The sequence below is a fragment of the Globicephala melas genome, chromosome 1 (genome assembly GCF_963455315.2).
Source record: "Globicephala melas chromosome 1, mGloMel1.2, whole genome shotgun sequence".
Lineage (NCBI taxonomy): Eukaryota > Metazoa > Chordata > Mammalia > Artiodactyla > Delphinidae > Globicephala > Globicephala melas.
Window position 1 is genome coordinate 165,031,630 of NC_083314.1, and position 224,965 is coordinate 165,256,594.

General features: G+C 49.1%; 3 protein-coding genes and 1 non-coding gene across 12 annotated transcripts; 3 read left to right on the forward strand and 1 right to left on the reverse strand.

The window, feature by feature from the left end:
* Positions 1-53,461: 53,461 nt before the first annotated feature.
* On the reverse strand, positions 53,462-137,148 carry PTPRU (protein tyrosine phosphatase receptor type U). Of its 8 annotated transcripts, XM_060308933.1 has the most exons (32): positions 136,974-137,148; positions 119,074-119,205; positions 115,826-116,097; positions 115,239-115,320; positions 115,019-115,134; positions 114,436-114,610; positions 113,542-113,835; positions 102,535-102,843; positions 97,660-97,769; positions 97,111-97,312; positions 96,656-96,758; positions 93,882-94,155; positions 93,062-93,098; positions 92,162-92,300; positions 87,967-87,996; positions 84,947-85,104; positions 74,422-74,612; positions 73,644-73,719; positions 73,076-73,152; positions 71,317-71,334; positions 67,327-67,363; positions 66,626-66,723; positions 66,428-66,544; positions 65,469-65,623; positions 63,908-64,043; positions 63,243-63,392; positions 61,461-61,634; positions 58,713-58,853; positions 56,455-56,580; positions 56,164-56,321; positions 54,923-55,058; positions 53,462-54,669 (listed from the first exon to the last, which is right to left on the reverse strand). In XM_060308933.1, the coding sequence occupies exons 1-32, from the start codon at positions 137,044-137,046 to the stop codon at positions 54,607-54,609; spliced, it is 4,359 nt and encodes a 1,452-aa protein (XP_060164916.1). In that variant the 5' UTR covers positions 137,047-137,148; the 3' UTR covers positions 53,462-54,606. The 8 variants fall into 8 exon arrangements, with proteins under 8 accessions (XP_060164916.1, XP_060164930.1, XP_060164920.1 ...); XM_060308947.1 differs by lacking the exon at positions 87,967-87,996; XM_060308937.1 differs by lacking the exon at positions 71,317-71,334.
* A 5,795-nt stretch (positions 137,149-142,943) lies between these two features.
* MECR (mitochondrial trans-2-enoyl-CoA reductase) lies at positions 142,944-179,536 on the forward strand. Of its 2 annotated transcripts, none has more exons than XM_030871891.2 (10): positions 142,944-143,152; positions 156,988-157,085; positions 157,543-157,674; positions 164,377-164,520; positions 167,177-167,279; positions 168,320-168,422; positions 169,402-169,475; positions 171,552-171,612; positions 171,775-171,847; positions 173,288-177,370. In XM_030871891.2, exons 1-10 carry the CDS (start codon positions 142,944-142,946, stop codon positions 173,443-173,445), a joined length of 1,155 nt encoding a protein of 384 aa, XP_030727751.2. In that variant the 3' UTR covers positions 173,446-177,370. The 2 variants fall into 2 exon arrangements, with proteins under 2 accessions (XP_030727751.2, XP_060164943.1); XM_060308960.1 differs by having other exon boundaries at positions 142,972-143,152; positions 167,177-167,357; positions 173,288-179,536.
* Positions 144,921-145,024, forward strand: LOC115867223 (U6 spliceosomal RNA). Its single transcript, XR_004045011.1, has one exon. It is a non-coding gene; the product is annotated as a U6 spliceosomal RNA (small nuclear RNA).
* Positions 179,537-180,475: 939 nt separating the features above from the next.
* SRSF4 (serine and arginine rich splicing factor 4) lies at positions 180,476-206,197 on the forward strand. The gene is made up of 6 exons (XM_030871904.3): positions 180,476-180,707; positions 196,238-196,380; positions 197,274-197,386; positions 200,382-200,596; positions 204,369-204,458; positions 204,719-206,197. Exons 1-6 carry the CDS (start codon positions 180,601-180,603, stop codon positions 205,530-205,532), a joined length of 1,482 nt encoding a protein of 493 aa, XP_030727764.1. The 5' UTR covers positions 180,476-180,600; the 3' UTR covers positions 205,533-206,197.
* Positions 206,198-224,965: the final 18,768 nt, after the last annotated feature.

The following is a 224,965-nucleotide window of genomic DNA, read 5'->3' on the forward strand; positions in this document are numbered from 1 at the left end:
ATCAGGCAGTTATATGGCACCACTATGTTCCAGGCAGTGTTTTAAGTATTTTACATATATTAATGCATTTACTCTTTCCAACAACTCTAAAAAGTTGATATCAATATTATCCCCATTTTGTAGGTGAGAAAACTGAGGCATAGAGAGGTTAAGTAACTTGCCCAAGGTCATGTAGTTGGTAAGTGACAGTATTGGGATTCAAACCAATCTGGCTCCAGAGCCTACATTTTTAACCACAGTGCTATGATAATAATGGCAGTAAAACTATGGCCACAAATAAAAAGAGGAGCCAAGCATTATTAAATGTTGAGGACGTGCCAGGAGCTGTTCCAAGCACTTTATATTATCTCATTTAATTTTCACTATATTCCTTTGAAGAAGGTAATAATTCCCCTCATTTTACTGATGGGAAACTGAGACTCAGAGTAATTGGTCCAATGGCTGTGTGATGAAGCTGGGACTTGAACTTGGCTCTGTCAGACTCCAGAGCCTGTTCTCTTCACAGCTTTAGATGGTACAGGATGCAGCCTGGAGTCTGGAGACTGAGGGTCAGGCTTGGCTCAGTTCCTCACTCAGTGTGTGACCTTCGGCAAGCTGCTCACCCTCTCTGGTCCCTTCTAGTCCTCAGAGTGCATTCCACCCCATCCAATGTGGCAGCTGCTGCCCTCCCCCGACAGCACCTGCCACCTGTGCCCCGCAGCCTGTCTCGGCACTGCCTCCAGGAAGCCTCCACGGCTCCTTCATAACCACCAGCGGCTCCTCCATCCAGCGTACACCTGTGGGCCTTAGGCCACGCCCGGGCAGCCTTTGAGTCCTGACTCCTCCTCTATTTGTTGTGCCCCTCAAGCACATTTTACTAATGAGGGAACCGAGGATCAGAGAGGCTGAGCGACTTGCCCAAGGTCACACAGGAAGTGGAAGAGGCAGGACTTGAGCTCTGATTCTCTGGCCCTGAGTCCAGTGCGTTTTCCACCGCATCTGGACAAGGTGACTCAGGAGCCCCCTGGGATTTGCAACATGTTCCTTCCCCAAGGATCAGCCGAGAGCTGCCTGCTGCCGAAAACTGATTTCTGCTGCCTCAGAACTTGAGGCCCTCAGGTCCCCGTGTTAATATTCGCAGCAAATATGCGGTGGAAGGAGCGAGCAAGTCAGACAGAGAGAGAGAAATTAAATGGCTCATTGAGAAACAGAGACAGAAATATCGAGCAGCCTTTATGAAACACAGACACCAGGTTCACAAACACATAAACACACACACATAAACACACACACATTCACATGGAAGGAAGGAGAGAAACACACACACAAGGTGAGAGATGGGATGTGTGGAAATGAGATAATAAAGAGACAGAGGAGGGAGAGAAAGAGGAAAAAGACTCAGACAAGGAAGGAAAAACAAAGAATAAGAAGTAGCCACAAGAAGATCAAGATAGAAACATACAGAAACGGGTCGAAAGGTACAAAAGCCCACAACATATTTACAAAGACACAGTTACAGACACCCTCACATGAAGAGAGAATGTGAAACTCAGAAAGAAACAGAGGCTGGGCGCGAGAGAGACTTAGAGATGCACAGCCAGGCAGAGATGGACAGTCAGACAGACAGCCATATGGAGAGACAGAGGCGAGTTACAATAGACACAGGCAGAGGGAAAGAGGACCGGGTCAGGGAGATAGAAAAGGCCATAGTGAGTGAGAAAGAAGAGAGAATGAGAAGAGGATAATAGAGAGAGAGAGTGATGGGGAGGTCATGAGAGAAGCTGGAGGGGAGGGAGCTGGAAGGAGGCAGGAGCCAGCAGCGCCCAGAGCATCAGCTGCTCAGAGCTCACGCCTCTCCTCCACTGCCTGCAGCCCTCTTTCTTCCACCACCTCCTGACTCAGCTCACAGGAGCCTGAACTGTCAGCGGAGTGGAGACAGTCACCCTCCCAGATCCAGCCCTCCCAGACACGCTTGGCCTCCATCCAGGTGTTCTGGGCGCATCTGCATTGAGCAAGGCTTTCTCCTCCAGTCCTCACCCTTTTTTCTTTTTTTTTTGACTGCACCACACGGCATGTGAAATCCTAATTCCCTGACCAGGGATCAAACCAGTGCCCCTGCAATGGAAGCTCAGAGTCTTAACCACTGCACCTCCAAGGAAGTCCCTCCTGTCTTCACCTTGAACCAGACTCCCTGATAGAAGGACAGAGACCTGCCCAGCATTTGCACCCCAAGCCCTGGCCTCAGAGCTGCTTGGTTCTACTGCTGGTTTCTGAGTCACAAGGACTAGGGGTGGGTACAACCCGCATCCCCTCAGCAAACCTCTGCGGGCACCCACCATGGGCAAGACACAGCCCCTGCCCCAGGGACCCCCAAGTGGGAGGCAGGCAGCCCCCCTCACTGCTGCATGACGATGGTGTCACCTGACCTCTCAAAGCCTCAACCTCCACCTCTGTGAAATGGGGATAATGGGGCTTCCCTCTCAGGTTGATGAAAAAGTCAGAAGTGGACGCTGATGAAGCGCCTGACACAAAATCTGGCACAGAGCAGGTGCTCACTAAGCACTAACTTTCTCTCACTAAGAAAGTCTGAAAAATACAGCAATAAAGGCAGAAAGTGAAACATGGCCAATAAGAGTGAGGGGGTCCTGGGAAGGGAGAGGTACGTCATTCTAACTGGGTCAGGAGAGGCGCTGGTGACATTTGAACCAGACCTTGGAGTATTTAAAAGTGAGAGACAGGGGCTTCCCTGGTGGCGCAGTGGTTGAGAGTCTGCCTGCCGATGCAGGGGACACGGGTTCATGCCCCGGTCCGGGAGGATCCCACATGCCACGGAGCGGCTGGGCCCGTGAGCCATGGCCACTGAGCCTGCGCGTCTGGAGCCTGTGCTCCGCAATGGGAGAGGCCACAAGAGTGAGAGGTCCGCGTACCGCAAAAAAATTAAAAAGTGAGAGACAGAGATGGGGGGATGGTGAGCATTCACCTCCTCAGGAGGGTAGATGCTGATAAAATTCACTCTCCTGGCCACTTGGATAAGTTTGGACCTACATAGGTCGGGTAGGAGCAGAGAGCTGGATGGCTCTGCATGAGTAAGAGAAAAGAGCTTGGAGTTCCCAAAGGCCATCAATTAAGCGGGGTGGGAAAAGGAGCAGTGAAAGGAGGGGAATGCCACCATTGTCACAAGTCAGGTCACAGAGTATGAAATTGTCAGGGACTTGAGCCAATATTCCTAGAGCTGAAGAAGACAAAGGGACCCCAAGAAGCTAGCTTAGACGTTATGACTATATATAAATGCATATTTTCCTAGAGAAAAGATCCATAGTTTCTATCAGGTTCTCAAAGGGGTCTGTGTTAGTCAGGACAGGCCAGAATTATGCTTAGTAACAAACAGCCCCAAAGCTCCCTGACTAGGAATTTATCTCTTTGTCTGTCATGAACTACACTGTGGGGCAGGTGACTCTCCAGGGTCCCACATGGGTTGACTCAGCAATCCAGGCTGCTCTGAGCTTATACCTCAACTGTCTCAACATGCTGCCTCCATGATCTCCAACAAAGAAGAACGAGCTGGCCCACCTCCCAGGGGCCTCTTCCTGCTGCAGCCCACATGACACACATCACTTCCCCTCACTATTCCTTAGTCACAACTAGTCACATGGTGCACCTCACTGCAAGGGAAGCTGGGAAGACTTCCATGTGCCCAGGAAGGGGAGGAGAGCTGGGTATTGATGAGCACCAGTTATGTCAGGGACCCACCCCCCAAAAGGAGCATTAGCGCTAGAGGAGTGAGTCCCAAACTCTGATTTATAGACCACCTGACTCAGACAGTACCCTGAAAGCTTTGGGGAAATGCAGATCCCAGGCTATGATCTTAGAGAGTTCTGTGCTAAGGTCCAGGAATCTGTATTTTTAACAAGTTCACAGGCGAATGTACAGAAACAGTTTGGCAACCCCTGGAGTGGAAGGTCCTTTGATCACAGCTAGGGGTCGCCTCAGAGGTCATCCCAGGTTAGCATCTTAAACTGCCCCCAACTGGCTTGCTCTCCACTCTCTGTATCTTCATGTTGCTGGGGTGAAATTACAAAGCCCTCTGTCAAGGTTGATGCCTGCCATCACCCAGAATTCCAGAACCCAGGCCTGTGCTTCTCGTGCCAACGCTAAGATCGGGCCCATTTTGCTGACGTGATACCCCTTCCCCAGTAGATATTGTTCTCTGGTATTTTCCAGGACAAGTGGGCCTTTAAGACACAGGGTGCTCAAAAGTGCTCAAACACCTGCATTATGGTCAGTTCTCTCTTGGCCTCTGTTGTTTGATTCCTCCCAGAGAACAAGATTGGAAAGACAGTGCTAATTTAATTTGTCAGAATGAATAAAGATAAGATAGTAACCGAGGGTGATAAAGTGCTGGGAGCACATAATTCACATCCACAAAAGCTGGGCTCCTCCCATCACGACAGCCTTCCCCACACCGGAGCTGATTAAGCTGGAATGATGACAGTTAATTATCTTCCTCTGCGGCTGAGGAAGGCCGGCTTCCCCCAGCCAGGCCATGGGCGTGAGGGGGTTTATAAACGGGCAAATGAGATCAAGGGGAGGAAGGAAGGAGCAGAGGCTTGTGGACCCCTCTGGGGTCAGCATTATTGTGGGCGAGGAGGGCACTTGGAGAAGGTGTTCATTAGTTAGCGGTTCACCAATCAGCCCCCCGGGCTTGGAGTCCGGTGCTCCTGGAAGCTGTTTCCGGGGCTACCTGAAAGCAGGTTCATCACTGAGCCTAAGGACCTGCTGGATCCAGAACATGGGCAGCGACACCCGTTGTGTTCACAGAGGGCATCACTAGTGCTCACGGGACATTCACCTCCCTGTGCACAAGGAGGCTTTTCATCGGTGCACACAGGGATGTTGCCCATCAGCGAAGGAACACGTATTTTCCTGGTACACGTTGAGGTATGCATTGGTGTCAGGGCATGTGGGGATTCCAGGGGGCTGGTTCAGCACTGCCCACATGGTGTGATGTAGAAGCGCCCATATTCAGACAGCCCTGGGGAGAATTCCCTGCCCAACTGCTAACCAGTTGCGTGACCTTGGCAAAGATTTTTCTCTAAGCCTCAGTGTCTTCATCTGAGGAATGGGGACAGTCGTAGCACTCACTTTATAGAGTTCCAGGGAGGACCAAGAGATGGTGCCTGGAAAAAACCTGGCTCGGCCCCCAGCCCACAGGAAGGACTCCATGATCACGAGTTACCATCAGTATCATTACCGTGAGGATCACATGGCTCCTTTCCGGGTGAACATGGGGCACATGTTTATCTGTGAACATGGGGGGAGGGGGCCTGATGCGCTGATTCATGGACCTCGTGGGCAGAGACATTTATGGCCACAGGGAGAGACCTTTCTTTCACCTCCAAGGTGCCATGCCACCCTTCCTCTGTGGCTCAGACAGTGAGGACTCGGTGCCCAGCCGGAAGGGAGGGAAAGCAGGTGGAAAGCCATCCCTGCCAAGTGCGAGACCTACTTTGCTGGAACTGGAAACGATTTGCGGCAACACAAAAGGGGGCATTAGAGAGAGAGGCAGGAGCTGCAAAGAAAGGGAAGAACTGATTGTGGGAGAGCAATTGAACTGCAACCACAGCCTGGAATGAAGGGTCCGCATGCAGGTGCCCTGCCCCTGATGGGGGGAGGGGAGGAGCAAACCCCACACAATTGCAGAGATTCCGTGGCCAAGCTTTAGTCTCCTTTTGTGTGGAGCCTAAAATGAAGACAGCTGATCTTGGGCCCTGGGATGGGGAGACCCTTGGACCTGGGTCAGATAAGGCTGGAATTATGGGGGCGGTGAGGGAAAGGGCAGAGTCACAGTCAAAGATGAAAGGGATTTGGAGCTAAGAAGGCTGTACCAGGCACGGGTTCAAGGAGTGACCCTGGCTGTGAGGGGGTGTTCAGGGAGCAGGACCAGGTGGGACTGAGCGGAGCCGGGAGGCTCAGAGGGAAAGGCTCAGATAAGACTGTGAACAGGGGGACGGCAGGAGGCGGTGCCAGGTGTGTGGGGAGCCCAAGGGCTGAGCGAAACAGCAGCCTGGCTCTTAGACCCGCACCCGAGCCCCAGCTCACGACGACTGGGCTCTGCGACCCCTTGGGAGATTGGGCGGCCTGGACTGAGGAAATGTAACAAACCCCACTCTTGTGGGGTGTCAACCAAGAAGACGCAGAAGGCTACAAATAAGAAAAAGCTTATCTGTGGTTCTTAGGAGCCGCAGTTCGGGAGACACACATTCAGGTAAAACCTGAAGTGTTCCCGGGGAAGAGAAAGAGTCAGGGGCTTACAGAGGCAATGCCACGAGGTTAAGTTGTCTGGAAAGAATTATGATCGACCCTGACACAAGAAAGGAAATACTTGTCCTCAAGGGATCAGCTGTCATGAGTTATTTTAGGGTAAGTGTCCGATAAGTATCCTGAGTTTCTGGAACCTTGGGCGGATGTTCTGGGTGCCTTTGATAAGACAATAAGTGGTCAAAAGGTCAGATTCCATCCGAACTGGGACGTCCATAAGTCTCACTCCCTCCATGGCCTCCTGGCTCTATTTAGAGAGCTCTCTTAGCAATGCCAGTTCCATTTTGATTTTCCTTTCACAGAGAGTTGGGGATAGAAAAGCTTGTGGACATAACCCAACTCCATAACTAGACAGAAGGGGTTCCCAGGTCTAGCGGTGGGGAGTGATTGTTCAAAGTGTCTGCAGCCGTTTGGATCTTTTCAGCAAATATTCACGGCCTTCTGCCCTACTGGTGCAGAGCTTGGCCCTGTGACCTGTTTGGGCCGAGAGAGTGTCAGTGGATGTGACAGGTGGCAATTCTGAGCCAAGTCCTTAAGGAGCATCCCGTGTTTCTACTCAGCCTCTTGTGCCTGTACCATTTTCCATGAGCAGAGCACGCCGTCAGGAGCCACTGATCCACAGGGGTTCATCCCAGGGCCCAGCAGGAAGGGCACGTGACAATCACAGGACTGGAGATACACGACACAGTAGCCGATATTCTATTCATGAATCACTCGGTTTACTGCACACAATTAGCACGCAACATGGGTGAATCAAAGTAGGGATAAAAGGGGTAACAAACCACTTCCAGGAGAAGTCCTGGATGAAGGTATTTCGACACGAGCAGCGATCTCCAGTCCAGCAATGGGTCTCGCAACAAGTGGGAGTGGGAAGCCTCCTTCTGCTCCGACAGGGCCTCTGGCAGCATCTCTCAGCAGCGTGGAGTCAGGTCCTCCCGCGAAGGGCCTTCCAGTCACTCAGCTTAGTGGTCTCTTTTTAAGGAGGGATGGTCACCCCAGGAGAGGTCTTGATTCTATCAGCTTCTCCTTCTGTTTGAGTGATGTACGTGATCCCTCAAACGTCTTATCTAAAGCAATACTCCTAGCTCATCACTCGAAGACACTCGTAGTCCCACAGGGAGCATTTAAGGCATCCAATATGGAGTTCACGTTGGCCACTGTGACTCCATTTTGAACTACTTATCGTACCTTAAGTCCTATAAGTTTCACACAAGATGAGTAGGAGTCAAAACAACAGAGGACGAGAGGCTCATGGAGCAAGCCAAAACCCAGCCCAAGGTCTGCAGCCAAGTGCATCCAACTCAGAACCCAGGACAGGCTGCCCAGCCAGTCCACAGACCCATGAACAAGAAGAGCAAGCGCCCAGTGCTAGAATCTACGCCCTTCAGGGGGTGTTTCACACAGCATTATGATGACAATCTGTGTGACACTGTGATTTATAATGATAAATACCTATTTGGTCTTCATCCCCATTCCTGGCACAGAGCTCCTAAAACCTTTGGAATTTTGTAAGTGATGAGAGTAATAAGGGTGTCTTTATTATGCTAATGAGGCAACTTTTGGACCCCACCTAAAGATGGGGGCTGGTTGCCAGGAGAACCAGCCATGTAATTAGAGGGTTAGAGTCCCATCCAGCCTCCCTGGAGGGGAGAAGGGCTGGAAACTGAATCAATCATCAGTGGTCAATGATTTAATCAATCATGCCTACATAATGAGGCCTCCATAAAAACCCGAAAGGACAGGGTTCAGAGAGTTTCCAGGTTGGTGAACACGGGGAGGTGCAGGAAGGGTGGTGCGCCTGGAGAGGGCATGGAAGCTCTGTGCCCCTTCCTACCTACCTTGTCCTATGCACCTCATCCATCTGGCTGTTCCTGAGTTCTATCCTTTTACAATAAACGAGTAATCTAGTGAGTAAACTGGTTTCTGAGTTCTGTGAACCGCTTTAGGAAATTAATCAAACCCAAGGAGGATGCTGTGGAAACCTCTGATTTATAGCCAGTAGGTCAGAAGCACAGGAGACAGCCTAGACTTTCCACTGAAGTCTGAAGTGTGTGCGGGGTGGCCGGCAAAGGGGACCCAGCCTCGTGGGACTGAGCCTTTACTCTGTAGGATCTGAGACTATCTCTAGGTAGATAGTGTCAGAACCGAGTTGAATTGTAGGACACTGAGCTAGTGCTGGGAAATTGCTTGATGTGGGAAAAACTACACCCACGTAGGAATCGGGAGCAGAAGTACAGGCTGACAGAGCGCCACACAGCAAGTCAGGGGCTGAGCTGGCCCAAATCCCACAGAGAATAAAGGACTCTTTCTCTGCCACCTCTGTACCCACTAGGTCATCACGCCTCTGACATGCTAGCTAAGGTCTCACTCTTAAGAGGCTGTGTTTGGACGCTCCCCCGGGTATGCCGTTTCCCGGGAGACCCCTGTGAAAGGCTCAGGCTGCCTGGAAGGGATGTGCCAGTCCCCCTCCCTCTCCCCAGAGCAGGGTCCCTCTCAGACCAGGCAGCAACACTGCGGTGACCAGGCGGCTGTGAGGCAGAGCAAGCCCGGGAGGAGGGCTGGGCAGCAGCAGAGGAGGTGGTACCCAGGGCTGGGGGGGGGTCACAGGAGGGAGGATGTGCAGGGCGCCGGGTGGGCGCTGCACCCGGGGGACCACGCTCCCGCCAGGATGAGCTCTTGGGTGCAGAGCAGACTGCAGACAGGAACGGCCCTGCTCCACACGCGCTTCTCTGTGACCCTGGGCCACTGGCCTCGCTGCTCTGAGCAGGGCAATGGGGATAATAACAGCCCCCAGGACTGCGGCTCGGAGTAATAGACCCTGAAATATGCAACAGGCCCAGCCCAGAGCCTGGCAGGTGGACGGTCCCTGCCAGAGCGGGCTCCCTCCCCACCCAAACCTGTCCAGGACGCCCCAGCCGGGACATGGCTCCTGGGACTTGTGTCCTGCTCCCCTGCCTCTTGGCTGTGAGACCCTGGGCAAGCCCCGCCCCTTCCCTGAGTCTCAGTTTCCTCATCTGCAAAATGGAGATAATGATAGCATCTCCCTGCAAGTCGAGCTGAGGACTCAGTGAGACAATCCTCATAAAGTGCTGGCACAGGGTCTGCACAGAAGGCACCCTCCATCAAAGGCAGCCAGCGTCACCCCGAACTGCGGGCTCCGCAGGGGCCTCTTATGAAGCCCTGGACCCACAGGAGGGTTGTTCCCAAAGTTATCATTCACTCCCGGTGTCCCTTCCAGAATCCCACGTGGGAGGTTTGTGGCTGTCCCTCTCCTGCCCCTGACACCTCCTCTCTCCGTCCCCATCCAGCTTTGACAAAGTGGGTCTGGCTCTATGTGGAGAAGGATTCCCAGTTCACGTGAAAATTTCACGGAAAACAACAATATCTTCTACCCGACCGATGACAAGAGCAAAAACATACCAGCATCCTTGCATTTTGCCTTTATGAACAAACAAGCTTTCCCCACGTGTGAGGGACTTGGTAAAAACTATTCAGGGACACATGGCTCCTCCTTTCAAGCCACAGTATGTTAAAAGCAGTTTCCTCTCCACTACATGTTACCTTTTCTCCTTTTTCTTTTCTTTTATATGCAGGTAACCCTTGTGCATTACTATGGACTTAATTAACTCCTGCCCAAAATTCGTGTGTTGATGCCCTGACCCCCAGTGTGCTGGTATTAGGAGATGGGGCCTTTGGGAGGTGATTAGGGTCAGATGAGGTCATGAAGGCGGGGCGCCCAGGATGGGATTACTGTCCCTTTAAGAAGAGACCTCAGATTGCTTGGTCACACTCTCTCTTTCCCCACATCCTGTGAGGACACAGCAAGAAGGCAGGTTTCTACAAGTGCCGTCACCAGAACCCAACCATGCTGGCACCCCCATCTCAGACCTCCAGCCTCCAGAACTGTGAGAAATAAATTACTGTTGTTTAAGCCCCCTTTTGTTATAGCAGGGGAGCTAAGACGGTCATTCTTCTTCTTTTTTTTTTTTTTTGTGGTACACAGGCCTCTCTCTGTTGTGAACTCTCCCGTTGCAGAGCACAGGCTCCGGATGCACAGGCTCAGCGGCCATGGCTCACGGGACCAGCCGCTCCATGGCATGTGGGATCTTCCTGCACTGGGGCACGAACCCGTGTCCCCTGCATCGGCAGGCGGACTCTCAACCACTGCGCCACCAGGGAAGCCCCAAGACGTTCATTCTTATGAATGATCTGTTAAGGGAGATGAATCTAGGAAATTCATATACTGTTGGAAAGATATAGCTCTTTAAAAAAGCATTCATTTATGGTGTAAAATACAGCTGAGTGAGAGTGTGTAAACCCAGGCAAGGTCGATGGGCCATTACGGTGCAGGTTGAATAGCTTTGCTGTAGAGCTGTCTGTAATTACCTGTTCCTAACTGGTGCTCAGGGCTTCTGTTCCTGTTCATGACCTGCAGGGAAATGGTAGAGGTCTGGCGGGGTCTGTCACCACCTTAAGGCCCCAGCTGCATCCTCAAACCTGTACAGCTCCATAGAGCCCAGGTCCTTTCTCTGGTTGACTCCATCCTTGGGGCTCCAGGCCCAAATGGTCCTGTCTCTGGACCTCTGTCCGTGGCCTTGGCATGGAGTCTGTGAGTTTCCCTCTCCCTAATGACTTGGTCCAGCCTCTTGGTTCCTTCCCACTGTAGAACCAGGCAGACAGTCTGGCAGGTGGAGCAGGGCTTGATTTCATACCATCCTCAGACCGGGGGCAAGACAGGCCCCTACCCTGAACCCCAGACATTAAAGGACCCTGCTCTGTCCCTCCTCTAGCCGTGCCTCTTCTCACAGGATGACACACATGTGTAGCCAAAAGGATGTGCCCGTTGGAGACTAGTCCCTGATTTAGACAACAGTTTGGATACCTAGGACCCCAGAAATCCCCATCCAAGTGGCCTGAAGCCCACTTCCTGACCCAGGTGGGCCTCTTCCCTGGGCCTGTGCTGCTGAAGGTGGACACACTGGGCTGGGGGTTGAGCACCCAGGCCTGAAGGGCGCCAAGGGGCAGCTGTTTGTGGGGGTCGTGAAAGGAGTTTGAACACGTGCACTGGGGCATCCACACCCTGGTGCTGTGGGGCGGACCTGGGGAGAGGAAGAGAAGGGGATGGGCCCAAGGACACCAAAGCAGGTTCTCCCTGCACCTCCACATCTGGGCTGGAACCCCAAGAACTTCAAATCAAACCTGGTCTCCCAGGTTGTTATAAAGTTGTCTTTGTCAAGGTAGCAAATAGAATATATACTATTTCCACTTCACTGATTTGATTTATCATTTTAAATATTTAGGAACGAGGGCCTCCATGAGGTGTGGTCTCCGTCCCTCTAATATCAGGGGCAACCTGGAGCACCTACAGCGCACAAACAATACGCTAGGCCCTGGGGTCAGCGGGGAAGAAGCCCACCTCCCGCAGGTAATGCCGGCCACCTCGCCCTTAAGTGTAGGAGTCTGATCTGACTGAGGGGCAGACGGAGTCCTCACCGGGTCGCATGCTTCCGCTGTGGGCCCTGCGTGCGGCTCCGCCATCCATGGGGATGGTTTTATCGCGCTGTGTGAGGGGTCACACTCTGCTTCAGGGAGCCTTCAGTGCTGTTCCAGAGAATAGCAGGGCCCTGTAACAGGAGGAGAGACTGAACAAGGTGGCAGAGGCCCCATAGCTGGGCTTATGGCCCCATCCTCTTCCCGCTCTGTCTAATTATTCCTCACAACCAGCCTGCAAGGGGGTACGATCACCTTCCCATCTGCAGGTGAAGTCACCTGTCCCCAGTGGCGTGCTCAGCGTAAGCACCCCCATCCTCTGACTGTCAGACCAGGGCCCCTTCAGGGATCAGCTGAGTGTCAAGAGCAAGCGCCCAGAGCAGGATCAGGGGCTGGAGTGGGCAGAAGCTGGGAGCAGCTGAGAGAGGCCCCAGCCACTCCTGTTTCACCCCCAGGGCCTTTAGTGCCCAGCCCAGTCGTGGCACAGAGACAGCATGCCCTGAGACACGTGGCTGGTGAAGGGACGACAGCTGTGGGACCCGGGCGGGAAGGCTCCCCCAGACGCCCTCAGCCAGGTCTCTCCTGTTTCCCCAGCCTCCTTCTATATCTGGCTTCCCCACTCTGTTCCCTCTGCCCTCCAGCATTTAGGGCCTCCGCTCAGTCTCCCAGAATACACCAGCTCCCGCCCACCACAGGGCCTTTACAGGTGCCCTTCTCTCTGCCTAGATCACCCTCCTGGTCCCGGTGGCTCTTCCTCCCCTTCCCTGCGCAGGGCAGGTCAAGTCCATATTATCACGTCTCTTTCAGAGCATCAAAGCCCTCTGCTCAGGGCTTCCCTGGTGGCGCAGTGGTTGAGAGTCCGCCTGCCGATGCAGGGGACACGGGTTCGTGCCCCGGTCCGGGAGGATCCCACGTGCCGCGGAGCGGCTGGGCCCGTGAGCCGTGGCCGCTGAGCCTGCGCGTCTGGAGCCTGTGCTCCGCAGCGGGAGAGGCCACAGCAGTGAGAGGCCCGCGTACCCACACACACACAAAAAAAAGCCCTCTGCTGTCTGCCAGTTGCCCCACGTGTGATGAATTAAAGATGTGGGCAGTGATCCATCCAGTGCAACTCTCCTCCGCTGGCTGCAAACTCCACGAGAGCAGCCCCTGCGTCCTGGTCACCTGTCTCTCCAGCATCATAGTTCATGCACAAGAAATACAGAATGGATGATTGAGGGAATGAGATCTGAGCTGAGCCTGTGACTGCAGCCTGGAACCTCCCCCAGCCCCACCCATCAACCTCTCCCATCCCCAGACCCAACCTGAGGTCCTCCACTGGGTTCCCGTCCCAAGATCATGCCTCTGGAGTCCTTATCATTCTAGGTGGTCTGTGTAGATGGTCTGTGTCTCTGCCTGCCTCCCCATCCAGACCGGAGACTGTGAAGGTGGGATTCCATCTAGGGCCCCAGTGTCCACCCCAGGACAAGACCAGGGGTGGACAGTAAGCGTGTGTTGAATGAATAAAAGAGGGGCTTTTGAGAGAAGGGAGGCATCTGGCTCTACTCAGAGGCAATGGCTCTGGCCCTTTGCTCTGCAGGCTGAGCTGTGGTGCCTATTCTCCCCAACACACACACACACACACACACACACACACACACACACGTCTATGGCACAGATTTGGCTGCAGCCTTCAGAGGTCCTGGGGGAAGATACAGGAAACAAGGTGGCATCTGGGAGCTGAGGAGCTGGGAGCAGGGCTGTCAGGGTAAGAGCATCAGTGAACTGGGTCCTCCTCTCTCCTCTGAGAAGAAGCAGGCAGTGGCATACCTGAGACTGCTGTCTGGTGGTCTGGCTTCTATCGTGGCTGTGGAGTTGGTAGTATCTTAGAGGCACTGGTGGAGTGATGGCTTCTAACTCATCCCCACCTCCTTGAGGTCTGACATCTTAAAATTCATGGAACCACAGCACCTCGGGGAGGCAGGGACCCTCCTAGGCACTTACTGATAACCTGCTGTGGCAGGAACAGGGTTTATTATTGTGTACATACTTTTTTGCAACCATTTACAGACACACACACACACACACACACACACACACACACACACACGAGAATTTTATCTTTCCCCACCCAGCTTCCCCCCTTCCCTGTCCTCTAAACGAGAATGTTATCTCTGCAAGATGGTTTCTGATGTGTGTGAGCCGCTTACAAAGCAGAGCCAGGAGAACTGACAACAGGGAGAGAACCAAAGGTGAGACCGAGACCGAGGGGATGGTTCTACATGATGCAAGCGGGGAAGCGGAGGAAAGGAGACAGAACAGCTCTGCAAGCTGCGGGCTGGAGAGATCTGCAAGCTTCAGCTTGTGAGAGGCTCTGCCATTCCTCGAAAGTGAGGCATGGGGCCTTGAGAAATTGTGGGAGCACAAACCACCTCCCCGGAGTCTTCTTCAGGAAATGGGAGTAAAGTAGGAATTCCTTTTTAAATGACTGTTGGTCACCAGACTGTTTCTTTGGGTACAACACCGAATTGAGACTGGGCCCCATGGAACTCCAGTTACGATCAGGTCACGGCGTCATGAAGGATGCAGATGTTTCTCAAGGGCAGAGGTGGGGCTCTGGGTGTCATCCCCGGGGCCCAGGACCTGGCCTGTGCGGGGCAGACACTTCATAAATAAGTGCTGAACCAAAGAAGAGTCTTTACTTGTAGGAGTTCATTTTATCGTCAGAGAGTTTGCAGAACAAAAGTAATGAACAAAGACTATCTTATTTTTTTTAAGGTTTTCACATTTTTTTAAAATTTTTATTGGAGTATAGTTGCTTTACAACGTTGTGTGAGTTTCTACTGTACAGCAAAGTGAATCAGCTATACGTATACATATATCCCCTCTTTTTTGGATTTCCTTCCCATATAGGTCACCACAGAGCACTGAGTAGAGTTCCCTGTTCTATACAGTAGGTTCTCAGCATTTATCTATTTTATACATAGTATCAGTAGTGTATATATGTCAGTCCCAATCTCCCAATTCATCCCACTCTGCCCTTACCCCCTTGGTATCCATACATTTGTTCTCTACGTCTGTGTCTCTATTTCTGCTTTGTAAGTAAGCATCTGTACCAATTTTTTCAGATTCCACACATATGGATTAATATACAATATTTGTTTTTCTCTTCCTGACTTACTTCACTCTGTATGACAGTCTCTAGGTCCATCCACGTCTCTACAAATGACCCAATTTCATTCCTTTTTGTGGCTGAGTAATATTCCATTGTATGTATACACCACATCTTCTTTATCCATTCCTCTGTTGCTGGACATTTAGGTTGTTTCCATGTCCTGGCTATTGTAAATAGTGCTGCAATGAACATTGGGGTTCATGGAGAGATATACCATGTTCTTGGATTGGAAGAATTAATATTGTGAAAATGACTATACTACCCAAAGCAATCTACAGATTCAATGCAATCCCTATCAAATTACCAATGGGGTTTTTCACAGAACTAGAACAAAAAAATTTACAATTTGTATGGAAACACAAAAGACTTAGAATAGCAAAAGAAATCTTGAGGGGGGGAAAAAAAACGGAGCTGGAGGAATCAGCCTCCCTGACTTCATACTATACTACAAAGCTACAGTAATCAAGACAGTATGGCACTGGCACAAAAACAGAAATATAGATCAATGGAACAGGATAGAAAGCCCAGAGATAAACCCACCCACCTATGGTCACCTAGTCTATGACAAAGGAAACCAGAATATACAATGGAGCAAAGACAGCCTCTTCAATAAGTGGTGCTGGGGAAACTGGACAGCTGCATGTAAAAGAATGAAATTAGAATGCTCCCCAACACCATACACAAAAATAAGCTCAAAATGGATTAAAGACCTAAATGTAAGGCCAGACACTATAAAACTCTTAGAGGAAAACATAGGCAGAACACTCTTTGACATAAATTGCAGGAAGATCTTTTTTGACCCACCTCCTAGAGTAATGAGAATAAAAACAAAAATAAACAAATAGGAACTAATGAAACTTAAACTTTCCTTGTACAACAAAGGAAACCATAAACAAGACAAAAAGACAACCCTTAGAATGGGAGAAAATATTTGCAAATGAAGCAACTGACAAAGGATTAATCTCCAGAATATACAAACAGCTCATGCAGCTCAATAACAAAAAAACAAACAACCCAATTAAGAAATGGGCAGAAGACCTAAATAGACATTTCTCCAAAGAAGACATACAGGTGGACAACAAACACATGAAAAAACGCTCAACATCACTAATTATTGGAGAAATACAAATCAAAACTACAATGAGATATCACCTCACACCGGTCAGATTGGCCATCATCAAAAAATCTACAAACAACAAATGCTGGAGAGCGTGTGGAGAAAAGGGAACCCTCTTGCACTGTTGGTGGGAATGTAAATTGATACAGCCACTATGGAGAACAGTATGGAACTAAAAATAGAATTACCTTATGACCCAGCAATCCCACTCCTGGACATTTATCCAGAGAAAATCATAACTCAAAAAGACTACCTTAAGGAGAGTGATCAAGTTAGCATTTATTGGGTGCCTCACCGAGAGTCAGGCAACAGTCTGGTCAGTGGGCGTCACCTCCCCCATCCCACAGAGGAGGAAATAGACTCAGAGAGGGGAAGAGACTCACCCAAGGTCACACATCTGGGCGGTGAGGAGCTGGGTGCAAACCCCACCTGCCTGGCTCCCCCTGCATGCTCTTTCCACTCACCCCCCTGAGCAGAGGAGAGGGAGGCAACGTGCAGCTATGGGGGACCTGGGCAGGAGTCAGGGCGGGGCAGGGGGAGGTTACGTGTGAGCTGGAGTTTGGAGGAGGCTAAGCATTCCGACGGACAGAGGGGATAGGACACTGGTGTGGGCAAGGGAGTGATGTTCCAGGTGAAAGAAGCAGCATTAGGAACAACCAGGAAGTGGGCAAGCCCAGAGCATCTTTGGAGCATAGAGAAAATGGGGGTTTGGTAGGATCAGTAAGGGGAGATAGAACAGGAAGGGCAGGGTGGTCCTTGGCCAGAAAGTGCCTCCGAGGTCACAGCTTTGACCAAATCTTCCAGCCCCCCGGAGTCAACTGCGTGAACTCAGTTTGGATGCGAATGCTTAGGCCTGTTTTCTTCAGCCCTTCTGATGGGTTATTTCCCTGCTCTATCACTAGCCATCTGCCAGCCCTCCCTTGGGGCCCTGACCTCTCCCATAGGCCCAGCTCTGCGCATCCAGGTTCAGCAGGCCCTGCAGACTCCATCTGCCCGCGCTGAGCCCGTCACCCAACCTCCTCAGGCTGCGCCCCATGGACGGCTCTGAACCGAGTCACGGCTGCGGTCAGCGACGAGAGGGGCTATTTGAAGTACCCACCCCTCCTGCCTATTGTCCAGATTAAAGCCACATCTCCCTAAAGCACCAGCAGAACAAGTCACTCCCCTGCTACAGCCCACCAATGGCTTGCCATCCCGACGTCCATGGCCTTTAAAGCCACACGTGCTCCCCCGCCTCCCAACATTGCCACTTCAACCCTGTTATTCTCACCGTGGGAGGAAATCAGTTTTCGGGCTGTGCAGCTGTTGGTTTAGCGCTCACTCCTAAGCCACCCACCAGCCATCGGGCACGGGCCAAGGCTGAAACACTGCTTCCACCTGACCGCACCCCTAGGCTCCCCATCATCTACCGTCCCCCAGACACATCCCCAGTGTCCCTGTGTTTGTCTGTGGCCTGGGCTCTCTCCTAGGAGTCAGGCCTCGTGCTTTCCTTTAGAGCATCTGCCGGGCATAGCCGTCTCTCTCTCTCTGGGAACCCAGCCCAGGGCCCTCCGTCTCTGTCTGCCAACTGGGGAGAGTGTCACCATCAGCTCAGGGGCCACACTCAGCATCTCTGTGAGGGGGAGGGTTTCTGGCTGGCTGGTAGCCACCACCTGCCAGACGCCTGGGTCTCTACCATGAGCGTGGGGAGCCATGGGGGAAGCATTGCTGCTGCCAGAGAAGCCCTTCTGAAATGCAGATTCCCAGTGAAAGGAAGCACATAACACACTCAGCGTTCTCCGGCCTCCCTCCCAATCACCTGGATGCTGAGTCCTGGAGTCAGGACTTGTCACTGGGGTCAGGTGCTCATGTCACCGACAGCACAGGCTCTGGATTCAGCCGGGCCTGAGCTCGAGTCCTGTCTCTACCTCTTGCGCCCTGGGTGACCTGGAACATGTCCCTTGATCGCTCTGCACCTCAGCCTCCCATCTGTTCTTGGGGCAAAAGATGCGAAGGAAAAGATGGGGTGAAAAATGGCCACCTTGGAGGGTGGAGGAGAGGATTGGATGAGATGAGTCTTTAAGTGCTTGGCCCCGTGCCTGTGTGTAGGAGATCTCGGCACGTAGCTGTCACTGCCACAGAAGCAGCAGGGCAGGGTGGTGACAGGCTCGGTGCCAGGAGTCAGCCTGGCTGGGTGTGAATCTGGGCTCTGCCCCTCCCCGGTGTGTGACTGGGAAAGCTTCTTAACTGTGCTGGGCATCAGTTTCTGCATCTGTAAGATGGGGAGGCTGGTGGTGCCTTCCTCGCAGGGTTGCTGTGAGGATTCAGTGAGTTCCTGTGGGTAAAGCCCTTGCTCACAGTGCCTCCATGTGAGCCCTTCCCACCGTGTTCACAGTGGCTGCTGCTGGGTCTGTCAGCTTCACCCCACCCAAGCTCACCAAAGGCAGGGCCAGTGTCTCCATGCGGGTGACCAGCTCATCCCGTTTTACCTGGGACTGTCCTAATTTCAGCACTGAAAGTTCTGCATCTCAGGAAGCCCTCAGGACCCAGCAAACCAGGACAGTTGGTCACCGTAGTCTCCACCTGTGCATCCTCTGACCCCCAGCTTTGTCCATCGATTTCAGCTCACCTTCACCTCCTCAGAGAGGCTGGGCCTGACCCAAGACATATGTCCCCCACCTGGTCCCTCTGTCACTTGTCACATTAATGTCTCCATTTTTTCCCCAACCTCCCCCCAAGCCTCCGGAGGGGAAGTTCTCTGGAACCAGGGGTCCTGTTCTCCCTCCTCCACAGGACCCCCAGCACCCGGTTAAGATCTGGCACGTAACTGGTACTCAATACGTAAGTAAATGTCATTCATTTATTAAGCACCTGCTGTATGCTAGGCCCTGTCCTAGGCACTGGGGACACTCCTCTGAGCAGGACAGATTCAACGCCCTGGGAAGGGGGCATGGGCAGTGGGCAGAGCAGGGCAGATAGTCCAGTGTGGGTGCATCAGGGGCCCTCCCAGAGGAAGTGGTGTCTCCGCTGGGGTCAGGAGGACGAGCAGGGGTACGTGGGCCACGGGAGGGGAAGAGGCTCCTGGCAGAGCCACCGGCGGAGCAAAGGCTGGGGGGACAGAGGAGGTAAAAGGATCCAGCAGTCAGTGTCCCTGAAAATTCCAGAAACAGAGCCGCCCAAAGGCCGTGCACGGCCAGAGCCATTTCACCCAGGAGGGAGCCAGGCCTGGAGAGGTTAACGGGCCTGCCCGGGTCACCCGGGGTCAGTGATAGCATCGCTGGTCTGGGAGCCCACTGCCCCGGACCCTGGCCGGCCTCCTCGGCCCTGGGGCTTTCTCTGCATCCCGGTCCACCCAGCCGCTGTCACGCTGATCTTTTTTCCTCTTCTCCAGCAATTCCTCTTTCACCTTCCACCTTGGTGACTGAGACAATTTCTCAATATCCAGCCAAAGGGATAATACTTATTGGATTTGATTTCAGTGATAAAACACTTGCTGGCCCAGCCATTCGGGTGGGAGAGCTGGGAAGAGCGGGGCCGGCTGCAGACACACTCATCAGTCTTGCTGCTGTCCCAGCATGAGACCCCAGAGGTGCTGACTGGGGGCTTGGGGCCAGCGGCCCTGGGGTTGGACCCTCTACTTCCAAGCTGCCTGGGGATGTCTCTTCACCCCTGGGAGCCTCAGCTTGTTTCCATGTGAAGTGGGGCACCACCAGGTACCCCGCAGGACTTGTCGTGAGGACTGGAGATGCTGAGAAGCCTGAGAATGGTGTGTGATTGCCATCTTCCCAGAGCCCCCGGGGTTCCGAGGCCTGACAGGCAGGGGCACGGTGGCCGCAGCTGTCTTGGTCCCGCCCCCTTCACAGACAGGGCCCTCACCACCTCCCGAGCCAAACAGCACACCTCAGGGTGGTTCTGTGTGGAAAGAAACGGATCAACACACCCGTCCAAGTTCTCCAGGCCCCAGGACAGGCCCTGCCCATCCTCTGGGCCCCTGCCCTGCATGTCGGGCACTGGGCGGAGACCGAGCTTCGAAGTCCTGGCCCTGCATCCCCGTCCCACCCCCCAGAGCTGCTTCCCCCTCAGGTCTCACCCTCCTCATTGTACAGTGAGGTCATTGCCCCTGCATCTCGGGCTTGTTGGGGGACTCAGACATAAAGGATGCCCGCTGTGCTGCCCCATATTCTGCGATTGCCGTCATCCTTGTTAGCTTTTTCCCCACCTTCTCCTCTGCAGGTTCTCTCGGAGCCGGGAGCTCATCCTTAGGGAGAAGGTCCCTGTTCTTATTTTCCTCCCGTCTGGACTCTGAGTCCCCCTCAACAGGGTTTAATCCCCTTTTCCAGCCTGAGGTTCATTCTTGTCTGTTATTCAATCTAGAGCACTACCGTAGAGATCATCTGGTCCCATTCCATCATTGGCAGGTGGGGAAACAGAGTCCTAGCAGGTCACTCAGAGACTCCGAGCTGAGATTAGAGCCAGGGAAACCCAGTTGAGCCCAGGGCTGTCCACCTCTCCAGGCGACCCCCTTTGGATGCGCCCTCCTCTGAGACCCACCACTGGGGACTCCACACGCAGCCTCTCCCAGTTCAGGAGAGGGCAGGTCCGCTCTGCAGCCTCCGGGTTTCTCCATCTGTGAATCCGTCACAATAATCCCTGCCTCTCAGAGGTGCTGGGAGGCGAGCCTTGCTTGGAATTGTCCCAGTCAAGGAACACTGCCTGGCTAGATACGGAAAATTCAGGAATGGGTTGAGGGGTCAGGCGTGGTGTCTTCGAGGGAGCTAATGAATAAATCACAAGTCATTCAGAGGTGTCTGAAGCTCATCCACCTTCACTGGACTGACCTTCCTCTCTCATGCTCTCCATCCCTCCAGCAGAGTGCAGGTGAGGAATAAATAACAGCAGCTTCCCCACCCCACCACCCGACACACACATCAGCTTCCGTGCAGACCTCACTCACCGGGCTGGCAGGGCCAGAAGCGGGAACCCCAGCCAGCCTCCCCTCTGGGACCGACCACAATCCTAATACCAACAGCTACTGTTTACTGCATCATCTTGTTTCTGTCTCACAAGAAGAAGTGAGTTAAGCACTGTAATTAGCCTCAATTTACAGAATTGTAAGAGGGCCAGACCGTGGCACAGAGGAGCAAAGACAGACTCTGAGTCAAACTGGCATGAGTTTGAATTCCAGCTCTAGCCCTTGACCATTGTGAGGCCTTGAGCAAGTTATTTTAGCCTCAGTTTCCCCATCTCTAAGACGGGGAGTAACAATCTCACCGGACTCTTTTGAGGATCCCATGAACAAGTGGGTCAGGGTCTGGCGTGTAGTAATTATTCAGCACATGGTGGCCTTGTTTATTCATATTATCGTTGTTGCATTACTCCTGTGTTCTTTCTTTCCCCTGTGCCATCCTGGCTGCCTGTGCTGGGAGAACTGGGAAGCTGAAACCAACCAGAAAAAGAGCATGAACTTCAAGTGGCTACAGAGAGTTAAGACTTCCCTGCTGGGGGTCAACACACACAAACACACACACACGCACGCGCGCGCGTGCATGCGCACATGCACACCTGCGCTTTTCCTCCAGCAAGAAAAGGTAGGGTGAGGACTCCTTCCTGGTGGCAGCTCCTGGGCACTCTGCAGTTCCGATGGTTGCAGGCTCCTGGTGTGTTGCCCTGTCTGGGCGGGGTCCCTATTTGCTGGCACTAAGCAGAAGGTAGATGAAGCCTGGGCAGGCAGGAGGCTTGAGTGAGGCTCTTCCTCTTGAGATCCTGATTCCATTCCTGCTTTAAGAATCTATTCTCGACCTGCAGAGTTGTCTCGGCACCCAGCACAGAGCCTGGCACAAAGGGGACATTCAGAAAATATTTATTAAATAAGTGAACAAATTCTAAGATTCTATAGTCCTAGGTACCTGAGACCCTGCTTCTAACACTCTGTTGTTCTGTGGTTCAAGAATCTTAAACTGCCAGTACTTCTAACCAAGGATCCCAGGCTCAAATGCCAAGAAGAGGCAGGCAGAGAATGTGTGTGAGTGAAACGGGCCAGATATGAGTGCCAACACACACACTGTGTGAGGGGCAGCCTGGGAGGGTCTGGGGAGCCCAGTCCCATCATAGCTAGGACCAGTATGAACCCAGTGTGGCCAGATCTTCCGATTTTTCAGGGCAAGGCAGACAGCTGGATTTTTTTTGCCTTTTCTCTTTCTACCTTTTTGTTGCTGTTGTTGTTGAATAGTCTCATTTTTTTTAACTGCCATGTTTTTAAAGATAATAATAGGAGAAACTGTGTGTGGGGTTTATGGGAAGTCTCTGGACCATCTTTGCAACTTTTCTGCAAATCTAAATCTGTTCTAAAAGAAAAAATTTATTAAAGAGAACAAAAACACCACGAGGGCCGAAAGAAATAGAACTGTGAGCTGAATCAGCCCCCCGGGCAACTGTTTGCAAACTCTGTGCTCGATAGCAGTGAAACTAGGCACTAAGCTTGACGTCAAGGCCCAGGGTCTGAACAGCTTACACACTTCCACCTCCTGGTCAGGCCAGGGAGGCAAAGCCCACACCTAGAGACGGAGGCTGGAGAAGTGGGGGGAGAGGCAGAGAAGAGCAGGTGAGGGGCAGCGTGGGGCTGGAGCGGGGGATTCTGGGTAGATACATTAAGTTGAGAGGCCTGGAGGATGTGGAGAAAAGGGGACCCTTGTGTACTGTTACTGGAAATGTCAACTAGTACAGCCATTATAGAAAACAGTATGGAGCTTCCTCAGAAAGTTGAAAATAGAGCTACCGTATGATCCAGCAATCCTACTTCTGGACATGGATCCCGGTCCAAATCCGGACTCTGCTCCCTACTCGCTGAGTGGCCTCAGGAGAGTCACTTCCCCTCTTCAGGCCTCAATTTCCTGATCTGTAATGTGGAGATAATGATTGCTTGGCCTCAGCTCATGACCCCAGAAGCTACCTGGTCCACCACGTCAGGGCAGAAGGCACAGTTCCTCAGGCCCAGTGCAGCAGGGCTCCCACAGGCAGGCCTGGCCGGCGCCGCAGCCTGGCACGGCCAAGCCTCTGCGTCCAGCCCTGCTGACAGTTGGCCACTCTCACTGGTGACACGGCCCATCGTTCCTGGCATCTCAGCTCTGAGGCTTCTCTCCTTCTCTGTTCTGGGCCTTGCTTCCCTTTCAGAGTCAGGTTCTGCTCCTTGATTACAGCTTGTTTTAGGCAGAAACTTTTGTTGCAAGGGGCAGAGCACGAAGAGTTAAAGCAACAGGTATAGGACTTGTTGGCCCACAGAACTGGAGCATACAGTGTGTGGAACTGGTTTCACAGGGTCGGCTGGAGGCAAAAGCTTTACCTGCTTCCTCCCTTCTCTTCGCTCTGCTTCCCTCTGTGTCGACGTCCTTCTCAGACAGGCCTTCTCCCCACTGAGGGGAAAACGACCACCAGCGATTCCAGGCTTAGATGGTCCTTACAGCTTGTGACCCCAGAGGAAGAGGGCCCATCTCCCTCCCAGAGTCCATATCAGAGGATCCTGTTAATAAGAGAGAGGGGAAGGGTCTGGACAAACCCCTCAGAGCTCCTCGCCATGAGCTGATGCACCCTTCACTTCACAGGACCCGGGGAGAATGAGGGTCTGTCTCCCTGATAGGACTGTAGCCCCCACTCCCCAGCCCAAGAAGGTGAACTGTGAGGTCCATGGGGTCAGCAGAGGCAGGGGTGGGCTAGATCAAAGGGCTCAGAAGACAGCAGAAAGTTTAGAAAGGTAGAATCTGCTCCCAGGCTCTCTGATCAAAAACTGGAAGCAGGGCTTCCCTGGTGGCGCAGTGGTTGAGAGTCCGCCTGCCGATGAAGGGGACACGGGTTCGTGCCCTGGTCCGGGAAGATCCCACACGCCGCGGAGCGGCTGGGCCCGTGAGCCGTGGCCGCTGAGCCGGCGCGTCTGGAGCCTGTGCTCCGCAACGGGAGAGGCCACAGCAGTGAGAGGCCCGCATACCGCAAAAAAAAAAAAAAAAAAACTGGAAGCAAGGACATGACTGGAGGGACTGGAGGACTCGACCTCCCATCACAGTCCTCAGGGCCCCTGGAAGAGGTAATGTCCCTGGCCTTCTCCTGGGCTCTGGGCCTGGCCAAGCTGCCTCCTGCATCTGGGGGTGGACGAGTAAACAACAGGAAGGCGGATGCCTTAGAATAACCCAGGATTTGGGGAAGAAAACATCAGCAAGCAAATCACAAGAGGAGCCAATCAGCAGGGACCTCCAGTCAGCTGGACCAATGAATTCACCCAGTCAGATGAATTCATTTGTTCGGCCAATCACGTGTTGAGTTCTGCCATGAGCTACTATTAAGACACAGTGGGGTTGGCATTGGTGCTGTTCCAGATTCCCAATGACCCTGGGCCTCTAGGAGTCTCCCCACGTCCCCCACCAGGGGGCATGTCCTTCCCAATACGCAAAGGACAAAATGGCCTTGCATTGGATGGGAGCCTTTCAAGGCGTGCAGGGAGCAGGGGACCACGCCTGACATGTCAGTGGTGCATTGAGACACTCGTGTCTCCAGGCCCCTGATGATGTCAAAATGTTATGACTTCCCTGGAAGAAATGATGAGTGGAACTGGGTGGAATTAAATATCGACCTGACTGGAGAGGCTGCTGCTGAGTGTGTAGCCATGGTGACAGCATCCCTGCTGACTCCTCACTCACCAAAGGGGACAGGGGCAGCCGGGAGAGAAGGAGCCTGTTGGACCCTCCTGGGGACACCCCTGAATTTCTGTCTCATTCAGGTTACTGAGGACCCAACTTTGTTCATTCGCTCCCTCACTCATTCCATATATTTCCCTAGCATCTATTTTGTTCTGAACACCACGACGTGTTCCCTGTCCTCAGAGACCCTATCATCTAGCTGAGGAAGGAGACGTAAATAGATAAACAAATGCATATAGTCAGAAACTGGGATGCTTATTGTGAAGTGAGAGGATAAAACAACATGACGGAGAAGAAAATGGCGGCTTAATCTAGGGGGTCCAGGGAGGGCCTCCCTGAGGGAATATTTGAACTGAGACCAGAAGGGTCAGGAGTCAGACAAAAAGGGAAGAGGAAGAGCTTTCCTGGTGGCAGGAACTGCCAAGTGAAGGCACTGAGGCAGGAAGGAGCGTGGGGCTTCCCAGGAACAGGTGCTGCTAGTGTGGTTAGAATGAGGCTGGAAACGGACAAAGACAGGCCAGGGGGGACTACATGTTCTAGTAGTGGCTTATCCCAGGGCAGTAGGGGTCGTGGGAGAGCTTTAAGCTGGTGATGCCACCAGGCCGGTGTTCTTACAGCTCTTTTGTCTGCTCTGTGGAGCGTGGACTAGGGGAGGAGAGGGAAGGGAGAAGAGTGTTCCACGAAGAGGGAGCAGCGCGCAGGCAGGTCAGGCCTGAAGCAGCAGGACGTGTTCCAGGAACTGCCGGAGCCAGTGGGAGCATGGAGGGAGGGGAGGCGCTTGAGATGAGGGTGGGGTTGGGTGGGGCCCTGCCACAGAGGGCTTCACAGGTGTCTGTTCAGAGTATGGCTTTTAAATGGGGGGAAGTGACATGATTCAATTTTTTTAAGTTCCCCTTAAGCTCAGCCTTACAACGTCCAACAGCCACTGCTGACCAAGGTTTTAGGAGGCTGAGCTCCTATTGGATGGGAAGGGGGCGTGGCGGGAATCCTCAGAAAGAGGGGGGCATTGGGGCCCTGGCTCTGTCCTTCTCAGCTGTGTGACCTTGGGTGAGCTCCTGAACCTCTCTGAGCCTCATCTCCCTCCTCAGGAAACAAGGTTGAGACCCCTCACTCCACAGGGCTTCCCTGAGGGCCTGACGAGCTCCTGTGTGTGTGGCTCAGTCCTCAGCGCTGTCACCCGCGGCATCATGAATCCATCTCCTCCCTGAGGAAGGGGCATCACAATATCGCTGGGAGGCAGAAGGGCCAGGGGTGTCTCTTCCATTTTCGAGATGAGAAAAACGAGGTCCAGGGATAGGAAGTGACTTGCCCAAGGGTGGCGAGTGGCAGGCAGCGCCCAGGAGACAGAGGCTGAGGATGGTGGGCGGTTAGAGTTGGCGCCCTCTGGAGCCCCATGGGCGTGGGTTCAAATCCCGTCTCCTAGTCACCAGCTCAGTGCCTTGATCAGGTAGCCCAACCCCTCTGGGTCTCAGTCACGTCATCCCCAGCCTGTCAGAGGCTCAGAGTGACTGAGGTCACCCCACGTGTGGAGCCCGGCACAGGGAAGAAGCTGCTTAAACTGACAAAGAGGAAGAGCATCAGGGCGAGACAGAGACACTGCCTGGGAGAATCACTCTCCCCTCCTAGGGAGCAGGTGCCCCAAATCCCCCCACTTCTCTTCACCCACTTGGCTCCTGGCAGGATCCACTGTCATTTCTACACAGAGGTAACAGTAACAATAATTATACTGATCCCAATTCGCAGACCCTTCCTCCCAGCGGTGCTTTGCCAGCACCGGTTGCACTCCACCCACCTCCCCAGAAAGAGGGGCACTAAAGGCGGTCTTAGGGCAGGACATCCAACACCAACGTGCTATGTGGCCCTGAGCAGGGCGTTTCTCATCCTGGGCCTCAGTTTCCCCATCTGCACAAAGCAGGTATGGAAATAGATACTTATAGAGGTAAGAAGTGTCAGTCACACAGGGCCACTAACCTCTGCGGCTGTTCAGAGGGTGTGTGTGTGTGTTGGCCCCTCTGACCTATCCCTCTCCCTCTCCCCATGTCACAGAGCGACAGCCTCCATGACCTCCTGCCATTCCTCAAAGAGGCTTTGCCTCTTCCAGCCTCAGGGCCTTTGCACTTGCTGTTTCTTCTGCTTCTGCTTCCCTCAGGTGTCACCAGGTTTGTCCCTTCATTTCATTCAGGTCTCAACTCAGACATCCCTTAGAGTATCACCCACCCCAGCCTATCACTCCTTGACCCCCTGAATTTGTCCCCCACAAACTCCATGTGTTCAAATCCTAACCCCCAGTACCATAGAATGTGACTGTACTTAGAGATAGCACCTCTAAAGAGGTGATTCAGTTAAAATGAAGCCCTTAGGAGGGGCCCTAATCCAATCCAAGAAGAGATTAGGACACACAGAGAGACACCAGGGATGTGTGTCCACAGAGGAAGACACAGCAAGAAGGTGGCTGTCTGCAAGCCAAGGAGAGAGGCCTCAAAGAAACTAGATCTGCCAACACCCTGATTTTAGACTTCTAGCCTCTATAACTGTGAGAAAACAGATTTCTGTTGCTTAAGCCACCCAGTCTGTGGTATTTTGCAAACTAATACAGCCCTCAACCCAATTTTATTTTTCTGTGTAGCACTTATCAGGTCTGACGTTATTTATATATACATATTTCTTTATTGTTTGTCCCCTCCTCACCCCATACAATAGGAACTCCACGAGGTCAGACACTTGGCTGGTTCTGTTTCCAGGAATCGTAGGCACATAGTAGGTCCTCAGTAAATGAAGAAGTTGGAGCCGGACACCCCTGAGTTCAAGCTCTAGCCCCGTCACTCCCTTACACTGTAGCCTTGGACTGGATCCTTGACCTCTCTGGATCCTTGACCTCTCCTCCTTTACAGAGGAGCCCAAGGTGTCTCCTCTGTAAAATGGACCTAATAATCGTGCCAGACTCAGAAGGGGGTGTGACACTATGGAGGATTGATGCAGTTGCCTAGTGCAGCGCCTGGTGCGTAATATATGCTCCAGAAATAAGAGATAAGTTGTTGCTGTTCTCTTAACAGTAGTAAGTCCATTCATTCATTCATTCATTCCATAAACACATACTGACACTTTTTCTGCTGCCAGATGCTGGGGACATGGAAAATCAGGCTTGGCTTCTGACTTAGAGGTGCTCCCAGGTTAGTGGGGGAGACAGACCGGGGGATCGGAAATGAGGGTCCATGAGCAGAGACAGAAATAGGCTCCTCAGGGAAGGTTCACAGAGAAGAGGGTGTTGGGATTGGGTCTTGAAGAGTGAGTAAGAGCTCGCCAGGCCAATAGGGAGGAGAAGGGCATCCAGGCAGAGGAAAGGGCAGGTGCAAGAGCAGGGGCAGGTCCTTGCCTGCTGTGTACCTGTGCCTCTGCGTGCAGAGGCCAAGGAGTGCAGGGCCAAGGAGTTTGGAACGTGATCCAAGGACACCATGGAGCCTGGGAAGTATTGATAGCAGGAGGGAACCAGTCAATTTTGTGCTGTGGAGGATCATTGCAGGGCAGAGTAGAGGGCAGGCTGGAGTGGAGGTACTGGAGGGCGGAGAGGGTGTCAGTGCATAGAGCTGGAGCATGGCGGTGGGGGGTGGGGGCAGTCAGCCAGAAGACCAGAGAGGAGCCCAGTGGTGAAGATGGGCCCCAGGTCAGCTCTGGAGAAGCATCCAGACCAAGGGGCTTGATGTGGAAGTGCCTGAGCTGCAGGATGGGTCTCCCAGCTAAGCAGAGCTGGACTGACAGGTAGGGCTCCATGGCTTTGGGGTCAGAGAGCTGAGGTGGGTCAATCAGGATGTCACCTTCATAGTTCACAGGGAGTCAGGAAGGAACATTCTGTCAACCAGAACAGGAAACTTGACAGGACTAGAGAAGTTTCTTTCCACAAGAAAGCCAAAGGAAAATTTGTTTCCATGACACATGTTTTCAGGAGCCCATGTGACTGTTTTTGCACTGGAAAGCCATGAATGGAAAATTCCACCTGCTGAGACAGACACTTCCTCCTCCAGGCACTAAACAATGGAGAAAGCTTCTGTCCTGAGTTTACTGGTGCCTGAAACCCTACCATTTGAACTTCATTCCTAAGGCTCGAGGCTTTGTCCTTTGTTAAAACGCAAACAACTTCACAGAAGTCGTGTCTTCAACACAGACTTATTTTCATTAATTCAACAAATATTTATTGACTTCTTGCTCTTAACCAGGCAGTACCTAGAGACTGGGAACAAAGAGATTAGTTAAGACTTGTCCAGGTCCATACCTTTGTTTTTAAATGATTTAAGAAGACAATGTAGGTGATACAAGCAAACTTTAACAGTTCATGAAGCAGGAAGTCTTCGTTCCCAAGGGTCCAGAGAACTGCAAAATTGGGCAGAAGGCAGGAGGCATTTATAAGATAAAGAATAAGGAACAAGGAAGAGAAAACCAGAAAATGAATGTAGAACAAGGACGAGAAAAGGAGAAAATAAATAAGGAACAAGGAAAAAGCATAAAGCCCAAAGCTGGCTTGGCCTCTGAGGATTGGTGTAGTAGGTATACTGCATTTCTGGTCAAGTGGAGCATTTCTAGGGACACAAAAGTTATCTGGGTTTCGTTATGCTCATGTGACACCTTGGGCAGGAGCGGCTCCATCTTGGGCCTAGAGATTTATTTCAACACCTTCAAGGAACTGGAAAGCTCTGTGTGTAGGGAGTGGGCAGGGGACAATAGAAAACTTGATCATAATGGTGCAGCAAATGGTGCTGGGAGCACCCAGCAGAGGTGACTCATTTCGTAGTTGCAAAAGGTGAAGCTTCAGCTGCAATCTAAAGGGTGAAGGGGGGTGGAGTGGGGATGGAGAATCCCAGCTCGGGGCACAGCCAGGGAGATGGATGGAGTCATGAGCCACGATGGCGGGGACTCCCTGCCTCTCAGCAGCCTTGGACATGAGGCAGGACATTGGAGATGGGGCTGGAGCAGCAAAGAAGACTTCTCATTGATTGGATGTTATTACCCATCTCAGGTGGTGGCATCTGTCACAACCTTTGCTGGCCCCCACCCCCCAACTTCCATCTCACCTCTGTCCAACGAGCCCACCACACTCTCCCTGAGGGAGCTGCCTCTTCCCACCCTCCGTCATGTGGTATGAATGACTCGCTCTCAGCTCCCGAGGTGGGGTCTGATTGGCTTAAGCCATCAGCCTACCTCATCCTGCTGGTACATGATTGGTTCAGGGCAGGGCACATGACCCAGCTCAGGCCAATGAGAGGCGAGATGTTTGCTGGAGTTTCTGGGGAAAGGATCGCTCGCTCTCCTCTGGGGGAACTCCCAGAAGGGACCCGCGCTTTTCTTCTGGCTCAAGGGAGTGAGGGGCACGAGGGGCCAGGGGTGAAGGCAACACTGGAGGAGAGAATGTCAGAGAGGTGGAGCCTGGCTGGATCTACCTTTGCTGGTTCACTGAGCCAGCAAATTCCCACATTTGTTTAACCCGTTTATTGTTACCTTCAAGTGAAAAGTTCCTAACTGGGGCAGGGCATTTCTGGAGGACAGAATTGGATAGAGCTGGAAAAGAAGCAGACAGGGGTGCTCCGACCAGGGGTGGGGTGGGGGTGGTCTAATCCCCTTTCTTTTTTATTCCATCTCCATGTACAGTACTTATGAGTCAAGATCTTTCCCGAGAAAATATTCCCTGACCCCATCACTGCCCTAGCTCCTCGTTGGAAAGCCAAGGTGTCAGGAATCCTAGGTTCTATCCTAACCCAGCCAGTTGCCTGACTGTAGGGCTCAGGGTGAATCATACCCCCTCTCTGGTCCTCCATTTGTGATTCGCCCACCAGCCCCCAGACTGAGCTCTAGGGCAATGTCCAAGAAGCCCCAGAGCTCAGGGCAGGCCTGGCACAGAGCAGATGTCAGTTGGGTTGTTGACCAATTAATGTGCGAGCTGTACCTTCCTGCTCTAACCTCCTATGTCAGGGACCAGCTGCTGCTCCTCTGTTCACCCAGAATGCCTCCTGGAGACCAGCCCCATGTTAGAGCAGCAGGAAGAGATTTAGCATGCAACCTGCATGGTTCAGCTCACACAGAACCTCTAGTGCTGTTGAAGGCTCACTGAACCACAATTGGAGGAAGAAAAAAATTCACCAAAACCTCAATCCTTTAGTTTCCATTTGCAGCTGATCTGGGCAGTCAAGCTCTAAGACTCTCTCCTCAGTCTGCTCACTGCAGGCAATGATGAAGAGCCCATGCCTGGAGACAAGATTCAAAGACTGAAATAAATCAATGGGGGTCAGCCTAGGTTTATTCCTTTAAAACAGCAGAGCCACAGCTCTGCTCTGCTGGGTGGCATGGATTGCATCTCAGAGTGCAGGACATGTGTCTGTATTCACAGGCAGGATCAGAGAAGAAAGGAGTGGAGGGACCCACCTTCTTCCATGAGAAAGGATACAACCCCAAGGGCACTGAAGGGTGAGTCAGGGGTTCAATGGGATCCTATGTATGTGTGACATGTGTGTGTGTGTTATGTAGCTCTTGTGTGAGATGTGAGGGTGCGGCATCAGTGAAAGTGGTAGAGGAAAAGGAGGAAGTAGCGGATGATGATGTGAATTCCAAGGTAAGTATCTTGATCTTCATCCTGTGAGCACTGTACCCCACCACACACACACACACACACACACACACACACACACACACACACACGCCAGAGGAATTTTTAAGGTGTGCCCGGCAGTACAAAAAGACATTGCTTAGGCATAGGACATACTCCTTCTGTTCCAGTTTTACTCTAATACACGGAAATATCCATTGCTTTGTATTTTATATTAAAACAATCATGGGTATAATATAGAAAGCAAAATGTGCATATTTTTGAAATATTAAATTGGAGAGTTCAAAGAACGTGTGAGCTTGTGGTTAGGGGTCTAGATGAAGCACTGTCTACATTCAGACCTTTTGGTAATCTGGGTGTTCCCATCTCATGACGCCATTAGCAAGAAACCCCCAGTTTCTCCTCCGGGGTCGGGGGGTGGGGGGGGAGAGGGGACGCGGCGGGTGGGGCTCTGTCCGCGGTGCTGAAGCAGGATTAAATCATTCCAACGGGTGAGTTCAGACCTTAAAGCTTCTGGTCTATTTCTATCTCTTGGAAGGGGATGAAGGGGGAAGGCTCAGAGAAGACTCTCAAGAAGTTGAGCAACCCTGAAGGCTAGGGAGTGAATATTCCTTACTACTTACCCTTCAGTTCAGGGGACAGAATCCTCAGAGCAAGGTAGAGATGGAGGTTAATGAGGAAAGCTGGAGGAACAAGATTAGAGCAATTGTGTGTGGCATTCACAGACTTCACAGAAAATATTTTCTTGAGTTTGGAGATTTTTTTTCACTTCTTAAGAACGATCCAGTGTTCTTGAAGAAGGAAAGATCCCCAATGACCTTCTCTTTGTGTGCGTGTGTGTGTGCGTGTGTGTGTACACATGGGTATGTATCTGACTGCATGTAATAGATTCTCTGTGTGATGATACATCTCTCATATTACACGATCGGCATCTCACAATTCAGTTACTCAGGAGGGAGAATCTAGGACAAATCTTTAGCTTGCATTTTATATCAGTTCAAAAATGTGTGCATTCGGACTTCCCTGGTGGCGCAGTGGTTGAGAGTCCGCCTGCCGATGCAGGGGACACGGGTTCGTGCCCCGGTCCGGGAAGATCCCACATGCCGCGGAGCGGCTGGGCCCGTGAGCCATGGCCACTGAGCCTGCGCGTCCGGAGCCTGTGTTCCGCAACGGGAGAGAGTCCACAACAGTGAGACGCCCGCGGACCGCCAAAAAAAAAAAAAAAAATGTGTGCATTCCATGATCATTTTGAAATATATAGAAATATCGAATTACTATGCTTATAACAGGAACTAATATAGTGATATAGTGTTGTAGGTCAATTATACTTCAAAAACAAACAAACTCATAGCAAAAGAGATCAGGTTTGTGTTACCAGAGGCAGCGGGTGGGGTGAGGGGAAATTGGATGAAGTCAGTCAAAAGGTAGAAATTTCCAGTTATAAGATGAATAAGTACTAGGGATGTAATGTACAACATGATAAATATAATTAACACGGCTGTATGTTATATACAAAAGTTATTAAGAGAGTAAATCCTAAGTTCTTATCACAAGAAAACTTTTTTTTTCTATTTCTTTAATTCTGTATCATATGAGATGATCAATGTTCACTAAACTTATTGTGATAATCATTTCATGATGTATATAAGTCAAGTCATTATGCTGTACACCTTAAACTTATACACTGCTGTATGTCAATTATATCTCAATAAAATTGGAAGAAAAAAATTTAATAAAAAATAAAAATTAATCAATTTTTAAATGTGTGCCTCCTAGGTTTTTTCAATTCCACCCATAGTTTTGTGGTCATAGCAACCACGTAGATCTGCTAAGAAGAGCAAGCTCTGGCATCCCTGAGGGAAGAGTTCCCCTCTTGGTGGGTGCTGAAGGGAAAGCCTAAAAGGATTTCATAATCCCAGGGAGCTGGAAAGCCCACAGCTCAGTTCATCCATCCTTCTGGCAGACAGGGTCCCTGGTTATACTTCATGACCGGCCCATCAAGACTGTAGGGAAGGTCCCCTCACCCCAGCCCCTCAGTCCTCAACTGCTCTGTCCCCCAATCTTGCTGGGCCTGCGAGGCCTGGGAAACTCCAGCCTGAAGATGATGTGGCGCTGGCCAACTCTGATGGGTGGTCAGAGCCTCGGCTTCAGGCATCTGGGTTGGAATCTGGGCTCCACTCACCCACGGTGGGATTTGGGGAGTGTTGTTTCATTTGATGTCGTTGCTGATCCCGGTGAGTGCCCCATCACCCCCTCTCCCATCTCTCTAACATCATACCTATTGTTTATACATGTGACAGTCATTTGATCATGGCTGGCATTGGCATTTCTTCCTGATGGATGCAATGACTTTAAATTTGCCTTCTTGTTATTTTAATCCGTTTAGCTACCATTAGCACATGTATTGTTGTACTCACTAATAGAATTGCTGTTAGCCAAATAAGAATAATTCCTGCTATAGTCAACACAATAAAAATGTGTTATCTATATTTCTTTGCATGTGTTATCTGGGTTTCTGTGCTTCTTCAGGTTTCTGTCAACTTGGACAAACCCACCTGCTCCTCTACTTGAACAAGCTCTCTTGTCTTCCTGTAGCCACAGTCACTGGGATGGATCCTACATCCCCTCCTGAAGAACACACAGATTGGTAGATTTACAGCTACTTACTCTGTTTATGTGGCCACTCTAGTTACTGTGTATTGAGAACTTACTCTGGGCCAGGCATGGCGCTAAGCACTTTGCCAAGATTATCCCTGAGACAGAGGCACCATTCTTATCCCCATTTTACTGATGTGGAAACAGGTTTACAATGGTTGAATGATTAGCCCAAAGGCCCCCATAGGATGAATAGATAAGCTGACCTTTGATCTTGGGTCTTTCTGATTCTAGAGCCCACACTTCCTGCTTGCATTTTACACCATTGAACAGAGATAGTCATCCCCCTCCAGATGTTCCTTCTCTCTTTGCCCTCCTCTTCCCCTCACCCCCTATTCTTCCTCCCCACCCCTTTATAAATCACCACTTTCTCCCTTTCCCTTCCTTCAGCTCTTGCCCACAGCCCAGCACTCTGCCAAGATCCCTTTGGGCAGGCACCCTGAGATTTGACGTTCCATGTCACTTGCTGGGACAGCAAGAGGGAAATGGCTTCAGAGACAACCTCACCTTATGCAGAGAAAATCCAGATTTAAACCCACCCTGAAACCCCTTTGCTGCTCCAGGGCCTCTTGTCTAGGAGACGATACATTGGTTTCCCTTCACTCCTTCTAGCAGCTCAGATGTGGAACTAGCTCTACCCTCAGCATCACCTTGCTGCAGATGTGTGTGTGATGGCACTGTCCCTGAGGTTACTTTCACACAATTGTGTCAAGGAACTTCTTATGGACATCACGTGATTCTCACATCATCCTAGGAAGTAGAGCATTATACCCCTTAAGTGGGGAAACTGAGGCTCGAAGTGATTTTTTTTTTTTTTTTTTGGAAGCTGAAGAATTCTAGAGGTCATTAGTCTTCTAGTTCACAGATAAAGAAACTGAAACCCAGAGAGGGGTCTCCAGCAAGAGAGGCAGAACAAGCAACTGATCCCAGGGTCTCTAATTTCCAGGCCAGTGTCTGTAACAAAATGGCAGGCACAACCTGTGAGTCAGTCCAGGGTGTTGGTTGTTTTTTGTTTGGGTTTGGTTTTAGTTTCAGCATGACTCCCATTTTGCCTGGTCTTCTGAGAAGTTGGGGACTGTTGGGGGCAGACCTGTTTGGATTTAGACTTGAGTCCCAGGTTTGCCACTGACTCACTGTGCATGACCTTGGGCAGCCTTTCCTTTGCCTCTACACACCTCGGTTTTCTTATGTGTACAGCGATCTTTCACAGGACCAGGTCGCTGAGTTTGAGTCCCCCATCATTCTGGATGTACTCAGAGTGTCCCATTCCCTCAGGAGTTTCAAAACTGGACATGGTCTCCATGACCTCTTGGCTTGGGAACATCTGCTTCACTTCCCCAGCAATGATTTTATCTCCTCCTGCTGGAAACTCTGCTCCATGTACTCGGGCTGAATAAGTTGATTTCTAGAAATTACCGTTTCATGGGGCTGCTCACATCAGAAGCAGGTAGTTGTTCTGAGGGATTCTGCACGAGCCCCAGAGTCCATCTGGACAAATCCAGCCCTCCAAAGCAACATCTGCTGGCTGGTGGCATTGAATTATGTCACACTATAATAGCATCTCCCTGGGCTCCTGTAACCTTTATTTAACTGAAGTTGGAATCTCCCACCAAGAGACCCACTTCCCTGTCTGGGGACTTTTCCTGGCAGGAGGCATCCTGGGAGCCAACTGCGACGGTGTTATAGAGGGCAGAACAGGTATCGATGGCAGAGGGAGGTGCCTCAGGTCCTGGCAGGGGGGTCAGGAGTAGGTCCCCAGATAGGAGAGGAGGAGGCAGGGGTTCAGAGGGCCACACCGATGGGATAATTCAGTTCACAGGGTCTGTCACCCAGTGTAGGTGCCCTGGAGATTCATGTCATCATTTACCCATTTACTTTCTCACTCCCTCACTCAGCAAACACTTCTTGGCCGGTGATGGGCCGGGTAATGTGCCAGGTGAAGGGGACACAGGGGTGATGAAGAACTTGCCTTTACCCTCAAAGGGCTCACAGTCTGGAACAGGAGACAGAGGGTCTGCCTCAAGAAGTGCAAGAAAAGACACCAGGAGCAGATGGAGGGAGCGCGGAACTGCCTCAGGGGCAGGTGGGGCGGGCATGGGCCTTAGGGTGGGGCCCCCAAAGTGGACCCTGAGACAAGGGCTCTGGTGCCGGTAGTTCATCTGGGGGCTGAGCCCAGGGAGCACGAGTGAGGACATGGAGAGACTGAGCAGGGCAGGGAGGAGAGCCAGCGAAGCCTGGGCTCATGAGTGGGTTACAGTGGTGGGCACTGGGGCTCAGTCCTGCTGGGGACGCTCTGAGGAAAGAATAAAATAAATTCAGGCACTTGAGGTGGGAAGATGTCAGCACGCCCAGAACTTTCTGTAGCTGCGGGAGAACTCAGAAAGTCGAGGGGGGATGAGGTGGGGGATCAACAGCACCTGCTATGGCGTCTTAGAGAAGCTGACATTTGAGCTGGGTTTGAAGCGTGACTCGGAGTTTTGCAGCTGGAGCAGGCGTGGGGAGCAGCTCATCCAGGCAGCGTGAAGAGTATATGGATGGGAGGGGAAGAAATAAAAGTGGCTCAGAGGAGTTCAAGAAAATAACTTTTTTTTTTTTTTGCGGTACGCAGGCCTCTCACTGCTGTGGCCTCTCCCGTTGCGGAGCACAGGCTCCGGATGCACAGGCTCAGCAGCCATGGCTCACGGGCCCAGCCGCTCCGCGGCATGTGGGATCTTCCCGGACCGGGGCACGAACCTGTGTCCCCTGCATCGGCAGACAGACTCTCAGCCACTGCGCCACCAGGGAAGCCCTAAGAAAATAACTTATTTTAAAATTAATCATGGGGGAGATTTGAGCAGTCTTTTTGCAGGGAAGCCTTAGGTAGTGGAGTTGGGGGAGTTGACAAATGAGAGAGAGAGACAGAGACAGACAGAGACAGGGAGAGAATACTCAGTAGGGACAGACCTTGGCAAAGTTAGAAAGGAATAGATCCAGAGGACAGAAGAGTTGTCTTCCACCAGAAGAGAAATTTTCTCTTCCTGAGCTGGCTGAGAACAGGCTTAGCCGTAGGAGAGAAGGGAGCATTCGGGAAAGTCAGTTACCTGTTGGGAGTGAAGGAGTTGATGAGTGGGATGGGAGAGGGCTTGTGAAGGTGGAGGACTTGAATAGCCCTTGAAGGCAGGTAGGGGAGTGGAGCAAATTACAGGAAGGCCGGAAGGATGGGCGGTGCTGGCGCCAGCTTACGTTGGCACTGGCTCCCTGGCGGTGTACTCATTGAGGACAGTTTTCCTGATGGCTTCCTGGCAGCTCAGAACAGGAGTTGAGAAAGCAGATGGTTGCATTGGAAAATGGCTGGGGTTTGGCACGGCAGGGTGGCAAGAGGAGAATGCCAGCCCCCTGCAGGCACAGGAATCATGAGGGTAGGACTTACTGGCTTCCCATCTCCTCTATCCTTGCCCCAGGAAGAAGAATGGGTGATAGTGAGGCCCTGGACTGTCATTCAAGTTCTGCTGTCCACTTTCTGTGTGACCCTAGGCAAGTCATTTCCCCTCTCTGGACCTCCATTTCTATATGTTAACTCAGGACTTCTCAACCTCAGCACCGTTGGCATTTGGGGCCAGATAATTCCTTATTGTGGAGAGCTGTCCTGTGCATTATAGGATGTTTAGCAGCATCCCAGGCCTCTGTCCACTAGCTGCCAGTAGCACAAACACACACCCTTGTTACAACCAAATGTCTTCTAAGAAGCAAAACTGCTGCAATTGAGAACCACTGTACTAATTGGAATAAGAAGAGGAAGACCTGTCCAGCCAAACCATGTGAAAATGGTTCTTATGAGGAACACATAAAATACTGGGAACTGAGACTGGGAGAAAATCTTTGACAGTGATTAGAGAAGTATGAGTAGTTATTTATCACAGCTTCTGCTCCATTTCCCACCTGTAAAATACATGGCTCAGAGGCTGACTGGGTCTAAAATCCAGGCACCCTGTTTCCAAGGTCCAGGCTTTTTCCATGCTACCAGTTTTGTGAAATTCCACCTTTTCCCAAGGCACCCTTGGAGGATGCCACATCCTTGTCTTTGCACCGTGACAAGAGGGACCTGAAATAGGCAGAGGTGAGGAGAAAGGCAAAGACGGTAAGAACAAAAGAGAGCCCAAGTCTTCCAAGGGTTGACGTGGAGATAGCAAAGGAAACCAGGGTGGAGAGTATTTGAGTCAGGGTCCGTTCAGGAGGCAGAGAAGCACATCAGTAATCCGAACATGGAAAATTTACTGTAAACAAGTGTTAATTAGGAAAAGGGGGTTAAGGACTAAAAGGAGTAAAAAGGATACTGAAGAAGAGATGAATGGCAAATGTAGGGAAATTTTACTACCTCTAGGAATGACTGAGGGCGTGGCTGGAGCTGGTCCCTCCAGGGCCCCCTATTGACAGATATTAGCATTGCACCAGCTGGCCGGGAAGAAATGTTCACGGGGTCCAGCTCCAGTACCACAAAGCAGGGCAAAGAAGGGTAGACTTGGAGCTGAGAGAAAATAAAGTGACAACAGCCACAATCCTTACCTTGGGCTAATCAGCTTCCACGTACACCTTTCATGCACTTTGGAACTTCATTCACAACACAGCAACTCCGTTTCCACCTAACAGGGCACAGTTATCTTTTGTACAAATAAAGAAGTTCTCACACTTACCTCAAAATAAGGAGATACGCAGTTGAACGTCTTTTTATCCATTGCTGGCTGTATGAATGACTCCTCAAATTCAGTACAGCCACCCTGAATATTCTGTTCCCTAAAGACTAAATTCTAAAGTTAACTTCCAAGAACTTATATAAAGATAATAATGGGAAGAAGGAGAGAGGAGAAGAAAATGGTTAGCATACAGATATAAGTTTATAAACATAACAAGCAAAGCTACTACAGTCCTCATTTCTGTAATTGGTCAAAGCCATAATTTATATTTATTGCTTCCTTCTTCCACTACCTGTTTCACATTTCCCCCACCCTCAACCAGAACCTCAGCTCGTTGGAATTTTTTACCAGGAAGAGTGAACCAAAACTTCATTCCTGAATGGCATGAATCCTCAATTATTCTGCTTTTTGGGGTTGCTGAAGTTTTTCAGTAATATTTACAATTGGACACGGAAGTATTAAGGGGTGCCCCAGAGAATACCCTGAGTTCCATACATAGTCCTCTGTACTCTCATTGTGTCGCAGCAACCCAATTTCCCCTTATTAATCAGGATCAATCCTTCTATGCAGTTAGAGTAACGCTTTTTTTGGCTTCAGTGTTTGTTCAGTGACATAAGGATCTCAAACGGCTACACAGCAGTCTCACCCTTCTGCTCACTGGAACCACTGTTGCATCCTCTGGTACGCCCCCTCAGGAACAGAGATCTCCAAGCCAGTAGAGCTCAAATTTGCTACGACAAGAAGGAACAATTCTGCAAGTGGGTGATTAAGAATGAAAGTGAGAAGTACTAGTTGTCATTTATTGCTTCTTGGCTCCAAATCCACCCTTCAAGACCTGCCCGTGGTACTAGAACATCTTTCCTTACAAGGATGATGTTAATCTTTGTCCATAGGTGGCACCGGCAGGGCACAGGACATGCTACCTGATGCCAGTCACCTCTGCTTCTTGCTCCTGCAGCACCTGGTCGTGTGCAGGACACTCAGCGGAGCACGCCCCTCATGGCACCAGTGGCAAGCCCACAGCTGGCTTCTGAAAGGCAAGGTTGACGGGAGCCCCAGCTCACTTCCAAGAATATCCCCAGTCTTCCCTATACCCTAACCCTGACCCTAACCCCAACTCTGTGAGGAGCTTCTTAGCAGACAGTTCCCTAGCTGGCTTCTCAGCATGTTCAACAGCAATTCCCATAGCCAATTTCTGAATGGCATCGGCCCCTCAGCAGGCCATTCTCTGCCCACTAAACTTGGCCCACCATTAGACTACCTCTGGCCTGGACAACCCAGTGACATTTTCTGCCATCCAGTGGGCTGTATCCATGCTCTGTCCAATGGCCTGAATTCCACCCATGGGGAGGATCCTCCCTCCCTCCCAAGTTTTATTCCTTGCATACTTTCCTTCCATCTTAGTGGAATTCTTTGAGCTCTTTTTGTTCCCCTTTAGTTAATTTAATGTAGTTTCTGTCTCTTGCTTGGACCTTGGCTGACACAGAACACTCCCATTTCCACACCTTGATTAATGGACCCATGTATTCTAATGATGAGGGAGGCAGCCTCATACAATTGTGTCTGATTCAAAGCATATACTGCATTCTTTCAGGATTTGTCTGCCAACTAGTGCCATACCTGAGCCTTCAGGATGCCATTCCACCTTTCAATGAGGCCATCCACTTCCGGGGGATGCGTTATATTGTAAAACTAATGAATTCCATGGGGATGAGCCTACTGCTGCACTCCTTTGTTATGGAATGAATTCCTTGAGAAGAGACATTCTGGGTAGAATACCATGATGGTGGCATTCTGTATATATGCACATGGTGGTGTGGATAAAGGCATTACAGGCAGAGACAGCAAATTTATAGCCAGAAAAAAAATTCTATTCTAGTAAGGAAGTATCTCTGCCCCATACGTGACGGAAGAGATACAATGAAATCAACCTGCCACCAGGTAAGTGGCTGGTCTCTCCAGGGAATGGTGCCGTATCATGGGCACATGTTGGTCTTTTCTGTCGAAAGATTGAGCACCCAGAAGTGGCAGTGTCCTTAGTAAGGGGAAATTCATGTTTTTGAGCCCATGCATATCGTCCATCCCTGCCACTATGGACACTTTATTCACAGTACTATTGGACAAGAACAGGGGCCACTGGATAAACAAGGTAACTGATACCACAAAGCATGACATGTTGTTCATCTGATAATTGAAAGCCCCCAGGGCAGCAGATTCCCATTAGTGAGCATTCACACGGGACACAGATCTTCACAGTCTATGCCCATCCTGAAGAGTCCATCCTCATACCTCTTCCCCAGAATTCCTTGTCGCCAATCTTCCAAACCCATTCTTTCCAAGTCCCTTACCATCCAGCCAAACCATACCATTAACAACTGCTCATGGGGACTTCCACTGGTGGTCCAGTGGTTAAGAATCCGTCTTGCAATGCAGGGGATGCCGGTTCGATCCCTGCTCAGGGAATTAGGACCCCACATGCCGTGGGGTAACTAAGCCCGCGTGCCACAGCTAGAGAGAAGCCCACGCACTGCAACTAAGAGCCTGGGCAACACAACGAAATATCCCACATGCCGCAACTAAGACCCAACACAACCAAAAAATAAATTAATTAATTTTTTTAAAACTGCTCATAAATCAGTGTAGATTCATACTTCATATCCAATTCCAAAACGGACGACCAAATACACTGCTTAAAGTTCTACCCACTGAAAAGATTTTCCTTCACCGCTGTCCTTCAGGGTCACCCCCTGATGATGTTATAATGCTGCAGTCTTCTACTCTGGGGTGGTACTCACATATCATGTAGCAGCAGCATCTATAAACCAGGCTTGAGTTTGTATTCCTCAGCTAACTGGCCATAAGGAACTGCCCACAAAGCCATCGGCATGATATGAGGAAGAAGAGGCAATGAAGCGGGAGTCTGAATCATTGAATCATACAACTTACTCATATCTTCCAGACTTGCCCAAGCGTGGTCTCTTTTTTTTTTTTTTTTTTTTGCAGTACGCGGGCCTCTCACTGTTGTGGCCTCTCCCGTTGTGGACCACAGGTTCCGGGCGCGCAGACTCAGCAGCCATGGCTCACGGGCCCAGCCACTCCGCGGCATGCGGGGTCCTCCCGGACTGGGGCACGAACCTGTGTCCCCTGCATCGGCAGGCGGACCCTCAACCACTGCACTACCAGGGAAGCCCAAGCGTTGTCTCTTTTATACCACTTCCATCTGACTGTAGATTGCTGCTACACAAAGTTAAATTTATGGCTAGCTGTGTTAGAGGAATCCTAAATGGGGGTCAGGCTGCATGGTCACCTGCTGTAGTCTCTTACCACAGACCAGTAGAAAGCTAGAAGCTGTTTCTCAGAAGAAGAAGTGTTATCTGCATAAGTGGGAAAGATTTACTCTAAAATCCTGGAAGTCGCCACTGTGATCCTCAGGCCTTGCCTGAGACTATACAGCATTCCTATTTGCTATAAAATCTTTGACAATCATCAGATCTAATGGATTGTAAGAGCCAAGCGGTAGAAGGACGTGTACTAAAGCCTTAACTTGCTGTTTTTCTTTGGTGCAAACTCAAAACTGGCAGTCTCGCAGGGATTTTGCCAATGGGTCAAAGAAACACACACAGCTGTGTTTCTCCAAAATCCAAAAAGCCTACCAAGTGCCGTGCCTCTTCTTTTGAGGTAAGTCGTATAAAGTGCAGCAGCTTGACTTTCACCTCAAAGAGGATACCTCAATGTGTTCCATACTATTGAGCCCGCAGAAACCTTACTGAGACAGCGACCTTTGAAATGTTGTGGTATTTATTTCCCACCTTTCCATTCATATATGCTGTTCTTGCTACCTCCTGTTCACCAAAAGCGATAAGCTTATCATCAGTGTGGTGTACCCGTGTGATGCTTTGTGGAATGTCAAGATGATCACGTTATCTGTGGACCATATAATGGCAGAAAAGCAAGAGAACTGACGTAGCTCTGAAGCAAGACTGTGAAGGTGTATTTTTGGCCTTTCCAGGTAAAGAAAAACTGGCTTGGCGATCCTCACAAGTTGGTCTGGAGAAAAAGGCAGTATCTAGGTCAATGGCTACATACTAAGTACTATACTGGGTTGCTCCCGTAAACATACTATATCTGGGACAGCAGCTGCGGTTGGAGTCACCGCCCGATGAAATAGATGAATAATCTAGTCATTCTCCAAAACTCATCAAATGTCTGCACAGGCCAAACAGGAAAGTTAAATAGGAATGGGATGGGAATCACTACCTCTGTGTATTTCAGCCTTCACCAGTCTTTGAACTTGCCCCAGGAATAGAGAATTGCTTCCAGTTCACTATCACGGTAAAAAGGAACTTCCGGTGAGCCCTTCCGTCCACAAGTGCCCTCACTTCATGAGTCAGAGACCCAAAGTGGGGATTCTTCCAGTTGCCAAGCATGTCTACTTCCATTATACAATTCAGGAAAGGGGGAAGTGACCCACTGGACACACCTGAGCTGAGTATCTATCATCCGACGACCTAAGTTTTCACTTTGACCGGTAGCCTCAGTGGCATTTTGCATTCCCAGGAATTATCATAAATTCAGAGCAGTGTCTAGTAATCTCCAAAGATCTGAGTACCTTCCTTTCCCAAGTGTAGTCATCTAGTAAACGGCCAAAGCTCCCTCTGGTGAAGGCTGGGAGGAAGATTTATGGTACATACTCATAGCACTGCTGCAGGAATCTTCTTCAAGGGGCCTGGCCTCCTCTTCAATAAAGGGGCTCTAACCTGTCTCAAAACGAAGAGAGGCCACCACTCACCAATGTGTGAGTCAGCGCAGGTTTAGGCTGGTTGGTTGGTTGATTTTTTTTCTGTTATGTAAATCAAACAATACTCTAGTAGGCTGTCCACCTAGTTCCTTCCTCGGGATGCACTGATCCATTAGTCACTACCAAAGATCTCTGTTGGCCAAGGCATTCTGATTACTGGTACATCCCTGCTGCCATTTATGGTAAATGCACTCACCTTGTCTTTGGCTATTAAGTACTGCCACTTAGCCTCTACCACTCCAGGATCCTACCATCCCCATGAAATCAGGGAGCCTGTCTGAACGACAGCATTATAATATCTGGTCTGCAAAGGTGAACATCCACAGAGTATCTTAAGGATGTAGGTTCTCAACTCACTAATATGTTTTTCAAAGCCTTGTTTGTGAAGGTGTCTTCTTGGAATTTTATGGAACATAGTTTAGGGGTGGCTATGCAGGTCACACATGATAAATCCAGTCCAAAATCCTCTATCCTTAAGCCTTTGGATCAGAGGAAAACATAGGCAGAGCACCCTTTGACATAAATTGCAGCAATATCTTTTTCAATCAGTCTCCTGGAGTAATGGAAATAAAAACAAAAATAAACAAATGGGACCTAACTAAACTCAAAAGCTTTTGGACAGCAAAGGAAACCAAAAACAAAACGAAAAGACAACCCACAAAATGGCAGAAAATATTCACAAACGATGCAACCAACAAGGGATTAGTCTCCAAAATTTACAAACAGCTCATGTGGCTCAATATTCAAAAAATAAACAACCCAATCCAAAAATGGGCAGAAAACCTAAATAGACACGTCTTCAAAGAAGACATACAGATGGCCAAGAGGCACATGAAAGGATGCTCAACATCACTAATTATTAGAGAAATGCAAATCAAAATTACAATGAGATATCACCTCACACCAGTCAGAATGGCCATCATCAAAAAATCCACAAACAATACTACTGGAGAGGGTGTGGAGAAAAGGGAACCCTCCTACACTGTTGGTGGGAATGTAAATTGGTACAGCCACTATGGAGAACAGTATGGAGCTTCCTTAAAAGACTAAAAATAGAACTACCCTATGATCTAGCAATCCCAGTCCTGGGCATATATCCAGAGAAAAGCATGGTTCAAAAGGATCCTTGCACCCCAGTGTTCATTGAGCACTGTTTACAATAGCCAAGACACAGAAGCAACCTAAATGGCCATCGCCTGATGAATGGATAAAGAAGATGTGGTACATATATACAATGGAATATTACTCAGCCATAAAAAAGAACAAAATAATGCCATTTGCAGTGACATGGATGGACCTAGAGATTGCCGTACTGAGTGAAGTAAGTCAGACAGAGAAAGACCAATATCATATGATATCACTTATATGCAGACTCTTTTTTTTAAAATGATACAAATGAACTTATTTACAAAACAAAAACAGACTCACAGACTTAGAGAATAAACTTATGGTTACCAGGGGGAAGGGCAGGGCGTGGATAGATTGGGAGTTTGAGATTGACATATACACACTGCTATATTTAAAACAGATAACCAACAAGGACCTACTGTAAAAATAAAAAATAAAAATAAAATAGATTATCCTTCAAAAAAAGAAGACTCTGGAATCCTTCTTCCACATTATTCCATGGAAACTCTAGCATCTCCATTCATTGAATGTAAGTCATTTTCAAGTCCAAGTTTCAGTCAACCAACTAAAATGTTAGAGCCACCTTCAGCTGTACAAGCTGACACTTTAAATCCTGACTCTACATCTATGAATTCAGAATGATTTAGTATTCTCTTCCACCCTTAGAATCAAGTCCATATATATTCCCCAGGATTATGTCAAAGCTTGCCATTCTTCTACTGTATAAACTATCTCCTCCTGGGTCCCAGTATGTACCTGACCCCTTGGAGCATGTTGAGATTTGACCTTCATTACGGATCTAATGGCAACAAAGGATGCTTGTGCTATGTCTTGAGGAGAATGGCCATCCCTTTTCAGGGTATATGCCCCGTATCACAGGGTTTTCAAACAAAGGAAAACTAGTCTCTTTAGATACAAGAGGGAGAGTTCTTTCTTTCTTATTTATTTATTTTTGGCTGCGTTGGGTCTTCGTTGCTGCACGCGGGCTTCCTCTAGTTGCGGAGAGCGGGAGCTACTCTTCGTTGCAGTGCACGGGCTTCTCATTGCGGTGGCTTCTCTTGTTGCGGAGGACGGGCTCTAGGCATGCGGGTTTCAGTAGTTGTGGCTCGCGGGCTCTAGGGCGCAGGCTCAGTGGTTGTGGTGCACGGGCTTAGTTGCTCCGCGGCATGTGTGATCTTCCCAGACCAGGACTCGAACCCATGTCCCCTGCATTGGCAGGCGGATTCTTAACCACTGGGCCACCAGGGAAGCCAGGGAGAGTTCTTTCCATTGGTAAAGTGAGCCTCAGAGTGGCTTTCCATTTCATCTGAGTCCAACCAGATGTCTCTACCAGACGTTTCAGGATCCCTTTCTTTCCTAACTTATTTCCAAACTCTCATGTGAGAAACTTGGCAATGATGTAAAGTTAACTGACGTTTAAATTCTGTGACCCACACCATTAAATTTTATATTTTCTTTTCAGCAATATCAGCCCTGTAGCTACATGAAATAAGTTTCTTTTAAAGATGCCATGGAAGCTCTGTGGTTCTCAAATCATGGTTTGAGCTGAGAATTAAATGACCTGAACTTATGATTTTCTTTCGAGTGAGTGCTCCAGTACATTCAGGAATCCATGTCACTGGAAGCAACCTAAGTTTTCACTGACAGATGAATGGATAAAGAAGATGTGGCACATACATACAATGGAATGTTACTCAGCCATAAAAGGAAACGAAATTGAGTTATTTGTAGTGAGGTGGATGGACCTAGAGTTTGTCATACAGAGTGAAGTAAGTCAGAAAGAGAAAAACAAATACCGTATGCTAACACATATATATGGAATCTAAAAAAACAAAAGAAAAAAATGGTTCTGAAGAACCTAGGGGCAGAATGGGAATAAAGATGCAGACGTGGGGAATGGACTTGAGGACACGGGGAGGAGGAAGTGTAAGCTGGGACTAAGTGAGAGAATGGCATGGACATATATACACTACCAAATGTAAAATAGATAGCTAGTGGGAAGCAGCCGCATAGCACAGGGAGATCAGCTCGGTGCTTTGTGTCCACCTAGAGGGATGGGGTAGGGAGGGTGGCAGGGTGACACAAGAGGGAGGGGATATGGGGATATATGTATATGTATAACTGATTCACTTTGTTATGCAGCAGAAAGTAACACACCATTGTAAAGCAATTATACTCCAATAAAGATGTTAAAAAAAAAATCCATGTCACACCACAGTCTTTGCAGTCGTAATTACTGACACGATGGTCAAGTTCACTAATCACTTGGGCTCCCCAGACACTTGCTTCAATTAGCACTGCATCAACATCCATCACAGGTGGTAGCATAATTACGATGCCACTATGCTGTTGATTAGTAGCATCCCGTGTCCCACTGGCAAGGAGCACAGCACTGTGCTCAAGCCCAAGGGCACAACGAAACCAATCAAAATCCCACCTTTGAAGGTCTGTTCCAGGGTCCACCCCTGCTCCCCATTCTATATCGATTAGAGTCCAGTCAAGAGACAGAGTTCAGAACCCATAAACTGAGCATGGAAAATTTTAATATAAAGAATTGTTAACTAGCAAAGGTGGTGAATTACTAACAGGGGTTGAAAGAGGATTCTAAGGAACATGGAAGCAGCAAGAAAGAAACACCCAGAAGAAAAAGTTTGCAAAAAAAAAGCAGCTAATAGGGCTTCCCTGGTGGCGCAGTCGTTGAGAGTCCACCTGCCGATGCAAGGGACACGGGTTCGTGCCCCGGTCCGGGAGGATCCCACATGCCGCGGAGCGGCTGGGCCCGTGAGCCATGGCCGCTGAGCCTGCGCGTCCGGAGCCTGTGCTCCGCAACAGGAGGGGCCACGGCAGTGAGAGGCCCGCGTACCGCAAAAAAAAAAAAAAAAAAAAAAAAAAAAAAAAAGCAGCTAATATGTCTAGGCTGAGGGAGAGCGAATAATGATGGAACTAAAAGACTGAGGAGAAAGTCTTCCCCCAAGACTGAGATTCAGACCTCTTCAGGGAGGGTTTGAGGACCATAAGAACATGCAGCGTCCAGTGGCTAAGAAACATGCCAGGGAATATGGGCTATAGCGCTTGTCTGTAGAAAAGGCCCTTTGGAGAGTGAAGCTTGAGGATACATCCAGAGCTGGTCCACAAGGGCCACTGAGGTCATGGCTCCCGTACTGAGAAAAAAAAAAAAAAAAAAAGATGGGTGGAGGATGAGAAGCTGGAATGGCGGTGCACTCCTGCTATCACCAACGGTGTCCCGCTAGTGCCCCCTATTGACAAAGCCTAACATTGCTCCAGCTGGCAAAAGAGAACTGTTTACAGGGTCCAGCTCCAGTATCTCAAAGCAGGGCAAAGAAGGATGTATTTGAATCTCAGAGATAAAAAAAAAATAGATAACTGGTATGTGAGAGAGACAGAAATGGAAGGGAGCAACGAGTCCGTCAGGGGAAGAGGCTAGAGGCGCAAGTGTTTCTCTGCCTTTAGCAGAGGGTGGGGCAGGCAGGGGCTGTAGCCCTAGGGAGTGAACTCTGCCCCCCAGTGCTCTTCAGAAAGAGAATGCAGTCCCATAATAAACACAGCTCAAGAAAGCCACATTGTTCAGCTTTCAAATGAACAGAAAATAAAATTCCTGGACAGGTTCCCTCTCCCCACCCCTGGGAGTAAGTAGGAAGTGAGTTGAGATGCATTTCATTTCTTTTGAAGAGGCTTTCTCAGCTCCCTGGCTCCTGCTGACTCAGGCCAGCCCCACCATCTTCAGATTCAACGGACATTCAAATGTTCATCCAACAGCATTATCAGCAGGCCTACTAGGTGACAAGCACTGAGTCTGGGAGGCTCTTCGACTGTGGGCCTCACCTAAGCCGATCTACAGCTGTCTGTGGCTGAGCCTGGCTTGAGCAAGTGTTGAGAGGGAAGATTGATCCATGGACAAGAGAAACTGCAAGTAGTTAATGTGGTTCAGGTTCAGATTCTCCAGAATTCTGTGAGGATTACAAGAGCAAGGACTTTGGAGTCAAGTGACATGGGTTCTAATTCTGACTTGGTTCTTTAGTGGCTGTGTGACCTGAAGCAATTCGCCTCACCTCTCTGAGCCTGTTTCCTCATATATCAAATGGTTTTGGCTGTATCTACCTCAGGGTTGCTGGGAAGATTAGGGATGATGTCTGTATTAAATGTAATCCAAGGACCCGCTAGGGTAGGTGCCCAGACCCATCAGACCAAAGCCCAAACCACACCCAAGGTTTCACTAGACTCAGAGAGCAGATGCTCAGGCCAGTGGCCTGGCACCACCACCAAACAATGCCAGCCCCATTGTCACTAATACTGAACGATCGGTGCCCTACCTGATTCCACCTCCTCACTGGACAGATCAGAGCCCCAGAGAGGGCAGGTGATTACCCAAGGCAACACAGCATGGTGGTGGCCAAGCCAGCACTGGAACAAGGCCTCAAATGGCATCAAGCCATTTGACCATCTGGAAGACTAAAATAATGTGTTTCAGAGTATGGGTTCTGGAGCAAGGCAGGCCTGAGTTCGTGTCCTCCCTCTGCAACTTTCAGTTATTCAGCAAATATTCATTGAGTGTCTGGCACGTGCCAGGCACCCGTGCTCAGTGTTGGGGACACAGGGGGACCAGATTCACATGGCCCCCACCATCTCACAGTCTGGAGGGCGAGACAGTGAACAAATAACCAATGAATAAATAAGCTCATCACCCACTGCGGGAGAGCAAGGAGGGACATACAAGGGGTGAGGCCCTGAGACAGGACAGTGGGGCAGGGGGTCCCCTCAGAGCAGTCAGGGAGGGCCTCTCTAGGGGGCATCTGAGCGGGGACCTGGACACCAAGAAGGACCAGCCACACAGAGACAGCTGCAAGGCGTCCAGGCCGAGAGCTCAGGGCAGTGAGGAGAAGTGATGCCCGAGTGAGAAAAGGAGCAGGAGAGACACGCAGAGAGAAGGGAGAGCCCGTCAGGCAGGGCCTCGGAGGTCACGGCCAGGAACTCAGCTCCGCCCACCGAGCAGTGGGAGGTCACTGAGGGTCTGAGCCAGGAACTCAGCTCCGCCCACCGAGCAGTGGGAGGTCACTGAGGGTCTGAGCCAGGAACTCAGCTCCGCCCACCGAGCAGTGGGAGGTCACTGAGGGTCTGAGCCAGGAACTCAGCTCCGCCCACCGAGCAGTGGGCGGCCACTGAGGGTCTGAGCGGCTGGCGCTGGGACCTGGCGCACTTTTTCAAGCGATCGCTCTGGCTGCTGCTATTTGTCAGTCACTCGATGGCTCTGTGACCTTGGACAGGTCGCTTAAGCTCGTGGAGCCCCGATCTCCTCACCTATAAAGTGGGGGTGACAAAGATTCCTGCCTCACCGGCCTCCTTGGAGGATGACAGGGCAATCCACAAGGAGCACTTGGCAACTCGCCCTGTGCCATCTAAGTGCCGAATGGAGCTTCTTTTTTTTTTTTAATAGATCTTTATTGGCGTATAATTGCTTCATAATACTGTGTTAGTTTCTGTTGTACAACAAAGTGAATCAGCCATATGCATACATATACCCCCACATCCCCTCCCTCTTCAGCCTCCCCCCCACCCTCCCTATCCCACCCCTCTGGGTCATCGCAAAGCACTGAGCTCATCTCCCTGTGCTATGCTGCTGCTTCCCACTAGCTAACTACTCTACATTTGGGTAGTGTATAAATGTCGATGCTACTCTCACTTCACCCCAGCTTCCCCCTCCCCCCAACCATGTCCTCAAGTCCATTCTCTATGTCTACGTCTTTATTCTTGCCCTGCCACTACGTTCATCAGAACCATTTTTTTTTGATACCATATATATGTGTTAGCACACGGTATTTGTTTTTCCCTTTCTGACTTACTTCACTCTGTATGACAGACTCTAGGTCCATCCACCTCACTACAAATAACTCAGTTTCGTTTCTCTTTATGGCTGAGTAGTATTCCATTGTATGTATGTGCCACATCTTCTTTATCCATTCATCTGTCGATGGGCACTTAGGTTGTTCATTGCAGCACTATTTACAATAGCCAGGACATGGACCTTTGCTTTTTCACATCACCACGTCCAAGGTTCTCGTCCTTCACCAGCAGGACGTCGCTCGGCCTGAACCTGTTGAAACCATAGGTCCCTCCAATTCCATCAACACCACCCAGCCTCCCACTGCCCTGGGAGCACCACAGCCTCTGGTTCTTTCTTCTCCCATTTCTTGGATGAGGCCCCCGAGGCTCACTGAAGGTCAGGACCCGTCTCAGTGCCCCTGAGAGTAGGAGGCCCGCGGACCAAGAGCCTTGGACGCCATCGTCCCTGCTCATGTCACCACATCACAAGGTAGGTTCTGCCCACATGAAGACACCGTTATTTCTGCACTGGCCTCAGCCCTGGGGGTGTCTATTAAGCCCCTGTCCAGCAGAGGCCGCTGGGAGAGGCCAGCGGGAGCCCAGTGACAGGGAGCAGCCAGGCCCCGCTCTCAATTAGGGCTTTGCAAATGGCCTTAGCGTCTGTCAAAGTCACGGCTCCATCTCCTGGGTGCCCGGGATATATAACATGTCCCAATCAGGGCCAATAGGCAGCCGGGCCCTCCGTATTTGTGGAAATCCTATTTACTGGAGTGGGGCGGGCGGGGGCTTCTACCCCACATCTGCTCTGCCCGTGGCCCTGGGCAGAGTCAGGCTGGACCATTCATCTTCTTGTGCTCCAGGCAGCCTTGTCTGAGAGGCCACTGCCTCTGACACATTTCACAGCATTTGAAAATCAGCACCCAGGCCACAGATCACCCATTTGGTGTTGTATCAAGGGATCGTCTGGCTTTCAACGCCACCCGGACAGGCACAGAGCAGAGCAGTTAAAGGCCCGGGCTTTGGAGTCAGCCCAGCGTGTGTTCAAGTTCAAGTCCGGGCTCTGCCGTGCAATGGCTGTGACTTTAGGTGAGGAAATGCCTCCCTCAGCCTCCGTCTCCTCACCTCTAAAATGAAGGGGTAGTGGCCCCTACTTTGAAAAGCTGTTGTGTGGATTAAGTAAGAGACAAAGCCTGCAGGTGCTCAGCGACAGGCAACGGTGATCACATTTACTATCCAGAGACTTCAGTATTATGGTAAGAGATGGCATTTACTAAGGGCCAGTAATGTCACCAGGGACTCTGCTAGTTCTTGTTAAACAATTTTATCTCCAGACTTCACAACCAATCCTGCAAGTAGGTAACGCTATGTCCATTCTCCAGATTAAGAAACTGAACCTGGGGTGGTTCGGGAACTTGAGCAAGGTCACCAGCTGGGGGGATGTGGGAGCTTGGCTTGTTGATTCTGGAGCTGGTTCTTCTCCTAGTACACAACCCACCCTCCCAGCTCCTCTGAAAGGTCAAGTAAGGCCAGACAGACAGGCAGAACCACACCACCCTCCCTCCCTCCCTCACACCAACATTTCCTGAGCATCAGCTCCAAGTCCAGTGCTTTGTTGAGAAGTGGATACACTCAGATGGACACAGAAACACTTCCTGCCCTTAAGGAACTCAGCACCTGATGAAGGGAGAAGCAGGGCCGCTGACCCACTGCACAGAACACATATGTATCAGTTAGCTTTTGCTGCATAACAAACAATCCACAAACTTACTGGCTTAAAAGAAAGAACAATTATCTCTTCCAGTTCTGGGAGTTGGTTGGGCAGTTTCTGCTACATTTAATCATATAAGTACACTCACCTGACAGGTCAGCCAGGCTGGAGGGCCCAAGATGGCCTCATTCACCACATGCTGGCTCTTCTCCACATGCCCTCAAATCTCCCAGTAGGCAAGACAGGTTTCATTACGTGGCAGAGTGCCAAGAGGGCAAAATCAAAAGCTGCAATGCCCCTTGAGGTCTAGAAGCCAGAGCTCACTTGATGTCAATTCTGCCACATTCTGTTGGTCAAAGCAAGTTATACTCTATTGCTTGGCCAGTATCTATGACATACATTTGCGGCCCATCAGGTAAGGCTTAGTGGTCAGTTCAGAATGAGTGTGAGGGTGTTAGTTTGTGCCTTAGCTAACTGGGATCATAACTGTCTAAAAATTGTTTAATTCAGATTAAAGGATGTTGAATTACAAGGTCATTAGAATGGGTCATATCCTTTAACCAATGGAGAAACTGAGGCAGAGTCAGCCAGTGTGTGAACAGAATCAGTACATCACAGAGCCAGTCTTCATATGAAGAAACTGAGACCCAGAAACAGGAATTGTCTTCACCACGTCCTACAGCAAGTCTGTGACAGAGCCAGGAGTGACTCAGGGCCCTGCCAGCCAGGGCACTCCTCCTCCCACTGCACCCCCTGAGGAAGCCAGAGACTGGGAATGGGCTGGACTCAGGCAGCTGGACAATCATCCCCACGAGATATGTGTCTGCTCTGTCCTATCTCTGTTGTGTTTTAAATGGAGTTCTTTCTGCACACCTGGCACCACACAGGCACTTAACCACTACCTCATCTCATCATGATAGAACTGTCCCCATTTTACAGATGAGAAACCAAGGCCAGGAAAGGCAGCTGATTTGCCCAGGGTCTCACAGATGGTGGGGACCATCTGCCTGACACTGAAGCCTGAGCTTCCCATGCTGGATGCGAAGGAGCTCAACCTAGATCCAGGCCCCCAGGGGTTCAGAGGCAGCTAGCTCTGTGGCCCTCGGAGGTCTCAGGATAAAGCCCCCTGTCTGAGTAAGTGCTCCAGAGGCTTGGGTGGAGACAGCAACAGCCAAGGTCCCTTGGAACCAGCTCTGCAAGTGGAAGGCCCCTGAACGATGCTCTGGTCCATGCCCCTCCCCCTATTTTATGGATGGACAATTCGAGGCCAGACCAGGGCCCTCCCACCCCACTGGGAGGCTGGGGGCAGGTGAGCAGGCCCCAGTCAGGCCGGCCAGACACACATCAGGCTGCTCTGTGGCATTCAGAGAGCACGTTTATTTACAAAGCGCTTTACAAACATCAGCTTATGCCTCCCCACAGCCCCCTGCGAGGTAGGTCAGTAGTCATATCTACAGTTTACAGATGGGGAAATTGAGGCACGGAATGGGGGTGTGGCTTGCCCCATTTTAAAGAGACCTTCCCACCCCCCCATCACAAAATAAAATAAACAACAAAAGCATAGATCCTCCATCCCAAAATATACCTTCTTTCTCCAAACTCTAGAGGTGCTGAGCACCCCTGATTTAATAGCGTCCCAGTGGCCAGCCTGACCAGAAGCCACAGGGACCTCAACCCCAGGGGCTGTCATTCAGCCTTGCAGATTGTCACTGACCCAGGACCCAGCCAGTGAGGCCTGAAAGTTATAGGCAGTGGGGGCTGAGGTGACTTCATTCTGCAGACATTGGGTCAAGCAGGGAAGGGACCCCACACGGGACAGGGTAGGGATGGGCAGATCCCAGTTCGGGGAAGCTCAGAGCACATTCAGGGAAGCAGAAATGAAGGGTGGGTAGGGGTCATGAGCAAAATATCCCCGGGGCTGCAGGGAGGCAGCGGGTGGAGGAGGGAGCTGACGTTCCCCCTGGGAGGACAAGTCTGAAGTGCCCACTGGTAAATCAGGGCAGAGTCCAGTCTCCCCAGGACCCTCAGGGGCTGGGCCAGATGGGATGCTAGAGGCCAAGCCCCAGTGCACTCTCTACCCATGTCCAGCCAAGCTGGGTGGAAACCCTGGCCTAGCACTTGCTCTACAGGGCTTCACTCATCTCTGCCTAGGGCTGGGATGCAATCCAGGGGCCTGAGCCTGGGTCTCCCAGAGCCGGCAGTTCTGAGCCCGTCACTCTGCCGGGCAGCGCCAGGCCTCTCAGAAGGCCTGCAGGACCCCGCGGAGGTGGGCTGGGCTGCAGTCTTGCTAAGCTCCTCCTTGGCCCGCAGCGTGCCCACGGAGGTGCTGAAAGACCCTGCCCACAGTGGAAGGGGGCACCGGGATGGCCCAGCGCCCACTCCAGTAATTTCCCTGTGAGGGCTACAGCTGAGCAGAGTTGGGGGTGCAGGTCTTCCATGTCAGTCCGGGATGGTGGGCCTGGCCCTGAGTGCGTAGTGGGTGCCCCAGGCCAGGGGCCCCTGCTATCTTGACTCCAGTCCCTCCAGGTACTCCAGGGCCACATCATAGCAGAAGTGGTACTGATCCTGGGAGAGAGAGAGAAGGAATCACCAGCCTGGTCCCTCCCTAGTACCCTAGTACTGGGGCAAAGGGGCAAGCATGAGCCCTGCCCCATCGATGGGGAGAAGGGGAGAAATGGGGGTAACATTTTGGCACCAGAGGACTAGAACCCAAGGCCCAACTGTGGGGGCCATATAAGGGAGAGGGGCGCTGAGGGGCCTGGCCAGGTGTGGACCGGGAAGTTGGAAGTGGCTGGACAAGGGGTACATGGCGCCTCACCAGGGTCTCCACCATATTGGGTTTGTAGTTTCTAAGCATTTTGGCAGCAAAGAAAACGTCTACCAGGTTGTGGCAGCGGATCATCTCCAGGACCGTGGCGCAGGCGCAGAAGGTGCCGCTGCGGCCGCCCCCATTTCTAAAGGAGAGACACGAAAGATTTGGGGCTGGGCTTGGTGGGTAGGGCGAACTCAAGGGTGAAGGGCAGGGCAGGGCCAGGGAATCCAGAAGGGAGGGGCGGGGCAGGGAACCCACATGGGAGGAGTCAGGGAGCCCAGAGGCAGCAGCAGGAAGAGAAGGTTAAGGGGATAACAGACTAGCATCCCAAGTGGAAGGTATCTAGGAAGGCAGAGCTTCCGAGAGAAACAGAGCAGATTCGAGAGAAAGGAGGCCAGACACACTCCAAGAGAAAGACACTGAGACAAAGCCAGCGACAGAAGAGGACTGCAAGGCAGCAAGCAAAAAACCAGAGAGCTGGAGAGAAAACAAACACTAGGAACACCAGCCACCCCTAGGAACACAGATACACTCCCAGTCAGACCCATGGCCTCTCACACGGAGACCCTCCCATTCCCCCAGTCCCCAGCCCTCTCCCTCCACTGTTCCCTGTGACCTGGGGTGTGGGGTTCCTCTTGGGAGATGGGGGACGGACTAGGCCCTCTGTCCCCTTCTCAAGGGGTCTCTCCCACTAGAACCAAAAGCCCTCGAGGGTCACGCCCTGCCTGACTCAGCTCCCTGCCCCTGCCCCCCATGTGCCCAGCCTGACACAGGGAAGGGTAAGTGCTGAAAGCATGAAAAAGTGGGAGGCAAAGAAGTGACTGCACCCAGATGTGAGTGAATAAACGAATCTGTGAATGAGGCATGTGAATGAATGAATGAAAAAAGCTACAGACAGACAGACATGAACAAAGACCAGAATTCCATTGATTTGGAAAGTATGTTACCGTATCATGGGCTAAACTAACTATTCTGACAAGACTGTCTCTAATTAAATTGGCAAAGTCAAACATCACACAGAGGGTGCTGGGCGGGTATTCAGGATTGAGTCCACACCCTGGAAAGTGACTGGGCTCCTCCATGGAAGGCAGGGCCAGCCTCGCCTGGCTGGGCAGAGTCCAGGCCGCGCTGTCTGGGAGCTCAGGGTTTGGGTGCCACAGCCCCGAGGCCCTCTCTCACACTGGCCTCTGCCCCGGTCCCGTGGGGCCCTGACCCCTCCTCCCAGCCGAGGGAGGGCCGGCACTCACAGGCAGTGTACGATGGTGCGCCCGTCCCCGCTCTCTGCCTGCCACTTGTCCAGCTCGGCCAACAGGCGCAGGAAGGCCTTCTTGGAGTCCGGCGTGTCCCGGTACGCAGACCAGCGCAGGAACTGGAAGTGTCGCACCAGCAGGTGCCCCTCCTGCAGCTGGGGGTGCGGGCAATCAGCCAGGGGACATGAGTGCCAAGGGTTGCACGGCCCCCTGGGGACCTCAAGAGGGTCATTCAAAGCCACTCAGCCCCCACCCAGGTTCTCATCCTGGAGCTCCCAGATCACTCACCCGAGAGATGTTCTGCACCCGGAAAACGCGGGTCACCAAGTCCTCGTCCGCTGCGCCTGACACGAACTCCACCTCCATGAGGCCATACTGCTGCCGGCCAGGCTCAGGCCAGTACTGCAGGCATGGCTGGGAGCGTGGGCAGAGGGGGCGGAGCGGAGCTGAGCTGAGCTGGCTGGGCAGCTGCTGCCCACGCCCACCCCCAGACTTGCACGCTTGCCCGGGGCCCACCATTCACTCCAGACTCACCTTCAGTTCCCCCCACATCCCACCGCTCACCCATCAGACCGCAGTGCATGCCCGCCCCAGTGCGTTTGTACTGACACACTCAGGTTAGCCGAGGCAAACCCTTTATAGTGGTACACGGACTCTCACTGCCGTGCCACGAGACAGCTACACCCAACACACTCGCCAGCACACACATCTACACGAAGTTGCCTTCTTCCAGGGACAGGCCTCAGATCACCCCCACCCACGCCAGCACCCCTGCCCCGCGGCCCTCTCTCTCGCTGCCTCGGCCCCCCAGCATCATCTCACAGACGTGAGGTGTCCCTGTGCTGCAACACAGCTCAGCACCCCGACTCCTGCAGTCAGGGTCCTAAATGTACCCCCTCCAGGCCACAGACTCAAGACAGTGGAGGGACACAGGAGAAGCAGCCCACACACACGTACATACACGGGTCCTCTGGGCAGCTGGTCCAAGGCCCCAGCTTCTAGCAGCCTTCTAGCAAGGCTCTTCCTTTCTCTGGGCCCCAGTTTCTCCATCTGTGAAATGGTCCCTAGGCTCCTCCCAGACAACACCATGCTCCATGTGCCTCCCTCTCTGATCACGAAGAGAGGACACTACCTTCCTCCTTTGCCTGGGGCCTGGCAACTCCTTGCATTCAGGCCTTCACACATGCTGCTCCCTCTCCATGGATCACTCATCTCCCACCTCTTCACCTAGTTAACTCTACCCTTCCTACACATCTCAGCTCAGATATTACCTCCTCCAGGAAGCCCTCCCTGATCAATCATCCCCCCAGGCTCTTGTGTGTCCCTGTGCCAGGTCCATGATAGCCCTCTCCCTCTGCTGTCATGATCAGTTTTTGTACCTGCTTACCCCTGGACCGTGAGATCTGGGAGGGGCCGTGTGTTCTTCTGTCTCCCCACCAGGCTGACAGGGAGTGGCCCATGAGGAAAGGTGGTTGAATGAATGAGCAAATGGGTGACCAGTGAATGACATCTGTGTGAGACTCCCTATGGGTCCCTCGCCTCCATCTGAGCAAGGGCAGGTCCTTGCCACATGGGATTCCCTGTCCAGGTGCTGGAGCCCATTACCCTGCAGTTCTAGTCATTTATACCAAGCGCCTGACTTGCAAAGAACCCAGTTAACCATCTTCCCCAGGCAGCCATTAAGAGGCTGTCATGCTCATTTTACAGCAAATCTTCCTGGGCCTCCTGGGATGGGGACCTGGGGAGAGCGGGGGCCCAGAGATCTAGAGAAGATGGTCATGCAGGGTGGAAGGCTGGGCGTCTGTACCTCCCAGGAGTTCCAGCTTTGGGAGCCCTGAAAGGAAATGAGGGTAGCTGCCCCTAGGCTGAATTCACTGACCAGTGTCTGGACCAACCTCAGAAGCGACTGTCACCCTCATCATCTTCATCCCTGCCATGTACCGAGCACCTGCTATGTGCCGGGCATGACACAGTGCTAAGCATACATCTCACATGGTCCTGACAATAACCCCTGAGAGAACAGGTGCTGTGATAGCCCCCATTTCACAGAGAAGGAAGCTGAGGCTCAGAGAGGTAGATCAACTTACCCTAGATCAAACAGTCGGAAGGTAAGGAGGCTGGAATTTTACTCTGCCTCAAAGGCCCCCATCATGAGCAGTTTCGCTGAGTGACTGAAAAAGCAGAGGCTCTGGGAGGAGGCAGCCCAGGGTAGGGGGCACAGCTCTGCCACTGCCCAGCTATGTGACCTTGGAGAAGTCACTTCACCTCTCTGGGTCTTTTCTCACCTGAAGCCCATAAGCCCATAAGCAGAGTCCCTGGCATACATCAGATGCTCCGTAAAGAACAGCTATTTTTCTCTAGTCTGAGCCTCGTTTTACAGACAAGGAAACTGAGGCTCTGGGAGGAAGTAGGACACATCTAAGGTCCCTACTCAGCAAGTAGGTGGCAGAGCTGGGTTCCAACCACTGACTTTTGAGATGTGCCCTTGAATACACTGAGGTCCTAGGCTGCAGGTAGCCAGCCTGCCCGGCCAGCAGGGCCCTCACCCAGGCGGAGTTGGACTGGTGCAGCTGGTTGAGCATGACGATGGAGGTGCACCCGTAGTCGTAGACCAGCCGCCAGAAGTCAGGCGTGGTGCTCTGCAGCGGGTGCAGGGTCACGATGAAGGCTGCGCTCCGCGTGTAGCTCTGCAGGGAAACCAGAACTCAGTGCCCCGACATTGCCAAGCCTCTGCAACAGACTGTCCTCCTGCCCTGCCCACCACAGCTCTGCCCCCAAAGGACCAGGCTGCCTCCAAGGGCCCAATTTGGAGGCTGGCCAGCAACTGAGGCCTCAGTTGATGGGGTGAGCCCCCAGATCTCTAATGCCCAAGCCCATGGCCCCCAGGAGCTAAAGGGCAAAAGGTTCCCAATGGGTGGCAATGGGAGCTTGGGCATGGTAGGCAGAGGCTGGCCAAGCTTGCTCCCTGCCTCAGTGCCTTTGCACCTGCTATTCCTGTTGCCAGGAACAAATTTCCCCAGTGTATACATGGCTCTCTCCCTCACTTCTTTCTGGTCTTTGCTTAACTTCACCTCTTCAAAGTGGCCCTCCTTACGAACTCATTAAAAATTGCCACACACATACCCCAAGACCCACATTAAATACTTCTTCTGCCTGGTTGTTTTTTGTAGAAATTACCAGCGACTGACATTCCATTGCATATTTGTTTGTTGACTGTCTCAACCCATTCCCCAAATACAAGGTTCAGGAGGGCAGAGATTCCAGGGTGTGGTCTGTGCCCAGAACTTTGTAGGGGTTCAATAAATATTTTTGAATAAATAAATAGCTAGGTCCCTTCCAACTCCACGGATCAAAGGTCTGACACCCCAACCCAGGACCCCAGACCAGTGACCGGTACTGACTCTGTTCCCTGCTCCCAACCTGGCCCCTCCAGGTGGGCTGGCACCAGCCTTCCCCCCTTTCAGTGCCCCAGCCCCAAGTCTCCTCCTGGTGCCCTGCCTTGACCCACCTGTGCCATGTCCCCCTTCCTCTCCTGATGCTCTTCTCTTCCGACCCCCTCCCCAGGGCTCACTGAAGGCTCCCTGACTGCCAGCTCCTGAAGGCCAGGCCCAGCCAGGCTCCAAACCTCAGGCCTGGGCACCCAGTGGAGCTCCCTGCAGAGTTAACCACCCTCAACAGACCCCAGCTGGCCCCAAGATTAGCTCACTCAACCCAAGCATCAGGGCCTCCTGGCTCCTGGGACTCATGGTTCACGAGGCAAAAGGCTTTGCGTGGCTGGGATCAAGTGCGTGAGATATCATGGCCCCAGGGAAGCTTCGCCACCTTACTCGCCCATTCCCATCCAAGGCCAGGGAGCCAGTGTGACCCTCTCCAGCTCAGAGACTCTCAGGACCTCAGAGAGCCTCCTTTCCATCCCCCCATGTGCAGATGGGCACGCTGAGGCCAAAGAGCAAGCTGAGAGGGAGGCCACAGATTCCTACGTCCCCATCCAAAGCTCGCCAGCACCCTCTGCCTCCTCTCCAGGGCCCCGGCCCCCTCTCCCTTCACTCCCTGCAGTGGCTGGGGCCACTCCCCCACTTGCCTTCAGCTCGCTCCAGGAAGCCCCTGGGAAGCAAGTGTGGGAGCTTTCCCTCCTTAGAGAAACCCCACTGTCCCCTGCACCTGCGTGCCAAGGGGCCCTGGCCAGGAACTGGGCCAAGAAAGGCCCATCTCCCTCGTCCCTGCTGTAGGGGAACCTCCCTCCCCTCAGCTCTCATTTCCACGTGGAGGCACGTCCAGTGGTGACACACCTGGCCTCGGCCCACCTTCATGCACTCCTCCCATGGGCAAGTTTGGGATGAGGACGGAGCACGCTGAGCTTGGCCCCTTCCCTGCTTTTTCCAGGCCAGCCCGTCCTGTCCTCAGAAGGTGTGCATTCAACTGCTGCTGCACCCTCCCACAGGAAAGGCCTATCCCTGATGTAGGGGGCATGAGTGGGGCTGTGGCTGGACAGCTGTGGCCGGGAGGACCGGTCTGCCTGCCTGAGGGGTGAAGGAGCAGCCAGTCCACTTAGCCACATCGCTGAAGTCACATTCTCCAGTGTCACTGGCTTTCTTAAAACGGTAACATTTTACCTCCACCTGTCTGGCCCCTACACCTCTCTCTCAACTGGGTCCAGTTGGGGAAGGAGTGAGTGGACACTCCCAGACTCATCCCCCTCAGGTAGCAGCACCTGGGAGTTATTCACTGGACCCTAAAGCCCCTGGTCTGCTTGCAATGCCCAGTAAAGGCGGTGGAGTCCCCTGAGCTGGGAGCAAGGGAAGGGGCTCCTAAACAGCTCCTGAGCCCTCAGACCAATACCAGGCTGGGCCAGGGAACAAGTCACTACTCCAGGCCAGGTCCTGGGCAGGCTCTAGCTCGACCACCCCAAGACAAGCTCCCCTGGCTCCAGATATCAAATCTCAAGTCCCAACCCCAAACCCTCCCAGCCTCCCCAGTCAAAGCCCTCCAATCACTCATCCTACCCCAGGCTCTGCTGGGCCTGACCCTGGAGACAGCCCTGTCTGAACTCCACCACCCAGACTTCTATTCAGGCCAGGGGTAATACCTGAAGGGGGCACTGGCTTAAGTGCCCTGAATGGAAGATCCTTGGGGGAAGGAGGACCACACATTGGGCCTGGTCCCAAGAAAGGCAGAGGGTCCCCCTAATCAGAGCCCTCAGCTCTGTCCCCCTGGCTCCTGGACCTTCCCAGATGCTGCTGGGTGGGAGAGTCCCAGAGCCCACCCCACCCCCGTGGGCACCCCCGTGCCCTCACATCTGTCAGGGCTGCATTGATGTAGTTGTTGGGGTCACCATCGGTGGAGATGAGGAAGGGCAGGCAGCGGTCAGGCGGCAGGACGTCCATGCTGCGGTTCTTGTCCCGGTTCCGGGGCAGCAGGGCGATGCTGCACTCCTCCACATCCAGCGGCGGCGTGACCGAGTTCAGCGTCTACAAGGAGTGGGGAGAGGAAAGGGAGGTGACTCCTGTGTTTGTGGGGCCTCCTCCCAGCCCCATGAAGGAGATGGGGCTGGGTTATTAGGCCCATTTAATGGATGGAGAAACTGAGGTCCAGAGGGAAGGGAGAGAGGGAAGGACACAGGCTCCCTGTGTCCAGGATGCCAGGGCCTGGACAGAGCTCTGGGGACTGGAGTCTGCCTGCTCAGCACCTATGTAACTTTAGACAAGCTACTGTATCTCTCAGCCTCATTTTCCCTCAACTGTAAAATGGGATAATAATATGCCAACCTCACGGGGCTGCTGGGAGGATAAGTGAGATAATATCAAGCCTGGCACAGGCACAGCTTTCAATACACAGATGGCGCCATGAGGGTCATTACCAGGTGCTTGCAAGGAGCTAAGCCCGGAAACCCCATATCTTCCACAAAGCAGACTCCAGGGACTGACACAGGTGGTCACCTTCCTCCATCATGGCCCTGTCAAGGGACACCTGGCACAATAGCAAGCCAGGGACTCTGGGTCACCTCCCCTACCCTCCCGCCTTCATGCCTCATGCATCCTGATTCGCCGGGTCTCCATTTCTTCTCTTATTCTTGGGGCTCCCTACCAGGGAACCCAGTCTCTCATGGTCCTCAGGGCTCAACATCCTTCTCCAGGAATCACAGAGAACATTTCCTGTGACATCACTCTATGCCCGTCCTAGAGCGCCAGGCCCCCGGCATGTACCACCAAACCCTCACGGGAACCTTGGAGTAGAAAGGACATCTGGGGTCTCTCTGTACCCAGTGACCATGCTCAAACTTCTCTGGCGAACCAGCCTTCTCCCACCTCAGTCATGTGACATGGTGAGACTGGCCCTGCCCCGAGAACCAGGCCTAGGCCGATCTGTGTGCTCCATCTCTCTGGGCCCAGTGATCAGCTCAGAAATGGGCACATGAGAGTCTGGTTGGGACTTTTATTGGGGCTGTTGGGAGCATGAACTGCCCTCTTCCAGAGTCTTCTGACGGCAAAGATAACGTAAGCCTGACACCGTGAGGGGCCAGAGTGTGGGTCTGAGAATGAAGCCAAAAACAGAAGAACGCAGAACCAAAAATGGACACAGACTAAATCTTGGCATCACTTGAACCCCTGGATCCAGCCATAACTAAAGCTGCACCACCCTCAGACTTTTCAGTTACAAGAGCCACTGAGCTGGACTTTTATCACCTGCAACCAGAAGAATCCTAATGACTACAAGGACTGCAAGGACAATATTAACTATCTTTCTTTTCTGGGTAAGAGAACTGTGGTTTAGAGAGGTCAAGTGATTCGTTCAAGGTTATTCACAGCTCTTAACTAGGTAAGGCAGGATTTGAACCCAGGTTTATCTGACTCCAAAGCCTGGGCTCTTAATTTCTTAGATGCACCACCTCCTCCACTGTCTCTAAGTCCTTCCTAGTAACCCAGCTCTGTGCATCCTGCTTGGCCTTCGGTGACTCCTACAGCACTGAGGACCTCCCAATACTACACACACACACACACACACACACACACACACACACACACTCACACACTCACACACTCATAAACCACACCTATACACATACACTCATGCCCCACCTGGAACTCCTCCCGCAGCTGGGAGGAATTACTCTGAGGGTCAATGCGGATCATCTCCTTGTAGGTGGCCTTGAATTCGCTGACAGGGATGGTGGTCTCCCCACACAGGCAGGCCTCCAGGATTGCATCATGGATAAAGATGTACTGCTCCTGGAGCAGGAGACGAGAATATGAGGAACCAGGAGAGGAGCAGAAGGTAGAGATTTTAAGGTTGAGGGGGGAGGCAAGCTCATGTTTGAGGCCGGGTTGCTCTGAGGTGGAGTCCAACCACCTGTTACTACAGGTTGGACCCACTGTACCTGAAACAACCTTCAGGGATGTTTGCTCACTTATCTCATATTTCATCCCCATAATCACCCTATGAGAAGCTCTGAAGGTGAGGGGACAGCCCAGGGTCACACGTCTAGTGAGGAGACAAACCCAGTAAGCATTATGTCTTGACTGTAGAACCTATGACCTTGGCGCAGTGCTGTCTGACCTCACCCAACTGAACACAGTGGAGCTGAGTTTGGGAAGACCCTAAGAGGCTGGCCGACCAAGTTCAGGGATGGGAAAGAACAAGGGGACATCCTAGGACACCCTTCTGACACACTCCACCGGCTTCAAGCTCCTGAACGAGGGACACTCCTGCTGGAGGGGAAGCGGGGAGAGGGCTGCAACCCCACCTCGGTCTGGATCATGTTGACGCGCCGGGAGCAGAGGGTCTTCACGCAGTTGTAAATGTCCACGACCCCCTCACACTCCGCCATGTCCAGCATCACATCCAGAACGATGTAGCAACCTGTGCGGCCAGTGCCCGCGCTGGGGAGAGAGCGGCCCAGGCCAGGTCAGGACCTTGGGGAGGAAGCCCGGGACCAAGCAGAAGAAGAGAAGAGGGTGCCTGGGGCCCCTGGCCATATCTACACCACACAGGGGATGGGGATACAGGAGGAGCCAGACACAAGGCTGCTTGGAAGAGTTCCGGTGAAATGTGATAGAGGACAGAGTGGGGGCTGGGCCTTGGGGAAGGAGAGGAAAGAAAGGGTAGGGAGAATGCAGATGTGAAACCAGCCCAACTTAGCAGCTGTGACTGGGGGAGAGGAACAAAGGCGCTGCTCAGAGAACATTAATCCAGGAATGTTCTGGTCTCCTGGATGTCCCCAAATCTCCTGCACATCCTTCAAAGCCCTACGCACTCAAACCCACTCACATACTCTGTGGATCCTCCAGCAGATGTCATGCTTTTGAGCTCCCAGAGCAATCTGGGTGGACTTTTATCAAAACCTTCCTTCCTGCTCCGTGGTCATTGTTTAGGTGGCTGTCTCCCTCACCAACTGGGAGCTCCTTGAGAGCTGGGCTGGGTCGGGCCCAATTCTGGGATCCTCACATTCAGCACCAGGTTGAGCAGAGTTGAGAGGAGGGGGGAGGACAAAGATGACACCAAGATCTCACGCTTGAAAATGGCAGTAGCAAAGTGTCAGCCACAAAGACACACAGCCACCGGGTCTCCCGTACACCGCTGCGGGGGGCTTGAATTAGTGCAACGACTCTGGAAAACTGTCTGTAGTACCTAGTAAGGCTGAACATTCGCACAGAGCAATTCCACTCCTACGTACATACCTCCCTGGAAGGTGTGTGTGTGTCGGCCAAAAGACATGTAATAGAATGTCCTTAGTAGCACTATTCATGATAGCTCAAAGCCGGAAATGCCTATCCATGGCAGAGTGGATAAACACATTGGGGTTTATTGACCCAGTGGAACAGGATACAATATGGACGAACCTTATAAACATACGGTTAAGGGAAAGTCAGATTCCAAAGTGCACCTGATGCATGGTTCCATTTACACAAAGTTCAAGAGCATGCAAAATGAATCTATGGTTTAGAAGTCAGGACAGTGATTGCTCTGAAGGGAGGACGGGGATACAGAGCAGAAGGGGGCTCCAGGGGCACACTTGCTCAAAGGAAGCAAATGGATCTCAGTCCTGCCTGGTGCCTCGCCAGCCCCTCACCCCCTCCATGTCTCCAGCGCCCCCTCGGCATCTGAGAGAAGGGCCTCCCCAGGTCTTGGGGAGCACACAAGGGTGCCAACCCCAGAGCCAAAGCTCAAAGGGCACAGGGCCCCTGGTGGTCATTCTCCCCTGTCCTCTGTCTCTGAGCAGGAAGGACCCAAGTCCAGTCTCGTTTAGGGACCTCCAACAGCCCCATTCCCCGCCCCTCTTCTCCCTGGGCTTCCCGGCACCCCACCTGCAGTGGATGACAATGGGCCCAGCATCAGGGGGCGTGGAGGCCTTCACGCGCCGGATGAAAGCCAGCAGCCCCGTGGCGTGGTAGGGGACACCGTGCTCCGGCCACGCCGTGAAGTGGAACTGGCGGACCTCGTGGCGAGCAGAGTAGCCTCTCTGGGGAGACAAGAGTAGTAACAGTCAGAGTCCCTGCTGGCGTCTATCAGACACTTGCTGTGTGCCGGGCACTGGGGTGAGCATCTCACCGCAAGAACTCAGTTCACCCCAATGACACTCAAGAGGTGGGTATTAATGATTCATTGTACAGGTGAGAAAACTAAGGCTCTGAAGAGGAGAAACCACTTGCCCGAAGTTAGACGAGACAGATATTATGCAGGAGTTGGGCTGGGATCTTCCTGATGCCACACCTGCGTTAGTAGTCACCCACCTCTACCACCTGGATTACACAACAGCCCTAGGAGATCATTTTGACTCTCCGGGTCTTAGTTCAAAGGGAGAAAACTATCTTTCTTCTGAGGATTTTACAGACGATCAAGTGGGACCATGATTAGGACAATCTGGTCATGCCTGACCCTGTGGCTTTTCATGAGTGATGTAACCACTCTGAGCCTCATTTTCCTTAACTATAAAATGGGTCTAAGGGCAAAGGCCTAATCCCACAGAGTTTTCCAGAGCTGAAACCATATGTGCAACGGGCTTAGCACAGAGCCTAGCACAGAACAGGACCGGCACCTGGGCTGCGACCCGCATCATCCTCATCGCCTCGACTTCCTCTCGGAGTCGCCAGCAAAGACGGCCACCTTTCCACCCGTCCGTGGTGCTCTCAGCAGTTACCGAGTAGCTGCCTTGCTGGGCAGGCAGCGGGGCCCTTCCCACCCTCCACTCCTGGGCTGGGGGAGGTGGGCTCTGCCCCACCTCGCAGGCAGCCTGGGAAGGGCCCCGTGACGACAGGAGACTCACCCGCTCCAGGGCAAAGCTGCGCACAACATACTCCGCTAGGATCTCCGTCTTCACCAGCGTGATCTTGATGTCCCCGTACATGTCCGAGTCCTCTGGCCAGTACCGCGAGCATTTCACCTGGAGTCCCCACGGGGCAGGTTCAGCGGGCTCTTCACTGCCCCCTGGCCCACCACACCCGTCCCCCACGGCCCCACTTACCCTGCCCACCTCCACCAGCTTGGTGATCATGACAATGCTGGAACAGTGCTCCTGCCACACCATGCGCCAGAAGTCGTAGACCATCTCGGGCTTCGGCCCTGGGGGCACAGAGGATGCTTGTCCCTGAGGCCAGGTCTCCACCCAGGCCCAGCACACGGCTGCCCCGCACCACCACTCCAGGCCAGGAGACTCCTGAGCCCCAAATGGGGGCTTCGTGCTCACCCCACACACACCCCACCAACTGCCAACTCATGCCTGTTGGGCCCTGGCGGTGGGCATTACCAGGGAGGGCCTGCCTGGAGACACCCCTCATCCCGAGCGCAACCCAAGAAGCAGAGCTAGAGGGCCACGGCACAAGTCTCCAGGCGGGATGGACAGATGGATAGCTGGGCGGGAAGACGCGGCCAGAGGGACCCAGGTGGCCCCCAGACCGAGAGGCACAACCCACACCTGTGAGGACCGAGTCTGGCTGGCCCTTTTGCATGCAGACAGACAGCTGGACCAGGAGCTACAAACGGATGGTGCCCATCAGGGAAACAAAAACACAAAGAGGGGGCGGAGACAGATGGCCAGATTCCAGACACCCAGTCAGAGAGTGGGGCTCAGACAGAGAGACAGATGGGAGGCAGGCAGATAAGCAGGGAAGGCAGGAAGGCAGGCACACTGAGGGGCACATGGTGGGGGGGGGGGGTGCCAGGTACCTTGAGTGGCTATGAAGTGGTTTGACCTGTGGTAACCCTGGAACAGGAGAAGAGGGTGTGGTAAGACCCCAGGGAGCAGCCCCTCACTTGCTCAGGCCCCCTCTGCCCTCCTCTCCCAGAAGCTGCACACACCCCCCAGGGAACTGCCCCACCCTCCTGACCAGGGTGACCCTGTCCTCCCAGTCCCCAAGTAAGGAAGGAAGTACAGCTCAGACACCAGTGTCTTAGGTTTAAACCCATCTCTGCTATGTGACCCTAGGGAGGACACAACTCCTTTATGGGCCTAGAGGGTCTCCCCATTCATAAATTGGGGATAATTATCCGCAATCTGCTTACAACCCGGCTGCTGTTTGAAGACAAATAAATTGCGGGGTGACCCTGCCCTGTTCCTAAAGCCCCAGAGACCCTAAGCAACCCCAGATCCTAGGCTGGGTCTCGTCAGCTATCCCAGGCCCCCTCAGGGCAACCAGAATGGGCAATACCCCTCCCGACTACCCCAGTCACCCAGAGCTTGGGCGGCCAGATGAAGGCTTCAGGTTAGGAGCAAATGAGCACAGGAGCTGCTCATGGACTTCAGATAAAATGTGTTTTAAAATCTTTGAAATCAGTAATAAAAACAATAACAAATAATTAAAATAATTCTTTATTAAAATAATAATACATTTTTGAGGTCCTATTATGGTCACATACTGTGCTAAGCACTTTACCTACATTAGCTCCCACAAAAGAGAGGCCAAGAGCTACTTCGTCCTCCATCCCCAGAGCCCTCAGGCAGAGAAGTGGAACCAGCCAGACTCCATCCCCACCCTGGGGCCTTAGCCACCCATGAGGTCCTGCCCACAGGAGACACCCAGGGAATCAATGTAGGCAACACGGGATAGGTAAGAAGTACTGCAAGGCCGGTGCAAGAGAAACCACCAAGCTCGGCCACTTGCCTCAAGTTCATACCCTCAATACAGCTCCCAGCAAATCCTCTGGCCCCGTGGGCTTCCCAGGCCCAAGGGGCCCTGGAGTCAGACTGCCAGAGTTCAAATCCCTGCTCTGCATAGCTCTTGCTAAGTATGTGCCCTTGGGCGAATCCCTTTACTTCTCTATGCCTGTATTTTCACATCTATAAAATGGGAATATTGGGCTTCCCTGGTGGCGCAGCGGTTGGGAGTCCGCCTGCCGATGCAGGGGACGTGGGTTCGTGCCCCGGTCTGGGAAGATCCCACATGCCGCGGAGCGGCTAGGCCCGTGAGCCATGGCCGCTGAGCCTGCGCGTCCGGAGCCTGTGCTCCGCAACGGGAGAGGCCACAACAGTGAGAGGCCCGCGTACCGCAAAAAATAAATAAATAAAATGGGAATATTTATAGCATTTACTTCCTTGGACTCTTGTGAGGAGTAAATAAAGTTACATATGCCAAGGGCTTGGCACCATGGCAAGCACTAAGCCAGTACTTAATCAATAACAGCCATTACTATTACTACTGCTTTAAAGGCCAACGAGTACCCCTGAAGATCTAAATGGTGTGAATGTCAAGAATTCCTGGAGATCTAAATGGTGTCAAGAATTCTTGGGCAGACAGTGGTTTACAACAGGGGTTAAGAATCTGAGTCTTGGGTCAAGTTGACCTGGGTCTCTGTTGCAACTCTACCACGGAGCAGCTGTGTGATTCCAGGCACTAAGTGGTCTCTTCTCAGCCTTTACTGTGCACACGAATCTCCTGGAGATCTTGTTAAAAGGCAGATTCAGATTCAGAAGGTCTGGGGCAGGGCCCAGGATTGTGCATTTCCAAGCAGATCCCAGGTGGTGCCAAGGCTGGGCTTCAAAGCACACTCTGAGTAGCCAGGCTCTCTAAGCCTCTGTTCTCCTCCAGATTATGAGGATAATAGCAAGACATGCACGTGTTGTATACCTACACATTCCCATGAAAATGACCAAAACATAGTCAACGTTACCAAATAACGAAAAGCCTCCCAGAGTCATTCAGCCCTCACTACTGGAACCTCTCTGGGTCTAGCCTAATTCCCTCCTGCCATCTCCCCAGCCACTGCCTGTGCTTCAAGTCCTCAGGGGAGCTGCTGGGCATCTGGGGTCAGAGGGGTGCTGCCTCTGTGCTGCCCTCCACCCCCAGCCTTAGTCAAGCTGGGAACAAGCTACTCCACCTAAAACCGGTCTGCCTGAGAATCTCACGTGAGAGAGCCAGGGTCTCTTCTGATTCATCCATCTCTGGCCCTCCAGTGCCCAGCACACTGCCAGCGCCCAATTGCTAGTCAGTATACAGCAAACAACTGAACAAGGTTTTAGACAGATGGCCTTCAATACCTGCATATTAACTTTTGAATTGCATACATGTATTACACAATTATATCACACAGAGGACAGTGAAATGGAAAGTTTTAAATGATCAGATGTTAAAGGAAGATAAGGAGACACCTTGAGCACACCCACTTTAGAGACCAGGATTAGCGAGCAGAGGTCTTCACACTCCGGGCCATCAGCATGTCCTAGGGGCCTGCTCCCACCCCTCCCTGGCGCCTCTGAGTGGCAGACACCCACCCTTCCCTGGCGTCTCTGAGTGGGTGGAGCTGGGAGACTGACGACTTGCACGGTGGGCAAGACCCCAGGGCACCCCGATGCCCCCGAAGGGAGAGATCCAGGGTCTCGTGTGAGGGTGGAGGGCTCAGGATGGGTTTGAGCTGATCCAGAGCCGTGGGGCCATGAGTCAGCCACTCAACATTTCTAAGCCTCCATTTTCTCGTCTGCCAAATGCAGGTCCCAACCTTGCAGAGTGTGGTAAGGACGGCATGATGTGCCTGGCACAGAGCAGGTGCTCAGCCAATGACACTCTTGTTAATGGAAATTTGAAGATTAATTAAGCCAAGTCTCCTCGGCGCATTTCATAACAGTCTGACAATAACTAAATGAGTAGTGTGTTTTGTGGAGATCGAGATGTAAAGTATTGATACAACGCCCTATATTCATCACCTCCTAAGGGGGGGCGCTAGGGCTGAGTACGTCCACTGCCTTCTGTGGGCCTAATATTCCACTTAAGTTTAGGAACTTTACAAATGAACTGTTAAAACAAACTCAAAACCAGGCAGAGGGTGTCTAGAAGCACATCTGGGACAACTGTCATCTCCAGCAGGTGCGACAGCCGGGACCTTACACTTTATATATTAGGTATCTCCGTGCTGTCTGAAAGTCTAATGATGAATTGTATTTTTGCAATCATAAAAAAAGCAAGAAATATATTTGTAAAAGAAAAAAGGAGATAAAACAGACGAAGTACCCAAAAAAGAAAACAATCCCGTCGGGCATCAACTATTATGAAAATAATACGTATTAAAAGACAAATCAGAGGATTGCTAGATGAATTGGGGTTTTTTTAATTCTTAAAAGGCCCAAACACAGCACAATTTTTGAAAATAAAATACCCATACTGCTCCCCCAAGATAAAACATTCAAATTAGGGCTACATTGAGGGCAAAGTAGCGAGGGTTGAGTTTCAAGCAAACTGATCACAAAGGGATTTGAACACCAGGGAAACTAGTATTAAGGGGACTGCCCAGGGCCATCCTTGCTTCCTGGAAGGCCCTGACCCCCAAGCATCCGAAACGCGGTACCCAGGGCAGCTCCTCCCATCGCACCCCTCCCAGGCCTGCAAAAGGTGCGGCTAGTGAGGATTCATCAGCCATGGGGAGCCCGGGACAAGGGTGACAGAGGTGATAGCCGGTGAAGAACAGAGCCTGGGGAGGCACCTGGAGGCACCCCAACACTGCTGGCCCATCTCAGGGCAGAGGAGATGAAGGGAATGGTTTAAACAGGGATCGTGTCGAATCTTCAGCCCTGGGCGGTCCCTGAAGTGGACGGTTGGTGTTGGGTGCACGGGTGGAGGGGAAGGAGGACAGAGACAGAGAGAGAGACAGCCAGAGACTGTGAGAGAGTCTGAGACATAGCCAGTCGGACAGACAGGAGGAGGAGGAGATGGGGAGAGAGATACTTACTTCACGGTTTATCCGAATCTTAATGATTCCAGTGAGGGAACAGTACAAAGCAAAAGAGACAGATATTAGGCCAGAGGCAGATGGAGGTGGACGGAGCACAGGAGTGGCCAGAATGGGTGATGCCAGCAGGGGCGGCAGAGCAGAGATGCGAGGGCTGGGCAAGAGAGGGGGAGGGGCAGGTCCCTGCCGGGGCCCAAGGTGAAGCCGAGGAGGACCTTGAGGAGACCGAGGCAAGGCCCCTGTCACCAAAACTGCCCAAGTCTGAGAGGCGAGGCCAGGCCCGGCCCCACAGCCCAGCCAGGGGAGAGGATGGGAGGTGGGGGAGAAGGCAAGGAATTCTGGGAAATACGGGTAGCGCATCTGGCCACCAGGAGGGAATGAAGACAAAGGAAAGGAAAGGTCACCTCCAGAGTCCCTGACTCCCCCGCTCCCAGATACCTGCCTCCTCCACCTCCAGCCGGTCATGCTGCTCCTACCTGGGCCACCCTTCCCTTCCCTCTCCAGCCACCCAGGGCCAGCACAAGCCCTCTGCTTCCATGCAGCCGGCCACAGCTAACCCTGGCACTACCACCACCTTGCTGTGTGACGCTGAGGAAGTCATTCCTCTTTTCTGGCCTGTGCTTTTCCATCCAGTCTGAATTTATTTTACTTGCACGCTTATGTGCCTCCCCAACTCGAATCTATATGTTCACAGAAAGCAGAGACTGTGTCTGCTTGCTCACTGCTGTATCCCTGGTGCCCAGCACAATGCCTGGCACACAGTAGGTGCTCAAAACATAGCTGACAAGTGAATAAATGACTCTCTGCCAAACCTGGCTCGCTGCAGGTCAGGGAGTCCGATCAGGGTCCGACTCCTGGGCCTGTCCTGTCTCACCCTCATCCACACTTGGGGAGCAGACTCATCACCTCTCCTTCACACTCAAGCTCAGGCCCCCTGGCTGCCTGCCCTGTCTCTGGCCCCTCCCTCTGGTCCAGCCCGAGCAGTTGCTGCTGTGGCTGGCAGGACAGTTTCATGGTTAGCAGCAAAGGCTTTGGAGACCCTGACAGGCTGAGATATGAATCCCTTCTTTACCACTCCCTAGCTGTGTGACCTGGGAAAAGTAGCTTCACCTCTCTGAGCCCCAGTTTCCTCACCTGTTAAGTGAGGCCACACAATGCTAACTACTGCATAGGGTGGTTGTAGGGATTATATAAAGTTAATTATTTGGTATAAAGTGCTTAGCACAGTGCTTGGCACACAGTACATGGTCAATAAACCTGAGTTATTATTCTTACAGTACCGCTCTGATCATGGGTAAACACTTCTAATGACTCCCTGGTGCCCCTAGGGAAAAGGCCAAATTCCTCACCTTGCCATTCGTGGCCTTCAGCGCAGCCCCTGTCCGCCTTCAGCCTCGCTGTGTATCACCAGAATCCCACCCCCAGGCTCTTGGCCCCTCACCAAGAGGGGATCCTTCCTCATATCTAGGCCTAGCTGTCTGCCCTCTTCCCTCCATGCTGCCTCACTGACACTCCCCTCCACCATCCCCATCCCCCGTCTCTCAGGCCAACTCTGGCCTGCAGGAAGCCCTCCCGACAGCTGCCGCCCACCCTCTCCTCCCCTCGGCTGAGCTCCGTGGCACTGACTGCAGGAGGTGGGGGCACTCAGAACCCAGCCACACGAACCCCCATTTGTTCCCCGACAGGTCCTGCCCTGCCTGGACCGTGAGCCTGGGGCGGGCAGGGCCGGTCAGCAGAGGTGACGGGGCGAGGCACTCACGTCTATGTAGTTGGCATTAATGTAGTCGGCATCAGGGTCTCCCAGCATCGGGTGCAGTTTCACTCGGTGCCGATCATCTGGAAACACAGAGCAGGTGGCCATGGGGTGGGCAGGGGCTGAAGTGGGGAGCCCAGAGCTGAGGCAGTGGGGGAAGCTTCCTGGAGGCCAGAGGTGGGGCACAGGCAGGTCAGCCAGGGAACCTAGAGGCTCAGGACCAACGAGCAGGCCCTTGGTACTGCTGGAGGCAGGGCAGGCCAGTGGTTAGTGTCTGCACTGCAGCATCAAGAAGGCCTGAGGTCCTGTGCTGCTCACACAAGTATATGAGCTGTGTGACCTTGGGCAGGGGGCTTAACCTCCCAAGCCTCGGTTTCCTTATCTGTAAAGTGGGGGTTCTACCACATCCACTTCACAGGGTTACTGAAAGGACAAAGTGAGGTAACAAGTGTGACGCTCAGCACACAGCTTGGCATGAGACAGGCCCTCACTAAACGGCTCACGCTTCTGTTCTGCTGCTTCCTGTTCCATCCCACCCACGGCCCCAGACCCCACGCCCTCCCCCAGGACTCACAGGCAGGCATGGGCTCCTGCCGGCCACCCTTGACCTTGTCTTTCTTCTTTGTAGCATCCCAGCCTTCAAAAAAGCTCTGCCAGAAGGGAAAGTGGTAGTTAGTGAGGGAGGGAAGCCCCTCTCTCATAAGAGCCCTATCCCCTCAAGAGGATGGGAGTGGGACCACGACAAGGGCCAGGTTCAGGGTTAAACTTGGGGCCTGAAATAAAGTCACTGTAAATTCCTTTGTAAGTGAGGGACTAAGTTCAATACCAAGCTGTGTAGGGGGAAGAGAGAAAAGAGGGGAAAAGAGGGTTAGAGTTCAGAGACATTTTAGAATGAGGGTCAGGTGTAGGGCAAATCCAGGTTTGAGCTGGGAAGAAGGTAAAGGTGAGGGTCAAATGAAGTCCAGATGGAGGTAGGATGGGATTCAAGTCAGAGTCCAAATGGAGCTTAGGATGAGAGTCAGGGTCAAAGTCAGACTGGGATTTAGGTTGGAGGTCAGGGTCAGTGTTGGTGGTCAGGTTCATATCAGGAATAGAATAAGGATCCCGGCAGGGTCCAGATGGAGACTGAGATAAGATTCAAGATCAGTTTTCAAGTCAGGGTTAGGATGAGAGTTAGAAACCAGGTCAGTCTGAGGTTAGGATCAAGGTCAAGGTCAAAACATTAGGTTGAATTTGGGGACTGTCAGAGCATGGGTCCATCCAGGGCTGGGCTGAGGGCTGCCAGGGTCCACAGGGAGGAGCAACCAGGCAAGGCCCTGGCGAGGGGTCCTGGCTGGACTGGGGCCGTGCACCTCATACTCCTGCTTGAAGCCATAGCCCTCGGCCGTCTTCATCTGGTTGATGTGCTGCAAGAGGTCGGCCACACGCACCGCGGGATGCAGCTGCCCCGTGTGGTACGGGGAGCCCTTCCGGCCACACGGACGCCGCGGTGAGCCCCCCAGGAGGCTGCTGGCCTCAGTGACCCCACCACTGCGCTGGTCTCCTGTAGTCAGAGAAAGGGAAAGGGGTTTCTGATACACACGGGCCCCAGCCTGGGGAACCCCAGATGGACTCAGGGGGCCGAGGGAGGGAAGGGAGCACAGCCAGCATGGAGGACGCCTGGGCTGTTTGCTGGAGCCAAGCAGCTGGCTGGGCCCACCCTGTGTGACCCTGGGTTGCCCCTTCCCTGCTGCATCTCAGTTTTCCCATCTGTAAACTGAGGGGATTGGTTCATATGAACTCGCAGGGCCCTTCTGGTTTGGCCCTGCCTGCTGTGATCCCGTGGTCCCCTCACCCTCCTGGGCTCCCCTGCAGGGCCCACCCCTCTGTGACTTCACGTGCTGCCTGCAGGGGGAAGTGCTCAGCAGAGCCCATGACATCCCTCCTTCCTTCCCCTCTTCCAGGGAACAATCTGGAACATTGACAACTCCCAGCAATTACCCCCATTCAAAGACAAGCAAGTCCCGAAACTAGCTGCTGCTGCTGCCACCCCTTCTGCAGATTAACGGGAAGCACCTGAATAGAGGCGTTTCTCCTGCGTAAGCATTTCCATTGTCAGCCTGTGCGTAGGCTCAGCCCGTGGGGAAGAGGCGGAAAGGTTCACAGTGCTCCACGTGCCCCAGGAAACTATCCTCTCCCTCCAGACCACCCACTTCCTGGCTCTCCTGGTCAGCATCCCCAAGGACATCCCACCCTGGTCCTTAGATCAGGTCCTGGGACTGAGGAAACAGTCCTGCCCAGCCACACCCACCTTCCAACACTCACTCCCACACACTCATTCCCTTCTCCTGGCCTGGGAGAGGTGCAGGGGCTCATTCTCCGCGTGTCTCACCGCTGTTCTCTGCCCAGCGGGGCCTAGATGCCAGCCCTGTCCCTGCCCTGTGCCTTCACACACGCTTTTCCTCTGCTTCAAACACTCCCCCCTTTACGCCTGGTGAACTCATACTCATCCTTCAGGTCTCAGCTAAAATGACCCTCCTTGGGGAGCCTTCTCTGGCTGGTGCCTGGCCTCTAATTCCTAGTCATGACTAACAGACAGAATGAATGCAGCACCAGGACGGACACCACCACCACCCTCCTCTGTGCAGCTCCACTTCCCCGAAGTCCAATCTCTGCCTCTTCAAATCAGGGAGACTGCAGGCCCAGCTTGGGTTCCCCTTCCTGTGCTGAGGTTTGAAAACTACCTCCAAGTAGAAAGGTGATGCCAGGCAAGGCTCACCTCGTGTGTTTCTCTTCTCTCGGGAATCACAGTCACGAGGTGCCTGGTACCCCATGTCTGAAAACAACTGTTTCACGTATTTTATCCAGATTTCTAGCTGCTTACAGCTGGAGGGCAAGTCATGTGTCAGTTACACATTCGTGGTCCAATGCGCCAAACCCTTAGTTTTTCAGATAGGGAAACTGAGACCCAAAGAGGAGAGATTTGCCTAATGTAGTGGTTGTCCAGGTGTGTTCCAGAAAATACTGGTTGTGCCAGATGACTCAACGGTATTCCATTATAAAGAAGAGAAGGAGGATGAGGAGGGGTTCTACGTTTTAAAGGAGTCTGTGAAATTGTTTTAAACAAAAATAAGTAGGTGTTTTTTTCCCTGTTAAACCTCTCAGGGCTTCCAACAAGTTAGTGTGTATTTTAAATCTCCAAGAGATGGAGGAAAACAGCAATGTTTCACCTCCCTCTTTCACCACGGAAAGCTTGTTTCATGAAACATCCTCAGGGGAACACAGTGTAATATGGTGGTTAAGAGACACGCTCTGAAGTCAGACAGGCCTCAGATCAAATCCCAACTCTGCATGTGACCTTGGGGACGTTAATTACTCTCCAGAAATTTCCCTTTTCATATGACAAATGAAGATTAAAACTGTTACTCTCCAAGATGATGATGTAAATATTCAATAAGATAATGTGTATGAAACACCCAGCCCAGTGCCTGGCACATGGGCACCTGCAGATGGCGCTGTTGACATGATCAGGAGCTTCCAGGAAAGGCAGGAACCTCTGGAGTCCCAGAAAGCCAGGGCAGCTGTTTGACAAGAGGTGGTCTTTCTGTCTTGGTCCTTCTCCACCCTAGGATCTTGGTCCAGGACCTGACAATCCTAAAGACCATCTACCACAAACACGCAAGACAAGCACAAAGGTTTCAAGAAAAGAAGATTTCTGCTGGCTCAAAGAACTCAGAGACGAAGGGGTCCTAAGTGTTCTTCGTGGAAACCATGCCAACGGCTCCATAGAGAGCTCTCTGGCTGCAGAATCCAACAGCTCATCCCAGAGATCTTGAAGGCTTGGAAGCCCTGATACAGCCTCACAAGTAGGCATGGAACCATCTTGCAATGGGTGAAGACAAGCAAAAAATCCCACTTGCTTGGGGTCCAGACAGGAAGCCAGAAGCAAAGCTGGGCGGCTTCCAGCTGAGCCCGAGAGCAACACAAGATGTTCTACAAATAAGAGCACCCGAAGACAAAGGACGATGAACAATGATGCTGCCAAGAAGACCCTCCATTTCCTGGGGCCCAGAGAAGACAGGTCCTTGCTCTTCTCACCCATGAATTACCATGGGATTTCACTCACACTCACACACACACACACACAAACACACACACACACCGCTCCCCCCACCCCACCTCTCCCATACACACACATACCCCGAGAACCAGCTTGCCCACAGCTGGAAGCTCCTGAAAGGGAGGAAGAGAGGCAGGAAGGTAAGAGCCAGTTATCAGCTTCAAGGTCACCACTCAGGGGCTCTCCCAGGCTCTCTCCAGCTCCATTATGATTGTCGGACAATTTGGGGGAGTAACCACTGGACAGTTGATGTTTTGCGGCGAGGGCTGAGGCCCAGAGGAAAGAACACTGGGTGTGCAGTCGGAGAAGCCTGAATTTGAATTCTGACTCAAGCCGCTTAACCTCTCTGGACCTCAGTTTCCTCATTTGAAAATGGAGATCCTCAGACTTTCCTCAAAGATGGGCACTTTCCCCGATTCCCATCCACCCTCAGATGAAGACAGGCCACCGGTTATACAATCTAGCAGCATATTATATTTTTCCTTCACTATCTGCAATTAGCAAATAACTTTAAAGAAACACAGTCTGTAACAATAGCTAACAATATCTAACATACCGAGTGCTTTCATATGCCTAGCATGATTCTTAAGTCATTCAATCCTTAGAATATCCCTATGAAGTAGGTGCTATTGTTATCCCCCCTATTAAACAAGGAAACTGAGGCCCAGAAGGGTTAAGTTACCTGCTCCTTAAGTGGAAGCATCAGGATTCAAACCCAGGCCCAACTGACTCTGGGATCCTGTTGTCTTTCTCTGTTTTCCTCTCCCTGATAAAGGGGCATTTGTGGTGTCAAATAAGGGGCACTTATTTGACGAACCATTTGGACGGAACCCACTGGTTCCCACACAGGTCAAGAGCTCTGGATGGACAGGGCCCAGAGGGTTTGAGGGTTTTCATAGGCAAGGTCAGAGTCGAAGGGGGCACGTTCCAACATCTTGGGAACATCCCAGCTCAACATTTACTCAGCATGGGAAGCCCCTATTTAAAACTTCCATATTGAGGATACATCAAAATCAACATGGCTTTCTGTTCTAAACCACAAAACTCTGGCCGCCACTGTTTGGAAAGAAAAGAAGGACGTGGCGGCTAGACCAGCATGGGGCATAAAGAGAGAGAGAGAAGCCTTGAGACTGGGCTCCAGTCTCCTGAATACACCTTGAGCTTCCCAGCCGTCACACCTTCCCCGTGTCCTGCATCCTGCCTTCAGCGGCCCCGCCCTCCTCACCATCAGTCAAATCTCACCCATCTCAGCCGAACCCTGACCTCCCCTGCCCAAAGGTGTATCTTCTCAAGACTATGGCAGCACTCACTGTCCCCACTACCCCCTGGCAACTAGCCTAGTGTGGACTTCCCTGGGTCAATCTCATCTCCCCAACTAGTCAGTGAGTTCCTTGGGAGCAGAACCCGTGTTTCCTGGCTCACTGCATCTCTCCGTAAGACTCAGCAGCAAGGCATGTGCCCACACCACCTTCACCTCCCACTCCCCCCGGCACCCACTTGAGTTTTCAGCCCAAGCACACCTCTCCATGTCGTCCTCTGTGCCCGCCTCCATGCATTCACACATGCTGTTCTTCATGCACAGTTGCCTTTTCCTTCCCATCTCTGCCGGTCCAAATCCCACCCGGTCCTCTAGTCCCAGCATGATACAGCAGAAACAGCAATTTGCAATTCAGAAAGACCTGAATTTAAATCCTGACTCTGCCACCTTCTGCTTGATCTGGACAAGTGATTCTCCTCTCTGGGTCTCTGTTTCCTCATTTGTAAGATGAAGGGTTGATAACAGCTACTACTGTGTGTGTAAATTTAATGAGGGAGGTCACAAAGAGAACGTGATGCATAAATGCATGTCAATGAATTTGAAAACATAAATGAAATGGACACATTCCTAGACAACTATAACTTACTAAAAGTGTCTTGAAAAAAAACAGAAAGTTTGAATAGTCCTTTACTCCTTTAAATAGATTGAATTAAAAGTTTAAAATGTTTCCATAAAGAAAACAAAAAAAAAAAAGATTATTTCACAGGTGAATTCCACCAAACTTTCAAGGAGTCAATTACTCCAATCTCCCATGATAAGGAAAAAAGAGAAGAGCCCTCAATGCTTTTTTTTTTTTTTTTCCGATACGCGGGCCTCCCACCGCTGTGGCCTCTCCCGCTGCGGAGCACAGGCTCCGGACGCGCAGGCCCCAGACGCGCAGGCCCAGCAGCCACGACCCACGGGCCCAGCCACCCCGCGGCATGTGGGATCCTCCCGGACCGGGGCACAAACCCACGTCCCCTGCATCGGCAGGCAGACTCCCAACCACTGCACCACCAGGGAAGCCCTCAATGCATTTTATAAGACAAACAGAATCTTGATACCAGAAACCAGACAAAGACAGTATAAAAAAAGAAAAATTATAGGCCAATCCCATTCAGGAATACAACTTTAGAATCTTGAACAGTATTATAATTATACTGAATCCAATAATTCATTAAAAAAAATTATGCATGATGACCAAGTTGAATTTACCCCAGGAATTGAAGGTTATTTTAACATTAGAAAATCTAAAAATGTCACTCACCTCACTAACAAACTAAAGGAAAAAAATATGGCATCATAGTAAATCCAGAAAAAAAAGCATTTGCTAAGTTTAATGCCCATTTAAAATAAAATCTCTTAGTGAACTAAAAACTGAAAGGAATTTTGTTAATCTGATAAGGCATTTCCTCCAAAAACCTATGGCACGCTGTTTTAATGTTAGAAGCATTTCTTTTAAAACCAGGAAAACAAGACAATGATTTCTGCTATAACCACTTCCGTTTGAGGTTCCAGCCAGTGCCATGCAGAAAGATAAGGAAAAAAAGGATAAGAAACGAGAAATAAGAAACAGAACTGTCAATATTCACAGATCCTTTGTACTCAGGAAATCTGAATGATTCTACAGACAAATTAGAATTAATCAGAAAGTTTAGACCCTGAATAGCCAAAGCAATTTGAGAAAGAAGAACAAAGCTGGAGGTATCAAGCACCCTGACTTCAAACTATACTACAAAGCTACAGTAATCAAAACAGTATGGTACTGGCACAAAAGCAGACATATAGCTCAATGGAACAGAATAGAGAGTCCAGAAATAAACCTACATACATATGGTTTATTAATCTATGACAAAGAGGCAAGAATATACAATGGGGAAAAGACAGTCTCTTCAACAAGTGGTACTGGGAAAACTGGACAACTACAAGTAAAATAATGAAACTAGACCATTTTCTCATACCATATTTAAAAATAAACTCAAAATGCCTTAAAGACTTAGGCATTTTTCCAAAGAAGACATGCAGATGGCCAACAGGCACATGAAAAGATGTTCAACATCACTAATCATCAGGGAAATGCAAATCAAAACCACAGTGAGATATCATCTCACACCCATCAGGATGGCCATCCTCAAAAAGGCAAGAAATAACAAATGTTGGTGAGGATGTGGAGAAAAGGGAAGCCTCCTGCACTGTTGGTAGGAATGTAAATTGGTGTAGTCACTATAGAAAACAGTGCAGAGGTTCTGCAAAAACTTTAAAATAGAACTACCGTATGACCCAACAATTCCACTTCTGAATATTTACCCAAAGAAAATGAAAACACTAGTTCAAAAAGAGATATGCACCTCAATGTTCTTTGCAGCACTATTTATAATAGCCAAGATATGGAAGCAACCTAAGTGTCCAATGACAGATGAATAGGTAAAGAAGATATGGTGTATATATATATATATATATACACACACACACACACACACACACACACACACACACACACAATGGAATATTACTCAGCCATAAAAAAGAATGAAATCTTGCCATTTGTGACAACATGGATGGACCTGGAGGGTATTATGCTTAGTGAAATAAATCAGACAGAGAAAGACAAATATTGTATGTTTTCACTTATGTGTAGAATCTAAAAAGCCAAACAAATAGACAAATATAACAAAACAGAAACAGACTCACAGATATGGAGAACAAATTAGTGGCTGCCCAAGGGGAGACGGGTGGGAGGATGGGCAAAACAGATGAAGAGGATTAAGAGGTACAAGCTACCAGTGATAAAATAAAGTAGTCACAGGGATATAATATACAGCACAGGGAATATAGTCAATAATATGTAATAACTTTGTATGGTGTATAATCTATAAAAATATCAAATCACTATATTATATACCTGAAACTAAACCAACTATACGTCAATAAAAAAAGAGTTTATCAAGGTGTATGGTTATAAGATCAACATCTATACATATAAAAATCAACTGCATTTCTCTATATGACCAATACTTAGAAATATGATATTCTAAAAATGTATCAATACCATTTATGCTGGGAAAACTGGACATCCATATGCAAAAGAATGAAGTTGGGCCCTTATCTAACACCATACACAAAACTTAACTCAAAAAAGACTAAAGACCTAAATGTAAGACCCAAAACTATAAAACTCTTAGAAGAAAACATAGGGCAAACGTTTCATGACATCAGATTTGGCAAGGATTTCTGGGCTATGGACACCAAAGGCATAAGCAACAAAAGAGAAAAAAAGACAAAATGGACTACAACAAAACGTAAACATTTGTTCATCAAAAGACACTATCTGCAGAGTAAAAAGGCAACCCACACTATGAGATAAAGTATTTGTAAATTGTTCATCTGATAAGGATTAATATCCAGAATATGTACAGAACTCCTAAAACTCAACAACAAAAGGACAAACAACCCAATTCAAAAATTCTCCAGATAAAATACACAAACGGCCAATAAACACATGAAAAGATGCCTAACATCACATCATTCAGCATTAGGGAAATGCAAATCAGAACTATGAGATACCATCTCACATCCATTACGATGGCTGCTATAAAAAAAACTGTCTTGAACAGAAAACTAGTGCTGGCAAGGATGTGGGGAAACCTGGAACCCTTGTACACTATTGGTGGGAATGTAAAATGGTGCATCCACTGTGGAAAACAGTATGGCAGTTCCTCAAAAAATTAAAAATAGAACTACTATATGATCCAGCAATTCCATTTCTGGGTATATACCCAAAAGTATTGAAAGCAGGGCCCCAAAGAGATATTTGTATACATCCATGTTCATAGTAGCATTATTCACAAGAGCTAAAACATGGAAGCAACCCAAGTGTCCATCAACAGACAAACGGATAAGAAAAGTATGTGTATACATACAATGAAATATTATTCAGCCTTAAAAAGAAAGGGAATTCTGGGAATTCCCCGGCGGTCCAGTGGTTAGGACTCTGTGCTTCCACTGCAGGGGGTACGGATTCGATCCCTGCTTGGGGGACTAAAGATCCCACATGCTGTGCGGCGTGGCCCCAAAATTTTTTTTAATAAATAAATAAAATATTTTGTAAAAAGCAATTTTAAAAAACACTTAAGAAAACAAAGTCAATTCTGAAAGATGCTACAACATGGATGAACCTTGAGTACATTATGCTAATGGAAATAAGCCAGTCCCTAAAGACAAGCACCGTATGATTCCACTTAATATGAGATAGAGTAATCAAAGTCATAGAGACAGAAAGTAGAATGGCGGTTGCCAGGGGCTGAGAAGGTAGGGAAAGGGGCGTTTAATGGATACAGAGTTTCAGTTTTAGAAAATGAAAACTGATCCAAAGAGTCAAAGCAAATTCATCCAACAAGGTTTTCCAAGGAACTTGCAAAGATGATTCTAAAATCTGTAAGAGAATGAGCGCAAATAGAGCCAAGACACCCTTGATGAAGAACTAAGTTGGGAGGGCTTGATGTGTCAAAAATCAAGACCTAGATAGCTAGTTTGCTATTGGTACAGGAATCACCAAACGGGCCGATGAAAGAGAATAGGGAGCCAAAACACAATCCCTATATGTATGGGAATGTGATATATGATAAGGGTGGCACTGCAAATCAGTGGTGAAAATATGAACCATAATACCTCATTCTGGGACAGTTGGTTTTCCCTATAGAAAAAATAAAATCCTTAATTCATATCACATACAAAAATCAACTACAGATGGATAAAGATTTAAATGTGAAATGCAAAATATTAAAAGTTTTAGAAAAAAGTAAAAAATATCTTACGACCTTACATAAGGAAGAATTCTTTAAGCAAGCACAAAAAATAGAAATCAAAAAGGAAAAGATTGATGAACTTGACTGAATTGAAATAAAAAGCTGTTCATCCAAAGATACTATAAATAACCTGCAAAGATGAGCCACAAATTGGGAGAAGATATTTGCAATTCATAAGGGACAAATGAGTCTCATCCCAAATATATAAAGAACTCCTAAAAACCACTAAGATAGCAACAGAAAACCGAACAGAAAATTAGGTAAAAAACATGAACAGGCATTTTATGGAAGAAGAAACCTGAATGGCCAATGATGATTTGCAAATATATTCAACCTCGCTAGTAATCAGAGAAATGTAAATTAAGACTATAGAGAATTACCATCTTATACAAACTAGTTTGACAAAAGTGAAGAAGCCTGGCAAATTTTGATCTTGATGTGGAGCAATGGAAACTTACACCCTGCTGCTCGGAGTGAACACAGGCAAAGACACTTTGGAAAACAATTTGACGCTGTTTTATAAAGCAGCACAAGCACATACTTTATAATCCAGCAGTTCTACTTCCAGAATCTGCTGTGCAGGTGCATCTGGAGATCCATTTAAGAATGTTCACAGCAGCCTCGTTTGTAATAACAAGAAAACTAGGAACAAATCAAATGCCTATGGATGCCAGAATGAAGAAATAAATTGTGATATATTCATACAGTGGAAAGCTATACATCAGAGAAAATAAATGAACTACAGCAAAACTTCCACCTGGGTAAATACTGGAAACATGGTGTTCTGTTGAAAAATAGAGAGCAATTTCATTTCTATCAAGCTCGAAAACGAGCAAAATTATATAATGCACTGTTTGGGGACACATGCACATATGGTAAAATTACTCCCAAAAAGGCAAGAAAGTTATAAACATAAATTTCAGGGGAATATTTACACGTAAGAGGGAGGTAGGGGATATGGAAGGGGCAGCCAGATGACGTTCAAATTCACCAGCGGGGTTCACCGGTGTTTGGTGTATTATTATGACTTTATGATTTTCATAAATGTTATTTTTTGTCCAAATCAGCACTAAGTAGAATAAAAAGACATGTGATGAAGCAATTTATGACGAGTTCCTAGCATATACAGCTGACTCACTATACTCTCCCTGCAGGCCAGGTACAGCACTAAATGATGTGCCCACATTCTCTTATTTAGTCTTCCAGCAGCCCTACCAGCAGAGATTATCTTTACCCTCATTTTATACATGAGGAAGCAGACATCCAGAGAGATTAAGCCACTTGCCCCAGGTCATGCACCTAAGGGGATCTGAGATGCAAAGTGAGGTCTGACTCCCAAGCACTTCCTCTCACACAGCAGGAAAGAGACTGTTCTGATCCCACAGCAGCGCTCCCTCCTCTGAGTCCCCAGAACTCTTCCCACAATTAACTTATGAACTCGCACTCCTCTTGGATGAATCTGTGTCTAAGTCCTCAACTTTCCTAAAGCTCCTCCAGTACAAAGATAATACCTGTGCCTTCTCTGTGTTCCCAGGGCTGGTGCTGGTACCCAGCAGGATGCTTAGTACTGTTGGTTCGGGGTGTTACAGAATCATCTGATGTGGGGCTCTGGGCTGTTGGCTCAGAAGTCTGGGGGAGGAGTGCCTGGGGGCCACGAGGAAGGGCCGGGCACTCACCCCGGGGGCTGTAGCCATGGCCGTCCATGAAGGAGAGGCCCAGCCGCTCATCCTCCTGCAAGGTGCTCTGGTCCGTGAAGCTCCGGTCCACGGCACTCATCATGTGGGTCTTCTCCTGGCGGTAGTTGACCGTGGCCTTGGTCATGTTCACTGGCTTCCTGCAGAGGAAGGTTGATGGGAGACATGGGTGCTCAGCTGGGCAGGACAGCAGCCAGAGGTGGATGGGGAAGTCTGGCAGTCAGGGGGCCTTGAGGCCAGAAGCCAGTCTAGAAGCATCTCTGGATGCTGAGGGGGCTCTGCCCACCAGACCCGGTGAGCTGCTGCCTCCCCCAAGAGGGCCTGGGCAGGGTCCCTGTCCTGGGGACCTCTGCTGACAGCAAGGGATGGAACACCAGTGGCCTCAGGGTGGGATCTGCCTCCTAACTCTCACTGGCCCCGAGGGCTCGGGAAAGGGGAGGAAAGTCACTCTGGGTGACTATTCTGGTGGCACGGCAGACAGTCACTGCACCCCAAACAAGGGAGACGCCTGCCCCAGCTCCAGCCCCAGCAAGGCCCGTAGGTAACCTTCCTTCCTCCGTCCTCACCACACAGCTGCCCTGGGAACTCTTCCTCCTGCAGTGGGGTTGGACTACACTCCTTCATGGCAGAGTCTGGCTAGTACTCGGTCAGTCTCATAAGTTTTCACTGGGCACAGAATGACTCCAACCATGACTTCTTCTTACCCCCCAGAACCCCCAGGATGGTTGCACCACAGGCCACACCAGACTTGTAAAGAAATCCACGCAGGGTCCCTATTCCCGTCACTGCCCACCAGTCCATCCAGCCACCAGAAGCAGCAGAGAGAGAAGGCGAGAGGCCCCGGCCCCTCCCGAGAGGGCAGAGCTTCTGGAGAGCCCCTGGGCAGGGGCCACACAGCCCAGGCCTGCAGCCCAGCTTTACAGATGAGGATGGCCGTTTGTGGCCCCAGGGAACTCGGAGGAAAGTGGAAGGGAGGACGGGGTGGGGAGGCAAGGGCCACAGCTCCAAGACCGGGGGGCTGCACAGCGGGCAAAGGGAAAGGACTTGGGACCTGCGCTGAGACTGGAGAAGAGCCAGGGCCCAATCACAGGGAAGGCTCGGGACAAGAGAGCCGTTCACCTCTAGGCCCTACAGCGTGCAGGGTGTGGGGCAGACCTGAGAGAGGACTTCCGGGTCACGTGGGCTCAGGGACACTGGTCATCCATAGAGATGAAGAGGCCAGTGCAGGGATTCTCCAGACAAACAGGCAAACTCCACTCAGCCCCTCCTGGCTCAAAAGCCGCCTGGGGCCCAAGGGGGACAGGATGACCTCTGGGTGCCCCTCCTGCCAGGACCTCGACGTCCTTCTTGTGCTAAGATGGCTCTGTGTCCACGCTGGGGACCAGTGCTGCCGTGCACTGCGGTGGGTGCGGCCTTCCCAGTCTGGACAAGAGATGGCTCAGCAGGCCCATGCCTCCAGCTCCCAGCCCCACCTGCGGGCTCTGGGCATCACCCTTACTGTGGCCCAGGGCAGAGCCAAAGACCCCTTTGGGGGCAGGTGAGAAGAAGCCTCTGTGGCTGTGACCTTGACCATCAACATAAGAGAGAAGGTGGAGGAGGAAGGGAGGTGAGGAGGGAGAAGGGGCAAGAGGACTGACAGAGGAGGAGGAGAGTAAAGGGACAATGACAAGGGGAGAGAGAGAGAGGGAAGGAGACAGAGGGAGGGAGGGACAGGTCAGACACCAGCAACCACAGGGAAGACAGATAGAGGACAGCCCGTCAAGCTGGCTGAACAATGGTGCCCAAGGAGGGCCTGTCACCATGGATACCGGCCTAGAAGGTCTGCAGGGGTGTACCCCAGGGCTCTGGTCCCACCCAGGCCTCCTGGTCCACTTGGAAGAAGAACCTGAAACACCAACCAACCAGCTCCACAGACACAGCCAGGAGGGACACCTCGCACTGAGGCCTCCAGCCCATCTCAGGGTGAGATCAAGCAGATGCCACGTAACATGGACACTTGGAAAAGTTCTGCATTTAGGTTCAAAATTAGCTGCAAAGTAGAGAGGGAGGGCGAGCTGCCTCGTCAGCAGCTCCTGGAAAAGCCGAGCTGGAGACTCCACGTGAGTTGACGGGGGTGTGGTTGCTGGAAAAGCCAGTGTGATGGTGGGTGACTTCGATGCAAGAAGAGGGTCCAGGGAGGAGGTGAGAGATCACTGTCCTCTGCGCTGGCCCAGGGCCACCTGAGCCTGCTGTGCGAGGCAGGGACAAGCACAGGTAAGGGGAATGTTCTGGAAGGCTTGCAGGGTCAGCGATCAGAGGCAGGAAACAGAGCAGCATGGACAGACCGTGGAGTCCGACGGGGCCTGGGTTGTAACCCCAGCTCTGCCTGTCCTGTGGCCTCTGAGGAGTCCCTTAACCTCCCTGAGCCTCAGTTTCCTCATCAGTAAAATGGGGTGATCACAGTGCCTCTTCTCAGGGTTGTTGCGCAGATTCTGTGTGAAGAACTGAGCCCAGGGGAGGTGCCCAGGAAATGGTGGGTCTGAGGAGCTGGGGTCACCAGCTGGAGAAGGGCTGGTGGCACCCTGGGAGCGGCATGCACCATGTGGAGAGCTGCCATCTGTCTGCCCCACACACACACGCACAGAGCTGTGGATCCAGAGTGGGACCCGGGTGAGGACCTTCCTAGACGCGGACTGCGGTCTGACGTCAGGAGGTCCCACCCAGCAGGACTGGCTCAAGACACAAGGGGCTGCCTCGGGGGCGAGAGGACACAGAGGCTCAGGGAGGTCGAGTGACTTGCCTGGGGTGGCTCAGCAGAGCCAGGTCTGAACCTGAGACTCTGACCACAAAGCCAGCTCTCCTGACCTCCACGCAGGAGGACAACAGGGAGAGGAGAGACAGAGCAGAGGAAGGAAGCTCAGAGACAGGGTGGCCGTGGAGGAGGGGCTAACGCCAGGCCAGGCCGGGGTGGGGGCAGGGGCTCCCCAGGAGGGGTGGGGCTCTGAGGCAGGTACGCTACTTACGGGTAGTAGGAGTAGGCATAGTGGTCTCTCCTGGCAGCGTGCAAAGAGAACAGTACAGGTGGGCCACGGTCCTTCCCCAGGCCGGGCCCAGGGCAGCACCCCCAGCAGGGAGGGGCCTGGTGTTTTCCGTGCCGGGGACGGGGTTGGCCGGGAACCAACAGGTCAGAAGGGCCTTCCTTGACCCAAGGGCTGGCCGGGCTCAGTCTCTGAGGACCAGGACCCAAGGTCCCTTCTAGAACCTTCCCCAAGCCCACTGCTGGAGTGAGAAGGAGGTGGGGAAAGGGCCTGGAGGGAAGCAGAGCTTTCACACACAGTCATACACACATGCGTTCACAAAGAGAAACGCACTGCACACTCACGTATGCAGACACACTCATCTGGATACACACGCTCATACATAGAAACACAATGACACACTCATGCACTTACAAACACAGATATTTACACACATGCAGACACTCGTACACATGTATTCAAACACACACACTGACACACACAGGTACATACACAAACACACGCTCACACACAGACGCCTGCGTTCACACACACGGACACCCCCACTCACACACTCAAGGTAACTGCCGCACTCTCCCCTGCAGACAGTCCCCACTGCGGTCCCCGTGCCGCCCACCCCTGCAGGCCCCTCTGCCCCTGACAGGACAGCCCTCTGCACGCACCTGTGCCTGGGAGGGAACAAGTGGCCAGGGCAGGGGACACTGCGGCCTCGTCACCCACCCAGACTGCCCCTGGGTGTGGGGTCCATGAAAGGAGCCGGGTCACCCCCTCACGGGCACCCAGAGCACAGGGGGCGTCAAGAGCCCTGACCTGACTGCCAGGTACCAGCAGCAAGGAGTGGGGGCAGGCCTGATTCCCAGCTCCCAGGTGGGGAAGCCGGTCCCAGAGAGTCACGGTCTGCCTGGGGCTCTTGGGGGTCAGCGAGAGTCCAGAGCAGGCCCAGGACCCTGCCCCCAGAGCCAGCTCCCCCTGCGGCCCCGTCCAGGCCCCCTCCAGGGTCCTCCACTCACCCGCCCCACGTCACCCATCATGGGGGAGGGAAGGGAAGGAGAGCGGAGGGGAAGACTGAGGCCCAGCCAGGGCAGGAGATTGGCTCGAGGTCACACAGCATGTCACCCACCCCAGGGACAGAGGAGGGGTCCAGGGCCCTGAGCTGTTCACAGAGGCCCTGAGGGGAGGGAGGAGGGGATGAAGGAGTGGTGTTCTTCTGGTATCAGCTGAAATATCATGACTTTAAAAGAGCCTTCCCTAAGGAGTCCCCCACAGTCACCAACTACATTACGTCCCCCTTTACCTTCTCTCTGCCCCCCACCCCGACACCCTGGTCTTTTCACAATTTGTAATTACGCATTTGTGCTTTTTCTAGTTTAATGCCAGGCCCCCCGCTTATAACCACAAAGCACAGGAGGACAGCATCTTGGTCGCGTTTGCCACCACTGGATCCCCAGGGCCCAGGACAGTGCCCAGCACGTTATATTCCCGAGATATTTTATTGAATTGAGTAATCAGTAAATGAGGAAAACTAAATAAAAGAACTCCACCTTTATGAGCTTCCATTTCCTCCTCTAAACAAGTGAGGTTAATAATAATCTCCCCACGGCAAGCACGCGCTCAGCCCTTCCCTGCCCCCTCCTCCTGCTGGGTTGGCGGGGGCGGTTCAGGAGGACCCAAGTCCCCTGGGCCAGACCCTGGGGACACACAGCCAACAAGACAGAACTTCCTCCACCCCCATGCAAGCTCTCAGTCCAGCAGGGAAGAGAAATACTGAGCAAAGCGCTGCAAGCCGTGAATGAAGTGCGGGGTTGGGGGGGGCGGGGAGGGCTGCAAAGGGATGTGGGGAGGGTCTCTGGAAGCGGAACCAAGGGATCCAACCGGCGAGGGGCACCCCCGAGTTCCCCAGGGCAGGTGCATCCAGCCTCACTGTCCGCAGGGCGGACCTGGGTACACGGGGGCTAATTGGGAGCTGCCCTCCCTCCGCAACCTCCTAATCTGTCCATTACATCTGTACCCCAGGTTGATCTGAACACCCTCATCCCTGCCAGAGCTGCTCTGTCCCATGGCGCCCCACAATGCAGACTAGGGGAGCCCTCAGGAGCACAGTGGACCCTGAAGGTCGGGCAGGAGTCGGGGGATGCAGCGAGGTCCTATAGAATGGGACCGAATGGCTTTTAGACGACCTAAGGAGGGGCAGGGGGGTGGGGGGTGGGGTGGATCCTAGAGGCTTCCAGTAGCAGCTGCATAAAGTGGAGGGTTTCCTAGTGAGGCTCTGGCAGCATCTCTGACCCATCCTCTCCTGAGCCTGGCGCTCTCTCTGCAGGGGTGGGTAACATCCCCTACATTGCCAATCTTCCCTTGAGGGTAAATTTCTAGAGTCTTAAATACCACCTGCAACCCCCAAGATCTGACCCCTCCCTTACAGCCCTCTCTATCTGCACCACTACCCAGCCCCCAGGGCCTTGCCACTTACAGGAACCTACTGTGTGCCAGTTGCGGTGAGGCCCTTCACGTGCCCAGCCGTGAGGAGGATGGGCTTTGCAGTCAGGCCTGGGTTCAGTCAGGACCTGCCACTTAGCCAAGTGACATGGGCAAGTCGCTGAATGATAGTTTCCTGACCTGTCTAAGGGACTTAGACCTGCTTCGTGGGCCAGGATCCAAGAAGGAAAACTTCTCTGATGTATTCTGAGTCCCAGAGGTGCTCGATAACTCCTGTTCTAATGGCTGATGTGTATAGAACTCCTGGCACAGAGTAATATTCATTAAATGATAGTTTAAAATATTTTGTCTCAGGAATCTGTACAGGGACTACGGGAAGGGAAAAATCAGAGCCCAGCATTCTGGACCGGACATCCCCACGCCACCCCATCGGTGGCATGCCCCAACCCCAGACTCTCTAGGAGAGTTTTTCTCCTATCATTGCCTGGCCTCAGGCAAGGGGGCCCTGGCCAGTTCTCCCTCATCTCCCTGGATCCCGCTTATCTGCTCCTGGCATCCCAGAGACACAGAGCCAACACACCCATGTGTGCCCAGCCTGGCAGCAGCAAGGGTGACAGAAGGCAGAGCCCAGGCGGGGAGAAGGCGGAGCAGGCTCTGCCTCTGGCTCCCTGGGTGACCTTGGGCAGGTCCACGCCCCTTCTGGGCCTCAGCATCTCCATCCCTCAATTAGGGGCTTGAACCACAGTGTCCTGGGGCTGCCTGGTAGGGAATGCGGTAGGGTGGGGAGGGAGAGCAGAGGGGTCTCAGAAGTCCCCACTCGGCTCCAACCCGAGGCTCAGCCTTCAGCTGCTCCATTTACTGAGCTCCCAGGAGAGGTTTATTTGGTGTTTTGAAGATGGGTTCTGCTGCTTTTGAAAGACTGGAAAACCACTAGACTAGACGTCCTTGAGCTACATGGCAGCCCTCAGTTTCTGGGCTCTGAGCCTCTGTAATTCTAAATTCTGAGATTCTCAGAATCTCAAATCCTGGATTGCTAAAACTCCAAAATTGTAAATTCTGGATTCTAAGATATGCTGGGATTCACTCTGCCCACTGCAAAATGCACTGGGAAAATGCATCCCTCACAAACACAAGGACTGGACCTTTGAGGCCCAGGAGATGGCACAGGCAGGAAGGAGGTCTCCTCTGAGTCATGGGCCCAGGAGGACTCCTCAAGGATCAACAGTAACAGAGTCCAGGGCAAGCAGAGCCCAAGAGAAGGTGGGGCCTGGGAAGCGCAGAGGGTCCTTGCTTTGAAGTGGAGTGAGCCCTGCCCCCACCTCAGGATCAACACCACAACCCCGTGCTTAGGGCAGACAAGAGAGCCGAAGACCTTCGGGGGGCTGAGGATTCCAAGTCAGGTTACCTCCACACCATCCCCATCAGAACAGCCCAGCAGGCACAGGAGGGCGGTGCCCACGCCCAGCACGGCTCCTTGGCAGCCGGCAGTGAGTGCCCTTGCCTGGACAGTGGCACCCGGCACCAGCTAGAACTGGGCTCCAGCCAAGCCACTCTAGGGCAGCTCCATTTGCAGAGTCTCGGGCTTCCCCCAACCCGGCTTGGGTCCATCCACAGGCCTGATGCCCAGGCTGGCAGCCCTCCACACACCCGCCAGGCGACTGCCTGACCAGCCCCCAGCCTCCTCTCTGCTCACCAGGCCTCTGACGGAGAGAAGCCTAGGGTGGGCCAGGGCACCGGCCTCACTCACCCCTTTCGGATGATAATAATAATGGCCCCCAGGAGGAGGATGAGGACGGCAAGTCCCCCTGCACAGATGCCCAGGATGAGCCCCATCTCCTCCGACCTCTGGGACACCTCCAGGGGCTGTTTGCTTTCCTTGCAGGCAGCTGGGAAGAACAAAGCAGAACAAAGGATCAGAGGGGAGATCAGGACCACCTTAAGCCCCAAGGAATAAACATCTGCCCCTCATCCTCAGCACATGTCCCACCTTTCAATCAAACCCATCTCCTCATCATCCCTCACACCTTCCGCATTCCCGTGGCAGAGGCTTTACGTGCCCTGTGCCCCTATCAGGGATATTAGCTCCCTTCACCTCTCTGCCTCCTCAAATCCTCCCCGTCCTTCAGTGGACGGGAGATGGAGGATGTGTGGGGCCTTCAGACCCCACCTTTTTGCCCTCCTGGGAGGCAATGGGGGGAGAGAACTATGTACCCAGGGCATGGTTAGGGCATCTCAGGATGGGGAACCAACCACATTCCCCATCTGGGAGCAGGGACAATCCCTACACCACAGGGTCCACGCTGTCCCCACTTCTCCCCACCATAGGAAAGGGGGAAGATACAGACCTCAGTGTCCAGTACCCACCACCCCCGTGGCCCGACCATAATGGCTCACCCTCCTCCAGCCCCCTGCCAAGGCCCCTTCTGTGACCATGGCAGGATGAGGGTTTGTCCCTACTGCCCAGTCTGGAAGAAGGAGACCTTGAGGTGGGGCACATAGGGAGCAAGAAAGGGAGATGGTTCCTGACCCCCAAGCCTGCCGGACCACCCTCCTCTGCTCCCACAGGCCTGGGAACCCAGGGTCCACCTCCCCAGAGCCCAGCAAGTAAGAAACCCGCTACTGAAGGACTGAACCCAGGGGGACTTACCTTTCCTGGCAATGCGGATGCAATTCAGCCGGGTCTCCTGGAGGCACAGATGGGGGTCTCAGCACCGCTGAAGTCAAGACCTGACCCTCCCCAGAGGGAATCTTAGACAGCGTGTCTTGGGCCTGGTCAGGGCTTTTCTGGCGTGGACTGTTACTAAAGACACCCGACCTGGCAAGAGGGTCTGGGGGGAATCAGGCAGGGAGGGGCCAAGAGGGAAGGAGCCTGCAATAGGGTAATGCCTTAGGAAAGGGGGATGAGATGGGTGGAAACAGAAAGAAACAGCATGGGAAGAGGGCTGGTTGGGGGAGGCGCTCAGAAATGAGGGTGGGGCCTAGATCCAAGGGTCTGCTTAGGAGGGGGGCGGCCTGGGAAGGAGCGACCCGAGGAGGGAGGAGCCTGGATAAGGGCGGGGCTTCAGGGAGGAGGCGGGTCCCAGGCCTCCTCAAGGTCTGCTGAAAGTGGGAACCTGAGATGGACCCCCTCTGGAGAGAGAGGAGCCTGAGATAGAAGACCAGGGCCTCAGGGGGCAGCAGGGACCAGGCTGGGAGCTTGGATAGAAAAGAGTCTGGGGAAAAACGGTTCAAGAAGGGGGTACTGCTGGAGAGAAGCTGGCTGGGGTTAGGAGGGAGGGGCTCAGGTGAGTGGGCGGGGCTGGGAGTGGGAGGAGCTATCGGAGGGCAAGGCTCATCAGCGGGGGCGGGATCAGGACGGGGGTAGGGCCTGGTGGGGGTGGGTCTCTGGCCTCTGTAGCAGCCTGCTCCAAGGTGTCGCCAATCCTGCCCCCCAGCCGGCCCCGCCACCACCCCGGCCGGCCCCTCACCCCCTTCAGGTGGCTTGTTGCCTGGAAGTAGATGAGGTAGGCCTTCCTGGGTTCAAGCGGTGGGTTCCAGAAGCCACGATAGGTATGGTTGTCACCCACGGTGAAGGGCATGGCCTCAGGCAGACTGCTGGCCGCCAGTTCGGCCCCGAAGTAGTGCACCAGGCCTCGGGCCAGCGCCGCATCGAAGGTCAGCGGCACTGGGAAGCAGTCCTGGCCGCCTGGCTCCCGCCGGAGTCTCCGCGGCCGCTCCTCCTCCACAATAACCTGGTACACACTGGCCATGGGGGGGGGAAGCGCAGTGGTCACGGTTGCCAGAGAACAGGGAGAGCCATCTGGTGGCTAAGGGCGTGGGCTTTGGGGTCAGGCCCAGGAGAGGGCTCATCTCAGCTCTGCCTCTTACTAGCTGGGCAAGTCACTTAAGCTCCCTGGGCCTCAGTTTCCTCCTCTGTAAAATGGGAGTGATTACAGGACTGTTACATAAGGTAGAGGTGAGGAAGGAGGCAAGTTTAGCAAGCAGCCAGTGCCTGTCAGCTGTTATTACTGTAACTAAGGCTGAAAGAATGTGAGCCCTGCTTAAGGGAACCAAGCCCTAAAGCCCCACCCTGACTCCTCAATGAGTCCTCCAGGGCCTGGGAACCCCAAGCCTCAGGCTCCAACCAGGTTCCCGACAGGTCCCTCTAGGCCACAATAAATTCGAGTAAGACATGATGCATTCACTCATCCAGAAAGTGTTTACTAAGCTCAGACATGGGGCCCTGTGCCGGGCACTTGGGGGATGTAGGCTTCCTGGAACTGCCCTCCAGTGGGGGAGCTGGTCACTTAGCAGGCAAACGAGGTCACACTAACCCTACATCTCGAGTACCCTCCCAACCCGGAGGCAGCCTCGAGACTGCAACTCTGAGCCTGCCATCTCCCGGTCCTGATGGCTGATCTGTGTTCCCTGGTCTGTATTCCCTCTGATTTGTGTCTCCTGATCCCGACTTGTGTGTTTCTATTTATTTTCATCACTTTACTGAATGGCCTTGCTGTGAACTCCTCCAAATCCTCTGTGGAACAGAGCCAAGAGTAAATAAATGAATGCTGACAAATTTAAATATTTCCAGTCCCGGCCTCGGTCACGTCTTGGCACGGGATACCCCATACTGACAGCCTGCACTCTGGCAAAACAGAAATGCCTTTTCCTTGCTCTCCAGCTATTTCTTTTGAGCTTCCAAGTTGGGAGGGAATCACCCCAGCAGCCTGGGATTTGGGCCAGACAGGTTCATTCCATCACTAACCAGCCCAGGCCCTTCTCAACCCTCCATTTCCCAGGCTGATGTGAGGCCTCTCCTGGCCCGAAGTCCCACCATTAGCCATGGACAAAGCACATCTTGATCCGGGATGATCCCCAAGATGCACCTACGGGAGGCTCAGAGGGGTGAAGGGATGTGCCCGAGGTTGCACAGCCATCAGGCCTCTCCCCCGCACATGGTCCACCCCTCGCCCAGACCCAGCCCTGCCATCATCATCCCTGAGAGACGCCGACCAGGCCTGCTCACAGGATCCCCCAAGGGAAAAGGAAAGGAGAAGGTGATGCTGGTTTCCCAACTCCTCCCAGATTCAGAGGCAACAGGGCCCTGAGGCTCCTGCAAAATGCCAAATGCCCCTGAGATGCCCAGACTTTTTCCTGGGGTCTGGGAATCAGCCCAGGGCAGGCTTTGCAGTGGCAAATACAGGGGAGCCAAAGCAGGAGAAAAGAGTGGAAGGGGGGGAGGAGTGAGGAAATGAGGGGGTGTCAAGGGCACCTGGGAAACCCACTGCCTTCTTGGGGGGCTTAAGAGGACACTCCCATGCCCAAATACAGGCTGTCACCCTCTCCCAGTGCATGAAACTTTATGGTAGGAGGAGGTGGACCAGAGGGGCAGGGAGGCTCTGTGACTTCAAGGAAAGGTACAGGCTTTGCAGACAAACCTGGCTTCCAAATCCCAGCGCTATCGTTTACCAGCTCTGTGGCCATGGGGCTCATTATTCAGGCTCTCTGAGCCTGTTTCCTGATATGTAAAATAAGGGTACTAATACCCACTCCACAGGCTGCCACGAGGATAACATGACTCATGCAGGTAAATTCCCTAACACGATGTCTGGCTGACAGGAAGTATGTGCACACATTCCACAAACACGCTCACTCTCTTTCACATACACACTCACACATCACACACACGTCACGTGTCTTCACTACACGTGCACACACGCGCGCGCGCACACACACACACACACACACACATCTTGTCTCCAGCACCTTCTCCCCAACAGAAACAGCCACTATGGCATCAGCTTTCTCTGCAAAGAAGTGAGGAGGCCAAGCTCTTGGCCACTCCAGAGAGATGGCCCCATCTGGCTGGCTGCACTAGCCTTCCAGAAAGCCCATCTCTGTGTCTCCCTGGATGGGATCCTCCAGGGAAAATACTGGGAAAAATAAGGCCCCCAGAGTTCACTTCTCCAAGGTGTCAGAAGGAGGCCCTCTGGAGAGGCCTGAACAGTCCCCTCTCCAGGCTGGATGTTGTCCACAGATCTCATGACAGTCACCACCAGGCACCCTGCGGCCTCAGAGGGGAGTGGCTGCAGGCGTCCTGCCTGCCCGGGATCACAGAATGTCCTCCTCCTGACACTCTGAACCCTTAGTGTGAGACTGAGGAAGGACAAGGGTGAGCTGGCCTGGGTGGGGACTCTGGGTCAGACGAGGGGCCTCTTCCCTATGGCCCTGACCCCCCGCCCCTCCATGCAGGCATCCCCACCTGATGGGCGCCCCGCGGCCCTGCGCCGGCCTCAGCAGCACGGTGATGGTGTTCTCAGACTCCCCCAGCGGTGACGGCATGTCGGCATAATCAAAGCTGGGAGCTGGGGAAGGGGACAGGACATAAGCACAGAGCCCGGCCACTGGACCAGGAAGGTCAGGCCTCCAGCCTCCTTGACCCCTGTCCTCAGATCTCTTCCCCTTCAGCCTTCGCCTCCTTATTCCCTCTGACCTGAGCTTCCCTGACCCCTGACCTCAGCCCTTGGATTCCACCCATCATAGTCTCTAGACTCCTCTGGTTTAATCCTCCCTGACCCCTGACCTCAACCTCTAAATGGTACATTTATCTCAGCAGGAGCCCTCCATCACCACCCCCAGGAAGCCTCACCCCCTACCCATGGAACCCTAAGACTCTGCCTCCTCCAAAGGGGCCAGGGCGGGTCAGGCGGGGCTCACCTGAGATATTGGTGGTGATCTCGGTGAGCGCCGCCTGGCCGAAGCCTTTGCCCGTGCGCGCCCGCACGGAGAACAGGTAGGTGGTGCCCGGGTGCAGGTTGGAGAAGACGTGGTAGGTCTCATTGCGGAGCTTGGAGATGGTACGCCGTGGGCCCGGCACATTCACCGCCGGGTCTGACGACTCGATGCTCTGGTAGCTGATCTGGGGGCAGGATGGGCAGGTAGGCGGGCACAGGGATGGGGAAAGGCATTACTAGTCCCATAGCCTCCCACCCATCATGGTTCAGGTGAGCTAGGGATAAGGTTGGACAAAGGGGAGAAGCTTGGTGGGGGGACCGTGGATGCCCCTTAGTCCAGGCCTCTGGGCACCTTCGCCTCTCTCTTCTGCCTTCAGGGCCTCTGTCCCCATAACACATGGGGCACAGACCACAGCCACAGTGGAAGGAATCCCGATCATCACCTGTGTTCCTCCGCCCCATACACTTCCCTCTCCAACCTGTGGGCCCACCTTGCACCAGGGGCCCCAGCTGTAATAGGGTCCAAACCCACCTCATACTGAGTGATGAGGCCATTGGGCTCCTGGGGCTCCTCCCACTTGAGGAAGATCATGTCCTCCAGCGGAGTGAAGGTCAGGGACTCAGCCGCAATCCCGCCAGGCACTGCAAGGGAAAGGCGACATGGGGCAGGGAAAAGCAAGCTTTGGAACCAGATCCCTGAGTTCAGATTCCAGCTTTGCTATTTCCTAGCTGGAATGCTTGGACCACTCAGCCTCTCTAAGCCTCAGCTTCCTCATCTGTGAAATGGGGATGATAATAACACCTCCCTCACCAGAATTAAATGTTGTGATGTACATAAGGCCCCAAGGCAAATAAATATCAGCATCTCGTATGGTTCCGCCTATGCCCGAGCACTTGAAAGGGGCAGCTGGCACTTTGGCCACTGTGCAGGATGCATCTGGCAGAGAAGAATGAATGCTCCTACTTTGTTCCAGTTGAGTGGTTTTCAGAAAATATAGACATTTGCCAGAAAAATGAAAACAGCCGCATTAGAGTGGCAGGATTATGGGTGGAGCTGTTTTCTTGTCTAAAAATTACTAATTACACAAACAATATGTTCAATGTAGAAAATCAAAATAGGCATAAAGAAAATTAATGGCACCTACAGTTCCATCACCCAGAGATAAATACTGTCAACATTTCAGCAGAAGCCCTTTCAGGTATGGTTTTGTTTTTGTTTTGTTTTGTTTTAAGGTATCATCTTAACAGCAGGCTCAAGGAATTTCTTCTAGGAAGAGAACGGCCTTTGTTTGGGAAAACACCTTGATAAAATGTTGTGGGGAAGCTGAACTCCTAAGATAGGGGAAAGCAGAAACCCAGATAACAATCAGGGACAGCTCAAGTGCCTTGTGTTAAAATGAACAGTTAACAAGGCAACACCACTATCCACCCACCAAAACGATAAACGGAAAAAGACAATTCCAAGTGTTGGTGAGGACGCAGAGCAACCGAAATGTTCACACACTGCTAGTGGGAGTATAAATTGATACAACCACTTGGGAAAACTGGATATATCTACTTATTATGAACACATATCCTATAACCTAGCCATTCTACTCCTAGGCATAAACCCATCAGAAATGTGTATATATCTACCAAAAAACAAGAAATCTACAAGAATTTTATTTGCAGCACAATTTAAAATAGTTGAAAACAACCCAAATGCCCAACAATAGTAAATAAGAAAAATAAATGTGGCATATTCACATAATGGACCGTTCAGCATTGAGAAAGAATTCTCTAGCACTGTACACACAACGTGGCTGAATCGCTCAAGCATAAAGCTGAGAGGAAGAAGCCAGTCATAAAAAGAGTACACACTGTATGATCCCACTGATGTAATGTTCAAAACCAAGCAGAAATTCATCTGTGGCATTACAGGTCAGGATAATGCTTACCTTTGGAAGGTTGTGAGGGGGAGGGTGCATAAAGGGGGGCTTCTGGGCTGCTGGTAATGATTTTTCTTGGTCTGGGTGTGGTTATCCTGATGTGTACCATCTTTGAGAATGCTTTGAACTGACCACTTAAGATAAGCACGCTTCCCGTAAGTATGATACTAATACTTCAGTGAAAAGTAAAAAATATTAAATAATGAGCAGTTATCAGAGGGAGGGAGGAGAAGAGGGATAGAGAAAGAAGAAAGAAAACCAAGTAACCCAAGTGAGGCCTGGCCAGGGTTGGGGGAGGGGGTGTGAAGCAGCCACAACAACGTACCTAGCCGGGGGGAGGGGAAAGGTCAACAGATTTTAAGAATGGAGCAGTCTGATATTCAGTTTGAGGTTACTTAAGAAGCGTATCAGTATATGCTACCCAAAATATGCCACTTGGTATAAGGATGATTTTGAGCTGAATTGAGAAGGCAATGTAGGAGCATACATGAGAAAAAATTCTCTGCCCTCCCCCTATTTGCCTAAAAGTAGGACATAAATTTGTAAAGGTGCCCCCTTCCCCTCTCTACCAGAAAGGACAGAAGTTAATCACTGAGAAAACTAGACCCTTATCAGCCTGGAGGAATCTACCTAAAAAACTTTCAAGACTACCATTAGTTTCCCCATATATTTGACTTCCCCTAATTTGCTGCCCCTAGAAGCTCAAAGCCCTTTTCCTTTGTCTTGTCACTTCTCTAAAAATTCATTGTTCTTTTGTTAGGACACTATATAAGTCCCAGTTCTCACCACCCCTTTGAGTTACTCATCACTGAGTACTCCCCTGTTATGGGTGATGCATGTGTTCATAAACTACTATTTCCTAGAATGGAAAATAATCCGAAAAAGTATGTATATGTATATATATATCTTATATCTGAATCACTTTGCTGTACACCTGAAACTAACACAATATTGTAAATCAATTATACCTCAATTTAAAACTTTTTAATAAGATAAATAAATAAAAATAAACTCCTGTTTGTTTTTCTCTTGTTAATCTGTCTTTTCTCCATCTAATTTACAAGGCCCCAACCAATGAACCTAACATGAGTAGAAGAAAAAAGTTGTTCTTCCTTTCCTACATTTGCAGTGATTCAGGGTAAACTCCTCTAGTCCTCACTCCCATCCCCAGCAAATCCTCAGCATATCAGTGCAGGGCACAGAGGATACACGTTGCCTCAAGTGAGTGGGGTTTTCTGGAAATCAAGGAAGGAGTTGAATTTTATATCTGGGATGCTGCTGTGAAGAACAGAAAACTGCATATGTGAGGAAGCAAAAAACAAAACAAAACAAAAAACTATTAACCAAGGAGCTTGGGGTTACCTGGGATTTTACAGCAATCTGGAGAACGCTTTTGCTGGCATTAGAGTGTAGCTGTTAAGAAAAACAACTCTCAAACAGATGGCCAGGTTTGAAACCCAGCTCTGCTACCCATCTACCAGCTATGTGCCCTCATCTGTAAAATGGGAATGGTAATAGAAAATAACCAAATAGGGTTGCCATGAGGATCATATGCACTAATACATGAAAAGCATTCAGAATAGTGCTTGACATATAGTAACTGCTTAATAAATATTAGCTTGACATAAGTAGAACATTGCACCCAACAAGGACAGAACACCTATTTTTTTCAAGTAGATATGGAACATTTATCAAAATTTAACCATATGTCAGGCCATAAAGCAAGGATCAAACTTCAAAAGACCAAAACTAGAGTATATACTCTGACCATAGTGGAAGTAAGCTAAAAATCAATAACAAAAAGATAATTCGAAAAATCCCAATTGCTTAGAAATTAAGCAATGTATTCTAAATAACTCTTGGGTCAAAGAAGAAATCATAACAGAAATTAGAAAATATTTTAAACTGAATGATACTGAAGATAGGATATATCAGAACCTGTGGGATGCAGCTAAAGCAGGGCCTAGAGGGAATTTTGTAGCTTTACATGTATATATTAGAAATAAAGAAATGCTCAAAATCAATGATCTAATAAGTTTCTATCTCAAAAAGCTAAAAGAGGGCTTCCCTGGTGGCACAGTGGTTGAGAGTCCGCCTGCCGATGCAGGGGACACGGGTTTGCGCCCCGGTCTGGGAAGATCCCACATGCTGCGGAGCGGCTAGGCCCGTGAGCCATGGCCGCTGAGCCTGCGCGTCTGGAGCCTGTGCTCCGCAATGGGAGAGGCCACAACAGTGAGAGGCCCGCATAACGCAAAAAAAAAAAAAAAAAAAAAAAAACAAGGTAAAAGAAAAGCCGATCAAATCCAAAGAAAGTATTTTTTTAAAAGAAAGCAATAAAGAATAGAAAATATTCAATAAAGAAAATAAACTAGGGGCTTCTCCGGTGGCGCAGTGGTTAAGAATCCGCCTGCCAATGCAGGGGTCACGGGTTTGAGCCGTGGTCCGGGAATATCCCACATGCCGTGGAAGCAACTGAGCCCGTGTGCCACAACTGCTGAGCCTGCGCTCTAGAGACGGAGAGCCTAGAGCCTGTGCTCCACAACAAGAGAGGCCACCGCAATGAGAGGCCCATGAACCACAACGAAGAGTAGCCCCTGCTCGCTCCAACTAGAGAAAGCCCGCGCACAGCAATGAAGACCCAACGCAGTCAAAAAACACATAAATAAAATAAACAAATTTAAAAAAAAAAAAAGAAAGAAAGAAAAGAAACTAGGCCAAAAGTTGGCTCTTCGGGAAGATTAATAAAATTTATACACCCTTACCATGAGAAACATGAGAATAAGAGAGAAGACACAAATTACCAATATCAGGAATGAAAAAGGGAATAGCACTATAGATCCTACCGATGTTCAATAAATATAATAAGATAGTATTATAGGGCTTCCCTGGTGGCGCAGTGGTTGAGAGTCCGCCTGCCAATGCAGGGGACGCGGGTTCGTGCCCCAGTCCAGGAGGATCCCACATGCCGCAGAGCGGCTGGGCCCATGAGCCATGGCCGCTGAGCCTGCGTGTCCAGAGCCTGTGCTCCACAACAGGAGAGGCCACAACAGTGAGAGGCCCGCGTACCGCAAAAAAAAAAAAAAAAAAATAGTATTATAACCAACTTTGTGGCAAGAAATTTGACAGTTTAGGTGAAATGATCAAACTCCTTAAAAACGCAGTATACCAAAACTGATACAAGAGTAGAAAACCTGAATATTCCAATATCTGTTTTGAAAATTAAAACTACTATCAAAAAACCCTGCCACAAAGAAAACTCCAGGCCCAAATGACTTCATTGCTAAATGTTCTCAAACAATTAAGGAAGAAATATACCATCTTAACCCAAAGTCTTCAGGGGAACAGATATCAGTATCATTACTTTACTGTTATACAGTCGGTTTAATCCTAAGCAAATAATTTCCTATAGCAATTTCAGTCTCAGACATGCAGCGTCTGTGGGAGGCACTGAGGACACTGGGAATAAGGGGGCCTCTTACCATCCTCATCCGTCTGGAACGTGACCTCCTTGCCCTCCTTGCGCCCCTCGGGGTTAGTGAGGATGAGCCGCACGTGGACGTTCCGGTAGGGCAGTAGGTTCTTGATGGTGTAGTGGCTGACACCCCGCTCTATCTTCACACATTCCCGGATGGTCTGGTTGTGGCTGCTGCCCAGGGTGTAGTGATAGCACAGGGACACAGTGTAGGTGTGGCAACGTGTCACGTTGTAGCCCAGTGGTTCCCACTGCAGGGTCAGCTGGCGGGCCTGGATCTCAGCAAAAGCCAGGCCTTTGGGGGCCCTCATGGGCTCTGGGCAACCCAGGAAGCAGAGAGAAAAGGTAGGAGAAATGGGAAAAGAAGAGTAGATGGGAGAGAAAACATCATTCAGCTGACTGATATCAACCTTCCTTTGCCCCCAAGAGTCCAAGAGACCCCCTAGAAGAGCAAACAGTGAGTAAAAGTGTGTTTGGAGTCAGGCGGGGCCGCATCTGAATCCTGGCTCTGCCACTTGCAGCTGGCAACCACTGGCTAAGCTGCTTCACCTCTCTGAGCTTTACTTTTCTCAACTGCAAAATGGAATAATAGGCCCTACCTCATAGGATGGCTGTGAGGTTTAAGGTAATACATGCAAAGCATGCAATAATGGCTAATACACAACAGGCCCTCGAAAATTTTAGCTATAATTTTTTTTAATAGTACAGTTCACCTCCTATTTCAAGATCGTGCTGGAGGACGTCAAGACAGTCTGAATCAACCAACTGCTGTATTTTCCTTAATTTATTAATTCCAAACTTGTTCTAAAACAGCTTATAGTAATATATACGATACAATAGTATAGAGAAGTCAGGATGATGGGGGAAATGAGAGGCAAATAGTTAAATAATGCCAGAGAATGTTAGAAAAATAGAAATGCATGTCATTAGGTTCTATGTGGAGCTAAAGATAAGATTCAAATTAGGTGGTGAGTTTCCTGGCTGCCAAAGCAAAAAGGGAAATACAATCTGTTAGATGATGATAATGATGATGATGATGATGATAATGGCTGTTAACATTTATTAGAGGCTTTGTATGTGCTAGGCATTGTTCAGAGGCTTTAAAATGCTTTATCTCATTCAATCCTCTCTGTAATCCAATAGACAGGTGCAATTATTAGCCCTGTTACACACATGTAGAAATGGAGGCACACAGGAGAGATACGTAACTTGCCCACAGTCGCACAGACAGTAAGTGGTAAAGCTGGGATCCAAACCTGGACAGGCTGGCTTCAGAATCCACACTCTTAACCACCACTACCCTGCCTCCCCATGAGGAATTCACTGTCCAAAAAATAAAAATAAATCACACCAATGCCTCTGGAGAGGCAGCTACCCCAACACAAGAGAGGTGTATATTACTCTGCTTTACAGCCTCTTGATGATTCCATAAAACCAGAAAGTTATCCTCATTTTATAAGTAAAGAAATCAAGGCTTCTGAAGCAAAGCCAGGATGGAGCCCAGGGGGCTCAGACCCATCCTGCATCTGCATTGACCAGCTGTGTGATCCTAAGCAAATCTCTGGGCCTCAGTTTCCTCATCTATAAAATGATGGAAGAAGCCAAGATTACTAATGATCCTCTTCTCTCTTGCCCCCTGACTGTGCAGGTTCTGTGACACCTGCAAAGTTTCCCCAGTTAGAGGACCTCAGGACACACCTTAATGAACAGGAAAGAAAGCACTACTGCTTGCCCTCTTAAGATCATTAAGTATGACCCTGTTATCATCTTTATACGATTAATTTGCTCAGGATGCTCTTTACAAAAATGATGCAAAGAGAAACATCAGGCTGCTTTTTACCTGGGAACGCCTGGGCAGGTGGCACAGCTTTAGACACTGGTCCCAAGGACAGCACAATGCAAGTCTGTTTCCGCCCAGGAGCTTTCCTTCCTTCCCTGGACCACAGGCAAGTGGCAGTCTCCAGTCATACATCAGACCACCAAGAAGAGATTTCAGCACATGCTAAGAGCAAGGCCCACCTCTTGACTTCTTACAGAGAGCCTGGCTCTCTTCTCCCCACAAACGAGGCAGACCCGATCCCCACCCGACAAAAACGTTAAAGGGTTGGCTCCCTGCTCACTGCAACCTGAGGGTTGCTGGCTGCAAGCCCACTTACCACACTTGTGTTTTCTCTCCCGTTCCTGGCGCACAGAGATTTTCCTAATGGTTTTCTATATAGTTTTGTTTTAACCCATCGTTCTTATGTGTTTGGACAGGAGTGGGAGGATTTGGTGAGTGCTCACTCTGCCATCTTGTTCAGAGATCCTTGCTTTATTCCTTGACTTTCTGGCTCTGGTCCTGGCTGCCCGATGTGTCCTGTCCCAAAGTGTGTATGTCTATGTCAGTGTCTATGTCTATGTCTATGTCTACTAAAGCCAAGGACCATGGCTTTATTTGCACTAGTGAGAGTGGATCTCGTTTCCCTGCAGCTCTGCTCACACCATCCCCACCCCCGGGAACACCTGCTCCACATTCTTTGCCATCCTTCCAGGTTTGGCCAAAGTGTACTGCTTCCTTCACCATCTGGCAGCATTTAGAGAAGGACATGAAACGTTAAATATAAACCGGTAACACAGGCTGGGTTGGGACCATGACCAACAAGACTGTAAGTGTCCCATCCAAAAGGGGCAGCTGCCACTCAGTTCCAGGAGATATCGCCATGCAGGACTACAGGCTCAGGGTTGCCAGATCCTCCCATTTCTTAAGAGAAGCCAGAAATTCCGATTTGTGTGTGTGAAATCTCCAGATTTTTAAATACTGGCAACCTACTCAGGTTTCTTAAAACCACTTTGCAGGGCACAAAATGGTAACCTCTAACTTGGAGGATGAAACTTTCACCCTCGTGCTTGGGTATCTCATTCTCCAACAGCTGCGTTAGCCCCCATCCGCCTCGCTAGAAGAAGGGGTCTTTGAAAAGAAAGCTCACATTTCTTTCTCTCCCCACCCTGAACAAATCTGGGCAGATCCAGGGGCTCAAATAGTTTGTTGACTAAAGGCTGATATGTTGATTGAGGGGTGTGAATTCATGAGTCTCTCTGTGTTTCCAAAAACCATCTGGCACCCAGACACGCTCTCTTCAGCTGCCAGCACACACTGGCAAAACAGAACTTGGGGACCTCAAAGCCCCGTCTCTCTAAATTCCATATGGCTGTAGGCTACTCAGAGATCAAAGGTCAAAATGCACATTAAAACAAGAAGGCTAACAGTTAACATCTGTTAAATTAGGCCAAAATGTGTTGATTTTAATGATGTTAAGGAGGATTCAATAACCCTGCAACAGTCTGTTTCTTGAGGAAGGGGCTTTGGAGTGGGGTCGGGTGCTCCAGAGTTCAAATCCTATCATCTCCACCTCTCATTAGTTCTGTGACTTCAGGCAAGTGATTTAACCCCCTTTTGAACATCAAGTTCCTTGACTAAAAAATGGAGATACAGTAACACCTACTTTGAAAAGCAAGTGTGAGAGTTACATGAGATGGTCTAACTTATAGTAGTTGATTAATTAATATGTGCACTCTAAGGGTGAAATACACCCTTATATACAGCAGCACCCTTTATAGTAACAGTATAAATTAGTGCGACCATTTTTAAAGCAATATATGTCAAAGTCCTTTCTTAAACCACCCCTGACTACTTATCTCAAAGAAATAACTCAAGGAGGAAAGAAAGCACGATAAGCACTAAATTTTTCAATATGGTATTATTCACAATAACAGGAATCTAGAGACAAATAGCCCAGCCATATGGAGACACTCAGTGGACTCCTACAGCCAATAAACATAATTATAAACAACATAACACATGTAACACCACCAAGAAAAGGAAGCAGAATACAGAATGCTTCCTACATCCCAATGACAAGGGTGTGAAACGTCTACTGTAGGCATGTGGGCAGAGATTTGAAGAAGGCAGGAAAACTAAAACAGCTGTTGGGCTGCGATGGTGAGACTTAGAGTGATTTCTTTTGAATGCCTTCTACTGACGCTATATTATTGTTTTTACATTAAATAATATTGTGGGAGCAGAGTTTCATGGGGAACAGGGAGATGACAACACAGCTGGCCAACAGCAAAACAACTATGGGCCAAGGCGTCTAAGCAAGGAGGGGTGGTGATGCCAACGAAGAGAAGGCAGGGTGAGCTGTCCGGATCCTGTCTGCTTGGTCCCTGCCCCAGGTCCCGTCCCGGCCAGCCTGTGTAAAGTGTTTAGCAGTGCTGGCACAAAGTGGGCACTCAGCCCACAATGGCATCTGCTGTCGCTGTTCCTGATGGTGTGGTCGTGACGGTGGTGGTAGTTTCAAACACTAGACTGGAAGGCAGGACATTCCAACTTTGGTTCTGACTCTGCTACAGACTCACTGCGTAGATTTGGGCAAGTGACTACATCTCAGTTTTCTCATCTGTGAAATGGGAACGAACAACAGCTGTCACCATGAAACATGGGTTCTTAACCCACTGTATGATCACAGGCAAGTGCCTTCCTCTCTCTGGGTTTCATCTGTACATTAAGGAACGTAGAAGAGAGATTCTCTGTGGATCCCCAGCTCTGATTTCTTTTATTCTAAGTACCTGACCAGAACTGGCTTTGAAGAGTTAAAAACACCATAGCAACAATAGTTGTCATTTACTGAGTGCTTACTGTGTGTTAGGCACTATACTTCACAGGCATTTAATGCATTTGCATGCCATCACCTGCATTTAACCCAAAACACTGGAGGGTCCCACGGTTCAGGCTTCACTGCTTTTCTCTTTTCCACCTACACTTATTCCCTAAAATCTAAGGACTAAATCAGGGGTTCTCAACCTCAGCATTATTGACGTTTCGGACTAGATAATTCTTTGTTGAAGAGGCTGTTTATACACTGTAGGATGTTTATCAGCTTCTCTGGCTTCCTCTACCCCTTAGATGCCATTAGCACCCCACCCCCCGTTGTTACAACCAATATGTCTCCAGACCCTGCAGATGTCTCCTGGGAGACAAAATCATCCCCCAATTGAGAACCACCATGATAAGAGATCTCATCCTGTGTCATGGATGTAAATACCATCTATAGCATATCTATACTGATGACTTTCAAATTTATATCTGCAGCCCGAACCTCTTCCCTGAACTCCATACTCGTAAATCCATCCACCTGATAGGTATCTCCACTTGAACGTCTAATAGGCATCTCAAAGTCAACATTTCCAGCACAGAACTCCTTATCTATGGCACCCCGTCTACTACACCTGCTCCTCCCGCAGTCTGCTCCCTCGCAGTAAATGATAACTCCATCCTTCTTGCTGCTCAAGCAAAACACCTTGGAGCCATCCTTAACTTCTATTTCCTTCTCCCACTGCACATCCAATCCATGAACAAATGCAGTTAGCTCTACCTTCAAAACAAACCCAGAAAATAAACCACTTTTCACCACCACCACCACTACTTCCTCCCAGCTCCCAGCCTCCACCATGTCCCAGCTGAATTGTTGCAGTAGCCTCCTCACTGGTCTCTCCTCTGGTCCCCTTGCCCTCCTGGAATCTATTCTCCACAAAAGGACCAAAGTGATCCTTTTAAACATAGTAAGTGATGTCATTCCTGCTCTCCAAACCCGCAATGGCTCCCCAGCCCACCCAGCGTAAAATGGCTCTGAGTCCCACATCCCCAGCATGACTCTGACCTTCTCTCCTGCCAGCTCCCCCTCAGTCACTAGACCACAGTTCTACTGGTCTCCTTGCTGCTCCTCACACATGCCAAGCACGCTATACAGACTTCCTTGCTATTACGTCTGCCTGGAATGCCCCTTCCCCCAGCAATTCCTCCAGCTTCCTGCGTGGCACTGTCCCTCACCTCCTTCAGGTCTCTGCTCAAATGTCACCTTCTCAGCAAAACGATCCCTGAGCCTTTTTGAAATGACAATTCTCCTGCCCCCACACCCCATCCCCCTTCCCGCTTTAACCTTCACAGCCCTGGTCATCATCTGATCATCCGTATATTTCACTTGTTTACTGTCTCCTCCGCCAGAATGTGAGTTCCATGCAGAGCTCTGGCACGAGGAACTCACTCACTAGTGGCTTTTGTCTGTCTTGGTCGCAGTCTTATATCCCTAGCAACTAAACAGTATGTGACACATAATAGGCACTCAATAAACATGTGTTGAATGAATCTTCACACTAACCCTGTACGGTAAGGATTATCATCATTCCCATGTTATAAAACAAGGGGACTAAAGCTTGGGGAGGTTAAGTAACCTGACTCAGATCCCTCAGCTAGAAAGTAACTTCCACTGGAATACTCTTACCCAACACCCAAGGGTCTCTCTAAATATGGCATTAAACTATTTTAGATGGTTCCCGGATCAGCTTTTTAAAACACTTAAGAATACTGACTGGCAAAAAATAAATAAACCTCGACCTAAGCATGTAGCTTATCCAAAAATTAACTCAAAATGGATCACGGACTTGCATGTAAAACTATAACACTTTTCTTTCTTTTTTTTTTTTAAAAGGAGAAAATTTGGGGGATCTAGGGCTAGGCAAGGAGTTCTTAAATTTGACATCAAAAGCACAATTCATAAAAGAAAATTTTGATAAATTGGCCCTCATCAAAATTAAAAATGGTTGCTCTGTGAAAGCTCAGGTGAAGAGGATAAAAAGACAAGCTAAAAGCCAGGGGAAAACATTTATAAACTACATACCCAAAAAAGGACTAGTATCCAGAATGTGTAAAGAGCTCTCAAAGCTCAACAATATAAAGTGAATAATCCAATTAGAAAATGGGCAAGGACAGGGACTTCCCTGGTGGCACAGTGGTTAAGAATCTGCCTGCCGTATATACAATGGAATGTTACTTAGCCATAAAAAGAAACGAAATTGAGTTATTTGTAGTGAGGTGGAGGGACCTAGAGTCTGTCATACAGAGTGAACTAAGTCAGAAAGAGAAAACAAATACCATATGCTAACACATATATATGGAATCTAAAAATTAAAAAATGGTACTGATGAACCTAGTTGCAGGGCAGGAATAAAGATGTAGACATAGACAATGGACTTGAGGACACGGGGTGGGAGGGGGAAGCTGGGGTGAAGTGAGAGTAGCATCGACATATATACACTACTGAATGTAAAATAGTTAGCTAGTGGGAAGCAGCTGCGTAGCACAGGAAGCTCAGCTTGGTGCTTTACGATGACCTACAGGGGTGGGATAGGGAGGATGGGAGGGAGGCTCAAGAGGGAGGGGTTATAGGGATATATGTATACATATGGCTGATTCACTCTGGTATACAACAGAAACTAACACAGTATTGTGAAGCAGTTATACTCCAATAAAGATCAATTAAAAAAAGAGAAAAAAAGAAATCCGCTTGCCAAGGCAGGGGACATGGGTTGAAGCCCTGATCCGGGAAGATCCCACATGCCACGGAGTAACTAAGCCTGTGCGTCACAACTACTGAGCCTGTGCTCTAGAGCCCACGAGCCACAACTACTGAGCCCGAGTGCCATAACTACTGAAGCCCGCACGCCTGGAGCCCGTGCCCCACAACAAGAGAAGCCACTGCAATGAGAAGCCTGTGCACCGCAACAAAGAGTAGCCCCTGCTCGCCACAACTAGAGAAAAGCCCACGTGCAGCAACGAAGACCCAATGCCAAAAATTAATTAATTATTTATTTATTTTTAAATGGGCAAGGACATGAATAATTCACCAAAGAGGATATACAGATGGCAAACAGCACATGAAAAGATGTTTAACATCACAAGGCATTAAAGAAATGCAAATTAAGACCAGGATAGGGTATTACTACACACCTCTCAGAATGGCTAAAATTTTTTTAAAAAATAATAATAATGACAGCACCAAATGCTGGCAAGGATGTAGAAAACTGGATCACTCATATATTGCTGGTGAGAATGTAAAACAATACAGCCTCTCTGACAGCTCCCAATAAAACTAAATATTCAATTACCATATGATCCATTAATTGTACCCTCAGGCATCTATCCCAGAAAAATATGAAAAATTATGTTCATGAAAAACTTGCAAATGAATGTTCATAGCGGCTCTACTTGTAATAACCAAAAACTGGGACCAGTTCAAGTGTCCTTCAACAGATAAATGGTTAAACAAACTCTGGTATATCCACACCATGAAATACTACTCAGCATTAAACAGGAATGAACTATTGACTTACACAACTGGATGAATCTCCAGGAAATTACAATATGCAAAAAAGCAAATCTCAGTGCCAAGGCAATTCAATGGGAAAAGAATAGTCTTTTCAATAAATGGTGCTGGAACAAGTGGACATCTGCAAGCAAAAGAATGAGATTGGACTCCTACCTCACACCATATACAAAAATTCACTCAAAATGGATCAAGGACCTAAATGTAAGAGCCAAAACTATAAAACTCTTAGAAAAAAATAAGGGTAAATCTTCGTGACTTTGGATTAGGCAATGTTTTTTTAGATATGACATTGAAAGCGCAAACAAAAGAAAAAACAGATAAATTGTACTTCATCAAAATGAAAAACCTTTGTGCTTCAAAGGACACCATCAAGAAAACTAAAAGACAACCCACAGAATGGAAGAAAACACTTGCAAATATATCTGATAAGGGTTTAGTATCCAGAACATATAAAGAACTTTTACAACTCAATAATAAAAAACTGAACTTAAAAATGAGTAAAGGATCTGAATAGACATTTCTACAGAGAAGACATATAAATGGCCAATAAGCACATGAAAAAAGTTCAGTATCATTAACCATCAGGGAAATGCAACACCACAATGAGACACCACTTCATACCCACTAGGATGGTTATAATCAGAAGACAGATAATAACAAATGTTAGTGAGAATGTAGAGAAACTGGAACCCCCATACACTGCTGATGAGAATGTAAAGTGGAGTGGTTGCTTTGGAAAACAGTCCAGCAGTTCCCTAAATGGTTAAACACAGTTACCATACTATATATATATATATACACCCAGGAGAAATGAAAACATATGTCCATACCAAACCCTGTACTTTAATATTCATAAGAATACTGTTCATAATAACCAACAAGTATAAAAAACGCAAATGCCTACCAACCGATGAATGGATAATTAAATTATAGTATGTCTACAAAACAAAATATTATTCAACAATAAAAAGTACTGGGACTTCCCTGGTGCCGGGATTTCCCTGGAGGCACAGTGGTTAAGAATACGCCTGCCAATGCAGGGGACGGAGGTTCGAGCCCTGGTCCAGGAAGATCCCACATGCCGCGGAGCAACTAAGCCTGTGCGTCACAACTATTGAGCCTGAGCTCTAGAGCCCGCGAGCCACAACTACTGAAGCCCGCGTGCCTAGAGCCCATGCTCCGCAACAAAAGAAGCCACCACAATGAGAAGCCTGTGCACCACAAGAAGAGTAGCCCTCGTTTGCCACAACTAGAGAAAGCCCGTGTGCAGCAACAAAGACCCAACGCAGCCAAAAATAAAATAAATAATTTATTTTAAAAAAATACTAATGCATGCCACAACATGGATAAACCTTGAAAAATTGTTCTAAGTGAAAGAAGCCAATCACTAAAGACTACATATTGTATGATTCCATTTATATGAAATGTCCACAAAGAGGCAAATCTATAGAGACAAAAAGCAAACTAGTGGCTGCCTTGAGCCAAAGGAATTAGGGGGAAATGAGGGGAGGGGTGGACTGCAAAAGAATACAAGGTTTCCTTTGGGGGAGATGAAAAATATTCTAAAATTGATTGTGGTGATGGTTGCACAACTCTGTGAATATACTAAAAACCACTGAATTGTACACTCTAATGAATGAAATGTATGAGGTGTGAATTATATCTCATAAAGCTGCTACCAAATTAAAAAGCCGATTCCAAAGGTTATACACTGTATGATTTCTTTATCTATATAACATTTCTAAAGTGACAAAATTTTAGAAATGAAGGACAAATTAGTGGTAACCAGGGGTTGGGGGTGGAGGAAGGGACAGAAATGATATAAAAGAGCAACGAAGGATCCTTAAGCTGACTGAACTGTTCACTATCTTGACTGTGGTGGTAATACACAAAGCAACCAACACATGTGATAAACTGTACAGAACTAAATATACACAGATACACACAAATCAGGACAAATGAAACTGGGGAAGTCTGAATAAGATCTGTGGATTTTAACAATGTCAGTATCTTGAGTGTGATTTATACTACAGTTTTGCAAAATGCAGGAAACAGGGTAAAGTGTATAAGGAAATTTCTCTTATATTTTTTCTTACAACCGCATATGAATCTTTTATATCTCAATAAAAATTCAACAACAACAAAAACGCTGCAATCACAGAGTAAGAAAATTGTTCTGTTGTCAATTTCTCTTCTGATTAAACAATAAAGTCTCCCCTGGTGCAGGTGTGCCACTGCTCGTAACAGCTGCATTACCCTTTGAAACAAGCAAAAGCAGACTTCAGGCTCAATTGCCCAGACAAGAGAATCCAGCTAGAATTTAATAACACTTTTATTTTATGGTGTTTAGTTGTTTATCTACATGATATAATGTAGAATTAAGAACACAGATTCTGAAGACAGCCGGTCAAGGGTTCCAATCCCTTACTGCTCTGCTGCTTACTAGCTGTGTGACTTTGAGCCAGTCACTTAACATCTCTGTTAATAATAATCTGTACAGAGGTTACAGATTTTACACCTCATCTGTACAATGGGTAAGACAAGAGTACCTAGATCATGGTGTTGTTCTGAGTTTTAAATCAATAAATGATACACACACAATATATGTATAAATGTCCATCACAAAGTGAAATGTTAGCTATCATTATTTTCTTTACCATAACTAGGATTGAGGGAAGGTCACGATGTTTTAGAAGGTTTTAGGAGCACAGATCGAGGCCATACTACCGCTCGGAATGTACCCTTCGCCCCTCGGTTGCCCTGAGTCCATACCCGGGTATCTGGAGGAGGGAGTGGAGCCAGGAGGCACCCACCTGCGCACTTGGTGCGGCTGACGAGGGGCGGCCCGGGGCGGCCTGTGCCGCCGTCACCGGGGCGCGTGAGCAGGACGCTGATTTCGTACTCCGTGTCGGGGTCGAGGTGCCACAGCTTGTAGGTCTGCAGGCTGACCGCGTGAACCTCCGCCCACGGGCCGCGCGCCATGCGGTACTCAATCTCTTTACGCACGATCGGCCCGTCGCCAATGATGGAGTTGGTGTTGAGCTGGATGATGAGGTAGGTGGGACCAGCGCGCAGCAGCTGCGGGGGCGCAATGGGGGTAGGGGGCTCTGCAAGGAGATGGGAGAGAGACGGAGCCCGCGGATGCCGCTATGAATCCCTGGCCCTCAGCTCCTCACCCCACCACACCCAAAAACCCAAGAGTCCTCCTGTCCCCCCAGGCTCCTCACGCAGCCCCCAAGCCCTAGACTAGACTGCCTCCCCCCACTAAATCCCCAGGGCCTAAGAAACTCCCCACTCCAAAAGCTGACCCCGTCCTCACCCCTCAGCCTACACCCTCTCCCTCACTCCCTTCTGAATCCCCAAGTCCACGCGTCCAAGGACTGATCGCTTGCCCGCTCCGGTCAACCCTAGGGCCCAATAGCCAGATCCCGCCTCGCCGGGCTCACACCTTGACCCAGCCCCCACGCGGGCCCACCTCTCAGTCACATCCCCTCACCTCCAGTCCGACCTGATCGCAGGTGAGATTGTGCCCCTCCGCAAGCCCCGCCCCGCGGTCAGACCACGCCCCTGGTCAAACCCTTCCTTCCCTACCCGTCCATGGGCCACGCCCCCTGACAAGACTCCGCCCCCTGGTAGAACCTGCGCCCCCACCCTCCGCTCGCCCCGCCCCTCGGAGGCCCGCCCTCCGCAAGCATCCCCGAGCTCACCTTTGACGATTAGCTCTGCGAAGTTGGAGACGCCCACGCCACGCTGGGCCTGGGACACGCAGCGGTACAGGTCCTGCTCCGCGCGGCGCACGGCGGCCAGCGGGAAGGTGGCCAGGAAGCGCCGGTGGCTGATGTGCCTCACGCCGGCCGCGGGCACCAGTGCCCCGCTCTGTCGCTGAGCGGGGAGAGGGGCCAATGGGTCATGGGCGCCGGGGAAGAAAGGTCCAGATCTCGCTGTGACCCGGGCGAGGGAGTAAATGTCCCGGCCCCATTTAGCCATCCCTACTACACAGGGGCATTTGGGGTTCCTGGAACCAGCTCTGCCACAGGAAGGTGTGGGTCTGATTAAGGGAATGTGGTCGCTCTGCCTTTGATGGAAGGTGTGGTTGGAGGATCCTGGAGCCGCTCTCTGTCCTCGGGGGATGGGGCACCCAAGAGGGCAGAGCAGAGCCTAGGGAGAGCCAGGACGCATGTGTATGGGTGCTGGAGAATAACGGAAGGACTCAGCATTCCTCAGAGGAGCCAGAACTTTTCATAAGAAGTTGGCCAAGGTCCCCCCACACTCCCACCCCACCCGCCTCACCTGCAGAAGGAAGCGCTCGGCCTCCGCTGCTCTGCCAGCAGCCATGCACTGGAACGAGGCGTTCTGGCCCGCATTGACCTCCACGTCGCCCAGGCGGGAGAAGTGTGGGGCCTTTGCTGCCGGAACAGAGCCTTGGCGTGAGCTGGGCTCGTGCCCCCTGCCAGCAGGAGCCGCAACCACCCGTACCCCTCACCCTGCACCCCAGTGGGCTGGGACTCACCGCAGGGGTAGCTGAGAAGCAGGATGTCATCTAGGCCCATGTAGCCCCTGCGGTCTGAGGAGATGAGGGCCTCAAACAGCACCTGGGGGAGGTGGGAGGGTCCCTGTCATGCTGACATCCCTCCAGCCCTGCCTGGGGAGATGCCCACAAGAGCCCCCCTTTCAGCTGTGCTCCAGCCCCATCCTCCTCAACAAGCAGCCCAGCTCACAGTTACCCTCCATACCAAGCCAGCTTGTTGTGGAAAGGGGTGTCAGCACCCAGAGTTAACAAGGTCAAGGCCAGAGGTTCCATCCCAATCCTGGACTGTTATCTTCAAGCCACAAAACTTCCCAGCCAGACAGGGTTTCCAAGTCAGCACTATTCCAACTCACCTCGACCCCAGCCATAAACTACTCCTAATAACAATGACCTCTGACACTGAACCAGACTGAACCATCAATGAAGAACCCAATGCTGACCACAGACTGACTCCTGATGCTGACACAAACTAATTCCAACCTAGGCCACTTGCTTACTCTGATCTCATGCTGACACCCCTCTACCCACACCCCCAAGCACAGACTGACCGCAGACTGAACCCAGCCCACCTGATATTCATTGGGCCAGAAGGTGCTGACAGCCAGCTCAGCCTGGTGCCACTGGCGGCCGTGGGATCCAGTCATATTCCAGACGGCACTGCCCAGGGGACCCCCATTGACACGCACATAGATGCCCAAAGTGCCCGGGCTGTGCCCATCCCGACTGTACAGGAAGTAGCTGAACTGCACACAGTGGGTGTCATTCTCACTCAGACTCTGGAAGATGACATGGGCCCTCTGGCCTGGAGCATGCTGGGAAGCATTGACCATCAAGTAGGAGCCTGGAAAGAGAGGAGGAAGAGGCAGGAGCTGAGAACTCAGGGGAGGACCAGGGTCAGGTGGGCAAAGAGGAGGAGGCAGAAACAAAGGACTCCAGGCACTTGGACCCATCTGGAGTCAGCAGCCTGAGTTCTGGTCCCAGCTCTGACTCACTGGGTAAGTCCCTTTATTTCCCTTCATCTGTTTCCCAAAGTAAAGACTTGGAGCAGCAAAAAAACACACAAATCTGGCTGTGCCAAAACCCCTTTCTGGCTCCTCACCTCGCCCTTTATGACCCCAGTCCAAGCTTGTGCTAATCCACAGCTTTCCCCACATTCCGAGCTGTCCTGGGAGGCAAGGACTAGGACACTCATCTCAGGAGTCAAGAGTCCAGCACATGACAGGCCCTCAAAGTCCACCTCTTCTGAAGCCGTCCCTCTCCATCCCTCTACGGGTGTCTCTCCTGGCCCCTGGATCATTAATAAAGTATGTACCGCTCTCCCCACCAGCCTGGGATGCCTCAGGGCTCCGCTGTGTCCCCAGCACAGGTCTGCAAGCTGAATGAACTTACAGAACAGAGATGGAATGAAAGGGCTCTAACTTCCCTTCCAGCCCCCAGCCCCTCAATCTAAACTCCTGGGATACAACTCTCTTGATTTCAAACCTGGAGAAAGGCATCCCTGCCCCTGCCCCAGAGATCCAAGCTGTATGTTGGGAGTGGGGGAGAGGGGTGGCGGGGGAAAGGGGCTGGACTCCTCAGGACCTGGCTGGGGGATTATGGCTTCCCTTCTGTGGGGAGAAGGCCCCAGCAGCTGCTAACGGGGTGCCTGCAGCCACCCAGGGCCACCTCCTCCCAGGCCTGGCTGCCAGCCCACACAAGCCCATTCAGATCCCAAACCACGAGGCTCCCTGCTCCAGGCGGGCTCTCCAGGGACTCCACTGGAGGGAACGGCATTCATCTCTGGGAGCCAGGAGCCTGTGAAGAAGGCGGCTCCTGCATCAGTCCTGGTGGGGTAGTAAACAAAACTCCAGGTCCCCATTCCCACCCAGGAAGGGGCGCATCCCAGCCCCCGCACAGTCTCTCTCGGCCCACTCCTCCATCCTCTCTCCTCTCCCTGTGAGCAGCTGTGGGCGTGTCTCTCTCCTCCTTTCAAACTGACACTTTGTTCTTGCCTCTTCCTCTTCCCTAGTCTTTTCTCACTCTGCATCCCTCCTCTTCTCTTCCATTTACTCCCTTCATCCCTGTCACCCCTCCTTCTCCTCTCTCCTGCTCTCTGAGTGTGAATCTCCCTCCGTCCTCCTCTCTCCACCTCCAAGTCTCTTCCCCAGAATGTGAGCACCAACACAGCAGAGAGACTGTCCATCTGGCTCACCACTGCATCCCCAGGATCCAGCCCAAGGCCCGCACTACATACAACATTTCTCTCCCCCTTTTGTCACTGGGTGTGTCTCTGCTTGTGTGGAGGAGAGAGAGAAGCAGAGCCCACACAGGGTGGTCAGGACTGTAAGAGGTGAATTCAAATCAGCAAGCTGTACCCGAATGCTAACCTGTACCAGGCCAAGGCTGGGCCCTGGGGATACGGAATCGGCCCGCTCAGCATCCCTGCCACGGTGGGCACCTTGACAGATCACTGTCACACAGGTCAGACTTTGATACCTGCCAGGACAGTGGTCAAACAAGGAGCTGAGAGCCTGTGAAGGCAGAGAGGAATGCCCCAGGGAGGGCACAGTGTGAGCAAATGCACAGAAGAGGGGAGGCAGGGGGGCCTCCGGGAGTCGAGGCGAGGGGCAGGAGCCCAGGCTGCGGAGGCTGCCTGTGCCAGGTCGTGGAGGGCCTCTCTCCTGCTGGCTTCAAGTCCTGCTCCCACACTGAGAACCTTTGCTGCCCCTCCCACGAACTCTTGACAGCAGATGCGATCTTGACCATGCTGTGAGCTGAGCAGCAAAGGCCCTGGCCCACTACTATGACAGGGCAAAGGGGAGGGGCCATAGGCTGTCCCATTCTGGGTTCCCTCAGCAAGCCCTTTTGGTCCTCGCACTATGCTGTGTCCTCCGACTCAGCCCTCATCAGTAACAAAGGTGATAACTTGGTCTCCACCTGTCTTATCCTTTTCTTAATCCCCAGTTGCTTCTGTACCCAGTGAAGAGGGATGCTAGTAGTTGGACCCCCTCAAATATCTCCAACAATAGCATCTAAGCATTCATTGAACCCTTACATGCCACCCCCATGTTACGTACTTTATAGGCATTATCTAATAATCCTATGAAATGGATTATTGTGCTCTCCATTTTATAGTTAAGGAAATGGAAGCTCAGAGAAGTTAGGTGACTTGCCCAAAGTCACACAGATGGTAAAGTGATGAAGCAAAGATCTGAAGCCCAGCCTTCATGACTCTGGAACCAGTGCACTAAAGGCCATCATCAGGGTAGAAGGCCAGGACTAGAATCTACATAATTAGTCTCCTCTCAGTCCAGTGTTCACGCCGCCAAATATTCCCCATCCTGAAACAGGGGCAGGGCAGGGCAGAAGTCGGGAAAGATCCAGGAAGAAAGGGGCAGAGGCAGAAAGGTTTTACACACATGCAGCCCCCAAGGTTACTGCTCTGTCAGCATCTTCAAGCCTGGGAGACCAGGACTCAGAGGCTCACAGGGAGAAAAGAGCCTCCCTGAAGGTGGAGGATTTAGGAAGACCTGGCAGGAGTAAGGTGGATCCTGAACTAAGCTGCCATAGGAGTAATGGGAGGTGGGCTTTATCTTACAGTTTGTAAGGGTCTTTGATTACTTGAACCTGCACCCATTTTACAGGTAAAACTACCTGAGGTACACAATTGGTCAGGGTCCAGAGAGCTCCATATTCACAGTGTCATCTGTGTCATTACAGATGCCAAAGCAGATGGAGGCCCAGAAAGATTAGGCAGTGCACCCAAGGTAACACAGCAGGTGGGTAGCATGCCCCTGGAAGGAGATGAAGGGGGAATGGTGACTGAGAGTAGGCTCACCATGAGGCAGGTCCGCAGGAGCCCGGGTGCCAGGGTGGATCCTCACTTGCTCCCACTGGAAGTCGTCATACTGGGCCTGGCTGTACTCACAGGGCACTGCTGGGTCACTCGCCTCCTCGAAGGTGCAGCCGGCTGTGAGGGAAGGGCCTGCTTAGCCCAGGCTAGAGCCGGGCTGCTGGCCAGAAGGGCTCCTGGGGCTACCCTCTAGGTGCCCCGCACTGTCCCTTCCCACCCAGGTCCACCCTCATCCCCTCCGTCTCCTCAAGCCCTCCCCCCACTGCTCCCTCCCTCTAACCAAACACTCCCTCCCCCACCCTCTCCTTCTTTTCATTGTCTCCTCCCAATGCCAAGACCTCCCCACATTGCCCACCCCCCCAGTACTCCCCAGGACCTCCCACTGCTCAACCACCAATCAAAGACCCTCCTCAACAAAAGCCAGTTATCATTACTACCCATTAAAGCCTCTCAACAACTCATGAAATCAAAGCTAGAATTATCCCCACTTTACAGATGAGGAAACTGAGGCCCAAAGAGGCTGTGACCTCCTTAAGGTCACACAGCAGGTTAATGACAGAGGTGGGGTTTGGGCCAAGATCTGCTGACTGCTGGTCAGTGTTCCATCACCTGCCCCTCCATCTTTGCAGAGAGGACAGACAGTGGGCCCCAGGACTGGCAGGGTCATGAATTTCCTAAGTCAGCCCTGATGGTATCTCCTTAAAAATAAGAACAATGTCCACTGATGACATCAGGCTTCCGACAAGCCCTGCACAGTGCTAAGTGCTTTAAGCGTGGATTCCCATTTAGGCCTCGCCTTCTAAGGAGGTACCACTACTGTATTTATTCCTACTTGACAGATAGGCTTAAGCGATGCACATTACCCAAAGTCACCTAACTGAGGTCTCTGCCTGCAGGAATGTGGCAGGCAAAACAGTCTTGTGTGGACTGAGGACACATATGCCTAGAGGAAGCAAATTCCCATGATTTGGAACCAATATACATAGTTTAAATATGGCGGGGATTGAAATGGATGTGAGCCCTCTGGTTGGTAATGAGGTTCATATATCTTAGCCGGCTCATCAACGCCCTGAGTTGGACATAATACACCTGAGAACACCACTGGTTCAGAAAGTAACTGCAAACAGGTCCCTGCACTCACTCCTGAACCTTAGTGTTTGGAGCCCCATCAGGGGTAAATGAAGGCATCTGAGACCCGGGAAAATGCATGGACAAGTGGCGAGGAAGCAGGCACAAATCGTGCCAGGCCCTGTCCTGGGTGCCTATCAGCCACTGGTACTTCTCCCCACTTGACAGATGAGGTGACTGAGGCTCTGAGGGGTGAAGGAATTCACCCACAGTATGCGGTGATAGATAAGCAAGTGGGCTTTGGCATCAGACAGACTCGGGATTGAACCTTGACTCTGCAATTTGCCAGCCCTGTGGTGGTGATCCTTTCTCATCTTCAGCTTCCCCACCCACAAGTGGAGTTGTTGAGGTTTCAGTGTGGGGGTCCAACTTAGCACAATGCCTAGCACATGCAAGCACTCAGGAGAGAGCAGCTCTGCACCTGTTCCACCTGAGCCACCTGAGTAACAGAAGCAGGATTTGAATCCATGGCGGTCAGAGGCCAAAGTCCACATTTCTCACCAGAAAAGCCTTCACTATGAGAAGGAGCAAGTTTTAGCTGCTTCCCAGCCTCAAGAAGAGGAGGGGCAAGAAACAGAGAGTAACTGGGGAGTGAGCGCCACGTGCCAGGCACAACGGTGGGCATCTGCACGCACTGCTGGTGGCCTCACTTTCAGGAGGCTCTGCTGTTTCATCTGCAGCAGGGACTTCTCCAGGTTTTCGCGGATCATGTGAAGCAGCATCTCGAAATGCACAGCCAGGCACAAGGGGCTTGCCACTGTTGGGAGCGGGGGAGTCTCCCTTTCCTCTTTATGGACCCCATCAGAGTGTAAAACAGTAAAAGGTGGGCAAAAGGCTGGCACCAGATGGATGGGATGAAATAACAGCAGCCTCTCTCCAGAGCTGGGGCAGGACGTTGGCTGAGCTCTTTGCCTCATTGTGTGAAGACCCCTGGTCAGCATGTGCCCTATGACCTGTGGAGGTGGGTTTTAACCCCATCTGTGCTGGGGAGGCCTCGGCTCTCCCCTTAGAAAATGATCCATAGCATAGCACGAAGAGAGAACATAGCTAGTAGGGATGATCAGGGAGGGCTTCCTGGAGGAGGGGACAGCTGACTTCATTCAGCCTGAGCTGAGTCTGTGCCTGAGGGTCTTAGCCAAGGCCTCCCTGAGCCTCCAAATTACCAGAAAGGGAACCCCAGGATCTAGAGTCTCGCTGGGGCTCAGGTCCTTCCTGTTCCTTCTCAAGTAACAAGGCAGCTGCCCCAGATGTCTCACCCATGGCCCTGCGGCGAGCCTGGGAATGCCAGCTCCTTGGCTTCCTCCCCTCCATTCTGAGCCAGGTCAAATGAGCTTCCAGGACTCCCAGCCTGACTGACCTGGTCAGAGGGATCCCCAGACCGTCTGACCTTGGCCAGAGTAACCCTGAGACTGCCTGATGCAGGTCAGTTGACCCCCAGACAGATAGACCTGAGCCAGAGTGGCCCCATCATCATCCAGATGACCACCAGACCATCTGACTTTGACCAGAATGACCACCAGACTGACTGACTGAGCCCAGACCAGCTGACCATGTCCAGAGTGACCCCTGACTTCCGTCAAAACGGAAGTCCTGCACCTGTCCCAAGCCAGGGTGATCTCCCCGGCTGACCATTCCCATCCAGAGTACCCCCTTCTGGAGGTAGAATGATTCCCTCTCCCTGATCCATGCCCATCCCCAGCCCTGTGTTTCTGGGCCAGGCCCATTCCAGCCACAGCCTTCAGGGGGTAACATCTCTGGGGCCAGGTTCTCCAAGGTGAGCCCCACCCTCACCTGCTCCCCAGCTCACCCTGGGATGGGAACAATCAGCCCTCCTGGGTCCTGGGAAAAGCCCCATCACCTCCAGGCTGGATGGCTCAGGAGCTAGGAGTCCCAACGCCAAGTCCCCACTTCTACTAGAGACTCAACTCCTGCTAGGGGCTGCCAGCCCAGGGGAGAAAAAAATAGACCAGACTGTGGTGAGAGCAAGAACAGTCAGAGAATACCTCTCGACTCCATCAACACAGACGTGGGCACAGACATGCACACACACATCAACGCCATCACAAGAGGGCTGCCACTTACCACCATGACCCCCTGTGCCACTGATTCCTCATAATAACTCACAAGCTCAGGACTATTATTATTCCCATTTTACAGATGGACACCGAGGCACAGAGAGATGAGGTGGCTTGCTCAAGGCCACATCTTAAGTCCCAGAAGCTGGGATTTATACCACCTATCTTTTTTTTTTTTTTCATCTTTATTGGCGTATAATTGCTGTACAATGGTGTGTTAGTTTCTGCTTTATAACAAAGTGAATCAGTTATACATATACATATGTTCCCATATCTCTTCCCTCTTGCGTCTCCCTCCCTCCCACCCTCCCTATCCCACCCCTCTAGGTGGTCACAAAGCACCGAGCTGATCTACCTGCGCTATGCGGCTGCTTCCCACTAGCTATCTATTTTACGTTTGGTAGTGTATATATGTCCATGCCACTCTCTCACTTTGTCACAGTTTACCCTTCCCCCTCCCCATATCCTCAAGTCTATTCTCTAGTAGGTCTGTGTCTTTATTCCCGTCTTACCCCTAGGTTCTTCATGACATTTTTTTTCTTAGATTCCATATATATGTGTTAGCATACGGTATTTGTCTTTCTCTTTCTGACTTACTTCACTCTGAATGACAGACTCTAGGTCCATTCACCTCACTACAAATAACTCAGTTTCGTTTCTTTTTATGGCTGAGTAATATTCCATTGTATATATGTGCCACATCTTCTTTATCCATTCATCCGATGATGGGTACTTAGGTTGCTTCCATCTCCTGGCTATTGTAAATAGAGCTGCAATGAACATTTTGGTACATGACTCTTTTTGAATTATGGTTTTCTCAGGGTATATGCCCAGTAGTGGGATTGCTGGGTCGTTTGGTAGTTCTATTTGTAGTTTTTTTAAGGAACCTCCATACTGTTCTCCATAGTGGCTGTACCAATTCACATTCCCACCAGTAGTGCAATAGTGTTCCCTTTTCTCCACACCCTCTCCAGCATTTATTGTTTCTAGATTTTTTGATGATGGCCATTCTGACGGGTGTGAGATGATATCTCATTGTAGTTTTGATCTGCATTTCCCTAATGATTAATGATGTTGAGCATTCTTTCATGTGTTTGTTGGCAGTCTGTGTATCTTCTTTGGAGAAATGTCTATTTAGGTCTTCTGCCCATTTTTGTATTGGGTTGTTTGTTTTTCTGTTATTGAGCTGCATGAGCTGCTTGTAAATTTTGGAGATTAATCCTTTGTCAGTTGCTTCATTTGCAAATATTTTCTCCCATTCTGAGGGTTGTCTTTTCGTCTTGTTTATGGTTTCCTTCGCTGTGCAAAAGCTTTTAAGTTTCATTAGGTCCCATTTGTTTATTTTTGTTTTTATTTCCATTTCTCTAGGAGGTGGGTCAAAAAGGATCTTGCTGTCATTTATGTCATAGAGTGTTCTGCCTATGTTTTCCTCTAACAGTTTGATAGTGTCTGGCCTTACATTTAGGTCTTTAATCCATTTTGAGCTTATTTTTGTGTATGGTGTTAGGGAGTGATCTAATCTCATTCTTTTACATGTAGCTGTCCAGTTTTCCCAGCACCACTTATTGAATAGGCTGTCCTTTCTCCACTGTACATTCCTGCCTCCTTTATCAAAGATAAGGTGACCATATGTGCATGGCTTTATCTCTGGGCTTTCTATCCTGTTCCATTGATCTATCTTTCTGTTTTTGTGCCAGTACCATACTGTCTTGATTACTGTAGCTTTGTAGTATAGTCTGAAGTCAGGGAGCCTGATTCCTCCAGCTCCGTTTTTCTTTCTCAAGATTGCTTTGGCTATTCGGGGTCTTTTGTGTTTCCATACAAATTGTGAAATTTTTTGTTCTAGTTCTGTGAAAAATGCCAGTGGTAGTTTGATAGGGATTGCATTGAATCTGTAGATTGCTTTGGGTAATAGAGTCATTTTCACAATGTTGATTCTTCCAATCCAAGAACATGGTATATCTCTCCACCTATTTGTATCATCTTTAATTTCTTTCATCAGTGTCTTATAATTTTCTGCATACAGGTCTTTTGTCTCCTTGGGTAGGTTTATTCCTAGATATTTTATTCTTTTTGTTGCAGTGGTAAATGGGAGTGTTTTCTTAATTTCACTTTCAGATTTTTCATCATTAGTGTATAGGCATGCCAGAGATTTCTGTGCATTAATTTTGTATCCTGCTACTTTACCAAATTCATTGATTAGCTCTAGTAGTTTTCTGGTAGCGTCTTTAGGATTCTCTATGTATAGTATCATGTCATCTGCAAACAGTGACAGCTTTACTTCTTCTTTTCCGATTTGGATTCCTTTTATTTCTTTTTCTTCTCTGATTGCTGTGGCTAAAACTTCCAAAACTATGTTGAATAAGAGTGGTGAGAGTGGGCAACCTTGTCTTGTTCCTGATCTTAGTGGAAATTACACCACCTATCTTTATTCAAAGAGACTAGGCACAAACAAAGCAAGGCCCTGGTATTCTGTTGGCCACATGTACAAATTCGGTTCCACTCATTGGACATTCATTCACTGACAGTACAAAGCAGGCCCCAGGTTGGCACTAGTAGAGGCACAAGAATGGTTAAGACTCTGCTCTGCCCTCAAGGACCTCCTAGTCTGAGTGGAGGTAAGGGAATGAGACAAAGCAGAGAAGGGTCAAGGCCACAAGGGGAGTCCGGGGAGGAGGGTGGGTATGGGGGAAGGCTTCCTGGAGGTGGGTGCATCTGAGCAGAGGGATGGAAGGATAGGTACCATTCTGGCCAGTAAAGATGGAGAGAGGGGCATCTGAGGTAAAGGGCCCAGCAGGAGCGAAGGAAGGTAGTGAGTAACACAGTTGGTCCAGGGCCCAGAGAGGAGCCCAGACTGGCCAAACAATGGTAGATAAGATGGGAGGGAAGGAGGCTGAGGCCAGATCACGGACAGCCAAGTGCCAGGGTGAGAAGTCCAGCCTCATTTTAAGGGGGGAAACCATCCTAGGTATTTGAGCAGAGAAGCACCTGGATTCAGATGAGACAAGTGACACATCCTATAAGCCATGAGGAGGGCAGGTGGCTTCTCCAGACAGCACTGTAGGATCAGAAGTGGGACAAGTCATCAAGGGGTCTGGAGTCAGATGTCAGGAACTGGTGAGGAAGGGGCCTCAAGTCCCCATCCTGGATGCAAATGGCACGCACTCCAATCACACCGACAGAGATGCACAACACACACAGACACACACAGAGTGTTCACATACACACATTCTCTCCCCCCAGCCTCGTCTAAGCCTTGGGGACACAGTCAGCTGGGCTGGGGACAGGGAGAAAACCAGACCCCTCCGTGGGTATGCCATCTCTTCCAGGGCCTCCCTGAGAGGGTGGGCTGAATCAACCCAGGACCCCCAGCAACTCCCCCAGACTCGGCTCAAACTGGCCCAGCTACATTCCTCAGCTAATCTTCACAATCTGGCAGGCGGTTGCCTGAGCAACCGTCAGCCACAATTTGGGAAGGCAGGATGATGGTTTATCCACATCCGGCTGGGCTCCGGATGGGGTGATGCAAGGGGCAAAGCAACCTCTGCAGGAAGAGCCAGAGTGCGGGAGGGAGGGTCTCCACCCTTCCATATGCTTGTACTTCCATATGCAGACCTGTGTGCGTGTGTGTGTGTGTGTGTGTGTGTGTGTGTGTGCGCGCGCGTGCGTACACATGTACATGGCTGTGAAACTGATAGCCTGGTACTGACTTATGAGTACTCGACTGGGAGGCAGAAGGCCTGGATCTAATTCCTGCTGAGCCTCTAACTTCCTGTGTGACCCTGGGCAGGTGGCTTGTCCTCTCCGAAGCCCTGCTTCCTCACCTATGAAATGAGAATGGGGACCTTGGTGACCTCTAAGGCTGTTCCACCTCTAGAATTCTGATTCCATTCGTGTGAGCATGTATGTGGGCAAGAATAACTTGAAGGCAGAGAGAGATACTATAGGGGAGAGGTGAGGGTGAGTGTGGCTCTCACAGTGTAGGTCCCTCAGGCACTGTGCTGTGAAGTTGTGGGTGTGTGGCTGTACGTTTATCTGCAGAGATATATGGGCACATTCAGCAGTAAGCATGTGCCTAAGGGGGAGGTGAGTGTACACGGCAGGTAGAGGGGAGTCGTGCGTGAGTGTGTGCGTGAGCGTGCACGCGTGTGCACGTGGGCACCACAAGCATGGAAGCACCAGACTTCCTCGCCACCAGACAGGGAATGGTGCTCTGTGCCAAGTGTGGCTGCCAGCCACCATCAGTGTTTTCCGAAGACCCTAGGTAAACAGAGGCTGTTTGCAATGAGATTTTTGTTACCTTTGGTAACAACAGAACATTCAGTTCCCAAGGGACGGCCCCAGGAGAAACAAAACTCCTCCCAACAGATTACAAATTTAGGGGCTGGCATCATACCCAACCCCTGGCATAGCCCCAACCCTTGCCTGGGGAACCCAAATACAACCCCAAGGATAACACTGGTCTATTTCATCATCTGAAGCCACACTCCCTTTCTAGGTAGCCCAACCCAACCCTAGAACCAACACAGGCTCACCCTTGGACATTCCTGCCCAACCCAGCCCCATCCCATGTCCTCCACCACAATAACAGCTCCATCTCAGGCCTGTCTAACCCCTACCTCCTCCCTTCTTGAGATCAGAGACTGTCTCTTAATGCCTTTGAGCCCCATCCCCAAGCCCTGTGTATAGTAGAACGCCAACAGTGGCTGGACTTATCAACCCCACGATCCCAGCTAGTCTGATCCAGGCTCAAGGACCATGACTCCAGCCCAGAGACCTGGCCCAGCCCACTTCACTGCTCTCCTGGCCCAGATCAATACAACCAGACCTTGGCTGGGGCTCCCCCGAGCTGCCCTCCAGAGCCCTGAATGATTGATGCGCAATTAACAAGGGCAGGGCTGGCAGCAGTATGCCCACGTTTTAATCACCCAGCGTTCAGCAGAGCTGCAACCACGAACAGCCAGGGCCAGGCCACAGGGAGAGAAAGCTGAGCTGATATCCCCTACAGGACCCAGTACAGAACCCAGCGATGCCAACGTCCCTCCATCCCTACTGAGAATAGAAGGAAGCCAACTACAGCAGGGGAAACTTCGGCCAGGCTCACTCCCCATCTCCCGGATCAATATGCCCAGCAAATCCCAAAGTTAGCAGCAGGGCTGCCACGTTGTTAGTGTAAGGGGAAGGCCCAGGGCGGGGCCAGACTCCATACACAGGCAAAGGGCTGAACGGCGGGTTGTTCTTTGCAGAGGTACAGCGGGCAAAGGGTACACAGACCCCTGTAGTGCAGACACCGTGTGTCATATAAAAACACAGTGCAGCGTAGAGAGGCAGAGGGCTGTGAACGAACACATACAGTGCAAAGATCTGGACTTTCTAATGGTCCCGTGGCAAGAGAGGGCTACGTGGCTGCGGTGTGGTGTGTTGCGGGTGCAAGGCAGCAGCTCCACTGTACAGAGGCGAAACGCAGTTATACAATGCAGGGGAGCAGAGAAGTGTACACAGACCCCCACACAACACCTGGCACAGCATGGCAGGACTGGTCGGTGCCATGATGCAGTGGAGAGGTGCCCCATCCATCGTGGCCACGACCCAGAGCTGCACAGAGGCACAGTGCAGCAGTGAGCACTTAGTGGTACATTGGGCTGGCGCTCAGCACCAAGGGATAGGTGTATGCAGGAACACCGAGGGGGTATGTCCAAGCCTCACTAGGCTTGGCACATGGTTGGTGCTCCGTGAATTCTCACTGAAAGGATGTCTAGTGGAGGCATGCAGAACATGCAGAGATATAGGGAAGAGAGAGACGTGGTGCAGTGCAGAAGGAACTGCTGGGCGCTCGATACAGTCCCAAGGAGTACAGTAAGTGTAGACTGGAGAGCAGAGGTAGAAAGTGGCACCAAAATGAAATGTAGTGAAGACACCACGTGGAACAGGGAATTCGGTGCAAGAGCTCTGCATCTTGAAATCCAGTAGAACGCACACAACCCAACAGTGAACAGGTATAGTGCAGGGTAGAGGCCCAGGACAGTGACCGTGTGCAGTGCACAGACGCAACGCCGGCTACTTGCAAAGGTAATGCCTGCAAAAACACACGCCAGTCCCGAGCCCAACAGAATGGCCTCAAGCTGCAGTGTAGCTACCGACTCCTTGGGCCGTGAGCAGTGGGGGCCAGAGGAACACTGCAGTGAGGCCACTTGAAGCAAAGATGCTGCTCAACTGGGGCTGCCAACAGAAACCTGGGGAAGGACACCAGCTGACACCTCAGTGGCCGTACAGGGTGAGATAACCTAGAGGGCGGCGTTACAGCGGCAATGGTACAGTATGACGGGCTGGGCCAGGAGATGCGCATCTCCAGTGCAGTGCAGTGAAGCAGCGGGACAGAAGTGCTGTGCCGGGCAAAGGGGCACTGTGTTTGTACAGCGCGACGGTGGACTGCAGACAGGCTGTGCCCGGCCATGCCCGATGCAGTGCAGATGCCCACTAAAATGCAGTGCAGTATAGAGAGGCCGTGTGACGCAGATGCAGTGTCGTGGTAGCACGGCATCTGTTGGCACAGTGCAGTGGTGCATTGCCAGGGACTATGCACAATCCCAGGAGGGTCCACAAGCCCAACACAACATCATCATCCCGTAGAGTCACACAGCACAGAAGAGCCGCAAACACACAAATGGCAGCACAACTGCAGAACAGAGGCACAGCACAACGGGACAATGCGGGTGGAGCATACAGACACACCGGAGAGTCCACACAGCCAATGTAATGCGGAATCTCACACAGTGCAGCCATGCAGCATAGGGCTGAGATGCAGTGCAGTGCAAGGATGCAATGCAGTGGCCCAGTCCTGAGATGATGGGTCCAGGACTCCCCAGAGAGCACACACCCAGAGCAGGCCGGGGCTTTGATGCAGAGCAGTTCTTAGTGTGAGGTGAAGACGTGGCACACTTCTCCCTATGATGCACTGGAGAGCAGGGGAGCCGGGACCCCCAGAAACCCTTGTGCCTACAGCTCTGCCTGGCTGGGCTGGCTACCCCATGGGTCGGGGGTGAGGCCTCATCTGCCCTTCCCCCCACCTCACCTCCCACTCCCAGCATCTTCCACCCCAGGGATTCTCCAAGGGCACAGGATGAAGCCACTGCCACCCGTGGGGCAGACAGCCAGAACTGAGCACATTGTCCAGGTTTTTCTATCTGAGCAGGGCCCCAGCACACAGGCAGGGGAACAATGAATTCAGATTCTGCTGAAAAGCTTTTGGACAATTAAAGCACATCCCCTGGCCCCCAGCCCAGGGACAGGCAGTGTGGGGCAGGACGAGAGAGAGACGCAGAGGGAGACCTATTGGATTAGGCCCTGGCACAGGGTGGGCGGGAAGTGGACTGAACGGAGGGGAGGGTGTGAGAGGCGAGCCAGACCCAATGACCTGGACGGTCACTCCAGCGCTCCCAGCCACCATCACCCCTCCCAGGCCTCGGGTTCATCAGAGCCAAGAGCAAACTTTTCTGAGCACACAGGGTGCTGCACACACACACACCCTCAATAATAGTTTAGCACATACAGTGCTTACTACAGGCCAGAACCTGTTCTAAACGATACACGTATGTATATAAAATATATCCTCATAGCAACCCCGTGCAGTGGGTTCGTTCCATGATTATCCCCATCTCACAGATGCGAACACTAAAGGCCCAGAGAGGTCAAGTCACTTGCCCAAGGGTTACATGGCTAGCAGTGGTAGAGTGAGGATTCGAACCCAGATGGTGTGGCTCCCAAGTCCATGCTCTTCACCACCACACTCTAGGTACGAACACACAGGCACACACGCACAACCACACGGGTGTACACATACACACATGCAAACACACACATAGACACATCCTGAGCAATGTATTTCCCAGTCTCTCAGCTGAGACCCACCTGTCCTGTCCAGATAGGTTTCTGATACCTCCCAGTTGTCACCTCTTATCCCCTGTCAGCTGTCCCATATCCCCCTTCTATCCATCCCTCACCTGTCCCCCAACCCTCAGTTGTTCCCCCAACACCACCTGTCCCCTCATTCCCAGCTGTTCCCACCCCCCAGATATATCTTTATTGCAAGTAATCTCCCATCACCCCCATTGTCCCCCACCCCCAAGTTGTCACTCCACCCCAGCTGTGATCCTGCTCATCAAATATCTCCAACACCCCTTCCCAACTTCCTTATCCCAATCCTTCATCCTCTCCACCTATACTCAGCTCCCAAACCTCAGGGACCCCTCTAAGCCCCCCTTTTCTTCATCCCTTCAGATTCACCACCAGGTCCTGGGGTCTGCACCCTGGGACTCCGCTCAAGACCTCCTGAGTCATCCAGTAACAGCTGCCTTCTGGGTTGTCAACCCCAGGGGTCCTCCCCAGCCATTCTTCAGGCAAGGGCAGCCCCACCCAGGGCCAGCCAAGGGGGGACACCGGCCCCCAACCATGACTGCCCTCTGGAGCCCCAGCTCCACTCCCACTCCGAGCCTTCCCTGTGTACCCAGGGGTCCACATCGATGCAAACACTGAGTAGGCACATGCCATGTACAAGGCCCTGGGGACGGAAGATGACAATGACCCAGCCCAGCCCTTCCTCCCAGCCTAGTGGGGAAGGAGACGGAAAACACTGCCGCTCACTGACACATGTGCATGGTGGGAGAAACCTGGCCAGCCGTGTCGGCTGGCGTCTGGGAAGGCTTTCCTGGGGAAGTGACATCAGAGCTGGACTTCTGAAGGCTGAGCGAGTAGCCAGGCCTCCAGCAAGCAAGACGGGTGGGAGTGGTGTTCTCGGCAGAAGGCACAGCACGTGCAAAGGCAGAGAGGCGTGAAAGGGCCTGGCAGGTTCTGGGACCAACATTGGCCTGGTGAGCCTGGATCATAAGGTGGACGTGGGGAGTGGGGTCGGGGAGGAGAGGCATAAACATGAAGCTGTCATGGAAAGCAGAGGCGGGGTCATACGGGGCCTCATCTGCCACGTTAGGCTTTGGTCCCAGCGTGCTGGAGAGTCTGCAGCTTAGCACAAGGGAGTGGCAGGATCCTATGCCTGCCTGTGAGGTCATTCAGATCCCGGGGTGGGAGAAGCACTAATGGCAGAATGGAGACCAAGGAGGGGGCTGCTGCAATCGTCCAGGCAAGAAATGATGCGGCTGGAGAAAAGGGGACATGGATTCAGCAAAACCTTCTTCAGTGGCCACTGAGCGACAGGCCATCCACTCCTTGAGGTGTCCGGGCCTCACTAAAGATGCTGTAGGCCTTGCACCTCTAGACCAGCACTGTCTATAGAATTTTTTGCTGTGATGGAAATGCTTTCTACCTTCACAGACTGACCAATTCCACAGCTACTAGCAACAGGCGACTCTCGAGGACTTGAAATCTGGCTGGTGAGACTGAGGGACCGAATGTTTATTTTAATGAACTGTAGCTAAGTGGCCACATGTAAGTGGCCACCATACTGAAGAGAGCAGGTAGAGAACATTTCCATCATTTTAGAAAGTTCTATTGGATAACACAGCTCTAGAATGACGAACCATAGAGAAGCAGAACCACTGGGGTCTCCTCCAGTGGCAGCACCCTCTGGCAGCTGTAGGGAGGTGAGAAGGCAAGCCCCAGGGAAGGCAGTGTCACAGGCTGAACTGGCACAGCCCCAGTCCCTGGTCCATAGCTGCGCACGGTCACCGGGACACTCCCCACCCAAACATGCATATCCCTTTCCAGGAGACGCAGACACCTAAATATACAAATAGACACACAGACCACAGGGCACCCCACAGCCAAACTCACAAACACCTGGGTACTCCAATGCATGCGCACCCCACTGCTGGATACATAGATACCCCACACCCGGACACTTGGGTACCCACACCCAGACACCCAGGCAGCCTGGGCAGCCCCACAGCTGGACACAACACGGCTATACTCCCACATACCCATTAACCTGAGGACTCCCAGACACCTGGATACACCCACCTCCAGATCCAGAGACACTGGGATATCCTTATGTTGACACACCCAGTTCCTCCCACGTCCTGGCACTGGGACACCCACACCCAGAACCTGAGATACCACCCACCCAAATAGCTCCACCCCCAAACTCCTGGAATCTGACACTTGGATACCCAGACACCCCAGCATCAGGCTCCCCAGGTTCAGACCAGCTTGTCGCCTCCTTACTCCAAGTTCAGATCCTGCCACACAGGGTAACCAGATGGCTAGACTCCCTGAGAAGCCACACATGTGTCTTGTGCCCCAGGCTGCAATCATACCATCAGAACCACACACACACACACACACACACACACACACACACACACACTCTGACTGCCCAGATGTCAGAATCACACCTGCACACACCTCAGCCTCCTCCCTGAACCCCACCTGCAGGGGTCAACACAGGGGGCAGCTCTCCTCCCTTCCCAGGCTCACAGGCAGCCAGGACAGAGGCTGAGACAGAGGACAGAGTCTGCCCTCCTGCTGCAGGGCCCTCCCCTCCTCCCCAGACGCTCCTCAGACTGACAGTTGGGACTCGATGCCTCTCACCAACTGCCGAACCTCCAGCACAAAGAGCTGAGACCAGGGGCCGGACAGGCCCTGCCAGCTGCTGGGGGGCAAGGGCAGTGGGGGTGGGGCTCGGAGGATGGTGGCTAGGGGGAGGGGCTGGCAGGCAGAGAGTTGACCTCTCCAACTCACAGCTCCCAGACAACACTCTCTGCATGGCCTTTTCACACACACCATCCCCCAGCAGAATTTTCCAGATTCCTGGAGGGAAACCTATTATCTGTAATCTCTACTTTCAGTGGAGTCAGTGCGCCCCCATCTGGCATCTCCGGCTCAGAACCTGACCCACGGGACATCACTCATTCTTTCATGCTGGGTGTATTTACTCAGCAGGAGTGGGCCAGGCCTTGTACCTGGCACTAAAGATTCAGAAGGAAACTAAATACCCAGTCCCTGTCCCCACAGAGCTCATGTAAGGGAGAAAGGACAAATAAACTGTAATTACAATAATTACGGTGTTATGGAAAACCCTAATCAACCCCCACCCTCCCTTTTTAGGCTAGAAGGGGAAGTAACCAAGGAAGGCTTCCGAGAGGAGGTGATGTCTAACCTAAAATCCTAAGGAGGAGCAGGAGATCACCCAGTGAAGAGGTGGAGTTAGAGAGTTCTGGGGAGAAAATATAGCTTGTGCAAAGGCCCAGAGAGGAGGTGGCAGGAGTGGACATTTAGTGGGTATTAGTAAGTGGGTTAGACTGGCCACAGCATAGGATGCAAGGCAAGTAGTGCAAAGCTGATGGGACTGGACAGGCAGGCAAGGGTTAGAGCAGGCAAGAGGACATAGCGGGAGGGACTTAACCCAGGAGGTAATGGGGAGCCTTCAAAGGGTTTCAAACCAAGGTTTCAAACATGTGTTTTAGGAAGATCCCTTACACCATGGAGGGAGGGGTGGAGGAAGAGGCTGGAGCCTTCCTGCCTGTGAAAGATGGATGAGGATGGAGAGAAGGGGACAGATGAGAGAGATCCTGAGATGGCATAAAGGTAGGATGCATCAGGATGTAGGGAGAGCAGCTTGGAGGAGGGAGGGGGTTAAAAGACGAAGGAGGGCACAAGGTACCCCAGCAACTCTAACTAACCCAGCCCTGCATGAAAAGCCACCACCCACCCCATTCTAGCTTAGCTGATGAAGGCATGGAAGGATGGCAGCATGCCTGGAGCAAGCAGGGTGTCCCCCTGGATCTTCCCTGACACCAGAGCTAGGACGGAGGCCGTCCAGGAGCTCAGCACCCACCCCCCACTCTGGCCACTCACACATCTTCCTGCTGTGTCCCTCCCCCACCCCCAGGGAGAAGGGCCAGCTGCCCAGACAAGCCTTTATTGCCCAACCTGAAACCACTGGGCAGCCTCTCCCTCATTCCTGCTGTCCACAACTCCAGCAACCAAAAGGACAAAATGAGCTAGAACGCAGCAGAATAAATTACTGCCAGATTTGCATGGCTCAGAGACATCACCACCCACCCTTTGGGGGGAGGGAGACTCAGGAGGCCTTCAGGGAGCTGGGCTGACTCTAATCAACGTGGGGACAAGGGGAGATCACACCCCTTCTACTAAGGGCTTCTGAATTAAGCTCAACAGTAATAGCTACAGGTGCCAGGAACTGTAGAAGTGAAGTGACTTGCCCAAGGTCACAGGGACAGCGTGTGGCAGAGACAGACTTGTACCCAGGTCCCTCTGGCTTCAAATCACAGTCTCTGCCTCTGTAGCAGTCCTCAAAACCATCTTTTGTTCCCTGGCACTCACAAACAGAGCTTTAGTTTACAATCTACCAAGTACCATACACCTTCATTATGAAGCCCATGGGGCAGATGAGGAAACGGCGGCCCCAAGAATGGAAGTAACCCACTCAAGATCTCACTCCCAAACCTCAGTCCTTGACAGTCTCCCCTACCGGCAGGAGCTAGGGCACCTGAGGGTTCTTGGAATCCAGATGATGGTGGCAGGGATGGGGGAGCATGTACCCTTGGTTTGATCTCAGGGTGGGGGAGGGGGACAAAGTTGCTGCAGGACAGGGGGAGGGATTGGGGGAGGATAAGGAGGGAGGCCGCCTTAGGCGTCCTCTCGGGCACCAAGCGGTCAAAGCTAAAGCTGTGCGCGATGGCCTGGGACCGCTGGGCCCGGCAGAGCTCAGAGCCAGTGGCCGGGGCGGCTGCAGGTGCCCAGGGAGCTCCGCCCGAGGGGCCGGAGGGAGCAGCGGGGCAGCGAACGCGATCGGGAGAGGCCAGTTCTCGGACACCGGCGGCCTGAAGGAGTCTCTGGGGCCGACGTGCTTCTGCCCGTGTCTTGGCTCGGGTACCCGTCTGGGGCGTCTCCCCGTTACTCAGCGCCCCAGGTACCAGGCTGAAGCCGCCCAACTGGAGGGGCTAGGGGTGCCGAGGCCACCACCGGTAAGGGACCGGCCACCCCCGCCCCAGGGGAGGCATCGGGCGCAACTCAGCAGAAGAGGGCCGCAGTCCGGGATCCCAGGCCTCAGGGTAGGATGGGGGGTTGGGAAGGGGGTGGACAGACACACCAACACACACACAGACTACACACGGTCCACAGCACACACGGGTACACAGACACAGCTTTAGATACACACATTCAGAAACGCTATCACACGTACAATTACACACACACACACACACACACAACACAGCCCAAAAGACTCCAGACTCCAAAACACACCCAGAGACAGCGCGGTCATACAGCACACAGAAGCCCGGAGACACACGCTCACACACGTACACTCACTCACGGCCGTCCCGGCCGGCGGGGAGGCCGCACAAAGTTGCGGAGTCGACTGAGGGGGTGTCCCGGGAGACCCCTGCGTTCGCGGCGCCCCCAGCGCGCTACGGGAGGGGGCGCCGTCCGGCCGCCCAGAGCCAGGCCCGGCCTGCCCGGACTCACCCCCGCCCAGCTGCCCTGGAGCAGCCACGGCCCGGCCCCCGCAGGAGCGCCCGGGCGCCCGGCCTTACCCTCCAGCCGGCCTCGGCGCGCCCCGCGGCCCCCCGCGTCCGCCACCCCCCCGCGCCGGGCCCTCCCCAGTCCCGGGCCGGGCGCCCCGCAGCCCCGGCGCCGCCTCGGATCTGCCGCCAGCCAGCGCCGCGCCGAACTTGCGAAACAACAAACAGCCCGAAATGTCGGAGTCGGCGGCCGCCGGGCCCCCATCCCTCCCTGGCGAGCCTCAGGCCCGGCCCGACCCGGGAGGGGAGGGGAGGAGAAGGGAGGGGGCGCCGCCACGACAACTTGTTCCGGGCCCGCGCGCCCCACACGCACACCCGAGGGACACACACACACCCTGTCACCGCCCCCTCGGGCGGCCCCGGGCCCCGTGCACACACTCAGCCACGGCCCAGGCGCGCACCACACTCGCAACATTCCCGGACACGCAGCCAGCACGCACGAACACACTCACATCCGTTCCAGACACGCTCCTACACACGCATTCCCGGCACATTTGGCATTCACTCGGACCCGCGCAGCCCCCCGGCGGCGCACACCACCAACCCCAGACACTCCCACACGTACACATTGCGCACACGGCGCACGGACACACACGTTCCGGACCCGTTCCCACGCCTTCACACACGTACACGGATCTCACAAGCACACACAGCGCACACGCGTTCCCTGCTCCACACGCGGGCAGAATCCACAGAGCACTCTTCGCCACACGCAGAACACAAACACACGAGCCATTCTCGGACACACAGCAAGCAACACTCCGGGCTAGGGCACACAAAATGCCCACAAATGCAGCACATTAACAGATACAACTCCTGCCACACAACCAAACTCAAATGTACAAACAACAGGCACACAGTCCTACTTGGCCCCACACACACTACACAGTGGCAGAGACACAAGACACTCAGCGCACACCCCATGCCTCCTCGATGCACACAACATTCACCTCAACATACTCGTGGACACACAACACACACAGCACCTCTTCTTGCACATAACTCAGGACACACACCATTCGCAGGCACACAACACCCTGAGCACACGATCGCACATCCCACACTCAGACACACAGGGAGCAGGCTCGCAACGTCCGGTCACCCAACACTCCCACTTTCTTTCGAGCTACGCCACGGGCGCCGGGGGCTCCGCGGGGTAAGCTGGGTCCGACCGACTCGCGCTTACCTGCCGGAGTCTCGGTCTCGGGCGCGCAAAGCTGGAAGGTGAGCGCCAGGACGAGAGCCTGGGCGCGGGCCATGGTGCGCCGCAGCCTGCTCCGGGGGCCCGGCGCGGGGGGCGCAGCCGCCGGAGCCCAAGCCGGGCCCGAGGAGAGCCAGAGCCGGAGCGAAGCGGCGCGGCGCGGAGCGGGACTGGCGCCGAGTCCAGAGCGGGAGCCCAAGCAAGCGGGGCGCTGACGTCAGGCTCGGCCGCGCGTTCATCGGTCTCGAGGCGGCCCCTGCTGGCAGCCGCGCGCGCCGCTGCCCGGTTGGGTGGCCCGCGGCCCTGGTGCGCCCCTCCCCCACTCCCGGACCCCCCTGGAGATCCCGGGCTGGGCCCGGACGCCCACCAGCCTCTGCACCCACCGGGCACTGACATTCTTAGGTGAGCAGGTCCACGCCTCTGCTCACTGCCCGCGCCTAGCTCCCACACAGCTCTCCAGGACAGAGACCAGGGACACCCAGCCTCTCAGTCCCATCCAACGCTTGAATCCCCTCTACCTAGATCCCATCAAATGCGCATCCATACATACCTCCAAGGACAGGGAGCTCATCACCTACCAAAAGCGGTGGTGGGGTCTTTGGGAAAGCTAGCTTTTAACGTCGTTCATAGTATTGCTTTACCATCCTTTTAAAGTTCATGAGATCCGTAGTGATGTCCCCCTTTCATTTCTGATATTAGTAATTTGTGTCCTCTCTCTTTTCTTCGTCTGGCTAGAGGCTTATCGATGTATTGATCTTTTCAAAGAACCAGCTTCTGGTTTGGCTGATTTTTCTCTATTGATTTTCCATTTCACTGATTTCAGCTCTAATTTTTGTTGTTTTCCTGCTTCCTTGGCATTCAATTTGCTCTTCCTTTTCTAGTTTCCTAAGGCAGAAGCTAGTTTAGACGATCAATTGCAGATCTTTCTTCTTTTCTCATATATGCATTCAGTGCTATAAATTTCCCTCTGTGCACTGCTTTCCCCACATCCCACAAATTTTGATAAGTCGTGTTTTCATTTTCATTCAGTTTTCATTTAGTTTGAAATTTTAAAATTCCTCTTGAGATTTCTCCTTTGACCCATGTGTTATTTAGAAGTGTGTTAATCTCCAAGTATTTGGGGATTTTTCAACTTTCTTTCTGTTATTGAATTCTAGTTAATTCCACTATGGTCTGAGAGCAATCACTGTATGATTCTTTTCTTTTAAATTTGTTAAGGTGTGTTTTACGGCCCAGTAGGTGGTCTATCTTGGTGAAAACTCCATGTGATCTTGGGAACAATGTGTATTCTGCTGTTGTTGGATGAAGTAGTCTTTAGATGACCTCTATATTTAGTTGATTGATGGTGTTGTGGAGTTCAACTATGTCCTTTCTGATTTTCTGCCTGCTGGATATGTTCATTTCTTTTTATTTAGTTATTTACTTATTTATTTCTGGCTGCGTTGGGCTTCGTTGCTGTTCATGGGCTTCTCTAGTTGTGGCGAGTGGGGGCTACTCTTCGTTGCGGTGCACGGGCTTCGCCTTGCGGTGGCTTCTCTTGTTGCGGAGCATGGGATCTAGGCATGCAGGCTTCAGTAGCTGTGGCATGTGGGCTTCAGTAGTTGTGGCATGAGAGCTTCAGTAGTTGTGGCTCATGGGCTGTAGAGCGCAGGCTCAGTAGTTGTGGCGCATGGGCTTAGTTGCTCCACAGCACGTGGGATCCTCCCAGACCAGGGCTCAAACCCATGTCCCCTGCATCAGCAGGTGGATTCTCAACCACCGCGCCACCAGGGAAGTCCTATATTCATTTCTGACAGAGAGATGTTGAAGTCTCCATCTGTAATAGTGGGTTCAGCTATTTCTCCTTGCAATGCTGGCTTTTAAAAAGTTCTTCCTCTTTATGCCGTGAAATCTGCCCCCCTCACTGACTCTCATTGATTCTAGTCTATCCCCTGGATACACAGCTTAAGTCCATTTGGGCATCTGCCCAGTATAAGCTCTTGTACAATGACCACAAACTAGTTGTCCATTAGTACATAAGACCAGGCACCTTCTATGTGCTTCACCCACATAGACTCATTTAATCCCCACCACTATTATTCTCATTACACAGTTGAGAAAATTAAGGTCCAGAGAAAGAAAGTGACTTTTCCAAGGTTATACATAGTATGCAGCAGCACCAAGATTTGAATCAAGGCCATCTGGCTTGAATTGAATAGAAGCTGAGACCTGTCTTCCATATGGAACAAATCAACGAACACTGGATACTGACTCATCTGTTCAACAGTTATCTAAGCTGAAGTGGAGACATAAAACAGACAAAAATCCCTACCCTCACGGAGTTTATATTCCAATGGAAAGACAAGAACAATAAACAACCAAAAAAAGCAAATTCTCTGGTATGTGAGACAGTAATATACTAGAGAAATGGGGGAGAGAAACAGTAAGAGGGAAGGGAATTCTTGTAGTTTTAAACAGAGCACCTACTGTATGACATATTCATTATGTGTCTGCACCTCTACAACATGAGCCCCCTAAGGGCAAGGACTCTCTCTTATATCCCACTGCTTGGTATCTGGCATGTAGTCAGCACTCAATAAATATTGAATGGATGATTAGATAAATGAATGAATGTAGACATGGTTCTTGCCTTCATGAAGCCTACATTTTAGGGGGAGAGACCAATAGCAAACATGCAGAGAAGAGACAGAAAGGATCATCCAGAAAAGGAAACTCAAGGAGAAACATCTGATGAAAAAAAGAAACAACCAAGGATGCTGCCGTTTCCAGAGGACTCTTGCAGGAGCCTCATGGAAGGAGTTTACCATTGGTCCTATTTGAGGGGATGTGGAAACTGAGGCTCAGAAAGCATAAGGCACTTCCCCAAGGTCACACAGCTAGTAAATGGTGGGCTCAGGGCTCAGACCTAGATCAGACTGATTCCACAGCCCTCTGCTCTTTGTGCAGGGGAAGACTATGGGCAGAGACTGTGATGGAGGGAGAAAAGGAACACAAGTAACAGATGGACAGATGAAAAGAGAACATTCTGCTCCACTTGAAAAAGACCACACGCTTCTATAATCCTTGAGAGAAGAAGGAAGGGAAACAGAAAGTCTTGGCCTGGAGCCACTGGCCCAAATCTAGGGAAAAGGAGATGGCACCATAGACAGGGCCAGGCCATGAGGAAATTCAATCACTTTCAACTCATGGACTATTCATGACGCCTACCCTGTGCCAGGCCCCATATTGGGTGCTGGTGTCATGGAGATGTGCTAAACATGGCCCCACTCTTGCCTGGAGGGGGAAATGGCACATAAATAAATAAGAGACTATGTCCTAAAGGTCATAACACCAGTCCAAAGAAAACACAAAGGCAGCAGGGGTTAACTCAGGCTGAGGGAGTGGAAAACAACATCAAAGAAGGGATATCTGAACCTGGAGTTTCCTAGACAGGCAAGGCAGGGAAGAGCATTTCAGGCAGAAGGAGAAGACTGAATAAAGGCACAAGACATGGAAGTACTGGGAAAGGTGGGTGTCAGGTATGGTTGCATCATAGTCTCTACATGGCCCAATAGCAGGAGATAAAGACAGTATGGAAGTTGGGGTACAAAGGGTCTTAAATGCAAGGCCAGGACAATTGGGCCTGAACCTTTCACTCAGTGGTTCTCAAACTGTGCCCCTGCAGAAACCCCGGTGTTCCTCAAGCCCAGCTGAGGCATCCTACTGTTGAATTAAAACCACAGCCATATTTTTCTAATTTGCAAGAAGGTAGATTAATTACAAGGAGTAGAAAAGTTTTTGTTGTCATTTTAAGGTGTTTTTCCTCCATATATTTTTCTGAAGAATTTAGAACGTGTTAGTAGTGTGAGAGAATGTTAGAATTAGCATAGAATCATAGTTTTATTTACAAGTTTAATATATCAACAGTTCACAGTGTTCTACAAAGAACTGTAGTTTATGGTTCTCCCTGAGTATTGAGGAATCATGGAAGGACTTTAAGCAAGGGAAAGACAAAATATGGTCTTTCTGTTAGGAAAAAAAAAAGTCATTCTGGAAGCCTGAGAAAGAAGGAAGTGGGGAGGGAAAAATAAGGGAGAGAATCTCAGGAAGAAGGTTGTTGACACAGTTCGACCTGAGAGCTAATGTCCTGGGCCTATCAGGATGGACAGGGGACTAAGTCCAGCCCCCAAAGAGGAAGACCTGCTGGGTAATTCTCCACGCTTCCTGGCTAAGATGCCCAGGAAATTCAGAGGAAACGATTTAGTATAGAAGATAATGTCAACAGCTCAATGTCACCTAGGGAGTCTTGCAACAGAAGTAGAACTGTGGGTCACTGTGAAAACAGAAGAGAGGCAAGACTGGGTATTTGTGTGTGTGTGTGTGTGTGTGTGTGTGTGTGTGTGTGTGTATTGTGGGACCAAGTCTTTCTCCCACCATGGAACATCAACTTTCTCTAATAATAAAAATAAGTACAAACACTTTTTAAGCATGTACTATGAGCCAGTCTAGATGTTTTACATATGATGTTTCTCATTTAATCTTTATAATAACCCCCAGGAACATTTATCAAATGCTTTCATGTGCCAAACATTGAGCTAAATGCTTCAAGTGAATGATATCTCACAACAGCCTTGAATCAGATACTATTATTTCCTTCCTTTTACAGGTAAGGAAGTGGAAACACAGAGAGGCCAGGTGACTTGTCCAAGATCAAATGGACTTGTCCAAGTCCAGTGGCAGAGCCAGGACTCAAAGCCAAGTTGGCTAGAATGCAGCACGTGCACTCTTCATCATGACATTTTCTTTTCTTCCTCAGAGGAAAGGCTCTAAGTTGGCAAGTTTGGGGTCAATAAAATCCAATGAAAGGAATTCTTCCTTGTCCTTTGAAGTCCTGATTCAGTGTTCCTCAAGTTTGTTCCCCAGGCCACCTCCATCAGAATATTCTCGAGAGCTTCTAAGAAATGTAGATTCCTGGACCCTTCCCCAAGATTCTAACTCAGTAGATCTGAGATGAGACCTCAGGTGAGTTTCATGCCTATTGAAGATTTTGAGTCACGGGACCGGCTCCAACAGCACTCCCTCCAAGGGTGCCCACCCCCACCCCAATCCCAAAACACCTCTCTCCTTCAGACTCCAGCAGTGCCCTCTGTCATGTCCTAATATTCAACTGGGGTGTTGGTTACGCTCATGTCTTCCTTCCACTAATAATATGATCTAGCATCTTTCTTGGGCTACACCCTTTTACCCATTGTCCCATTCAATCCTACTGCACCCTGAGCATTCTGAGAGGGGGCTCTCCTTCTTATGATTCCTCCCCTGTAATCTGAGCACACTTGGCATTCTACAATGTGCTATCCGGTCCACGACAACATTATTCTGTTGTTCTATCCAATCCTTACAACAATCTTGAAAGAAGTATATTAGCCCCAATGAGAAAACTGACTCAGTTTCAGTCACTTGCCCGAGATGGTCAAGGTAAGAAGTGGAGGGTCTAGGATGTGAACCTAAATATCTTCTAACTCCAAACCCAGTACTCTTGCCTCTATATCAGCTTACATCCATCTCCTCTACTTGGTGTAGGGAAGTAAGCTTTGCCACCCTATGCTAGCAGAAGACAGCGGGGATTAAATGAGATAATGCCTTAAAGGGCCTGGCAGAGTGAACGCTCAGATGGTGGGGAGGAGGAGAAACTGAGGCCAGAGAAGGTGAAATGTCTTCCCCCCCAAGTCAAACACCAATCGCAGACCATAGACACAGCCTTAGGCCAGTATCAGACGCTCCTTGTTAGGAGTTCAACTCTGGCAGGCTCAGAATCTCCGAGACTCCCTTAAGTCCCTCCACCGACCAGGCCTCGCTCCCCTGTCAGTCTCACCAAGCGCCACCGCGCGGACCGCGGAGGAAGGGGACGGCCTTCTAAAAGGAGCAAAGGGCGTGGTCACGCGACGGGGCGGGGCGCAGGCGCGAGGTCGCTGGAAGATGACGTATCTCACAGCGTCCGGCTCTGAGTTAACCGGAGGGAGCATGTGGGTCTGCGGGGCGCGAACCCCGGCTCAGCTGCGGCGGCGGCTGTTCCCCGCGTTCCGCCGCCGGCGATCTGCTGCCGCCGCCTTCTCCGCATCTGCCGAGCCCTCCCGGGTCCGGGCGCTGGTCTATGGGCACCACGGGGACCCAGCCAAGGTCGTCGAGTAAGACACCGCGCCGAAATGGGGCAAGGGAGCTCGGGTTCCTGGAGGGTTTTAAGATGGGCTGTGGAAAATGGGGACTGGAAAGGGAGGGACAAGTCCCGAGGAGGAAGGCAGCGAATAGGACCGAAACTGTAGCCCAGGGCGTGTGTGGTAGCTCAGAAAGTCGTTGCTTGGAAGTTGAAAACCCGAGAAGCACAGTTATAATTGTAGTAATGGCTGACGTTCATTGATCCTGTACTGTGTGTCGGGCAATCCCTGTGTAAATGGATGCTCTCATTTAATCGTCACAACAACCTTTTGGAGGAGGTACTTGATTTAGCCCCGTTTTGCAGATGAGAAAATGGAAGCATGGGAAGTAAAATCACTTGTCCAAGGTCACACAAGCCAGTGAGTGGCAGAGTCGGAATTTTTGAACCCAGGTCTGTCTGACTGGCCTACGTGAGTTCCTACGCTCTATTATATTATGGAAGGAATTTTCAGAATACTTTTTGGTCCATTTGGATCTTCACATCTCAGAAAGTAGGTCAGAGATCATTGTTTCCATTTTACAGAAGGCAGGGGACTTGTCCAAAGTGATATAGCTAATAAAGATTGGAACAGAGACAGGGATCCATGGCTTCTGAGTCCTGTCTCGTGTGATTTCCTCTCCACTGCGCATGTGCCTTTAGTTAAAAAGAGATCCTGTTTTGGAGCCATACAGACCTAAGGTCAAATACAGGCTCAGCCTCTTAGTAGCTGTTTGATCTTGGACAAGTCACTCAGCCCTTGTTACTTTTATGATTATGTCCTAAAATTCTGTTGGATCTTAACCCATGATTTTCACATGTGACTCATAAAAACAGTATGTGAATTTTCAACGATTATAAATCTGCACATAAGCGATTATAGTCATTCAAAAGAGCTAGTAGGGGGCTTCCCTGGTGGCGCAGTGGTTGAGAGTCCGCCTGCCGATGCAGGGGACACGGGTTCGTGCCCCATTCCGGGAAGATCCCACATGCCGCAGAGCGGCTGGGCCCGTGAGCCATGGCCGCTGAGCCTGCGCGTCCGGAGCCTGTGCTCCGCAACGGGAGAGGCCACAACAGTGAGAGGCCTGCGTTCCGCAAAAAAAAAAAAAAAAACCCAAAAAACAAAAGAGCTAGTAGGGTCACTAGTGGCGCTAGGGCAAAAGCATGGGTCTGGAGTCAGAAGACCTGGGGTCAAATCCTTGCCTCCCTGTCCTGGCTGTGTGTGTTTGGCAAGTTACTGAGATTCTCTAAGCCTCGGTTTCATCACATTTAAAAATGGAGACAATGTAGTCATAGCTCATAGTGCTAATCAGCTGCAATAAAAGGAATGCTCTTCACCAGAAAACACCTGCATACTCTCTTGCAGTCCCTTATTTCCAATTCTTCGATTCCCAGCAAATGGTTTGATTGTTTTCCAAAGGTCAGGCCAACAAGGAGTTATTTTCATGATTAAAATACAGGCTAGAGGGCTTCCCTGGTGGCGCAGTGGTTAAGAATCCGCCTGCCAATGCAGGGGACACGGGTCTGAGCCCTGGTCCGGGAAGATCCCATATGCCAAGGAGCAACTAAGCCCATGCGCCACAACTACTGAGCCTGCGCTCTAGAGCCTGTGCACCACAACTACTGAGCCCACGTGCCACAACTACTGAAGTCCGTGCTTTACAACAAGAGAAGCCACCACAATGAGGAGCCCGCACACAGCAAAGAAGACCCAACACAGCCATAAATAAATAAATTTATTTAAAAAAAAAATACAGGCTAGAGTGCTGGCTTCAGCAGCACATATACTAAAATTGGAACGATACAGAGATTAGCATGGTCCCTGCGCAAGGATGACATGCAAATTTGTGAAGTGTTCCATATTTTTACTTAAAAAAAAAAAAATACAAGCTAGGTGTTTTGACAGCCAAAGGGGTTAAGCCTCAGATAATTTCACAGTCATGCACTCAGCCTAGCCACATCCACCATTAGAGCAATTGAAAAGAATGTTGAGAAGACACATCAGTCAATAAACCCCAATTTGTATGTTGATCATAGGTAATCACCATGTTGGGAAGACAACTCCCTGAGGATTGCTGTAATGAGTTGGTAAAGTTCTGATGAACACTCTTTTTCCGAGAGTGCACCCCAAACAGGAACGATGTAGTGCCTCTCTCACAGGCTTGTCATTTATGCGTCTGGTGCAGGACCTGCCACAAAATAGGAGCTGCAAAAACGTTTGTTGAATGTGAATCTAATTTCTGTAATAAGTGCACCTTTTATTGAGTTCTGTGGTGATGAGGAAGGCGTCTCCAATGTGCAGGGACCTGTGAAAAGGCCTGGGAAGGTTAGGCAGCTGAGTGCAGCTGCCTCCTGATTGATTCCCTCCCCTTGGAGAGTCAGGGAAGCTAGAACAGACCGGTCTGGTTGCAGATGCCACTTAGGGAAGAAAGACCGCTTGTCTTCTTGTGTGGGACCCTGATAATTTCCGGGAAGTTCAAGACATGATACTTCCACGAAGCATTGTATTCAAGCTTCGCCTCACATCTCAGTCACCTGTGGCACTTATGGAAACTATGTATTCCCAGGTGCCACTCCCGAGGTACGTAGCAGGTCTAGAACAGCCCTAAACATCTGAGTTTTTAAAGCTCTCCAAGTGACTCTGATGCCTAGGCCAGGGTTGAAAACCATTGCCCTGTGGATACGGATTGTCAGGCACGCAGTAATTCTCTCCGCCCCTGAAGGGCAGCTTTCCCTCCTGACCCAGATTCAGGTGACCTGACTTGATCGTGTGTGGACTGAGGCCAGAGGCTGGGATTCTCTTCTTTGTAGTCATGTCTTAGGTGGTTTAGGGTAACCACGCTGTCACAGAAAGAATCAGGTGTCCTTTAAACATCCTGGTGACTGGATGTGTCAGGTTACACCAGGTGGGGTCATGGTGTCTGAGCAGAGTCCGAGCAGAGTATTCCCCGACCTGCTGTGGTTTGCGATACTTGCACTGTGGGCGGAGCTCTGGGAACAGCAGGGAGGGAAGGAGAAAGAGTCTGCTCAGATCTGAGAGGTTGCAGAACTCCTCAGAATGCGGCCTCCAGGGACCTCCTGTTCTTGTGTCAACATTCTGAATGTCCCTCTCTTCATTCCTCTTGGCCCCAAACATTCCAGCTGTTCTCTACTAAGGCCTTTTCCTTTGGTCTCTTAGAGTTTCTTTCTTTTATGCCCAAAATGAATCCCCTAAATAAGCACTTGGGCCTTTTTCATGTAAAGAATTGAACTGCTGACCTAAATGAAGCAAGACTGCAGGAGAAAATTACAAAGATGGGAGAATTACAAACATTCCAGAACTTTCAGAGGTCCCCATGACCATCAGCCCTCATGCAGAGTTCTGGATTCTCTATGACATAATTCCAAGAAACTCCAATGTCCTCTTTCCTTTTGTTCCTGGAAGTCCCATTTTAGAACTTGGTGTTCTCTGGATCTTATAGTAAAAACAGCTCTCATTTATTGTGTACATACCATGAGGCAGGCATTGGGCTAAGTTCTCCACGTATATTATGGATTTTAAGAATCACAGTAGGGGCTTCCCTGGTAGCGCAGTGGTTAAGAATCTGCCTGCCAATGCAGAGGACACGGGTTCAAGCCCTGATCCGGGAAGATCCCACATGCCACAGAGCAACTAAGCCCGTGTGCCACAACTACTGAGCCCGTGAGCCACAACTACTGAAACCCATGCACCTAGAGCCTGTGCTCTGCAACAAGAGAAGCCCGCACACCACAACGAAGAGTGGCCCCCACTCACCGCAACTAGAGAAAGCCCGCTCGCAGCAACGAAGACCCAACGCAGCCAAAAATAAATAAATAGAATAAATAAATTTATTTTTTAAAATTAAATTTTAAAAATAAATAAAAATCACAGTAACCCAGTTTGCTCATTGCTATCACCATTTTACAGATAAGAGAACTGAGGCTCAAGACACTTGAAAGTCACTCGCCCAAGATCATACAACTAGGATGTCCCTTCTTTACTAAAGGTCCATGATATAGACATAGGCCTGAAGAAACAATGACAGTCATTGCAAATGTTTTTTGAGCATGAGATGGAGTATAATACTGGGAAGAAGATAGGTCGGAAGAGAAGGCGAAATTCTAGGTCATTCAGGTGACCCCAAGTCTCTGCTCTTCATAGGACGCACAGCCCCCTCCCCACCCCCAGGGAAGATGGTAGGAATGCTATCCTCTGTCTCGTCCCCTTTTCAGGATCCTGAGATTTTCATAAAACAGCATCCTAGTCATCATGGCTTTCTCACCTGCCTGCTGCTAGCACAGAATGAAATGAAGCTGTGAAACCTTTGGACAAATACCCTTTCTGTCTTAGCCAGATGGAATTTGGGGGAGCATGTGGTGGGGACCCAGGTTGTATAGGTGGTGAGTTCTCACTGTAGGGCACTGTTTACTCTCAGGGGATTTCTTCTTTTTTACAGTTGATGTCAGTGTTTAAAACCAAAACTCTGTGCAAATGACTTGGTTTTTAAACCAGAATTACAGTACTTTGAAAAAAAATTTAGCATTCTGGTTTGGCACCCTAAGAACTGGTATTTGTTTGCTTGTTTGTCTCCTGGAGCTATTTTCTGTGGTCATGAATGGAGGAGAGGACAGAACTCATTGTGCACCTACCATGTGAACCAGCATTTATTCTTCGAGGGCCTACTGAGCGCTAGGTGCTGAAGGCGCAGAGATTGATAATCTGTGGCCTTTTCCCTCAAGGAGCTCACATTCTAGTCCAGGAGATGATCCAGGGGGTAAGTGCTATGATATCTATGTTCAGAGTCTGTGGACACCCAGAAGATGAGCACCCGACCCTACCCCCTCGGGGTGGTCAGAATGCTTTCTCTGAAGACATGAGATCTAAGTTGAGTCCCCCAGAAGATCAGGTGAGCCATATATAAGGAGGGAAAGTAGAAGAACCTGCATGGGCAGAAGCCCAGAGGGAAGAGAAAATGTGGTGTGTCTGACTAAGGAATATTCGCTGGGCGCCCTCACATGTGATCTTTGAGGGAGGAATCTGTGGAAACAGGCTCAGAAGGGACGAGCCTGAAGTCGCAGGATTCAGACTCAAGCTGGATTTCACATCCTGTGACACCGTTACATTACCTTCCCTCTTGACTTCACATGACGCGGCCGGGTTTGGGGCCCAGCCCTTCTACCCTCTTTTCCTCATTCTTTCCTCTGAGGGTGAAACTTGGCAGCACACCTCTGAGGGATTGCACCGTAGACCAGGGCTTTCCAACGTGCAGAGTGTCTGGGAGGAAGTTCTTATCATCCGGCCCTCTCCTAGCAGCTCCTGCAAGCACGCTGGTGTGATTCCAGGTCTTTCCCACCCTGGATGGCGTGGGGAGGGTCTTCATTTTAGAGAAGGAAAAGCAAAGATAACATGAGGCTAATCTGTGGCTCAAGGGGTGTCATTGGGGACCACCTGCAAGCGCACTGGCCTGGCTTGTAGTCCCACCCACGCCACTCATTGTTAGATTGAGGACATCACTCCAGTCTCCATTCTTTTCAGTTTTTGTTGTTGTTGTTGTTGTTGTTTTGTTTTGTTTGGGGGGGTGTTATTGAAGTATAGTTGATTTACAATGTTGTGTTAGTTTCTGGTATACAGCAAAGTGATTCGGTTATATATACATATTCTTTTTCATATTGTTTTTCATTATAGATTATTACAGGATACTGAATATAGTTCCCTGTGCTATTCCATTCTTTTCATTTGTTTTTTGATAAAAGAAAGGGGTTGACCAAGGTCAGTAGCAGGAAACATGGGAATGCGTGCCATCCCCCCGCCCTGTCTTCTGTGCCAGTGACAATCTTCACAGCTCCCTTTTCTATGTACCTCAGAACCTACACACCTCTTTGCCTCATTCTCCCCAAACAACACTCTTTCCTGCCAAGACAAGATGAGGCCTCAGCACCCTTCTCAACATTATCCTGCAGCCGTGGAAATGGTTCTGAGGCTTGAGTCCTCTGATCCAACAATTGTCCAGCTCCGGCAAGTCTGTGAAGCTGAAGCAGGTGTTGGACTGCCTGCTCGCCAGTGTTTGCTCCAGGGAGCAACGATGTGACTTGAAATAAGGGGTCCTGGGCACAAGATTTCACCAAGGGCCCCCTTTGCCATTGGTTAGTTACACAATCAGAGGCCTAGCAGGCAGGGGCTGCATGGTCATCGTCCTACCCATCAAAGAGAAAAGCAGCTGCAGGCGGGGCCTCTGCCCCCTGCTGTGGCCCAGTCGTGCTCTCTGAGGCAGCAAGGAGAGTTAGGCCTCAGCAGACTAAGCAGCAGACTCTCTGCAGCTCCCTTCACGCAAGTTTCCTGATGTCAGCAGATGTAGAATGTTATGGGGCTCGCAACCTTCCTGGTCATCTTAGCTGAGGGAAGTAGGAGATTGAGAGGGTAGGGAGAGGGTTTCTTTGCCAACCCTGGGTAGAAACTTGCAGAAGTTGCCATCTGTCTCTGATTCCCTTGCATTCAAAGCGATTGTGCTACAGAACAAAAAGTCCTGAATGGTGGGAAGGCAAGATGACTTGGAGGCAGAGAACCCGGAAGAGGCGCAGGGAGGAAATCGGGAGTGTCCGCACACCACGAAGAAACACAGAACTCGTGAGCTTTGCCCAGGAGAGGCAGAGCGCCCAGGACTCCATGAGAAGCCCCCCAGCTGTGGCCACCAGCATCCCCTGCTTTCTCCACAGTTGCCCGGTTGTGCCCTGCTTATTAACGATTAATCAAATGCCCAGCACTTCACTAAATCACAGAAGGCGGCTTGTTTGTGACCACGGGGACTGCAGACAGACCCGGGAGAGCCACGTAAGACATCAGCTACCTTCCCCCAGTGCTCTGTGATGGAACGCACATTCTTGGCTCTCTGTAATGAGCAGAGGAGAAAGTCTCCGTGGCCCATGACAACTCTTCCTGCGCAAAATGATGAGGGACCACTTTGAGGTGATTGAGTGGAAGATGCAAGATAAGTACAAATGGTTGCTAATTAAATGCGGAAGGCAGGAAAGATATCTTAGCAGAGCTGGCTGATGCCCGCCTTACACGGCCAGCATAACTGAGCCAGGCCCCAGAGTACTGGCCTCTTTTTCCCCTCTCTCAAAAGGCTCTTTCTTCTGCCTGCTTTTGTCTCCCTTGTAGTTCATATGGCATCACAGGTGTACAGCCTTTGCCTCAAAGGAGCCATTGTGACCTTATCCAGTGTGGGATCTGTCGAATGAAGGCAGAGGCATCCCTCCGAGTCGCGTGGCGCCACTACTCACAGGGGAGGGACTGAACAGTCTTGGGAAAGTGTCTTGAGATCCAGCCAGGCTGTGTTTGGGTGCCTCCTTTGCACTCCATAACACAGCCACCAGTTCCTTCGGTGAGTTTAAAGCAAAAAAAAAACAAGAAATTGCTATCATTACACCTGAGGTCCAACTCTGGAATTCAGACTCGGCCCGGTTTTCCTTCCTGTCTCGGCAGAATGGTATTCTTGACGACGCTGTTAGAACTGTCTGCAGGAACAGCAGTGTCTAGTATTGATGGCATTCCGTGGGGCAGGCTGGGGCTGGTCTTCCTGGTGAGACGCAGCTGGACCAACACACCTCCCCCTGCGCAAGCAGCCTGTGTCAGGCCTGTCCCCGCCCTCACCCACCTCTGTCTGCAGCTTCAACTTTCCGTCTCCTGCCCCACTCCCCTTCCCTCCCACTTCTGTGAATTTCAACTGGTGCAGAGCAGCTAGGCTCCCAGAAGACAAAGAAGAGAACTGGGAGCAGGCTGCAGCCCAGTGCAGCACTTTTCAAACTGCTGTCTGGGGTACTCAGTGTGCTGTGAGGGTAGTGTTCTCAGCTGAGTTAACTCTGGAAACTCTGGGTTACACAAAGCCACGTGGGTTTCTTTACTGGAGGACTTCTCAGAGCCTTTATGACTCTAATGTGCAGTTTGAATCTTATAAAGGGAGTTTAGTAGGCAGCGTTTCCCAAAAGTATTGGACCCCAGGGAATACCTATTAATATCTCCCAGGACAGAGATTCCACACACACAGTGTAGGGGATGCCGGCTTAGTATTCGACAGTCTGAGCTTTGGAGTCAAGCTTAAGATCAAGTCTTGCCACTTACTAACAGCTTAACCTTGGGCAAGTTACTTAACTTCTCTGAGCTTCAGTTCCCATCTGAAAATTGGGGTGACAACACCCTCCAGACAACTTGAGGACTCAACAGCATCTTGTATATGAACGCTAAGCACAGTGTCTGGAGCTTTAATTGTCCAGCCAGATCACCCAGAATAAGTTTATCTACTATCCTAGACTCCACCTACACGCAGCTGACTCACCTCTGTGTGTCCAGTGCAGAGCACCCTCTGCTGCATTCCGTACTGCAGGCCACCTGCTTCAGGCTCCAGATGTAACACCTTCCTCCCCACTCCAAGCCACTCTTCTTTCCTCCTATCTCAACATCCAGTTGCCCAAGCCTGGGAGCCATCAAAGACTCCCCAGCCACCCCCATGGAGTCAGTCGCCAAGTGATATCAATGCCACTTTTTATTTAAGAGATTCCAGGTTATCAGATCCTTCTCTCCATTCCCACAACTCCAACCTAGACTGCACCTGTGCCTGGCCTACCATCAGGTCAGATTCTTTACCATTCCCTCTGGCAGGAAATCCTTCGTTTCTCTCAGTCCACCCCATAAGCTCCTGTTTATCCTTCAAGCTTCAGCTAAGATATCACACCTTCCGAAGTCCCTTTGGTAACCCTTTGCTATCCCTCCGGCTGGTCACACACTCAGTTGGCTTTAGCACTACAAGCGCCCTCCCAGTGTTTCCACATGTGAGTCCCCACGCCATCAATCTCCTGGGCAGGAGATACTATTTTTTTCATCTTTAAAGCCCTTGGCACAGTCCCTGGCACTTAGTAGGACTGTTGATAAATATTTGTTTAATTAAATTTACTTGAATTTTCCGAAAAGTTGCCATCTTCCTTTGAGTGATTCATTGATTTTTTTCAGAGGTATAGCCAGCTGTTTCAGAGGTTTCCTTGGATATTCCCACCTCTGACAACAGCTAACATTTCTTCAGCATCTACTGTGTATCAGGTACTCTAGCAAGTGCTTTATGTCCATTAACTCACCTAATCCATGAGCTGACTTCTAGTGTTCTCCCATTCCACAGATGAGTACTGTGAGGTTCAGCTAGCTGGTCGATGACTGAGGTAGGATTCACACCGAGGACTACCTGTTTCACTCCAAATCCATGTTCTACCCTTCATCTATGAACTGAGAGCTACCTGTATTCTTATCCTGACCACGGTCATCTAGATTTTTAAGAATTACAAACGTACTGCAAATTTGATCTGCACTCTCCTGTGAGGAAAAGAGGCATGGGTTTTTGCTTAGATTGAACTCCCTTAAGGATAATCTCCATTTTTATTTGTACCCATCATTCAGCGGTATTTTCCTAAACAGCCCAGGACCAGGGAGAGCAAGTACCAGCCTCAGTAGCTAAGTCCTTGGGGTGTGAGCCCCTCCCCTGACGCCCTGACTGTCGCTTTTGCACCACATTTTCTCACTAAAGAGGAAAATGGGACAATTTCTTTAAGAAGCATTCTCCAGCACTGTTGTGGTCCCAGATGCTGTGCTGAACACTGAGTTAAGACTAAAAGTTCTCTGCCCTCCGTGAGCTTACAGCCTAGTAGGGAGACAACACACATTCTGACTTTAAAACTGAGTGATAAGTAAAAAGTACCCTGAACTGAGTCTGAAAGACCTGGATTCAAATCCGAAGTCGTATCTGCACTCCAAAATCCAGAAAGCTCTGAAAACTAGCAGTTTCGTTTTTTCATAACTCATTTGGAGGCAAAACCTAATCTGGAGTGAGGTTTTTATATGGTCACTGTTCAACCCACTTAGTGTGAATATTCCTACTTTTTGCTTCAGGAACAATGTGTCTGATGGGAGTGCTGCCTGTCCCCTAGGGAGGGGTGCAGCTAACACACGGGCCTGAACTCTGGAGGACATCCGGCCCCAGGAGTTGGAAAAGGAATGTGAATTTATGCTTTGTGATCAGTTGAAAAAAATTATGAAAAGACTTCATAAACTAGATGGTCTTAAATGGCATAGTCACCCCCATCTGTGTAATGGGAGCACTGAAGGGTGGAGCAAGTGATTTTTTTCAGGGCCAAGAAGAGGGTCAAAAGATGCTTTAGGGGACAAAAAAACAAACAACCCAATCCAAAAATGGGCAGAAGACCTAAATAGACATTTCTCCAAAGAAGATATACAGACTGCCAACAAACACATGAAAGAATGCTCAACATCATTAATCATTAGAGAAATGCAAATCAAAACTACAATGAGATATCATCTCACACCAGTCAGAATGGCCATCATCAAAAAATCTAGAAACAATAAATGCTGGAGAGGGTGTGGAGAAAAGGGAACACTCTTGCACTGCTGGTGGGAGTGTGAATTGGTTCAGCCACTATGGAGAACAGTATGGAGGTTCCTTAAAAAACTACAAATAGAACTACCATATGACCCAGCAATCCCACTACTGGGCATATACCCTGAGAAAACCAAAATTCAAAAAGAGTCATGTACCAAAATGTTCATTGCAGCTCTATTTACAATAGCCCGGAGATGGAAACAACCTAAGTGTCCATCATCGGATGAATGGATAAAGAAGATGTGGCACATATATACAATGGAATATTACTCAGCCATAAAAAGAAACGAAATTGAGCTATTTGTAATGAGGTGGATAGACCTAGAGTCTGTCATGCAGAGTGAAGTAAGTCAGAAAGAAAAAGACAAATACCGTATGCTAACACATATATATGGAATTTAAGAAGAAAAAAAATGTCATGAAGAACCTAGGGGTAAGACAGGAATAAAGACACAGACCTACTGGAGAACGGACTTGAGGATATGGGGAGGGGGAAGGGTGAGCTGTGACAGGGCGAGAGTGAGTCATGGACATGTACACACTAACAAACGTAAGGTAGATAGCTAGTGGGAAGCAGCCGCATGGCACAGGGATATCGGCTCGGTGCTTTGTGACCGCCTAGGAGGGGTGGGATAGGGAGGGTGGGAGGGAGGGAGACGCAAGAGGGAAGAGATATGGGAACATATGTATATGTATAACTGATCCACTTTGTTATAAAGCAGAAACTAACACACCATTGTAAAGCAATTATACCCCAATAAAGATGTTAAAAAAAAAATAATATATCATGACAAAAAAAAAAGATGCTTTAGGGGAAGTAAAATTTCAGCCAGGTCCTAAAGGGTGAGTTCAATTTCTCACTTTGCAGAGAAGCTGTGGAAAAGGAATTCTGGGCTGAGGGAAGAGCGTGTAGAAAATGTGCAGGAAAAAAATGTCTTTAAGTAGCTTGAGCACGTGGACTCTGTCAGCTTACAGAAAAACTCTGATTATCTGTCAAACTGCAAGAGAGAAGCAGTACAGATGATATAAAGGGGCAGCTAGTCCACAATCCATTTGCTCTGGGCAGGATTTTTCTCTGGAGGGCAGACTTACATATGTGTTCACAGAGAAACAGTGCCGTCTGGGCTGACGCCTCCCTCCTTATCCTGGTGGAGAGGCTGTGGAGCCCTCCCCCTGGCCCCCAGCTCCCCAAGCAGGCCCAGCAATGGTCAAGGCTGCCCACTACTCCAGGCTTCTCTTGCAGCCCTCTGCGTGGTGTGGGGTCAGCCCTTCACCTGCCGGCTTCTCTAGCGTCAGACTGCCAGGTTCAAACCGTATCAGCCACATAACGACTTTTGGTGGCCTGAAACAAGTTATTTATTGCGCCTTTGTTCCTCCGCTGTAAAATCAGAATAATACGAAAGCTCACACGGAAAGCACTCAGCTGCGTGCCTGACTGGTACATACTCAAACAGTAGTTATTATTATTACGAGGACTCTCCCTCCTCCAGCTACGTATAAATACATACATTCCGGGCTTCCCTGGTGGCGCAGTGGTTGAGAGTTCACCTGCCAGTGCAGGGGACACGGGTTCGTGCCTCCGCCCAAGAGGATCCCACATGCCACAGAGCGGCTGGTCCCGTGAGCCATGGCCGCTGAGCCTGCGCGTCCGGAGCCTGTGCTCCGCAACGGAAGAGGCCACAACAGTGAGAGGCCCGCGTACCGCAAAAAACAAAAACAAAAACATACATTCCTTAATACTTAACCTAAAAGGGGGAAAAAAAGCCCTTTCTGTATTCTCTCTGCCCTGGTCATCAACTCCTTCCTAGTTAACCATTTTCTGTAGAGAGTGTTTTTATTTTGATTTTTTGCAGCTGTTTCTCAATCATGGTAAAGCATGGCCTCCCTTACTTTGGTCATAATCCAGTACAGGGATTCCCACGTTGGGTCCCCAGGGGTCCTCGTAGGCAGTCAGAGGGATTCCCATGCTCATTTCAGGTACTGGTTTAGAGCAAGGTAAGTAAGAGAGCCAACTCTTAAAGTGGATAAGCCCCACCCTGACCAATTCTCTTACACTGCGTAAGTTTCATCATCTCCAGGAGCCTTCATTTCCTGCTTGATAGAATGGGAATAGTCATACTTTCATCACAGGGGTGTTACACTTAGATTATGTGTTTAAAGCACTTAGCACAGGTGTGTTATACCTGGTGTATAATAAACACCTCACAAATGCCTGCCACAATTATTACTACTTAGTACGAGCGATTTCTTAGAAATCACACTTTTACCCCAAGTGGAGCCTCAGGTATAATTAAAAGATCAGATTTCAGCAGGAAGTGGGTGGAATTACATCAGCTTAGTGCAGTGACACTGTTGCCTAATGCTAAGAACCTCTGGTTGGCTTTTATATCTGCCTTTGGTGAGTAAAAATAAGGAGAATTATTAACAAGTACATTTGGGCAGAGAAAAGCACTGCAAACATGAAGTCTCAGAGGTATGGAGAGAGACAGAAAAGGAATCTCTGATAATTAAAAGTCATGAGGATCCATTGGTCTAATACACTGATCAGTCCTTTCTGGTTGGAAGGTCTCCTTTTATTAAAAAAAAAAAAAAGCAGCACATGGGCATTGCCACTGGGCAGGTTTTACCCATTAACCAACATTCCAGTGGATAAAGACGTTAGTCCCCTGATGTCTACAGCACACCCACTGTGAGTACTCTGAGTTACCACACAGGCTTGAAATGGGAAGAGCTCTTGGAAGTGATCAAATGCAAGTGGGGGGGAGGGTGGCATCACCCCCATTTTACAAATGGAGAAACGAAGGCCTAGAGCAGGGAAGAAACCTGCCTGCAGTGACGCAGCCATCCTTTGATGGAGTTTCACACCTGAGGCCCGCAGCTCTCCATCCAGCATCCTTTCTGACAGACCAGATCCTCATCCAGAAGGGACATCCTTCCAGGGGGTGAACCACAGTCACCCAGGGAGTTCTTTCCCAACTCCATGGGCCGTCTCTATTTCCCTCACCACTTGGGGTGCCCCTTATCTAGAGATTCTGATTCAGTAGGTCAGCCCTGGGGCCTGAGAAGCCATAATATTAGTATACCAGGTGATTCTTAGCATCGCTAACCACTACTAAACAATGCCCAAAGGAGTTTTAGCTATTTTCTGCGCTAGAGTGGGTGGTGGAGTGGAAAGGTCACTAGGGACTTTCCATTTGCAGTTAATGAGCATTACTCTGTGTCCTGTACTAATTCCTTATAGCTCCTCTCTTTCTTAACAACCCTAATTCCTGGGCACACAATGGCAGCTCAAAAATGTTGCTGCCTGACCTACTTTGGGGAGATGATTTGAGCAAAAGACTCCCTGGCTAGCCTGGCTGACATGAACATCTCTCTCTGGCTTTGTGCTTAGACTGAAGAACCTGGAGCTGGCTGCTGTGGGCGGATCAGACGTCCATGTGAAGATGCTGGCAGCCCCTGTCAATCCATCTGACATTAATATGATCCAAGGTAACCTTGGTTTCTGTGGCTTATGTTAATTGGCTTTTTTGCTTAGCCGCCACCTCGGTTTCATTCCTCCACAGGTGTGGGTGTGAAATTCTTGTGATTAGCAGCAGCTGTTCTCCAGATGAGCCGTCTACAGGCCGTGTGAGCCCTCTCTGGCCTCCCCTCCCTGGAATGTGAGGCTTTTTGAGTTAGGAAGATTGCAGCGGGGAGCAAACCAACCCTTGTGAAGTGTGCGATATGCCGGGCTCATTTCCTACATTATCTAATCTTCATAATAACCATGAAGCTGAGGAGTATTATCCCCCTTTACAGATGAAGAAGCTCGGGCTCAGAGAGGTTGGTTAGTTACACAGCCGGTCAGAGGCAGAGGCCAGAACAGGCTGAGGTCTGTCTGACTCCGAAGTCCATGCTCTTTCACTGCCCAGGCTTCACTGGATGATGCTGTGCTCTTCTCCCTTAGGAAATTATGGCCTCCTTCCCAAGCTGCCTGCTGTTGGAGGGAATGAAGGTGTTGGACAGGTCGTAGCAGTGGGCAGCAGTGTGACCAGGGTGAAGCCAGGAGACTGGGTGATTCCAGCGAATGCTGGTTTGGGTGAGTTTCTCCAGGTGTCTGCAGCTTTTTGTTGTTTCAGATCCTGTTTCACCCGCGAGATACACGTCCGTTCGTTGTCTCTGTAAGTAAGCAGCACAGGGTTTATTATTAAGTCCATATACCCACCTCCAGTGGGGATGGAAGCTGGACCAGGAGAGCGGCAGTTCTGTGTCTTTTGCTCAGGAGGTGACACACCTGCTCTCATCACTGTGGGCGCATGTTGATTGGAGCTATGAGTCTCTGAATCCCTACATCCCTAGGGAATGTAGGGTGCAATGAGGAATCAAATAAGACAGCCCCTTCCCTCCAGGAGGTTAAAACCTAATTGAAGAAATCTCCAAACCAGCAACCTCCGTAAAGGGAGTGCTGCAAGTTCACAGGAAGCCGAGGACACTTCTGGCGACTCTGTGTGAGAGAGACACGGTCTTAAGGAAGGATCAGGGCTTCGTGGAGGAGGCTTCATTGGAAGGGACCTTTGATGGATGAATTTTGGTAGGTAGAGATGCGCTCCAAATCGTGGCATTTAGAGGAAACGAAATGAGCAAAGACACAAGGGTGAGTTTGGGAAATGGAGGAGAACCCAGTGTAGCCACAGCAGAGGATGAGCATGTGAGAGAGGACTGCAAAAGTGAAGGGGAGGTTACAGAGCAGGTGGGGCCGCCTGGGGAAGGCCCTGCGAAAGCCATGCTGAGAGTTAGGGTTTTCTGTGACATGTGGTAAAGAGTCTTTGGTGAGATTTGTGTTTTCGTACTTGGTCGTTTTTGAGGCACAAACGTTATACAGATAGATCCTGACAGGAGCCACAAGAGGGAAGCAGGGCTGACATCCACCCCATTGGACATACGAAGAACTGAAACCTAAGAAGAAGCCCTTGTCCAAATGCAAACAGCTAACTAAAAGGAGAGCCCCTTGGACTCTTGTCTCCTCCGTTTTTCCCACTACACTCCAATGGGAGGACCCTTTGGGTTATAACTTGCAGAGAGTCAACTCAAACTTGTTTTATCAGAAAAGAAGTTAATTGGTTTGTGGAACTGGGAAGTGCAAGAGATGGAAGGCTTCAGGCACAGCTGGATCCAGAAACACCAATGCTATGAGACCTCTTTCTCTTATTCTCATTAGCTCTCCAATGGGATCTCCCCACACAGTGATATAGGAATAGCAACAAATATTGACCACTCCCTTTGTACCAGGCACTGTTGTAAGCACTTTACCTATATTTACTCAGTCATTCCCACAACATGATGTAGATACTGTTATCATTCCCATTATGCAGATGAGACTACAGTAAATGTAAAGGATTAAGCAATTTGTCCAAGGTCACCCGGCCAATAAGTGGTGGAGGTAAGATTCAGACCCACTCTGATATATACCTTTCATAGATGGCCACCAGCAGCCTGAGGTTTACATCATCCTGAGAGCAAACGAAGAAGCATGTCCTCTACAATGTGTCCAATACAACCATATCCATCCCCCAGAAGGGCTCTGACCAGCCCTGTCTGGATCCTTGCCCATCCATGAACCTATCACTAGCGGGTGGGCTTAGGCCACTCCAATTGCCCTGGTTGAGTCTCTTGCCAACCTCTGTGGTACAGAGAGTGAGGCCTTGTGGTCGACAACCCCAGAGGTTAGGAAGGAGCAGTTCTAGAAAGAAAAATGTACCAGGCGAGAGAAGACAGCACCAGGAGTCTACTAGAAGTTCTTTCCTTCTCTGAGATCAGGGAAGTGCCAAGAACGGCCCCACCCTCTCCGAAAGTCCCCTGGCAGTGAACGAGCACAGCCAGGTGAGCAAATTGAGATGTGTAAGGATTCACTGGATACTGACTGGTGCTTCGGGCCAGCCCCCGTGCAGAGTGACGGGCACACAACGTGGGTCAGACACAGTCTCTGCCCTCAAAGTGCTCTTGGCTGGGAGTGGGAAAAGAGCACTTAATACAGTGCAGTGTAATGAGTGGTGTAATCACAGGATGAACACAAAGGCAAGAGTTCCCTATCTTGGGAAGCATTAGGAAAGGCTTCTCAGAGAAGTGATGCTTGAACTGGGTCTGGAAGACAGTAGAAGTACAGCCAGGGGAGGAAGGGCTTCCCAGGCAGGGAATGCGGCATGGGCAAAGGTGTGGTGATGGAGAAGGCAGGGCATCATCACACTGCAGGTAGCTCAGTATGGCTGGGTCATGGGTGGATAGGGAGAAGAGGCCGGAGGGGTCGGCTGGGACCTGGTCGTGCAGGGCTCGCATCCACAGTCACTGGGGGCCTGATGAAGAGTGAACATGAGGAATGATTTGATCAGATCTGTGCAGTGCAGAGAATACTCTGGAAGGGCAGAGGGTGGAGGCAGGAAGCCAGTGAGGAGGTGGCTGAGCAATCCACGCTTCAGACGGTGAGGGCCTGAGCCAGTGGTGCTGTAGGACTGGAGCGACGGGGTGGGCCTAGAAGCTTGGTGAGGTTGGAGAGAATAAAGGACATGTGCCAGGTGTGTGCGTAATCGCACGTGTGGGGGGGGTGATAGCCAGAGCAGGGATTTCTCCCCGGAGGAAAGGTGATTCTTTTAAAGCAGTCGGAGAGGATGGGGGTGAGGATTTTATCATTGTCAGGATGCTAATTAACTCAGTTTATTCAGTAAACATGTTGTGAGCATCTGAGGGTGCCAGGCTCTAACATACAGCAGTGAACAGGCATGGTCTTTCTTCTAGTGAAGACTGCCGTTTAGTAGAGTAGCGGTCATTAAAGAGATAAGTCCTCAACTGGCCAGATCTTGGGCATTTTTCATACACTGAGCTACTCAGCTGTTGCTGCGCCTGTAGCCAGCTTTTTCCCACATGCAACCAATCCCAAGGGAGACAGAGCCAGCTAATGTGTGAACGGGCTTTCTCATTGGAAACACTCAAAGCCCCCTGAGGCAGCATGGGGCATAGCAAGCACTGGCCTGGGAATGAGATACAGGCCCTCCTTCCACCACCAGCACCCCACCACCCCATGACCTTGTTTAAATCACAACTACTTTGAGCCTCAGTTTCCTCATCTCTAAAATGGAGCTAATAGGCGTTGCCTTGTCTGTGTCAACTGAGGGAATACATACAATGATCTTTGCAAACACTAAATTTGCGGCAAACTTTTTTCTTAAAGGGCGAATTAGTAAATATGTTAGGCTTTGCAGGCCATTCCACTTCTACCCAACCTTGCCAATGTAAATAGCCATGAATAATACATTAAAAAGTGGGCTGTGCTCCAATGAAGCTTTATTTACTAAAGCAGGTGGTGAGCCAAGTTTGGCCCGTGGGCCATAGGTTAGGGACCCCTGCGTTAGATGACAGAGATGCTTAAGGGTCAGGTGCACGTGAGTGTGGAATGGGAGTCCTCAGAACTCGGGCCTGGGAATTCAGATCAGAAAAGGAGACCAAGGCATGTTCCACACCTACTGTGTACCCGGCACAATGACAGGCTGTACAATGTCATCACTTAATCTTCACACTACAGTGGGAGTGTTATTCTCTATATTTCATAGATTAGAAAAACTACAACTCAAAAAGGGTGAAGTGATCATTCAAAGTCAACACACCTAGTGAGTGGCAGAGCCAGGGCTTTTAAGCAGGTCTCTCCAACTCCAAAGTCTAAGCATTTCTACTTTAAAGCCCTGGAGGCTGACGTGGGTGCTGCCCCCATCCCATCCCACCCAGGTCCTCTTAAGAAGAGGATTAGGGACTGCCAAGCCCCAGAAATCCGTGTCAAGGGTTGGATTTCCATTGTCCTGCCACTAAGGGGAAGTAGAAAACACCTTTGATTTCACGCACAGAAAGCCATTCACTAAGCGTCTGGCACAGAGCAGAGTACAGTAAACGTTGACTAAGATGAATGAGGGTGATAGTTATGAAGCTGACGCTGAAGATCTGGAAACCAGGCTGCACCAAGCCCAGAGACAGACAAGGCGCCTCCGGGACTCCAAAGCAGTCCTTCAGTTTTTCAACCTCTTATTTTCTCAGCCAGAAATCTACTCTGGGATTGACACAGCCTTTAATGAAGAGTGTTCCTGCCTCCTATCGCCAGCTCCTGGCCCCTAAAGCCCACCTTGGCTCTCCTCTCCTGCAGCACAGCTAGCGGTCTAGGCTGGCCCCTGCTCCCCACACTGGACCACGTAGAGCCAGGGCACTGTCAGAACCCCAGCCGCTGGGTCATGAGTCACAGTCGAGCGCTTTGGAAGGGTGGGCCGAGGGCCCCTGAGACGTCGCAGCCACCAGACGCCAAGCTAGCAGGGCTCCAAGTCTCTCCCTGAGGTGCTTCGCAAGTGCGCGGCAAGCCAGGGCTTGAACCTGCATCTGCCTGACTCTCTGCTTTGTACAGGACCCCGCCTGCACGGGTGAGGACCTGTCACCCAGTGCTGTTGGTGCTATCTTCAAAACATAACTCGAGTCCATCTGCTTTTCCTCATCCCCACTGCCAAAGTCGAGGCAACCATCACCTCACATCTGGGCCCCTCCAGAAGCCCCCTGGTCGGCCTCCCTGTTCCTACTCTGCCCACCCCTCCGCTCCCCCGCCACCGTCTTTTTCACGCAGCAACAAAGTGATCTTAAAGCATAAATCCAATCACCTCAGACTTCTCTAAAATTAGAAGCTTCCTGGAAGCTTCCTGGGACTTCCCTGCCAGTCCAGTGGTTAAGACTCTGCGTTTCCACCGCAGGGAGCACAGGTTCGATCCCTGGTCGGGGAATTAAGATCCCGCATGCCGTGCAGTGTGGCCAAAAAATAAATAAATAAATAAATAAGAAAATTAAAGCTTCCTATCACTAAAATAAAATCCGTTCTTTATGCCATGACCCTGAGCCCTTATGTTTTTCAGACTGCAGGCTGTGACCCATTAGCGAAATCAATCCAGTGGGTTGCAAACAGAATTTTTCTTTTGTTAAAGTTGGTCAGAATAGAACAGAAAATAACAGTACATCACATAGAGTAGGGTAAGTATTTTTCCGTGAAACTTTGGCTTCTGTTATGAATCTGTGTATGTGTACGTGTATTTACGTATGTACGTGTACAGAGTTAGACTGTAACACACGGTTACTGTGAGTCAAGATCATGAAAGCCTGTATGACGTCCGTCCAGCCTGTGCCACGTCGGCCATGTCTCCAGCCACTCTTTCCACCATTCTCTCCCCTCCGGTGTGCATTCTTCCTGCTCCATTCCTATGTCTGTCCTGCCTCAGAGTCTCTGCACGTGCTTCTTCCTCCACTGGAATGTTCTTTGTGGCTTCTGAGAGGCTGCATCTCTATCCTTCAACTCTTAGCCTGTCGCCTTCTCAGAGAAGCTGTCCCTGACTCCCATCTAAAGTAATTCTCTCCTCTCTCTCCCTCCCTCCCTCCCTCCCTCCCTCCCTCTCTCCCTCCCTCTCTCCCTCTCTCCCTCCCTCCCTCCCTCCTGCTCTCCCTCTCTCCCTCTCTCCCTCTCTCCCCCTCTCCCCCTCTCCCCCTCTCTCTCCCTCCCTCCCTCCCTCCCTCCCTCTCTCCCTCTCTCCCTCTCTCCCTCTCTCCCTCTCTCCCTCTCTCCCCCTCTCTCCCCCTCTCCCCCTCTTTCCCCATCTCTCCCTCTCTCTCCCTCCCTCCCTCCCTCCCTCTCTCTCTCTCTCTCTCTCTCCCTCTGTATAACTTAGAATTCTTGTACTTGCTTGTTCGTGTCTCACCTATTCTGCTCCACTGGAGTGAGCACACTGCGAACGTAAGGACTGTGTCGTTGTTGGAGGGGCCTGGCTCACAGCCGGTGCCCGATGAGTATCTGCAGACGGAAGGGGGCAGCCCAGGGAGCTGGGCGACAGGGCAAGTCACAGCCTCAGTTCCTGCCCTGTTGAGTGAGGACTTTTTTTTTTTTTCTTTTTTTTTTGCGGTACGTGGGCCTCTCACTGTTGTGGCCCCTCCCGGAGCACAGGCTCCGGACTCTCAGGCTCAGTGGCCATGGCTCACGGGCCCAGCCGCTCCGCGGCATGTGGGATCTTCCCGGACCGGGGCGCAAACCCGTGTCCCCTGCATCGGCAGGCAGACTCTCAACCACTGCGGCACCAGGGAAGCCCGAGTGAGGACTTTAAATTGGACATTTTATTATTCTTTTGTCTAGAACTGGAATGTGGTCTGGGGGTTAATGAGCATTTTTTTCCAGTTTACAGGATTGTTTCACTTCCCATATCTCATTTGATCTGTGCAACAGTTCTTGGGGGAGGCCAGTCAAGGCTCTTCTTGCCAGTGTCATCTACATATTAGAATAACCAAATCTCAGTGGCTTAGTGCTGTGCTCAGACTAGCAGAGCAGCAAAGCCAGGTCCCACACCCCGGCCTTTGCCTTTGGCTTTCATGCTTTTTTCCATAATACCACCCGAGTCACCCTGCCTTAGGTGAGAATGAGGGCCGAGTGGGAAATGGGGCTTTCTCAACTTCTCTTGCCCTGGTAATGATGTTGCTGTCTCACCCTCCGAGTCCAGTAGTTTGAGATCCTCAGCCACCTGCTGTGTGACACTAGCTAACTCCGCTGGTAACTGACGTGGGAATAACACAGTGTCCCTAACGTAATTATCACGAGGACTCAGACGTTCAAAAAGGCTTCGGGATTTTCCTTTTTCTCCAAGTATTACTGAAGTCCGCTGTCCTCGATGCCCGTCCACTGAGGAGGGGGAGTGGGGTTGGGCATGGAGGGGGTCCTTCCTTACTCCCCTGGCCTCCCCCCACTTAGGAACCTGGCGAACCGAGGCTGTGTTCAGCGAGGAAGCGCTCATCTCGGTTCCGAGTGACATCCCTCTTCAGAGCGCCGCCACCCTGGGCGTCAATCCCTGTACGGCCTACCGGATGCTGATGGACTTCGAGCAGCTGCGGCCAGGTAGGAACCGCAGTGGGTGGGCAGGCCGGGTACTCCTGACTGGGGTGTGACTCGTGTCCCGACCCCGAGGCCTGGGAACTTACCTGCGAGGAAAATGGCTCCAACCTGGGTGGTGGTGTTGCTTTACATGGAAAGGTGTTAGCTTGGATCCTGGAAAACATGCTGAAACCTCATGAGGAGTACACCCTAGAAAACCGCTGAAGGGTCACATTCCCTAGAGCTTGGGATGGAATTCTGTCATTCAGCAAAATCGTATGGAGCTGTGCTGAGCTCTGGGGCTACAAAGCCAGACAACATAGACACAGTCCCTGTGTTTTCAATAAAATGCTGAACTTAGTGTTAGTCTTTCCACTCAGCACTGCCAGAGCACTTTCCAGTCCACATACGTGCCTTTCCATGCATTGCCCCGTCAAACGCACTGGACGTCAGAGCGGTGCAATGAGGTCCACAGCACGGGTGTGAACCCCAGCTTCGCCTCACTAACTGGGAACTGACCTCTCAAATCATCAGACTTTTCATCCGTAAAATGGAGAGTAAGGGGTTCTGAGGACTCACTGAAACATGCCGTGTGACACTTAGCACAGGGCCTGGCATACAGCACAGTAAAGGTGCACTGCTGTTATCATTCTCCCTTTTTATAAATGAGGAAACTGAGGTCCAGAGAGGTAAGTTATTTGTATGAGATCACTCAGCAAGGAAATGACAAAGCCAGGTGTTTTATTCCAGGTTCCCCTGACAGAGCCTAAGAAAAGAACTGGGGGCCGACCGTTCGCTGGGGAGGTGACCCCAGGAAGCAAGAGTGAGGGACTGGGGACAGGGACAGGGAAGGAGGAAGAGCCAGCGAAAGCTGATTCCTGCCGTGGGCAACCGGGGCCCAGTCCTGCTGGGGACCCTCCTCAGACCCTCACAGAACCCTCCTCAGAACTAACCTCCAAGTGACAGGAGGCTGGGCCACTTACCCACCAGCTCCCGTCCCCCGTGGTTGGAGGGTTACCCCACACACCACGCATATCCGGGAGCTGGCAGGGGCCCTAGAGATCACCCAGTCCAGCTCTGTCATGCCGACGAGGAAACTGAGATGGAGAGATACCGGAGTGTGATCACCTTCGGTGGCAGCTCTGCGTAAGTCTGGCTAAAAACCAGTCCCAGCTTCCTGCAGAGACAAATGCCAGTTCTCCCAGCTGTGGCAGAGCAGCCCTAGGTCTCTTGAAGTGCAGAAAGCCAGCAGGTGTGATCAGGGACCTTTGCTGAAGTCCCAGTGCAGCAGATGTTTTGGTCGCCTGCATCCTCTCCCCTCAGACCCCCTCTGATGTGGGCTGCAGCTGTGGTCATCACATCAGGCTATTGTGACACCACCCACCTTTTGTGGCCTATTGTGCCCATGGTGTATCTCTCCACCTTCCTGCCCCAGGGCTGGTGTGAAACGTGTGATTTTGACCCAGAGTAAGAATTACACTTTAAATTGTCATCCAGTATATAGACGTATATGAATATATATGTACTGAAAACCAAAGTTTCATGGAGTAATATTTACCCTCACTATGTGTGATGCACTCCACTATTTTCTTATTCTATTTTCCTTGATTTTAACTTTAAAAAAAAAAAGCTTGCAACCCACTAGGTTGGTTTCATAACCCACTGAAGGGTGACAATCTGTAGGCTGACCCTAAGGAGGATGGGCCTTCTTCCAGAAACTCCTCTGTCTCTAGCACAAGATCCCTGCTGCCTCTCAAAACCCAGATAGCATTTCAGGGGAACAGAGCCCCTTCCCGGACACAACAGCACTGGGCTCTAATGAGGAGCACCCCGGTGGGTGCTTCTAGGACTCCTGTTTCATGGGGGAGAAACTGAAGTTCAAAGAGGTCAGGACTCATCCCGCCCCGTTCACTTTCCGTTACAGTCAGTGGAGAAGCTGGGACTCACACCCCAGTATGTCTCGTTCCAGAGCCCATGCTTTTCCCAGCATGGCCCGTGGCCTCCCCCGTTGGCTAAGTCCAAAGTTAGGCCTCGGCTTTGACTACAGACTATCCGGAGGTCCCTGTTTCAGGGGCTGCCAGTTTCTCCAGTGCAGCTCTAATCCCATTTTGAGGCAGTGCATCTACCCCTCAAGAAGCCGCAGACTGTTGATAGAAATGGACTGAGATAACAACCAAGTAAGTATAAGTCAGGGCTGACCGTGACCATTAACAGAGACGGCCGCAGAGTGCTGTGGGAGTGCATGGGGGAAGAATCTGGGAAGGCTTCATGTAGGAAGCCACACTCGATCAGTCCTTCAAAGGATATATAGGATTTGAAAATGAAGGGAGATGGAAAGAGGAAAACATTGCAAGCCAAAGAAATAACCTAAGCAGAGACTTGTGGACATAAAAATTGGGAGGATGATGAAGGATGCAAAATCATTTACACAGCAGGGTCTAAGTTGCATCCAGTGTGAACTCTTGAGTTGCTGAACCCTGGCAGGCTTCATGGGTGTTGTAGAGGTTTGGGGGGCACGGGAGAAGAGTGAGCAACAGTCCAAGGACTGAGAAGGCTCAGCAGCAGGTCCTGGGTACTTTCAGAGTCTGAGGACTCCCCCTCCGGCCCTATAATAGGATTCTAGGCTGGAAGCCCTTGACCTATTACAGCTCTCAACTTGAGTCTCTTCCTGGCTCCACAGGGGATTCTGTCATCCAGAATGCATCCAACAGTGGAGTGGGGCAAGCAGTCATCCAGATCGCCGCAGCCCTGGGCCTGAGGACCATCAACGTGGTCCGAGACAGGTGCGTGGGAAGGCCTGATCCCAGCACACCACTTGGGCCTTTCCACCTGGCACCCGCGGGTGCCCACGTTTCCACCAGGTGGCGCCCTTGCGTAAGCGGTCTTCCTTTCCTGCGGGCAGGAGCTGGCTTATAGCTGAGTCAGCCACCAGCACTGAAGTCCAGTGGCTTTTGGCTATAGGATGAATGACTCTGAAATGTAAAGGGAGGGCAGGAAGGAGAAGGCCCTTAGTGAACAGCTAAGAGTTTCTGAGACTCTTGACTTGTGATAAACCTCATGTTTTTAAAACCACAGTTCACATTTGGGAATGTTTTAAGCTGTGTTATTCTTTCTGTGAACCAACTAACCCAGAGCCCTTGTTTCCCTTGCATTTGTGTGATACTTTGAAGTGCACTAAATACAGATGTAAAGGAGATGGGGCAGGTTTGTCATCAGAAGGAGGAAGCCACTTGCTCAGGAAGACACAGCAAACCAATGACAAACTCAGTTTCCCAATTTGTTCTCTCTCCATCATATCCTCCAACTTCCTTAAGCCTCACCATCCACGCACGTGGTTGTGTCTCTTCAGGGAAGCCCAGCCTTGGCAGGAGAACTGATACTCGCTTCAGTTCCCCATCCCCTCCGTTGTGCTGACAAAAAAATTGTTCTGTTTGCCTTGGTAAAGAGGCTCAGAGCCACTCCTGGACCGGAGTGTGTTTGCACAACACTCTGAAAAGCCCCTTGAAAAGAGGGGGAAAGGAAGCAGAGTTTGTCGTTTCAGTAGAAGAAATCAGGAAGTGAAATGACTCCTCCCTGAGCCCACATGGTTTCTAGCGTCCTTGAGCTGACAGGAGCAGTAGAAACCACCCAGTGCTCTCTCACGCCAGTGAGGAAGCTGAGGCCAAGAGATGCTGGCGTGTGATGAGACTGGTGGCCAGGCCCAGCTTAGCTTCCCACAAAGAGAAACTCGGGTTCTCACAGCTGTGGCAGAGGGGTCCTGGGAGCCTTCCGTGGAGAAAGTGAGCAGATATGACGAGGACCTTGGATTGTGTTTGGTTTCCAGACCTGACATCCAGAAGCTGACCGACAGACTGAAGAATCTGGGGGCCCATCATGTTGTCACAGAAGAGGAACTAAGAAAGCATGAGATGAAAAACTTCCTTAAGGTACCAGTGATGAGGGACATTGCACCTCCATTCCAGGCCCAACTCCCTGCAGAAAGAAATTCACTTGAATTAGAAAAGCTGGCACTGGCCCCATGTCTCCAAAATCCTCCCTTTGTCTCTTTTCGTGGAAGGATAAAGCCCATCCCCTCAGCCAGGGGAAAGCATGCATTAAGTGCCCGGGGCTGTGAGGGGGCAGGAGAGACAGACAAGGTTTAGGAAACCCTGTGTGATTGGTAGTTTTGAATGTTAGTGGTGAACTACGTCAGCCCACACAGCCGAAGTAAATCTCGGAGCTGGGAGAGAGCTGAGGAAACTGAGGTACAGGAGGGAAGAGAAAGAAAAGGAGTCACATTTCCAAAGCATCTGCCTTATATTTTATCTGATAATCCCCACAAAAGCTCTACAAAGTAGGTGCTATCTATTTTATAGGTGAGAAAACGAAGACTTGGAAAAAAAGAAAGGACTTTACTGAGACCACACAATCATAAGTGGTGGAGTCGGGCTGGTTCCAGGCCTCTCTGAAATCAAAGCCCCTTAACCCTGCCCAGCACACCTAGTAAGTGACCGAACCACATCTCGGCCTCTTATCACTGAGCCCTGGAGGGACCGGACACACATTTACTTGAGAACACACGCCTCTTGAGAACATTTCTGAAGCAGTAGGTCAGCACATCTAATATAAACTGAGTTGTAAGTGCTGAGAAGAGGGGGAAATGAAGTCCGTCAAAACAGAACATAGGTGCCCTTTGTCCGTTCTTTCCCAGAGGAGGTGAGTTTTGAACAAAATCCTAAAACAGATAACAGGATTAAGCTGGTAAAGAAAAGGCCCTTCCCAGACGGAGTTGGAAGGCATGACTGTCCCACTTTCTTCGCTCCTTCCTGACACAGCCCTTGGGCCAGGGAAGTGCTGTTTGTTTAGCAAGCTTCAAACCCCACCACAGAGGGGTAGCTCGCTCACTGCAGGTCCCTTCTTTTCCAGGACGTGCCCCAGCCTCAGCTTGCTCTCAACTGTGTCGGCGGGAAAAGCTCCACGGAGCTGCTGCGGCACTTGGCGTAAGTCCCTCGGCCCCGTGGGTCCAGTGCACGAAGGCTCCCTCCCGGGATTTAGCCAGGAGGACCACCGAGTGACCAAGTCCCAGTGGCCAGTGCAGGCCAAGGCCAGGTCAGCACGACCCTGAGTAGGAAGATGGGACCCACGTCACGTCCTAGTTACTCGGGCCCTCCCTCTCTCAGCCTCCTCCTTTACAGATGACCATCCAGCTCTGTTCTCCTAGGGACCCCAGAAGTAGACTCCTGGGCACTCTGTGATAGGGGAACGGGTAAGGATTCATAACCTAGGGGCATCTGAAAAAGTCGCTTAGTCCTAGCTTATTAGCTTTTAAGTTTTTTATTAGCGTTTAAAAATAGATTCTGATTTTAAAGGTAACATCATGCTGTTACAAAACATCTTGAAAGCATGTAAAAGTACAAAGGAAGAGTTAAGCACAGAGCTCACCTATCATCCCACCACAGGGGGATGACGTTGACAGTGTTGACAGCGCATGTCCTTTCCTTCTTTCTTTCCATTAATATAATCTTGTCGAATTGAAGGGCACCTGAAAGGACACTTCCCAACTAGAGCACCAACATTTGTTAACACATATTTGCTAGCACTCAGTAGCCACAGGGTACCTAGATGGCTGAGACACTGAGGGAACCCTCTAGAACTCAGGCTGGATGGGAATTTGGGTCATGTGACCAGAGAGCTGTAGTCACAATCACAGAGTGTTTACCACACACCAGGCTGTGCAGAGTGCGTGATGTACCCCCTCCGCAATCGCCTAGGTGAGGGGTGCTGCTCCCATCCCCGCCCAGACGAGGCCCAGAGAGGGTAGGCAGCTTGCCCGAGTCGCCGTGGCTCCGAGCTTACCTCTTCAGCCCTCCTCTGGGCAGCCTCCGAGGCCCGCTGCCATCCCCCCGTGGCTCACGCTTACTAGCTGTGGACCTATGAAAAGTTAGGCAATATGTGAACAACGAGCCAGGTCTCAGTTCCTTCATCAGTGAAATGGGGGGATATAAACCCTTTCTGCCTCAGAAGGTGAGTCCAAGGGGCTCTGAGGTCTGTACACAGCGCTCTACAAATGAGAGGTGGGCCCCAGTTTTCTCGTCTGTGAAATGGGGTTACCGTGAGGATTCACTGGCCAGCACATGTGAAGGGCTCAGACCTGTGCCTGGCACATAGTAAACACCCAGTATACGGTAGCCATTCTGATTAGATCAAGTGTAATGCGGGTCCACAGAGGGAGGGCTCGCCCCCCCACCATGCAGGAGCTGCTTTCCAGAGGAGGGGGCAGTTGAAGGGAACTTAAGACCCGACTGGCCCCCGGCCTCAGGCACAGAGAGTTACCTGCCTCTCTCAGCAGCTTCTTCCACCCTGGGGTTCACAGAACGAACCTCCCTCGTGTTGTCCCAAAATGTATCTCGGGTCTTCCTTGATCAACCAACTCCTAAAAGAGCCAGGGGAGTGGCGAGGGGAGCACAGGTTAAGTCAGGCATGTGAAGTCCTAGCTTACGTTTTGAAAATTATATGAGCCCCTCTCCTGTTTGACCGCTGGGGCGGGTGTGGGTGTCAGACAGCAGGTCCTGACAATTGCCATTGTCTTCTGCACTGTCCGCACCATTCCTTAGCTGCGTCGTGTCACTGGAGCGTGTACAGGAGAGGCAGTGTGGCCCGCTGTGGACATGTTGCCCAGCGTCATACACCGACAGTGGAGCAGAGCCCGGCCCGATCTGCTTCCGGCTCCACTCACGAATCGGGTTGTGAGCTTTGCTCAGGGGAGTATTCTTCTCTGCAGCTCTTCCTCAAAGCCTGACTGGGAGCTTAACTCTGGGCTCCCAACCCTGGCTAGACATCGAGGTCATCTGCAAGGGGTGTTTGCTTGCTTGTTTGTTTTCTGTCGTTTTTAATGTAGAGCTTTGCTTCCCAATTCATTAGGTCTGGGTCGGGCCTAGGGACCTGTATTTTTGAACCCTTCCCAGGGATTCTGAGAACGAGGTTTAGGAACCAGGGTTGGAATAGATGCATTGTAACTGGTTCAAGAAGGGCTCTGTCTCTCCCTGCGACCACTCTCTTCTCTCTGGACCCTTCAGGCCTGGAGGAACCATGGTGACCTATGGGGGGATGGCCAAGCAGCCTGTCATCGCCTCTGTGGTAAGCTGGTGGGGTGGGGCGGGGGAGTGCCTGGAGACAGGGGCCTGGACACCACCGTTGTCTAAACTCAGGCAGTGCCCCCCGCCCCTGGGGGAAGCCATACCTTAGGCAGTGCCTGAAGTTCTTGCCCTCAGCCCCAGCGTGTCCTTCCTGTGTCCACAGAGCCTGCTCATTTTTAAGGATCTCAAACTTCGGGGCTTTTGGTTATCCCAGTGGAAGAAGGACCACAGTCCAGGTAAGTGGATGATGGCCCCATTACCAAGGGTCACCTGAGGGCAGTGCCTGCTGCAGAAGTGACCAGCCACTCTGAGCCCTGGAGAGGTGATTGGACCCCCAGGCCCACAACGGGATAAAGGAAAACAGTCTCTAAATACAGCTACAGTCAGCAAATAGTTATTGGACTAAAGTGGGCTAGTCCTTGGGGCACCATATTGAACAAGGCACCCCCTGCCGCCCTCCTGAGGAGCTGACAGTGGGGAAGACTGCCATGGAAGACAGCCAAGGAAAGAGAACCGACTCTGGAACCGGCCTGCCCAGGCCCAAATCCTGCCTCCACCATTACTGGCTAAGGGGTTCTGCTGAGCGAGCTGTGGGACATTGGGCAAGTTACTTAACCTCTGCCTCAGTTTAAATGTCATAATTGTTTAAACTACTGTCAGCTCTGTTTGACACAGGAGGAAACAGAGGCTCAGAGTAGTGAAGTAGCTTGCCCCAGGTCATCCCCACCTAAGGGGTGTGCAGCCAGGATGTGAACAGCCAGTCTCTCTGACTCCAGAACCTGAGCCAGCACACTATTCTTCCTCTCCTGGAGGACTGGCTCCCCAGACTGGGACCACCACCGGCCCCAGGCTGAGCTGAGGAATGGCGTGCAGTTATCCCAGTGATGGGGAGGGAAGTGGTCGTCTGAGGGGCTGTTCCAAGCAGAGAAAATAGCATGTGTTAAAGCCCAGTAGAGAGTGGGAAGCCGGACAGATGGGTTGTGGCCAGATTATGAAAGGCCTTATAATCCTCTTCAAGGAGCTCAGGCTCGATCTTAAAGGGAAATGGGAAGCACTGAAGTGTTTTAAGCAGGGGATACGATTCAATTTGAATGTTGAATGAATTGATGTCTGTGAAAAAGTACTTCTCAGCCAAGGCCTTCCCTTCTCATCTTCCTCTACCTTATGGGGTCCTTAGTGGGAGGCAAGCCCGGGAGGGGACGTTGGTGGCTTCTGCTGGTGCGGTTCTGAGGGAGCCTGGGCTCTCAGGGAAGGCTCTTTTCCCTGAGCAGAGCTCCTCTGTTCCACATCTGTTGGTGTGCCAGGCACCACCCACCCCCTCCCCATGCCTCTTCTGGCTTCTGCCCCTCTGAGTGATTCCGCCCTCCCACCATTCAGGACTCCCCGCTACACCCAGTCAGGTCCTGTGGGTCTGAGCCATCACAGCACCACTCTGCCTGCCCGTCAGCTCCTGGGGCTGCTCCCCGTGCTTCTGTCCCCACCCTGGCCCTCACTGTCCTGGGCACAGGCGGGCCCCAGGCCGCCTCCACAGCGGCCGCCGTGTCCCTGGCTGAGCCCCGGGCTCTCGAGGCTTCCCTGGAGCCCAGCACCAGCTCCTACCAGCAGGGGAAGCCCGCGTGTCCCCTCACCGAGCCCTGCGGTTGCTCCCCCGTCTGACACCCTCCAACCTCCCACAGACCAGTTCAAGGAGCTGATCCTCACGCTGTGTGATCTCATCCACCGAGGCCAGCTCACGGCCCCTGCCTGCTCCGAGGTCCCACTGCAGGACTACCAGCGTGCCTTAGAAGCGTCCATGCAGCCTTTCGTGTCTTCCAAGCAGATCCTCACCATGTGATGTGATAATCCCAGAGGAGCCGGAGCCAAGTGGGAGGGGAGACGGACCAGCAGGACTGGTTTCGGGCCCCCCACTTGGGGCCCCTCCGCCTTACGCAGGCTGCTCCTCTCCCCACTGTCACTTCTGAGGCGGAGAATTGGGAGGCCAGCCAAGGCTTTCCCTGGGGCCAGCCTCCGGGTATCTAATAAAGTCCGAACTTCTTAAAAAAACAAAGAAAAAACAATAGAAGTCACCCCTAATAAGAAGGACCATCCCTTGCCAGCTCCCAGCACTAGAAGCCCCTCTTGCCCACCCTCCACCTGTCCTCCAGCCATCACTTCCTGACCGCCCTGAAAGCAAAGCCTTGACGGGGCTGGCAGGTACAAAAGCCAGTAAAACAGATCTCTGCCCTCAAGCCCTCCAAGCCCACAGAGGAGAATCTTCTAAAAAGGAAGGTTTGACTCATTCTCAGGTGGCCTTCGGCTCAAGCTGGGACGGGGAGGATCAGCTCCACAGAGGAGTGAATGCCAGGCTGAGAAACCAAGGAAACGGGGTCTCAGGTGCCTGGACCATCCTCACGGAACTTCCATTCTAACTGGGGAGACAGATGTTACACCAGTGGTTCTCAGCCTGAGCTCATTTTGCTCCCAGGGGACACTGCGGTTATCATAATCGAGGGGGTGCTACTAGCGCCTAGTGAGTAGAGGTCAGTGACGCTGCTACAGCATCTCACTGTGCACAGCACAGCCTCCCTCAGCAAGGGCTTATCCAGCCCAAATGTCCACAGTGCCGCTGTTGAGAAACCCCACATCAAACCACTGGTCCCACGACAGTTACCGTAGTGATGAGTGTGCAAAAGAAGACATGCGTGAAGTGCTGTGAGCGCCTAACCAAGGTCCTGTCCTAGGCCTCCCTGAGGTGAAGCTTGAAAGTGGGCTCTGAAAAATGAGTAGGTTTATTCAGACAAAGAGAAGAGTTGGACACTATGTGAGTTTTTGGTGTTTGCTTCATGATCCACTCACTCAAAGCAAAGAACCAGAGGCTTTGGGGTGTCTCCCTCATCACCTGGCCCTCTGTCCCTGAGCTCTAGAGCCTCACTGCGGGGGGACATACTGAGAGCCTAGCACGTGCCTGAGGCCAGGGCTGCCCGTGAGTGACGTGGGGCTGGCCCGCAAGTAGCTAAGCCTAGTTAGTGCACAGCATACTCACGAGGCCGCTGATACGGAGGTATTCGGAGGGCCGTGGGGACACAGCAGCTCTGCCTGCGGGTTTAAGGAAGGCCTCCCAGAGGAAGTATGGTCACAGCCAATCTTAAGGCCCAGCAGGAGAAGGTGTACCAAGCAAAGCCAACAGCACTCGTGAGAGTCTGGCAGACCTGGAGAGCCTAGCAGTCGGGGAACTGCCCACAGCCAAGTAGAGCTGCTGCCTAGGACGTGGGGGGAGTATGAAAGACTGAGATGGGAGCAGTGGGCAGCAGTCAGAGCAGGAAGGCTCAGGACTTGCCCCCAAGACATGGGGGAGGCACTGAGGGATTTTAGGCAGTGGAGTGATGTGGAAAACTGGCTCTGAAGGCTAGTTACATGCCAGCACATACCTGGGCCCCGGCGTCATCCTCTTGTCTTCGGCAGCATCTTGTGTGTCCTCTGGAGAAAAGGACTCAGCTTCATCCTGGGGCTGGGTAAGGTCTACAGGTGCCCTCTGGGTATGAATTGCCACCTTGTACACCTGGGCTCAGAATCAGCCGCAGCTCACCCAAGTCCCTCCCGTTCTGTATCCTCAAGGTTAGTGGGATGGATGATTTGTGCAGTTGGTCAATGGGGGAAAGTGCACAAAGTCTGAGAGGGAGTGGGAGGCTGCCCAAAGCCTACAGGAGTGCAAGTTAGGATTAGGTTCTGCAGGGGGACTCCACAAGGTTGGGCTTAGGGGATGTGATGAGCCTGCAGCCATGGAGAAGGATCGGGCCCCTGGTAGAGACTCAGAGTGGGCAGACAGGTGGGAGGAAGGTTCATGGCACCACATCACGGTTAGAGACCTCGGGGGTGTGCAGAGTGTCCCGGGAATAGTACCTCTGGGGGTCTGGAGCTGATTTTTTTTTTTCTTTTGTCTGCTCCGTTTGGCATGAGGGATCTTAGTTCCCTGACCAGGGATCGAAATCATGGCGCCTGCATTGGGAGCACGGAGTCTTAACCGCTGGACCGCCAGGGAAGTCCCTGGAGCTGGAGCTGACGTTGGGCTTTAAAGGATGATAATATTTTCTCAGGCAGGGGAGGGAGACAAGCATTACAGACTAAGGGACCAGGCTAAGTTATAGAGGCAGAACATTTATGTCAGAAGCTTCTCGTTTTCCCCAAATACCATTCTATTGCTAAGAATTAAAACTGATGGGGCTTCCCTGGTGGCACAGTGGTTGAGAGTCCATCTGCCGATGCAGGGGACACGGGTTCGTGCCCCGGTCCGGGAAGATCCCACATGCCGCGGAGCGGCTGGGCCTGTGAGCCATGGCCGCTGAGCCTGCGCGTCCGGAGCCTGTGCTCTGCAACGGGAGAGGCCACAACAGTGAGAGGCCCGCGTACGGCAAAAAAAAAAGAAGAAAACTGATGACTCTTAGGCGGGCACATGGTGGGCTGGAATAAAGTGTTTCCCTGCCTCCCTTGCAGCTGACAAGATCTGGCCCATGTGATGTAAGCAGAGGTGCTAGGTGTCCATTTCTTAGGAACCTCTTTAAAATATAGTTGGCATCCATCCTGTACCATTTCCTTCCCCTTTCACCTTCCTCCTGGCTGGGATACAAACATGGAATTTGCACAGCCATCTTTGACCATGTTGAGAATGGGACAGCAACAAGATCAAAGGAGCCTGGGTCCCTGAGACCCAGAAATGGTGACTGCCCACCTGAGGACTTGAGAAATAAGCTTCTGTGTTATTTAAGCCCCTAGTGTTTGGCCTTTCTCTGAACCTAATCATAAACGATACATATTCTATGATTTAATTTATATTGAAATCCTATCAATCCATCTGAAGCTGAAAATTTCACAAAATCACAGTCTGAATTGTGGCAGTGTGTGATTCCCAGCTAAGGAATTTGGACTTCACCCTACTGGCGGTAGGGAACAAAAGATTTCTGAGCCAGAAGATCAGAACTGTGGTTCAGAAAAATCCCTCTGGCAGCAATCTGGGGGGACAATTTGGAGAAGGGAGGCGCTAAAGAAAGAGAGAATCAGAAATTCCCAGATAAGTAAAGTCTCCCTAAATTTTGAAGACCACATAGGGATTATCAACATTTAATGAGGCCAGCAGAGGAAAGGAGCCTGAGGCAAAACAATGTCAAAAGGGAATCTGACTTAAGATGGATCATCGCTTCCCTACTTAACAAGTACAGGAGATTGTTTTCAATTTTCAGGCTGAATAATCTCTCTGTGGAGTTGGGACAGCTCTTCGGGCCCACTAAGTAAACAATATACTTTTTAAGTGGCTGAAGGAGGAACCCTGGCTCCAGGAGACCAAAGGAGGACAAACAGGCATGACCTCCTAAACCAAAGCTTGGGTGTACCTGAAGCCCTGAGGCTTCATGACTGGCTCTCCCTGGTGTCTTCTGGAATCATCCACCCTTCAACTGCCTACAGCCACTGTCATAATATTGATGACTGTCTGGTGTCTTGGGACACCAATTAACCCTGCTTTCCTCAGGGAAAAAACCGATGCCCAGAAGAAAGAGGTTCTTACATTAACCTGTGTGTGCCAGGCACCTCTGCCCTGGTACCTGGAAGCTGTCAGCAGCTCCCGCCAGCCCCATGCTTATTGGCAGGTACCATGCCCTGGGTAGGACGCTGGGCCCAGCTTGGGCAGCTGGAGGAAATGGTTGAAGAAGAGAAACTCAGTCCTGGCACAGCATCTGCCTGCATCTGAAGGCAGGAAGATCCTGGGATGACAGAGGGCCCACCCGCAGGTGAGTTAGCACCCTATGAGAGGGAAGAAAGCTTGCCCTATGTCCCTGACCCTTTACAGTGTACGGGCACTTCCACACCTACCTGCATTTGATTTTTACAACTTCCCTGTGTCATTGAGGTTTTAATATCACCACTTTTCAGAAGAGGAAGATGCTGAGAGAGGAAGTGAGCTGCTCAAGGTCACATACCAGGAAGCAAGCTGGCACCAGAAGCCAGGTCCCCTGACCCTGTCTGGTCAGCATGCCAGTCAACCCCAGTTCCTCTGGCCCCACAGCTGGCCTTTGAGCTCCCTCTTTTCTCAGGACTCCTTGATTTTGTTCAGTAATAATTGACATGTCACTCAGAATTTCCCTGAGTCTGTGTCTCACAGGGAAGCATGAAAAAAAGAAGCAGGAGGCCACTGAAGTAATCCAGGTGAGAACTCATTCACTTATTAATTTGGTAAATAGTTTGAACACCCCATATGTGAAAAGCCTGTCAGAAGTGCCAGGGATACAGCAGAAGCCAAAAATCGTGGCCCCTGATACCAGGAAGCTTACATTCTAGTGGAGGAGAAAGACAGTGAACAAGTGAATAAATGAAGTAATTACAGAGTGTAGCAAGTGCTGTGAAAGAAAAAATAAAGTGATATCATAGTGATGGGGGTACTTGAGAGAAGGTGGGCAAGGAAGGTCTGAGTCCTGAATAAGAAGTCAGCCATGTTCCAGGCAGGGGGAGCAGCATGTTAAAGCCCTGTTGTGTGAACAATATGACAAGGCCTGAACTGGCTTAGTTAAGTGGGAGTGAAGTGAATGGATTCGTGAATCTTTAAGAGGAAGAATCAACAAGACAGAGTGAATGAGGTGTGTGAAGGTGGAACTTTGGCACCTTCCTGGAGGGAGGTGCCACTCCCTGAGTTAGCAAGCTCCGGAAGAGGAGCAGGTTTTGGAGACGGGTATTTCGATGGGTAGGGTTCTTTCCCATCTGTACAATGGGTTGAGCAGGTTATTTAACAGCCAAGTTTAGCACTGGTTCTTCATAATACAGGGACTATGATCCTCACACTTTACAAAATACCAAATGGATCAGGACTGCAGCATAAAAATCAGTTCTTAAAGCAACAGAATAAACCATGGGAGGTTTTGTTTGTTTGGCTACGCCCGGTTTTATTTGCAGCACGAGGGATCATTTTTTAGTTGCAGCATGCGGGATCTTCCTTGCATCGTGGATTTATTTATCTATCTATCTGCACCACATCTTAGCTGCGGCATGCGGAATCTTTAGTTGTGGCATGCAAACTCTTAGTTGCGGCATGCATGTGGGATCTAGTTCCCTGACCAGGGATCGAACCTGGGCCCCCTGCATTGGGAGCGCAGAGTCTTAGCCACTGGACCACCGGGAAGTGTCCAGGGGAGGGTTTTTAAAAACAAAAAATTTTTTTAACCTCAGAGTGAGGAAGGCCTTTCAAACTGCAACACATAATCCAGAATCAAAGAAAAATGAAGGATAAATTTGATCCCATAAACATACAATGTTTTTGCATGACACACTGGGAAAAAATATTTGCAACTCATTTGACAAAGAGCTAATTTTCCTAATACATAGATAGCTCCTATGAATAAGAAAAATGGGCAAAAAATATAAACAGACAAAGGAAAATATGTGTCTTAAACATACGAGGCTCACTCCACTCAACATAACTGCAAGTTAAATTATCCCAAGATACCATTTTTCAGCTATCAGATTGACAACGATCATAAAGTTTCATAACGTGTTGATGAGGAGATGGAAAAACAGGTGCTTGTGGAAAATTGAGCAATATCTATCAGAACTATGTTTGCCCACACCCTTTGACCCAGCTATTCTACTTCTAGGAATAGATCCTACATATATGTATATATACAAAGTTACTCAGTGAAGCTGTTAAAACAAAAGGTTTCAATCTATCTCAACGTCCTTTCCTAGGGCAATGATTAAAGAAATTACTGTGTATAAAATGGCATATTATGAGCCATGAAATAGTCCTGAGGAAGCTCCTTTTGTACTCTAATGGAATGATTTTCAAATTATACTTAGTGCAGAACTGTATGTATAGTACACCACCACCATTTGCTTTACATGTGTAAAACCTCTGAAAGGACATTTAAGAAACATTATATTGTGCCTCTAGGCCACCAGAGGACAGAGATGGGAAGACGTTTCACTGTATATCATTTAAACCAGTTAATAAATTATCCGTTCAACATATAATTTTCAAAGTAAAAACAGCAAAGAAACAAAACTCCTTTGTGGTTCCAGGTAAACTGGGTTAGTGAGAAGGGAACCAATATTTATTGAGCTCCTACCATGTTCCAGATACTGTTTCAAACCCTTCCACATATACTTTTAGTTACCCTGTAGTCCATTGAGATGGGATAAATTATTCTAATTTTACAAGTTAGAAAAGAGATTTAAAAGAAAATAGGTTAAGTTGGTCCAGTTAATTTAGCCAGTGCCAAGCCTAATCTAGCTCCAAAGTTCCAGCCTTCTCCACTTTCCACACCGCTTCCACTGAAGCAAGTCATCCTATTTTTAAAGTAATATTGGCGTTACTTTATTGGGCACTTAAGATGTGCTGAGGACAGTACGCCTATAATTCTCAAAACAACGCTGGAAGGCTGGAATTACTATCCCCCTTTTACAGAGAAGATAAACGAGGCTCAAAAGGGAGGCGCATAACGACACCAAGGTCAGATACTTAGACGGTTAGAAGCCAGGTTCAATTCCAAATCTACTCTAAAGCCGAAACCACTCCCGGATCAAAGGACAAAAGCAGAAATATTCGAAGAGCTACGGGAGAGCTGCGGACACTTCCGGGAGGAAGGAGGAAAGCCAACGGGCTACGGAAGGCGGCGCAGGCGCTGCGCGCCAAGCTCGCGAGAGAACGTGCCCGGAGACTGAAGGCCCCCGCACCGCCCGCGCCGCCTGTCGATCACCTGGCCCCGCCCCGCGCCGGCGCGCCCCCCGGCAAGCCCCGGCCGGGCGGGAAGCGAACGCGCGCTCCCTTCCGTTACCCTCCTCTTGCGGGAAGGGCGGGGGAGGCTGGAGGCGCGTGCTCGCGAGCTGCGTGCTCGCGTACGTCGCCGGGTTCGGCTGCGTCCGTCCCGCCGCCCGCCCGTTGCCGCCGCCGTCGCCGCGCTTTCGCTTCGCCGGCCGCCGCCTAGGGGGGCTGGGGCCAGGCCAAGCCGCCGCCGCCGAAGCTGTTGCCGGGATGCCACGGGTGTACATCGGCCGCCTGAGCTACCAGGCCCGGGAGCGCGATGTGGAGCGCTTCTTTAAGGGCTACGGGAAGATCCTGGAGGTGGATCTGAAGAACGGGTGAGGAGGACGGAAGAGGGGCCTGCCGGGTGGGGACGGGGCCCCGGCGGTGGCGGGGAGGCCGCGGGGACGGGAGTAGGACGCCTACCCCGCGCGGAGCTGCCGGCCTGCTCCGGCTCCGCCATAGTCGCGGCGCCTCGGGGGCGCGGGTAGGCCCCAGTTCCCACTGCGCCTGCGCGGGTGGGGGTGTTGGAGGGATAATGGGAGCGATGGTGAGGCTCTGAGTGGGACGGGAAGAAGGAAAACCTGAGTGGGATTGGGGCGCTGGGAGGGAGGGCACAGCTCCAGGGCTCCGGGGAGGCCTGGCTTTTTCCTTCCCAGGCGCTGGAGCCGGAGCCTGGTTCATCTTCAGTAGAGACCGACCTTTCCCGCTCTGAGGGCTGCTGGAAACAAACAGATTTCCTTCTCCCTTTTCACCTCTTCCCCAGTCTAATGGATCAGATGGTCACAACGCATCTCTCCCGGGGACTGGAGCTCTGAAGGGACGCCCTTTTTAGACTTGCCATGTGCTACACTTTCTTGGGCGGGAGACTCTAGTTTGAGTAGTCTAGGGACGGTTTCGAAAGTATCGGCTTGCGGTGCTGAAAGCCTTCACCGTTCCCTCTACAAGGGTAAATTAAAGTCTTAGCCTGCTATCTTCAAGACTGCGTACAGAGTTTCCATGCTGGGGTTTCCGTTCTCCAACTTGCCAAAAAATTGTTTTGTCGTTGTAGAATTTGTTAGAGAATAGTGGCCCCCGTGACTAGTCAACTAGTTGATGTAGACGGAGACCTACAGTTTAGGAAATTGCTAACTTACTACCCACCCGGGTATGGTCTGTTACTTGTATTCCTAATCTACTTTGGTAGAGCAGGGCCCGCAGGGGCTACAAGTTTCAGGGGAAGCATGAGGAGTCAGCCCTGGAGAAGATATTCTACGGGGAAAACTGTGAGAACCGGGAAATGTTAGGTAGGACTTCAAAGACATGGATATAAAAAATAAAAGGAGTGGGGGAAGCATTTTAGGGTACTAAACCTTGGCTGTTAGAAGAACTCTTGGCTTTCTTTTTTTTTTTTTAAGATCTACTTTGCAACAGGTCTGATACAGCTAGAGTTTACTCCCCAATGTAATACTAGCAACTAACACTTGAGAAGTTATAAAAGATACCTAAGTTGAGCATTTGAGAAAAATTGGAAGCTACAATGTACTCAAACTCTTGGCTGAGTTTAAAATTTTAACAAGTCATTTCAAATTGATTGTTAGGAAGATCACCTTCTTACTAAGGAAAATGTCCTCCATCAAGTGTTTATTATGAATGCTGATTTCTTTTAGAGTAGAAGGTTTAGGAAGTTACTCATTTTGTTCAATAGAGCTTTCAGTTCTTAAACATACTAGATAAAGTGGGCAGGGGGTTGTTCTTGTGATACATATCATATGTCTGAACAGTCAAGTTCAAACTCCCAGTTTTCTTCAGAGCCCAATTAAGTTGACAGTAAATTTTGTGGGGAAAGCATGGGTTTTGAAAGCAAACAGGCCTGGGTCAAATCGTAGCTTCACCACTTACTACCTATGGGCAAGTTACTTCTCTGATTCTGAGTTTCCTCATCCACCAGGAAAAGGAAGATTAGAGATAATAGTTGTAAAGCATTTGGCTCATAGCTGTAAATGGTAGCTATAATCAAAGGGATTTGACCTTGATCATAAGGAGACATCTTAGCTTAAGTGTTTAGTAACACGAAGCGTATTTGGTGAGGTCTGTTCTCTAAGGTTACTCAAGTGATAGTGAGCAGAAAATGATGTTGATGTTAATAGGAAAGCTAATTAATGGAACAAATATGTTGATAACCGACAAGATGCCTCTACTGTGCTAAATGAAGGGAGGAGGCAGAAAACCAGTTCTGCCCTTGAGTGAATTAAGTGCTTGTGGTTATAACATACACTTTGAGTTAAGCAGTGCTTGCTCTCAATTTAAACTCACGAAGTGAAACTGGGAATGGTTTGTCTGAAATAGGCTTTGAAGTGTGGATTGACTGGGGCTTGAAGTGTCTGGGAATAGTGTATGTCATAACTGGTGATGGTAGAATAAGGAAGAATTTTGAGATATAATAAACAGTCTAGCTTGGATTGAGTCTCATGAATGATCTAGAAGTTTAACAACATAAATCAGAAACAACTGTAAGATTTTACACTAGACATTCAAAATCGTGGATAGTAGTTCAAATGCTCTGGAGGGAATAATTGAGCAGCCTGAGAAATGGTGATCTAAGAGGAAGAATCGATCGATCCTTCCAGGACCCTAAATACGTGGGTCTCTTGGGGAACTATTCATTTTTACAGTTGTGCTGCTAAACCATGGTATGCATGAAATCTGTGATTGAAAGTCAAGGGAATGAAGAATGGGGAGTCATTTTAGGGATTTGAAGGCAGGTGTGACAGTCACCAAACAGGTGCACCTCCTGGTAGCATTCAGGAATCATTGCAGAGGAAAATGACTTCTGAACAAAGGACCAATGGTATATAGATGTATTTCAAGCAATTGACTGGATTAGATGGCATTAGCACAGAGGAGTTTGAAAGGAGGGCATAATTTAGCAACATGTGTAAGCTTATAGTCCTGGAAACATAGGAAGGATAGTAGAGCCCCTTGAGAAGCCTTTTTAACATATCTGGATTGTGATTATTAGTAACTGAAACTCAAAAGATTTTGGATGGTTAGGGCTTTGAAGAATTGCTGAAGAGTTCAAATTTGTAGAAGTGAGATTTATCAGTAGACAGTAGCTATATTGAGCTGAAGCGTTGTAGGTAAGTTCTGAATTAATTAAGTAGGCATAAAGCAGTGGTATAATAGAAAGTTGACCAAATGAGGCAGCAGATGAGCTCTCCAAAGGAGATTTAGTATCCAGGAGAACATTTTATGGACCCTCTTGGGATTAGGAGAAGGGAGATGTATGCAGTAGTGTATTGCCTGCTTTTATTGTACCAGGTAACTCTAATCTAGATTGCTTTAGTTTTAGAGAACTGGAAGGATGGTTTAGTTTGGGACCACGAACATGACATAAATCTCCCACCACAACATAGGCCACTCCAGATCCCCTCTGGTCTCCTCCATTTGTATGTGCCACACTAACGCCAGCAAGAGCCACGGTGGGCCAGGGGTCAAGGAAGCAACGTTATTAGCAGCTGTTTACAGCCTTCCAACTCTGTGGTAACTTTTGCTGTCTTTGATTATTTGTGAATTCTGTGAGCTTTCTTTTTTATTAGTAAATCACTTTTTTCATGTAAAATGTAGATTTTTTTTTTAAGTACAGTAATTTTGCCACAAAATATTGTGGTTTTGGTCTCAGATCTTTATATTTTAATTTTGCCATATTTTAGTCAATGAATGAAACATATCACATCCTAAGATTATTTTTGCCTAGTAGCTGGACTGGTAAACCCCCAAACCATTGAGGGTTTGGGGGGGTTTTGGTTTTTTGTTTTAGTTGGTTAAATGTGTGAATTAAAGCTCTCCAGGGAAACTTGGCTATAAATTTCAGAACCTTTGTTTCATATTACAGACAGTGAAATTGTGAACAGCCAGAATTTTCAGGGATGTCCTGGTCTGTGTAGTTGGATTTTCATGATATCTAAGTATTACCAAGAAGTTTTTTGTTTTCACCCTCTGTTTTAAATTCCTTCAAGTAGAAGCTACCCCTTAGTTAATATTTTAAATATGTTATGGCTTTCAGTGAGTCAAGTCGTTGTTCTTTTTGTCCCTGAGCACTGTAGGGCACTGTTAGGCCTGAGATACTGGGATGAATCTCTGCCAACCCCAGAACCTACAAAGAGATTTTCTCTTTTGACTGAATCCTTGATGAGAGCTTGTTTTTCTTTTCTTTTAAAGAGGCAATAAGGAAAATATAATTGATGTTCCAGGTTATTGGTTTCTGGTTAATTGAACTGGTAGTTTAGTATTAAAAACCCATTCTTGGGAACTCCCTGACAGTCCAGTGATTAGGACTCTGTGCTTTCACTGCTGAGGACCCGGGTTCAATCCCGGGTCAGGGAACTAAGATCCTGCAAGCTGCATGGTGTGGCCAAAAAAAAAAGGAAAAAAGCCCATACTTAATCTGTGTAACATTTCAAAATAGTATGTATTTATTTCTGATTATAAACATTTTACATATTTATTGTACATTTTTTTAAATATAGAGGACAAAAAATGAAAGATGACAGTATCGGCACTTTGAGACTTTGTCTTTTTCCGCACACAGGTGTATGCACTTCTTAAGCCTCCCCGCCTCCCTTTTTCACATTGGATTCGTACTGTACGTTCTGTTTTGTAACCAGCTTCTACCTAACAGCCTGATCCTTTTGTCGTTAAGTGTTCTCCCACAACCTAATTCTTAAGGGCTACATAGTATTCCCACATATAAATACTATTTAATGTACATAAGCAAAACCATGTTGCAAGACATTGCGGTTGTCTTTGGTTTTCCACTATTTTACACGTATATAATGCTGTGGCAAATATCCTTTATGTAAATCTTAGGGCAGATTCCCGAAAATGGACTTTGGAGTCAGAGTGTATATAGCTGTCGCTCAGTATAATCACAGGATTGGTTCCAGGACCCACTGCAGATACCCAAGTCTACGGATGCCCAACTCCCATAGTCGTCCCTCCACACCCACGGGTTCAGCCAACCCAGGATATGGAGAGCTGAGTGTACACATTTTTAACTTTTGCTACCTTTTGGTTTCCATGGTATTTGTTTATATTTTCACCTGCCGTATTTCAGAGTTCCTATTTTTCTGAATTCTCAACTACTCTTGATCATAATTTTTTAATATTATGACTTTTTAATTAGAATGTCTAAAAATATATATTAGGAAGTTGTCTTGCAGCCTTTAAGCCTTATCTGTTTAGCCTACCAAGCATAACAGGTTCAAGAACTTTTTTTAGAAAATAAGTTTTTGACTGATTAGAAAATAAATACAGGTGCATTGTAGATAATTTAGACAATACCAACAGCAGAAAGTAGAAAAGAGGTATCATTAAGAATCCTTTTAACATAGACAAGGTCTTATGTGCAATTTGATGTCCCACTTTTTCTGCTTAATTTTTCTCATATATTTTTTCTGTTACATTAAAATCTTTCTCATAAACATCATTTAGGGCTGCATAAAATCCATTGTATGGCTATATCATGATTTACCCAACCATTCCTCCTAGGCTGTCTCTCAATTCTTGCTGTTCTGTATAACCTTGTGATGGATATCACGTGCAGAAAACTTTGCATTTTAGTCATTCCTTAGGACGGATTCTATGAAGTAAAATTCATGTGTCACAGTAGGAGTGAACACTTTGAAAGCTCTTGATGCGTATAGCCAAATGTCCTGCCAAGCTGTGCCAGTTACACTTATACCAGCAGTGCGTGAGCACGCCCGTCATGGCAGCCTCGCCACCACTGCGCCGGCCGTACTGTTTAGAGTCTTCGCTAATTTAACAGGTGAAATGGTTTCAGGTGTTTTAACCAAGAGCTTTTTCTTAAACAAATAAGAAATCATGAGAAACAGGGCTGTGGATTAAGTAGCATTCTGTCATTGTTTTATTCATAGTATCGAATGTAACTTACAAATGTGACCAAGTTGCTTTCGTACTGAAGTCTCTTGCTGAGGTCAACATACCTCGCGCCCCTGAAATATATTAGGTATGTTACTTCTTTTCTTAAGCCATGGGTAATTTTTAAATTTCTGTCATTTTGAAAAGTCATTGCCAAGAAACCACACCGTGCTGCGGTTTGACCAAATGTTACCACCTTAAACTGCCCTGGCTTGAGACTTCCACTCCTTGTTCCTGGTTTCCCAGTCAGTTTGTGATAAGAATAAACATCGTCTGTAATTACTTGGCCATGTCATTTAAAATCCCTATTCCTCAGTTTAATAGCTTGCTCCTCCCTTCCTTATTGATGTATCATGAATAAAAAGGCCATGTGAAGTATTTTTCCCTTCTTAAAAGGTAGGCACAGGATGTAGACTAGATAAAATGTGGTTTGGGTTTACGGTATTTTTGGATACATCGAAGTAACCTAAACAGCAAATTGGTTTTTTGTTGTTGTTTTTTTTGTTGTTGTTTTTTTTGCGGTACACAGGCCTCTCACTGCTGTGGCCTCTCCCGTTGCGGAGCACAGGCTCCGGACGCGCAGGCTCAGCAGCCATGGCTCACGGACCCAGCCGCTCCGTGGCATGTGGGATCTTCCCGGACCGGGGCACGAACCCGTGTCCCCTGCATTGGCAGGTGGACTCTCAACCACTGCGCCACCAGAGAAGCCCGCAAATTGTATTTTGAGATCCTCGGAAGAAAGGTGCTCCAAGCATCTGAGAGAATACTATTGGGGGTGGTATTTATAAGTTTGTAAGCTAACACTGAAATTTTAAAATAAGTGTTGTCTCTAGTTTGTACTGACGGGGAAACTGAGGCACGGGGGATTAAATGACAGGGCCAAGGTTACAAAATGAGTTATTGACAACTCCGGAAACTGAAGATCTTTTTTATTCACATACCAGATAGAGCATGGGTAGTGTCAGCCAAAGTTGCTGTCGTGCTGTTTCCTTCCAGACGATTCATTCCTGTCCTTTGGGGCTTGCCTCCAAGGGTGAGAAGGTAGTTCAGGTTCCACAGCCTGAAGTCCTTAGTCTCTCTGCAGAGGCTTCCAACAAGCTGCCAAGTTACTGCCAAAAGTGAGGCAGGTGCTATTTTTTTTATGACGTTGGCCCCAGACAGAGACTGCTACTGATTCTCCTCAGGCTACTCTTTGCAGAGCTGAAGGGTGGTATCAGCTTTGTGATAGCTGACCAGGGTAGGATCTATGCAAGTAAATGCAGTGAACAGTCTCTGTCCTGTTGTCATAGCTAGGGCTGTCTGGTCTTGGAGTATCCTGAAGGTGAGGGATCGATTGTGCCCTGGATTTGCACACCTGTATTTTGAGGAAATGCCCTACATGACCTTCCCTGTGTGTTGAGATGAAAGTCTAGAGGTCCTGGAACTGCACATGATGCCTGAAGAGCCACTTAAAGGGCCCTCCGCCAGGGCCCCAACCATGTCTTGTTCCTGGGTGCCAGATGGGGGCCTCCATGAACACAGACTTCCAAGGCCTAGAGAGGGGGAAACTGGAGGAGGGAGGTTTGAATTCAGCCGTCAGGAGTGAAAGAGGTGAGCAGGAGGCTTGGGTGAGGGGTCAGGAACCACAGACCAGATGAACTGACTTTGAGAAAAGTTATTTCATGTGGATGAAATGAAACTATTGATCCATTAATGTTTAAGGAATTTGAAACATCCATTAAAATATAAAGTGAATTAAATGACTGATTTTCAAGGGAAGGGCATCCCCAAGAAATAGCATGGGGAGTGGCATCTTTAACCAAAAAGAAAAAGAAACAGGGACTGTGGGGTGGTTATGAGGGACATGGAAACAGCCAAGATGGTCCCAAGAGGCATAATTTCTAAGCGGCTTTAACACCTGTTACCCTGCCTATAGTGTGGTTTTAGAGGTAAGTACAAACTGGTTTTGTTTGTAGCTTTGGTGTGGAATCAGGTAGTGTTGTCTGCTGAGTGTACACCTTTACTTCATTAACTACAAGTAACAGTGATTCTATCTTACGTTCTAGGAGTTTTATTCTAAATTAGCAATATGACTTTCATCTCTTGAGTTTTTAAATTGTTTTTAATTTGTGATTGAGTCTTCCTGAGCTTTAGTGTGTCATCAGGAAATAGTTGATCTCTTTTCTTGTGAGACCTGTTAATTTCATTTACCCTTAGTGTGGATAAGTGTCAGAAAATTGAAATGTACACGGGTATGATTATGTTTGCTCCCCTTTAAGGAAAGCAGCCCTGTTGACTTTAAATGGTCACAGTGAAACACTTCATTATGACAGAGGGGTTATGGTTGTGATAGTTTGATCCACAAACTATTTGCAAGTATGTTGCTTCCTGCAGGTAGTCCCATTTTATAGGGTAGAAATATGGTAGCAGCCTAGTAAAAGTGAATTTGCTTAGTTCATTTTTGAAAGGCTTTTGGATAGTTGAAACAAAATGGCAAATATGCCCATAGACCAGTTACAAAGTAAGACTAGATTTGAAATTGGGTACAGATTCCTCTCTTCCTCCTGCTTTCTGAAGGAATTTTGTATTATCACTTAGTTTTTAGAATAATGATTGTTTCTGTTCTCTTTTCCTCACTCCAGTATGTGAATATTCCTTCAGAGATGGGCTGGTATTTTCTTAATGATTTGTTATCTTTCTCTATTTTCCTAGACTGGTGTTAAAATTTTGATAACTGACATACAGGTTTGGTTCCACTATTAGCTTACAGGATGTTCACAACTTATTAATTAGTACACATCAGATGCAGAAATGGTATTTCTTGCCATTTAATATTTCTCATAAGATGCTAATATTCATGTGGGCATTTGTCTTCCACAGCATATAATTTGATGTAACTGATTTTCTGTGCTAAAGCTTGTGTTTCTTAAACTGTTTGCTCTATGGACCACTTCTTTCCACTGGTGTGGAGATAGTAGAACATGGTGATGGAGTGTTGATTTTAGGTTAGGACCGAGGGTTGAAGAATCCCAGGTGTTGGGTAGCCTTTACTTAACTGCTGTAAGCGTTCATTTCTTCATCTATGAGATTATGAGTAAATCTCAGAGTTGTGAACATTATTATAAAGGATTTTGAAAAGGGAAAGAGTCCTGGTGGGCTAGAGTAGTCATGTTAATAGTGGTTTGGAGTTAAATCAGATCATAGATGGCTGTCATCTGCAAAGTACTTTTCTGGTTGCTGCCATAATCTTTGTATAATTGGAAGTCTGTAAACTTTATAGCATTCTTTGATTTCTCATCCATTTTTTTCCCACACCATTCATGCTTATATTTTTTGGTCCCGGTCACCATTCCTTACAAAACTAATTAAATGCATTCTTCAATACATAATACTGTCAATATCCATTCACATCTACCACCTCTAGGCCAAACCTTCCATCATCTCTATGCTGGTCTAATTTTTGCTGAGCCTTAAAACCAAAGACAGATTCCAGGGGTTAATATGGGGCCTCCAGAATGGGGATTGCACAGAATAATCTTATTTTTCCTCTATTCTTCTAGTCTGTTATGTTCTGAACCCACACATGTTTTCGGAAGGACCAGATGGCTGACACTGGCTAATGGGAACCAAAAGACGAGTGAAAGTAACCTGGTTGTCACATACTCCAAGCTTAGGGGTTCTTCACCTGCCCCAAGATCAATTTCTTTTTTCCTCTGGAGAATTGACCCAGCTGTATCAAAAAACGTTAATACAGCCTGGCTTATCTAAGGTTAGATTATCAAGTCAAGCAGCAGCATTTGTTGAATTTCAAAGGATTGTGCTCAGGACTGTGGGAGAAAAGAAACAGCTGCCTTTACAAAGGCACTGTGACCTTGTGGTTAAGAGCTTGGGTTTTGGAGTCAGATGGACCTGGGTTCTAATCCAGCTATACCGCTTAGGAGCGCCTTGACTACAAGCCAGTTGCTTAGCCTCTCCCAGTCTCATTTTTCTCATTGTAAAATGGGAGTAATAGTAGTAGTAGTAGTGCATTCTTCGCATATGATATGAGGAATGAATGAAATATTATAGATGAATTATTTACTGTGTGCCAGGCACTGTTCTAAATATTAGCCTTTGTTAATATTAAAGAGCTCATAATCAAATGAGAGGATAAGCACAAACGAAAAAGAACAAGGCTTGAAAGGTCACCAAAACATTATCATGTAAAACATAAAATTGAATAGAAGTGCTAATGCTAAAGACAGTGCTAAAATGCTTAGAGTCCGGCAAGTTTCTGAGACTTCATGAAAGAGAATTCTCAAGTCTATGGAAGATGGTTGCTGTGATTCACCTTGCGTAATCAAGGCATTCCAGGTTTAGAGAATGGCATCAACAAAGATCTTTAGGAGTCAGTATAGACCTCTGAGCAAAAGAATGATAAAGCAGCTGACTTTCCCCACTACATTTAAAGAGACAAGTTGACTAAGTAAAAATAGCCATATTCTTGAACGAAGGAAGGTGATCACACAGGAAGAGACCGCCCTGGGGGCCCAGCAGAAAGAGCACACTGTAAAACTAGGCAGTGCACTAAGTGGGCAACCAGAGAAGAACAGCCAAAGGCAATGACAGTGTTTGTAGGAGTGAATCAGGTGGTCAGGGGACCGAGAAGAGAGGAATCATGAGGTAGGTTTTCTTCTTTGAAGGTGGGGAAAGATCAAGTGCAGACTGAGCTGTGGCCAACGTTTGCAGACCAGGAGTCCACACTAGCTCTAAGCAGAGAGCCCTTGGTGTGCGGGAACTGCCAGTTTGCCGACGCGAAAAGAGCCCCAGACTGGGTACTGGTGAGCCCTGAAGCCGCACCCCAGCTCTGCCACTCAGTGAGCACGGGTAAGTCATCCACCTTCCACGGGTGGCCGTGATGGCCCTCCCTCCTGAGGCTAAAGAGAGGGAGGCCGGAATGCCCAGAGCAGCCTCCTTCCTGTCTCAGGATAAAAAGGATCTCAGGAACCCACTTCGTGTGGTAGGAGCTCCTAGTGGTGGGTTATAAACAACCCTCGGTTACTGGGATAGTCAAATTGCAACCATAATCCGTGACTCAGAGCAGTGAATGTGACATTGGTTAATTCTACTTTGAGGGCCTGACCACTGCTTCCCTGGAATTTTGCAGACCTTTGGAATTGGGGGCACTTACATGGTTGTCACTCACAAGCTTTCTCTGAGTTGGCCTCACCTGAGCACTAGAGAGTTGGTTGCAGAAGTGTCTTTCTGCAGTTTACCAAGCACTTTATGCAGAGAGCGAGAACTTCCGTTTTTTATTACTATCCTGTTAGTGTGCCCTAACTTTTTTCACCTCATAACACAAGCTGGCTGAAGCCTAGGATCAACACTGAGTGCTTTGAAAGAGAGCTGTTTGATTCCTGTTCACTGAATGCCGTTTCTTTCAGGGTAGATTTAAGGGCTCTGCCCTTAAAGTACATTGCTGTTGACCCTAGTTTCAGGGTTCAAGCCACCCCATGGGTTAACTTCAACAGATGAAAATTTTTCCTTGGCTACAGCAACATCCCTAATCCTGACCAGCCATGGAGAGGTTCGGTTCTTGCAAGGAAAATGAGTGAATGTGGGAATGGCTCACCACATTGGGAAAACAAAACTCACATCCTGCTGATGGTTGGCTGAGGACTGTCATGTCCACATACAAAGAAAAGCATGTGGCACAGTTTTAGGACAAAGGTGAGCAGAGATCCACCGTGGAAAGGGGCAAATTTTTCTTATAGAGAGAACATCCAAGGCGTGCCCCGGCGGTAAGCAGTACTGGCGGGTGACAGCAGGCACACGCATGGAGGCTTGCTTTCCCTCGCTCCTCGTCCCCACGCCCCGTCAGTCAGCTGGTGGTGCGCACCCCCTTAGTCATGCCCTGTTCAGTGAAGATGTTTGGAAGACGGAGATGGCCCTAAGCCATTTCTGGAGGGGTGAGGTAGACTCCCCAGCCTCTTTAGTAGGACATACAGCGTGGTATTTGGGACCATTGATGTAGGTTATTAGATCAGGGGAAGACTGTTCAGCAACAACACAACCTCAGGTGGTAATTTTTCTTGGGTGAAAAAGTGTGATTAACATTTTGAAAATTGAAGTCTTGGAGTACTTTAGTTTTAAAAACATGTCATTCCGGTTCTAGAATTTCAGAGTTCTGACTGATAGTCTGAGCAGTAGTACATCAGCTGTTGAATGAGGAAGACCAGCACATTGGCAGTGGTTTAAGAATGGACTAAAGTTTAGAACAGCCCACGTAATTCAACGTGGCTTTTGTTTGTGGTATCCAGAATACCTATCTATAGTTGGTAAGAATCATGGTGCCCACTTTTCTTAGAAAATGGCAGTAATTCCTCGGCCATCATTTTTTGACTAAATTTTTGTTGGGATTAAATGTGGTCTAGAGGAAAAGAGTGGGAAAAGGCAATAGCAGAGAAACATTGAAGAAAGGAGTTTTTCTTTTAATTGAAAAAATTTACATTTAATAGTTAGGCCATGCTTTTTGTTCTTTCACATAGGTGTAGAGAGAAAGGTCGAAAGATACAACATCTGGGAGTCAAGCCAGAGGAGGCATATTGGTGGGGTTTTGGTTTGGTTTGGTTTTTATCAGTCCCTACCTTAGAGGGATTTATTAATTTGTCGTAGATTCATTCTCCTGAATTCCTTCATCTTCTTCATTCTCATACTAGAATTACTGAAAGATGGTTGTTTTTAATAGAGAAGAGGAGGGGTGTCTGCAGCTAGAATTGAGAGATTTATCTGCTGGGTTATGTTTGTAAGGCTTATCTACAGGTCACACCAGAGATATGTCTACGTAAATACACACATGCCGACACATAGTGTGTGCACACATGAATGCGTGTATTTTATATCCCTCCTTTGACAAATGATTCAAAAGGAGAGTACTTTTTGGGAGAGGAGATTAAAGCACAAAGGGATGTTAAGATCGATTTAGAAAGATTCTCCCATGTTACCAGGAAGAGCTTTGCTTTCTTAAAGGCACTAGAATTTAATTCAGAGACAGTTAAACTATTTAAATAAAACTAAAATTTCATCCCATTGTTAAGCCAGAGGAAGACTAATTTTCATTTTAACTGTCATACTTTTGATGTTAGGAGAAACCTCAGAGATACATAGTATAGCTCCCTCATTTCACGGATAAACTAGGATCCAGAGAAATAAAATGATTTAAATGTGCTTTTCAGAGTTGGTTTATTGCAGAACCAGGACTAGAACCCAGGCCAGTTCCTGCTGCTCCAGTCTTAGGTAGAGTTCTGGAGTCATGCCACAGGCTTTGAATGTCAGCTTTGCTGTTTTATTATGCACATTGTTTAATGCGATGTGCCTCAGTTTCCTCATCTGTAAAACAGATAACAGTACCTGGCTCTTGGGTATTGTGATTATTAAATAAGATAACATTGTTTAGTACATAGAGATTACTTAATAAATATTAAGTACCATTTTATTGTTGCTATCTAGTCTTCCTGCCTTAATTGGGGAACCCATTCACTCCACTTACTTACCAATTACTCCAGTTACTTACCGAGTGAAGTGATTCTTGCAGTAAAACTGATCTAAATAAACAGTGATGTGGTAGAAACAACCACACACTGATCTGGTCTTTACTTTGCTCTCAGAACAGGAATCCTATCAGGTATGGTTTATGGTGCAGGAGTATATTTGGTTTAGTCTTCCAGGCCCACCCAGCATGTCAGTGACAGAGAGAAGTGACAGTCAGGTTCCTGATTTAATCCTTGGACTGGACTTTGACACTAAAATGTTCCAAATAGATTTTGTGGCTTTTCACAGAGTAGTAGCCAAGATTTTTCTGTGAAATAAATTTGATCTTAAGTCAGCTGTTTTAATAAGTTACTAGGATATCCCCAAAATGTGGCTAAGTAACTTGCTTGTTGAAGAAAACGGGGTGTTCTGTGACTTCTTTATTTAATCCTCGGGAGTCAGCGTTGTCCTTATGACATCACATCAGATGAGTTAGGGGCATTGAATGGTGCCAAGCCAGTGTGAACTCTTAGAGGGGCATGGAGGCCATTTTATCATGCCCGTGTTGGATGTTTTCTCTCATCCCTCTATACTTGGCATCTGGGCAGGTGGACAAAGCAGACCTGTAACCAATCTTGACAACTAAATTAAGGAAGGTACTCTTGGGGACAGGAGGTATTTTATGATCTATTTAGGAATAAACCAAAGCAGAAAGTAGTTAGATTTGATTTTTTTATTAGCTCTTTTTTATTTATTTTGTCTCTAAAAATGATAGTATAGGCTTCCTGATGACTCACTCTATTTAGGAAAGAAAAAAGTAGCTGCAATATATTTTAATCTATTGAAGATTTTTAATGATCATAAAGCACTTTTTAACATAGGAAGGTATTGATTTGGAGAGGCTTTACTTTGCCAAATATGACAATCATGGTCAGAATCATTCTTATTACGCTGCTCGGCAATTCCAGCTTATGGAAGTGTGAAACCATGTTTTAAAGATTTCATAACCCATAAGTTGAGCCAGGTGTCTTCTGAATTGTGTTATTGCAGAACATTTCCCATTAAACACTGGGTGTTTCTGTGTTACTTTTCTTTAATGGAGTTGAGATTCAGTGCCTCTTAAAGTTTGAATGCCACTCATAGACATTTCAGCATAAAGAACCCTCCAAAGTTTTTAGCTGTACATTGTCACCTTGAGAGACTCTTGTTTGATAGAAACTCTTTAATCTTTAGTAAAGGAGGAATTCCTCAATTCTGAGTTCTCTCACTTAACATGTTGCTGAGTACAGCATTACATGCTAAAGAAACTGGAATAATTTTGGTCAGGCTGGATAAACTTCTGGCAAGTCTTGTAACCTGTTTTTAGTTCCAGTAGGTGTAAACCCGGAGGGAAATGGTAGTCAGTATCTGCCTATATACATAGCTCTGTTAGAGTTTAAAGATGTTGCTTGTAACTTGTATGATTAAGATGGTTTTAGTTTTTAGGTATAGGCAGTGCTCACAAAGCTAGACTTTTCACAGCCACATCAGAGCAAACTAAAAGTTTCTTGATAACAGTTGGTAGGGCATTTGTTTAACCTTGCTTATAAATATCTTGCAAATTTTGCCTTTTAGTTTTATAAGTTGTACTCTTCAGCAGGCATCAATAGGATTGGGGTAGGGGGTTGTTTTCTTTTGGATATATGTTAAACCACCAAACCTGTTTGCTGGGAAATTCCTAGCACTACTGTGTAAAAGAAGTTTGCACAGTTGTTTATAGATTTTAGAGAATTCCAGCCTACTTAAAACCTCATGGAAATGAATTTGGAATATCATGAGGAAAAGAATAGCTCCAGATTTTTTTCACTGGTAGTTTCTAGAATAGTTAATGCACTTGTGACTTATTTGTTTAGGTAGAGAAATGGGAACTTTAAAAAAATTTTTTTCTTTCACTGAGGAGAGTCAAGGTACTGTGATTTTTTTTTTTTTTTTAAACCTGGTTTGTTATTCCAAACATGATTTAACAGTTAAGACACAGTGCCTAAATGTAGGTCTAATTGTTCTCTAAGATACCACTTTGGGGCTAAAGCTAAAAAAAAAAAAAATGAGTTTTTATGTAACTTGAAAGAGCAAATATTCAATCTTGTAGAATTATGTATTTTAATACCTTATACCAAGTATCCCTGTGGAGGTCTTTGCAGTTGCCACCAGCTACCTGGGGAACAGAAGAAGTGGTCTCTGTATATTTAGCCAGCCTCCTATTAGAAAGACAGGAGTCAGCCTTCAAAAGTCTCCCTGCCCTCTTGCAGTGCCTGTGGGCACAAAGCTGAGTGGTTTCTGCTTAAGGGAAGAGAAAGCTGGTCCGTAGTTTGCAAAACCCACCTAACCTTTGCTAAGCATGAACCTCATTGCTTTCTCTTTAATGTTAGTGAAGCTGGGTGTCAGAAGGGTGCCAACCAGGATTTTGTTTGCTTTCTTCTAGATATGGGTTTGTGGAGTTTGATGATCTGCGAGATGCAGATGATGCTGTTTATGAACTGAATGGCAAAGACCTTTGTGGTGAGCGAGTAATTGTTGAGCATGCCCGCGGCCCGCGACGAGATGGCAGTTACGGTTCTGGACGCAGTAAGCATTTAAAGGGCATTTGTATCAGTGACATGCCTCCGTTATTAAATGTTAATTTTTAAAGTAATTAATTAATTAATGTTACATTGAAATGTATTGATATTTAAGCCATTTGTTTTATAAATTTATGTATCTTTTTAAATGTAAAATTGCAAATAAACATCTTTAATAATGTTTAATTGTAATTAAATTAATGACATAAATTTCTTGTTTTAATACTTTATAATTATGTTTAATGATGTGTGTTTGTGTTGTTGTTTTTTTTCTCTGTAATGCAATTGTTTAACATAGATTTAACAAAGACCTCAATGTTTTAATTAAAAGAATCCTTTGAGGCTAAGATGACTGCCTGTTCCATTTGCTGACCTTGGGTTACCTTTCCATGCGTGGCTCTTTGAACCATTGTGGCCCTTGGCTGACCAAAAACAGGAAGCCATGTGACGACCGCAACCTTTCCCCATTAGACCTGGGTGGTGAGGATCCCAAGGGTTAGACACAGATGAGATTAAACTGAAATAGGTGCCTGAAAATCTTTTTTTCGTATAAAATGTTCACAAAAACTTTAATCACTGTGAGTAACACCAGTAACTGATTTAGTAATTTGGTTAGTTATTTCTAAATTGTTAAATTGTTGATAGTTTTTAATTTATGCATGTTAATTTTAAATATAAATATTAATGAATATACATACTTACAACTTTGTAAATTAAATTAAATTTTCATGTTAGCTGATTGCTCCTTTTTAAATCTAGATTAGAATTAAGGGTGGGGGTAGAGTTAAAATATATACTCTTTGGGGTGGGGGTAGATGGTATATTTAAGGGGAATATGTGCTGTATCATTTTTTCTTTTTCCTCCACTGAAGTAATCTCATCTATTTGAACCTTCCAAAGGTGGATATGGTTATAGAAGAAGTGGCCGAGATAAATATGGCCCTCCTACCCGCACAGAATACAGACTTATTGTGGAGAATTTGTCAAGTCGGTGCAGCTGGCAAGACCTAAAGGTTTGGGCCCTGTTAACCTTCTGGGTTACAGTTGGGCAGGAGTTAAAGTTGAGTTAAGGAAAGAGGTTATTTTATGCAGGCCCAGGCACACAGAGAAAACTTTCCCAAAGCATTTGGAGATTTTCCAATTAAAGTTTCCATAGGAACACAAAAGACACTGGAATCTCACTGCTACTGTATGTTATGGGGCCAGCATGCTAAGGAAAACCTATGTTATGTGAAATTTTCCTCTGTAGAGAATGTTACAGAGAGGTAACAATGTAGTTTCTCCCTAATAAAAGAAAAAACTGCAGCCAGCAGTTTGCTGCAGTATTAGTGCAAGTTTGTGTCAGCTTCCATTGTAGAGCCACATTGGTGAAAATGACTATCTGACCCATGTTCTTTTCTAAGATTTGTTTTTCACTGAATATTTGTCCTGAAAGAGTTTTAATGTCAAAAAGTACAGTCCAGTGGTGTACTGGCCATGCAGTGTACTGATCACAGCTCGTTTTTTGAAAATGGTGTTGGTTTTTAATCTCAAAAGAGAAAAAACCTTATTGAGCGTGCCTTAACCTGGATGGTCTTAGGAGGGCAAATGTAAAGGTTGCTCAGAGTTTCCTATCTCACTTCTCATTTTTAGTCCATCATTAAACAAGTCATCTCTAGCAAAATGAGTGAGTATGTTTAGGTTCAGCAAAAAGTAGTAACTTATCAAAGCACTTTTACATCTTTTTTTTCTTTTTTTTTACATCTTTATTGGAGTACAGTTGCTTTACAATGGTGTGTTAGTTTCTGCTTTATAACAAAGTAAATCTTTTTTCTTTTTTTCATGTGCTGTCAACAGTCTTTAGCGAACAAAGATAAGATCCAGAAAACGTTAATTCGCACAGTTGGTCTTAGCAGAAGAGCTGAGACTAAAACATATGCTGGTATTTTTTCTAGTACACTGTGTTGGTTGTCAGTATTACAGCAGGCCCTTACTGAGTGTCTGCCAACAGGACTGTCCTCTCTGAAGGAATGACTCCAGTATTCTGAGAGTTAGGATTGAACATTATGGGTAGAAACTAGAAAGGCTTTCAAACTTGGGGTTAAAATGGAGCCCAGCCAACGCCCTCAGTTGGTTTTATACTTCTGTGTGTTTGGCAGTTTCCCTCTCAGCAAAGGAGAGGAGTCGAGCCAATTTCCCAGGAAGTCAAGGGAGCCTTCAGAGCAGGACTTTGGAGCTCACCTGCCTGGATGGAATCCCAGCTCTGTCACTTATCAGCTATTTTACTCCAGCAACTTACTTTCCTCTTGCACTTCATATTCCTCAACTATAAAATGGGAGAAATATTCATTTCTACTCAGAGTTATTGTGAGAAATGAATGCATTTTTATATAAAAAGCCTAGAATGGTTCCAGGCACAAATGCTAGCTATTAATCACGGAAATGCAAAAATAAAACTAATGTAAGGTGGTATATTGTTAGTTTTTAAAAATGTATAAATTCATAATACCCAGTGGTGGCGTTGAGTTGAAATTTATAGAGTAGTGGCATTGAGAATTGGTCGTTTTACCCATGGTGCGGGTGGTGCTAAGAATTTAGGTCCTGAAGTCTGGCTGCTTATGTTCAGACCCCAGCTCCTTCACTTACTACCTGAACGACCTTGAGCAGTTTGCTTAAATCTCTTGTATTTCACTTCCCTGTAAAATAGGGATAACGATTGTATCTACCTCATGTGGCTGTAAATAGGACTAAGTTAATTAAATCCTACCTATCATCCAGTGAACACTCAATATGTTAGCAGCTATTATTATTAATTTGGAAGTATGGCAATATCTCAACTTGCCCAGGACAGTCCCAGGTGTGGCATAACTTAATAGCATCTTCCTTTACTCTTAGATGTATCCCAGTTTGGATGATAAATTATATGGGCTCCCTGCCTTTTTCCCAGAGCGCCCATTCCTGCAAATAATTCAGCTGAAGTAAAGAAATTTTTGCATGAAGACGGTCATTGCTAGATTATGAATAATGGCCAAGGACTATATATAAAACCCAGAAGTCCCAGCAATTGGGAAACCCTCAGAAAAAGTATTGGACACACTAATTATGAAGAATGTAATGTATGTTAAGACATGTAAACATTTTATGATGCAGTGAGTAGAGGAATAGTATCAAATGGCATAGAGTCAGTGTTTGTAACTTTGCAAAGAGGGAGAGGAAAGCAATAACAAAAATGAACTGCTATTGAATATTCATGTATTCATTCCACAACTGTTTATTATTGAGTATGTATTATATATAAACAACATGGGGAAATTGGCCACAAGACCCCAGATTTCATTTTCTTTTTAAACACTAATCACATCTTCTCTTATTTATATATCACTTCAGTATTTATCTGTCATGTTAGTTGTATTCTCTCATTGGGTTATATTAAGTCCTCAAAGAGAATGAGGAAAGAGGCTTACAGTAGTGAAGGGACATGGGTGGTCATTCCACTTCAAAGCCAGAGCTGGAAAATATTGTTCTGTTGTCTTTTTGTCTTTCGTAATCCATTTTTGAATTTGTTTACCTTTTACCTTAGATATTTATCCACAGCTATACATGTTTTCAATAAGGATTTATGATGAAATGCAAAAGACCAGAGTTAAATGTAGTAACTTGAGCTTCTAAAGCTCCTGTAAACAAAGAACTTGCCACTATAAAATTTGGGAAATGATAGTTAACTAAAAAATTTTATATTCAAACAAAACTATTTAAAGAAACAGTTAAATTATTTATTTATTATCTCTACTACCCACCTAATGCCTAACACTTCAGAGAACCTTATTATCTCTACTACCCACCTAATGCCTAACACTTCAGAGAACCTCAGTAAATGGTCGGTGTGTAGTTGGAAATACTTAAGAGTCAACTTCATTCTGAGGAAAGCTAGCATTTCTTCTAAAGGAAAGGGAAAACTTTCATTATGATGATGTTAGATATTTTCACAAAATGTGTCTTAACCTATTGGGGGATTTTGTTTTTCTTCAGGATTATATGCGTCAGGCGGGAGAAGTGACCTATGCAGATGCTCACAAGGGACGCAAAAATGAAGGGGTGATTGAATTTGTGTCTTACTCTGATATGAAAAGAGCTTTGGAAAAGTTAGATGGAACTGAAGTCAATGGCAGAAAAATCAGATTAGTTGAAGACAAGCCTGGTTCTAGACGACGCCGGTCCTACTCCAGGAGCCGGAGTCACTCAAGGTACTACTGATGTGTTGGCGCTTGCTGTAAATTCATTAATGAGCACATAGATAATCCATTTTCATTCTTCTGTTGAAGTCTCAGTACCGTGGTTCCGTCTGGTCCAGTTACTCAGAACTTTGAACTGAACATTTATTTGTAAAACTCTTGAACTCTTTTGTCATGAGTACAAATAGAAGTAAAGTCCTTTCTCTGACGCAGGTATCAGTGACCTTCTCTCACGTTTCTTCTTGGGTCCCCTAAATCATACCATTACTGGGGGTGAACATGACAACTCACCCCTTGTTACTCTCCCAGATACTCCAGCTACTCAGGAGTGGAGACTTTGTCTTATTTGGTGGCTGTTCTGCAGATGGGCGAGGCATTTGTGAACAAGACACACATGCTCTGTGCCCTCATGAAACTCAGTCTAGTGGAGAAGATGGGCATTGAGCAAATAATTACCATTGTGATAAGTATGTCCAAGGGAAAGTACGCGGCCCAACTCGTCCAGAGAGCTGGCAGAGGCTTCCCTAAGGACATGTCGTAGAAGCTGAGACCTAAAGGATGAGTTGGACATGGTGGGCAGAGAGGGGGGATAGTGCCTTTTTAGCAGAGAGAGCAGCGTATTTTGAAGGCCCTGTCGTGGGGAAGGAGGAAGCAGAGGAGCGTGGCTTGAGATGAGGCAGAGAAGAGCGAGATCCTGCTGAGCCACAGGCCAGGTTAAGGGTTTAAGAGTAGCGGGAAGTCATTAGTCTAAGCTTTTCAGGTTTTGTTGTTTAACTCTTTATTATGGAAAACAATACATAAAGCATTAGAGAAAATATGAACCTTGAGTCCCCTTACACTTATCACCCATCCAGCTTCAGTATCTTTTATTTTGCCAGTCTTATTTCATCACCCCCTCCTGCTTCATTGTTTGAAGGCAAATCTAGACATCCTGTCATTCTGCCTATAAAGTGGATATCTCTAACCTTTTATTTTATAAATTTATTTATTTATTTATTTATTTTATAAATTGATTGATTGATTTTTGGCTGCATTGGGTCTTCGTTGCTGTGCCTGGGCTTTCTTTAGTTGTATCATACAGGGGTTACTCTTCATTGCGGTGCACGGGCTTCTCATTTCGGTGGCTTCTCCTGTTGTGGAGCACGGGCTCTAGGCGCTTGGCCTTCAGTAGTTGAAGCACGCGGGCTCAGTAGTTGTGGCTCGTGGGCTCTAGAGCACGGGCTCAGCAGTTGTGGTACACAGGCTTAGTTGCTCCGCGGCATGTGGGATCTTCCCAGACCAGGGCTCGAACCCGTGTTCCCTGCATTGGCAGGCGGATTCTTAACCACTGCGCCACCAGGGAAGCCCTAACCTTTTAAATAAAATTATGAGGCCATACCACAGCAACACATCTGTATTCAACTTTCCCCAATTGCCTCAAATATGTATGTATTTTTGTAGTTTGTTCATATTAGAATCCCAACTAGGTGTACACATTGCAATCAGATGACATGTGTCTTAATTCTCCTTTTAATCATGGCTGCATCCTCCTTCACCCTCTTTTTATTTTCCATCCATTTAGTTGTGGAAGAAACGGTTTTCTGTTTTGAAGATCTTTCCATAGTTGAGATTTTGCAGATTGTGCTCTTCTCGTGATGTTTAACACATCCCTTTATCCTGTCCCTCGTATTTTCCTATAAAGTCATAGTTAGGTCTTGCGGGCATTTAGAGTAAGGCCAGTATTTTAGCAGGTGCTTTGTACTTCCTGTTGCAGCACTTGTGTGGTGTCTGGATGCCCCACTTTGAATGGTGATAACATGCATCCCTGTGAGCCGTCCATTATCCAGTTCTGCACCAGTTTCCACCTAATAGTGGAATTATTAACATCTGCTGATAATCGTTACCTCGAGCCATTCAGCTGTGGTTGTAGCATTCTGACTGTCTAGTTTTCTGTTCTTTGTGCATTTAAAGGCTGTAGTTCTATGAAGGATGATTTCCCTCTTCCACCCTTTTGCTACCACCCTAAAATAAATTTTTATAAGAAATGGAAAATAAAAATTGATACCTTTATTTACCAATTTCCAGTATATTGAATGTGCCCAGCAACACCCAAAGGTGGTGGTGAGGTTGCTTGTTTAGTATTATTTTGAATGAGTTCTTGGATCTTTGCATATTTAATGTTTGGTCCATTGCAGTCAGTTTGTTTTTGCTCAAATTGTTCTGTCTTTGGTCATTGGGAGCCCTTCAGGTTGGCGTCTCTGTCTTTTGGTTTTGTTTGATTTTTCTGTGACTGTGCTTTACTAAATATTTCCCCAAATTTTTTATTGCAGCATTTTCAAACATAAAATGTTGAAAGAATAGTTCATAAACACTCATATGCTCTCCTTATAGCTTCAACAGTTACTAAAATTCTGCCTTTCTCTCTGTATATTTATAGACACGCCCTATACATAAATAAATGTAGCATTTGAAGGGAGATTGTGGAGAGTGACACTTCACCCCCAAATACTTCAGCATGTATCTCCAAGAATGCAGATAAGCACAATTCTGTCTTCCAACCTAAGAACATTAACAGTGATCCCGTGAAGTCATCTAGCATCCAGGCCGTATTCAGATTTCCCCAGTTGTTCATGGCTGTCCTTAGAGCTGTGTTTTCTCCTGGCCAGGATCCATCCAGTCATGTATTGCAAGGGGTTATTGGGTCTCTTCAGTCTGAAGCAGTCCCCCGCCTCATCCCCCCACCCCACCCCATGACAATTACTTTTCTTAGCTTTTTTTTTTTTTTAAATACTGTCCCACATTCTGAATTTATGTTTCCTCTTTGTATTGTTGTACTTTATCCCCTGAGCTTCTATAAACTGGAAGTTAGGTCTAGAGAGGTGTGGTTGAGACGCAGATGAAACATTCTGAGCAAGAGTTCTTTCATAGATGATAGTGCCCAGGAATCTGTGAAAGTCTCTTTCCATCATGATGAGAGGCTCCGTCTTTGCCTTTCCTGCCCTGCACCTGGAATTGGTCGTTTTCCCCAAGGGTTGCTTTTGGAAGGAAACGACAGAGTCCACAGTCTCGGCTTATTAGAGACTCTTTAATCTTGGAGGGTACAGTGGACCCTTGAACAAGCGGGGTTGGGGCGCCAGCCCTGCACATCCGCAGTGCCCACACCTGTGGATTCAGCCAGCCACAGATCGTGAGGTACTGTAGTGCGTATCTGTCGAAAAAACCCTGTGTGTAAGTGGCCCCAGGCAGTTCAGACCCATGTTGTTCAAGAGTCAGCTGTATTTTTAAAACAGCTCTCTGGTCTCAGTTGAATAAATAAGTGAAGGGCAAAAGTGTATGCAGGAAGACTGGCTAGGGGGCTGCTGCGGAACCAGGGAGAGTGGTGGTGGCTTGCTGGGGGGCAGCCGAGGTGGATGAACTGGAGAAGGTTGAGAGGAGATTCAGTAGTGCAGAAGAGGGTGAGGCAGAGAGGGGAGTCGAGGGTGGCTGTGGCTCCTCGTGTGAGGAACTGGTGAATAACAGTGGCAGCGGTGGGAATAAGGAAGGAACCCAGCAAACAGAACAGGTCTGGGGGGCAGTGGGTTCAGGAATGGAGGCACTATGAGTTTCAGGCAGGCCATCCAGGCGGAGTGTTTGCGGGTGACTGGATCTCTGGGCCCAGAGCACAGGAGAGAGTTCTCTTTCAGCTTTGTGCCTGGACACAGCCAGGGCCATGCATATTTTTTGATAGAAAGGATGTCTGAATTGACTCTTTTCAGCCAGCGTTTTGTCAGCAGGTATTAAAAACAAAAAAAACTTTCTCCCCTAGATCTCGCTCTCGAAGCAGACATTCTCGTAAGAGCAGAAGCCGAAGTGGCAGCAGCAAAAGCAGTCATTCTAAGAGTAGATCCCGATCCAGGTAGGTCTTCCTGGTATTCACGCAGGGCCCACGTGTACCGTTTCCCACTTTGGTGTTAATGGTGTTCCCAGTCTTCCCTCACCCCAGGATGCCCAGCTCTGGACTGGAGTCTCGGGGGTTCAGAAAGCAGTCCTTGGCCAGCACAAGCCGGGCTTTGTATTGTGGGGCACAGCTCCACACATAGCTTTAGTCTGTTCTTCTCATGAGCAGCCTGAAAGTACGAAGTCACATGCGGCTTCGCCGTCCCCGTGTCTCCCCAGATCAGGCTCCCGTTCCCGGAGCAAGAGCCGCAGCCGCAGCCAGAGCCGCAGCCGCAGCAAGAAGGACAAGAGCCGGAGCCCCAGCAAGGACCAGAGCCGGAGCCGCAGCCGCAGCGCCGACAAGCGCCGCAGCAAGAGCAAGGACCAGGCCGAGGAGAAGGTCCAGAACAGCGACAGCACCGGCAAGTCCAAGAGCCGCAGCCCCAGCAGGCAGAAAAGCAAGAGCAAAAGCAGAAGCCGCAGTCAGGAGAGGGGCGCGCAGGAGAAGCGGGGCAGCGTGAGCAGGAGCCGGAGCCAGGAGAAGAGCCTGCGCAAGAGCCGCAGCCGCAGCCGCAGCAAAGGAGGCAGCCGCAGCCGCAGCCGCAGCAAAAGCAAGGACAAGAGGAAGGGGAGGAAGAGAAGCAGGGAGGAGAGCCGCAGCCGCAGCCGCAGCCACAGCCGCAGCAAGAGCGAGAGGAGCAGGAAGCGAGGCGGCAAGCGAGACAGCAAGTCGGGCAGCAGCAAGAAGAAGAAGAAGGAAGACGCCGACCGCTCCCAGTCCAGATCGCGATCCCGCTCGGGCTCGAAGGAGCGGGAACACGCCAAGTCTGAGTCTGGCCAGAGGGAAGGCCAAGGGGAGAGTGAGGATGCTGGCGCCAATCAGGAGACCCGGTCCAGGTCGAGGTCCAATTCCAAATCAAAACCAAACCTCCCGTCAGAATCACGCTCCAGATCAAAGTCCGCGTCAAAAACCCGATCCCGGTCCAAGTCTAGATCCAGGTCTGCGTCCAGATCGCGCTCCCGGTCTAGATCCAGGTCGCACTCGAGGTCCTAACTGGCTGCGACCACAGCTGGAACTACCCGAGAAGTCTTTTGTACATGTTCGGTAGCCGTAGCGCAAGTGATTGAAGTAGAACATATGCCACTGCTGTACAGTTTTAACTCCCTAATGGTGTGTCTACAATTGTTAAGTCTAAGCGCTTCCTCTCCGTAAAGCCTCCTGGCGTCAGGCCTTCCTGCTTGACTGAAAGCAGTCTTCTCTTTGAAAACCCCCTTTACTCACGGCCCACAGTAGAATATCCAAAATGCCTTGGCTTTGAGGCCTGGCCTTTCCTACAGGGAGCTCAGTACCTGGATGTCTTTAAGGCTGGAATGATGACATAGGTAGGTATGGTGAGTTCAACCATTTTGCCCTTGAATTGATGCCCTTTGATGTATGCCATTTAGTGAAAGTGCTAAGTCTTAAGTTTCCTACCACTTTGGTTTCATATTTTTGGACTTAACAAAGTTGTGAATAGCACAGTCGAGGAAAATTGATACCTGCAGTAACCCATAGGAAGTGAACTGTAGAGTTCCATATTCTGGTATTGTGATTATATTGTTTTATATTAAAAAAGAAAAGAAAAGAATTTTTTTTAATTTTATTTTTCCCCGTCTTGCAAAGTATAGTGACCCCTGTTTCCATTAAATTTGAATAAAGACTATTTTTGCTTGACAAAATTTCATGGTGCTTGAATTGATGTTGCATTTCCTGATCTATCTTGCTATCTTTTTCTTAGCATAAAAAGTTCATGGTATAATGGCTGTTTTGTTCCTTGAGCTCACCCATGGGTAGGTAGCCAGCACTTTTCCTGGAGGGTTTTTCTCACCCAACAGAAAAAAGTCGAGTTTCTTAGGGGTTTATAAATCCTTCCTATCAAGACTCCTATGGCCAAGCTGATAAGTGAATCAATTTGGCAACTCAGAGCCTCACCAGATGAGCTCTTCACGAACAGAGTTCTTTCTTCTGTGCTGATTGTTGAATGTCTTGCCATGATGAATCTGAAGTGTAGGATACCTCATCGCCTTAGAATTTGGATTAATCAAAACCAGGAAGAAAAACCATTCAGGATTACCCTTGTCCCACTCACTCTCCGCGTTACTTGTCTGACCTGTCTCTATAGGAGGTTCCAGAGATAGAGTGGTTCTGATCTGGTCTCCACCGTTGAGGGACTGTAGAGAGGCATTGATCAGAGCAGGAGGGAAGCTGGAGGGCCTGTGTGGCAGGCTGTGACAAGCTTGGGAGGAGAGAGAGCCCCTTTCCAGACTGCTGCCTGTGGACGTACTGGGGGCTGTTCCTAGATTTAAAATGCTGTCCTGTTGCCTTCTATGGACCATACCCTGTACAACATGCTGGGAAGACACAGTCAGTGTTTCTTGCCCTCCTGGAGTTTGTGATCTGGTTGCAAATGATAAACACCACTGGGGTAAAGCGGGCATTCAGAGAAGGGAGTTGGAACTTCATCTGGGTTTAGAGACATCTCGGAGGAGACAACACTTAGGCTGACCCTTTGGAGATGTTGGGGTGGGAGGCCTTCCTGTTGAAAGAAACATCTGCGGAGCAAAGCCACGGAGCTGGGAAAGCACCGGGCATGGGCGCTCAAGGAACGTGGACTTTGATAATGGGGAATGAGAAGCAACTTTGGCCAAGTGGATCACGTTAGAGAACTTTAAATACGAGGAGGAGGAATTTGGCCCTTGAGTTACGGAGAAGATACTTGAATAGAGGATCGGGTTGTAGAGCTGTGGAAGGTGGACTGACGGTAAGTGATGTGAGAGATCGGATGCAGGGAGACCAGCAGTAAGTGCAGGTGCTCTGGGGCCTGAACAGAGGCAGTAACAGGAGGGAACAAGAAAGATCAGCAGGTGACCTGGGGAAAGGAACTGTCAGAGGTGATCAAGATGGTGACACCTTTCTGAGGAATGGGGAAGATGAGGGAGAGGGGGTTCAGTTGGGGAAACTTGGCATTTAAGGAACAGACAGAAGCCAGACCAAGAAACCTCACTTCACCTCCCTGGAGCTTTCCCTGCGTTCTTGTGTCATGGTGACAAGGTGATAACTCCAACCAGTAGAATTCCCATGGCCTCAGATCTTAGGTTGGTCTCCAGTAGGTGACAAGAATTCAACGTTCCCTAATTTTATCCCTGTAAGGATGGGAACGTTTCTTGGTTTTGTTGTTTTTTCCAAGTTTAAAATTTTTTCAGCCTTTTTTTTTTAAGCCTTTTTTTTTTTTTTTTAATCTTGGCTGTGCCACATGACTTGCAGGGATCTCAGTTCCCCAACCAGGGACTGAATCTGGGCCACGTCAGTGAACGTGCCGAATCCTAACCACTAGGCCACCGGGGACTCCCTTAAGCCTAGTTTTTAAAAATTCACCTTAATTTCACACTTTATTTTCCCAAATTCTCTTCCAAGCATTGTTCCTATTCATTCATATTTTAGACAATTGTGTTTACATAATTTAATAAACTTTGTCAATATCACAAGCATTGGAACGTTCTCATTAAATGTTTAAGGCACATTAATTCTAACTGATGAACTTCTTATTAGCACACGTCATCCCTAAGTATAATGGTATAGAAGTTCCATGTGTACATAGAATGCATTTGCAGTCATTTTTCTCCCAGCAATTTTAAAATTCATTTATATTTACTTAAATTCTGAGTGAAAAGAGATAAAAGCAAGAGAGACGAAAACTCATCTGTTGAGTTCCAAACATGTGCCAGGGATTAGAACTTTCAGAATCATTTTGCATCTTGTTCTCAGCACCATCCTGGGATCAGTATTGTTAGGCTCAGTCACAGACGAAGAGACTCTGGCGTGATGTCCACCCACCCCCAACAGCGTTAGGTTAACATTAGTGCCTTCTGTGGGCCAAGCAATGTTCTAAGGCACTGAGAATAGAATATGAACAAGACAGGGAAGGCCCCCCCTTCTCAAGAAACATACATTGCTTTTAAGACTGGGATCGTAGGGCTTGGCCCATGATGGTCTCAGTACTGAGTGTCTTCTGTGGGCCAGTGTTCACTGGCTGGCAAGTCACTGCAAACAAACAGACCCTCCTGCCACCCCTTAGGAAAAGTTTTCTAAATGCAGCATGTTCTTGACTGCATTGTTGCCCCATGACAACAAATTGAGCCGAGGGTAGCAGTAACGTTTGAGACTAAAGTTGGGTAATGCCTGTCTCTCCCCCCCACCCACCCGTGGTCCAGTGGAAGAAAGATCTTGGGAAGCTGAAAGAGGAAGACCCTAAGTTTGATTAATTCACCTACCAGCATCTATGAGCTAGGTGTTTTAAAGTGAACTATGTAATAATGCACATAAAAGCTGAAGACAAAAGTTCAGGGAGGAGAAGCGGTTCGCCCAAAGTAGCACATTAGTGCGAAAATGCATCTCTAGATTTTTCTTTCTTTTTGTAAATTTTTATCATTTGTGATACAGTTACAAGAAGACATTTGCTTGAAGTCGCAACAGCCAGGATTTGAGCTCAGGTTCAAGTCGAGCAGGGTTTCTACAAGAATCTGCTTTCCTTAAAAATTTCTAAGTTGCTGCAGGACAATGCCACTAGCCCACTGCTGTGATTAAATTTTAATTGCTTTGTCATTTCATCAGTACTCAAAGGCCTGCCAGGGAGTGCCCACTTGGCCAAGCCCAGGTCATCATCCCAGATTCTAGATGCCAAAGAGCGATGAGAAGGAGGATGGCTCATTTTAGCTTCTACAGTGGGAAGCAGTGCATTAATGCCCACAAAAATGCACTCAATAAGGAATTTCCCCCAAAACAGGAAGCAGCCAAAGAAATACAAATGCCCACTATAATTCAACAGGATGCTCAAAATTCACAAGTACCCTTCTTTCCATACTTAACCTTCCTCACCTCCCTCCCAAAAAGAGTGAAAGACAAAGTAGGAACAGAGAACAACAGAAAACAGTAACAAATGTAGATAAACTACATCAGTAATCACTTCAAATGTCAATGTTCTAAATAAAAGACTGGCTGTTGGTGGATTTAAAAACAAGACCCAACTATATGTTGTCTTTATATTTAAAATGGGTTTCTTGGGAATTCCCTGGCAGTCCAGTGGTTAGGACTTGGCACTTTCACTGCAAGGGCCTGGGTTCAATCCCTGATTGGGGAACTAAGATCCCACAAGCTGCGCAGTGTGGCCAAAAAAAAAAAGGCGGTGGGGGTGGGGGGGAGGGTTCTTGCAGATATAGTAAAAGTAAAGGTATAGAGGAAGATATCATGGTAACACTAATCAAAAGAAAGCTGGAGTAGGTACATTTCAGACAAAGCAGACCTAAGAGCAAGGAAAATTATCAAGGATAAAGAAAGGCACTACATAACGATAAAGAGGTCAGTTCTCCAAGAAGATATGACTAACGTGTATGCACCTAACAACAAAGTATCGAATATATGAGGCAAAAACAGAACTGTGAGGAGAAAGAGACAAATCCCCTTTACAGTTGAAGACTTCAATATCTCTATCAGCAACCGACAGGTCCAGCAGGCAGAAAAATCAGGAAGGACATCGTTGAACTGAACAGTGCCATCAAGACTGGATCTCATTGACCGTGCTAACATCATGCTAAGTATGCTCTCAGACGACAATGGAGTTAATCTAGAAAAATCAGCAGAAAGCTGGAAAATCCCAAAGTACTTGGAGATTAAACAACACACTTCTAAATGACACACGGATCAAAGAAGTCTCAAGAGAAATATTTTTGAGCTAAATGAGACTATAACTTATCAAAATTTGTGGGATGCAGCAAAAGCAGTCCTTAGAGGGAAATTTATAGGATTAAATGCATCTATTAGAAAAGAAGAGCTGAAAATCAATCATCTAAACTTCTGCTTCAGGGAACTAGAAAAAGCAAAATTAAGTCTAAAGTAAGCAGAGGAAAGAAAAATTAGAGCAGAAATCAATGAAATTAAAAGCAGGAAATCAACAGGAAACAAAAAGGTAAAGCAGGAAACAAAATCAACAAAACCAGGCTTCCCTGGTGGCGCAGTGGTTGGGGGTCTGCCTGCTGATGCAGGGGACACGGGTTCATGCCCTGGTCTGGGAGGATCCCGCGTGCCGCAGAGCGGCTGGGCCCGTGAGCCATGGCCGCTGAGCCTGCGCGTCCGGAGCCTGTGCTCTGCAGTGGGAGAGGACACAACAGTGAGAGGCCCATGTGCCGCAACAACAACAACAAAAATCAACAAAACCAAAAGCTGAGTCTTTGAGAAAGCTGATAAAACTTCTACCTAGGCTAACCAATAAAAAAAGAAGACACAATTACGAATATCAGAAACACAGATTTGATCAGCTCCAGATGGGGGACTAGGAGGACATGGAGCTCACCTCTCCCTGCGAACACATCAAATAAATATCTACATGTGGAACAATTCTCACTGAAAACTGACCAGAGAACTCCTATACAAGCGAAGTTGCAAGAAAGATTTCCACGTAACCAGGTAGGACAGACAGAAGGCATAGGTTCAGGACCTCCAGCCCTCAGAGGGATCTGAAAGGAAGAGAAGTCCACAAGGGTGGACCCTCATCCTGGGGAGAAAGCAGGCTGAGTCACAGACTGGATAGCCCAGTCTGGAGTCCTACAGGGAGGAGACAAGCCCCCTTGGCTACTGGGAGGACTGCAAGGACAGAAGGGCTAGAGAAGCCTAGACTCTACTCATGAAGAGTGCATGGGTGCTGGCTTGCCAACAGTCAGAACAGACAGACTCTGCACTGGCAGCTGCCACCTTGCCACATTCCCCAATCCAAGCAGGGCAAACACCCCAGCCCTGCTCACTCCACACCACAGTTTGGTGCACGATCTGAGCCAGCTGGACCCTGGGAAAGGATTCAGAGACAGCTTGGGGGCCTGGGGTGTGGTCTGGGTGGGGTGACATAGGCCACAGTCAGTGCTTATTCCTGTGACAGCACCACAGGAGACACTGCAACCAGCATGCCACATTCAGTCTCCCAACCTAGTGAACCCTGCTCACTCCACACCACAGCTTGGTGCTGGATCTAGGGCAGACAGGTCCTGGGAAAGGACCGCCACAGAGGCAACCGAGCTCTCTGGCAGCAGCACGAACACCTTGATTCCTACAACCACAATGCCCTGACTGCCAGCCTAGCTAACACTCCAGCCCTGCCCACTCCACGCCACAGCCTTGCACTAGATCTGGAACAACAACGACAGGGGAAGAAAAGGGCAGCAACAGCCATGGAGCAGAGAGGAAGTCCCGCCTCTCACCCTGCACAGGCTTCAGATCCTCCAACACCAAACACACCCCCTATCAGCCAGCAAACCTGAGGAAAGACGTGGCTGGCATCCATATCAAAACCAGCCCTCGGGGCTTCCCTGGTGGCGCAGTGGTTGAGAGTTCGCCTGCCGATGCAGCGGACACGGGTTTGTGCCCCGGTCTGGGAGGATCCCACATGCCGCAGAGCGGCTGGGCCCGTGAGCCATGGCTGCTGAGCCTGCGCGTCCGGAGCCTGTGCTCCGCAATGGGAGAGGCCACAACAGTGAGAGCCCCATGTACCAAAAACAAAAAACAAAAAACAAAAACCCAGCCCTTGCACCAAAGATATTGGACACACACAGTCCACACAGGGATATTCCCACACAAAAACACCCCTTCAAGACCACACTAGATATCTTGTTTCTCCTAAATTCACAGAGACAGAGAAAGTTAAGTAAAAGAAAAGGCAGAAGAACTATTCCCAATTAAAAGAACAAAAGAAATATCCTGAAAGAACAAACAGTGGAATAAAGCTCACCAGTCTACTAGACCCTGAGTTCAAAAAGGTGGTAATAAAAGTGTTAACTGAATGAAGAAAGATTATTGATATCAATGCAGAGCACTGTATCAAGGAACTAGAACTACAAAGATGAACCAATCAAAACATAATTCAATTTCTGAGATAAAAAGCAATCTAGAAGTAATGAATAGCCAACTAAATGACAAAGAAAAATAAATATGTGACCTGGAAGACAGAATAATAGAAATCACCCAATCAAAACAGCAGACAGAAAGAAAAATGGCAAAAACTAAATGAAAGCAACATACAAGATCTATGGAATAATAGAAAACGTGCCAACCTATGCATAATAGGGGTTCTAGAAGAAGAGAGAGAAAAGGGGGTCATAAAGGTATTTGAAGAAATTATGGCTGAAAACTTCCCAAACCCAAAGAAGGAAACAGCTATCCAGGTACAGGAAGCAGGGAGGGTCCCAAACAAGATGAACCCAAACAGTCCCACACCAAGACATATAATTAAAATGGCAAAAGTTAAAGAGAGAATTCTAAAGGCAGCAAGAGAAAAAGAGTCATTTACAAAGGAACCCTCATAAGGCTATCATCTGATTTCTCTGCAGAAATTTTGAAGGCAAGAAGGGAGGGGCATGATATATTTAAGTCCTAAAAGGGAAAAACCTGCAATCTAGGATACTCAGCAAGATTATCATTTAGAATAGAAGGAGAGAAAGAATTTCTCAGACAAGCAAAATCTAAAAGAACTCAGCAATACTAAACCTACCCTAAAAGAAATATTGAAGGGTCTTCTCTAGATGGAAAAGAAGCAAGAATCTGTAGGAAAAATCCCAATAGGGAAGGCAAATATATAGTAAGGATTGAAGGTCACTTAATAAGCCAGTATGTAGATTAAAAAAAAATTATAAAACTTCAATAAACAGTAAAAATATAAGCATGAAGATGTAAAAATAGGACATCAAAGATCACAAAATGTGGAGGAGGGGAATTAAAAATGTATATCTTTTAGAATATGTTTGATCTTGAATGACTATCAGTTTAAAGCAAGTAGACATAGTTATGCATCAACATACATGAACCCCATGGTAATCACAAATCAAAAACAAATAATAGATTCACGAAAACCAAAAAGAAAGGAAGTCAAGCATACTACAAAAGAAAATCATCAACCCACAAAAGGAAAAAAAAAAAGGAAGAAATGAACAAAGAAGAACTACAAAAACAACTGAAAAACAAGGAAATAAAATGGCAATAAGTACATACATATCAATAATACTTCAAAGGTCAATGGACTAAATGCTCCTATCAAAAGACATAGAGTGGCTGATTGGATTTAAAAGAAAGAAAAAAAAAAAACAACTCAAGAACCTGCAATATGTTGCCTGTGAGACACTCACTTCAGGGCAAAAGACACACAGGACTGAAAGTGAGGAGATGGAAAAAGACATTTTATGCAAATGGAAATGACAAGAAAGTGGAGGTAGCAACACTCATATCAGACAAAATATACTTTTTTTTTGGTGGGGGAGGTACACAGGTCTTTCACTGTTGTGGCCTCTCCCATTGCGGAGCACAGGCTCCAGACACGCAGGCTCAGCAGCCATGGCTCACGGGCCTAGCCGCTCCGCGGCATGTGGGATCTTCCCGGACTGGGGCATGAACCCATGTCCCCTGCATCGGCAGGCGGACTCTCAACCACTGCGCCACCAGGGAAGCCCCAAAATATACTTTTTAAAAAGGCCATAATGAAAGACAAAGAAGGGCACTATATTATGATAAAGGGATCAATACAAGAAGAGTATATTACACTCATTAACATATACACTCCAGATATAGCAGCACCTAAATATATAAAGCAAATACTAACAGACATATAGGGAGAAATTGACAATAATACAATAATAGTAGGAGATTTTAATACCCCACTGACATCAATGGACAAGTCATCCAGACAAAAAATCAATAAGGCAACAGATAGCTTAAATGACACAACAGACCAGTTGGACTTAACTGACATCTACAGGACACTACATCCAAAAAAGCAGAATACACATTCTTTTCAAGCATGCATGGAACATTCTCTAGAATAGACCACATACTAGGTCACAAAGCAATCCTCAACAAACTTAAGAAGATAGAAATTATATCAAGCATCTTTTCCAACCACAATGGTATGTAATTAGAAATCAACTACAGAAAGAAAAAACTGGGAAAAGAAAAATGTGCTACTTTTAAAAACCAGTAAGTCAATGATAAAATCAAAGAAGAAATCATAAAATGCCTCAAAACAAATGAAAATGAAAGCACAACTTTACAAAATCTATGGGATACAACAAAAGCAGTTCCAAGAGGGAAGCTCATACCAATACAGGCCTTCCTCAAGAAACAAGAAAAATCTCAAATAAACAATCTAACCTACCACCTAAAAGAATCAGAAAAAGAAAAACAAGCAAAGCCCAAAGTCAGCAGAAGAAAGGGAATAATAAAAATCAGAGAGAGGACTTCCCTGGTGTCACAGTGGTTAAGAATCCACCTGCCAATGCAGGGGACACAGGTTCAATCCCTGGTCCAGGAAGATCCCACATGCCATGGACCAACTAAGCCCATGCACCACAACTACTGAGCCTGTGCTCTAGAGCCCACAAGCCAAACTACTGAGCTCTCATGCCACAACTACTGAAGCCTGTGTACCTAGAGCCTGTGCTCCACAGCAAGAGAAGGAGCCGCAATGAGAAGCCCACTCACCACAACGAAGACTAGCCCCCACTCGCTGCAACTAGAGAAAGCCCGCATGCAGCAATGAAGACCCAACACAGCCAAAAATAGATAAATAAATATTTTTAAAAATTAAAAATCAGAGAGAAAATAAATAAAAGAGAGATTAAAGAATAGAAAATATCAATAAAACCAAGAGCTGGTTTTTTGAAAAAATAAACAAAAAAATAAACAAATCTCTAGCCAGATTCACCAATAAGAAAAGAGAAAGGAGAAATAACAACTGATACCACAGAAATACAAAAAAATCATAAGTGAATACTAGGAACAGTTATATGCCAACAAATTTGACAACCTAGAAGAAATAGACAAATTTCTAGAAACATACAGTCTGCCAAGACTGAGTCAAGAAGAAACAGACAATTTGAACTGACCGATCACTAGAAGTGAAATAGAATCTCAATAAAAATACTCCCTGCAAACAAAAGTCCAGGACTGGACAGCTTCACTGGGGAGTTCTACCAAACATATAATGAAGAAAGTATACCTATCCTTCTCAACTTATTACCAAAAACTGAAGAGAAAGGAACACCCAAATTTATTCTGCAAGGCCACTATTACCCTGATACCAATACCCAGACAAAGACACTACCAAAAAGAGAAAATTATAAGCCAATATCTTTGGTGAATATAGGTACAAAAATCCTCAATAAACTATTAGCAAACCAAATCCAACATTACAGAAAATGGATCATGCACCATGATCACATTGAATTCATTCCAGGGTCACAAGGATGATTCAACATATGCAAATCAGTGTGATACATCATATTAACAAAAAGAAAGGCAAAAACCACACGTTCATCTAAATAGACACAGAAAAAGCACTTCACAAAATTCAACATCCATTCATGACATAAAAGTCTCATCAAAGTGGGTATAGATGGAATATATCTCAACATAATAAAGGACATTTGTGACAAATCCACATTGAGCCAACATAGTACTCAACAGTGAAAAGCTGAAACCCTTCCAGCTAAATTAAGGAACAGGAAAAGGATGCCCACTCTCACCACTTCTATTTAACGTAGTATTGGAAGTCTTGTCTGATAGCCATAGCAATCAGACAAGAAAAAATAAAAGTTATCCAAAATGTAAAGGAAGAGGTAAAACTGTCACTTTTTGCAGATGACATGATACTCTAGAGAACCCTAAAATCTCCACATAAAAACTATTAAAACTAATAAATGATTTCAGCAAGGTAGCAGGATACAAGATTAATATACAGAAATATGTTGCATTTCTATACAATAATAATGAAATATCAGAAAGAAAGATTAGATTAGATTTTAATTTTTTTTAATCCCATTTAAAATTGCATCAAAAAATACCTAGGAATAAATGTAACTAAGGAGGGGGAAAGCTATATACTAAAAACTGTAAAACATTGATAAAGGAAACTGAAGATGATTCAAAGAAATGGAAAGCTATCCCATGCTCTTGGATTAGAAGAAATAGTATTGTTAAAATGGCCACATACTACCCAAAGCAATCTACAGATTTAAGGCAATCCCTATCAAAATACCCTTGACATTTTTCACAGCACTAGAAAAAATAATCCTAAAATTTAAATGGAACCATGAAAGACCCAGAATTGTCAAAGCAATCCTGAGAAAAAAAGAATAAATCTGGAGATATAACCCTTCCAGACTTTAGTCTATACTACAAAACTACAATAATCAAAACAGCATGGTATTGACACAGAAACAGACATATAAATCAATGGAACAGAATAGAAAGCCCAGAAATAAACCCACGCACCTATGGGCAATTAACCTACAACAAAGGAGGCAAGAATGTACAATGGAGAAAAGACAGTCTTTTAAACAAGTGGTGCTGGGAAAGCTGGACAGCTACATTTAAAACAATGGAATTAGAACATTCCTTCACACCATATACACAAACTCAAAATGGTTTAAAGACCTAAATGTAAGACATAATACCATAAAACTCCTAGAAGAGAACAAAGGCAAAATATTCACTGACATAAATTGTAGCAATATTTTCTTAGATCAGTCTCCCAAGGCAAAAGAAATAAAAGCAAAAATAAACAAATGGCAAACGGGACCTAATCAAACTTAAGAGCATTTTCACAGCAAAGGAAACCACTGACAAAATGAAAAGACAACCTATGGACTGGGAGAAAATATTTGCAAACAATGAGACTAACAAGGGGTTAAAATCCAAAATATACAAACAGCTCATACAACTCAACATCAAAAAAAGAAACAACACAATCGAAAAATGGACAGAAGACCTAAAAAGACATTTTTCCAAAGAAGACATACAGATGACTAACAAGCACATGAAAAGATGCTCAGTTTGCTTGGTCAATTTGAGATGCAAATCAAAACCACAGGAGGTATCACCTCACACCTGTCAGAACGGTTATCATCAAAAAGTCTACAAATAATAAATGGTGGAGAGGATTCTCACTGTTGGTGGGAATGTAAATTGGTGCAGCCATTATGTAAAACATTATGAAGGTTCCTTAAAAAATAAAAATAGAACTTCCACATGATCCAGCAATTCCACTCCTGGGTACCTATCTGGAAAACTCTAATTCTAAAAGATACATGCACCCCAATGTTCATAGCAGCACTATTTACAATAGCCAAGACATTGAAGACAAGACATTGAACCCAAGTGCCCATCAACAGATGATTGGCTTAAGAAGATGTGAAAAAATATATATATGTATATATAAAATGTGAAAAAATATATATGTATATATGATGTGAAAAAATATATATGTATATATAAGATGTGAAAAAAATATATATATGTGTATGTATATATATATATATATAAAAAATGGAATATTACTCAGCCATAAAAAAGAATGAAATATTGCCATCTGCAGCAATGAGAATAGAACTAGAGAATATTATGCTTAGTGAAATAAGTCAGAGAGAGACAAATACTGTATGATATCACTTATATGTGGAATCTAAAAACTAATACAAATGAATCTACATACAAAACAGAAACAGACTCAGAGACATAGAAAACAAACTTAATGGCTACCAAAGGGAAGAAGGAGGTAGGAGAGGGACAAATTAGCAGTATGGGATTAACTGACATAAACTACTATACATAAAATAGATAAACAACAAAGATGTACTATATAGCACAGAAAATTATATCCAATATCTTATAATAACCTATAATGGGATATAATTTGAAAAAAAAAGAATCACTATGCTGTACATCTGAAACTAACACAGTATTGTAAATCAACTATACTTCAATTTTTTTTTAACTATACTTCAATTTAAAAAAAAAAGAAAGAAATGAAAGGGGCCATTACTGCTGATCCCATGAGCATTAGAAGGATAATAAAGGAATATTATAAATAAATCTGTCCCCACAAATGTGATAATCTACATGAAATGGAAAAATTTCTTGAAAAACACAATCTACCAAAACTAACAGAAATAGATAATCAAACAGGCCTATATCTATTAAAGAAACTGAATCTGGGAATTCCCTTGTGGTCCAGCGGTTAGGACTCGGCACTCTCACTGCTGGTGCCCGGGTTGGATCCCTGGTCGGGGAACTAAGATCCCGCAAGCCTCGTGGTGTGGCCAAAAAATAAAATAAAAATAAAACACTTGCTTAAATAAAACAAAAAAATGTGATAGAAAAAAAATTATTAAGAAATTGAATCAATAATAACTTTTCAAAAAAGGAAGCTTCAGGACCAGATGGTTCACTGGTGAATTACACCAAATATTTAAGAAGAAATTATACCACTTCTCAAAAATAGAAGCAGAGGGAATACTTCCTAACTTATTTTATGAAATCAGCACTGCCCCAATACCAAAACCAGAAAAAGATATTACAAGGAAGGAAAACTACAGACCAGTATTCATGAACACGGATACAAATATCCTCAAGAAAAAATTAGCAAATAGAATCCAATGATGTATTGAGTTGACCAAAAAGTCCACTCAGGTTTTTCCATAACAACTTACGAAAAACCTGAACGAACTTTTTGGCCAACCCAATATAAAAAGAATTATAGGGCTTCCCTGGTGGCGCAGCGGTTGAGAGTCCGCCTGCCGATGCGGCGGACACGGGTTCGTGCCCTGGTCTGGGAAGATCCCACATGCCACGGAGCGGCTGGGCCCGTGAGCCATGGCCACTGAGCCTGCACGTCCGGAGACTGTGCTCCACAACGGGAGAGGCCACAACAGTGAGAGGCCCGCGTACCGCAAAAAAAAAAAAAAAAAAAAAAAGAATTATACACCACGACCAGGTGGAATTTATTCCAGGTATGCAAGACTATTTCAACATTCAAAAAATCAATTAATGTAATTCATCACATGAACAGGCTAAAGAAAAAAATGACATGAACACATCAATAGATGCAGAAAAAGCATTTAACAAAATCCAATACTCAAGATAAAAAAACTCTCAGCAAACTAGGAATAGAGAGGAACTTCCTCAACTTGATAAAGAAACCTACAAAAGGCCTACAGCTAACATCATCCTTAACGGTGAGAAACCAAATGCTTTCCCCCTAAGATCAGCAACAAGGCAAGGATATCCCCCCTCAGCATTCCTATTCAACATCATACTAGAAGTCCCAGCTAATGCACTAAGAGAAGAATAAAAGGTACACAGATAGGGAAGGAAAAAAATTTTAATGGTCTTTATTTGCAAAAAACATGATCAACTTTGTAGAAAATCTCAAGAATGACAGAAAAACTCCTGAAACTAATAAGCAATTATAGCAAGTTTTCAGGATACAAGATCAATATACAAAGTCAATTGCTTTCCTGCGAACAGCAATGAAAAATTTGAATTTGAAATTAAAAACAATACCATTTACATTAGCACGCCCCCCAAAATGAAATACTTAGGTATGAAACTAACAAAATGTGTACTTTCTCAGGTGAAAGAAATCAAAGAACAAAATAAATGGAGAGATATTCCATGCTCCTGGGTAGGAAGGCTCACTACTGTTAAAATGTCTGTTCTTTCCCACTTGAGCCATAGATTCAGCACAATCCCAGCAAGTTATTTTGTGGCTATTGTTACCAAACCAGGTTCGTTTTGCCGAGCACACAGCAAGCCAAAACGCTGACAGGCCGAGGTTTACCTGCAAGGCAGCCACGCGAGGAGATCGGAGGACAAATCTCCAATCCGCCTTCCCGAAGGTACTTATGAGATAAAGAATAGAAGCAGGGCACGGGGGGCGTGGGGAAAAGTGATTGGGAAAAGGTGCAGTAATTATCATTCTGCACAGGTGTAACTAGGCTATGGGCCTCAGCAAGTTTGGAGGGTGGAGTTTTCGGCCCTATGATGGCAAAAGGAGCCGCTCGCGCATGCCCAGTTATAGGGTTGGGGAGTCCTATCCAGTCTTAACCAACTCAGCTGGAACTAGAAGCAGCTGACTCCAAGTTCCTAGACAATAACTCAGGCAAACATCTTACTGTGTAGGCTGTGTGCCACTTGGAGGACAGGCACGTCTTAAAACAACCTTGATTAGTGAAGGGAGGTGAAATGGATTAAACCCAGGAACGGCTTCAGTATCAACAAACTGATTTTAAAGTTTACATAGGAAAGCAGAAAACCCCGAGTAGCCAACGCAGTATTGTAGAAGAACAAAGTCAGAGGACTGATACTACCCACCATCAAGACTTACCACATTCAAGACAGAGTTGTAGTGGCGACAGAATAGACAGAATAGATCAATGGAACATAATGGAGAGCCCAGAAATAGACCCACTGATCCTTGGCAAGGGAGCAAAGGCAATTGCACACAGAAAGGCTAGTCTGTTCAAAAGATGGTGCTGGAATACTGGACACCCACATGGAGAAAAATGAAACTAGACACAGATCTTACACTTCTCACAAAAACAATTAACTCAAAATGGATCTAGACCAAAATGTAAAACACAAAACTGCTACAAGATAACAGAGGAGAAAATCTAGGTGACTTTGGGTTTGGCATTGACTTTTTGGATAAAATGCTGATAGCACAATCCACAAAAGAAAAATTGATCAGCTGTACTTTATTAAAATTAAAAACTTCTCTGTGAAGGGCACTGTTAAAAGAGTGAAAGGCAAAGGATTCCCTGGTGGTGCAATGATTGAGAGTCCGCCTGCCGATGCAGGGGACACGGGTTCGTGCCCCGGTCCGGGAAGATCCCACATGCCGCAGAGCGGCTGGGCCCGTGAGCCATGGCCGCTGAGCCTGTGCGTCTGGAGCCTGTGCTCTGCAACGGGAGAGGCCACAACGGTGAGAGGCCCGCGTACCGCCAAAGAAAAAAAAAAAAGATTGAAAGGCAAGTGACAGACTGAGAGAAAATATTTGCAAAACACATAACTAATACAGGACTTAAACCCAAAATAAACAAGGAACTTAAGTCTCAATGATAAAAAAACCAGACAACCCAATTTAAAATAGGCAAAAATCTGAACAGGCACTTCAACGAAGAAGATATACAGATGGCAAATAAGCAGATGAAAAGTTGCTTAATACCATATGTCATCAGAGAATTGCAAATTAAGAAAACAATGAGATATCACTATACAGTTATTATTATAGAATGGCCAAAATCCAAAACCCTGACAGCACCAAATGCTGGCGAGAATGTGAAACAACAGGAATTCATTCATTGGTGGTGGGAATGCAAAATGGTGCAGCCTCTTTGGAAGATGGTTTGGCAGTTTCTTACAAAGCTAAACATACTTTTACCATCCAGCAATCATGCTCCTTGGCACTTATCCGAATGAGCTAAAAAATTATGTCCACACCGGGCTTCCCTGGTAGTGCAGTGGTTGAGAGTCTGCCTGCCAATGCAGGAGACATGGGTTCATGCCCGGGACTGGGAAGATCGCACATGCCGTGGAGTGGCTGGGCCCGTGAGCCATGGCCGCTGAGCCTGCGCATCTGGAGCCTGTGCTCTGCAACGGGAGAGGCCACAACAGTGAGAGGCCCACATACCGCAAAAAAAATAAAATAAAGAAAAAGATAAGGGAGGAGGAGGAGGAGGAGGAGGAGGTGGGGAGGGGGAGGGGAGGGGAGGGGGAGGGGAGGGGGAGGGGAGGGGGAGGGGAGGGGGAGGGGAGGGGAGGGGAGGGGGGGAGGGGAGGGGAGGGGGAGAGGGGAGGGGAGGGGAGGGGAGGGGGAGAGGGGAGGGGAGGGGGAGAGGGGAGGGGAGGGGGAGGAGGGAGAGGAGGAGGAGGAGGAGGGGGAGCGGGAGGGGGAGGAGGGGAGGGGAAGAGGGGAAGGGGAGGGGGAAGGGGAGGGGGAGGGGGAGGGGGAGGGGAGGGGGAGGGAGGAGGGGGAGGGGGAGGAGGGGGGGAGGGGGTGGAGGGGGTGGAGGGGCAGGGGTGTGGAGGGGGTGTGGAGGGGGGTGTTGGGTCGGGTGGAGGGGTGTATGGGAACTCTGTAATTTCCACTCAACTTTTCTGTAAACCTATATAGTCTATTAATTTTTCTTTTAAGTAAAAGGGAGTCAACCTAATGTCTCCCGAGTATACAAAATCCCTCAGGTATTTCCCACTCTTCTAGGTCTTTTAGTAATCCCTTCTTGATATTCTGCAATCTATATTCTAAATTAGGGGTCAGCAAATACAGCCTGTGGGTCAAATCCGGCCTACCGCCTATCTATATGGCCCTTGGGCTAAAAATAATTTTTACATTTTTAAATGGCTGAAAAAAATCAAAAGATGTACTTCCTCGGCTGTCCAGTAGTTAAGACTCCATGCTTCCACTGCAGGGTGCATGGGTTCGATCCCTGGTCTGGGATCTAAGATCCCACATGCTGCGAAGCATGGCAAAAAAAGTCAAAAGAATATTTCATGAAAGTTACACAAATTCACATTTTAGGGCCCACTCTTGGCACCCAGATATGATCGCTCATTCGTTTATGAACTGTCTGTGGCAGCAGAGTTGAGTCACTGCAACAAAAATCGAGTAGTTCTCAAATCCTAAAATACTCGCTATGTGGCTCTTTTTTGGGGGGGGGACGTTGAAGAGTTTTTATAGTTTTGTGTGGCTCTTTACAGAAAAAGTTTGCCGACTCCTGTACTAAATGACAAATTTAACCACAGCCAATATAAAATAATGAGGGGAAAGGAAAGAAAAGAAAATTATTTAAAATATAGAAATGGATGCACGACATATCCAAAAAGTAAACACAGGTAGAGGCTGCGGTCCTATTTTATTATAACCAGTCAAAAGGCCTCAGTTGACTTTATTCTTCCCTCCTATGTATGGCATCTATTTTAATGCCATGCTCAGTGAAGCTCATTTTTATTGTTGTTTTTGTTTTTTTTGTTTTTGTTTTTGTTTTTGTTTTTTGCGGTACGCGGGCCTCTTACTGTTGTGGCCTCTCCCATTGCGGAGCACAGGCTCCGGACGCGCAGGCTCAGTGGCCATGGCTCACGGGCCCAGCCGCATGTGGGATCTTCCCGGACCGGGGCACGAACCCGTGTCCCCTACATTGGCAGGCAGACTCTCAACCACTGCGCCACCAGGGAAGCCCGAAGCTGATTTTTAAAAGGAAGTTTCTGCAGGCCACCTGTTATCAAGCTACAAAACAATCATTATGTTCCTAGTGCATGAGGACGCCAGCAGGAGCTGGGGGACCTGCTTGGACGATGGGCGAGCATCCAGGCAATTCAGGACAGCCGGCAGCAGATTCCAACCTGCTGGTGGAGGGGGAATCTAGTTCCCTCAGGTTCGGTGAAAGGAGCATGGCACTGCCTCCCCAAGATGCTCTAAGATGGGGGACTCCCCCAAAGTAGAAGTGGGAGGCTGGGAGGAGGGCAGTCAAACAACCACAAATTTCTGCTACACATGTTCAAAATGCGGTGTCATGACCTGAGGAGGATTCAAAGATGAACCAGAGGTGAACCAGACACGGGACTTGTCTTCAAGAAGCTTCACAACCTAAGTGTCCATAAACAGATGAATGGATAAAGAAGATGTGGCATATATATACACACACACACACACACAATATATATATATACATATATGTACAATGGAATACTACTCAGCCATAAAAAGAACGAAATTTTGCCATTTGCAAGAACATGGGTGGACTTGGAGGGCATTATGCTAAGTGAAATAAGTCAGACAGAGAAAGACAAATACTGTATGATATCACTTATATGTGGAATCTAAAAAATACAATAAACTAGTGAATATAACAAAAAAGAAGCAGATTCACAGATAGAGAATAAACTAGTGGCTACCAGTGGGGACAGGGAAGGGGGAGGGGCAAAATGGGAGTAGAGGATCAAGAGGTACAAACTATTATGTATAAAATAAGCTACAAGAATGTATTGAAGAGCACAGAGAATATAGCCAATATTTTATAGTAACTATAAATGAAGTATAACCTTTAAAAATTGTGAATCACTATATTGTACACCTGTAACTTATACATCAACTACAGTTCAATAAAAAAAATTTTTTTTAAAAAGCTGCTTCAAGAGTTACAGAAAGCCTCATTTTTAATGCTAAAATCCAAATTTAAATTAATCCAGCTTTGTTGCAGGAGTACCAGCTGTATGAGGCAAAAATCCCAGGACTTGAAATGTAGGACGTTTCATTTCACCACTAACATGCCAGGCAAATCAAAGCAAAGCAAAGCCACACAAGAAAAAAAAAGAAAAGAAAAAAGAAGCAAAGCACCTGCACCTCTTGGTGTGGACCTGCCGGGAGTGTGCATGTACAGGACTGCCCTTAGCAGCTTTTAACTGTAAGGGCCAAAAACTATAAACAGCCCAAAAGTCTTTTCAATAGGAAAATCAACAAGCCACGGCGCGTTTCTGTAACAGAGAACCGCGTGAATGAAAATGAACAAACTACAAACGCAGATGAATTTCAAAAACTAGAAAAGCCAGACACACGAGCACGACTTTAACTCCATGTATACAAA

What these genes read in the sequence shown, in the direction of transcription:
- PTPRU (XM_060308901.1), bottom strand. Translation starts at nt 137,046, where the DNA reads ATGGCCCGCGCCCAGGCTCTCGTCCTGGCGCTCACCTTCCAGCTTTGC. An exon ending in TCCTGCGGACCTGCCTCATG is followed by an intron (nt 116,098 to 119,073) that starts GTGAGCCTACTC and finishes CTCTCTTTCCAG; the next exon opens with GCTCCTACTTGATGGTCAAT. An exon ending in TCTGGCCCAATGAATATCAG is followed by an intron (nt 115,321 to 115,825) that starts GTGGGCTGGGTT and finishes CACCTCCCCCAG; the next exon opens with GTGCTGTTTGAGGCCCTCAT.
- SRSF4 (XM_030871904.3), top strand. Translation starts at nt 180,601, where the DNA reads ATGCCACGGGTGTACATCGGCCGCCTGAGCTACCAGGCCCGGGAGCGC. An exon ending in CAGTTACGGTTCTGGACGCA is followed by an intron (nt 196,381 to 197,273) that starts GTAAGCATTTAA and finishes AACCTTCCAAAG; the next exon opens with GTGGATATGGTTATAGAAGA. An exon ending in GCAGCTGGCAAGACCTAAAG is followed by an intron (nt 197,387 to 200,381) that starts GTTTGGGCCCTG and finishes GTTTTTCTTCAG; the next exon opens with GATTATATGCGTCAGGCGGG.
- MECR (XM_060308960.1), top strand. Translation starts at nt 142,989, where the DNA reads ATGTGGGTCTGCGGGGCGCGAACCCCGGCTCAGCTGCGGCGGCGGCTG. An exon ending in GACCCAGCCAAGGTCGTCGA is followed by an intron (nt 143,153 to 156,987) that starts GTAAGACACCGC and finishes CTTTGTGCTTAG; the next exon opens with ACTGAAGAACCTGGAGCTGG. An exon ending in GAAGAAGGACCACAGTCCAG is followed by an intron (nt 171,848 to 173,287) that starts GTAAGTGGATGA and finishes AACCTCCCACAG; the next exon opens with ACCAGTTCAAGGAGCTGATC.